This window comes from Thamnophis elegans, chromosome 2, assembly GCF_009769535.1.
Source record: "Thamnophis elegans isolate rThaEle1 chromosome 2, rThaEle1.pri, whole genome shotgun sequence".
Taxonomy (NCBI): Eukaryota; Metazoa; Chordata; class Lepidosauria; order Squamata; family Colubridae; genus Thamnophis; species Thamnophis elegans.
Window position 1 is genome coordinate 93970067 of NC_045542.1, and position 288358 is coordinate 94258424.

The window sequence follows — 288358 nt, forward strand, 5'->3', positions numbered from 1 at the left end:
TCCCCACCCAGTTCGGCCGAACTGGTAGGGACAATTGTCTTTGGTTGTGTGAACCGGTAGTAAAAAAAAAAAAAAGCTTCTGAGGATCGCGTGGCTGAGCTGTGAGCCACACGATTGTCGGAAGCTTTTTCCAGCTTTTTAAAGCATTTTTTTCCTGCCGTTTTTTTGAACCAGCAGGGGGAAAAAATCCTTTAAGAAACAGTGGGGGATGCTGTGAAAGAGAGAGAGAGAGAGAGAGAGAGAGAGAGGGAGTGAGCGAGCGAGCGAAAAAGGAGAGGGAGGAAGGACCACAAACCTGGCACTAGGTGCAGCTTCAGAGGATATCTTGAAAGAGCACAGCAACCGAGGGCTGGAAGGGACCTGGAGGTCATCTAGTCCAACCCCCTGCACCAGCAGTTGTTAAAGTGAGTTTCTGTCTTCATAGCCACATCCACCCAGTCACATGACCCCCACCAAGCCACAGAACCGGTAGGAATTTTTTTTTTAGATTTCACCACTACCTTACTCGTATCTCAACCTTGGTGACTTTAAGATGTACAGGCTTCAACTCCCAGAATTCCCAGAGACCAAGTTTGAGAAACACGGTGGTAGGAAGAACATCTGGGGTTTATACAGGCTTATTAGAAATGGGTAAGGAATAGAGGGGAGAATGGAAACACAGTTTATGTTCTGCACATTGTTTCCCCTCTCCTTGTATACAGAGACACCGTGCATTTGGTCAACTTACTGCCAAGTCAGTAAAAACAGCCAAGTCAAAGGTTAAAGTCCAATCTGTTGAAGGAAATACAACTATATCTCTTTTGATTATTTATCCACACATCACAGAAAGTACAAAGCATGTTTATGTCTCATTGATATATAACGTATAAAGCATTTTGATATCTTACAAGTGCTGTGAAATACTAACATTTTTAGCAGATTTTTTTATTATTTTTTCCCTTCTACAACACCTTACAGTCATTACATCAACACTGTTATGTCATCATACCTGTACATGTATATAATATTTCGCTTCTATATTTACACATCATTATACACAGTTCTATATATATTTATATATAGTTTTTTGGTTTAATTAATTTTATTCTTGTTTTGCAGCCATTTGTACCAATTGTTCCAAATTTCATAATATTCCAACTCTTTTTTATCTTTTAATTTCAGTGTTAATTTGTCCATCTCTGCACAATCAAAAGTTTTTTTTATCACTAATTCGTCCGAGGGGGTATTATTTTGTTTCCAGCATTGGCTATTCTAGCTGTAGTTAGCAGATGTGTTAATATGTACTTAATTTTATATGTATGTATGTATGCCTACTGAGGCTTGACCCCCACCGTAAGGAGGAGGAACCGACCAGGTGGTTCTGCCCCAGGCGACTTATGGACCCGTTGAGGTTCCAGACGGAGCTTGGGGTAATTCCTGATACTCTCACCCACAGTTCGGCGGAGACTCTGGTTGCCGCCTGGTACTCGGCGGCGTCGGAGTCTCTTGATCGGATTGCGCCACTACGGCCCCTCCGGGTCAGCGGATCCCGGAGACCTCCTTGGTTCACCGAGGAGCTCTGGGAGAAGAAGCGCCGGAGGAGACGCCTAGAGCACCTGTGGAGGTCCGATAAGTCCGAGGCGAACCGAGCACTTCTGACTACCTGCACCAAGGACTACGTCCGGGCACTAAGAGCTGCCAAAAGAACACACATCTCCGCCTTGGTAGCATCCGCCGAGTCACGCCCAGCCGCCCTGTTTAGGATCACCCACTCCCTCCTTAATAGGAGGGATGCGGGAGACTCCTTGCAGGGTAGGGCTGAGGACTATGCTCAGTTCTTGGCGGACAAAGTGGCTCGGTTTCGGTCGGACTTGGACTCCACCGCAGTAGGTCCAGCCAAGACACAGGAGGATTACTTGGCAAATCATCTCTGGGTTGAGTTCCAGGATGTTGCCTCTGGGGATGTGGACAAGGCCATTCGAGCTGTAAGTGCCTCCACCTGTATTCTGGACCCGTGTCCCTCCTGGCTGGTTGCCAACAGCAGTGAGGTGACACATGGCTGGATCCAGGCGGTCGTGACCGCCTCCCTTCGGGAGGGGCACTTCCCCACCGCACTCAAAACGGCGGTGGTGAGACCCCTCCTGAAGAAACCATCCTTGGATCCAGCCATTTTAAACAACTTTCGTCCTGTCTCCAACCTCCCCTTTATTGGGAAGGTTGTGGAGAAGGTGGTGGCCTTCCAGCTTCAACGGGCCTTGGAGGAAGCTAGTTATCTTGACCCCTTCCAGTCCGGCTTCAGACCTGGTTACAGCACAGAAACCGCTTTGGTCGCATTGACCGATGATCTCTGGAGGGCCAGAGATGGAGGCTATGCATCCATCCTGGTTCTCCTTGACCTCTCAGCGGCTTTCGATACCATCGACCATGGTATCCTTCTGCGACGACTGCGGGAGGTGGGGGTGGGAGGCACTGTTTTGCAGTGGTTCTCCTCCTACCTCTCGGACAGGTCGCAGTCGGTGTTGGTCGGGGGGCAGAGATCGTCCCTGAGGCCCCTAACATGCGGGGTGCCGCAGGGTTCGGTCTTATCCCCCCTACTATTTAACATATACATGAAACCGCTGGGCGAGATCATTCGGAGGCACGGGATAAAATACCACCAATATGCGGACGATACGCAACTGTATCTGTCCGCCCCGTGCCAACTCAATGAAGCGGTGGACGTGATGAACCAGGGTCTTGAGGCCGTTAAGAACTGGATGAGCGCTAACAGACTGGTACTCAACCCGGACAAGACCGAGTGGCTGTTGTGTTTCCCTCCCAACAATTTGGCCAATGTTCCAACACTTAGGCTGGGGGGTCAAATTTTATACCCCTCAGATAGGATCCGCAACCTAGGAGTCCTCCTGGATCCACAGCTGACCTTTGACCACCAGTTGTCAGCTGTGACCAGGGGGGCATTTGCCCAGGTTCGCCTGGTCCGTCAGTTGCGGCCCTACCTAAACCGGGAGGCTCTCGCAACAGTCACTCGAGCCCTTGTGATCTCTAGGCTGGAATACTGCAATGGGCTCTACATGGGGTTGCCCTTGAAGTGCATCCGGCGACTGCAGTTAGTCCAGAATGCAGCCGTGCGAGTGATAGTGGGCTCACCGCGGTTCGCCCACGTTACACCCATCCTCCGCGAGCTGCACTGGCTACCTGTCAATCTCCGGGTGCGCTTCAGGGTACTGATGACCACCTTTAAAGCACTCCATGGTAGTGGATCTGGGTACTTGAGAGACCGCCTTCTGCCGATTACCTCCCTCCGACCGATTAGATCGCACAGACTGGGCCTCCTCCGAATCCCATCCGCCAGTCAATGTCGACTGGCGACTACACAGAGGAGAGCCTTTTCTGTTGCAGCTCCGACCCTGTGGAACGACCTCCCCGTCGAGATCCGTACCCTCACAACCACCCAGACCTTCCGCGCAGCCCTCAAGACCTGGCTCTCCCATCAGGCCTGGGGATAGGTTCCCAATGTACCCGCCCGAGTGTTGACTGTTGAATGAAAGTTGTGTTTTATTATTTTCTTCTGTTCGCACATTGTTTGTCTTTTGATATTGCACCCCCTTCCCTGTGATTGTAAGCCGCCCTGAGTCCCCTCAGGGAAAAGGGCGGCCTACAAATCTTAATAAAATGTCTAAAAATGTCTAAATGTATGTATGTATGATGTATGTATGTATGTATGTATGTATGTATGTATGTATGTATATATATATATATATGAGAGAGAGAGAGAAATACTAACATTTTAATGCATCTTCATATTTGTCAGAAGGGAAAGTAATGCTCATCTATCCCATGTTTCAGTGCTGAAAGTGTGAAGGTTGACAGACAATATTTTTACGATATATATAGCAGTGATGGCAAACCTTTTCGGCACTGACTGGCCAAACCAGAATGCACTTGTGTGCATGTGTGCATGCACGAGTGTGCTGGAGCCACCAAAACTCGAAGACCAGCTAGCCAGTGCACATGCGCATCTGGCACTCCAGCGCGTGTGAAGACCAGCTGGCCAGCATGCATGTGTGCCCCGGAAACCAGGAGGCCAGATGGTCGGAGACCCAGAAACCTGAAGACCAGCTGGCTGGTGAGCATGAGCATGTGCATGCACCTGGTTTTTGAGTTCCCGGGGCTCCGGCATGCACAAAGATCAGCTGGGCGGCATGCATGCACATGCCAAAAACCAGAAGACCAGCTGGCAACAGCACCCGTGCCCACAGAGAGGGCTCTGCGTGCCACCCAGTTCCCAGAATGGGGTCTGCATATATCAAAAGGGCGACATCATTTGTAACCTTCTCACTTCTTTTCCCATTTTCATTAAAGATTCAAACAGGAAAACTTTAAATGCCTTTTTCATTACTAGCGTTAGAAGGAGTTATAGAATTAGGGAGTTGGCAGGGACCATGAGAAAAATACATCTGCAACATGTAGGCAAACCATTGAAAACTATCCTTGAGAGATTGCTGTCCAGAAATGGAGAACCCAGAGCTTCCATGGATTGACTACATGACTACATGATGACTTCATGATTTTGACCATTGTTGTAGAAGATCATGAGATTTACATTAAAAAAATAAAACCAAACCTCTCCAGTTATCTGAGTGTTGTCTGCTGGAGAGGACGTGTTCTGGTATTTTTGTTTCCTTAGCTTTATTTTAATGAGCAGGGATTTATATATAGGTAGTCCTCGACTTACAGCAATTCATTTAGTGTCCACTCAAAGTTACATCACTGAAAAAAGTGACATGACTATTTTTGACACTTATAACCATTGTAATGTTCCCATGGACACATGATTTACATTTGGATGCTTGACAACTGACTCACATTTATGACAGTTTCAGTGTCCAGGAGTCATGTAAATCACCTTTTGCAACCCTCTGATAAGCAAAGTCCATGGGGAAACTAGGTTGACTTAACAACCATGTTATTAATTTAACAACTGCAGTGATTAACTTAACAAATGTGGCAAGAAAAGTTGTAAAAAGGGGCAAAACTCACTTAACAAAAATTTTGGGCTCAATTGTGGTAATAGGTCAAGGACTACCTGTATTCAGATAAGTAGGGATTGATACCAGGCAAAAAAACAGAAAACTGTACCCAGATCAAGGAACTATTAAGGAGAAAACCACATCTCCATCATAACTGGCAGGGAAAGCTGCTGTATAGCAACAGGGAATGTATTTGTTTGTTTGTTTCTATCCCGCCTTTATTATTTTTGCAAACAACTCAAGGTGATCATATTCAACCCAACTTCCTCCTTCTATTTTCCCTACAACAACAACCATATGAGGTGAGTTGGGCTGAGAGACAGTGACTGGCCCAAGGTCACCCAACTGACTTTCATGGCTAAATCTAAATCTGGGTGTGCGTGGCCAACTCAATATCACTCCCACCCAGTCACATGACCCTCCTCCAAGCATGCCTATCCAGGTTTTGTGGCTCCCAGAGTTTTCTTTTCTGTGGAAACAGGTCTCTCTGTCTCTGTTTCACTCTCTCTGTCTCTCTGTGTGTCTCCTCTCTCTCTCTTTTTCTCTCGTGTCATTTCTCTCTCTTTTTTATCTCTTCTTTCTTTCTTTCTTTCATTCTTTCTCTGTCTCTTCTCTCTGTCTTTCTTTCTCTGTGTCTCCTCTCTTTCTCTCTGTGTGTCTCTTCTCTCTCTCTCTGTTTCTCTTCTCTCTTTCTTTCTCTGTGTCTCTTTTCTCTCTTGTGTGTGTCTCTTCTCTCTCTCTTTCTCTGTCTCTATGTCTGTCTGTCTGTCTGTCTCTCCACCCCCCCTCCTGTGTGTGTTCTTTCTCTCCCCTGAGTAGGAATCTGCTGCCCAGAGAGAGAGAGAGAGGGAACAGATGTGAAAGATCTGCTCTAAGAACCAACAACCCGCCTAACACGTGAGTGCATGTTTGTAAAGCATCCCCCTTCCCAACCATTCTGCATCCATGTGCAAGAGCAGGTTGCTGCAAGAATACGTGTTTGGGTACAAAACAGCTCTTCCCCACTGTGAGCGTGTGTGCGTGCATGCACGCGTGCATGCATGTGCGTGGGCATGCTGTTTGCACAAGAACAGACAGAATAATGTAACTTGCCCATGCAGGTGCAAAGCCACTTATCTGGAACAAATCAGGCACATGAACAATTCTTGTGTGCCTGGCAAGATCTGGTGGGCCAGGCACAGATAGAAACAGATCGTTATACTCATCCAGTACTCAGTCTCCAGGATGAGGCAATGCGCGAATGGAGTGACAGGATCCACAGCATCTCCGAAGCAAATCAGGTGCAGGGCAGCCAAGGAGCGTGCTGGCAACTGCAGAATCTCCCCCTTACATCTAAGTTGTGACCCCGGCACTTGGTGGCCTGTCACCTCCCCCGCCACAGGAGGAGGCCAGGAGAAATGTGCATGTCTTGAATCTGTGCATGCCGGTCACTCTCTGGCACTGCTGCTGCCGCTGCCACTTCAGAGCCCACTGACGATGGCAAACTAGCAGTGCTCCAATGATCATCTGGAAGGCGAGAGCAAGCTGCTGGAAGAATACCCGCGAGACCCAGCAAGTACAGGGGCGCTTTGCTCCCACTCTGGAATATGGAGAAAGTCTCCATGCCTTGCCATCACCCTTACCTTCTCAGACCAGACAAGGAATGACTGGGAGGGGAGGGTGAGGGCGGGCCAGCCAATGGTGGGATCACTTGACAGGAAGCCGGAGCAGGGGGGGTGAAAGAGCCGCATGCAGCTCTGGAGGTGTGGGTTGTCAACAGCCCGTCTAACCACACTCACTCTCACTAATGATCTTACTTCCTGCAGTTGGGAATAAAATATCTACAAACGAACAAACCAGCTCAAAGAGCACCAGTTCAAATCGTATGTATGTATGTATGTATGTATGTATGTATGTATGTATGTATGTATGTATGTATTTAGTGTCACAACCCCTGGTATGCTCAAATATGGGAGGAGGCATACTGCTTCCTTTCTCTGTCTATCGGCTCATCACAAGAGACCATCCAGACAGAAAGCCAATATTTTTACTGTTGCCTTTGTTACATTTGTGTTGCATTTGAGCTGATAAATAAATAAAGGGAGACTAGTATAGATCTATTTCAAGCTATTTAGCTCTCATCAGCTAGCCATACTCTTACTGGGATTTGAACCTGTGCTGTATTACATATTAAGCAGTTGTGTTAACCACCATGGCAACAGTAAAAATATTGGCTTTCTGTCTGGATGGTCTCTTGTGATGAGCCAATAGACAGAGAAAGGAAGCAGTATGCCTCCTCCCATATTTGGGCATACCAGGGGTTGTGACACTAAACACATACCTATTTCCCTGGCTCAGCTGATAAAGGAGGAGAACCTTGTGGCTTAGTGGTTAACCCAACTGCTTAATATGTAATACAGCACAGGTTCAAATCCCAGTAAGGGTATGGCTAGCTGATGAGAGCTAAATAGCTTGAAATAGATCTATACTAGTCTCCCTTTATTTATTTATCAGCTCAAATACAGCACAATATATATATACAGATGTGTGTGTGTGTGTGTGTATGTATGTATGTATGTATGTGTATATGTGTGTGTGTGTGTGTGTGTGTGTGTGTATGAGTATATGTGTATATGTGTATATATGTGTATATGTATGAGTTTTGTTATTTAAACAAAATTAAACTGTCATTTATTTTTGGTCTATCTAGAATTATTATTGAGTTTTGGTTTTAGGTGTTGAAATTAATACCATCGGATTTATATCAACTTCTACAAAATTGTACAGAAATCTGAATATTGTCCTTTGAGTGGCAGTGGAACAATATTTGCAACATATACAGCAGGAGACTCCGAGTTCAAGTTCTGTCTTAACCATGAAAGCTAGCTAGGTGACTTTAGGCCAGTCACTCTCTCTCAGCTCAGCCCACCTCACAGGATTGTTGTTGTGGGGAAAATAGAAGGGGGAAGGTGTGTTGGATATTTTCACCGCCTTGAGTTATTTGCAAAAATACTAAAGGCAGGATATAAACAATGAATGAATGAAAATATGAAGAAACTAAGAACATTATTCTGAAACATGAGAACTATACAAATTCTTCTCTCTTACACACATCAGATCAAAGGTGACTGAACTCAATAGAAAACTAAACACGCAGAGTTCTTCAGGACTGAAATTAATGAGATACATTTACAGATAACAACACAATAAGACTGATTTCCAATAGTCTCTTTTTTCCAATTCAAAAAACCTCTAAAATTGATAGCCATAATAAGGCTGTCACCTGAAACCCCAAAGACATCTGCAAATGTAATAAACTTAAAATTCTAAGACTGCAATTTTAAATATGTGTGTTCAGTAAAAATCTCCCTTGAGTTCAGTTCAATTCATTTACTGTCATAAAATAATGACAAATAAGATATCCAAGCCAGAAAAGAATTCCACCTACAAATGAAACTTGCTTAAATGTTTCATGAGGATCCTATCTAACACAAATAATTCATATATATATATTTTCTGAGGTTTTCGCGGGTGTATGTAGGTCTTTGGTTATTCGGATTTTGTCCCACATAAAATTAGAAGTGTCTTGGCGATGTTTCGACGAAGTCTCATTCGTCATCTTCAGGCTTCGTGCTTCCAGGAGCAATGTGAGATCTCGGCTGTTTCTTCCTTTTAACTGCCAGTTTGAGCTGATTGGGTGGGAGCTTGGCTGTGTTCTGATTGGGTGGAGGTGTCTTCTGATTGGTTGGGGGTTTGTGTTTCATGTAAGGATAGGAGGGGTTTAAAGTGGCTAATGGATCAGTGTGGGTTTTTGTCTGCTTTCTTTGTGGATGTTTGGTGGTGACATCCTGTGTGGCTCTTGTGAGTGTGGGCCTGGTGTCATTCATCATGTTAGGGACTCATTTATCAATAAGGGCAGGATTCCAAATGGCTGGCAGGGGGGAGGTATCGTCCCGCCTGTTCATGCTGTGTGGGCGTTTTTCTATTTCGATGGCTTCTCTGATTATTCTGTTGTTAAAATGTTCAGCCTTGGCAATAGTTCTGGTCTTTTTAAAGTCAATTTTATGTCCTGTGGCTTTAAGATGTTGGACCAGGGAAGAAGTTGGTTCCTCTTTTCTGATTGAAGAACACAAAAACGCAATCAAAAACAAAACCCGAATAACCAAAGACAGACAGACAGACAGACAGACAGACAGACAAACAGACATACATACATACATACATACATACATACATACATACATACATACATACATACATACATATAGTTCAGGGGTGTCAAACTCGATTTCATTGAGGGCCTCATCAGGGTTGTGTTGTGACCTCAAGGGGCCCAGTGGGCGTGCTCAGGTGGGCATGGCCAGCATGATGCCACTCATCGGGGCTCCGCTTTTGGCCACAAAGGCCCTCCTTGGCTCCCTTTTGGGCCACGATGGCTTTCTGCAGCTCTCTGCTAGCGAAAATGGAGCTCGGGAGGGCCACTTGGGCCAGTCCATCAGGGTGGGTCCGTGGGCCAGATCTAAGCCCCCTCAGCCATACCCGGCCCCCAGGCCTTGAGTTTGACACCCATGATATAGTTCCTTTATATTCTGCATTCCTATGAAGGAGATAAAATAATTCTACTTAAAGTAATGGTATAGCAGCCACCATAGATGTAACATCTGACAAACTAAGATCAGTGCACATTTAGTTTTTATTGTAAAAAAGCACCCAAAGCAGAATTTTTCATCATTTTCTTGGAATGTTTTGGCATCTGAGAACTTCACTTTCTCTGTTATATATTAAGCCTTTTTTGTTAATTTTTTTAAAATAAGAAAAATAAAAGTGTCACGCACAGCTGCTTTGTAGTCATTTACATAGAATGCACATAATATTAACTTACCTTATTGATTGCTGTGAGACCGGACCACCTGACCAAACAAGCTTTTGCATAACATTCCCCCCTCCCATTTAGGTCAATCCTTTTGATTTATCGCTGCAAAACAAGCTGGTTGCCCTTTAAGGCATGTGTAAACAAACTGTTGACATAGGCCTTTCTTGAAATGATGTTGGGTAGCTGGAACCACCTATAACGCCGGTAGATTGACATATAGACAGACAAAAATAAAGAAAAGCATATGTTGCATATGTTGAAGTCAGTCCTTTATGACTATATCTAGGTTGTTTTCTTAGCAGCAAAACGGAGGCAGTTCACTATTGCTTCTTCTTGGACTTTTTTTGACACACGGACACTGATATGAGAATGATCTATTGCAGGGGTGTCAAACTCGCGGTCGGTGTTCCAGAAGTGTCGCATGCTGGCCACACCCACCCCTGGTTTAGCAAAGGGGAAAAGTCGTGATACATCATATGTCGACAACATGACGCTGTGAGTTTGACACCCCTGATCTATTGTATCCTGTCTCTTAAGATTTGTTTAGCCTTCAAATGCTTGGGTCATAGATGAAGAACATATACTGTATATCCTCTTTCTTTTTTTCCAATCCTCAGCATGCTGCAGAAGGTTCGGTTTAGTTCTTATCCTAGAAAGCAACAGTGTTGATGCCATGTGTGGCACATAATCAGTGATGCAGTTTGTAATGGGCTAGGGAGCAATATAAGGAGCCGAGATGGCGCAGTGGTTAGGGTGCAGTACTGCAGGCCACTTCAGCTGACTGTTATCTGCAGTTCAGCGGTTCTAATCTCACCGGCTCAAGGTTGACTCAGCCTTCCATCCTTCCGAGGTGGGTAAAATGAGGACCCACACTGTGGGGGCGATATGCTGACTCTGTACAATGCTTAGAGAGGGCTGAAAGCCCTATGAAGCGGTATATAAGTTTAACTGCTATTGCTAATATGGTGCTGCATGGCATACTACTCAGCATTTTTTGTGGTGCCAGGGTAACTCCTCTCTCATTGTCCAAATTGTTACCATTCCTGCAAACTGTAAAATAGTTCTCGATCTTTCACTGCAACAGATCCAAGGATGTTTCTTGGTTAATTCTTCTGAATTAACTATTTATTGTAAAACACAAGAGCAGATTAGAGCCTGATACCTCAGCCATTCATCGTAGTACAAACAATGGTAATTGCAGCAATCTCATTTATCATTTATCACAGTCTGGTTTATATAGACTTGCACTTGACTGAATATATAGTTCTGAAATGCAACAAGACTGGATTGCCTGATCCAAGGAGAGAATATAAGGCCACAATTAAAATTGCAGGTTTTTGGAAAAAAAGGCCAATCTGTGTATCTATCCTATCTCAAGGCTGGACAATCTTTGATCTTCACTTGTCTCCCTGTCCAATTACAATGTTTATTGGTGTTTAGATTATTTTAATTAAATGTAAATAGATGCATAATAAATGTTACATCACAAATGAAAATGTCAACTTTCAAGTAGCAACTATATAATACCCTATACATATATTCTAAACATTTTCTAAAAAAGTAATTAGTGAGATGTGGGTGGTTGTGGCTTGGTAACTTGTTTATCTGTTTATTTAAAAAACTGGAGAAAGCATCCTGAAATCCTAGGGAGTTGGTCCTATGCAATGAAACACCTATTTCTGAATGTGGAAGCCCCAAGTCACCTATTATGTGACAAAAGCCCATAGCTGCTTCTGTCTTCATTGCCTACAGCTAGATTTGCCATCTTCAGATGCTTCTTTATATTGTATGATCTTCTGGTCGCAATCAGTTTCAAAACTGAATCGCAAATCTCTTTGCAATATTCCATAGTACCCTTACATGTATTTTTACCTTTAGATATTGCAGCTATTTCCCTCATTTGAACTGGGATTTTGTTGCTTATTTGCGCATTTCCTTTTACTTATCAATTTCAAGATCATGAAGTTAGAGACCTGACTACCAAGCAACTCCTCAGTTTCAATGTTTTCATATGCTGCTGAACTTGGTTAGCTACATAATAGCAATAGTAATAGCAGTTAGACTTATATACCGCTTCATAGGGCTTTCAGCCCTCTCTAAGTGGTTTACAGAGTCAGCATATCGCTCCCACAGTTTGGGTCCTCATTTCACCCACCTCGGAAGGATGGAAGGCTGAGTCAACCTTGAGCTGGTGAGATTAGAACCGCTGAACTGCAGATAACAGTCAGTTGAAGTGGCCTGCAGTACTGCACTCTAACCACTGTGCCACCTCGGCTCTTCATAATCATGTCAGAGCTATTTCCTCTCTCTCTTGAGCCATTTCTAGTCTGGATTCTTCCCATGTATCTCTTCATTTCACATTATTTAATTTGGGGACACCCACAAAGGGTGTGGGAGGGCAAACCAGTTTGGAAAACCCTCAGAATTCCAAAATCACCTGTCCCCATTCCTATTTTAGTGCCCTGTTGAGTGGATGTTTTTTCTGACTGATGGTTTGCTAGGGGTTGGGACAGGGAGGTATTGCAAAAAAATACAGACAAGAATATCAATTACTTTGCATGTAACAATTGGCTGTCTCACAGATTAAGACAACAATATCACCCAGTGACTTGAAACAGAAAGATGCAATAGAATCAAAGTATGGATTGGCAATGCAGACAGCCAACTTAATGGTGGCAATATTTTGTGCTGATTCAAGAATGGGGTGGGTAGTACTTTAAGGCAGTGGTGGGGAAAGGACCTGTAAAGGGTGAAATTGGCAAAAAAAATCACTGTATAAACATTAAGCAGATATCAAGGCTGGAAGAAATAGCCCAAAGTTCACTCTTTAAAAAAAAAGTTTTGGTTAGCATAGACTGTATCTACAACTTGATTTCTCTGTGCTGCAACAAGAAGATATTCCACATAAACATGACTTTTTTTTTAAATTTTCTGCAACAAAACATCTTATCTGGTTATACTAAGCCTGGGAAACTCTTGCTGTTAGCTAGATTCTGAATAAGCAGCTGAGTTTCTGGAGGGAGAGAGATTTATTGCGGTGCCTGTGTGAAGGCTGACATGCCCTTAGAGCAATGACAGAGCAAGAGCCAAAATCAGGTAACATAAGACTATATCCCTGCTGGGACATAGCTGGCTTTTTTTAAAAATTGGAGATGATTTTATCAGTGATCATCACTATGTGATCCTGCTGCTTTTCCCCATGTACTGTTTATATATGCAAGTGCACAATGGACACAGACTGCTTAATCCTTTTTCCGGGTCCCATGAATTGTGCTCAAACAAAAGCTGCCCTTTGTCTATTGCTGGCCTTACATTTTACTTCACTACTGAAACCCTTTTATATCAGATCTGCTAACGTTTGCTGACAGGGTGGTTATTGGGAGGGGAAGTGAGTTGCTTTGTTGAGCATGGGAACGATGCAAAATTAATTAAGGTCACCCCCTTGTCTAGATCTATTGGGTATCATCACTTAAGAGACCAGTGGTGTAGCGCTTAAGTGTCAGACTAGGTGTTGGAAGATCTTGATTCTACTCCATCCTTAGTGAAGGAAGCTGATTGGGTAACTTTGGACCAATCATTTTGTTTTAGCCTGGCCTGTCTCATAGGGCCAGGCTGTGGGAAAAAATAGGAGGAAGGACTGATGTATCTGCCATTTTGAGTTCCTGTACAAAAGGCGGAATTAAAATAAATTATGGAAATTGGCTTAGCAAATCTCTTAAAAGAGATCCAGATGGTAAAAATGTTTTAAAACCTACAAAGGTGAGCACTGAAAACTAGTGAGGAATATACACATGCATGTGTAACAGAGGTGATATTCAGCTGGTTCGCCCGAACTGGTGGCAGAAATTTTGACTAGTTCAGCAAAGCGAGCGCAAGCGAGCAACTACCAGATGGGCAAGGTGAGCAACCAGCAACAGGTTTGGGAGCATGGCTAGCAGCGTTGCTCACCTCGCCCATCTGGTAGTCGCTCGCTTGCCCCGCCTCTGCATACTGGTTCTCAAAGAGGCTGGCAGCTGGCTGCAGGCCACTGAAAAGTCCTCCAGTTGTCAAAAAAGCGGCCACCGTTGCCACCATCTTCTTCGCGCATGCACATCCAATTGGACTTGCAAGGCAATGGAATGTGCATGCGCGAAGAAGATGGCAGCGACAGCAGCCACTTTTTCACCAACTGGCGGATTTTTCAGCAGCCTGCAGCCAGCCGCTGGCCTCTTTGAGAACTGGTATGCAAAGAGGTGGCAGCTGGGAGGCTTCTTTGCCTGCCAGCCACTTCCCAGCAGCGACGGCTGGCTGGGGGCCACCGAAAACTCCAGTCAGCTTGCCTTCCAGACTGGACCAGCCATCGTGAAAGGTAAGCAACTAAAGAGGCGGTGGGGGGAGGAAGCGGGGAAACAGGGGCAACTAGTGAAGGGAGGGTGCTGGTAGATAGGGAAAAATCCTAAAATATTCGTACTTTTTCCTGTGGCCGTGGCTAGGTGGGGGGCATGTGACTGTGTGGGTGTGAGTATGAGTCATGTCAAGTTGGCCACACCCACTCAGTCACATGCCCCCCACCTAGCCACACCCACCGAACCGGTAGTGAAGAGTTTTGAATCCCACCACTGATGTTTAATCTCCTTAGATATACAAACATTAATATATTCAATATTTTTGCTCAGAAAGACATTTTTATGAACAGTACCAATTATGATCTTTCTATAACTATTCTTGAAAAATAGACACCGGATTACAATAAAATAACCCTTAAAAATTCTCAAAACTCTTTTTCGTTCTAATTTTTCAATGATTTCCCCCCTTTCATATAGAGTCAGAATATTGTGCATTTGTTCCAATAAAAGGATAGACCTTGAAGTTCAATGGCCTCCACAGTACCACTAGGGATTACATAAATAAAATTATAATTCTGGTTTACACAACAGTAACAAGAATTTAAAAAGAGGGACACAGTAAAGATTTTAGGGAGGCTGCTTATAGTTGTATTTCCAGATGAATCTGAAATCTAATAAATTCCCAATCTGTTCTGGTTCTCTATGAGAAATTAAAGCTAAAGCCACGTGTTTTTGTACAACTGGAATCTGCTGCCCTTTCCCCTGAATTCCATCATGAAGTATCACTATTAGTGAGGGCATGCTGCATAAAGGTGCTGTGTGCCAGTTTCCAAAAGCAGGAGGAGGGATGTGTTTGAAAAACAAGATAGAGCTGTGGGAGAGGACAGCATAGCCAGAAAAAATGCCAGCTGAAGTCAGAGTAGTGGAAATAGGACTGTTTCTCCAAGGGTTTCCTGCTTGAGCAGGAAGTTGGATTAGGAAACCTCCAAGGACCATTCCAAGTTCCAACTCTATTATTCTGTTATTCCATGATGGATTGTTATGTGCTTCCATAATGCATATCAGCCACTTTCTCCAGCTGTGCAAAACAGTGAACAGCTGGAATTATGTGCCTCATGAAGCTAATCAAGCCAAGAGCTGTAATTGAAATTAATTTTGGGGTAAAGAAATGGAGAGTAGAAAAAATTGTGCTCTTTTAATAAGTTAATCATGTTACTGTTATTGTGCATATTCTAAAATGAAATGCTTGCCATGACCAAGATGACAGAGCAAAAGAAACAACAATCACAATGAATCCTCAAATATACAATATCTGCTTTAATTTCTGATTCTATCAGAAGTCCCTGACATTTTGGGAATAGCCAAGACTCTCAAGATGGGAGAAATCCTGAAGCTGTTTACCATGTTGACAATACTATTCCCAGATTAAAATAATCTTCACATTCATCATTTTCTAATGCTTTTATTCAATTTGATATTTTTTTCTTCTCTTATGCCAAATTATATTAAACAAAATATGCTTAACTACAAAATAAATATTACTCCTAATTTTTAACATTTATTTCAGAAAATAAATTTATTTCAGGAATTTTAGATTTCCAAATAATTTTAATTGTTTGTTTTATTACTTGTATCATTATGGATGAGTCCTCAGCTAACGACTAGTAAAATTCACTTAACAATGGCAACAGGGATTGCTGGAATTATGGTCAGTAAACAATGCAGTCACAAATTCCGTTCCCAATTGTAGTCATAAGGTGAAGCCTACCTTTTCTTATATTATAAAAATCTAAGTAGTTTATATTCCAGAAATGTTTATTTTATCCTGGACTATGTTAAATGGCAATTACACAATAATACAACATTTCCTCGACCCATCCCCAATTAGATGTAGGTTAAGACATTCCAAACTTAGCTGCATTGTTTGAATAATAGTCAAGAACACTCTTACATAAAATATAATAGAAGGGAGGATACTGTGTACATCAGTCATTCATACGTTTTGTTAGCTATCTGAGGTTGGAACAATGTGATTCAGATTCATGGGGTAAATGAGCTATATGTCCTATACCCAAAATAATTACACTAAGATGGTCTCTTTGATTAGACCAAACTATTGGTAAAGGCAAAGTAAGCTTGCCAATTACACACACTTTCCTATGAGACAAAATAATCAGAACAATATAGTGTATATATGTTTACACTGGTCCTGAAGAATTCAACTGCTACCCAGTTATATTTATATCTATTAGATCTATTTTTTTTCTTCAAAAAAAAAAGGGTAGGCATGTTTATATAGCTTGTTATATGCCTTTAAGAAAATCATCCTGCAAGGTATATACCTCTTCCTAATGACAAGACCAAAGACTGAGGTTCTATTTAATGCAATTAAGAGTGCTAAACAGGAAAACGAAATCTTTTTAGTTCATTAATAGGCATTATTCATATTTCATGCTAAATTATAGTTTGGTTCTGGTTTGGTTGCATGCCCTAAGCTATAAAATCCTAGCATCAGAGGGTTGGAAGGAACCTTGGAGACCTTCTAATCCACCCCTCTGCCCAAGACAGGAGTCCTTATACCATACTAGACAAAAGGTTGCCCAATCAACCAGTCAACCACTGGTTGCATATTCTATACGCTATATTTAAATAAACCATGCCTTAGTATAATATGTGAACCAGAGATGGGTTCCTACCGGTTCGGCCCAGTTCATCTTTTTTTTTTTTTGCCTTCTGGGCATGCACAGAGCAATTTTTGTTGCACTGCACATGCGTGAAGCATGTGCGCGTGTCGCATACCTGAGCGAATCAGCAGTAGCGATAGCCAGACCCCTCCCCTGATGTGAACCTATCCATATCATTTAACAATTTTCTTCTAGATTCAGTTGGTTAATTCTATGGCTGGATTCATAATTTACTCTAAGTCATGATTTTGCTGAACATAGTTTTTGAATAAATCAGATTCATACTTCATATTAAGCCATAGCTCACAGCTCATAGTTTACACACCATAATGACTACGGTAGGTTCATTTAACAGACAGAGTTAGATTTAAATAATCATATTATGGCTGTCTTGATATCCGAACAGAATGTCTAATTTGTCCAAAAGTGCTGAAAATTTTACTTATTAATCTGGAAGTACGCCACATGGAATTTCCATTTTAAAATTATTATTTCCACTTTAGTAAATGTTGTCTTTCCTAGCTGCTATATAAGGATCCTGTGGAATAGATACTTCCTGAAAATCCATGTTGATGCAATAATTTCCATACACTGTTTAATCAATAAAACATTATTTTCCAATCGAGGATCTGAATCCATTTTAATTTCCTTAACATTTATTTAACATTTTTTAAATTATTTAAAGGTGAACTTATATGACGACAAACCACCAGGACTAACAACATAGGAACACAAATGCAGCATGTCTGCTAACTATTTCTATAAGTGCCTTATATCTAATAAAATAGTACTATAAATTATCAGCAAGCAACCTCAGCTTTAAAGAAGTTAAACAAGCTAAACGAGAAGTTAAAGTTAAACAAGGTATGGACATCATGCAAAGAATGTCTTTCAAAATTCTTTCAAACTCTTCAATAGCCTCAGTTGAGTTCCAGGTCACATGACCTGGAAGGAATGGGTTTAAGAAAGAACCAGTATGGCGTGTTGCATACCTGACTCTCCCATAGGCATTGGGGATTTTTTTTTAATCCTCTGAATTCCCTGATTAGATCTGTCCATTTTTAATGCAATGTCACTTTTTTCAGTGCTGTTGTAACTTTGAACAGTCACTAAGTGAACTGTTGTAAGACAAGGACTACCTTTTCTTAGCTTTTCCTGCTTCATCTTCCTGCTCAATTTTCCTTTCAATGGGTTACAAAGAATGAAAATTGAGCTATTTTAAAGGAGCTGTAGAGATCTGGATGACCATTAGGTGTCAGGAATGAAGGAATATAATTTTTTGTGGATATGTTTGCTGCTATCTAGTGATAGTTTGGAATTCTGAAGCCCTGAAAAAAGAAAACTTTAGTATAAATTATAAAAGATCATGGAAGGAGCAAAGTCACAATAACTCGGTGAAGACCCAGCATCACCAGTGAGCATTGAATGCCAGCTATTGTGAGACTGGAAAAATGAAATGGAATTGAGTATCATGGAAGAGGAATTAACTAGTTTGTGTTAATCCTGAACACTAGTATATTGTGCTACAAATTGTTTTAGATGTCGCTTGTTCTATCATTTCCTATGATCTCAGGTGAATTTGAGTGAAACTTTGCAAAACATTTAGATCATTAAAGCTTGCTGCTAATAAAGTTTATCTTATGGCGTTATGGCACTGATTTTGATTATGTAATTTTACTAAATCTCAGCCAAGCAACTCGTTGGAAACTGATAAATATGGAAAGTTACTAGATATTAGATAATTTAAAAAACAGAGGCTGGGCTCAGAATGTAAGTTGCTAACCAACAAGAGTTTGTTTATAATACAGTGCACGTTCGTTTTTTATTGTTGGTGTTTCCTTAATAAAGAAGCAGGGCCTAGTCAATCCTTGCATTATATCAATATTTTGAAATATAAACAGTAATACAGTAGTTTAGAAAAGAGAACTTGTTTTGAATTTACAACAATCCTTTGTATGCTTATCTGGAAACAGAACCAGTTAGATTCTGAAAGAATGAAAATTACTTTTAGGATAATGAATACATTGCAACACTTTTTTAGACATGCTGCTAGCTCTTTCAGAGCAGACCTGAAACCAAATTTGGCAACAAATATCATAATGAATCCTTCAAAGGTGAGTTGAAACATGAGCACCTGCTGTAAGCATTGTCTCATATGCCACTCAACCTATAAATCGTGTTATCAATGAATAGAAACTATAAAAGTCTGCGGTCCAATTATTCCAATGTTGAGTTCATGCAGTGCCTGTATGCCAGAGTTTTTTTAAAAATCATGGCTTATGGAATTAACTACACAAAGAGTTAGAGTCCATATAATATCCTAAATCAGAAGTTCCGTGATGGTTAACCTATAGGATGCATGCCAGAGATGGCACAAAGCACCTTCTCTATGGGCACATGAGCCATTGCCCCAGTTCAGCTCTGCCGTGCATGCGCGCATGCTTCCCCCCCATCTAGCTGGTCTTTGGGTCTCTGCTGTGCATGGGCATGGAGTAGAGCACATGTGGGGGCCTCGCGCATTTTGGGGTTTCGAGCGTGCCTACACTTTGGGCACTCGGTCCGGAAAAGGTTAGCCATCACTGGCCTAGGTCTTATACAAGCTACAGGAACTCGCTCTTTGTGCTGATTGTTGACTCCTATGCATAAATAAGTTATCAAAATTTATCTATTTTATATCCCACCTTTATTATTTTTATTAATAACTCAAAGTGGTGAACGTACACAGTGTTCCTTCCTCCTCCTATTTTCCCCACAACAACAACCATGTGAGGAAAATTGGGCTGAAAGAAAGTGATTGGCCCAAAGTCACCCAGTTGGCTTTGATGTCTCTAAGGCAGGAGTAGAACTCACGGTCTCCTGACTTCTACTGGTGGTGCCTTAACCACCAGATGAAATTGGATCTTAAGAGCTGACTTATTCTTCAAAGTGCTTTTTGTGAGTTTTCCTCCCACTCTTCCACATGTTCAGTAAAAAAGAAATACGGGTAGTTCTCCATTTGTTTAGGGACTGTTTGAAGTTACAACAGCATTGAAAAAAGCTATTTATGACCACTTTTCATACTTATGACCGTTGCCGCATCCCAGTGTTCACGTGATCAGAATTTGGATACTTGGGAACTGGCATATATTTATGATGGTTGAAAGGCCCTGGGGTCATGTGATCACCTTTTGCGTTTTTCTGACTTGCAAAGTCATTGGGAAGCCAGGTGCATTTAGCAATCTTGTCACTAACCTAAGGTAGTCCTTCACTTACAACAGTTCATTTAGTGACTGTTCAGTTACAACGGTGCTGAAAAAAAGTGACGGTCATTTTTCACACTTATGACCTTTGCAGCATCCCCTGGTCATGTGATTTACATTCGGTTGTTTGCAGTGTCCGGGATCAGGTGATGTCCTTTTGCGACCTTCTGATACGCAAAGGCAATGGGAAAGCCAGATTCACTTAACAACAGTGTTACCAATTTACCAGCTGCAGTGATTCACTTAACACACATGGCAAGAAAGGACGTTACATGAGGCAAAACTCACCTAACGAATTTCTCACTTGGCAACATTACTTTTGGGTTCAATGGAGGTCATAATTCGAGGGCTACCTGAAACTGCAGTGATTCATTTAACAACTTGGGCAAGAAAGGTTGTAAAACGAAGCAAAGTTCACTTAACTGTCTTGCCGAGTAACAGAAATTTTGGGCTCAATTGTGTTTGTATGTCAAATATTACTTGTAACAGAGTTGATTATTTCCTCAGGGAGAACCTCCTTCCCACTGGATCTTGCTTTCAAAAAAGCAGAGACAGGTTTGGTTAAAGGGCTCTTTGGACATTCACGGGCAATTTATTATAGTCATTTATTAACCTTGTTCTGCCAGAAGTATCTTAACCAATGGAGTAGAATATCAAATGCTAATTTTACTCAAAAAAAAAAAAAAAAAACCACCAACACTGCAAGAATTTGCAAGATGTTGCCAACTGAATTAAATGGCAGTCTCCATCAATCTAGTTACTCTTAGGTTTTCATCAGGAGGTTATTTATTTATATATTTGTTTATCAAATTTGCTGGTCCCAATTGTGATCATTAAATTAGGACTACTTGTAGTTGTCCTTCTAATAATAAATGGCATAAGCCTCATCCTGTTCTGTTGTTAGTTATCACTGTTTTGCCCAGATTGAAACATGCAAAACCATCACAACCACGACACCAACTAGGAACTGTTTATGCACTAACAATAGCCAGCCACATAAAACCAGCTCCATAAATTTAGCTACGTTCCAAAATGTTCCTGGAAAGATAAAGTCAGTGATAATTACATCAGGACATGGAAGGAAGTGATTTTAAGTTATAAGGAGTAAGTGGATGTTATCAAAAGACATCTGATTAACCTATCAAACAAGTTCAGAGGGACAACCTATGCATATAAGCAACTTATATGTATAAAAATAATCTTATTTTGATCTACTGTATTTCCAAATTGTTATGCAGGGAAAAGTAACTATTGTGCAAACATGTAATCAATTATTTTACACAGCTACTGAGGGATATCAGAAAAAGATATTATATAAGACTTTGCATTGAGTAATATTCCTGCTAAAGCAAATACACAATGAACCTTGTTTAAATGTGGGGTGTAAGATAACCTCCACCCTCTGCCACCACGCCCCCCCCAAAGAAACCCCCAACACAAGTTTGCATTGGCCCATATATGAAGTCTGTTAGTGAATGTGTGAATATGCATGAAGGGTTCTGTCCATGAAGACAAATGTTCTCTCTGAATAAATAGCCCTGGTTACATGGGCTATCAGAAAAGCCAGTCTGGTTTACTAGCAATAGCAATAACACTTAGACTTATATACCGCTTTACAGTGCCTTATGGCCCTCTCTAAGCAGTTTAAATAGTCAGCATTTTGCCTCCAACAATTTGGGTCATCATTTTACCCACTTCAGAAGGATGGAAGGCTGAATCAACCTTGAGCCTTGGATTTGAACTGCCAAATTGAAGGCAGCCGGCAGTCAGCAGAAGTAGCCTGCAGTACTCTAACCACTGCACCACCATAATCAAGCTTAAAAACTGACTTCTAGTCCCACCTTAGGGATGAAAACCGTCTGGATGACTTTGGGCCAATAACTCTCTCTCTCAGCCCATGATATAAATTGGTACCAGCCAATGGATTAACACTTGATTGATTCCCACCCATCAAAAAATAATAAAATAGTAGACCCTGCACTTCCAGGAAAATGTTAGGGGAAAAAAAGCTGTAAAAGTTATCTGTACATGGAGTACACTATAACACATTTATAATTTCTGGCATAGCAAACAGAGGAAGACCAGACACAGAGCATTATAGCCATTATGCATTTCTAGATTACCTTCCAAAAACTGTACTGGAAAGCAAGAGGGTATTAACTCTTTTCTCAAAGTGAACATCTTTATAGAAGGCAGTACCTTCCTGAAAGGATCATTAAAGCAAAAAAAATAATAATTAATAAATTCTGATTTATTAAGTACTGTATACCGGCGCCCCCAAACCTTTTGGGCACCAGAGACTGGTTCTGTGGAGTAGAGGGGACATAGTTTTTCATGCTGCCTGCATCCCATGGGTGGGGCTCAGCTTGTTTACGTGGCCCGGTTTCTGGTATGCTGCGGCACAGTACTGGTCCACGGACTGGGGTTAGGGACCCCTGCTGTATACAGTAATAGCAAATGTGAAGGGATAGGCCTGTGTTTAAGGAAAACTATTCAGTTTTGGGACATGAGACTTATTATTTAAATAGGAATTTTGATTTTATTAATGTATTAAATTAAAAGAGGTTATATGAATGTTTTTCAACTAAATTCCACGTATCTTAAAGTTGACAAGGGCGAGAAATACTGGTTTATATGCCTCTCAATCCAATAAGGATCGATGTGACTTTTTTCTTTTTTGAATCAGTGCTAACTGCTAGTGACTGCATCAAATAGGAACTGCATTTTCTTGGCAAGGTTTTTCAGGAATGGTTTGCTATTGCCACCTTCCTACAACTAAGGGAGAGTGACTGGCTCAAAGTCATCTATCTGGCTTTGTACATCGAGTCAAGAATAGAACTCCTGGTACCTTAATCACTACACCAGACTGGCTCTCCAATGTGAGTTACAAAGGAAAAAACCCAAAACATTAAAATAAAAACCATCACAAAGCGTAAGAAAACCAATATAATGTAATGACAGTTCTTCCTACAGCTCAAAAAAACCAGCTACCACATCCAGGTCTATATTAGGATGGTCCCAGGGATGGGCTGCTACAGGTTCGGCCAGGTTCGGGAGAACCTGTAGCTAACGTTATGGCTGGTTTGGAGAACCTCCAAATCCCACCTCTGGCTGGCCACTCCCACCCCTCCCCTCCCCTTCCCAGAGTCTCCACACGGCCTGTTTTGGATATGAGGTAAGTGTAGGACCTGTGTGGAGGCTCGGGGAGGGGGAAAAATGGGCATCCCAGAAGTTCCTGAAGGCTGGAAATAGGCCTATTTCTGGCCTCTGGAAGGTCTCTGGAGCCTTGAGGAGGAGGTTTTCACCTTCCCAGAGGCTCTATGAACGCCTCTGGAGCCTGGGGAAATGAAAATGCCCCCCCCGCCATGGTGCAAGATGCTGACTACGCCATGCACACCATGGGCCATGCCCACCCAGCAACCAGGCAGTTGCTGAAATTTTTGAAGCCCGCCCCTGGATGCTCCCTCTGATCATCAGGAATGGGACAATTCACCATGACCAATTTGCTACAGCCAACTCACTGCAGAATAATTCAACAAATACAAAAGTTAAATTAATTTTGATGGAACCATGGCCAATAATAATAAAGAAAATCAATCTAGAAATAGAAGAATTAAAATAATTTTGACCAAAACATGATCACCAGTAATAAAAGTAACTGAATGAAACAATACAACCATTGAATTCACATGGCGAGTTGTCCTAAGGCAAGTTAGCTTCAGAGAGTTGTCCTAAACACCTAATCACCTGTCTTTCTCCAAGGCTCTATGGAAAAGCCAGGCTTTAATGGCTTTCCTCAACAACAGCAAAAAATGGGATGGGAACTAATCTAATCTTGTGAAGAATGCTTTTCCAAAGAAGGAGACATTGAGTAAGAAGTCGCTGAAGGAGACATTTCTTAGATAAGGAACTCAAAGAAAACCCACCTTTCCCAAACTTATTGCGTAGACAAAAGCAACTAGAAAAGGATATCCAAGTCCTAAGAAATTTATACCTTTAAATATCTCAATCTTTAATTTAATTGCACTCAGAAGAAAACAGGTACAGCTAGTCCTTAACTTATCATGGTTTGTTTTACGACCATTTGCATTTGCAATGGCTTTAAAGTGCTCTCGGCTGTTGTAAATGCTTGCACTGCTGCTCCCCATGGTCATGTGCAACAGTGGGATTCACTTACCTTCCTTACTGGTACGCAAATGTGAGTGCACGTGCCATGTCTGTGTATGCGCAGTGTTCTCACATTACATCAGGAAGGGTGGGCGGAGCCTCCCGTAGCTGCTGCTACCTGTTCACCCGAACCAGAGAGAACCGGCTGAATACCACCTCTGGTCATGTGACCACATTTCAGGCTCTTGGCAACCTGTTCGATTTTACAACCAGTTGCCAAGTGTCCTGCAATCAGGTGATCACCATTTGCAACCTTCTCTCCTGAGAAATATATTGGGGAAGTCGGCAGGGAAGGATGCAAGCAGAGGGGGCAGAGGATTTATGGTTCATTTCCCCAGTGCACCGAGGGAGTTTCCCTTCTCCTTTGTGCAGGAAGATGTTGCAGACAATCAAGAGATAGGACTGCAAGATCAAGATAAGCTTTATTTTGGCCAAAAGATCCAGACAGAGATAACAATTTCTAACATCTGGACAAAAACCTATAGAAAAGATAGTTTCTTATATATCTTTCTAAGAGCAACGTACATGGAAATGCTTAACTTCACTTCTTATTGGTTACCTTGAGGAAAGAGCCTTAGAAGTAGATAGGGTCTTACTTCTCCTTTTGTCTTTGGTCATAGGTACTGACTATGTGTCCCTAAGCAACCTTTAGCTGACCCTTGTGGTCTTGTGAGAACTATTGAACTCTGCGGTTAGGCACTCGCTTCCTGTTCTTTTGCAAGCTGCAATTCTGCCTACGTGGCCTTTTAATACAGAAGGAAAAGGGCCCTGAGAGGTTGTCCAGCCTGACCCAGTAAGTTAACTCTTAATGTCCAAATCTCACTTTACATCCTACTTTAAAGAGGACATTCCCCCTGCATTAGAGAAACAGACTTCAAATCAGGTGAATATGCTTACAAACCTTCTGAGCCTTTCCGAAAGCTGGCATTTGCCACTGTTTTCTCTTCCCCAAACATTAGTGAAGGGCCAGCTTTCTGAAATGCTCTAGAGCGGGAAAACTAAGCCTTCCAGAGCATTAACATTTACCAGCATTTTTGACAGATTCAATTTCCATTCCTCCAGCAAGCGAATGGATCTCAAACCTGACAAAAAAAACAAAAACGTAAGCAAAGACCATTTTGCTTGGAAGCAGGGGTGAAATTCAGCAGGTTCTGACAGGTTCTGGAGAACCGGTAGCAGATATTTTGAGTAGTTCAGAGAACTGGCAAATACCACCTCCGGCTGGCCCCGGAGTGGGGTGGGAATGGGGATTTTGCAATATCCTTCCCCTGCCATGCCCACCAAGCCACACCCACAGAACCAGTAGTAAAAAAAAATTGAATTTCACCGCTGCTTGGAAGGCCCCTTTTCCAAATTGCACAAAGGAACCTTCCAAACCAAATGTGGCCCACTTGGAGGATGAAGTAAGAGGCCTTGGTAATCAGCAACCACAGAACAATGCAAAGGTACAGGCAAGTGGACGCGGATGTGGTGGGGTGAACAGAGGGCCCAGCCCATTTTCCCAGTGCTCTGCTTAATGACTCGCATAATCACTTAACAACTGCAATTGGGGGAGTAGATATTGCACTTGTTGAGTGAAGCATTCAGTGATATCTCCCTTAGCAACCCTCCCCACCCGGATTCTAAGTTCAATTGGCCATAAGTGGAGGACTAACTGTAACCAGTCAGGCTCTTGTACCTTTACAGTATATGTACTGCTACATTAATCTTTCTACTTCCTTTCAGTATTTCATGATGTTGAACTCTTTAAAAAGTTTGAAGGGAAGCTTTTGTATAGTTCTGTCAAACTCCATTCTATTAGTACCTCTCTTGTGCACAGCAGCAACAAAATAAGGGAGCTTCTTCCTGTGAAGTTGGAAATGGAACATAAAAGGGTAATAATAATACAATTTCTTTCACAGTGTGCTTGACTAGCTATTGTTTTTACTTTACTTTGTTGCCCCTGCACATCGTACAACAAAATTAAATGCCATATTCAGTGTATTATAACTATAAAAATAAAAACACAAACATGTATCCGTCACATGTTATATAAATTGAAATTGAAAACCCGATATTGCATTAATACATTTTGTATAATAATAAAATGATGAGACTTTATAGAAACTTTACAGTAGAAAATTATCTTTCTCCTAATTTAACCAACCCATCATGAATGCATGATAGTAAAATCAAATAATTTTGCTCATCATTTGTTCCTACAACCCTGCGTTATTATATTGCTTAAACTTATTTTTTATTTGTTGGTGGAATGTCTAAGAGGGCTTTTCGGTGGGGTTATGGCTAGTTTGGTTGCTTTTTTTGGCCCTATTCCTTTTCTAATATTACGCGTTCAGAAAGAAAGGTAGAATCAAGTATTGAAGAACCTCAATGTGAATAAAAGTAGTGGGATGCGTATTTTGCAGTTTAGATCCGATAAATAATTTTGTTACATTAATTTATTTTTTAAAACTATTAAATTAAAGTTCACCACATAAACAAGGTTCTTGGATCATTTCACATTCACTGTTCGAGTTATTCTTTTACAGATCTTTATTGTCTTTTGTTAAATATTCCTAAATGTTTAATGGGTCATTCTGTCCTGTTGAATATGCCTTTAAAATGTCCTGGATATATATATATATTTTCTTTTGCTGACCATTTCTTTTGGAACCTCTCTTATTTTTATAAAATAAATCTATATAATTTAATAAGTATATTCAGTTTCAGTTTAGAATGAACTGCATTGGAGAGATGTATAAAATTAACCTCTGCACAACGATTATGTTTATATTTTATATAGATTATATTTTATGAAGATGATAAATATAATATTTTATAAAGATTATATTTATATTATATGAATGTATTCTTTGCATTCATTTCCCCCACCCCTTAAATTTTAAGGGAGAAAAAGGAAGAATAAAATAGAATAACAGAGTTGGAAGGGACCTTGGAGGTCTCCTAATCCAACCCCCTGCTTAGGCAGGAAACCCTACACCATTTCAGACAAATGGTTATCTAATGATTCCAATCCTTTCTTAAAAACTTCCAGTGTTGGGGCATTTACAACTTCTGGAGGCATGTTGTTCCACTGATTAATTGTTCTGTCAGGAAATTTCTCCTTAGTTCTAGGTTGTTTCTCTCCTTGATTAGTTTCCACCCATTGCTTCTTGTCCTGCCCTCAGGTGCTTTGGAGAATAGCTTCACTCCCTCTTCTTTGTGGCAACCCGAGATATTGGAACACTGCTATCATGTCTCTCCTGGTCCTTCTTTTCATTAAAGTAGAAATCCCCAATTCCAGCAATCGTTCTTCATATGTTTTAGCCTCCAGTCCCTAATCAACTTTGTTGCTCTTCTCTGCACTCTTTCTAGAGTCTCCACATCATTTTTTACATTGTGGTGACCAAAACTGGATTCAGTATTCCAAGTGTGGCCTTACCAAAGCATTACAAAGTGGTATTTTTTGGCAGCTGCAGCACACTGCTGGCTCATATTTAAATGATTGTCCACTAGGATTCCAATATCCCTCTCACAATCACTACTATTTAGTGAGGTACCACATATACTGTTTTTCTTGTCTAAATGTAGAACCATACTTTTTTCACCATTGAATTTTATTTTGTTAGATAGTGCCCAATGTTCAAGTCTGTCAAGATCCTTCTGTACCTTGAGCCTATCTTCCGGAGTGTTAGCTACAGTGGGGCAAAAAAGTATTTAGTCAGCCACCAATTGTGCAAGTTCTCCCACTTAAAAACATGAGAGAGGCCTCAACTATGAGAGACAAAATGAGAAAATAAATCCAGACAATCACATTGTCTGATTTGGAAAGAATTTATTTGCAAATTATAGTGAAAAATAAGTATTTGGTCAATATCAAAAGTTCATCTCAATACTTTGTTATATATCCTTTGTTGGCAATGACAGAGGTCAAACGATTTCTGTAAGTCTTCACAAGTTGGCACACACTGTTGCTGGTATGTTGGCCCATTTCTCTATCTTCAACCAACTCAAAACATTTAAGAAAGCATCCAGAAAAAAATGCTACTTTTTATAAGTATTCTCTTTATCAAAAAGATTGCATTTAGCACACATAAATGCTGATCAATTCAACTTTTTAGTCAACAGTTTTACCAAAGACCTAGCAGTCTCTATTTCATTTTGCTGCTCTCCATTCCTGGGTTGTCATCTCCTTTTTTGCACTTTATATAACATAGGATTTAGATCATAGGCTCTAACTCTTCTGCATCTGAAAACCAGCCTGAAAACACCTCAAAAAGGCCCAAAAAAACAGACAGGCATGCGCAAGCCAGCTGGTGTTCAGATTTCCAGCACTCCAGTGCACACATACATGCACATGTGCTCCTGTTAGGGCACTCAGTGCTGAAAAGGTTTGCCATCACTGCTCTGGAGAGAGTGCGGAGAAGACTAACAAAAATGATTAAGAGACTGGAGAATAAAACATACAAAGAACAGTGGTAGGAATAAAAAGAAGGATAAGGGCTGACATGATGATAGTTTTCTAATATCTCAGGGGCTGCTACAAAGAAGAGGGGGGGGGCAACATATTCTCCAAAGCTGAAGGCAGAACAAGAAGCAATGGATGGAAACTAATTAAGGAGAGAATCAACATAGAAAGAGAAAATATTTTGACAGTCAGAACAATTAATGGAACACTTTCTCTTGAGAAGTTGTGGGTGCTCCATTATTGGATTTGTTTAAGAAGAGATTGCACAATTATTTGACTGAAATTGTATGGTGTTTCCTGCTTGAGCAGGGGATTGGACTAGAAGATCTCCAGGGTCACTTCCTACTTCGTTATTCCTATATATTCTCCCTCTCTCCCTCCCTCCCTCCCTCCCCCCCCTCTCTCTTTCTCTCTGTGTGTATGTACAATTTTCTTTGTGATTTCATTCTACTTTTTGGCGTAAAGCCACCTTCAATGGTGGGGAACTATTTTTCTTAAAAATCACAGAAGGGCAACATGATTCAATTCATCTTACTAGGTTGGCTATCTTGTTGGACTATTCAGTGATTATCATTGTGGAAGTAGGTCCTTTAAATGATTCCTCTGATTTTATAAAATGAGATAGTAGGTTGCAAAACCATTTTAAGTGACTTTCCCTATCATGCTAATTAAGGATTATGACTTGATTTAGGTCAGCTTGTACTCAGTTGTTGCCTTTCATTGTCATATGTGTCTGTGTGTGTGTGTGTGTGTACAAAATATGCAAACCACATGCAGTTTTTATGAAAGCAGCCTATACTTGTTTTAAATAAACAAATAGTCTTGCATTTTTGTAAATGTTAAAAGTTTCCATATGTTACCATTTAACATTTGCTTTATTTCAGATATAAGTAATTAGAGCACAATGTAAAAAACAGTATCACAATGAATAACTCTTTGTATTGGCAGTACACCAGAAGGAAGCATTTGAAGTGCCAGATAATTATTTTACCTCAAGAAAAAGAGATTTGATGGCTGTTTTCCCTGAAGATGGGTTCTATGGGACATAATTATTCAACATATAACTGATGGATCTTTTTTTGTAGTAAGATGTAACATCTTATGTACATGACAGGTAACTATAGATGGACCTAAGCAACTGAGCCCAGGGGGTATACAATAATTTATAGTTTTTATTCATAATCATTTGATGGACGTCTTCAGTAACACACAAGTTTTATCCTCATCAAGTTTCAACAGATGAACTAGTTCTGTCAAAATCTGACTACAAATGTTACTTGTCAAGAAAAAGAAACATGATTTCTCTGGACATCCCTTGCTCCAAATTGTGAATTCAGTGGATTTTATATTAGGGCTGCTACAAATGTTCCTTGTCCAACCATTGTCAAAACGCATGTTCACATGCTTTATTATTTATTATTTATTTATTATTTATTTATTATTTATTTATTATTTATTTATTATTTATTTATTATTTATTTATTATTTATTTATTATTTATTATTTATTTATTATTTATTATTTATTATTTATTATTTATTATTTATTATTTATTATTTATTATTTAGTATTTATTATTTATTTATTATTTATTATTAATTATTAATTATTAATTATTAATTATTATTTATTTATTTATTATTTATTATTTATTTATTTATTTTGCCACCTATTCGCCCATGGTGACTCAAGGCGGCTTGCAAAATATTAAACTACATTTAAAACAATAAAACTAATAAAAAGAATCAAATAAATTAATATAGTATAATATAATAACCCCCCCCCCGGGGCAGATCACACGAGGCCATTTAATGGATTCCATCCTGCTCTGGGTTCCTCAGGCCCGTTGGCAGATCCAGGTCTTCAGTGCCTTCTGAAAGAGTATTAGAGTGGGGGCCGTTCCAATCTCTGGAGAATGTTTTTAATGTCTTATGGGAGGGGCCAATCATTTCCAAGCCTTACTTCTAAGTCACCCTTTTTGTCTTAACTGTTCTTGTCTTCTGGCAGCTCTGTGCATGCGCACACTGGGAACAGGCTCACACTGTTCTTCTGCCTCGCTGATGTCAGACTCTGGAGGCTCTGGAGGTAGCACATAAGTACCAGATGGCCCTGGCCTCCTCTCTGCCTCTGATGCAGAGCCCTCGTCTGATCCTTCCCCAGACTCTAAGACTCGCCCATGTTCCTTCCCAACCTCCTCACTGTCTGACTCTGCTGCTAGCTCTGCAGGCCATGGGCGGACCATAACAGCCACTCCATCCAAGACCAAAGGTGGCAATTCTCCCTGAGAAGAACGAACCCCAAACCCAGACCCACTTGGTCTTGCCAGGGTTTAGTTTCAACCTGTTGCTCCCCTTCCAATTCCTAACAGCCTCCAAGCATTGTGAGAGTGAGGACATGGCATCACTCACCACAGGCTGAGACATACAGCTGAGTATCATCAGCATATTGGTGATGGATGATCACCAATCATCCATCACCTCATGGTGATGGATGATCTCACCCAGCAGCTTCATAAAAATGTTGAACATGAGCAAAGAGAGTACCAAGCCCTGTGGAACCCTGCAAAGCAGTGGATGAGGGTTGGATCTCTCTTCTCCTATCAACACTGACTGAGAGTGGCTGCAGAGGAAGGAAGTGAATCAGGATAGCAGAAGACCTCCCACTCCCATCCCCCGAAAGCGCCCCAGGAGAATAATAAGATTGATGGTATCGAAAGCTGCATATTATGTAATGATGTACTTAACATGTCCCAACTCTATATTTCCTGGCTTTTTAGCCCAATGAGAGGTCAAAATATTCAACTTCAATTGAAGAATCTAACTCCCTACTAGATTTGTCCATACATACTGGGTCTATCAGTCATAACATTAGAATATCTCCGCCTCCTCCTTCACAATTGTTTAAGGTGGATGGTGAAACTCAGCCAGTGGCAAAATTTAGCTGATCTTTGATGATCTCAAAAGCTAAGTTCATCAAAGAAGAAAAATAAAACCACACATGATTTTTAAAATTAGAGGAAGTCACAATTTAGAATTTAAAAAAATTCAGGTCTCAAATTGTTATCTACTAAGGGATCTAGTTAATTTGAACTGGAGTGGACCATTCCAGTTCACATTCTAGTTCCTATAATCCCTGAGGTTTACACCTATGATTTATGGAGGTTATAGGGCATCTACTTAATTGCCTACCTCTAGTTTACATTTATTTTTAAACATATTTGCATGGCAACACTTAGGATAAAACCTGGGATTGCATATTTATTTTTTAATTCAAAGCGGCCTTGAAACCTAGAATGTTGAATGATAGGAATTTTCACTTTTTTGTTTTTGTTTATGTCACTATATCTCAGTTGGATGCCATTCAAGCATTTAGAACTACTATTCTTGTACTTCCCAGTAGCATATGAGAGATAGGATGTAGCACATAAATCTAAGGAACAGTATACAGATAACAATATTTATATTTGTGGTTAATTTTGTTTGTTATTTTGTTTTAACTGGTTATTTTATTATATACTGCCCAAAGTCATATTTGTGAGATAGATGGTTATATAACTTGGGGAAGGGGAGAGGGAGTTGTGGAACCTGATTTACATAAACATATTGTTGTCTTGAGGAGTACATTCAGCCAGTTGAGTATGTACTTAGAAAGTGGCATGGCATACAGCTGTTACATACTGTACTGTACTGTACTAGTATGCAACAATGGGATTAACAATCTCTGACAATATATTTGTTTATGACTACACTTGCACCTTCATAGAGAGAGGTTTAACTCATCTTTAGCAGACTTCCCCCTTTATTTAATACTCTCTATTGATAGTGTAGCTTCAAAATCACCAATGTCCACAGAAAGGTGTGTCCAAAATCTGCAAGATAGCTAGTGGCTATTGTTCTGCTAAAATAATCACAAGGAGAGGCTTAATGTTGCTTCCTGAAATCTGTTGGACTCACTCTCTCAGATTAGGTGTCATGGCTCCATGTGCTCCTACCATCATTGTGACCACTTTGATTCTTACTTTCCACATCCTCTCTAGTTCCTACTTCTCCAGCTTCTTACATTCTTGCTTCCTGATGTTGCTGTAACTTGGCACTACTATATCTATCACCACCACTGTCTTCTAGTCCTTGGCTGTTACCACTTTGCCTGGTTGATTGGCCAGTACCTGCCTGTCTATCTTGAAGTCTCAGAGGACTGTATTTATTATTTTCCATGACTTCCTGCAGGCTCTTCCATCTATACTTGGGAAGTCTACTCCATACAGTTCAGTGTTGGCTACAACTCAAGTTGTTCTTCCAGGTCTTTTCAAGTCAATAATGTAATCTTTAGTTGGTCTACTTAAAACAGTGAGAGTAGCTGCTTTTTCACTACCATGTGTTGAGATATTGGGTAACTAGCTATTTCTCAGTGAGTATGGATGTAGGTCTGCTGGCCATCCATAGGTCCCTCATATATCTCCTCTTATTAGGTCCACTGTTATAGTAGCATTCCATCAATTCTACATTCATTTGTTGTATCCATGTATGGTTTGTTGCAGTAGCTCAGTTATTAGATTGTTCTAAATCCCTAAATCTGTTGCAACTCTTGTTAATCTGGGTGATGGCATGACTCTTCTAGTTCATGTTATTCTTGTAGACACTTTTAAGGTAGACACTTTTAAGTGTTAGGGGGTCTTTACCCAAGAATCACTAATGATAAGGATTCCAGCCAGGATTTGAAGCCTGGTTTCCCTCACCAAAGGCTGGTGCTCTAATCAGTATCTTATTCGGTCACATACATATCAAAAAGTAATTGCTACCAACAGATTAGAGTCCTGTAGGATGTGAAGCCATGGAAAGTGCTCAGAAAAATGGTAATCCAAGAACTGTCCTCCTGAGAATCTTATATACAGATCAGGAAGCCACAGTAGGGACGGAAGATGGTGAAACAGGCAGGCTCCAGGTTGGAAAAGGAGTGAGACAAGGCTTTATCTAAAGGCAATGCAGCACAGGAGTTAAAATGTTGGATTACAAGCTGGGAAAGCCAGCTTCCAACAATGAACTGTGAATGTTACTGAGTTTGTGCCAATCACAATATCTCACTTTAAGTTACTTTACTGATGAAGAATCGACACCTACTTGATACCATTCAAACAAACAACCCGAGATTAAATTAATGAAGGGAGATGGAGATAACTCACCCCTATAGCACGTCTGTCCATTAAGAGCCTTACATTAAATTTCCGGGAAGAAGGAAGTTACCCTTTAACAATAACAACACATTCAGTAGGCCTTACTTTCAAGTTAATACAGGTTTATTCAGTTGCACATTTATCCTGATCTCGGTTATTGAGGGGTGGGGGAACCCCATTAGTTATAGTTCAGAATTGAGGGCAAATTAGTTCTTCCGGAGACAACCTTCCGAGCGGTGAAACTGGAAAGCGGGGTACCTCCGGGAGAAAACCGCGCTTCACCCAAGGCCCTTCGGCGTGAAAGTTCGGCGCTCTCCCGAGCTCTGTCCCTTTAAGAAGCGTCTCTTCTCGCTAAATTGCATCAGGCACACGCGCGGCTTCCGTGCTCGAGCCGGTGGCCTTTTCCTCCCCACCTCCCTCCCTTTGCGAGGCGCGCTCGCTGCCGAGACCAGCGTGCACGCTCTCTCGGCTTTTCTAAGGCGGAGCTGGCGGATGGGCGCGCGCTCTCGCTGGCCAGTCGCGTGGTCTCCTTGCTTCTCCATATTGCTGCGGCGGCATCAAGAGGAGACGGGGGAGGGGGGACGTCGGGGTTGGGTTTCCAGGGTGGGGGGAGGAAGCCGGCGGCTCGACCCCCCCTCGCTTTGGGTGTAGACTTTACCTGAGCGGAGAATTAGCGAAGGAGAGAGGAAAAAAGGGGGACGCAGGGCTGGGCTCGGCGGTTCTGGAAAGGGGGAGTCGGCAAAGTTTGGGGCGGGCGCGTGTTGTCCGCGAGAGCCTGGAGGCGGGCGAACGAAGAGGCTCTACGGGGGTGCAGATGGCTACCCAGGTGGAAGCTCTACTGCCCGCCAACCCGCTCCTGCCTGCCGAGGAACACGGGCTGGTTATCAAGAAGCCTCAAGAGAAGGGCGAGCACCTCATGCACCAAGGAGAGAAGGCCAACGCCGATGAGGGCAAGGGGGGCGGCCCCGACAGCTGCAGCAAGGAAGAAGGCGGCTGCGGCGGCAACGTGGGAGACCATCTGCGCCGAAACGGGGCCCTGCTGAAGCCCCCCAGCATCAAGCAGCAGAAGGAGGACAGCAACCACCAGGAGAAGGAGAACCTGCTGCACCAAAGGAGCGGCGGCATTATAGAGTCAAACCGGCTGCCCGGAGAAGCTAGCAGCAGCAGCAGCAGCGGCGGCGAGGAAGGCGGCGAGCAGGGAGGAGTTGGCCGCAAGGAATTCATCGAGGCCCCTCCACCCAAGGTGAACCCTTGGACTAAAAACGCCCCGGCGGCGTTAGTCACTCTCAACGGACAGTCTCCTCCAGGTGGGTAGGTAGGATGAGTCCTTTGGTGCGGCCGAGGTTGGCAGGGCAGGCGTGTGTGTCTGTGTGTTGGGGGGGGGGTGTTGGTTGGTTGTGGGGGTGATGGGCTTATTCTGATACGGCAAGCGGGAGCCAGTCGTTCGAGGTGGGGAGTCCTCCCTCTGCAATATGGTGACATGCTCTTCCCCCCCTTAACAGAACTCCACCCTGTCTTTGTCCATGTACGCCCACCCTGTGCTACTTCACCCGGCACCTCGGTGAGCCTATTGGCAAAAAAACTGATTCGGGAGGGAATGAAACGGGAGGGGACTAATGGAGGTCGGTGAAAGCATGCTACCGGGGGGGGGGTGTTTCAAAACCAAGCGTGAAATAATATCCGTAGACCTCGGTGATTGCAAAATGCGCCCCGTGAACTGTTCCCCGCCCCCCAGCAAACCTCTTCTCCCTGTCCGCGTGCTTGGTGGGAATTTGCTTTTTTCCTTGTAAAGTTACGGCCGGGGGTGGGGTGAGTGGTTGGGTGTATTGGATTCTTCTACGTTCACTTCCCGGCGAACTGCCAGTATTGCGATGTATCGAGATTCGTAAACGTTTTAACGAGCTGGAGCGGGAGACCCCCGCGCCGCTTCCTTTTCCTAAATAGGCCTAGTTGAATAGCGCGGTGCTGGGCGAAGGCTAAGAATATCTGGCGGTGAATGTGTAGCGCCGTCTAAAGTAGACGTGCCCGAGATCTTTGGCGTGAATGGAAGGAGGGAGAGGGGAAAAGAGGAAAAATTAAGGGGTGGTAACCGGAGCCATCCTTTATCCTAGGCACCCAAGGACTTTTAAACCGCATGCTGATATATTTAAAAAAAAACCGTCGGCGCTTTGATCTGCTTGAATTGGGGTGTATGCGTGGTGGGGAGAAGCGACCCCACATACACCCACAGTAGCTACCGAGAGCCAAGCCCCCTCCACCCTCCCTTGAAACGGAGGAGGAGGGCACCCGAAGCGCGTGTAGCCGATGAGGGCAGACCGAGCGCTGACTTAAGCGAGGCCGAGGCGGCGGTGGGTCATGCGGCTCAACCGGGGCGGGGCACTGGGGAAAGTGCTGCATTTCGAAGGTTCCACGGCGTTGTTGCGGCGTTTTGTAGGCCCCAACGCAAACGTGCCTCTGGCGACGGTTTGAGCGCTCCGTCGCCCAAACGCCTCGCCGCCCAATGGCTAGGCGTGTGTGTGTGTGTCGCCGATTCGGCGTTTCCTCCCTTTCCCAGCATTCCACTGCAGTAAAGGCAACGTGGTTTTTCTTTGGGTTACGAGCATGTGATTTTCCTCAACTCGCTCCGAAGCCTTGCTTTTTTCGGACTCCCCCTATCCGGCTGTGTCGTATATAGTCCGTCTTGTTTTTTTTTTTTTTTAGCTTTGTGCTCCTGGAGGAAAGCTGCTTTAAAGCCCCTTCGGATAGCTGTCGCGACTTGTAGCGATAACGAAGCCTACGCCTAGGACGGAAGGCAGGAAAACAGGCCTCTCTGCACCTGTATGTTCCTGTAATGTATTGCCATTTATTTATGAAAAGGGCGCTTCCCCTCACGCTTAACGTGGTGCACACCGATGGTGCAAGAAGGTCCCTAAAGTATGTGGGGCAAAGGTCTTTCAAATGTCCACGTGTGCTTATTCCTTTCTACTATAGTTTAAGTGCAGATGGGCTTTTCTGTTGTAGTAGAGGCAATGAGGCCTTCAGTTTCATCGCTGAAATCTGATCTAACGTTTATCCTGGGAGGAGACTGAAAAAGGAGAATCTCGTTCATTTCCTTAACTATGGTAAATTGACTTTGGGGATGACAACTTTGTCTCCCTTGTGTGATATAAATATATAGCATTAACAAAATTAAAAACAGTACTGCTTTGTTGGACAAAACTGGAAAGCTATGTGGTATATTTTCTTTGCAAACATATGGTTTCAAGTGAAATAAAAGATTTAATATAACCATAAGTTGGTACTTATGAATTTGAAATCTGATCTTTTCGGCTTTTTGAGTAGCGAGTAAAGAGCTATTTAGCAGACAAATAATTTGTCAAGCCCTCATGGTAGTTTAAATAGTTTATGAATATTGATTATTGTTTATTGATGAATGTATGTATATGTAATCTGATATGAATTATTCAGTTTCATTGAGGCATAGATTGCACACCATCTGGTTTCTCTCCAAAATTGGGGAAAATACATTTACATTTTGTACTTAAGTTTTGATCTGATACAGTAAAACTGGAAGAAATGTGATAGTACTGAGGTAGTTTAATCTGTTTAGCATAACAAGAAAGACCCATATTCAGGTAGGCCATAAGCCATACAAACTAGATAATTCACTTTCAGTTCCACCAACCTCCTAGGGTTGCTGTTTGGGGAAATAAAATGGATATCTCCACAATAGATTTTTGTAGGATTTTGGAGGAAAGGCAAAATATCAAGCAAATAAAGTAGGCTGCCCTGTAACCTGTTTACATAAACACAGAGATAAAAGTTAACTTGGCTGTTGAGCAACTCATGTAAATGCTGTCTTTAATTGGAAATAATTTGTTTTGGCTTTATCTCTCCTTTATTTTTTTCTTAAGTCAGCCTAAATGCTCCCTGCCTGTGTTTCCCCAACAACCCTCTAAGATGAGTTAGCCTAAAGAGAGTAATGGCCCAAAGTCAGTAAATTGGCTTTCGTGCCTAAGAGAGGACTAGAATTCATGGTCTCCTGAATTTTAACTTTGCATCTGTTCCACAATAAATATTTAAGTTATTTGTGGGCATTTTTGTTGAAAAGTACATGTTGCTGATTGTGAGAGCATAGTGTTAAAATGAAGTGCAATACTATTGATAAACACTTTTTCTCTTAAATAAGAAATATGTTTCCTTTCTTTTTCTCTTATGACAGGTTGTTTGGAATTCTATAAGCAAAATCTAAAGAAATTTTGTCTCAAGATATTTTTTAGATTTGATTAGGCTTCAAACTTTTAAACTCGTAAAGGGTGATTCATAATGGAAACCTGTCCTGTCATCATTGCCACTGCCAGTTTATGTACCCATGGACAGTTATGTACCCTTGGATAGTTACAGCAATACACTTTCCATATTCCTTTCCTTCTTTGTCTGATACAGATTACTCCCAGTACAGCTAATTTAACAATAGAGAGAAAAGAAACATGGGTGTGCGCATACATTCCCAGGTTGGATTAAGCAATTGCAGATTACCAGCATGGATTGAATTGATACAACTAACCAGAACTGTTTTTTTAAAGCGTCCTGTGTTATGCTATTTATTTGCTAGAGATGAACATGGGAACATTTATATTTGTGTGATACTCAATATCAAAGGTGATTATTGTTTAAGAGTTTGTTGTTACGCTTCAAATGTGTGCATGTGTTATGAGAAAGCATACAATATTGAAATTTTACTTTATATGATGTTTATCAAAGTGGATTGTTGATAAAAGGACACACCCAATTGAATATCTATTATTGAGGTACACTGTTCTAATAAAATACTAGACTGAAAGTATTGGAAGTGGTGATAGAGATCTTCTAAATCCATTCTGTTACTGCAACATCTGACTAATGGCCATCAAGCCTTCATTTAAATACCTGCAGTGAAGGAACACTTCCTACCTCTGAGGCAGTTTGATTTTGTGGAAATTAAGAAATTAAAAGTAGATGTTTATTCAATGTCTTTCAGAAGAAATGAAGTCACCTAAGGGGAAATTTTATCTTGAGATCTGTATGCATGTTTTTTATATTTTCCTTTTGGTGCTGTATGCTGTTAAATCTAATGTCTCTATTAATACAAAATTAGAATACTAATGAATACTAGGAAAGAATGAGTTTTCCTAAAAGGCAGTGTGACAGAGTACTTATTTAGAAGTGGGTTAGAAACCAGATTCAGATTCCATTTAGTTTATTGTTCACTAACAGATGTTAAGTTTCATCTCTTCCTTGACCTAAAACAAACAAAATGTTAAAAAGTTCTATTTATGTAGTTACTTACCAAGCACATCTAAATTATATTAATGTAATCAAAATATATTTATAATCCCCAAGGCATGTCACAACTTTTGAGCACCCCTAATGTTTGGAAATTTAAAGTTGAAAAATAAGACACACCCTAAAGGTTGCATGACTGTTACGAAAATAATACAGGTAGTCCTTAACTTACAACCACAATTGTACCTAAAATTTCCATTTGTTAAGTTGTGCCCCATTTTATGACTTTTTTGGCCATAGTTGTTAAGCGAATCACTGCAGTTGTTAAGTGTGATGTAGTTGTTAATTTACTTGGCTTCCCCCATTGACTTGGCTTGTTAGAAGTCAGCTGGGAAGTTAGTGGTGGTGATCACATGACTACAAGACACTGCAATTGTCATAAATGCACACCAGTTGTTAAGTGGCTAAAGTTTGGAAATGACTAAGTGTGAAAACAGGTCATGAGGTACTTTTCAGTGCAGTTGTAACTTTGAACAGTGGCTCAATGTATGGTTGTTAAATCAAGGACTACCTATATTGGAGCTGGAGGGTGGGAAGAGAAACCTTAGGGGATATCTGGTGTAACTAGAGAAAAGGCTGATATAAATATAATGAACATCTGGTTGTTGTTGTTTATTTCCAAAGCATTGTATTTTTGCTGATCTCACAGCACAATCTCCAATTCAGTCTTATAAGCTTGCAGTATCACAATACAGTTACAACTGATCAAAGTTACACAAATGGCTATTTGGCTATGAATTCCATAGACTGAATAAGTAAGATTAGGGTGCATAATTTATAGTGGAGATACTGAAAGATATGGATATCTTTGACAAGCCTACACTAGAATGTCGTTTGCCTTATGTTTCTTGAATAGAAATGTTAGATTAGAGCCCCCCTCATTAAATAAATCGGGTAAGAAATTGAGGTAGTTAGAGATTTTATTTTCCTGAGCTCAAAGATCACTGCAGATGGGGACTGCAGCCAAGAAATCAAAAGATGCTTGCTTTTGGGGAGCAAACTATGACAACTCTAGACAGCATACTAAAAAGCAGAGACATCACCCTGCCAATAAAAGTCATATAGTCAAGGCTATGGTTTTCCCAGTTGCAATGTATGACTGTGTAAGTTGGACCATAAGGAAGGCTGAGCGCCAAAGAATTGAGGCCTTCGAACTATGGTGCTGGAGAAGACTCCTGTGAGTCCCTTGAACTGCAAGGCTATCAAACCAGTCCATCCTAAAGGAGATCAGCCCTGACTGCTCTTTAGAACAGTGTTTTTCAACCTTTTTTGTGCAAAGGCACACTTTTTTCATGAAAAAAATCACGAGGCACACCACCATTAGAAAATGTTAAAAAAATTTAACTCTGTGCCTATATTGACTATATATAAAGTGTTTTTCCCACGGCACACCTTACACTATGTCACGGCACACTAGTGTGCCACGGCACAGTGGTTGAAAAACACTGCTTTAGAAGGCCAGATCCTGAAGATGAAACTCAAATATTTTGGCCACCTAATGGAGAAGGAAGGACTCACTGGAGTAGAGCCTAATGCTGGGAAAGATTGAGGGCAAGAGAAGAAGGGAGGACAGAGAATTAGGTGGCTGGCTGGAGTCACCGAAGCAGTAGACGTGAGCTTAAATGGACTCCAGAGAATGGTAGTGGTCCGCCGGCAGCCTGTGGAGCTCCCAGCAGAGATGGGCAGCGAAGAGGTTGGGGAAGAACATGGGCCAGTCCTGGAGTCTGGGGAAGGCTTGGACGACAACTCTGTGTCGGAGACAGAGAGGGTCAGGGCCCTCTGGGAGTTATGTGCTGCCTCCGGAGGTTCCAGAGTCGGACAGCAGCGAGGCAGAGGAACAGGCTCCCCCTATTCACGCATGCGCAAAGCTGCCAGAAGGCAAGAACAGTTAAAATAGAAGGAACGACTTGGGAGTAAGGTTTGGAGGTAATTGTCCCCCTCCCATAGGACATAAAGGAGGAGCAAAGGCACATGAACCTTTGCAGGAAGCAACTTGATTCATGCTGGTCAGTTTACCTTCTGAAAATATTTGGACTCTTTGCTCCATGTGGCCTTGCCAAGCTAATTGCCACTTAAGTCTTTGGCAGCCTTTTCAAAGAAGATAAAGGTGGGTGCTTATCAGTCTTATCCTGAAGGACTTTGGTAGCCTGGTGTAGAACTCTTTACTACTATTTGAAACTCATTATGGGCTGTGGATGAATATAATTCACAGCCTAAAAAAGAGGGTTTTTGGACAATTATGTGTGTTTTACTGTGTCAGGAAGCCTAGGTCAGAACAGGTAGTGGACAGGAAGGCCTGGAGGAACGTTGCCATGGGGTTGCGATGCGTCGGACACGACTTTGCAACTAACAACATTAAATAAATATGAAAAAAATACACAGATTTCTTCAATGCAGGTTAATTATGCAAATTGTTAAAATATCCTTATCTGCACTGTTTTACAGGAAGTCCTTAACTGATGATGGTTCATTCAATGACATTCAATTACTGAATGCAGTAATGACTGCATCACTTGGCAACAGAAGTTCTGATCCCAATTGTTATAAATCAACAAATTTGGGGAAGTTAGGCCATGCTTTGTCAAGTTAAATCTTAAACATTACTGTTTCTGCAAAATAACTTTGTGTAATTTTATTTTACAAAAGGTACTGTGCAATATTTGGGATTCTGCTCTTGAAGGAACCATTAGTTTACCTGATAATATGTGCTACTATTCTATGAGTCTGTTATACTTGCTTAATTTTTAAGATTATCTCATTGTTCTAGTATTGTTTTTCATCTTACATTTCAAGAAGAATATTATGGTACAATTATCATTGAGAAGAAACTAGCCCTTTTTTAATGCTTATAAAGCTCCAGGTGCTGCATACCCTTTCTCTTCCTCAGTAGTTTTACAGGATAAAGTTCTCTTTCAGAAGATGTTAATAGTGTTTCAATTTGCCTGAATCTGTTTGCTAGGATTATGCAACAGAAAAATGAAAATTGAATAGTTGAGGGATCCTTGTTGCTCTCTGAACTTGATTAGACTAGCACTGATAATGTTACCTAGTTTTTTGCAAGAAAAAAACCATTTGTTAGCTGCAAATATCCTCCTTTATTAGAAATGTAGTTGCTTCAATTTCTAACTCATACCTCAGTTTTGAAAGAAAGGTAGCAATATCATAGCATTGTCATTTGCTGAATTCTGTATTAGAGGGCTGCAGAATATTCCAAGATTGGAACAAAATAAATGCTGAGGCATTTTGTTTCATGTTTAAATGATCCAGCATTCTGCTCTTGCCCTTTAAAAAAAAACCTCCAACCTATGAATAATAATATAGCCAATAAAACAACAGGTTGCTAGTGATCGGAATGAATTGAAGGAAAGAAAGACAGAATTAAGAGTTAACCATATAACCTGCCTGGTATGTAAAATTATTTCCATTTTTAAATTATTTCATTTAGGGAAAATTCATAGGTTGTAATGCATGAATTCTACTTTCATGATTTGAAGCAATTTTTAGCAAATTACCAAATGTGTAAAAATAAAAACCTATTGTGCTTGTGCATTAACAAGCAGCTTTAGAAGTAGTAGCCAGAAAAAGTAATTTTCACTGTTTGGTTACTGATTATGAGCTATTTGTATCTGTTGTTGCTGGGGTTAGCTGTTTATGCAGTAGGGATGTTTAAAACATTTAATTCCTTTTAAGGAGTCATATTTAGGCTACTTTTTCTGCAAGCTAGGTGATAAATATCATTTAGCGTGTACTAGTCCAGCTACTTAGAACAGAAAGTGGAGGAATTAGGTTATTCACATTGTTTTGATGATGGAACACTGAAAATATTTTGAATTAGGTTTTGCTGGAAGAGAACCCTTTTGGAATGTACTGATTGAGGGTATTGTTCCACTAATCATTTCCCCCTCCTCATACTTGTTAACTGCAATTTCATCTACTTTTGGTACAAAGGATGATGCTTCTGAAAAAATAGTTTTATATTATTATCTTTTTAATTCATCATTGTCTAAGTAAACTGTTTTTGGCTTAAGGCCAGATATACTTCAAAGTTTGGAGTGATTCTCACAGAGTTTTTTGTATGTTGCTGTTTTTGCAAAGGCTTTTGAGGTATGTAAAAAACTGATAATACTTGTTTTACATTTTTCTTAGTTCTTGTTTTATTAAATATAAAAATATATATTTTAAATTATTGAGCAACATTTAGTCTTTTGGAATATATGAGTATGAGTATATAATAATTAAGCCCCATATTTTATATGTTTCCCTAATTGATCCATGAAATGCCATAACAATATTCTAATTTAAGCTTACTTTGTTTTAAATAAGTTGATTTTTTTATGCAATCAACAGAAAGAATAAAATTACTTAATATTTGACACAAGTTCAGAATCAAATGTCATTCCCCTTCCATTTTCCCCTTAACTTTCAGATTAATTTTAGATATTTTCTTTGATCATTGCTTGTTCATGAAAAATTGAATAAAGTAATATTAAATGAAAAGATTAATAGGATATTGTTTGGGTTTTTTGTATTTGCCCCCCAAATTATACAGAATTTATCTATTAACTTACACCCTATTTCTGTTGTATTCTTTATTTTGTTTTTAGAGTAAAACTGGCTTAACATTTGTATGCCAAGTTTACTATGCATATAAAAATGTGATTGCAGCTGGTATATTGAAGTTGTGATTCTTATAAAAGAAAAGGTTTTATGGACATTCCATGCTTTTCTGATTTTTTTGTTTACCACAACAGAATTAATTTTCTAACTTGGAATGTATAGTATATCTAATATAATTTAAGTTGAGAAATAGTAAATATCTATTTTTAAAATGATCAGTGCTTTTGATTAATGCATATTAAAAAAGCCAATATTTAGAATAAAAAAGGGAAAGAAGCACTTATGGTCTACTTGTCATTTTCCTACAGACATATGATTAACTATGATGGGAGCAGAACACTGGACTACATAAGTTTTAAATATGAAGCTACATAATGTTGACATTTGGGAAACAATTGCGAAACAATTGCAAATTAACTGTGACTTAATCCTGGTATTTAATCATTTTTCCTTGTCTATGCAGAGTATAGTTGGAAAGAAACTAGATCTAAAAATCATTTTTGAATGAATCTGTTATCTTGGCCTTACGGCTTGCTGGAAATAATACTTATTTTTGTAGAAGAATATAGGATGACACATTTTATCAAGAAAGAGAGAATTAAACTGCAATCGCTTTCAAGATTTATTGAAAACTTTCTTATTCTGTGGCAGTTTATTGGTTGATTTGTAATGAATATGCTTAAAGTACTTTCAATCAGAAGACATTTTTTATTTAGTAATGCCTAACATAATGTTAATAAATAAAGCCAGGCATACATAATGCATTTTCTTGAGGTAGAAAATTAGTTTAGATCACTAATGGGTTTTACGGAAATCAATATTTAGCATGTGTAGTATAGTATTTCAGTTTTCAGATTTCTTCTAAAAATGTCTTAATTTGGGTTGTCGAATTCCTGGAAAGTTTACACTTGGATATTTTATTGGGCTGGGCTAAGGATCAGAAGAAGGGACAGAACTTGCATTTTTATATTAAAGATGGAAATAGAGCCTTGTCACCACTAGTGCTCTGCTTTGTTTAGGTATTCAGTGCAGAAGAGAGATTTTTTTGAACCTTTTTTGAACATCAACCTTTTTTGAACATCTTTTTGTTTTACATAGAATTCTATTGCCTATGACCATGAAATCCACTATTTAATTATAAAGCTGGACTAGCTGCAGTTGAAAGATTCATAATTGTGGATAATCGTGTCCTCCCGCTACCGAACTGGTAGTGAAGAAAATAGGATACCATTACTGGAGCATATGTGTGTGCTCACTGACATACAAGAGTTGTGGGATTACATATGCAAAAAGAATCATTGCTGGCACTACAAAGTGAACTTACTAATATTTATATATTCTTTGGTTTAATGTATATTACAGAATGGTTTTTATCTATGGAGAGATTTGGGATTGCAGTTTGTCTTGCGCACAGCAGGATGTTGGACAAAAGACTTTCTTTCCAAAATGAATTTATGTAGCTATGTGGGATTCTGATACATTTGTTGAGAAATGACACAGAAAAATAACTGCAAAGTGTCTTGTAGTTTAGTATACAAAAAATAATAATTATAGCTATCATTGTAGTTGAAAACTTACCATGTATTCATTAAATGAAATCTTGAAATACTTGCAATCATGAACACATAAAGGAATTCAGAATTCTCAAACAGTACCCATGTATATCATCATCATCCTAGCAGATTGTCTATCCATTGCAAGATGAAGGCGTCGTTCGCATGTTTCCAATCAATATGTTCTTGAGCATTCCTTTGCCAGTTGGGCCTGCAATACTTTGCTCCATCTTATTTTAGATCTCTTTTGTGGATGCTTTTTATCAAGTGGAATACATTCTATGACTGCCTTAGTCCATCAGTTCTTGTTATGTGACCAACCTATTTCCATTTAGATTCTTTTACTGTTTTGATGGCATCATATATTTTCATTTGTTCTCTAATCCATGTGCAGGTCTTTCTATCTTGTGATGCCAAGCATGTATTTTTCCATAGCTCTTTGTGCCACTTGTAATTTTTGTATTGATTGTGCGGTTAGTGTTCATGTTTCGCTGGCATATATTAGAGCAGTTAGCACACACTGATCGAAAACTTTTCAGGCATAGGGAGAGGTTCTTGAAAATTACACCTATGTATTTCTACTAGAATATACACCATGAGAGTTAATATCTTACAGTCACAAGAATGTAAGGCTATAAAGGTCTATGAATGAATGAAAAAGTTGATGTTTCTGGTGTTTTTAAAGTCAAGGCTGAGAGGTTTTCTGATAGTCTCTCTCTCTCTCTCTCTCTCTCTCTCTCTCTCTCTCTCACACACACACACACACACACACCACACCACACCACACCACACCACACACACTGATCACTCTAGATCACTGACTTGAACACTGGAAGATGTTATCATTTCTGACATTCCAGGCTGTATAGTCCACAAATATACTATGGGAGACTGCTATTTTCTGAGTGCTGCATGTTCTAGATTATCTTCAAAAGTAGTTTTTGAGAGATTACTAAATCTGCATCCTTATTTTTCCAAGAACAGAAATCAATTGTACCAGATTAAAGTAATAACAAAAATTTCAGAAAGATGTTCTTGTTTTAAATGGACATTATGCTCTGTAGACACTGTCTGCTATCTTCCTGTATTTGCATATCCTGTATTTGCAAAGAAATGGTTGCTGTTAATTAAACCTCTGTAGTTTACTTTGGTGTAAACTTTTATTTAATTAAAATTATTTACTTAATGAGTAAGCTTTGGTAAAGTTACCGTGGAGTGAGATGTGTGGCTAATAAATTTTACGAATAAATCAGCTGTATAGCTTAACTGTCTGTAAAACTGGTAAGTATGATTTGTTAGCAAAAATGTCTGATTTTGAGCAAAAGAAATTTTAGGGACAATTTTTTTTAAGCTTGCAGCAAAGAATTTTGCAGTCTTTGTGTTTCACAAAAGAGTAAATTGTTTTGATCTTACTAGCCATGTGCCATGTGCCATGTGGTCTTCCAAGGTAAATATTTTTTTTGACTGCATCCCCATTGGAAAAAGGTTCCCCCTTACAAAACAACAATTCCAACTCTTAACGGAATCGGTTCTCTCAGTATCTCCCTTTTGTGACTAGGATTTCCAGTTGTGAACAATAAATTCATCTTTCCCTATCCATCTCTTGTATCTTATATTTTGTGAAGCTTTCTAAACTCTTCTAAGTTCAGTTGTTGTAAGTTTCTTTCTGAAACTTGATAAGCTTGATTTTGAAAAGTTTATTAGTTTATAGTGAACAATTTGTAGGTTTTATTCTTAAATATCAGGTCTTTAAAAACTGCTACTGGATTTTTAAGTAGATTCTCTATACCATTGTGTGGGAGTGCATTTTTTCTGGGTATTCAGTTTATAAATTTTATGATAGTTGAAATGTCCTATTTGTTATCTTGCTAATATGAGAAGAAAAAGCATCTGGTAAAACTAGTATTTGGTACAGCAATATCTAGGAACATACGGTACAGCAGTCACTTCGTGTGCATCCAAAATAAAGTTTGGGTAGCATTGGCACTGAATGAGCTACTGTGCTTTTTCCTTTTCTTTTACCTTATGATATTTTTATAATGAGAACATAAATACAAGACAAATCACTGGAAGGCTTGTAAGCTGGCATAGTCATGAAAGACAAAAAAATCATCTCTGTAACTGGAGCTCTCAAAATATAAGCAATTGCAAAAACAAACTTTTCTTGTTTGAATTCATTACCTTATTCACTGTAATGCTATTGGTAGGTTTAGTTTAAACTATTTAACAAGCTTGTCTTTTTGTATCTTAGAGTATCTACTGTTGACAGAGTTTCTTCACAGGTAGGCAGTATTTAGTTCTGGCAGAGTGGGTGTACTCCAGGTCCCCCTTCTCTGGAACAGCATCACCCCAGAGATAAGGACTTTGCTCTTTTTCAGAAAGCTTTGAAAACAAGGCTTGGGATTGATGTTTTGTTTTGTTTAATTTGACTGTTTATAAGATTGTTTGAATCTGAACTGTCCCTTATTTGATTTTATGTTTTCTCTAGTTTTGTAGGCTATGCAAAGTCCATTGGGCTTGGATTGCTAAAAAATTCAAATAAATAAAATAAAACTTATTTTTGTTTTTAGCGATTTTGGACTTTTAAATGATTATTCATAATTAGTTTAACTTTTGAACTATAGCCCCAGATATCCTTATTTTCTGGGATTTTTAAAAAGTTTCTTAAATTGCGCTGTTTTTCCTCTTCTAGCTCACAGAATTTGGTATAGAGTGATATGTATTATAATGCATAATATTCAGGCCCTGTGGTAAGATGGGTGGCTTATAAATTTTACAAATGAAAATATGTGATCTCATTGGGTTAGATCATTGGGACAAATGGGAAATTTATCTATAGTCTCTGGATATTGAAATCAATGTGTAAATGATGTTAGTTAATAAAGAACAAAACTGCTTATCAAGTGACATTCATTTAAACAGATCAAGAAGATTGAAACCACAATCAACTTTACTATATTAAAAAAAATGTAAAAATAAAATAAAATAATTCCTATCAAAATAATTGCCTGATAATTATAGCAGTGACATCCAAAACATTACCATGTTTCCAATCTAATATTGTCTTCTAAATCATGTATCCAGCTCGCCCTGTTTTATGTTTAAGCATGAATAATATTATACAATAATATATTAATTTTCTACAATAATATTGTAGAAAAGGAGGCAGAGCTGGGGGGGCGGAGTTAAGTACATCATCAGTTTAGAGTCATGTTCCCACAAACAGTTCAAAGTCCATCTACTCCTGAATTATGTTGATCCTTATCTGGTGCCAATTTGGTGTTGAACCTTAGTTGCCTAGATTATTGTGTATAGGTTTAAATAAATCTGTGCTACAACTTAATACAGGGTCCTGATCCTTTGTGCTTGACAGTTATAGTTTTTAGATAACAAATTTTCTCTGTCCATTATCGTTAATTCAAATGTTGTACTTCTTAAATGCCTGATTCTACTGTGTGCTGCTTGGAGAGTCCAAGCATGGGTTATCTTCTGTCTATTTGGCCAGAGACTGAGAAGTAAAAGCTTTGGTCACACCTCTTCCTCTTGGCTGAGCCCAGTTTTTTTTCTTCTTAGTCTGGCTAGAGAGACACGTTTAATCATTCTCCATGCTTGGAGTCTTCTAATTAGTGACACAAAAGCTTGAAAAAAAACAGCAAAGGGATTCATTTGAACAGGGGGCTTCCCCCCCCCCCGAGACAGAGAGGCAGTGTTAATTAGCTAATTGCTGCGGTGTGAGCAACGTCAGAGGCTTTCCAGTGGCTTGGAGGGAGCGCCAACGCCGTTTTCATGGCCTGAGGGAGCGGCATCTCAATTGAAGCCGACCCTTACTCTTTCGGGCTCTTAGTTGCCTGCAGCCTGCGTCTTCAGTTGCTGCCACCTCCACGCTTCCTAGAATTGCTTCCTAGAATTGTTGCAGGACTGAGACTTTGACATCTGCTCCAAGTTCCGCATCTCTTGTTGCGCTTGGAAACTGTGTTGTTTGTTTCACATCATTTCTTATTGCTGGCATTCACAGTGAGTTATTGCAGCCACCTCGATTCGTTCGAGAGGCAGAACCTTTCTTGGATCTACTAGCCAGCATTATATTGGGGGGGTCTTCCCAGGCTTGGGATTTGCCCCAAATTTGAATTGCAACTAGAGTGGGAAAATTAAGTATCACTAATTATCGAATCATTTGCAAAATGGCGGGCCGTTCTTTGCCTGTAAGCAGCAGCCAGGCTGAACCTTCCCCAAGGCACCAAAGGTCATCTTCAAGGGGGCCTTCAAACAAGTCCCAGGCCCAGATTCAAGGAGGGCTTCATCAGCTTCTGAGAAAGATGCAAAGAGGCAAAGGGCATTGGGAAAACAATTCTCCAAGGCCCAGAAGCAGGCAGTAGACAGGGTTTCTAGAATTCTAGTGAGCAGGCCTGAGGTTTCCTGCCCGTTGGAGACAGAACTGCCCTTGCAGATTCTGGAAGATAGCCAACTGAATTTTGGTCATCTAATGATACCAATGAGATGCATGCCTTTCAGGCAGCCTCTTATGAGAAGGATTTTGCTCCCCTCTCCTGGCTAGCATCTGCAGCATCGGAGCCTGCTTCTGCTCCCATTCCTTTTCATTACCTCGCCTGCGTAGAGGCACAGGTGCTGTTGCTGCTGCTCCCTGGTTTCCTCGCTTATCTCAACCACGCAGCCCAGCAGATCTTTGCCCGGTGAGTCTTCCTTCGCTTCTATTCTAGCTACCTCCCCCACGCCCCAGCCAAGGTATCTATTCTTTTCCCAAGCTATTTCCCTCCGTCTGGGCTCTCCCTTGCACAGCTGAGCCTAGGATTCAGTTTAAAATCCAGGGCGGGGAGGGGGGCAACAGAGCAGCCAGGAGGAGGGGAAAAAGTTTTTCTTTTTTACCAAGCTATTTCTTTTTTCACAAGGAGAGGAGGAGAGAGGGAGGAGGGAGGAAGACAGAGAAGGAGTGAGAGAAAGGAAAGGAGAGAGGAAGGGAGGAATTCAGGAGAGAGGAAGAAAAGGAGGAAGGAAGTGAGAGGGAAAGAGGAAAGAAGTGAGGGGAGGAGTGAAAAAGAAAGCAAGAAATATGGAGAGTGAGGAGAGTAAGAAAGAGGGAAGGAGAAAGGGAGAGAAAGGGGGGAAGGAGGGAGGAAGAGAAAGAGGAAAAGAGGAAAGGAGAAAGGGAGAGAGAAGGGGAAGAGAGGGAGGAAGAGAGGTGAGAGACACAACTGAACTTTACTTATGAAAAGGTGTTAATTATGTCAATGGAAGAGATAGGAAACTGCATTAGTGATATATATGTTTGGGACAACCATGACCTGTATTACTGAGAATCTCTCTGTAGACATCAAGCTCCAGAATCCTTGCTTTGCTGCAGAGTAAAGAGCAACATCCTGGTTTATTTGCACAGAGAAGGCAGGCAGGGAGTTGGTAGGGTTTATTTATTCACTTAGCAAAGCCTTAAGCCAGATGTGAACACACACATATTGTAAGTATTCTGATTTTCAGAGCAGAAATGGCAGAAGCAGAAAAATCAAAGAAGAAATGTAGACAATATAGTGTGGAATATCTGAAGTATGGATTTATACCAGGACCATCAAACCAGCAGCTGCCACAGTGCCTTCTATGTGAAAAAGTATTTTCTGATGAGGCAATGAAGCCTTCCAGACTGAATGAACATCCTGACAAGGCAGACAAGAACCTAACTTTTTTCAATCACTTTGTGACAACTTGCAAAAGCGCCCAACACTGTCACACGTTTTACAATGCTTCCCAACAAAACACTGATGGTTTGCGTGCATCATACAACATTTCATTGCTGATTGCTAAGTCTAAGGCTTCAACAAGCCCATTCATCACATTAAGAATTTACTGAACAGTGAAGTAGTTACTAAATTTACTGAGTTTACGAAGTTACTAAGGTTCTTGATAAATGACTATCAGACTTTGAAAATTTGGTATCAGTGGATCATGTTTAACAATTTTGTTAAATTAACTAAAAAGGTTTTTAAATTGGATTTTGAATAAATGTGCAATTAATTGTTACAGTTTTGAATTTTACTGTTACTATCTTCCTTCCATCGTGCAAACCATCCAGTCACATGACCCCCCCAGCCACGCCCACCAAGCCCTGCCCACAGAACCGGTAGTAAAAAATTTGATTTCCACCACTGGGTGGGGAGTACTGAGGATCAGTTTGTAGCACCAAGGGGACGGTGGACTGAAAAAGTTTGGGAACCACTGCACTGGACCCTATCCTAGTTGAGGGTAAGGATATGAGGAAGGCTCTTCCTTACATGTACAGGAGGGCGGAGTGAAGGACTATCCCCTACTATCGCAGTCCTTTTGGGCCCTGGAGACAGGGTTCAACACCCCCTCTTATCAAAGACCATACCCCAGAGTATTGACCGACCTCAGGACAGGTCCATCTTTAGAGATAGGGTCAGACAACTTCAGACCAGGCAGCCCTTTCAGGGGTCTAACAACCGGCCCTTTCGCCGCTCTAAGTGACTTTCAATCTGGTCATCTCATTGACGGTCGATTAGCACTATTTGCCAGTTAATTGCAAGATATCACTACAGACATCTGGGCTTTGCAAACAGTAAGACTTCCTCACTCTAGAATTCTATTCCATACCCCCGAGACGCTTCATCTGGTGCTCCATTCCCAGAGACAACATGAAAAGAGCACTGATAGAAACGAAGATCCAGCACTTGCTGGACATTCAATGTTACCTGGACGACATCCTCATCCAGTTGTCCCCGTTTAAGGCAGGTCTCCAGCTCACGGTCCAGGTCCTCCAGAGAAATAGGTTTTCCATAAACATGGAAAAAAGTCACATGATACCTAACACCAGGCTTCTCCATCTGGGAGAAGGGATAAACATAGAGACCTGCGAAGTTTATCTCTCCCAGGAACATCGTGCATCAGAGATCCGGGAGCAGCATCTCCAACGCCAAGGTCTGGGTCCCTCTGAGGGTGAGTCATTCCCTGGAGTGGTGGACATCATCAGCCATAGAAAGAGGATGCCTGTTCAAAGAACTGAGCCATGTGAGCATAATGTCAGATGCCCGTCTCTCTGGCTTGGGAGCCCATCTGCAGTCCTTGGTTACTCAGGGTCAGTCGTCACTGGAGGACCTGCAACACAACAACTGGCTAGAACTGAGAGCAGCACATTTGGTGCTTCACCACTTCCAGGGATAGGTATCCGGCCAACATGTTACATTGCTCATAGACAACGTGGCGGCCAAAGTGTATGTGAACCGGCAGGGGCACCCGTTCAAGGGCACTCATTCCGGAAATGGAGCATATGGGTCTCTGGGCGAAGAAGCACATCCTCTCCCTACAGGCGGAGCACATTCAGAAACCACCAAGCTACAGGCGGACTGGTTGAGCAGAACCATCATCAACCAATCCAAATGGAACCTTTCCCAACAACTGTGAATCTGTTTGCCAGTCCGGAGAACACCTATCTGCCATGGTTCTTCTCCCGGTTCCCATTGCCAGGGCTGAAGAAACCAACACTCTTCACTCCCTGTGGCCTCTGGCCCTGGAGAATCCAGACACTCAGTGGTTCCAGTTGACCATATGGCACTTGAGAGGGATATCCTGAGGGCAGATCACCTGTCTAGCAAGGTGATTCAAACCATACAAGCCTCCAGACAGCCTTCTACGAATTGCATCTTCAATGCAACCTGGGCTGCATTTTGCCGATGGTGCGCCAAGGGGAAGATAGTTCCCACTTGATGTCAGCCCCGCACATTTTGGATTTCCTTCAGGAGGGACTCAACAGAGAACTATCCCATAACACTCTCCGCAGGCAAGTGGCCGTTTTGTCCACAATTTTGAAATACGACAAATTAGCAGTCTCTTGCCCACCACCTGAGGGTTCACAGTTTCCTGAAGGGGGTGACTAATCTTAAGCCACCTATGATAGATATCCTACTTGGGACCATTTGCTGTTCTACAGGCTGTCACTTCTCCTCTGTTCGAGTCATTGAAGTAGTCTTTGGCTTCTAATCTTCAAAGTCGCCTTCCTTGTGGCTATCACCTCTGCCAGGAGGATTTCCGAACTGGCAGCCTCTCTTTGAGGGAGGACTTGTGTATTTTCCACCTGAACAGAGTCATGCAGTTGGCTCCAGCCTTCACCCCCAAAGTCAACTCCTGGTTCCATAGGGTCCAGGAGGTCATCTTGCCCAATTTTTGCCTGAGACCTAGTCATCCTCGGGAATGGTGATGGCATACCTTGGTTGTTAGATGAGCTCTCCGTAGAGACATCAGGAGAATCAGGAGAACCGCCTCCTTCAGACAGGGGGAATCTATTTGTTTCCTTTCAACCAACATCCATGGGGAAGAAGGTAACACCATCCACCATAGGTCACTGGTTGCGGGCCTGCATTGCTATGGCCTATGTTCTTTTGCCATGCTCTTCATTGCAATGCACTTGTCTTCTACATTCAGTTTCACTGCAAGTGGCAAACATTAAGGTATGTTAAATATGTAGAATGCAGTCTGTTAATATGAATGCGATCAGGATAGGAAAAACATGTGCTTGTTGAATTGGAATAAAATTCTTATGGCCCTCTGCAGCATAACAGAAGTAGAATGAGGCTTTATGCTGGGTTAGTTTTTTTTCTGCTTGTGTGTAATCAAGCTGTGTAATGAATTTGTATTACTGGGAACATTTGTCTGATTTTATGTTTTTAAATGGGGCAGTTATAATTGAAAATTATTCCTGTTGTGAATATTACAGGATTTCATTTTTCCAAAATGAAAAATTGCTGTTTAATAAAAAGAAAAAAAATCAGTTTATTTTATACTGAATTACAAAAGCAAGAAAAATGGGATTTTGTGATAAAAATACATTGCAGTTGATCCTTGAGTTACAATCATATTGTATCTCAACATTTCCATTGCTAAGCAAGTCTATTTTTAAATGAATCATGCCCCATTTTATGACCTTATTTGCCATAGTTGTTAAGCAAATCACTACAATTGTTAAGTGAATCACACGGTTGCTAAATTAATTTAGCTCCCCCATTGACTTGTCAGAAGCTGGCTGGGAAGATTGCTAATCGTGATCACATGACCCCAGGGTACTGCAACCATCATAAAGACATATTGGTGCCAAGTGCCTGAATTTTGATCATGTGACCATGGGAATGCTACAATGATCGTAAATGTGGGTCATAAGTAACTTTTTTTCAATGCTATTTTAACTTTGAGTGGTCACTAAATAAATGTTCGTAAGTAGAGGACTACAATACCTATAAGTATTCCTCCAAAAGGTTTTACTAAACATTATTTCAGGGATTGTTCCTTGCACTCCCTCGGTTTGCTTTTCTATTTTTCCATTAGTTATAAAAGATCTAAGAGAAGAAAGTGATATCTCTTATAGAATATTGCAGTTGTTGATACTTGGGAAACTAATTTTATAATCTTGTGCTTGCAGTGGTTGTTTTGTGAAGGTGTGTCCTAGTTTTCAAACAAGAAAACACTATTTGGGCTACATTTATTTATGAAATGGAAATTTCTTATTAACTTTAGCATAATATCACTGGATTCTAGACTTGGACTTGTTTATTTCTGTAGCATTTTCCAAGACTCCTAGTTAGAATATTTTAATTTGCTTTGGAACTGTGAACACTTCTGGGAAGAAATTGGAGTTTGTAGGCATGAACTGAATGCTATATGTTGTAGGATTGATATTTGTATCTCCTTTACCTTTGGTATTGCAAATGTAATAACTTACTAAAGTGTTCTTTTAATTCTGCATCTCTGGTGGTGTGAAAATTAAAAAAACTATATACTAGCCTGGTTAAAAATATAGATATTTGATTTCCCAGTTCTTGAGAGAAAGAAAATAGGTCAAAACACAAACTGTTTGGAAATGCACACTAAAGTGATTTTGAAATAATTCAGTTTACATAGCTTTGCCAGTTATGTCAAAGATTTTACTTCGAAGTAATATAATAGGCTAAATAGTATGGCTGCAGTGGCAAGTTTATTCTAGTAAGAGTCAGTGTAGGTCACATTGGCTGCTACTGTTAAGAGTCAGAGTTAAAAATAATCCCTTGTGTACAGTTCTGCATTTAGCAATTCAAACATAAAATGAAAATATTTTAAATTCTATATACTATTTAATTCTGGACAAACAATATACATTAAATAATTATCCTTATTCTAGAGCAGATCCTCAGGATACAATAGCAATTGGCACCAGAAACTCAATCTCTTAAGTGACACGAGCAAAAGCATGGTGTTGCATGACCATGTTGCTTAGTGATGGCAATTCCACTAGTCCCAGTTGCTGCTGTTAAATGAGGACCACAGGGGTTGTTAAAAGGCCTCCTGTGATCATAGCTTCCTTATTGAGTTAGCTTGTGGGAAGTCTGCATGGAATGTCAGAAATTGCAATCATATGACCACAGAGACATTGATGGCAGGAAATAGGAGGACCTATTGTAAGTCCCCTTGCCGTTCATTGAACAGTCACCAAGTGCATGGGTGTAACCTGTGAACTGCCTACAAAGGGATTAAAATTCCCATGGAAAACGACTGAATCCCTACTAAGAGAAAAGGGGTTCTCATTTTAGACTCTTATCACCTGTGTTATCTTACCCAAAGTTGGTCGAAATATTATGAGGTTGAAAATGTCTGCAAAATTTCATTGCAAAGAATTGCAAATTCTTAGAAGATTTACAAATGTTTAAGTGTTTTGTGCCATAATTATTACAATTCCAATGCATATTTAAAATTAGAGTGTAGTAGATTCTTGCATTCTTGGTATTAGGCTGTTGATTGTTTCCTGAAAAAATACTTTTAGTGCTCTAAACATGAGTCTATTACAAGGGATCAGAATATTGCTTAACTCCTTTTTTCTTTCATGTTAAATTCTAAATAGTTATTTCTGTAATTCTAGTACAGTATCTGTATATTATACTCAAGAGAGAGAAAAATGAACATTGTTGAATTGCTTTTTGATCTCGCATAGTATGAACAGACAACTTTTTGCTTCCAATAATGTGCAAGTTGCTGGAGAGGGAAAAAATTGTATGTATATATAGCTTTAGTTTGATTGAAATAAAATGTATAGCTAGAATCACAAATATTTAGAACAAAAAAACCAAAACACAAAAAGTATATTTTAATATAGGAAGGCATGGTTTATGTACCTTGTGCCAAGCCATGATATGGCTTATTTCATTTTGTCTTAGATATGTAAAATCAGCCAGTGGTCTATAAAATATAACTTATGACAGTACAGGTTGGGAATTTAGCCAGTTGCATCTTATTCAATATTTATTATTTATCATAATTGGTGACCATAATATTCTAAAATTTGTAATTAGCCACTATATTATTTTGATGCATCACTATATTTGTTGTGTCAGTTTGTTTTTCAACAGATAACTTGCTGCAAGCAACAGAATAATAGAAATAGGTTTTAAGTTACAAATTATAATTTGAAAAAAAAAATAGCTGTGCAATAACAGTGGAAGCATAATAAATATTAGGGATTAAGAAAATGAAGTTTCACTCCCCTGTAGTTTTACCATAAACAATATTAAATTAACTTTCTTTTTTTGACTACAGTAAATGATAAGATCTGATCAGCTCTAATCAAATTCAACAGTCCAGTAATACTTTTAAACTTTTTCTGCAATTGTGGGGTGGATACATTATATTGGTCATACATGCACCCAAATGCCTTCACATTTCTGAAGGTTTTTTTCCATCCCAATGAACCTATAGTAGATTACTGGATTTTACTGTCGGTTGGAACAGAAAGCTAGTATCTTGCTACCTAACTGAACAGGTTCTCTGTGTTCAGGCGTAAATTTTCCCCCAGACATCTGATTTTGCTGATAAACGAGCAATGGAGATTACCAACATATATTGTTTAAGAATAATCTAAATATATTCTGCTATATAAAAGTTTAGAAAATGCAGTGTATAAGAAAATTCCTTTGTGCAAAAGGACCTTCATCTTTACATGTCCCATCCTTGATGGACAATTTGGGCTTATAAATTCAAATTAAAAAAATATTCTCTTGAAGAGATTCTGTTACTATTGTTAAAAAGATATAGGAGATGACCAGGCTGAGCGTGACGGAGAGGTCAAGAACATCATCAGTTTGAAGTCCCTTTGCACCCACAAGAGATCCTTTTAAATTCCTTTGATTTTTATTTACTGCCAATTTATCTACTGCTAATAGTTCAGATTATTGTTTAGAAGTACCTTGGAAGGGTCATTTGAATAATCCTGCTTCCTGATTTCTTGCACCTAACAAAAGCAATGACAATATAGTTCCATATGGTTTCTTTGTTACACTGTTGTCTTTAAACATTCCTAGTAAATATTTGATATAGAATGTGAAATATAATGCATTAACCATAGTTGATTATGCATTTTGAATTTGATGAAAAGCCTAAAATTGTTTTGATTTCTTCAAGTGCCCACTGAGTTACATAGAATAGAAATTAAATAGTATGGGAGAGGGGAGTTAAAATGTGGCTATGAGTTTTCTGTTACATGATAAAAGATCCAGGTGTCAGTAATGATGGTTCCTTGAGGTATGTTTAAGTTAAATTAATGTTTATCTTTTTAAATCAATGCTATTAAAGCAGGTAAGATGAATGTTGTGGAGTGCCTTACTGATTTTAGACAGTAAAAAAATGAGTTATTTTTAAACGAATTCTAAAAGTTGCATTAATCTATCCACCCCTTTTTATTTTTAGTACATTGTAGTATGTAATTGATAATGTATGCCTTAGTATAAATTAAATCAGAAGGATAGGTCTATTGGTATATAACAATATTCTTATGTACTTAACATATCTATTCTGGAATATGGCTTTTTGGACAATGCACAAGCAATATTGTAATTCAAGAAATTATTAATTAGTATTTAGTATTAGTATTTATTAATACTTATAGGCCGCCCTTTTCCCTGAGGGGACTCAGGGTGGCTTACATAAAATGAAGGGAGGGGGTATACAGACAATAAACACAAACAATACATAGAAGTAAAATAGTAAGCAACATTCATTCATCATTCGGGTGGGGGCAATTATCTTTGTCCCCAGGCCTGACGGGCTAGCCAGGTCTTAAGGGCTGTGCGGAAGGTCTGGACGGTGGTGAGGGTACGAATCTCCACGGGGAGATCGTTCCAAAGGGTCGGAGCTACTACTGAAAAGGCTGTCCTCCGAGTAGTTGCCAGTCGGCACTGACTGGCAGATGGAACTCGGAGGAGGCCTAATCTATGTGATCTAATTGGTCGCAGGGAGGTAATTGGCAGGAGGCAGTCTCTCAAGTACGCAGACCCACTACCATGAAGGGCTTTATGAGTGACAAGTAGCACCTTGAAGCGCACCCGGAGATCAACAGGTAGCCAGCGCAGCTCGCGGAGGATAGGTGTTATGTGGGTGAACTGAGGTGCACCCACAATCACTCGCGCGGCTGCGTTCTGGACTAGCTGAAGTCGCCGGATGCTCTTCAAGGGCAGCCCCATGTAGAGCACATTGCAGTATTCCAGCCTAGAGGTCACAAGGGCCCGAGTGACTGTTGTGAGAGCCTCCCGGTTCAGGTAGGGTCGCAACTGGTGCACCAGGCGAACCTGGGCAAATGCCCCCCTGGTCACAGCCGTCAGATGATGGTCAAAAGTCAGCTGTGGATCCAGGAGGACTCCCAAGTTGCGAACCCTCTCTGAGGGGTATAAAATTTGACCCCCCAGCCTGAGCGATGGAACACTGATGGAATTATTGGGAGGAAAACACAACAACCACTTGGTCTTCTCCGGGTTGAGTACAAGCTTGTTAGCCCTCATCCAGTCCATAACGGCCTCAAGACCCCGGTTCATCACGTCCACCGCTTCATTGAGTTGGCACGGGGCGGACAGATACAACTGAGTATCGTCCGCATATTGATGGTATCTTATCCCGTGCCTCCGAATGATCTCACCCAGCGGTTTCATGTAGATGTTGAATAGTAGGGGGGATAAGACCGAACCCTGCGGCACCCCATATGTTAGGGGCCTAGGGGTCGATCTCTGCCCCCCCACTAACACCGACTGCGACCTGTCCGAGAGGTAGGAGGAGAACCACCGTAACACAGTGCCTCCCACTCCCACCTCCCGCAGTCGTCGCAGAAAGATACCATGGTCGATGGTATCGAAAGCCGCCGAGAGGTCGAGGAGAACCAGGATGGAGGCATGGCCTCCATCTCTGGCTCTCTAGAGATCATCGGTCAATGCGACCAAAGCGGTTTCTGTGCTGTAACCGGGTCTGAAGCCTGACTGGAAGGGGTCGAGATAGCTTGCTTCCTCCAAGGACCGCTGAAGCTGGAAGGCCACCTTAATTGATATTAAGGCAAGATAATATCAATCCTGAAATTGTTACAGTGAAAACAGATTTTGAAATCCATTTTTTTGAAAAATACTACTGAATATATGTGAATTGTTTATTTTTTCACCTAAATGGTAGCAAGTCTAAAGGCAAAATATTTGGGCAGCTTTATTAGATGCATTATTTGAAATCAGGAGTATATAATTATTTTTTTGTCAAAGATGTATTTTGCCTTTAGCGATGGCACCAAACTTCAAAGGCTATTTCATTTACTTGCCTTTTTTGAAAAAGCTTTTGAGTGCCGAATATAAGACAGTGTCTATGAATAGTTTTGAGATCCCAGGTTCTGTGTTCTTCTCCTTTAATTATATTTGAATGCATGGGAGGATTCAACTAACATTCATTAAATCAACCACATCTTTATCTTTTACAGATTTATATGGAGGCTGAAAAATATGTCTGCTTTGAATAAATGTGCTTCTCATATTTTGAAGGACCTCTTAAGAATCGTTTAGAAGTATGCATAGCCTTATAATTTAATATTGCTGTGGATAAACAAACTGATATACAGTAGAAGAACTTGACTGACATTTTAAAATATTTGCTTTGAGGTCAGGAAGTATTGACCAAATCCATTGAGATTAAAACAACTCTTTAAGTTTTATGCAATGTACATTTTACATGTACTTTAATTCTAAGAATGAATAGAATAACATGGGACAAATAAATAAGAAATAAGATCACATCTCATTCCTGCAGTCTTGGATTGGTTTGCCTTCATCTACCTGCTTGCAAGAAGCACTGTGATTGAGAAACATATTGCAAATGTAGCCTCTAATGCCAGACATAGAACCCGCAACTTCCATGGGTGAAGTACTTTTTCTGTCATGTACACAGAAGATACACTAATTTTTTTGTCTGACAAAAATATGTTTTTGATTATTTTAAATTTTGGAAGAACTGGAGAAGGAACAGATGAAGACCAAAAGGATTCTGCCGTTTATCATCTCTAGATTAAAAATTGAAGCTTACGGAAATTCTCTGGAAGCAGAAAGCCCAGAAAAAGTGAAGCAGAGGGACAGATGCTTCAGGTAGTTTTATTTCTGAAGAAGTTGGTTAAAAGAAAAAGTCTATAAGAATTTGTGTTAGGTGACTTAGTCTTGCAATTATATTTTGACCTTTTAATAAGCAGAAAAAATAGATATCCTTTTTGCCAACCAACTAACAAACATATGTAGGAAACACACTACAGTAGTAATGGGGACTTCAATTACCCTGATAGCAATTGGAAAACTAATTCTGCACCAAGTGAGAAATGCAATAGGTTCCTAACTAACCTAGCTGACAACTTTGTTTTCCAAAAGGCAGAGGAGGGAACTAGAGAGACAGCCATACTGGATTTAATATTTACAAACTGAGAAGAAATGATGGAGTTGAAACTACAGGAACCTTGGGTGAGAGTGACCATGTCATACTGGAATTCAACATAACGCAAACACAAGCAATAGAACATAATAACACCAAATTTTAAAATAGACGATTTTAATAAACTTAGAACTTGGAAAAGATTCCTTGGATGAAAATCCTAAAGGAAAAAACAACTCAAGAATCTTGGAAAACTTATGATCATAAAAGCCCATACCAGCACAATACAGCTGCAAAAGAAAAACAAGAAATCCAAGAAGAAACCAGCATGGCTGCACAAAGATCTCTGACAAATTGAAAGATAAAAAGGACAAGTAGAAAAAATAGAAAGAGGAACACGTAACTAAGGCAGGATATCAGCAGATAGCCAGAATCTGCAGACAAGTCAGGAAAGCAAAAGCTCAGAATTAACAAAGACTTACAACAAAAGTTAAAGATAATAAAAAAAAGTTTCTTCCAACACATAAATAACAATAAAAAATATCAAGGAAACGGTCCGCTAAAGAGAGAAGATGGCAAGGAAGTAACAGGCAACAGAGAGAAAGCAGATTTGTTTAACTCATTCTTTGCATCTGTCTTCACATAAAAAGATACTATAGCCCAACCTACCCGAAACCAAAAAGGGGTGCGGTGGCTCAGTAGCTAAGACTCTGAGCTTGTCCATCAGAAGGTTGGCAGTTTAGTGATTTGAATCCCTAGTGCAGCATAACGGGTGTGAGCTCCTGTTACTTGTCTCAGCTTCTGCCAAGCTAGAAGTTTGAAAGCATGTAAACACGCAAGTAGAAAAATAGGGACCACTTTGGTGGGAATGTAACAGCATTCTGTGCGCCTTCAGCATTTAGTTATGTTGGCCACATGACCATGGAGATGTTTTCGGACAGTGCTGGCTCTTTGGCTTTGAAACTGAGATGAGCACGGCCCCTAGAGTCGGGAATGGCAAGTACCTTTGTGCGAGGGGAACCTTTACCAGAAACAGAACTGTAAAAAGCAGACTGGAAACAAAAGTTAAAATAAGCAAAAAAAATAGTAAGAGAACACCTGTTTGATCTTGATGAATACAAATCACCAGGATCTGATGGATTACATCCCAGAGTTCTAAAAGCTGGCAGATGTCATCTCACAACCACTGTGCATCTTTCAAAAATCCTGGAACACTGGAGAACTACCAGAGGATTGGAAAAGAGCTGATGTGGTTCACATCTTCAAAAAAGGAAAAAACCAGACCCAGGAAACTACAGACCAATCAACCTAACATCAATACCCAGGAAGATAATAGAAAAGATAATAAAAAAACAGATCTGCCAACACCTAGAAACAAATAAAATAATAACTAGCAGCCAGCACAGGTTTATTAAAAACAGATCATTCTTTAACATAGTGACTAAATTAGTAGACCAGCGAAATAATGTGGACATAATATTCTTAGACTTCAGCAAGACATTCAACAAAGTAGACCGCAACCTACTTCTTCATAAGCTAGGAAAAAGTGGGATAGATAGCTTCACCACCAGATGGATTCGCAACTGGCTGACAAACCATATTCAATAAGTAGTCTTTCATGGGTCTCTGTCTACATGGAGAGAAGTAAGTAGTGGGGTACCACAAGGTTCCGTCTTAGGCCCAGTACTCTCCAATATCTTCATAAACAACTTAGATGAGGGAATAGAAGGGGAACTTACCAAATTTGCAGATGATACTAAGCTTGTAGGAATAGCTAACACGCTAGAAGATAGGCTCAAGATCCAGATGGATCTTGACAGACTTGAATACTGGGCCCTATCTAACAAAATGAAATTTAATGTAGAGAAAAGTAAAGTCCTACACTTAGGTTAGAAAAACCAAAATTGCACATACAAACTGGGTGAGACCAGGCTTAATAGCAGTGACTGTGAGAGGGATCTTGGATTGTTAGTGGACAACCAGCTAAATAGCCAGCAGTGTGCAGTGGCTGCCAAAATAACCAATGCAATCCTAATTTGCATTAACAGAGGGATACAATCAAGATCAAATGAGGTAATAATACCACTCTATAAAGCTCTAGTAAGACCACACTTAGAGTACTGCATCCAGTTTTGGTCACCACACTATAAAAAAAGATGTGACTCTAGAAAAAAGGCAGAGGAGAGTAACCAGGATGATTAGGGGACTGGAGACTAAAACAAAACATGAAGAATGGTTACAAGAATTGGGCATGGCTAGTCTAGTGAGGAGAAGAACCAGGGGGCAGATGATAGCAGTGTTCCAATATTTGAGGGCCTGCCACAGAGAGGAGTGAGGGTCAAGCTGTTGTCCAAAGCACCTGAAGGCTGGACAAGGAATAATGGATGGAAACTGACTTAGGAGAGATTCAACCTAGAAATAAGGAGGAACTTTCTGACAGAACAATCAGCCAATGGAACAGCTTGCCCTCAGAAGATGAGGGGGCTTCATCATTTGAGACTTTCAAGAAGAGATTGGACTGCCATTTGTCAGAAATAGTGTAGAGCCTCCTGCTTGAGAGGAGGGTTGGACTAGATGATCTATAAGGTCCCTTCCAACTCTGTTAATCTGAACTGCCAGAAAGGCAGGGCAGGCTACTTAGGACCCTTTTTCTCACACATTGCAGGGATAAATGAAGGAGCCAAATAAGGTGTCCTCTAGAAGATAGGGAGTGGCAATAGGAACTATTGAGTTGTTGGTTAGAGCCAGGACCCAGGGTATGAAGAACCAAAATCTGTGAGGGGAGGTTATACTACAGAATAGTGGCTACTTAGTAAATGAAATGTATTCTCTTTGTCACTATTCTACTATCTTCACTGAATTTGTAATAATTTGCTTTTCTAATGAGGAGGTATTGGCACTTGCAGGGCCCCCTATTCCCTGGAGAGCCAGCTGCAAACTTCATCCACTACAGAGTATTTATTTAGTTATTGTTCAGAACCATTGATCTAGACCAAACAAGAAATAAGATAAGATAACATTTATTGCCACTTTTTTCTGTGAACATATTGGTATCTACACACACAAATATACACATATATTAATCACAATCCATATTGTATACATGGGAGAAAAAAAGCGTCTTGAGAGTTAACAAAGGTTGACACTATATGGTATAAAGCTATTACAGAATCTAGTTATTCTGCTTCCTCGGATACTGCAAAGCTGCCTCCCAGGAAGTAACAAAGAAAACCAATCATGGACAGGATGAGTAACGTCCTGACAACATTGTATACCCTGGTCAAGTATTGCTTATATGCCATGTCCTGGATAGAAGAAAGCGAACTTCCAATAATGTAATCCATGTACTTTATTAAATCACCCATGACTTAATTTTTTTCTGTGGCAGTCTTCTGTATCTATGGCTTACTTAAATTCTGCAATTCCCTATCTTTTGGGCTGCCCTTATCTGAACTTGTCAGCTGAAGGATTTTTGTCGCTATATCCACAAAATTGTAGCTTTATTACAATAGCTTAAACTGATGTCAATTTTAAATAATTTGTTACTCCAGTTTTTATATTTAAAATTGATTTCTGTAACAGATGGTTCTAAATAAAGTTAACTAAATATACAGAAAATACTGCACATTAAATTTAGTTACACTTTAAGTATAAATTATTTTTGTCATATGACTTTTTTCGCCAACAAGAAATTATTCTTTAAAGGATTTTGTATTTTATGTCACCTGAAAGACAATTGCAATGCAAAATAATTGATTCAGAGTGTAGCTTATTTGGAATGTGTTTGGTTTGCTGAAATTTAGCCTATGAATAATTTTTTGCTTATTTACATGAATAAAGTATTTATTCCTTGCTTCTACGAAAGGAATATGCTGTGTAATATGCAAGTGTGCCCCTTGTCATTTTTCTTTTCTAGAAAACAGAACAGTGCCAATACCAGCTTAACTACCATATTTTTCAGAGTATAAGACACACTTTTTTCCCTCAAAAAAGGCTGAAAATCTAGGTGAGTCTTATACACTGAATATAGCATTTTTAGCCTCCTGAAACCCACCCTCTGCAAAAATGGCTATGTGTGGCCTTTATGAAGCAACCAGAGTGCTCCTGCGGGCTGGGGAGGGCAGAAATGAGCAAAAAGCAGGGCGTTTTTGCCCCCTCAGCCCCCAGGAGCATTCTACAAGCCTCTTAAAGGCTATTCATGCCCTTTTGACAAAAAATGGGCCTGTTTTCGTGAAAAATGGGCCTTTTGGGGGAGGTCTGCAGAGTGCAGAAACTTTTTTTAAAATTTGCCTCTTTAAAATCTTGGTATGTCTTATACTCCAGTGCATCTTATACTCCAAAAATACGGTAATAACTGGTTTAAATATACTTTGAGTCCTCTTGGGAAAAGTATTGTTTATATAAAGATGGACTGATCAATCAATTATAATAGAAATTATATATTTTTAAAAACCACATGCTTTCTAGATCTTTTTTGCCCACTCCTCCTAGCATGCATCAAAATTAACCTGAACTTTGTAGGTTTCAGTAACTGATGTTTTGGGTTTTGTTCAGTTAGAATTTTTGAAAATGTATTAAATAAACACTGAAAGAAAATGCTGATCAAAAATTGCAAGCTTATAATAGCGGCAGTGTTTTGCTTTTCTTCAGCTGGTCCTATTAAGCAGTATTTTGAAAATTCATAATAAATGGATTCTGGTTAATACCACCCTAAACTTAAAATCATTTCTGTCATTTTGTAAAGCAATTTGTCTGCTGCTTTTTAAACTAGCTCAATGTAGTAATTAACTTGGACTGGGTCAATGTTCAAATTCTTATTGTGCTACAAAACTCACCTGGAGACTTTGGACCAATGGTGCTCTCTCAACCCAATATAATTTACAAGAGTCACAAAGTATGGTATAATAGTTTATCATAGTTAATTAGTAAAATAAAAACAATGCAAATAGTTAATTTTCATTGAGTTAGTTCCCAATCTAAGCTTCAATTTGCATACTGCCTGAAAAACTTAAGAAAGTAAACAGTAATGGGATTTGAATTTCCTTTTAATTTAAGAAAAAAAATATTCTAGATTGGGTTAGGAGAAAAATATATCGTGGGGGATTTTTTTTGCTTCTTTTAAAAGCGAGTATTTTTATCTTGATAGAAATTAAATTGCCAATGGAAAACAGCCTAACTAGGACACACAACCTTGTTGCCAATACAGAGCCAAATGGTTGGAAAACTTTAGAAACTGAGTAGCTGTGGAACTACTTAATAAAGAAACCTAAATTATCCCTAGTCAAAATAAACCAGATACACTGCATTTTGATAGAGAGATTTTGATACCCCCCCCCCCAATTTTACTTGAAAACAGTGGAAAAAAATCATTTGTAGAATGACTGCAACTGTATATGCATATTGTTTTAGGCAGAGTTCCCCAACATTTCTGGCTTTGTGGTGGGCAGAGGAATACAAGTGGCCAGCAAGTGTACATGTGCACATTCAATTGTGTGAGCCGCGTGCGAGTGTGCCTGCCTGTCACACAAATGAAGCGCACACGTGTGCTCAGACAAGTGAGGATGTGCATGCTTAGTTGTTGCAAACACCTCATGGCCGACTAGTTGGCTGCAGTCCATAGGTTGGGGGCCACTGATTTAATGCATTCTTTAGTTTTTCGTTTTTAAACAAATACAGTACACCTACTTGCTATTCTGAACACAGAAATGGTGACATATAATATATTTATAAGAGTTAACGGATGGAAAAAAGGATCAAGAAAAAGATTTTACATTCTAAATTTGTTTTTATTCTAGTTTCTATATTTGCATCTATTGATCAAATTGATACAATGTAATATTTGCTCTTATTTTTTTCAACTTCTCAATTTGAATTGTTCTGAAACAAATATGATAGCCTGGTTGCCATATTACTCAAGCAAGTTTAAATACATTAATAATTATTCAAGGCATTGCATGGCCTTGATTTTCTGAATTTCAGGATTCTGTAGAATCTTAGTAGGTAGTAATTGATTTCTGTCACATAGAATCCTAGAGAAAATTTCTTATGTAATATAATCTTCATTGGCTTGCGTATATTTTTTCTGAGGTTTGCTTTTACTAAGTTGAAGACATTTAAATTCTGATTCTGCATGTTTGACCTGAAGTTTGTAGGCAGTATTGTTGAATCTAAATATTTTCCTTGGCATGGAATAACAAAGAGTTTTGGTTGTGCTTTATAATTTAGTTAAGGATAGAAACATTTCTCTTTGTTTTAATTTTCCCTTTTAAAAGTACAGGTAGTCCTCGAATTAAGACCACAATTGAGCCCAAAGTTGTGTTGCTAAGTGAAACATTTGTTAAGTGAGCTTGCCCCATTTTGCGACTTTTCTTGCCACAGTTATGAAACGAACCATTGCATTTGTTAAGTTAGTAATATGTTAAGTGAATCTGAATTCCCCATTGACTTTCCTTGTCAGAAAGTCACAAAACTGGATCACATGACTGTCATAAATGTGAACCAGTTGTGAAGCATCTGAGTTCTGATCACATGACTATGAGGATGCTGCAATGGTTCTAAGTTTGAAAAACAAGTCACTTTTTTCAATGCCATTGTAACTTTAAATGGTCACTAAATGAACTGTTGTAAGTAGAGGATTACTTGTATTGAATAAAATATGTAACAAATTAATCTTCTAAACGCCCCAAGATAAAATAATAAATGTATTGATACAGAGATGAAACAATGGGTTTACTTAACTTTGAATTAGGTATTTGAATACAGTGTTCACTTGCAGGTGTTTCATTATCCAACCATTATCCAACTAGGTAATGGCATGTTCTCACACTGATATCTAGTTGGGGAACATAATGTCTGCCAGCAAACAGCCAAGCGACCCCACAGTTCAGCCCTGAGCTATATATGTTCTCTTCTATTGAAAATAAAACCCCCACCTTTTTTGGTCTGTTTGAAATTCCCAGAAACCCCGGACATTTCTAATTGATTGAAATTGAAGCCCAACACGTGGAGAACACTAGGTAAAACATGGGTCTCAAATTATTATGTACAGATAGTCCTCAACTTACAGTGCGACCATCTGTAAATTTGGGCCACTTGCTGAGTGCCCAAAATATGATCATGTGACTGAGGAGGCGGCTACCAGAACTGCAAATTAAGGTCACAGGTATCTTTTGGAGGGTCCATTAGAACTTTGAATGGTTGCTAAGTGACATTCAAAAGTTGAGGACTGCCTGCTTTAACTTTCATGACTGTCCAACTCAGATTGATTCTGGACAATATACAATTTCTAAATTAGTTATTAAAATGCATATCAATATCATAGGATGAATGGGTTCTGAACGGAATTTTTATAAATGAAATTTTGTATTGACTTCTACTGTCATGTGCGTGCGCGCACACACACACACATTGCTGTCAGAATGGCCTGCAGAACACATTGCTCTGATTTCCATTCCAAACTCAATTGAAGCTTTGCGTTTTCTGCACAGTTGTGCACCTTAGTAGTGGAGATGCAAGATGTCTAGTGAAAGGAAGATTTCTACGATAGAGAAAGGTGGTTGTCATGGAAGAAAGAGCAGAGATGAAGCATTATTGGCATTGTGATATAGTTGACTCTGCTTTAATAATGATCATTCCTGGCTTTCCTTGGCTGCCAGTCTGTGCAGAGATCATGTATTTAAATAGGTAACAATTAACTGTTAATAAGTTTTTCATTAGAGGCCAAGCTGCATATGTGCATGAAAGAAGAGCCAGAATTGTAGAAGATATTTTGTTCTCTCTCGTCTTAAAACAATAGTGCTTTTAGGCAGTAGTCATTTCTTTTGAATATTTTAGAGCTTATTCTATCAACAAATAGTATTGATTCAGTTATTCCTGTATTGCAGCATTGTTCAAAATGCTGTACTTCTATAGCAATTAATGAGAACACCCCCCCCCCCCTTATTAGTAGTCTGTGAGGGGAAAATACTAATGTGCATGCTTTGCATGCAAAATGCCTCATTGTTTCAGGTAGCACAGGAATTGCAAACACAATATGCCTAAAACCTATAGAAGTGCTGACAATTATTTTGCAGACTACTAAACCAGATGGAACAATTGTCTGATTCTATAGAAGTTAAGTTTTTGTGGCTTTATGTGATTCCTAAATTGAGACTTACATATAAAGAAAGTTTTGACAAATATTTTTAGGTTCTTTTGGGGTTGGCAAGGTGGTGCAACAATTACAGTGTTTTGGATTCAAAATATTAGGGCAGATATTTAAATATCTTTTTAAAGATATTTCTTTAAGAAGCTACAGACAGGTACAAGGTTTATATTTCTGCATGCTTTGAAGCAAATATTTGGAAATGAACTACATAGCTCAACTTCCATCTTTCCTTAAAGTTCTGGGCAGATGCTTCTATAAGGTTAAAAATTTAGAAGGTGGTTGCTTTCTGTTCATGGAGGTGCCTTGTGACAGCTGAAAAAAATATGTAGATTTTCTCAAGAGTTCTAATCCAAGGTTATGATAGACAAACACAGGTGGAAGGATTAACATGGCATTCAGCTGGGAACTCTTCAGAAACCAACCCACTCCCGAGTGTACTTTTCCTCCTCCCCCTTTCTTCTGTTAATAATTCTTTTGCTTTTGACTGTATGCTTGAATTTGGATTAGAAACCTGGACACTTAAAAGCTAGGTGTTCATCTGATCTGCCAACTGATTAATTTGCAAATAACTTTTTAAAAAGGCAGTCAACTTTTGGATTTTCCCGAGAATCCTTTTCTTCAGTTTCACATACTGCAATTGAGGAGGTACAGTTAAGCTTTATTTTCTTTTTTCTCTCTTCTCTTGTCTTTGGAGTGGTTGGAAAGACAGAGTGACCTAGCCATTTGTGTTTCTTTAAAACAGGGACTGGGATGCCCTTTGAATTAGAATTAGAACGAGAAGTATAATCTTTTGAACAAATGACCTTGAACATGTAAATCATTACCTTGCTCTTTTCCCCATCCAGCATAAAAAGAATTTATATGTGTACAATATTGGATGCATACTTTATTACATATGCTAATAGAAAATTTATAGAGAGAATTAACTATTCTTAGTCTTTTTTTAAAAAGTGACATGTTAACATGGGATTTATATAGGAATAAGAAGGCTAATAGCAGATATTTTTCTGTTGGTTGATAAAACCTTTATTGAGAGATCGTATTTTAACTGCCTGCTAAAGCTTTAAAGTGGTGGTAATACCATAAAACTTAAAAAAAAGAATGATCATTTTGCAGAAACCTGACTGTAGAGTTGCTGATATTGCAGGATAAAGAACTTTCAACTTCTTTCATAAAATGCCCTCTTGCTGTTTAGAGCTCTATAGATATTCTGTATATATATTCTTCTATACTAGAATTCCATAAGCTTTGATCCTCCAAACATACTGGAATCACAACTCCAGCATTCTATAAGACTCCTATTAAGATGGTTTTTCCAACACATGCTGCATGTCAGCAGTGGGATTCTGAGACTGGAACAAAATATGAATCTTAATTATAATTATCCCTATGCTTTGTTTCCAAATTTTTGGTTGCATTTGATATCTTATGAAGCATCTTGTTTTATTTTTTATGTAATTAATATGTATTATAAATATACACTATATTTTGAGGCTTATTTTTTTTTAGATGAGTAACTTCATGGGAAAAAGCAAATGAAACTTTACTCTTACAGAAACGTATTCTACAAGTTAAAAGATTAATTGTAATTAAAAAGAAAAGCTAATGCAAACTAAAAAAATAGGTGCAGAAAAGAAAAAAAGAATATATTATAATATATTGTATATGTATATATGTATATGTGTGTGTGTGTGTATGTGTGTGTGTGTGTATATATATATGTATGTGTGTATATATATATACATATATATGTATGTATGTATGTATGTACACACACACAGAGTTTCTCAAAAAATAAGACCCTGTCATATTTTTCTTTGCCACCAAAAAAGACACCAGGTCTTTTTTGGGGGGGAAGGGGGAGCTGCAACTATCTGAAGGTAAGTAGTAGGGCAGATCCACCCCCCCATCCCCACACTAGTTTAATTTTTCTTAATTTTCATTCACCCTGGAGTGGACGGGTCTTAATTAGGGGATTATATTGTGGGGGGAGGTAGGGCTTATATTGGGCACATGTGTAAAAATCAAGCTAGGACTGACTTTCTGAGTAGGTCTTATTTTGGGGGGAACGTGTGTGTGTGTTTGTGTGTGTGTGTGTGTGTAAAATTAAATCACTTAAAACACAACAATCTGTTCTTCCCATACCTCATCTTGTATCTATAAACAAATCCTTAAAACCTTTATCATTCAATCCAGATCAGTAAATGTTCATTACTGATTACCAGAGATAGTAAATGTGTTTTAACATTGATCAAATAAACCAATTGTAGTTTTTCTTTTTACTTTTAGCAATCTTGATTTCATTTCATTTTAGCTTTTATTTCTTCTCACAAATTCTTATCTCATGCGCTCCTTATCGTTGAGTGGAGAGAGAATCCAGGATGGGTTGACGTCGTCTGCTAGCTGATTAGACTGAGAAAGTCAGAGCTGTGAAGACACGCCTCTGTTGCTAACGGTCCCCAGCTTTTGGTGAAGACGAAGTGTCTCGACTTGTCTTGTTCTAAGGTTCTCCCCTTTGGACCCAGGACCAGTTGGGCTTCATAGTGGGGCTGGATTATCTCTCCACTCAGTGAGAAGGAACGTATCAGGTAAGACCAAACTCCTCCATTGTGGTGGAGAGAGAATCCAGGATGGGACATACCAAAGCTGGCTTCTCCTACAGGTGGGCTGTAGACTATATCGAGAACCCTATATTTAGCGAGAACCCATGCTGAAATATTTGGATAGTGACCTGCAGATCCTCCCTTGCCTGTGACCAGAGAAGGACTGGATCAGTATATCATTCAGGTAACCCTGGACATGTACAGGAAGAGCCCGGAAATGAGCTGCCAATGCAGCCAGTAGCTTCGTGAACGCCCTTGGCACTGACAATAGGCCAAATGGCCTTGTAATGAAAGTGGCAGCTTGCATACAGGAATTAGAGGTATGGCAGGTGGAGCAGCAAGATGGGCAAATGCAGATACACCGCTGTCAAATCTATTGACATGAGGAAGTTGCCCTCCTGAATGTCCCCCAGGATAGATTGGAGTGACTGAATCTTGAACCGCCAGTATACAAGTCCAGAATGGCGCTCCACCCCAAGGGGATCACAAAAAGGATCAAATAGAATTCTTGCCACTGTTGGTCCTCTGGGACCTACTGGGTTGCCTGAATGTCCAACAGGTGCTGTATTGCTGTTTCCATGAGAACCTTCTTTGAAACATCTTTTGTAACTGGGCAATGAATAAAGAACCTTGGTGGTGTGGAAAGGAATTTGAGGGAGAGGCCCGACATCACCATCTCCAGGATCCCGGCATCGAATATAATCTCCTGCCATTGGTCTGCAAAGAGGGTCAGGTGACCCCCGATTGGAGGGCAGGACTTGCAGTCACTTGGGGTGACGAAAGGACTGAGCTCTGCCACGAAAGGGCAACTTTGTCTAAAATTATCTGCTCCTGCCCAACCTATCTTGTTGTCTCTGTCTTGGGATGTAGTTTCCCTGGGGATGTGGAAATCCACACTTGTTTCCGTAGTCTGAAAGGAGGGCTGGCAAAAGTACGGTGAGGGGTGAAAATCGCCTCGTCTAGAAAAAGATGGCATGACCTTTCTTTTATTTCTGGACTCCAGAAGGGTCGGGTCCAGAGAATTTCCAAATAGCTTCTTGCCTCTGAAAGGGGATGAGGCAAGCCACCACTTGTGATGGCGTAGCCAGAGCAAGTGGCAGGCCGCTATCGAAGAAGCATTGGCTTGGATGCAAATCTGGCTGCATTGAGCGTGGCGTCTGCAAAAAACTACCACTGTTACAAGTTTCTTAATGTCCTGGTGTGTTTTGTACTGTATTTGTATTTATTTGTCTTGTATGCTGCCCACTCCCGAAGGACTCCGGGCGGCTCACAATAGGCAAGGGAAGGGGGAAAACTAGACAAAGACAACACTTTAAAAACAAAACTGCAGCATTCACAATTTCCACGGGGCTGGATGCTTCACAGGGCCCCCGGCCTGCTGGAGCCAGGACTTGGTGGCTTTGCGGAAGGCCGGGAGGGTTGTAAGGGTCCGGATCTCGACAGGGAGATCATTCCAGAGGGCTGGAGCTGCAACAGAGAAGGCTCTCCCCCGGGGGGTCGCCAGCCGACATTGGCTGGCGGATGGAATCCGGAGGAGACCTAACCTGTGAGATCTGATTGGTCTATGGGAGGTAATCGGCAGGAGGCGGTCTCTCAGGTACCCAGGTCCGATGCCATGTAGGGCTTTATAGGTAGCGACCAGCACCTTGAAGCAGATTCGGAGACTAATGGGTAGCCAGCACAGCTCGCGGAGGATAGGTGTAACGTGGGTGTACCTGGGTGCACCAACAATCGCTCGCGCGGCTGTGTTCTGGACTAACTGAAGTCTTCGAACACTCTTCAAGGGCAGCCCCATGTAGAGCGCATTACAATAATCCAGTCTTGAGGTCACAAGGGCGTGAGTGACTGTCTGAAGGGCCTCGCGATCCAGGTAGGGTCGCAATTGGTGCACCAGGCGAACCTGGGCAAAGGTCCCCTGGTCACAGCCGACAAATGGTGTTCTAAAGTCAGCTGGGGATCCAGGAGGACTCCCAAATTGCGAACCCTCTCTGAGGGGCGTATAATTTCACCCCCCAGCCTGAGAGATGGAATAATTGGCCAATCTTTGGGAGGGAACATCAGAAGCCACTCGGTCTTGTCTGGATTGAGTGCCAACTTGTTTGCTCCCATCCAGACACTAACAGCCTCTAGGCACTGGCACATCACTTCTACTACTTCGCTGAGTTGGCACAGGGCAGACAGATACAATTGCGTATCGTCTGCGTATTGATGGTACTTAACCCTGTGCCGTCGTATGATCTCACCCAGCGGCTTCATGTAGATGTTAAATAGGAGGGGGGACAGGACCGAACCCTGCGGCACCCCGTAGTTGAGGGGCCTTGGGGTCGATTTCTTCCCTCCGACCAACACCGACTGTGACCTGTCCGAGAGGTAGGAGGAGAACCACCGAAGGACGGTGCCTCCCACTCCCACCTCTCGCAACCGTCGCAGAAGGATACCATGGTCGATGGTATCGAAGGCCGCTGAGAGGTCAAGGAGCACAAGGATAGAGGGGTGACCCCTATCCCTGGCCCGCCAGAGATCATCGATCAGCGCGACCGTGTTCTCACGTCTGCTGCCGGGATCCTCTCTTGTATCTGGTGAAGCTAGAGCAAGGAAGCCCTGTTGAAGAATGAGGCAGTTGTTGATGCTCTGGCTGCCTACACAGCTGCCTGATGGGTCTTTTGCAGTGTTCTTCTGTCCTTCTATCCTCTGCCTTCAGGCTCTTCTAGGGGTCACCAGGTATGGTGGAAGAGGATTTCAGGACTGCCACCGGGGAATCCACAGCTGGCATCTGGAGCCCCCGGGCGAGCTCTGGGCCTACATTATAAAATATTGGGGACTGCCCCAGGAGAGGCTACTGCCTCTGGACCACGTCAATAAATAGTTTTGGCGAGGGGATGACCGCCACCGTTATGGTTAGTTCAGAGAAGAGTGGATTGGTTGGATCAGCCACGCCTTCCGGTGATTCTGGATCTACAGGGTGTGCCCCAAGGCAGACTGAATTTTTTGCTTTAAAGAGGAGAGACTTAAACAGGGCATGTTGGAAAACCCCGTAAAGGCTGGCTAGCCGGGTAACAGCCTGTCATGTCAGAAAGGTCCAATTCCCTTTGCCCTTCCTCCTCAGAGAGTGGAGACTGGCTGTTCGGAGGTAACATGGGAATAGGGTTCAGGGAAGGGTGAAAAGTCCCCTTGGAATTGGGCAGCCTGGCGTTGGCCGGGGTCCATAGATAAACCAGAGACCACTGAAGATGCTTCTGCAGCTATGCCTGCCTGATGTTTTCTGCAATGATTGATTGCATGTTGGCAGGGACTACTGATTCTGGCCCCGTCCCTGGGTGACGGCCGCTGCTGTTGGGGTAAAGGTGGCTTCAGGCATAGCTCTGGCCCTCTCACAGGGCTTCTCCCTGCAGTTGTAGGCAGGTCTGAAAGTAAGCCCCTGAGACCTGCATTGCTGACAGGCAATACAGAGCTCTGTGGAGAAAGCTGCTGCCTAGCTCCTCCTAGAGACAGGTCTAGCGAGTACAGCCTATTATAATGGTTTGGCTCGCCTCATAATTCTGACAGTTGATTATTTCTCCTGTCAGCCTCTCTGCCCTTTGGCACATAGTCTTTCAAGGGTCTTTTCCCTTCTATGCTCGTCCTTCTTGGCTGCCTTGGAGCTATTACGAGCCACTACAGCTTTTCCTCCAGTCTTTGAGGTGTGCTTGGCTGCCACTCCGGCTGAAGTAGTCGCAATGGGGACTGCAGAAGCGACTGGCAATACTGTTGCCTCCCCAGCCATTGTTCCTGCGCTGCCACCAGCAGCCGCCTCATCTGCCATTTTGTGTGCTGTGACAAGCAGACTTGCTCTCAGAAGAGCCCTGCTGCCAACGTGGCCTTTAAAGAGTGTACCCCAAGGACTGCAAGGATTCGATCACTCCCCTAAGCTCCCCAGGACACCGTGGGAGCGGGGTCTCTAGGGCTTGGATTGCTCTGGTCTCCAGGAGCCTGTGAGCCCATTTGTGCCTTTTTTGGAAGGCTCAGTCTCACCAATGTTGCCTGCGATAGATCCTTAATGCTGCACTTTTTTGGGAGTGCAATCGGAGTGCGAACGCTCCTGACAAGTCTCCAAGCTTGTTCATGCTACCCCGTAATCAGTTTTGCCCCTTCTAGGCAGCTGCCAATTAAGGAGTGCGAAGCTCCTATGATCATATGAAGCTCCGTTGGGTCGGCTGTCAAATTAGTGTTAAAGCTCTTATCACAGTTTAAAGTTCCAGGGGTTAGCAGTGTAGAGCCAGGCTCATTCATGCTACCCCTTGACCACAACATTGGTTAGTTCACTGAAGGTGGATTTCAGTGGCTCGAGCTGAAGCTCTTGTGTGAAGTAATCCCAGCGAACTTTACTGGTGAGACTGGGAGTGTGCTGGTTGTGTGCTGGTTTACTGGTGAGACTGGGAGTGTGCTCACAAAATAAGTCCAGAAATATCCTATTCGATCTAAAGGAATCCAGAGATGCTCTGTCAAAGAACAAAGGAATTTTTGACATATCTGTCCTAGCTGAGGGACTGAGTCAAAATCTGGGGACTGTTAGCAACAGAGTGGTGTCCTCACAACTCTGACAGACTCAGTCCAATCAGCTAGCAGACGAAGTCAACCCATCCTTGATTCTCTCTTCACCACAATGGAGAATATACATTCTGTAACTATTCCATCAATTTTGGTAGTCTTCCAATTCGATAATAAAGGGAGTTGCTGCTCTGCTTCTGGTACTAGAGGTTCCTCTAAGTAGTATCTTGGATTTTGACATTTCTACAGTAAAGAATTTTGGTATGCCCCTTAATCTTTGTTTGAACTTCTTTGAATCTGTTGTATTGGTGTTGATGTTCTTTAGCATATCAGTTTGAGGCGGGAAGCTCCTTCCAAGTTCAGAGATCTTTTAGAAGAGTTTTCTTTTTTCTATATCTATTTCCATCTTTGATGTTCTAACAGTGAACTCTGAAATTTGTTAAGTTTCTTCCTGAGATCCTTGTCTTTCTTGGCTTCGTCTTCTATTCTCTTCTTGGCAATTTCTGTAGTTTATTCTGACATCCAGTTTGCTTTTATCTGTTTTGTTTTGGCAGTTCCTTTTCACATTTATCTTTAACGGTTTCTTTGAGTTCATTCCACAATTTCTCTAAACCCCTATAATGAAGTTTAGTATTTCAAAACAATGCCTGATGTTCTCTATGGAAGTGAGTATACGCTCAAGATATATTGCGGAAGCCTGTTAGCATTCTTCACCTTTAGCTTAACTTGGAAGTTGCACATGAGCAATTTGAAATGTGTTCTTCAGTCAGCGCCTGGTTATCTTTTTGCTGTTACAACTAAACTCCCCCTTCCCCGAACATAATATATAGTCAGTGTGATTTTTGTGTACTCCATGTGGTGATTCCCTATACAGTCATCGTATTAGTTTTTGAAGATTGTTAAAATGGGGAAGTTATTTAATTGGCAGAAATTAATAATTCATTCTCCTGCTTCAGTTGGTTTCCATAAAATCTAACTACATTTTTCTCCTTAATATTTCCAACTTTCACATTTCAGTCTCCAACCTCAAGCAGCACATTCCGTTGATTTCAAGTTGCATCTGATAATTTCTAAACGTGATATATGAATAAATAAATTATAAAATGCAACCACCTCCTCCAACTGCATCAGTAGTTGGAGCATAAACTTGGATATTTTTTATTGTTAAAAATAATCTAATTGACATCATTGGGTCATAAAGAGTATTATTTTCATTGTCCTTTCTAACTAAAGAAAGCAGCATTGTTCCCTTTTTTTGTTCTGTTTTGTTTTCCATGTTTTAAGCAATAGATAGCATTATCTTTAACTGAAAGCATGCAATTCCAGTTTACTGAATGTGCTAATGCCTAACATGCCAAGTTCTTCTTCCAATATGTTGAGCTTTCAAAACCACATTCACATTCCTTAAGTTCCATGTTCCCACTATGTCTTTTCAGCTTCATTTTATTTTCCTGAGTAGTAACGTTCACAAATTAGATGTACCAAGGCTTTATCTACTTTTGTAATAAACACCTAAGATCTTCCTCAGTATGTTGAGTGCCATGGAAGGCCCTTCATCTGGACTGTATCATCAATCATGTTATACTTTCTATCCAGCAGCTTTCTTGATAAAATACAAGAGTGGTTTACTGTTGCCTTCTCCCATGTAAAATGAAATGATGCCTTTGTCTTTGTTACTAAAGTGACTGCCCACCTCAAGAATCTTCTTGTATCATGAATAACCTGGTCTGATGGAATCATGAACCTGGTTGTTTCAGCTGTTAATCAGCTGGGATGGCCTTCTAGCCTTAGGTGACCCTACTCTGATTATAAATTCTTGGCATACACTCGCAGTCTTCTTTGCCACTCCTCCCACACCATGATGAGGCAGCAAGCAGGACTGGGGGAGGGGAAGCAGATCTGTTATTAATATTAAACTAGCTATTTTTTTTATTTTCTTGTGTAGAGTTTTCTCCCTTTATGGTATTATCCAAAATTGAAACAGCACTAATGGTAGTCTTCTACTTATAAATGCCTTTATACTGATTTTTAGTGAGAAATGTTTTATTGATTGGCCCCAAATTAGACAATCATCAACAAACCTTAGCAAATAAACATTCAGTGGAACCACTGGGAAGATAGCAACAATCACTGCCTGTTGTTTTAGCATGCAAATAAGAGGTTTCTGCTTTTCTGTAATCCTAGAGAGACTTGCATGCTTATAACTAACCTGGGGTTGTGCTGTGTTGCTAGGTAAATAATTTCTGTATGTCCATATCAACAAAAAGTACTCCTGTAATGTAGACATTCTATGGCAATTCTGTTTTTCACTTAAACTTCCTTTGCTATTTTCATAGTTCTAGATTTGTCACTTTAGTTGTTTGCTGTTTTCTGTAGTTTGATCACCTTTGGGTATTGATGTTATCTTATAAGGCTTTTTTGAAAAAAAATAAATTGTAAGCATTTATCAGAAGATATTCTATTGTTTTCTAGTTTTATTTTATAAAATTTAGTTTATATTAATAATGTAAGATAACAACAATACAAAAACAAATAATAGGAAAAATTGGGAAGGGAAAAGAGTAGAAAAGAAGGGAAAAGAAAGAAAAGTCATTGACTTCTGACTCCCTTTGGTGCAGTAGAATAAGCTAATATCAAACCTCAACTTTTCACTTTTACATAATAATATAAACTAGCCATTTCTATAACAACAAACCTATCTAATCTGTAAAACCCAAAATCAAAGTTTCATTTATTCCACCTTGGGCACAAAGTCCATAAGTGGCTTCCAAGTAGAAAAAGAAAGTAGTTGTACAGGTAGTGCTTGACTTACGAATGTAATGGAACTTGCCCATTCCATTTGTAACCTGAGGATTGGTGGGAGTGAATCTTGTACCTTGAACACGATGACTCTTTCCTTTTGCCGATGCATTCACTAATCGAACGTGAGACTCATTAAGTGCACATGAGTTATTTCAGGGTGGGGAAGATCATGTGGAGCTTACTGATGGAACAGGCCACCTGGCTTAAGACCACCCAAGGCTCCCCAACCCAATGAAATACATAATGCTCCCCACAATCGTTTCTCCCCTAACCTGCTGTGCTGGATCACTTATTGTGCGAAGATGGTGCCTAAGTTGTTTCCTTTCCAGACTCTCAGTGCCCTGCCCCTTCGCAACTCCATTTTGGTGGTATGCAGGCATCGCCCAGCACTTTGTTGGACAAACACACAGGTTTCGGATGCTCCATTTTGGCCTTCCCTGGCACTTTGCTGCCATCAGCACATATAGCAGGGGTGTCAAACTCAAGGCCCGGAGGCCGGATCCAACCAATGGGGTGCTTAGATCTGTCCTGTAGGGCCGCCCCAGAAACAGCAAAGGTTTGGCCCACGGTCCCTTTGCCAGCAAAAATGGAGCTGCAGCTTGGGTGGCAGAGGGTTGCAGGAGGCTGTCACAGCCGAAAATGGAGCTCAGGAGCCTGTTTTTGCTGCCAGAGTATTTGGGCCACCACAGGCGCCCCTGACATCAATGACATCAAGTTGGCCATGCCCACCCCGGCCCTTTAAGGTTAAACACAACCCTGATGCGGCCCTCAATGAAATTGAGTTTGTCACCCCTGATATATAGCATCAAAGTTTTTAAAAAAAGCATTTTAGCAGAAGATTCTGACAAATGTTGAGTATGTGTTTATGGAGTAGATGGCCACAAAAAGTTGTATCACAGATACACAGAAAAATCCTGGTTAGCTTTATTAATATTCATTATATGATTTTCCTCAGCAGAAGAAAGACAGCAGAAAGGTTATGGTATCCATAGTGTGGAACAGCTTAACACTCTGCCCAGAATTGCTGAAGTGCAATAGGCAGACTTGTGACCCAGAATTGGATTGGGTTATATTTTAAGATGCACAGTTGCCTGCTGCAAAGCAGATTTTAGAAATGCTTCATATCAAGGAGCTGTCCTCAGCTTCTGCCATTTGGATATAATAAAATTGCCTACATCTCTTCTGAGAGAATATGTTTTGTACATAGTTCCAAGGTGTGCTAATAAAGTTGCTGTGAAGTTGTGTGTGTGTGTGAATGAAAATGTTGAGGGAAGAGAGATTGAAGAAATTTATATGTGAGAAAACTAGACAATTTCGTAGTGTGTGTGTTTAGATAGATAATACAGACAGACAAACAGACAGACACAGACAGTTCAATAACTATTGAATAAAATGAATTCAAGTACTCTTTTAGCATTAATTGAAGTTCTGTTAGTTTGAAGAGCATCTACTATTTGATTCCATCAGGAATTTTTCTTTAGAATTCTGTTGAATGTAGTGTACTTGCTTAGGGTTTTGAATATTGTGAGGCTTAAGTCTAACCTTTGGAACATGAGCAACTGACAGGGGGAGGCGAGATAATATTAGCAATGAACATGTTAGTGAGTTTTGAGATACTGTATGTGCATGTGTCAAGTGGCACTTGAGTTTTTATCTATCCGAAGTCCATATAAACAAGCAGTAGAACAAAATAATGCTGCTAAAACTCACGATCTGTTGAGAATATTGTTGCAATATAAATGGCTTAATTATACACGGTTAAACTGACATGTTTTGCAGTAAAAACAACAAGCTTGTATTCAAGCTCTCTCTCTCTGGAAACTACTACATTTCACAGTTAATGGCTTTGAATGTAGCTGTTTTAGAGCTGTAAGTAGTGGTTACTAATTTGAATATGTTACCTTAGCTATCTGGCTGGAATTGATGGAAAAATATAAATGTTTCAAATATATTACTTTATAGGCAAAGCAAACATATATCGAAATATAGTTAAAATTGAATAATCTCTGCCCTTTCTATGCCATCTTGCTCATTAGTTCAGGTACAGTGTATTTGAGAGTCTTATGATCAGTACAGAGAAGTTAGGAAGAAAACGATATCTTGTAGATGGCATTTTAAATCAAGAAATCTATGAAAAATATTATGGGTGTTCTCCTTTCTAAAACTCTACTACCTATGACATTATTATGAATATCTGTAGCATGTAATTTGTAAGACATTTCATACTGATCATATATCATCTACCAAGGTAGTTAGAACAATTATTATTCTAAAGTGATAGCCAAATATGAAAATGATAGCATATTCAACTGGTTGTGTATTATCATGTCTGAAACCATGTGATGGCTGATTTACAGTTTTATTAACAGTTGTGAACTACAATCAAGACCTTCTATTCTTCTCTTTTCCGTTGATGAACAAAGTATATTGTTATATTTTTTCCTGCATGATACAATATACTATAAGAATGCTTTTAAAACTGAGAAGAAAACTAAGAAAATATTCTGAAATTTTCAGCATGATTTGATTTTGGATTTTGTTTACTTTGGTGGGAACTGCATATATTTAGATATATATTAAAATCTGCAGTTTTACACATTCAGTATGGTATAAATTGAAGCATGACATTAAGCGTTCTTATTTTGGGGTGGAATAAAGAAGAGATAAACCATGCATAACTGTCAATTGTGAAATGTGATTAGGTATAATGATTCAATCAGAAATGGAAATTGCATTTTCTGTACAGAAATCTATATCATTTCAGTAATGAATATACCATTCTAATGTTTGACTTTTCTCCATTTTTATTAGAACATTCAACTCCAGCCAAAGTGGTAAAAGCAGCAACCATAAGGCAGAGGAAAGGAAGCAAGGTATGTTACTAACATGTTCTTTTATCTAATAATATCTGCATGAGGGAGGGGGGAATGGAGGTTCGGTATATTATAATGAACTGGTTAGTTCTAGAGAGAACCTAATGTAACATTAGGACTTTTAATGCATCACTACATTTGCTCAAATTGAATCACTTTCTCAAAGCTCATTTGCAATTTAACAATCACTTTTAGCTTTCAAAATCTTGACTATTTTAGAATATTCCATAAAGACCACCTGTCTGCTTTACCCCTGAGTCATTTATCAAAAGTTTAGAAACACTGCTGTGGTTTGGCTCTTTAAAGGACTCCAGTTTTTTTCTTCATAGACAAAATTGCCCATTTATTCTTGCTTTTGTATCTTTCTGTCTTTTTAACTATTTAGGAATTGATAATTATCACATGCTTACCATTTACTCAAAAATAGATAAAAGGAACTTTGTCAAAAACTTTTTAAAAATTAAATATGCAATGTCACAGGTTCTTGACACTCTCAAAAATCTCTAGAAGATTGGTGAAACAGTATTTACTTTTCCAGAATATGTGCTAAATTTCTATAATGTGTTTTATTATTAGTTTATTTTTTTTAATTACTATTTCTAACAACTGATTTGAAACAGACATTGTTGACTGACATATAACTTAAGGAATCTCTCCAAGTCCTTTGTAAAAACTTGGTGTTGCATTTTACTATCTTTGGAATTCACAATTTAGTTTTAATAACTCTGGTAAATACCACCCAGAACCCCTCTTCACTGCCGAGAGTCCTCTCTGAAGGAGATGGGCAGTTGAGAAATCTGAAATATAAGTAAATAAATCAGTCAGTGTCTGGAGATTTGTTTCTCAAGATATCCAAGAATAGCTTGTTACTTAGTTTTCTTAATTGTTAGGATTCCTTCCCTGAGTGAGTCAATATGGGTACAGACATTTATCCCAGATCTGTTATAATGAACATCAAATGGAAAAATATTCATTTACTTTGTCTAAAATCTCGATATCCTCTTGAATATTTCTTACACTTTTGGATATCCAACAATCCAGCCTGGCCAGGATCTCTTGTTCCAATTGATTTTTAAATATGTTGTTACTCCCCCTACTTTTCTTTTCCTTTCCTCAAAAGAGCATGGTGATGTTTCTTTTTTTTCTGCATTGCTTATTAAAACTTGACACTCTTGCCAGTGTTTATGCTTTTTCATTCTCTTTCTTAAGGATTTTTATTTCTTGAAGTTTTGCCACAGTCTGGGTAGTACTAGAGAGCAATGCTGGCTTCTTTTTATCTTTAGTTGACCTTTTCATACATTTTTGGATGCTTTCCAGTTAAATCCTAATCATTGTGCTTTTGAAAAACTTCCAAACATTATGAAGAGATTTATAGAAGAGATTCCTTTCAGTATCTCTCAGAATTACCCTATTTTAGCAGTTTCCCTTTCATACTCAAATGTGACTGTTGACACTGTTCCCTGTTGGCATTTATGCTAAATAGAAATAGCATTTTGGTTATTTCCAATTATCTTTTGTTTCAGCAAAGATTTTGCATCAGATGACGGAATAAAATCATAGATTAAATTGAATTAAATTGTTCTCACCTCTAGTTCTTCCAGGACTGTCTGAAATATCTAGGAATTTGGACTTCTTGTGGCCTGAACACGAATTATTATAAAAATGTAGCTTTTATTATTATAAAAATGTATCCTTTGACTGATGACCCCATCTAACAGTTATCTAAGAGCAACCAAATTCTTTTCATTAGCTTCATTCAGTGGTGGGTTCCTACCGGTTCGGACCGGTTTAGCTGAACCGGTAGTGGTTTGGCGATCTGGGTCACTGGAACCGGCATCCCTCTGTTGTGGCTCCCTGTCATTCAAAATATTTGTCACAACCTCCAATGTGTGACACCCGCTGGCACACAATTTATTGAGCTGTTACACCCCCGGTAGGATTTGTGGTTCTTTGAGTGTTTAAAGTTGCCGACCTTTGGCCTATAGAAACAAAGTCTATGCTTTTTGAGTCAGAAAAATACTAGGACTAGATTGATTAAACCCTAGAAGACTTGCCAATTCAGCTTCAGCTTCCCTGTCCAATTCTAATCATTGGTTCTGTAAATTTAGTTCCCTCTTGCAATACAACAAGACCTGTATGTATGCAGAAATCATCTTTGAGAGAGATTACCTACTATGGATCCAGTTTTTAATCGGGAGGATATATTTGCAGAATTATTATTTTTTCATCTGATGAAGAGAACAGTGATTCAGATTTACAGAGGACATAGTGCTTTACTTCCTGTACATTTATTAATTACATAGATTTATATGGCCTCCCAATCAAACTGCAACTCTTAAGTGGCTAATATCAATAAAAATAAATAGAAAAAGAATAAAAGGAAATACATTGCACTTCCTACTCAGTCCCTTAAAATGCAATAATCATAATTCAGAATGAGATGGGTCCATTGTTCAAGGAAGAATCTGGATCTTTTAACACCACAAAAGACCATCAAGGTTGGTGCCATTCCAATTTTGCAGGATATGCTGTTCCCAAAGCCAGGTACTATGACCAAAAAAGATAGCACACTTTACTAGTCCCATTATATGACATGGTTTAATAGATTGGGCTGGATCATGGACACATTGCTAGATAGTCCTTATAGGATAAAGAGAAGACATTGGAGACTGGTCTTGCAAATAATATGGCCATTTGCTGTGAAGAGAGTTATACCATTACCTTGAATTGTAGCTGGAAGTCCACTAGGAGCCAGGGCAGCTCACAGAGGAGAGATGATATTTGGGTAAATAGGTATACCTATGCTGCTGAATTCTGGACCAGTAGGATCTTTGGAATGGTTTTTAAAGACAATTCCATACAATAGTCCAAATGGAAACGATCAAGCTATGAATGATGGTAAATAGGGCCTCCTAATATAAGAGGAGCAGTTGGCACACAAGATGGGTTTGTGCAAAGGTTCTCTTGGCCATAGCTGTCATCTATTTCTTAAGCAAGAGTGTAAGAGGCTCCCCAAGAGTAGAACAGAACTAGTTCTGGTAGGGGGTGCTACCTTGATCAGAGCCAAAGATGAAGTGATTAGTTCAGTTTCACCAGAGTTGAACTTGTAACTATTCCTTTTCATCCTGGCTCGCACAACCACCAGACACTGAGAAAACATCTTGATACATCACTTTATTGAGTCAGGGTGGAGATGTATAGTTGAGTCTCATCAGAATATGGATGGTATCTGGCCCCTTGATGTTGAATGACCTCTCCCAACAGCACATCGGTTGTATTGAAAGCTGCTGGGAGATCAAGGAGCATTTCTTTGGAAACTGCAAGTTTAAATTAATCCAAAATAATCAGGCCTGATTGTTTTAGTCAGCTCTGCTGGACTTGAACATCTGTAGTGCAGCTCAGAGCTGATTCAAACGATTTTATTGGACAGATGCCTAAAAAGGTTCCTCGCAGCAGTTTTGAAGGTGTTTATCTAGTCTTTCTCTCCCCAAGAGGAGTTAACTGACCTTAAACAGGGCCACTGTTGGCAGTTTGCAGATATTATGCAAGTGAATATGTATTTTGTCATTCTTGGCACCCTCGGGTAGTCTTTAATAAAACCCATGTTCAGCCAGATGTACTCCTTATCTTCCTCCAACAGTAATCTAGGTGTTTCTTTTGTTGTTTTATTTCTCAAAGGGCTATCTAGGATCTACAAACCAGAAGCAGCCACACAGTGCAATCTGATCCAAAGCCCATTGTTTTGTTCCAGGTTATGAATATTCCAAGTTTTAAGACCTGAGTCACCTCAAGTGCTAGAATGTTAGGGAAACCCCAGGCTCCCCTGAAACCCATCTGCAAAGAACTGACAAAATAGATCCTACTGCTTGAGTTAGGAGACAGCCCAGAAAAACTCCCAACACAAAAAGTGATGTCCACTATGACAAGAAATTATATCCATTTACCCCATAATCAGATCGCATCACATCACCTCTGCCCCCAGAAAAAAAAACATTCATGATCACAGCTGTAGGTCAGGCCTATTGTCATCACAATGGCCCTGAATTCTGAGCCATGTTCAATTTCATACCTAGAAAAGTCAGGTTGAAGTGTCTCAAGTCTATGAATTTAGAAAATTCTGCTGCCAGCTTGGCCACAGAATCAAGCAGCTGTGCCAGGGAAGCAGTAATCCTTCAGGCCCAATTTTACAAGCAGGGTTTTCATTCAGATAGCTATGGTGCAGCATCCCTGAAAGCCATAAGATTCTCCCTGATACTGACAGTCACTCTTCCATCCATACCATAGGATCACATGGCCTAATTTCTGTGTTGGGGGGGGTGTATCCTCCTCTATGTTCAATCAGGTTATACATGCTAGTTTGGCTCTTTTACTCATGATTGTATTGTGTCTTGTGTAAGGAGAGAAGTCATTACAGGCATTATTAATTGTGATTACCATTCTTGTGCTCTTGCATCCTTGACCACAATTTCTTCCCTGCATTCCAATTTCTTTTTTTTTAAATAATTTTTTTATTTTCAAACAAACACAAACACACAAGACATATAACATAAAAACCTCTTCAACAGCATACAGTGTGTTGATTGGTTACAAGGTCTTTCTATGTCCTTTCCATAGTCATCACTTGAGCTTTATCAAAATTCACATTGTCAATCAAATATATTTGTATACATTATTATTATACTTCATGTTTGCTTATCACTATTGTTTCTCCATTTTAAACAAGGTATTCTAAATATGTATCCATTTATATTATAATGATTCATTATATCATCTTCAATATATCCAATAATAAAGAATTTTTTATATCCTATTCTAAATCATTCTATTATTTTAGCATTGATAACATTCTCTAATAATTTTCAATTCCATGTTTTTTCCATTATTAGCATCATCAATTCAATATACATGTATACAAATTGTTATAATTGTTAAACATCCATTAAGCATAGCTGCTATTACATCCTTTTTGTATGAAACATGTTAAATTTGAAGTAAATTTATATTATGGCGTTTCATTACATCATCCTGAAATCAGCCAATGATATTACATCTTTATAGTCTATTCTATATAGAGTTATTTATCTTTTATAAAAAGGTTTTTCAACATCATCTCCATCATCCTCACAGTTTGCATAAAATTTCATATTTTTCAATCTATATGTAAATGCTTTATCATTATTAATCATTTATTTGGCTATAACTATTATTACTTTGTCTTATACATTGTACTAAAAATGTAAATACATTTAACTAAATTTTATTTTGACATTTCATTTCATCATCTTGTATCCTTCCAGAAATAGTGCAGTCCAATATCTCTTGCCATTTGTAGAATATGTATCCTAAGTGTTTTCTTGATAAGTCTTATGTGGACTTCTCTTGACAACTTGTTATTCATTGCATATCTTATAAAGATTCAAAACCCTCTATCTGTTCCTTTCATTAGCTTGACTTTTGTTATTGTTGGTGCTTCTGCCGAAATTACCCTTATTGTTTCTGCCAAATTTTCTCCCCTTTCTTCATCTATAATTTGACATCTGAGATAGAGTTCCAATTCATCGATCTCTCCTTTCCGTATTTTGCACTTATCATTTCCTTCCACTCTCAATTTGCCATCAGTGTCAACAATTTTCTTATCACTTTCATATGTGTCTGTGGTTTTTTGAACTCTGTCCTCAGATTTCATCGTTGTTTTATAAGTATTCTCAACTCTTCCCTCCATACTTTCGGAATTTTGATCTATAATTTAAAGTCTCTTTTCAATTCTCTCTGTGATTATTAAGACTTTTTGAATTTCTAGCATAATTCTTTGCAATGTTAGTCCCTTTTCTTCTTCATATTGGGCCATTTTTCCAGGTTATCGACACTGCCACTAAAACATCCAAGGCTTTTTGCTAGGTTTCAAACAAATTCAGTAAAGTTTTTCAGATCAAAGCTTTCTCTTTCCTTCAAGGAAACACCTGTATAGCCACTGACCCTTTCAGTAAACAAAGCCAATAGCTTTGTATTATCAGATGTTACCAAGCCTCTAGTCTCTAGATGGCAGTGTTACATTCTTTCCCTCTGTTTTTGCCTCTCTTTTCAAACTCCAAACTCGGAACAGAAGAAAAAAAATTGTTTAAAGATTACGATCTAGCTGAGCCTTGTCAGTAAAGAAACTTTTAATCCACAAATACAAAAAATGGAAGAAGTATAGCGGAAGAAGGAAAAAAAAGACCAGTCCAGTTTAAAAGTAAGAGGCATTTGTAAAAAGTCCATCCATAGAAAACAAACAAAATTAAAGTGAAAAAGATAGCACGATAGTTTTAAACCAGTTTTAATTCGCCGCTTACTTCCTTCTGTCTTCAATTTTATTTTAACTAAGTCTTTTGGGTTTTCTCATCTCTAATAATAAGGATTTTTCTCACCATTTCGACACACTGTCTCCTGTACTGCTTCCGTTTCAGAGGACCGTCCCAACCTTCTGCAGCCATTTTGACTGCTTCTCTTGAAGCCGGCAAAAAGAGCTTTCTCCTGGATCGATCAGGGACTTTGCTATGTCCCTAAGATCAGCAGGACATGCTCTTCTCTATCACCGTTCCTTCACAACGGTTTAGATCCAAAAGGATCTTCCAGCAACAGAGATATCGACAGCAATCTTGGAGCCCCAAGATTGCATGTCGTGTCGTTGCGAAGTCTAGACCCGCCCATTCCCTGCATTCCAATTTCTTGATGCACTGGAAACTTTTGGTGTGTTCTGTAGGCCAAGGTTAATTCTTCTTTACTGATCTTTTTTGTGATGCTGTCATCTTAAGGATCCATTTAATTCTTTGCATTTTTGAAACTTTTCTTTGCTCCTGATGCAAGTCATTAAGTATTTGTAAATAAACTGGTGGCTCCCATTAAACTTTCCCCACCCAGCTGTGCGCGGAAGAAATACTCAGAAGGGGAAAAGTAGATGAATCAAGCAGGAAAACATACTGGATTTAAACTATTCTATATATTCAGGAAGCTGGTCTCACTTTTGTGGTCTGCTGCATTGGCTTTGAGTAATGAACAGTAACAGTGAGATCTTCTCTCTTTGTGTATATGTAGTAATGATACAGAATTTGTCGCTGACGATTAGTCAATTTATAATTACATATAAGCCAAATGTCTAGTCTAGTCTATGGAAAATAATTAGCTCCTCTTGTTTTGCAATGTAACTCAAAATGACTTGGAAGATTGTCTATTGCTATTGTGTAAATATCAGAATGCTCACCAGGTGGCACTATGTCTGGAAAAAAAAAATCTTGAATTTATTAAATGTATTTTACATTGTTTCCCATGGAGCCATCGGTAAGTTGTGTAAAAATACTAGAATAAAAAATTAAAATATAGCATTACTGTTTTTAATTTTTTTTTAAAAAATAAACCCTACAATAGAAACATAGGCATGTACAGAGGCCACAATAATGTTCATAAAGGGGAAACCAGTTTTGCCTTCGCTCACTTTTTCAAAATAATCAACTAAATGACATCTCACAAAAAAGGAAATTAAAACTTATGAAGGAGAAGTTACATACATTTCAGGTAATGAAATTTAAGAAACAGATAAGCTCTACATGAAGTGTAAAGATAGTAAAGTAGATGTGCTTGATTCATTACCTGTCCTGAAACAGAAAGAAATTTGTGGTAGGACTGGAGGTCCTCCGGAGGGATCGGGAGATATTTTTTATAATTTTAAAATTAAAAATTCTGGCTGTCTGTATCACAGAGTACCAAATAAAGCACATATAGTATTACGGTGTCTGTACCTGGTTGGAATGCTCTACAATAGTATTACACATCTGAACTGCCAGTAGAAGGAATAGAAATAGTAGATATTGAAATCTGGACATGTATAGACAGTCAAAAGTTGAATTTACAGAAGGTAACTTGTTTCTGTATTCTCTGTTTACTATATCAGGTTGGTGACTTTGGGGATGCTACAAATTGGCCAACACCAGGAGAAATAGCTCACAAGAGTATACAGGTAAGAACATATTCTGATTTGGGGAAGGGAAGTCACATCTGCTTAGCCTGCTTGTGAACTGATGGAGTTGCTGAATGAAGAATATTCTCCAACTCAATAAATTCTGTTGTTTAGGAAGGGTGTTTCTTATCTAAGAAGCGGCTTATTAAAATATCTATGAATTCCTACTTCATTTTCATAATTTTTTTTTGCTTATTGGTTGATGCTATTTGATTAAAATAAAATATGAGTATGTTCTAAAAGGAAGATATTTCTCTATTATGTTGGATGTGTCGATTTTATGTTATTTTTGTCTTGTTATTGTTGATAATTGTAACCATCTACTACTACTGATACTTAATTTGGCTATCAAACAACTCTTCAAATCAGCAAATATTCAAAAAACTATAATAAAATAATATTTAAGTAGCTTCTGCTGTTCCTACATCATATTATTCAGTACAGCTTATATCCAATAGTGGATATTTTTCATTTCATTCTAGGAGAGAGGATGCCCAAAACTGGCCATTGTTCTTGGGGCTTTGGCTGTTAAATGTACATATGGGTAAATTATAATATAGAGACATGCAGATGGAAAAACGTGCAAATACATATGTACATGCATATGTATGTCTTTAAAAGGTTTATATGGCAACTGTGGGCAGTTAAAATAAATTAAACCCCTATAATAATGTAAACTGTTCTCTTATCACATACCCAAATTAAAAACCATCATATTCTAATCAGGCACCATAACAATCCCACAGCACTACACATGTGCTAAACTCAACTCTTTTCTGGGTTGACTTTTGGATGAAGCACAAGTTCTTACAGCTTTCTGGATGGCTAAGAGGCTTCTACATTCACTAGGTAAAAAGGAAAAGATGCTCACACAACATACAGCTTAAAATGAAATGAAGAAGCTTATCATTCTGTGTACCATCCTTTATTCAGTATTTTTGTTTTTCCTTCCCTTGATTATTTTTTCTTTAAAGTAAATAGCACTTTTTACTTTCATTTTCCTGTTTTTTATTGTAAACTTTTGGGTGAAGACTGTTTTTCTTGTGGTATATGTAAGTACTCCTCGCATATCCAAAAAAGAAATCACCACTAGAGTTCCTCACAAATTGAATAACTTTATCCATCAAGTTTCTTTGTACATATAGTTTGGATATATTTGAATTATATTCCAATCTTTTATTTGCATATTTCCCATATGGAATTCCTTGGTATATAAATGCCTTCAATGTTCTTTTAGAGAATTTCCAAATATGTCACAAAAGGAAGATAATCAGTTGAACTTAAAAAATCTTATATTATTAAAATTAATTTGAAGAGAAGTTGGAGTTTAGAAAACTGTACACATGTGAGTGCATTGTACATGCATTGACAGAAGAGGAACAAAGTAGATACATCTTACATTTTACTGATCTAGATTCTTGCTGATCTTCAAGTATGCATCGTATCAAAAGTAGCATAATAGATAATTTAAAAATTATCCATTTAATTATAGTCAGAGATTTACCTGGGCATAGGGGTATGAAGGGAGGAGAGAATGAAGGGAAACTGCAGGAATCTCTCTTCATGCTTCAATATAGGCACTATTGTTCCCAATTACAGAACTTAAAGTTCAGTTTGAGCAACACTTTTGGGGGGTGCTAGCTCTGTGCTTAAGGAGGAGGCCAGGAATAGCTCATTACAGGTTCCAGGCATAGGATTTCCTTTTAGGGTTTCCCGGCCCACCATTATCCCTAGCTCAGCAATGCTATTCTGGGACAGGAGCCTGGAACTCATTCTAAAACCTAGCCAAAGTGAAGAAAAGATGATGTGCTTATTATGTGGCAACATTGATGAAATTGCCGTCAAAAAAGTGGGTTAAGAAACTGAACTTCTTAAACTGGCAATATGTTCTTGGCTCTCTTCAGAGTGGATGTGACAGATACCTGGGAGTAGAACATGAATGCAAAAATGCTTAAAGCATATTTCTTGCTTTGGACTTTCTTTTGTTTTGGCAGCTTTACAGAGTGTCAGTTTTACAACTTTGTAAAATGCTCTCAGACTTTCTTTGTCTTTGTCTCCTGCCTCTTTCTTCATTGACGAAATGTGGCTGTTATTAGGTTTCAAAACGATTTAGAAACTATGGAGAAAGCCTTGCTTTTGTAATGTATGTGTTTCAAGTATGCACATTCCCCTCTAATTTGCAAATAATCTTTTTTAAAAAAAAATACTGGTTTTTGAGAACAAACTACTGCTTTATAATTGCAGTAATGTACTTGACTTCAAGCCAAGCTACATGATACTATTGAAGGTGTTAATGGCTCCACATAGGAATAAATATATATAAACCAATATCATGAGGTAAGAATGTAGATAGGATTGCTACTTTGCTAAGTTATTTGTGATTATCTTTTCCTGTACCTCAAATGGTCTCATCTATCATTTCCAGCAGTTGTCACAAAAATCCCAATCTCTACGGAAACTTCATATTAAGAAAAGTATGAGGGAGCAGGAGAAAGGGGAAGGAAGTGATGGCAAAGAGAACATGAAAACTCGATCCGATGAATCAGGAGAAGAGAAAAATGGAGATGATGACAACCAGAAATTGGCTCAGAAGAAAAAGGGTGAGAATTGACTGTCTTTGGTCTCTTAGCAGATGTATTAGTATGGCAACTCTAGACTTTCCATCAGCATTGCGGTTGGCAGGGCTCTGTATTGATAAAGAGGACTGTAGTTCCAGTGCATTAGGAATTAATGACTATATACTTCATTGACTGTGTGGACATTAACATTAGGGAAATTTTTTATTTAATAATGAGAGGAGGAATCTTCCTCCCCAGGTGTTCATTTTTTGTGCAAAATACAAGTTTTTTTAAATCAGAAATAAAGCTGTGGTTGTTAAGATAACATTAATGAACTTTAACATTACAACAACAATGTTCTGAAATATATTGTGCTGAAATAATAATAGGCTTATGGTCATCTAATAAAAAAGTCAGAGCTGAAAAAGGGTTTGAATCTGACTGTAGAACAGAAAATAAAACATACTAAATTACATGTGATTGCAGTGATCTATAAATCTAGCATTCAACAAAAATGTTTTGTGTAAGCATCAGAAGTAATCCTCATACTGAATCATTCCAATTTCAAATACAGTTTCTTCAGATTCAGATTCTTCAGATGTTACCTAGAAATCATGAAAATTTCTATTTCTTTGAAGTGGAATTTTCAAAGAATTAACAGAGATAATCAGCAGAAAAAAATGTTAACATGCAAAAATGAAATCTAAAAGCAAAGCTTCCTTCCTTCTGTTTTTTGTAAGAACAGTAACAGCACAAAAAGGTTGCAGGAAAAATATTTGCACGGACATGAAAAAGAAATGGAGCAAAGTTTGAATCTGGGTAAAAATGGTGTTAGGTTTCCAACATCCTGGTTGCTTTCTAATTGGAATCACATGATTATGTAGCTTAACTATGCTGTACTTTCTGGTTGCCATCCTTAAGCAAGGCTGTCTTGTCACCATTTATACTTCTTGCTAGCATCCCCATTGACTTTGGTTGCAGGAAGTCGGCAAATCGTAACCGCAGGATGCTGCAACATTTGCAATAGACTTAAGTGCCCAGTGTACAATCATACGACCACAAGGATGCTGCAATGGCTGGAACTTTTGAGGACCAGTTGTAAGCACCATTCATTCAATGCTATTATTGTAAGTCCAATCAGTCACTGAATAAGTGGTTATTGATCGAGGACCACCTCTAGTACTGAGAAATAGTTTTCTATTATCATGAAACAATAACATTTAAAATCTTATCACAGTAAGTTCAGTCTATTAGAAATATATAACTTGTTCACTTTCCCCCCATGCTGATCCATTATTTTGTTGCGTAATCAATATCTGTTAACTATAGCAACCATTTATTATTTTTTCTCATAGTAAGAAAAGGTATAGGACAGTGATGGTGAATCTTTTCGGCACCAAGTGCGGAAAAGGGAGTGCGCACAGGCAGCACTGAATGCTGAAAATGGAGTGGGCTTGCCTAGGCCGCGACCCGGAAGAGGAGCTGCCCAGGGGGCATGTGCGTGCTGGAAAATGAACTTCTGCCAGCAAGTCTTAAGATTACTGCCACATATGCGCATGCACCGATCAGCTGGCTGGCACGCATGCTCAGGCCAGAAAACAGAAGACCAGCTCTTCCGGTTTCCAGCACTGATGCACGCACGAAGGGCAGCTGATTGTCCTGTGCGCATGCGTGCCAGAAATCCGGAAGAGGAATGTGCAACGCCATGTGTGCCAGGTGATATGGCTCCATGTGCCACTTCAGGCACACTTGCCATAGGTTCGCTATCACAGGTATAGGACAAAAGTAAATCTCTGCCTTCAGAAAAGGCATGCTTTGTGAATCAAGGTAGGAACAATATTCTGGTCCAGTCTTTCATTTCAATACATTCCTCAGTAGGCCCTGTCTGCAGGACTCCCAAAGTAGAACATGAATAACAGATCACATTGTTTCTAGATCAGCATCCTGATGTCCTTATCATAATTGTTTTTTTTAAAATCTCCAGTTATTCATTGCTGTTCCAGGAGTCTGAAATATTTTGGCAGTTTGTGTCACACATTTTTCAGAATTATGTTGATTTGCATCCTTCAAAGATTACTCCTAGGCAATAATTTTTGTATTGCAGGCAGTAGACACAAATGGGTACCCCTGCAAATAGATATGAAGTCTGAAGTGCCAAGGGATAAAACCGCTTCTCGTAACAACAGACAAAATGAGCAGCACCGGCATCCTTCCAACAACCGAAGTGAATCAAAAGGTATGAGTGAATATTTTTGAAAGTAGTTAAATGAATACACACAGACGTTGTGTATTGTTTAGGTTATCATATCCTTTCATCTTCTCTATACGCAAATGAGCAAAATATTTGTAGCTTCAAATGGGCACTGTGACTGTTCTGACAAAATTAGTTTCCTCTTCAGTAGTAGTGACTTGGTAGTCCTCGCTTACTAACTGCTTTTTTTAATGACTGTTCAAAGTTACAACACTTGGAAAAGCTAGATCTCATATTTACAGCCATCACAGAATTCCATGGGCACGTGATCACTATTTGCAATCTTCACAAGCAGAATTAATAGAGAATGTGGTTGCAGTGACATCATGTCTCATCTATTACTGTAATGATTCACTTAACAATGACAGAAGTGGAAGTGTTGTTGTAAGGCCAACACAGCCACATGATTTCTCATTTAATGACTGTTGATTCACTTAACAACAGAAATGGAAATGACATTGTAAGGTCATCACTCTCATAGGATTTTTGGCTTAGTGACAGAATTGCCAGTCCCAATTATAGTTAGTGAGTGATGACTGACTGGCCAATAAATTAGCAGGTACAATTTTCTATTTTACTCCCATTGGCTGAAATTAGTTGAAGGGAAATAGGTTTGAGATAAAGTTGTTTAAGCATATGCTAGAGTCCATTTTGATCTAAAAGCCTATAAGACTTCTTGATAAGTGAGCTTACTGCTGGCTTTAAAGTATTGTGTTTTAAGATTTCAGATTGTAAATCAAAATGCATTGCTTTCTTTGTTGATCCTCACAGACATATTGGCATGTATTTTGCTTATTCATTAAACACAAGCTTAAGCTAATAGCTGGCTACTTGAATTTTTATGCTTGTGTTTTGCTAGTAATGAGGACTATAGGGAAAAATTAATTATTGATCTGTTGGTTGATTGTTCATCTCAGTTCTGTGGCTATTTTTATGAAGACTAAGCTACCAGGGTTTTGCTTAATTGCTTGTTCCATCTTTTGCTAGGGGCATTATACATACAATATGTTTTAACTCTAGGTTAATTTTTAAAATCATCCCTTTGATCATGGAGTCCTTCTTCCATGTTTTTGTAAACCTGTTTCTATTGCAGACCAATTGAAATGTTTTGGCATTTCATTGGTCTTTTGGAATATAAAACATCAAGACATTTTGTTTTCCATCTTATGTACTCCTGTCCTCATAGACTATTCTAAACTGTCACGTGGTTTATAGTATAATCTAAATAACTAGCCAGTTAGGATATTCCTTTTTATATGGCAAAGCGTCCTTCAAACATTGATGCTATGTCTAGCTAAGCCTTCTTCATCTGTTATATAATAAGAATAGAAGTAGATTATTCTTTTAACTTCCCTGATTGCTTAAAGATGCCTGAACATATCAGTTCACAGTCGTTTTAGTGTTTCAAACTCAGTCATGTTTTCTCTTTCTATTTATTTTGTTGCAGGATGGCATTTAGATAACAAGCATGAACGGAATTGGCCTGACCATGATGAAACTTCTAGTGTTAAAAGCGATGGGGCAACAGTTCGTGGTGCTTTCAGGGGCAGAGGACGTGGCCGGGGACGAGGGAGAGGGAGAGGAAGAGGAGGTACTCGCTGTACGTAGAATATATTCATAACCACTCTTCCATGTACAGAATATTGGTGATGCTGCAGATAAAGAACTGGCAGAAAACATTTTGTTTCCAGTATGAATGTCAGTAATTGAGAAGAGCTGATTTGTTTGTCCTAAACTTTGACTGAGTATAGTTCAAATCAGTACACCTAGATGAAAGAATTAAAAGCCTTTTCTAAAACTAATGGCTTTTTATTGAATTTTAAGTCCCTTTTTTAACCAAAGAATAACAGAAGTAGAAACAATACACAAATATTAACACACAGTAAAAACACAATTATACAAAGTGTAATTAAAAATTAAATAATTAATTTCCTGTTGTGATTAACTATTAGAATAGAGTTGGGGAGACCCATGTTCAATTTTACTGTCATATCTAGAAGCTCACTAGGTGACTTTGGGCTAGTCATTAACATCGGTGTCTATTAATTACAAAAGGAAAGCTTAAGATGATTGATTCTGGCATACCTTTTTGAACAATCAAGACAAATGAGCAGTATACTTCCCTGTATTGTGAGGGAAAAAAAATAGCATTTTATAGCATCTTAAAAGAGTCTTTAAAATGCTTCAAGAACCTGTCAGTTTTATTGCAAATGACTAATAATTAAAAGTAAAGCGTGCTCCAAGGGTGTCATAAGAAAAGATATACTGTAAAAGGACTTTGAAATCTAGTTTTGTAATAAGAGAGATCCTTCTGCAGATAGTAAACCTTTGATCCTTAGGCAGCAAGCTTTTGATCCTTGTGGTCAGTAGAGTTGTGAGCTAGATAAGTTAGCTTTGTTTGGCTGTGATGTGACACTGATTAACAGCTTATCTGCCATGTTATTTTTTATCACTCCACCTCCTTCGGAACCTTTCAAGAGTTTTCATAGATTAAGTGCATTGCCTTTTGACCAAGACATGGGGACTGTTGGAAGATACAGCTGATTCAGAAATAGTCATAGCTGGCACTTTGAACATAAATGTGCAAATTTGATTATTATTGCACTATTGAATTTAGGAGTGCAGGCATTCCTAAACAATACACCTGATTTTTTCAGAGGTTTAGGGGAATCCCAATTCTTGTGTCTTAACTTTTTACTGACTAGTAGCACATTTGTCATTTTTTGTTGTCAATTCAGCCTCCTTATTCATACCTCACCATTATTGAATTCTTGTAACATTATGAATATGTGCCATATTCTTTTGAGTTATGTGACGGGTTATCAGCAGAATGTCATATTGGTGACACCTTATTCCAAATCTCAGGGTAACCATTTCAAATATTTTAGTTTCGATGAAGAAATGAATGTGGGAGAAAATATAGAACCATGTAGATCAATACAGGTCAGTGGCCATAGTATCAAACAGTAGTCCACTGCCTGGCTGTTATATTTCATCTTGCTTATGTTTGCCGGTGCAATATAGATTTTGTTTGAGAAGAAAAGGTTTTTAAAAAGATTATTTTTCTCTTGTTCCTTCTACAGCTCACTTTGATTATCATTATGGATATCGGAAATTTGATGCTTCTGATGGCACACGTACACAGAAATACACTAGTAATATTACTTACTACTTTGATAATATCAGTAGTACTGAGCTCTACAGTGTTGACCAAGAACTGCTCAAAGACTACATCAAACGACAGATGTATGTATTAGTTATGGTTCTAGAAGTAGTTTTTCAATCTTTCAAAAGCCTTGTTAAATATTTGGCAAATCACTTTATTTCTTTGGCAGAAAACTGATTTTATCCACTAAGAAATTGCTAAATAGTCTTTTATTTAGATATACTGTGCTGCCCTTTCCAAAATGAGTAAAATGGCAATTATTGCAGCAGGATCATAGCCTATAATGATAAGCCCTTTCTATAAAATTGTTGCAACTGAAAACATTCAAAATAATGGCTGGTCCTTAAAGTGGTGATAGCAGTGATAGAAGACCGGGTTATGCCCAAAAGCCACTTGAGAATATAGAAGGAAAAATAAACAATGTGTAATATAAGATAGCTCCTTAGAAATGTATCGGGAAATATGTGCCAAGCTAATGATAATTAGCTTGCAGGAAAAAAGGGTGGAATAAGAGAATTTACTTCTTTTTATATTTGTTTTCTTTATTTTCAGTAGCAGCAAATTTACTAATTTGCTAATAACAAAGAGAAATGAATGGCAAGTTTAAGAAATTGGTACTCTCTGGCACAGAGTATGGCAGTGCAACTGGAACAATTCTGATACAATTAATGAGATTATTTTAGGGTAGACATATTTTCTATTATCAAAAAGTATTTCCTTAGCCCATATAATATATTTAAACATAATGGGACCAGTTTTGAAAATGATAGCTATGATAGCGTAGTAGTTATTCTTATGCTTGAGAAAAACTTTTCTGAAATGTACTCTAGCATATCACACAAATAACTATTTCAGTTTCCATTACTTGCTATTTTCAGAGAATACTACTTCAGTGTCGACAACTTGGAAAGAGACTTTTTCTTGAGGCGGAAAATGGACACTGAAGGTTTCCTTCCCATCACTCTCATTGCCAGTTTCCATCGGGTACAAGCCCTAACCACAGATGTTGGCCTTATCATTAAGGTAAGGGATAATCTGCCCACCTAGCTATCAGTACCTATGTATTAGAGAGTATTGCCATTTCACTTTTGGTTATATCATCTCATCTCTTCCATTGTGATAAAATCGGCACCCAAAGTGAGAAGGATTTCAATAACACAGAGCTTTCCCCCCCAAAAAAGGGGGGGAGAATGCCTGGATTAAAAGATTGTACAATCCCAAACTGTGGGCGATGGGCTAAAAGGTTTAGGGTAGCCACATCCTAAAATCTCAGGATATATGTAATAAGAAATTTACAACTTTAGTTTGGCAATATTCTGTCAGTTAGGTGTAAGTAAAGGAGTGGATTGGATCTCACTGTGTCGTCTCTGGGTTTGGGCTTAACATCCATTGATGTACTGAATGCTTGTCACTGTATGAATTTGAGCTCATTAAAGCTCTTAAAGCTGCCATGTTATTATTCTTGAGAGAGAGAATCAGAAGTTTTAGATCTCCCATTCCCATACTGGATTGAGTGAGGAAATGAAAATATCAGCAGGTCATATCTGTGTCTTCTCATTACCCAATGTGCTCTAGAGTAGGAAAGGAAGTATACCAATGCTAAAGTTGGCTTTATTCCTTTGTCTACCATTGGAATGAGTGGGAGGAGAACATTTAAGAAGGACAGGAAAGGGTAGAAATGTTTAGAGAAAGAAAAGCATCAATTTCCTCAATTTTAGCTATGTTAGTATGGCGCTATAAAATATATTTTTTTCATATAAAGATAATATTTTACTTCCTGACTCCTAAATGACTGCAACATATCTGATAATTTTTAAATTATTTAGGGTTCAATGTTCTTTTAGATGTTTTTTTAAAACTACTATTTCACTATCAGATAAAAGATATCTGTGGGATATTTGCAGTACCCCTCCTTGCCTGGATTTGATTTAAATCATTAGTAAAAAGGCTTGATTTAAATCAACTCAATTTAAACCATAATTTTTAAAGAGCAACTGTCATCTCTGTCCCGCAGCGGCTCCTCCTCTGGCCTGCTGTTGATTCACTGACAGTCCCATTCACTTTAATGGGACGGTTGGTGATGCAGCAGTGACACAACAAGGTGAGGGACATGGCAGGCAGCAGGTGAGTGGACTAACAGGTGCTGCCATGATGGATTTGAAATGACAGGTGCTCTTTAATATTATATTTATAAGCTGCTTAGAAGATTTCACTTTCATTTTTACTGCTTGCCCTTCCTCCTCACACTTAGAGCTGGTGGTACAGATGCATTTCTCTTCAAACAATCATACAGTTTGCAGTGTACATAGATTTGCAAAACAATGGGATAAAGGAATATTCCTGAACTTTGTATACTTTGTTTTATGATTTATCTCATGGTTACTGTGAAATTGTGTGAATGCATCAATGCAGTGCATGTTATCTCAGCTTGCAGAGCTTGGATTCATTGAATGAGTTTACCAAAAATGTAAATGTGGCAGAATATACAGCCTCAATCTACATAACTAAGCTCCATTTCATGCTGAATAAACTAAATCATTAAATGTATCTTAAATATAAAATTGTCTTTGTATAGATTTTTACTTCAAAAGCATTTTATTAAAATAAATTTGATAAAAAATCTGATTTCAATTAAAAAATAACTATTTTTTTAAATCATCAATTTTTATCCACCCTGTCTTGTTTTTTTTATATATTAATGCTGAAAATGAGGGTTTGTTTTCCAGGCCTTAAAAGACAGCAAGGTGGTGGAGATTGTGGACCAGAAAATCAGGAGAAAAGAAGAACCAGAGAAATGGCCTTTGCCTGGCCCCCCCATGGCAGACTATACACAAACAGACTTCTCTCAGCTAATCAACTGCCCAGAATTTGTGCCCAGGCAGAATTTCCAAAAAGAGACAGGTCAGTACAGATGGAAAATATGAAAATAAAATATGTTCCACAAAACATATTGATTTTTGTTGTTGCTACATAATTTGAGATCAAGCCAAACATTTATTTTACAAAACAGCAGTATTACAAAATATCAACATTTCAGTATTTTATCCAGAGTCTCTGGGTTATTAAAGATAATAATTTACCTTATATGGGCATCTGTTAACATTACTGTTGCTCAAGCTGAACCTCTAATAAAATCCCTCTAATATGGGATTTGATCCTGTACGAGAAGGCAAACCTGGCATATATTTCTGAGACCCTGCAGGGCAAGGAGGAGGAGGAAATAACTTTTCTTGGAAATACGCCCAGTGGGATTTAGCACAGCCACAACTTCATGTGTATGTGTGTGCATGCTATTGTCTATCAGGGGACTCTGAAGATTGCCAGAGGCACTACCTCTCAGAGAACCAAATGTGATATCTTACTTATAAGGTTGGGCCTGAAAATTAGGTGGGATTTCAGGTTGTACCATTCTCCCTGCTGCAAAGCAGCTTCCTTGCCTGCTCTGTTTGAGGCTGTCTTTGGCCTGGTAGTGGAATTTCCAAGATTTATGATTCTAGGGGAACTTCAATCTGCCATCTTTGGGGAGCAGACTCAAAGACTGTATGGAACTTCATGGCCAGCATGACAATCATGAACCTGACTCACTTTGTTGCAGGTCTGCTCTGAGGGAGAGGGTGCAGCTGATAGACCTGGCTTTTGTTTTTGGGCACTGGCTCTGTGATTTGGACTTAGCATTATATCCCTTGTAATAGACAGCCCACTGCTTTGTGATTCTGGAGTTAGTCTTAGCTCTGAAAGAAATGGTGGGATGCCCTACCTCAAGCTGGGGGCAGCTGTGGCCAAGATACGTTTTATGCTTATTCTTGGGCCGGGATTGTCACTTATCCTTGGTACCCTCCCAATTGGACTGTTACACACAGTTGTACAGAGGGTGCCCTTGAAAATCATATGGAAGCTTCCATTGGTCCAGAATGCAGCAGCATGGATATCTGACGGTATGTGTCATTATGTCCATGTAACACTGCTGCTCTGCAAGCGGATAGACTTTCAATTGCAATTCAAGTTGGTGATTGTCTTAAAAACCCTACATTACATAGTAGTAGGTTACTTGAGTACTAGATTACTTCTCCCAAGGCTGACTACCTGCTCCACATGCTCCCACAGGGAATACATGTAAGTTTCTTTTGTTTAACTCTTGTCATCTTATGGGAACTATGTGGTTGCCTCTGGTGTCTAGAATAATTTCCCCTCCCTGACATATGACAGGACCCAAATCTTGCCTGAATGTGTCTAATCTTGAAATAAATAAATTTTAATTACCTCATAGCAGATGTGTCTGAACATTCAGTGAAACCTCTTAAAATAAAATTTTGCGCATTCATTAGCAGTAGGCTGAGAGTACAACTAGCTTGCCTTGATCATGCCAGTTATTGTTCCATTTGGCTTCAGTTATCTGTTGCCAACATCTAAGCATGTAATCTGGATGAAGAATATCTCAAGTGCATATTTGTTTGTCTTTGAAAGCTCCCCATTTTGAAATCCTGACATTGAGTTGTACAAACTTGCTCCTTATGCTCATGTTATGAGTATGTTGCTAACACACTTTGTAGCGATCAAACAGGTTTCTGTCTGTTTCATAATATGTCTTCCAGTTGTATTTTTCTGATAATAATGCCAAAGCATTCAGGGTTGGACTGGTCAGGATAATGCTAGAAAAGTGGATAAGAAAAAAAGTTAAGGAGCCAAGAACAGGGTAGAAATGGAGTGAAAATTTAAATAAATATTAGCGTATTAATTCACCTTATTGTAAGGAATGTGACATCCTAGTTGGTAAAAAGTAAAGTAAAAAAAGTAAAAATGAAAGGCCAAATAAAACTTAGAAAAATTACTTGACATAGCCTACATGTTTTATACATAGTTAATGCAAGTTAGAATTAAAATATATAAATGACATCTTCTTGTTCATTTGTCTTAAAAGTTGGGTTTCTGGTAGGAGTGCTACTTCTTTATTTCCTTTTCACTCAAGGCTAATTTATATTATTGAGTTATTTTTGTTGATGTTTTGCAAAACAAGTAATATACAGGTAAAACTTTAAAAAATTAGATATCGTGCAAAAATTCATTTATTTCAGTAATGCAACTTAAAAGGTGAAACTAATATGAAATAGACTCATTACATGCAAAGCAAGATAGTTCAAGTCGTGATTTGTCATAATTGTGATGATTATGCCTTACAACTCATGAAAAACCCAAATCCACAATCTCAGAAAATTAGAATATTGTGAAAAGGTGCAATATGCTAGGCTCAAAGTGTCCCACTCTATTCAGCTAATTAAGCTGTAACACCTGCAAAGGGTTCCTGAACCTTTAAATGGTCTCTCAGTCTGGTTCAGTAGGAATCACAATCGTGGGAAAGACTGCTGACCTGACAGTTGTGCAGAAAACCATCATTTACACCTTCTATAAGGCAGGAAAGCCTCAAAAGGTAATTGCAAAAGAAGTTGGATGTTCCCAAAGTGCTGTATCAAAGCACAATAGAAAGTTATGTGGAAGGGAAAAGTGTGGAAGAAAAAGGTGCACAAACAGCAGGGATGACCGTAGCCTGGAGAGGATTGTCAGGAAAAGGCAATTCAAAAGGAGTGGACTGAGGCTGGAGTCAGTGCATCACGAGCCACCACACATAGACAGATCCTGGACATGGGCTTCAAATGTCATATTCCTCTTGTCAAGCTGCTCCTGAACAACAAATGTCAGAAGTGTCTTACCTGAGCTAAAGAAAAACAGGCCTGGTCTGTTGCTCAGTGGTCCAAAGTCCTCTTTTCTGATGAGAGCAACTTTTGCAACTCATTTGGAAACCAAGGACCCAGAGTATGGAGGAAGAACGGAGAGGCACACACTGCAAGATGCCTGAAGTCCAGTGTGAAGTTTCCACAGTCTGTGTTGATTTGGGGAGCCATGTCGTCTGCTGGTGTTGGTCCACTGTGCTTCATTAAGTCCAGGGTCAACGCAGCCGTCTACCAGGAGATTTTGGAGTACTTCATGCTTCCGCAGACGAGCTTTATGGGGATGCTGACTTCATTTTCCAGCAGGACTTGGCACCTGCCCACAATGCCAAAAGCATCAAAAGCTGGTTCAATGACCGTGGGATTCCTGTGCTTGATTAGCCAGTAAACTCGCCTGACCTGAATCCCATAGAGAATCTATGGGGCATTGCCAAGAGAAAGATGAGAGACATGAGACCGAACAATGCAGAAGAGCTGAAGGCCGCTATTGAAGCATCCTGGTCTTCCTTAACACCTCAGCAGTGTCACAGGCTGATAGCTTCCATGCCACGCCGCATTGATGCAGTAATTGCTGCAAAAGGGGCCCAAACCAAGTACTGAGTACATATGCATGCTTATAATTTTCAGAGGTCTGATATTGTTCTATGTACAATCCTTGTTTTATTGATTGCATGTAATATTCTAATTTTCTGAGACTGTGGATTTGGGGTTTTCATGAGCTGTAAGCCATAATCATCACAATTATGACAAATCACAGCTTGAACTATCTTGCTTTGCATGTAATGAGTCTATCTCATATATTAGTTTCACCTTTTAAGTTGCATTACTGAAATAAATGAACTTTTACACGATATTCTAATTTTTTGAGTTTCACCTGTACTTTATTTAAATACATGTTCCAGAATCTGCTCCTGGTTCTCCCCGCTCTGGCAGTCCCATGCCAAGCAAGACAGAGGAAGTTAGTAATTTGAAGACAATGCCTAAAGGTCTTTCTGCCAGCCTGCCTGACTTGGACTCAGAGGCGTGGATTGAAGTGAAGAAGAGGCCTCGACCATCTCCCATCAGACCCAAGGTAACCAATGAATTGCATTGGAGGCCAGATTTTCTACAGGATTTAATGACAGATATAGTAGATAGATACAGAAGACAGACCCAAAAGTCGGTCATGACTATCCGGGTAAAACCCTCAGGGATATCTTTACCTTTTTTTTTTACCTTACAGAAGTCAGAAGATTTTCAAGAGATTAATATAACACACTAACCTTAATTGCATTAAATGTGCTAGATAGGGTTATGCTCCCCCCTTGGAGATCGGTGTTGAATTCAAAATTGAATAGGTCTGTGTTTGAAATTTGAACCATTTGTGCAACCTCAATGGTGGACATTTTTTTTTTTACTTCAAACAGAGAAACTCTGGCAAAGCCACCAGAATAAAAAGGGGATGACAAATAGTCTCCAGTGTTGTTGATGTGTTTTACAAGACTATGGGTTTGTTGGCTTGTTTTAATGCAACTTTTGATTGCCAAAAATACATACAGGTAATCCATGGTTAATGATGGTAACTGGGACCAAAGTTTCTATCACAAAGTGATGCTGTAGTAAAATATGATATCATAGGAGCATATCATTTAGGAATGGAAATCCTGACAGTCCCTGGTTCTGTCATTAACTGAATTCATTAGCAAGAGCCTACCTTGAGTCCAAGCCGTTCCTGATCTCTCGCCCCCCTGAGCCTTGGTAACATAAAGGACTGCCTCCGCTGCCCTTTTGGCTGCCTGCTGCCCCTAATGCCTAGCCCTGCCTGCCTTCATGCCCTCCAATCAGGATCTTCTTTCATACCACCTTTTTCTATGGTACCGCACTTGGGGCTTCCCTCACACCCTGCCCTGGGATTCTGTTCATCAGCGAGACCCTCTGTTCATGCCTCACCCAGGACCTTCTTTCATGCAAAAAAGGGCCCTGGATAGGGCAGAAAATAAACCCCAGTTGCAATGGCACAAATACCGTTGATGGGAGCAACGTGGCAGTAGGTAGGTGAGTGGCCAAAGGCGTTCATAAACCTGAAATGGGTCTGAATTTTATTCATGAGACCACAAGGGCACTGCAGTGACCAAAACTTTGAAGACCAGTCATAAGTCCCTTCGTTCACTACTGTCATCACTGAATAGTTGTTGAATGAATGGACATTAAGCAAGGACCACCTGTATAGTTCTGCCCTTCTCTTATTCTTCCTGTGTGGGCTGGTATGTTGTGTAATACAGGATTGCCGTATTTTTCGGAGTATAGGACATACCTTTTTTCCTCAAAAAAGAGGCTGAAAATCTGGGTGTGTCTTATACACCGAATACAGCATTTTTTGCCTCCCAAAGCCCCGCCCTTTCACCAAAATGGCCGTGCATACCGTTATAGAGGCTTTCAGAGAGCTTCTGGGGGTTGGGGAGGGCAGAAATGAACAAAACATGGACTGTTCTTTGTCCCCCTAGCTCCCAGCAGCAGTCTATAAGTCTCCATAAGGCTATGCATGCAATTACTTTGACAAAAAACGGGCCCGTTTTCACAGAAAATGGGCTTTTTTTTTGCTCCCCCCCCAGGAGCACTCTGCAAGCCCCCCCCCCCCCCAGGGTATTGCCTTTTTGTGGGGGGAAAAACGGCAGAGGTTTGCAGAGTGCAAAAACCTTTCTTTTTCCCTTTTGGAAAGCTCTTTACCTGATTGATGAGAATTACATTGATCAAGTGCTGTGCCAGCAGAAACACCTACCTATCTACTGTATTTCTCTCTATCTTTATTTCTCTCTTTCTACCCCTCTACCTACCTACCTGCTTACCCACACACACTCTCTCCCTACCTACCTACCTACTGTAATTCCTGTCTCTCTCTATTTCTCTCTCTCTATCCCTATAGCCACCAACCTACCTACTCTCTCTCTCTCTCCCTATCTACTGTATTTCTCTCTCTCTCTCTTTCTATTTCTCTCTCTTCCTTTATCTACCTACTCTCTCTCTCCCTCCCTCCCTATCTACTGTATTTCTATCTCTCTATCTCTTTCTATTTTTTCTATCCTTCTACCTACCTACCTACCTACCTACCTACCTACCTACCTACCTACCGTATTTCTCTATCTCTCTCTATTTCTCTCTCTCTCTATCCCTTTATCTACCTACCTAATTAACTAACTACTCTCTCTTTCTCCCTATCTACTGTATTATTTAGCTGCCAAAAAAGCCAACAAAAGTCTAGGCTACCTAAACAGAGGGATAGAATCAAGATCACGTGAAGTATTAATACCACTTTATAATGCCTTGGTAAGGCCACACTTGGAATACTGCATTCAGTTTTGGTCGCCACGATGTAGAAAAGATGTGGAGACTCTAGAAAGAATGCAGAGAAGAGCAACAAAGATGATTAGGGGACTGGAGACTAAAACATATGAAGAACGGTTGCAGGAACTGGGTATGTCTAGTTTAATGAAAAGAAGGACTAGGGAAGACATGATAGCAGTGTTTCAATATCTCAGGGGTTGCCACAAAGAAGAGGGAGTCAAACTATTCTCCAAGGCGCCTGAGGGTAGAACAAAAAGCAATGGGTGGAAACTAATCAAGGAGAGAACTGAGAACTGAGGAGAAATTTCCTGACAGTTAGAACAATTAATCAGTGGAACAGCTTGCCCCCAGAAGTTGTGAATGCCCCCACACTGGAAGTCTTTAAGAAGTTGTTGGATAGCCATTTGTCTGAAACGGTATAGGGTTTCCTGCCTAGGCAGGGGGCTGGACTAGAAGACCTCCAAGGTCCCTTCCAACTCTGCTATTGTATTGTATTGTATTGTATTGTATTGTATTGTATTGTATTGTATTGTATTGTATTGTATTGTATTGTCTCTCTCTATATATACAGTATATTTCTTTCTCTCCCTATCCCTCTGGCTACCAACCTACTCTCTCTCTCTCTTCCTACCTATCTACTGTATTTCTCTCTCTCTATCGCTTTCTATTTCTCTCTCTCTCTCTATCCCTCTACCTACCTACCCACCTACCTACACACACACACTCTCCCTACCTACCTACTGTATTTCTCTCTATATATATTTCTCTCTCTTTCTATCCCTTTATCTACCTGCCTAACTACTCTCTTTCTCTCCCTACCTACCTACTGTATTTCTCTTTCTCTTCCTCTCTATCCCTCTACTACTTTTTTAAAAAATCGGCCTCTTCAAAACCTTGGTGCATCTTATACTCCGGGGCGTCTTATACTCTGAAAAATATGGTAAATGAAATGGGCTTTGTTTTCAAGTCATATATTGCAAGTGAAGCTTTTGAGTTATTTATCTTGAGGGGGAAGGTGAGAATTCATTTTCCTGTGAGCATTGTAGTAAAGCTTACTTCTCCACCAGCTTCTATCTTAACAACATTATCTCACTTTTTACCAGAAAGCAGAAGAGTCTAGAACACCACTGAAGCAGAAGGATCAGGATGAACCAGAGGAGTTGGACTTTCTTTTTGATGAGGAAATGGAACAGATGGATGGTCGTAAAAACACCTTCACTGATTGGTCAGATGAGGATTCAGACTATGAGATTGATGACAGGGACGTGAATAAAATTTTGATTGTAACACAGACACCCCCCTATCTACGCCGTCATCCAGGGGGAGACAGAACAGGCAACCACACTTCCAGGGCAAAGATGAGCTCAGAATTGGCCAAAGTGATCAATGATGGACTATATTACTATGAACAGGACCTATGGACAGAACAGTTTGAACCAGAATATTCTCAGATAAAGGTGAGAATTGGGTTTTATTATCCTATTCCACATAAAATGAATATAATGTAGATGGGACTAAGCAAAGGCCCTGGCTGCATTATTAAAACCTGAACCAATATACTAGTACAAAACTATTTTGCCCACCCACTTATATGAATAAGTGTATCAAGAAAACTTAACCAGAGGGTAGATTCAGAAAGCAGATGTCTACCCTGAGTCTATAGGCATTTCTTTGATGGGGGTCCTTTAATCACCAGTTAACATTCTCACATACATCCTAATACTTAGGAATGCCTTACCTTTTATCTTATCAGATATTATGGGAGATGAATTGTTTACAAATGGATTTATGAATGACAGTTTATGCTTCTGTTTTGGGTGCAGTTTCCTTTTGATTAGTGCTGTTTTCTTTAAAAACCAATAATACTCTCAGATAGTGCAGTGGCTCAGTAGTTAAAGATGCTGACCTTGTCAGCTGGAAAGCTGACAGTCCAGGTTCAAGACCCAGAACACTAAGCGATGAAATGAACTTTCGTCCTTGTTCGGGTTGCTGCCCACCAAGCAGTTCGAAAACATGCAAATGCGATTAGATAGGTAGTTCCAAAGGTGCTTTTTCAAAAGGCAACTGGGCTTTGTTTTCCCTGAAGACATTTTGGTTCTCATCCAAGAAGTTTTCTTCAGTTCTGAACTGAGGAAGCTTCTTGAATGAGAATCTCCATAGACAGATAAATAAGTACCTTTTCGGTGGAAGGTAAGTGTGTTCCGTGTGACTCAGAATAAAGTCATGCAGGCCACGTGATCATGGAAGCATCTTTTGACAAGACTGGCTCCCTTGGCTAAGAAATGGAGATGAACACTGCCTCCTAGAGTTGGAAAAGACACAGAAAACTTTTACCTTATACGTGTGTTTTTTAGCTATTCTGTCTGACAAGCTAGCCATTAACTGTATTTGTAGAGTGCTTTGGAGAGGAAGTTCTACCAATTGTTTCCTACTACTATATAGATTATGATCTTAAGCACGCTTGCCACTTGATCATTCTTGGTTACAGAATATTTGTCTTATCTTTTTTAGGCATGAATGAATGTTAAAGGCTTTTTATCAGCATAGTATATAAGTGGGCAGATATTTCTTTGGGTTTTCCTACAGTGCCGCCTTTGGTCGGCGGACAGCCATTTTCAGGTCCCTCTGGAGATGTTCAATAGGGCTCATCTCAGGGCTCTGGATGGGACACTCTAGGACATTCACAGAGTGATTCCTAAGCCATTCCTGTGTTGCCTTGGCTGTGTGCTTAGAATCATTATCATGTTGGAAAGTGAACCTTTGAGGTCTGAATGATGTGGAACAGGTTTTCATGAGGATATCCTTGTACTTTGTTCCATTCAGCTTTCCCTCAACCTTGACCAGTCTCCCAATCCCTGCTGCTGAAAAACACTCTCCCACAGCATGATGCTGCCACCACCATGCTTCATTGTTAGGATGATATTGGCAGGTGATGAGCAGTGCCTGGATTCCTCCAACGTTTAGAATTGAGGCCAAACAATTCAATCTTGATTTAATCAGACCAGAGAATCTTATTCCTCACAGTCTGAGAGTCCTTCAGGTGCTTTTTTTTTTTTTTTTTTGCAAACTCCAAGTGGGCTATCATGTGTTTTGCACTGAGGAGGGGCCTTGGACTAGCCTCTCGTGTCATAAAGCCCACATTGGTAGAGGGTTGAAGTGAGGACTATCTTTCCAGACATCTGTCCCATCTTCACGCATTGCTCCATTTGAAGTGAGCCAGCTTTTGGAAGAGTGTTGGTTGTGCCAAACTTCTTCCATTTCAGAATTATGGAGGCCACTGTGCTCTTAGGAACCTGCAGCAGAATTTTTATTGCTAATAGCAACTGCCACTTTAGCCTTCCAGGCCTCTTTTATTTTTTATTTTAAATTGACTTGAACACAAGTTCTTTTATGCTCTTCAGAGGAGAAGGGTTCTGTCCCCCCGCTTCTTTCTCCTGCCAAAATAATTCACAGGCACCTGTGAAAACAATTCGTGTCCTTGGTTCTTTATCAGTTTCTGTAAACAAGTTGCAAATCCTTCAGCTACAAAGTTAGTGAAGTCAAATAAGGAAAGAAAAGAGATACGTTGTTTCAAAAACCCCATCTTCTGACCTCCAAGTGGCAGTGTTAATTTTCACCTTCTAATATTTATCTCTGGCTTATAGGGAACAAAGTTCTTTAGATTTCTTTTAGTGTGATTTAATAACAAGTAGTAGGAAGAATTGTTAAAATAAGAAGGAAAGTTTTAATCCAGAAGTTAAAAAATAAAGCAACAAGAAGCAGAAGAAAGAAAATAAATCCGTTCACGTTAAGAGGAGAGATGAAAAACGTTACGAGCACTTCAATCCACAAAAAATAGTTACAAAGAAAAAAAAACTTTCCACAGCGATCCAATTAGGATTATTTTCGCCGCTCAGTTCTTTTGCTTAAGGATCTAATTTGGCTTTAAAGAAACATTTCTTTGGGCAGTCTTTAGCAAAATAGAAAAAATACCTGACCAGATGGACTCACTTTCTCTTTTCACTTCCTTCCTTCCGGAGCGTCCCGATTTCATCAGCCTGGGGGTTGCCTGTTTACCGCCAGCTTGAAACACTTCCCTTGGGTCTATCAGAGATTTTGCGATATCCCTGAAACTAACAAGGCTTTGCCTTCCTGATCACCATCTCTACGGGACGGTTTAGGTCTCAATAGATCATCCAGTGGCAAAAGTGTCAACGACGGTCTCAGAGTATTGAGACCGCACGTTGTGACATTGTGACGTGGCTCCTCCTTCTCAAGCATAGCAAAATTGACAAAAGTGAAGGGGGTCTGAACACTTTCCGAATGCACTGTATGTGATTATATGCATGCCTATTTCTAAATAGAAATTACATTCAGGAATATATTTCTCCGCTAACCTTGAATTTGCAGCCCTATGCTGCTTTATACAGCCCCTTTTCAGTCCTTTTCTGTAAAGCAGATACTTATATCATTCTGTTGCTTTGTTGTTTTGCCCCTCTAATTTTTAGTTGGTGAAGGGATTCTGCCCTTCATGTGGAGAAATCCATCTGATGGGTAGCCCTTTCGCTGTCAAAGAGGCTGGCTGAAAAAGATCTCTCCCAAATCTAAGCAGAATTTGGCTCAGACCATTTGCAGCCAGTCTGCAGAAATGAGAGCATTCCTGTTTGTTCAGTCCTGTTGTAATTTTGAATGGTTCCTGAACCATTGGTTGTTTAAAAAAGGACTACCTGTAATTGGTGTAAATCCTAACGCTAACTAAAGTACTTTCTACTTGTACTTTTGGAAATATGGGAGAAGATGCTAAATTAAAAGTCCAAGGTACCATTTTCTGTAGTAAAGTTTGCTGGGATAAATGGATTGGGCGACTGAAGTTTTGGTGGGAGTAGTTAATTTATTTCATAATAGGTATTGAGCCATCTTCAAAATTGGAAATGTAAAACAAAGAAGATGATTTTTGCTAGCCACAATATTGATTGAGTAAGACACATGGTACTAAATTGGCTTAGTAAATTTGGAAGCTCTTATAATATTTATGGGCTTAAAAGAGATAATTGGATCTAGAATTAAAATTTGTGGTGCTCAACAGAATTCACTTGGGTTTTCCGGTGGTCACTAAAGGTACTAATTTGGAGCAGATCAAAATAGTTCTTTAAGATAATTCTTGGGTTGCAATAGCAATTTGGACCAGAATTTCTGTCACTAAGCAATGCAGCTGTGAAGTACAATGTTATCGCTTAGTGATGACATTCCAAGTTATTATCCTAATACCAGGATTACATGAATTGTTAAGTGGGAAGAGTCAAGAATCCCAGACAAGGAATGTGGGTGATGTGCGGTTGTGTGTGTTTGCCATGAGCAGGTGTTACAGAGTGCACAGGTGCTAAAGAGTGCAAGCCAGCTAGCAGGAGTTGCAGGCAAGGAGATGCTAGGAAGGAGGGCAGAATGGGGTGCTGTGGAGGACGAGATTGCTGGGATCTCGTCTTCTGTAGCAAGGCTCCTCGGGAGAAAAAGTAGCTAGAACAAGTCATGGGAGCAATTTGTGACTTTCCCTGCCAACTTCCAAATTCTGTTTGCTGTGGACAGCTGGCAGGGAAATAATGATCACCTTAACTGCAGGAGGCTGCAACCATCATATGTGCGAGCTGGTTGCCATATGCCTGAATTGTGATCACACAAGTGCATGGGGGTTTTGATGGCATGGACTGGACCAATCCTATATACTTTCAGTGCCTTTGTAACTATGAACTGAAAAAGTGGTTGTAATCTGAGGATTACCTATATTGCTTACCAGAGATAGCAGTAGGATTCTTAGAATAAACAGCAGACTTTTGCAGCACTTCTCTATTACTCCTAGCTTGATAAAAAAAAATTCAGCGGTGAATACAGGAAGATTTGTAGATTACTTTGTGGCATATTATCTGAGGATGTTTATACTAAAAGGCAATACAGAATTGTTAGATAGTTGTGGGCTCAATAAAATTTAATTGGATAATTGTATTTGAGTGAGAGAAAGGCATTAAATTGTCAATTTTGTATGTGATCTTTCCTTAGTCAGTTGCTTCTGAAACTTCTCAGTTCCTGAATGTGACTCTAAAGATGAGCTGTCTGAGCATGGAAAAAATTGTTAAAATAATGTGAAGAGGAAGTCAGAATGTTATTTTCATGAACTCCTTTTATTACATTAAAAAGTATATTATCTCTGATGTATATGAATGGGAAACAGACATCCAAAAATGAATATTTGTCACAATTACATTGATTTTAGTCTTATGTGGAATTCCTTAACTAAACTGTACACAAAAGTTTTGATTTGAAATTCTGATGATTTTCTTACACTGAGATGGTGAGGTACATCACTGTTGATATTTTGAAACTCTATTCTTGATAGTCACCTATTTAGGGGCCCACTTTCTATTTTCCCAATTTACCTAGATTTTTGTGAGGGTTTCACGCTGCTTTGCTAGACATAAAGTGCAAATCTCTTCTTGTCATGTATTTTAATTTTCATTTGTGATCTTTTGAAATGTAGCAAGAAGTAGAAAACTTCAAGAAGGTGAATATGATCACCAGAGAGCAGTTTGACACACTTACCCCTGAGCCTCCTGTTGATCCAAATCAAGAAGTTCCCCCAGGACCACCCAGGTTCCAGCAAGGTAAAGGTTTTCACAGACTCACCTATTAAACAAATTTCAGTAGGTGTCTTCCACATAGGATCTTTTGACAAACATTTAGTCTTCTCTGCTGTATTTTTAAGCTGCTGCTCTCTGGTTTTCTTCTTCTTCTTCTTTGCTTGTAAAGCATCTAGAAGATCTTCCTATTTCATTTTATTGTTTATCAAATTAATATGCCTGCCATCTTACACAAGATGACCTTGAGCAGCGTACACTAAAATTTTATTTATTTCAGGGCACAAATCCATCATTTTATACTTGCTTTTAAAAACTTTGTTGCTTTCACTTTTTTCTTAAAGGGAATTGGAAAGCACAATTTTTGAGCATGGATGCTGTTTTTTAAAAATTATCTGTATAAACATAGTTTAATCATTACTATTTTTTTCATTGTAGTTCCAACCGATGCTCTGGCAAATAAACTCTTTGGTGTGCCCGAACCTTCAACCATTGCCCGATCTTTGCCAACAACTGTGCCAGAATCCCCAAACTACCGCAATGCAAGAACTCCTCGGACCCCTCGTACTCCTCAATTGAAAGACCCCACACAGACGCCTCGATTTTACCCAGTGGTTAAGGAAGGCAGATTGATAGACGCCAAGGTAAGGCCTGTGCACCAGCTCCTTCTATATGTCTGTCGATATTGGGTATCTCTCGACTCAGCTAGAATTCTTTGTGAACTTTTAGTGTTCATACAGAATCTGTCATGTGCTCCTTCTATTTCTTACAGACACCCCGGAAAAGGAAAACACGGCACAGTTCAAATCCCCCAATGGAGTGTCACGTTGGTTGGGTGATGGATTCTCGGGAGCATAGACCTCGAACAGCATCCATCAGGTAGTAAAAGGCATAATGATTTTCATTGAAGTTGAAGAACAAAAGATTGAGAGATCCTACTGAAGAAACTGTATGAGTTTCTCTTCTTCCTCATAAGTCAATGCCCTCTTTACTCAGAATAATTCCTTAATTAGCAATTAAGACTTTTTCAGAAAAAGCTTGTCAGATTGACGTCTGATTGACTGTAATGTGTCTGTATTTGCTTCTGGACATTTGAGCAGTTGGTTTTTATATTGACACATTGTTTTTCAAAATTTATCTAGTTCCAGTCCTTCAGAAGGCACCCCTGCTATAGGCAGCTATGGCTGCACCCCACAGTCATTGCCTAAGTTCCAGCATCCTTCCCACGAACTCCTGAAAGAAAATGGCTTCACACAACATGTCTACCACAAGTATCGCCGGCGCTGCCTTAATGGTGAATTGTGTAGATACTGCTGAACTTGTCATGTGTTTGATTTTTGTGCAGGTTATTGTGAATAGAGTAAGCAGTTTTCCTAATATCTTGGCCAAATTTAGCTTCTTGGCAGTGATATTCTTTGCAAACCTTCATTATTGTTTGAAGTAATAATCTGTAGACCAAATTTGCATGTAGTGCAATAAGCTTTGCTTACTTTGAATTGGAGGGGAAAAAAACTCTGTTCTGCATAGTTTTCTGTTCACTTGTACAAAGCTATAGACAAGCATGTAGTTTCATCACTTCTAATTGGTGTGGGCTAATTGGTGTGGGCTAATTGGTGTGGGCCTTTTTGAAGATAAAGTTTCCATCCATTTAAAGCTAGTCTTCTTCCATTCATTATATAATGTCATTTAATATTAAAATCCTTTGGCTGCCTTTATAAATGACATTGCTACAGAATTTCTCTATCTGGCTTCAAGAGCCAAAGCCCAGGCATTCAGCAGATTCTTAATTTTGTGTATAACAGAAACATAATGATGGGGAGAGTGTGTATTTTGACTTTAGGATGAAGTGAAATATTTTAATTGGCATGCACTTTAAAATAGTTCCTAAGAATTTTCTTCTTTGTTCTTACCCAGAACGGAAACGACTGGGCATTGGCCAGTCCCAAGAAATGAATACTCTCTTTAGATTCTGGTCATTTTTCCTTCGGGATCACTTTAACAAGAAAATGTATGAGGAATTTAAGCAACTGTCTCTGGAGGATGCAAAGGAAGGGTACAGGTAGGTTCAAATCTGTTTATTGCATCATTATAGTGGGAATTTTAAGTATAGAAAAGGGGGCACACAGATTAATTTTGGCTTTAGTAACAAAATATGGTGATAGCCCTTAAAGGGATATTAGATGGATAATTTGTCTGATTTGATCAAATAAACTCTTGTAAAAAAAATAGCATCTGAAGTAAGTAGTGGTGTTACAAATAGTATGGTCTTGCAGGTATGGACTGGAGTGCCTCTTCAGATATTACAGTTATGGACTGGAGAAAAAATTCCGGCCTGACATATTTAAAGATTTTCAAGAAGAAACTATAAGAGATTTTGAGGCTGGTAAGTGATTTTTTTTTCTGGTAGCACATAACAGTGGCTGATATGTCAGGGAATTTTTATGCCAATGAATTGTGGGACATTTTTCCAATAATTGTGCAATCTTTCTTTAGAGTAAATAGTTGGAGTTTTGATTACACTGTGATTCCAAAACTATAGTATGAAAGGACATTTTAAGTACTATGCTTAGGAAGAACTCTCGAAAAGTCATGAATACTGGGAGAAGTTCCTGACTTCTGTAGCTAAGATTACTTTTAGCTATATGCTCTTTTGTCTTAAGTAACGAGAGGGCCAACTGCTTTCTTGTCCCCTTTGTCTCTTTCCCACCCCGCACCCCCACCTATGTGTAGCTAATAAAAAGTCTGTTGTATCTTGATACGTTTTTGTCAGTAATATTTGCTGAAATGAAATTGTTATTGCTTCCTATGTCTATGTTAGATAAGACTTATTCTTAGTTTTTTGTCCCTTATTAATAGGCCAGCTTTATGGGCTTGAAAAATTTTGGGCTTTCCTAAAATATTCCAAAGCCAAAAACTTGGACATTGACAGTAAATTGCAAGAATACCTCAGCAAATTCCGCCGCCTTGAAGACTTCAGAGTTGATGTGGGTACAAATTGCGGTTTCTTCCTTGTAATACAAATATTTCTAATGGTTGTGTTTTCTCCAATGTTTATGGCTTTTTCAGGCACAGAGTAGGTTAATAATAATAATGTGTTTGAAATAATATGAAGTGATAGGAAAATTCTGCTTATAGATTAATTGCAATCACTGCCTAAGTGACTTTGGGCCTGACACAATCTCAGCCAACCCACTTTATAAGATTGTTGCTGTGAGATAAAAAAGGCAAAATTAGGTTTTACTGCTAGCTGGTCACAAGTTATGATCTCTGTCTGATGATTCACTTAATGACTGGCAAAAATTTGTAAAATCATGTGCAGTCGCATGATGTCACATTTAAGTGCCACACTACCTAATAACAAAATTTCCAATCCCTATTGTGCTTGTAAGCTAAGGACTATGTATGAAAATGGCAAGATAAAATATATATTAATAAATATATTAATTAAAAACACTATGAAAAATCAATATCTATCTTTGGGAAGGATTGAGTGGGGGATAAAAATGCCAAGTGCAGTCTAACAGCTGGTTGACTTTGCATTAAACCATAGTAATAGTAAAAAGTAACAGCCAGTTTGATCTAGTGGTTAAAGCATCAGGCTAGAGATTATGAGTTCTACTTCCACTTTAGGCATGAAAACCAGCTGGGTGGCTTTGGACCAGTCACTTTCCCTCAGCCCATGACATCAGGCTCAGGCAACAAGCCAGATTTGGTCAATTCCTGTCCAATCAATGGATCAAAATGTGATTAATTTGAGAGAAAAAAGCCAATCCTACACTTGCATAAAAGTGCTAAGCAGAAAAAAATAATAAAAATAATATATTATTTTTAAAAATAATAGCCTGGTCATATATGAAAATCTTCAGATAATTGTGAATGAAGGTATGGATATTAAGAGTAGAAACTAGAATTGGAAACTATATTTTGAAGTGGAGTACCACTCCTGAGGGCTCATTCTAGCTTGTCCAGTTCAGACATGGCAAAGTTGAGTGCTGCAGGTCACTACCCTCGTTGATTTTCCCCTAAAGTTTTTTTTTTTTTGGCTAAATGACACTAAAATCTTCCCCTTAACATTTCAAAGTAGAATGAAAATATTTTAAGATCTCAGTTTTGAAAGTGTAGGCCATGCAATAAGGAAAGATGGGGCTTTGAGGTACTATTACTTTTTAAAAATACTGTAACAAAGCTCTATATATTTCTCTCTCCCTCTCCCTCTCTCCCTCCCTCTGTCTCCCTCCCCCTCCCTCCCTCCCTCTCTTTCTCTGTGTGTTGTGTGTGTGTGTATAAATCATGAATCTTGAAGCAATATTGAAATGCTACATAAATTGGTCTAACGGCTTTTTTTCTCATTTCAGCCTCCTATAGGGGAAGAAGGTAGCCACAAGAGATATGCTGCAACCATAGGAGTAGATGGAAGGAAGCGATATCCATCGCAGTCTTCTAGCAAGACTGTTGGCCATACTCCATCCAATCAAATGTCTGCCTCATCCAGCCAAGACCCCAACACATCAAGCCAGGAAGATGCCAAAAACCTGAGCCAGCCACATGCAGTTTCCACAGCCACAGTGGAAACCCAAACAGTGGGGAAGTAGACATACTAGAACTACCAGTGGAAAAGGGGGCAGGGAGTTGGAATGTCAAAGTCCAAGACCAGGCTGCTTTCGGGAGGTGGGGCTATACAGTGCATATGATTTCTCTTGTTGGCTGGAAAAACAAGATGATCCAAGTTGAATGCATCTTTTTCCTCGCTGTGATTAAGTCATTGATTGGAGCCAGACCTTCACATTTTCATTTCTTAGCGCCTTTCAGGGTTAGGTTGGGTTGGGAAAGGGGAGATTTTTATAAATATAAATATTATATATATATATTATATATATATATATATCAAGTTTTAAATTATTGATAGAAGTTTGTTTGGATAAACCAAAATTACTCTGCATCATGCAGCCTCACAATCCAGCTCCTCCTCCTCCCTCTGAACACTTAACAACTATGCAGCCCACTTGGTAAGCTGGAAGTTTGGATTGAACAATGTAGTGTTATTTGGAGAACTAGCCTTTGGCTTTCCACGTTCAGCAGGCATCGCCCCTTCTGGATATAGCAATGCACAAGAGGAGCTTCTGCTACGATCACCACCACTTCTGTTGTGGCTCCCTCTATGCTGCTCATCTTTTCCATCAGACACCTACGACTGGAAATGAACCAAAGGACCCTGGCTGAAAGTGGGCCACTTACATTGGGCTTGCCCAGTTCTTTTGCGTGATGGGTAGAACATACACTTGCACAGTGTCTCCCCTCGCATAGGAATGCTTATAAGACTTGGCTAAAACAGCTTTCACATAAAAAAAAAACACAAAACACAAAAAACTTGTTTAAAAAAATCTGTTTCTTTTGCTTCCTTCCTTCAAAATTAATAAGTTGCCTTATTGTGGAGTTGGGAACTTGTAGGCATCCCTGCCTTGAGCATTTTGGGAAAATGGCATCTTGGGAATCAGCCAGACTGTGATATATTTCTGTTTCCTGTTCAGTGACTCTTGTCTGCAGTAGCTGATGACTGTCTTCCCTTTAACCCAGCTGTGATCTGCATCAACTGGAACAATATTGTTGAGATCTAGCTGAATGTTGGTTCACGCCACACGAACAGCTTCTCTCCAGAGCAGGGGGATACTGGGGCACTTCAGCCTGCAACTTCTGCTATTGTGTAGTTGATGCTGATGTATGTGTATCAACTGTTTTAGTGTCCTTTCTGCTACAACTGCATCTGCCATTGCTTCACTTAGACTTCCAGGTGCACCGCCATTTTTCTCTCTCCCACCAGGACAGGCCAAGATCTCATTTGTTGTTTCATGAAAACTTCCTATTCCAGGATAGGCAGGCAGTTGCACCAGGAAAAGAGTAATACAGAGAGTGAGGATCTAAAGGCATGCATCCTTGCTTTTCATCCATATGGTTGAAGAATGTGTTCACAGGAAAACAGCTTTTATCCTAAGCAAAGTAGGATTTTTATGTCCAATCATTTCTGAATTTGAGGTAGCTTACTCGTGTTGATTACTTGCACAGGATTCCCTTTCTGTGTTCTTTCTAATAATAACTATGATAATCTGCCTTCCTTCCCTGGAATGACCATGTAGCCAAGGATGCTGCTGTTTAGACTGTTGGCTAGCATCACACGTACAGACACACAAAAAAAATATCACTTGATGAATTGGAACCACATCTGTGTCACTCCACTTTATACAAAGCACCAAGCTTACCTTGGCTGCTATTGGGCTAACTGCTGGAACTTTCAGAGGCTATTCGCATGGCTGAAATTATGTAGAAAACAGCTGTCCTGAACTATTGGTGTGAACAGCAGAGAAGGAAATACATGCTATATCATGTTTCTGACAACCCGGTTTGTTTCTCCCTGCATTTTGTTAACTTTCCTAATGTATTATTGGTGTTTTGCAGAAAAATCAGTAGGGGGAGGAAGGTCAATATGCCACTCCTGCTTACCATAGAGCTCCAAAAGTGGATAAATGGTAATAAAAGGGTGCAATACTGTTTATGTGGTCCTATGTACTATGGCTTAAGTTAAAACAGTCCTCTTCTTCCCCCTCCTCGGTAAAGCATGTGCAGAGGGCCTTTCTGTAATGCTGAGAATTGATATCTCCATTCCCTGCACCTCATACATGTAGAACAAGTGAGGCAAGGCATACTACATCTTTTCTGTGAATTCTTATGCCAGAACTGTCAGATATCTTGGCTATTTCCACATTTTAGAGTCCATGTTTCAGGTGTATCCTTGATATTAACACTGCTGGAAAGTACTTTTGTGAGACAATAACAGACCTTAAGTTTCCGCAGTTAGTCGTTTGGAGCAAATACGCGTTAATTTAGTGTTTCAGGGAGTGTGATATTAGGGCGGTTCATTGATTTATAACCTCTTGTGGATGGTTTGGTACTAAATACATAGATAACTAAGGAGATGGGACTTTCTGCTTAGGATTAGTACTGCCTGATGTTACTCTTTTTAGCTGTATCAAGCTTGCTTTAATGGGAGTTTGCCACAGAGTATTCATGAGTGATAGTGCAATGGCCACATAAAGCACACCCTATGGCTCTAGCATGACTGAATAGCATCAGGGTATTGCTTTCTTTCTTTGCTGTGTCACTTGTTATAACAAACCTTCATCTTGTCATTAAGGCATGAGAAATGAAAATGAGCATTCCACTGTTTTCACCATGTGCAATTTACATTGTGATACTGCTGAGTATGCTGCATTAGGAGAACCATGCTAAAATGGAACTAACAGTTGGGAATACCGTGGCCATTTCATGAATTGGCTGAAATCCTTATCACCCCAGGATTTCAATAAGCAGATGGACTGGAATGTCTGTATTTTCATTAGGACTATTGCAACTACAAGATATGCTGCCACATAGTGGTCATCAGTAATTTTTGCCATGCAAACCTTGTAAACCTAAGTATCATAGTTGCAACATGAAATAAAGCATACCTTTGGGAACTATGAGATAGAAGCAAGTGCTTATATGTCAAAACCAATGGATATTTGTTCAAAAGCATTCTTAAAAGTAATTCTGGATATTTATTCTAGCTAACCCTGAAGAATTGGGCTCCTCTGAATGTGAATGCTGCTATGTGGTTATACAAACATCATTTTTGCAAATTTTAAGATGAGCACTAAGGCAGTAATAGATTGTAGGAGAAGAAAAATGATGATTAAAAATCTGTGTACCTGTAAGAATGAAAGAACCTAAGAATGCCACATGATTTTTATCAATCTGACAATGTTACAGGTTGGACTGTATAAACGTTTACTGGTTGAGAGAAGTTATTTATCACTGAAAGAAGGTTTGGGAAGATTTACCGATGACAGACTCTTGCACCAGTTTAGAAAGACATCGGTAGAACATGTTGTAGTCATGTAATTATAGGCTACCCATAGGTCAGAAGGCATCACATCAATCCTATAAATAGAAGAGATTGCTTTGGCAAAAATAGGCTCGAATACCTTGTTGGGAAGTGAGTGGATGTTAATAAAATTGTGAGTATCCTATGCTCTCGTAACATGCGGAAGTACCTTCTGGGAACAGAGGCTTTCAGTTGGGATTTAGAAGCGTTCTGTGGTTTCCCAATGTCTGAGTTTACTAAATCTGAGAAAGTTTTTGTTTCCCTGGTGCAAAGCAAAAGGCATTTTAAAAATAACTTTGGTCATTCTGGATAGGTCTAAATTTTTATGGTCAGGTAGAAGAAGTTGAAATCTGGCTTAGAATAGACAGGAAAGTAAGTGACCTTTATTACGTGTTGGTGCTGTCATGTCTCTACCCCTTTTTGTTCCTCACAATTCCAGTTATATAGTGCAAAGATTTGTATTTGCCTTTCTTGCTCCTGGTAGCTTGATTGTACTATTAATACACAACACCAAAACCTTAGAGTGCTGCCATGCATTTTTGTTTGTTTACTTGTTTAAACAGGACTGGGATGGGAGTTATTTATGCCTTGCTTATTTTCTTTCATTAAGCAATCAAATGTGTTAATACAACAAATTCTGGTCTTCTCTGTCTATCCATATCAATTTTCTAAACCTTAGATTTGTCAAATGATTAGAAAGGTTTAAGAGGGAATGTGTAGTTAGTATTGTTAGATGCCTCCATCTTTAAAAAATCAGTTTCAAATAAGTGGTTTATTGTGGGTGGGAGAGTTCATCTCAGCAACATGGGTTTGGACACTTTTTTAAAATAAATCTAGAGATACCTTTTCTGCTAGTTTACATTTTCACTTTCTGAAGACACTTGAACATAGGACCGACTTATCTGTGATGAGCATATTCTATGACTGGATACATGAAAAGGGCATGGGCTTAACCATTCCTGTTTGGTTTTACAGATTTTGTTCTTCCAAGTCTGGCCCTCTAAAACCCTCCTTTTCTTTGGTGACATTATTTTTGCATGTATTCATCTTCACAGAAATGGCTCATATATTTTTGGTTATTATTGTTGTCTTTTCCACATTCTGTATCATGGTACAAGAAAATGGCTTGGGCCACTGAGATCCCACAGCTAAGGATATGATGTCCTTGGTTTGAGCTTTTGCCCTCCAAGACCACTTTCTGATAATAGCATTTATGTGACATGCCTGGAACAGGCATGGCCAAATCTTTCCCCTCAAAATTGTTGGCTTGGTTCCTGCAGTAGTGCACAACTATGATGTTTGGAGTTTCATTGGTGGGAAGTCTGTATTAAGCTGCTGAAAGTGTTGGATGAACAATCTGGTAAATGCACCATGATTGTTTTGTACACAGGTGAAACTCTCTCACAGTAGAAAAGAAAATCTGGTATACCTGCTTTCCATGAGCAGGATGCATAAGTGTGTGTGCTTGCTGCTAAAGACAAACCAAATAAGAGTTTGTATTCACTTTCAGCTATATTTATTCTTGGGAAAATCTTTAAAACAACTGTTACCATATATCACCTGGGAGGAAAATATCTTAATATAGCCTACCATGCACAATCCCATCTCCTGTTAATAGTATATAATTCTTGACCCATGTGCTAGGATCATCACATTGGGAGGGGGGAAAGGAAGAGGAAAAATTGTAAAATACTTGAATGAGAGCCTGTATTATAAACAGTAATATTATTCAGAGTATCTGCTTTATAGGCTGATGTGACTCATTATTCTAGTAGTGCTTTTAGTCCTTTGTAATTTGTGGTAATTATGCTTTTTCCTTTTTAATACAAAAATGTATAAAAATAAAAAGCTCAAAAGACCATGTAGTTTCATTTTCATTGCTTTGACTGCATTCACCGTTCTGTGCCTGTTGTGGAAATCCATCCTCCTATCCTGATCATATCTTCCATAGGAAAGGACACTTGATACAGTGTTGTCAGGTAAGAAATTATATTTAATATGAGCTCTAATAGTTCAAGGTTGAATGTCCCCATATACAATTGCTGCAGAATGAATCTTGACTGCCAGACGTTAACTTCAATTATTTTCAAAATTGTCAAAACTTGTGGCAAGCCAGAGACTCAACACTCTTTAGAAATGTTGGTAAAAAGTACTTACAAGAAAGAGTATTTAAGAAAATTCAGAGTAAAAGAAATCTCAATATATCAGTTTCTCTATGAAGATGACAAGTCCTAGTAACACACACACCCACACACCAGATTTGATTCTGCACAACAAGCAAGAATAAATTCGACCAGGGTCCATCAGTTGCCTAGAGTGTGCTAATCTAATAGGCCCAAATTATTTGCAAAAAATTGACAGCATTAATCAGATGAAAAGCAGTGTGAGCAGTCTGACCACAAGAAAGAACTCATGGTAATTTTCAGGTTAGTCATCTGCCCTGAGACAAAAAAGCAAATATAACGTCTAACCCTAAGTATGGGTTAGGCAACAGACCCTCAACACAGGTAGCTCTCAATTTACAACCACTCATTTAGTGACCAATAGAAATTACAAAATTTCTAAATACTTCCTTTTTCAGAGGATTTGCAGCATCCCAATGGTCATGTGATCTAAATTCAGACAGCAACTGACGTGTTTGACAATAGCTATGTTCTGGGGTCAGTCACCTTTTGCACTCTTCTGAGAAGCAACATCAATGAGGAAGCCAGATTAACAACTGTTGCTAATTTAACTGCAGTGATTCACTTAACTGGCAAGAAAGGTAATACAATTGGACAAAACTCTTGCTTGGGCTCAATTGTCATAAGTTGAAGGCTATCTGTAATACGGTAAGTATGCAAGGTTACCATGAACTGAGTCACTCCATATTTACATCTCTAAAATTTAGCGGCCTTGGAGCAATGGAATTGAGCAGTTTGGGTAGGGATGTTCTTGAGCAGCAGGAAAGCCAGTGCATTTAACTGGACCTAGAGACCAACTTCAACCACAAGGTTCTCCCATCCAATTATCTGATTGTATATTAACGTGCACTTGTTGAGTACAATTGTTTAATTGCTCTGATTCAATCTACAGATAGCATAGTCCATCTTGTATTTTCCCATTTTCTCTACTGGATTCTCATAAGAGGATTTATTAATGTCAAAGAACACTGTGTTCACTGCAATCCTGTGGTTAACTAAATTGTTCAAACTGGTTTGGCAAGATTTACTGTTGATAAATCCATGCTGGCTGTTGCAAGACATCTATTATTTTTAAATGCTTATAAACCAAATGTATAATAAGGTATTCTTATATGGTATTCTGCTGATGTGCTGTGGATAATGAGCTGATTGGTACTTAGTTACCCAATTCCTCCTTCCCTTTTAAAAATAATATTTTCTCTTTTCAATCATCTTGTGGTCTACCTGGATTATCCCACTTGCAGATCAGGGATCAAGTTGAAAAGCTTTCTTTCAATTGTTATGTTATACATTGATTGTAAGCATTTATAATAGGTTGAGAGCTATGTTGATTGTAGTTTATAAAAAAATAGTATCTGTTGCCAACTTTTCTTGGGAAGAATGCACTTGCTTGGGGAATTTCTCAATTATTTTCTATAGATAAATTTCCTCTCTGGGAAGCTTTGTTTACATACATGCTACATTCTTTTCACCTTTGAGCACTGCAAAGTACTGCATGGGTCAATCTATCAGTTATTTGACAGTGTACTCACATAAGTTAAAAAGTAAATTGGAGTGATAGAGAGTGAGGTGGGGTAAATAGAGGGCACAGCAGGTTGCTCTCTTCAAATTGGTGCTTGTAACAGCACATCCCCCAGTAAACTTACTTTATGACCAGCACACCACCCAGACACACCACCCAGACACCATTTTGTGAGCATGACCATATGATGTCCTCAAAATTGCTGATCACAATTGCTAAAATATGAGGGTTCTGGATAGAATTACTATTTTTCCCAATAATTTTATTAAAAATATTAAAACAGGTAAAACTAATACAAGAACCCAATACAAAATAAACGTTAAATGTGGAAGAACCTTCCAAAAGGAGATTGTTAGAAAAAGAAACGTTCCTCATTCACAGCAAGTATATTTAATATTAACTTATCACTCTCTTAAAATACAAATACATTTCATTCCATGCAATACCATTTACTATAAACTGATCACTTAAATCTCCAGCTCTCCTTATTAAGCAGCAAAGGTTCAGTAAAAGAACAGAAATGCCTAACAATGTAAGTAGTATATAAATCTATTTAATCTACATCCTACTAATCCTAGTTATTGGGTAAAATTTCTAGGAACCTGAAAAAAATCCATCAGGTTTCAAAAGGGCTTGTTTCACAATACAGTTAATAACTCTTTTGCATGTCTTCAAGTCAGATTTTTAGCAAGTGGATTGTCACTGCCTGCTTCGCAGAGGTGTGACTGGCCCAAAATCGCCAAGCTGATTTCCTGCTTAAAGTGGGGCTGGAATTTAGTCACCCAGTTTTTTCACTTGATGCCTTAACCACCACCCCAGTTTCAGGGCTGACGTAATTCTATGCAATTAGTTCTAGCCTAGATAGGACTGGCTCCTAAAACAAGAATTTTAAATAACTTTACTAGGGTTTACACTTAAGGAAGCATGAATTGACAGCTAGATAAGGAATCCAGTTGTGTGTTTAATATGGGCACAAAGCACTATCTTCTCTTCCTAGGGATATGGCCCCGCGCAATTCAATGGATCTTGTAAATGGATCTTTACCCACGCAAACTTGAGGTAGACAGTTTTATCTCCTGTAATGTACTAGAAGAGGACATCGTTTACTTCTATGGATGCGAAGTAAATTGCTTTTATTGCTGCGACATACTAGCTTAAGGTTACCAGGAACGCCTTAGCAAAACCCGAGGGCTACTAAGTGCAAATCCCAACCAGCCTTGCATTAGTAGTATATGAGATTCCCGCAACATGCAAACGTGACCATACTTGGCTCTTTTCACTGGTTAATAAACGCCAGTCAGAACAGGGTGCGTAGTAGTCACTGGGCGGCCACGCTGGCAATGCGCATGAGCAATACCGCAGCCTTTTCGTCTTTCCGGGATCTTCCGAGGCGCCCGGAAGTTTTCAGACTGAAAAAGGGTCAGTAGACTCTATTGCAAAGCGCATGCGTGGCAGGGAAGGTTGAAAGCGGGAAAAAAAACATATATCACTCAAACCATCGAGTGGTGTAAAAAGGACCAGGCTAGAGTGGCTTCTAACTGAGACCACGAAGGCGGCGGGGAAAGGGGCGATAACGGTCCGGCGCTCGATTCTCCCGGTGAGGCGGCGCGCGCAGGTGGGGGGGGCTTCCTTTTCGAGCGCAGGCCCGGAGTGGAGGCTCAAGGCAGGGCGGGAGGGCCCGGAGAGTCCGGGGCGGAGCAGATCTTTTGTCTTGCAGACCGGATGTCCTGGGTCTTCGGGGAAGGCGTTTCGGGTTCGCTCGCTCTCGTATAGCTCGACTTCCCAGAGGCGGCGGCCGGGGGTGTGTGTGTGCGTGGGGGGCTGCTGCGGGGGAGCAAGCCAAGCATCCCCGGGAGCCGTTCTCCACGGTGATTTGGCTGTTTCCCTCCCTAGTTAGCCCTCAGCGAGCCAGGACAGAAACTCAGGGGCCAGATCCTCTTTGAGTTAACGCTGGGAAGCCTTAAAATGGGAGGCTCCGTTTTCGAAAGGGGAGATCGAAACGGCCTGGCAGATGCTTCTTGCCTGAGGAGAACCAAACAGTGCCTCACGGGCTCGTCTTCCACCGGACAGATATCGCTGGCTGAGGTGACGGGGGTTGCCGTACAAGCAGTTAACACCGATCCCTCAGTGTGGCCCCGGGTTAAGTTCCCCGCATCCCGTCCCCTCCCTGGATTGACTGTAGCGAAAAGAATAAGAGAAAGGCTTAAAGGAGACAACGCAGGGCAGGGAAACTGGGCTCTTTGTGTGTTATCTTTGGAGAGGCGGAGTTTCCTGAGCCCTGTCGTTTTGGGGATTGAAAGAAGTAAGCTTTGTTGTTGAGGCTGTGGCCCATTGCCAAGGGAAGGTGGATTCAGAGCAGAACCTCAAAGCTTTGCCGGTTGCGTTGGGCGGGCTGGATTGGCGGCTGTCCCTCAGAAATAAAAGATGAAATGTTTGGGGGTGAGGTGGGAAAAGGTTGTCCCCTAGCTTCAGGAATTCCTTAAGGGTGTCTGCTGAAAATATTGTGCGTGTGTGTGTACAGGTATGTATTTTTAACAGGATACACATTAAAAGTTCGAGGGGGAAAATGCCTAATCCTTTACTCAGCTTGCACCATTTTTTTCTGCTCAGAAGAGCATGGATGGGGATTAACAAAATTTTAAAAAATATACTGAAAATTAAACATTAAAATAAATTTACCATTGGTGAAAGATGTACCTTTATTATTTGAATTTATTAAAGTTTTAAATCTGCATAGTTTTAATATTTTAATTCTGTTTATTTTTTAAATATTCTAAGCCTTCCATAGTGACCTTATACAGGAAATAGGTAGCATGAAAATTTAATAAATAACAATATAGTATAATTAATGTAATATAATTTATATAATACACGTAGTCCTCAACTTACCATTACAGTTGAGCCCAGAATTTATATCAAGAAATTTGTTAAGTAAGTTTCGCCCCATTTTATGACTTTTTGCCATCTTTGTTATAAGTGAATCACTGCAGTTGTTAAATTAATAACATGGTTGTTAAGTGAATCTGGCTTCCTCCTTGATTTTGCTTGTTAGAATGTCACAAATGATGATCACATGGCCCCTGGGCACAATAACCATTATAAACATGAACCAGGTGTCAACCATCCAAATGTAAATCACATGACTAGGATCCTGCAATGGTCATAAGTGTGAAAAATGATCATAAGTCACATTTTAAGTGCCATACTTTCAATTGGTCACTAAAAGAACTGTTATAAGTTGAGGACTATCTATATATAGTAATTTAATGTTGAGGGGCTGGAATCAAATGCACCTCTAGAGAAGTTGTATTCTAATGACTGGGAGCAATACAGGAAAGGTCCTTTCCTATCGGATACGTGACATTCTTACAGAGGAGTCATCTTCGAAATGAGTGTTTTCCCTGATACTCAGACTCCATGTTATTTAAAATTTAAAGGTTAATGCCAGCAACTTAGTTTCTATCAGTTAAACACTTATCATCTGGCACAGATGTTTCAGTACAGGCATCATGTGGCCTGTATAGTGTACATGAATTAGGCTAGCTATTGCATTTTTCTAGTGGCAGCTTTTATAACATATGTATACGTCTGTTTATTGTATTGTGACTGTGACTGGTCTAATGTAGAGGGCAGCTAGCAGCTAAATATCTCTGAGGAGAACAGGCAGGGTGGTGGTGGTGGTGTCCTTGGTGCTCTCTGAGCTTGCTTGTTTTCTTGAAGGACCTTTGCTATCCTTTTATATTCTAGTGGCTTGCCCTGTCAGTGTTAATGGGCGTGGAGATGCTTAGAGAATCTTGATTGGGCTGTTTACTGTGGGGCTTCTTTGGCAGTTCCTTGATTGGGGCACTGTTTACTTGATTGTTGGTTTTATGTTAATCTTGAACTTAATCTATGCTGATCTGGGTGCTGATTGCTGGTGGAGAGGTGCTTAGGTTTTTTTGTTCCTTTTTGGCTAGTTGATTGTCCCTTTTGCATAGATATTGTTAATGACTGTGTGTCTATTGATGGCTAATTTGTCAGAGTGGCTGGCTTCTGGAAATTCCCTGGAGTGTTTGGATCTCTTTGGAATACAGAATACTTGAATTTGTAAACCTGAGTAGACAGCAGAATGCAAAGATCTTATGACCAAAGATTAACCTTTCCAAAGCATTAATTTATGCTGAAAACCAATATTTGATATCTTCAGAAGAATTGGCCTTTTAAAATAAATGTATAGCGAAAATAGAGATATGCTTACTAAATATTTTTTTTCATGTTGGTTCAGTAACATTCTTGTCAAGAATTAGACTGTCTATGATAGTGGAGGGATTTTGAACTTTAACTGTTAGGGAGCTTCCGCCTTCTGAATTGTTATTTCTGTTATTCCCCCTTTCCCCCCAATATTTTTACCAAGATAGATCTCAGGGGAAGGTATCACATTATTTATATAAAGGAGGAACATGAATACATTGTTTTTGTCATGTGCTATGGAATATTTTGAGTCCATAATCATGCCTTATCGTTTGGTAAACGCTTCTTCAAACTTTATTTGATTTTAAAGATGAGGTTTTTTTTGTAACCGTTTGGAGCCTAATTTTATTATCTATTTAGATTCAACTTCTCATTATGAATATGTCCAGACTGTGTTTCAACAGCTTTGCCAACACAACTTAAGCTTTAGTTGAGAAATGAGCTTTAGCTCTATCCTTTTTTGGATCCTGCAGCTTTCTGAGGGCTTCTAAGAAGGGCCTGCCAAAGAATTTTCACTTGTGCTGGCAAAGCTTTGGGTAATTTTTAACTTTTATCAGCACAGCTTGCAGAAGAATGTTAAGGACTCTGACTGAGAAGCGAGTCCTTTTCAAGAGTAATTCTGATAAGCCTTTCTGTTATTAAAACAAGCTTTTGCCTCCCAGCTCATCTTTACCATACAAATCCTCTTGGATGCCTTTGTTGTGAAAGTGATTCTTGTCCAGACAGTTGAGGGCTTCTTTTTGCTTTGTTCCATTTATACAACCATTCCCTGGATCAGCTCAAATTAACTCAATTCTTTTTGTTGAATTTTGCTAATAAATGATTTGCTGCCCTTGTTGCCTAATTCTTTTGCTTCATAACATGATTGTTTACTGCTTTGTTTTTCACTTTGATATTGGTAGACACCATTATTTGTTCCATCTCCCGCTGTTGCAAGTCTGTTTTCATATCTAATTTGAAGTGATAGTTGGCTTGAGGAATTTAAATGTTGTGGGGAAAAGTTTTCAAACATACTCTTAAATCTAGAATCTAAGACCTTGTAGCTTACCCCTCAGAAAGAGAGGAAGGTTATAGTGAATCAGTTATACTTCAGTTGTGAAATACTTTCCCTCAGATACTTTCTTAATATCTTTCTTTTGCCTTTTTGGTAATATATATAGAAGTTTTTATATGTTTTCATCATAATTCATTTCTCTTTTTAATATTTACTTATATACTGCTGTGGAAAGTGCACCTCAAAGGACGGTGCCAGGAACCACTATAGCAGTGCCAAAAGTCTTAAGCCAGCCCTTTCCCTTTAAGAAAACCAAGAAACACCAACTGAAAGGAAAACTCAGAGCAGCCTGCAAACAGCTGTTTCCAAAGTAACAAAGCTGACCACAGAAACACTTAAGTAGAGCCATTAAGATAAGGGGAATCAGGCTAAAAATAAACTCTTCAAGGTAAACAGAAACTCTTGACAGGATTAAACACCTAAGGACAGGAAAAAAATAAGAGATCTGGGACCAAGATTAACCCAGTAAAACAGAAGACAAAACCCAGACCAATCAGAAACACATCAAACCCATCAAGCTGCAGGAGCTTCAAGGGGGAATTAAAAGCATAAAAGGCTCAGATTCACACTCCCAAGGTGCTTGCTTGCCAGGAAAGCTTGAGCTGTGTCACATCTGCTTCTTGCTTTCCTACATTAAAAGAATTCCACTTTCTGGCAGCTGGCTTCTGAATCCATTTCTTTTCAGCATCTGTGGTTTTTCCCAGCTGGGGAATGAATCCAGGGATTTTCTTCCAATAATGCTTAGAGCAATTTAATAATTCCATTGTTTAGGATTGATTTGTACATCCTTAAGTGTTGAGCAGTCTGATATTCTTGTCAATATTGGATATTATATTGACTTTTTTCTTCTTTATCAACAATTGTTAGATATTTTGAGATATTGGAACACCGGTTTTCCATTGTAATTGTATATAAATCCTTCAAGATGCCAGCAGCACTTGCTGAAAATAGTCAAGTGATCTGTGAAGTATGGGCAAACAATCTAGAAGAAGAGATGAGAAAAATTCGGGAAATTGTTCTCAGCTACAGCTACATTGCAATGGTAAATTTATGCTTTTATTCTGATGTAATATTTTTTTTAAAGATGTCAATAATTCTAGTTTAAATCAGTGTGTTTAGTTTGGAATCCACTTGATATTTTAAAGAAGCTTCTTTCAGCATTTTTAGTTCTATTAAGTATTTCATTTAAGTAAGTTATGGAGTTCAAATCTGCAAATTTTGCATTAGTTCCTAATAATATTCCTATATAATCCCTGTTTAATTTAAAAATAGATTTTTGTATAAACATTAATGTATTTGACATTTCGATAGGAACATTTGGGACTTGTTTATATAAAGCTTATTTGTAAAATTTTGACCCATATGGCTGGATGTTTTTAGAGTGTTCTGAATTACGTAGATAATTCTCAGACAAATCAATTTTAGTTCTACAGTGGTATCTCAGTATTCATTGTTAATTAGTTCTTGGTGAGTACCAAAAATGATGAATACCAAACAATATTTTCCCATAAGGAGAAATGTAGTGAGTCACAAGGCAGCCAACATTACAAGTTCTAGCTTGTGCATTAAATACCAAACAATAAGTCCTGGGACAAAATTTTCATGTCAAAATACAAATTCATTGAGTTTCAAAGCAGTTGAGTACCAAGGTATCACTGTATCAAAATGGGTTATGATATATATATATCAATACATTAATTTTAATTAATTCTATTTGTTTTTATTCTGTTATTTGTATAGATGCTTTCCTGAAACACATTTAAATATATGCTAAAATATTGTAAACCTAAACCTTAAAACACCTTGTTCCAAATTCATCAGAAATATTTCAACGCATGAATAAACTGTTCCCGATTGCCTTTAAAACAATTGCATGATCTCAGTAAAATAAATTGAATGCAGTGAGAGTGGGTTATTGAAGATGTGTCTGTGGCAAATAAGGCGACCCATGCATATACTTCCCATTCCTTTTGGGAGATCAAAATACATAAGTAACATAAAGGAAAAAGAGTAAAGAAATAACAGGGCAAATTATAAGTGTCAAAAAATACAACAAATGAATATAAAACAAAAATTATGTATGACTTTTTATAATGCAGAGATAATAATAAAATACAGGAACCTTTTCTAGGTATAAATAATACCAGCATTTAAAATTACTATAAATCAAGATTCTACAAAAATATTCAGAATATATATTTCTTTTAATTTAATAAATAATAAAGTGTCAATTATGAATAATTGTACATTTGAAAAACCACAATATTTGAATAGAAATAATATCTGGATTTTGTTGCTTGGGTTTAATGTCTTCTTTTGTTGTTTTCTAGGACACAGAGTTTCCTGGGGTTGTTGTTCGACCAATTGGTGAATTTCGCAGTTCTATAGATTATCAATATCAACTGCTGCGATGTAATGTTGACCTGCTTAAAATTATCCAGTTAGGCCTGACCTTCACAAATGAAAAAGGGGAATATCCTGTAGGAATCAACACCTGGCAGTTTAATTTCAAGTTCAATCTTACGTAAGTCTAACCAGCAGAATAGTTTTTCTAACTTGAATTGTGGCCACAGAGAACCAAGATATTTTTGTCAATTTTCCATTCAATTATTGTTTGTTTCAAAGTCTGCACAATTGAAGGTGTTAATCTCTTTAAAAGATATGTTACTTTGGAATAGAATATTTTTGAAAATAACCTGTTGATTTCTAATACAACAGGCCATTTTCAGATAAGCAAGATAAGGTGTATTCACATATTTTACTGTAATAAAAAAGATAATATAAACTCGACATTTTTTGTGTGTTGGACAGAAGGCTTCCACAAACTTACCTAAACCATGTCATGGTAAATAATGAATTGGAAGTAGTAACATAAATAAATGATACCCAGTGATTAGGAAAAATTAAACTAGTTTATTTGTCTTTCTCATTAGGGAAGATATGTATTCTCAGGATTCGATAGACCTCCTTGCAAGCTCGGGATTACAATTTCAGAAACATGAGGAGGAAGGGATCGATACTTTACATTTTGCGGAACTTCTAATGACCTCTGGTGTGGTGCTCAGTGACAATGTCAAATGGCTTTCATTTCATAGGTTAGTCTGTTTTTCAATCTGTCAGTAAACTTTATTTGCCTTTTTTATTTAATCTAACATAAAACAGGTATAGTTTGTATGTTGGAATTACTTGAAAAAAAGTGAATGACTGGGCAAATGGCATTGATATACAGTTGGTGTACATGAATCTGAGAATAATTCTCAGTGGCAGAAAATTGGAATTCTAAATATTTAATGGTTTGTAGATTATTATCAGTGCGTTGCATCCAAACTTTTTATATTTTTTTAACCTTTTTGGATTGTGAATGGTGCTTTTGTAAAAGTTCTTTTATCAGCATTTTAAACTGTTCCATAATTAACCTCACCTCTCCTCAAATCTAGTAAATAGCAAATAATGAAGACAATTCATATTTTACTGGTTCAACTTGTTTTACTTTTTGCAGGCATTAACTTTCAGCTTATTTATATGTTGCTGGAATTGAACATACGGCTCAGATTACATGACACAGCTTTTTTCCTTCTGTTTTGTTACATTTTCTACTCAATTTCTTCTTACCAAATCCCTGTAATCATGGAGTTGCCTTGAACTTTTTGTTCTCAGCATTTATTTGTATATTCTATTTAATTCTAGTTGCTGAGGACTATCTCCTGTTCAATTTCCACTGTCAATAGTTATAAGCTGAATTGGAAAAGATTGACTTAAAATAGATCACAATAGTAAATTCTGCTATATCTAGGCATATTGCTGTTAACTAACATGTGCCATTTTACTATTACTTCATCAGTGGCTATGACTTTGGTTATATGGTGAAACTGCTGACAGATTCTAGGCTTCCAGAAGAAGAACATGAGTTCTTTCATATCCTGAATCTTTTCTTTCCATCTATATATGATGTTAAGTATTTAATGAAGAGCTGCAAAAACCTGAAGGTACATTTGTATCATTGTTTATTGGAAATCATGAAGTGTAAAAGAAAACGAGGAATTTTAGTAGATTTCATTTAAAAGGTATATAGCAATAGCAATAGCAGTAGACTTATATACCGCTTCATAGGGCTTTCAGCCCTCTCTAAGCGGTTTACAGAGAGTCAGCATATTGCCCCCAACAATCTGGGTCCTCATTTTACCCACCTCGGAAGGATGGAAGGCTGAGTCAACCCTGAGCCGGTGAGATTTGAACCGCTGAACTGCTGATCTAGCAGTAGCCTGCAGTGCTGCATTTAACCACTGCGCCACCTTGGCTCTTATATCTAACACAAGTTATATATTTATTAAGTACATGAGGCTTTATTCAACAGTTGCTTTTAATTTTATTAAAGTGATTGCTTAGCAAGAATTAATCATATTTATATGACTGCCTATCACAGAAAGCAACTCTGGGCAGTGTACAACACTCCAAACATCAAATATATTGAAATACACACAAAACCTCCAATTATAAATATATGCAAGTCATATACTTTCAGGAACATTGCTTATTCAAAAAAGTCATTTGTAACCACCAAATTATTGCTGGAGATTATATAAGTTCGAAGTGTAACTTTGACAGTTTCAAAATTCTTTTAAAATTCTGGTCTCTACTGCTTACTTCAATAGCCCCCACTAACCAGTCAAAAGAGGTCAGATGGAGCATTGACTCTTGTGTTTCAGACATCTTCCTTTATTGCAGGGAGGGCTTCAGGAAGTTGCTGACCAGCTAGATTTGCAGCGCATTGGCCGGCAGCACCAAGCAGGGTCAGATTCTTTACTTACAGGGATGGCATTCTTCAGAATGAAAGAGGTAGGCTCATTTGGCTTCTTTCCAAATCTTTGTAGTGTGATGTTCTGGAAACCCTCTTCAACACCTTTTATGCGCGAGCTGTCCAGCTGAGTTCAGCCTTTTTAAAAGCTATTTTTCGCCCTCCTCAGGCTCCAGAGGCTTTACAGGAACCTGGGGAGGGTGAAAACATTCTCTCCCCCCTCCCTGAAGCCTTCAGAGCGCAAAAAAACGGCCCTACGGGCAAACCGGAAGTCCGTTCCCAAACTTCCGGTTTGCTCATAGGGCTGTTTTTTTGTGTTCTGAAGGCTTCAGGGAAGCTCCTGAAGCCTCCCGGGGAGGGGGAGGCTGTTTTTGCTCTGGAGCCTCTGGAGCCTGGGGAGAGTGAAAAAAGCATGCAAATAATGGGGAGTCACATCGTTTATGTGCGCATGCGTGCTTGGGGGTATGTGTCACACTTTGCATTATGAGTGCGGCACGCTTGCACACGATCCTCCTGTGTTCCCCATGCTTATGACAGGCGAGCCAAAAGGTTTGCCATCACAGCTATACTATTCTTGAATTCTTTGGGTTCTGCAAGTGTCAGCCGTTGTTGAAATGATTGTTTTAAATCGTAAAGATATACCCCAAAATGTTACATGAAATGTATAACCACTTGTATATTTTTTTCCTAGTTGTTCTTTGAGGATACAATTGATGATGCAAAGTATTGTGGAAGACTATATGGCCTTGGCACAGGAGTAGCTCAGAAACAGACTGAAGATGTCGAAACAGCCCAAGAGAAAATGAGTATTTTGGCTATTATCAACAATATGCCCCAGTGACAGATTGATACTTTAGGATATTAACATGGGTCCACAGAGGTAAACTTCCTTCTTGAAACTGTTTCACATCTTCCAAGATATGGCGAAAGCACGAGCGTTTTTTTAAAGAGGGGAAAAGCATCTTTACTTTGAATCTTGGTAGATTCCAATTAAGTGATTTCACAATGGCTGGAGTTTGTCTTGTATGTAAAAAAAAAATCAGACTCGAGCTACATACTATGTATATGACTCCTTTTTATTTTAAACTTTACTGAATTTGCAAGTAGTTTTCTCAGAATTTTCAGCAGAGCTGAAGTTCTTTCATGCACTTGCAGATTTAGTTTTGACTGCTTATTTTTAAATTTCTTTTGCTCTCTGTGAGGGTGATGCGTTTCTAAGCCCTCTGCTAGTTTTTATCTTTTGTGTCAGTCTGTGAAAGTGATCCATTCAGCCCTGGTGGTGAAGACTGCATGAACATAATGTAACTATATGCTAGAAGTCACCATAATGGTGGTCCTGGATGGTATTATCACTAGTTCTTCCTTCCTTTAGCTTGCTGAGCCATGATATCATATTGGCAATTTTCATCTTAATAATTTTAGAATAGAATAAAACTGTCAGCATGCTTGAGACTGCAGTAATAATTGGGACCAAAAATAGTTTCATGTTGAGTGAAATACTTTAACCCTTTTGTGAATAGGACAGTAATTGGGTAAAATCACAACTATCTAGTAATAATGGGCTATTAAAACTTTTAGATTACCATTTTATACTGCTTTGAAGAGGAACCCTGGATTGTTCAATAGATGTAGGCTAAAAGTTCATTTAATAGTTTTGCAAGTGTCATCATCCTGAAAACAAAAATCCTGTTTGGGGGCAGAGGGGATCTTGACAAGTGTGAAATTTTAATAAACTCCCCATTATGTAAAGTATTACAAGCTGTTGTTAAATGCATCTGTGTATATAATTGGTTCTTAATTTTGTAAAATAAAGACTTTTCTTAAGGCATTAGACTTGGTGTTCTATTTTTTTTTGGGAAAAATGTTTGGTAATTGCTTTTGTATGAAAAGAACGGTCAGCAAAAGGAACTTAGTCACTAGATAGAGATAAAACCTCTCAGATGCAAACTTAACCTCTGTTAAATTTTATAGAGGCTAGTTCTAATCCTCCTGCTTATGCAAATTTTCATTAAGGTTCCTGAATCTTACTTTTTACATAGTAAAAAATCCTCTGTGTGCATGATGTGTGTGTGTATTAATCCAGTTTTGAAAAGTGAGGGTTTTAGCATAATTCAAATAGTAACAAATACTAGTTAATTCTACTCTGTAAAAACATTTTCATCTCAATGTGAGTACTCTCCTCTTTTATGTACAAAACACCTTAAATGTTGCAAGCATGACAAGCAATATACAGGAAGTCACATTCCATTCCTGTCTGTAACTTTTTAAGTTAACTTTTTAACTTAAAAACGTTATGATTAAAACTTTTTAGTTATAAGTCAGAACTCATTCAGATAGTCTTCGGCTTACAAGAGTTTGTTTAGTGACGTTAAACAGCACTGAAAAAAGCGAGACCATTTTCCATTTCCGGAAAAGGGGCCAAAATTCACTTTAATAATCATTTAGCAACAGAAACTTTTGTATATTGTTGTAAGTCAAGGACTACCTATATTGTATTTACAAACGGTGCCCACTCTTAAAAATACTAGATGGCATTGTTCTTCGAGTAGGCAAACCACTGGAAGCCATGCAATATTTTTGCGAACCTTTGAAAATAGGCTGTATATTAAAAAATTCGCAGCTTCAGTGGTTTATCAAAACATCATGTGGCTTCAGCAGTTCATCAATTGAAGGAAGAACAATGTTGTGTACCATTTTTAATAATAGGCAGCCTATTCATAAGTACGGTTGGCCCTAAGTCAGATGTACTTAACCTGGGGACTTCTATATATTAGATATGCTACTATTTCTTCAGATCTATAATTTTCTTAAACATGAGTATCTTCAAATACTGGAAGAATTTTAGATTAGGAAGAGTATTTCAATGGGTTTAGAATGTATATTTATATATGCTTAGAAGATATTCATAGAGCACCTATCTTTTAAAAGGAGAGATGACCAGATAGTTCATATAGCATGTTTATTATAGGGGTGCTTTTGAAGTTTCCTTTTGAAGTAGAAAATATTTTTAGCAGTGCTTGCAAAAAATAGGTATTTGTTTTTCCACATTCCACATTATTTTATTACACTCAATAAATGTCCAGTATGACTGTATAACAGTAGGTTCTAATCATTCATTGTAGAATGAAACATATTTCATAACCATCCTTAACAGCCAGGAGAAAAAGCTAAGAATTTCATATAAAGAATTTCTTGGAAGCTTCTTTATATATCTGATTTCTTCCATATTTCCCAAGTAGATTTAATGACTGCTCTTGTAATTCTGGAATCAGATCCACTTGGCACTGTGCACCCATGTGAAGCACAATAAGACAGCATTCTAATACATCAGGAAAAGGGGAAACCTATAAATAAAAAAGTAAATAAATGAAAAAACTAGAAGTTCCAAGTAGGTATATTATCCTTGTTTATATTTAAATTAGCAATGCTAACATATAAAGCACTCACATGTGAGTAAAAATAAGAAATTAAAACTAGCCATATGCCATTGAAACATCAGTTTTAACAATTTAAAAATAGTTTAAACTATTAATGATCAAATTAGAGTTAGAGAAACATCATCCCCATCAACTATTTAAAATTGGAAAGTAATTCTACCTATCTCTTCTAAGAATGTTCAATTATACTACTATTATTTGAGTTGGAAATTATTTTAAATTTTACAGTTTGGAGTGCAAGCACATTGCTTCCTACAAGCTAGATCTTTGCTGATTGCAGAACAACAATAGATTTACTCTCTGGAGTGTTTGGAAGAACATAATGAACATAAAAAAGCCAAAACAGTTCTAGGCTACATAAACAGAGGGATAGAATCATCATAATGCCTTGGTAAGGCCACACTTGGAATACTGCATTCAGTTTTGGTCGCCACAATGTAAAAAAGATGTGGAGTCTAGAAAGTGCAGAGAACAACAACAAAGATGATTAGGGGACTGGAGACTAAAACATGAAGAACAATTGCAGGAACTGGGTATGTCTAGTTTAATGAAAAGAAGCACTAGGGGAAATATGATAGCAGTGTTCCAATATCTCAGGGGTTGCCACAAAGAAGAGGGAGTTAAACTATTCTCCAAAGCACCTGAGGGTAGAACAAGAAGCAATGGGTGAAAACTAATCAAGGAGAGCTGCAACTTAGAATTGAGGAGAAATTTCCTGACAGTTAAAACAATTAATCACAAGTTGTGAATGCTCCAACTCTACATTTGTAAGAAGATGTTGGATAACCATGTGTCTGAAGTGGTGTAGGATTTCCTGCCTAGGCAGGGGGTTGGACTAGAAGAACTCCAAGGTCCCTTCCAACTCTGTTATTCTATAATAGGTTTTTTTGTCTGAACGTGGAAAAGGGCCAGAAATACCAATCTGCAAAAAATGATATTAATCATTTAATTTAATCATTTCAGATGTAGACCTCTCCTAAATTCTTCAGATTATGTAATTTGTAGGCTTTTTCCTAGTCAGATTGTCACTGTCAATAAGCAACATTCATGGCAAGTAGAGAAAATACTGCTGAAAAAGAATCTTAAGTCTTACCTTCATACTTTCTGGAAATTCTGCAAGTTTCTGATTTGCCTCTGTAAGTTGCTTTGTCAGATCTGGCAGAGAAACTAGTTCCTTTCTTTGTTCTTCACTGTAGAGATTAAATTTAAAATATCTCATTTCCAATAATATAGTCATAATGAATTATTTACAATATATATTTTGGCAGTGAAACTGGAAGAAATTAAATTGTTCTGTCATATAGAGGTCACTTCAATTTTTTTATATAACAAATCATAGAAAAGCAATCCAAAGGATGTTATGATTGAAATAGGGCATTTGTATGTTCTTTAAAGCTTTTTGATAACGCTTAAGGGATTTTTTGGTCTTATAATAGTACATATTTAAAGCTAAAGCTCGCCTTGAAAATGTATGAGTTCAGGACCACAGCAGTTTGGGTATCAACCATTAATGTATATTCCCTACATCTTCCTAGCATTATTCCTGCACTATGGCAAGGTCCGCTTTTATGATCCTGTATCCCTTAATTTAGTCCTTCCTGACACCCTGCGGAGTTCGCAGCAAAAAATTTTTTTTGCACCCTAGGAGAGAAACATCTGCCGCTTGATTGAACTCTCAACTTTCCGAATGGGAGGTGTCTTCACCACTAGGCTATCATGCCACTTATCAATGCATATTCCCTAGAGATTAAATTCACCATACGGTGAAATATGCATATAGAATAGAATAGATAAGGAATCTCAACAGGCGGCTAAATAAGAAATAAATAACGAAATAAGGAACCTCAACCATGCCAAAGCTAATGTACTCTAAGTTAGGTATGAGTCAAATCCAGCACAGTGGGTTTCTGCTTCTTTTGAATGTAATTTTTTCTACAGAAATTATTTAGCAAATCTTACTTCAGATTCTGGTTTATTGCAGACTTAGCCTCTAATTCCTTCCCCTCAGCACTTTGATGGAGGTTGGTTTTCTGATGCTCATGAATCATTTCTGCAAAAATTTGTTGAACTCTAGAAATATCCCTCTGTAAACTCTGGACTTCAGCATGTTCCTCTGAAAGGAGCACTCTACATCCCCTCAGTTTCATCTTTCTGTCTTCTAAACTGAAATGGTCTGCTAAATCAGATTCTGAGGCAACTCCATTGGAATCCACATAAAAAGGATATTTAGTCTTGGTGGGCTTCAATACAGTTTCTTCAGTCAAACATGCTGTATTAATGCTGTTCCGTTCAAGGGTAGTAGGAGAATGAGCTTCAGAGGTTTGTTTCAGGGATTCTAAGCCAGCATTCTCAGGGGAATTCCACCAGAGGTTGTATAGCTGTCCATAAGCCACAAATGCTTCTAAACTTCTGAAAGCTGCCATGCTCTCAGGATTTCTGCTGTCCAGGTGGTCTCTCACATGATTGCAGCCTACTGAACAAAACAAACATAATTGGGAATGCTGTGCTTTTCAATCTTTTTCCAAAACCCGATGTTTAGAATTGCATTATGAATTTTTGCCACTATAAGGAAAATAGATTAGTTTTAGTTTATACAATAGATTAAATATTAAACATACAATTCTCCTAGTAGGTGGAGACATCATCCAAGCATGGGTATGACTCCATCAGGATCCAACCCCTCTGGGTCTACAAGCATTAAAGACACGCCCACGAGGCTCCTCCTACCCAGCTTAGACTCAGTCGATCCTTTGATTAGCTGTGTCTGTGTCTCTCTCCTATCTAATTAATTCGTTCTTAATCTAACTTTCTGCAAAAAACTTCTACATTTCTTTAATTGGCTTCTTTCTTCAAATTTAACTTATCTGGCTTTGTATTTGACTGATTGGAGGCTCGTAGCCCTTTGGGGCTGCAGGCCTTCCCTATCTCGCGCTTGCCATCGTGCAGAGATTCAGCGGCAAGCCTACCAGGTTTTCTTCAGGCTCTAACACTGTTCTGACATCGCTGCAGCCACAGCGCTCAAAAAACCGCAGGAGATTGCTGTAGCCACGCTGCCAGAAAAGCCGCTGGAGTGCAGGGCGTTTCGCATGCCGCCGCTCGTGTTTGCTGCTTCAGAGCAACCATTCGTTGCGAGCTGCTGGGGGACTTAAATTGGTTCCGATTGCCTCCTTCGCTCTGATTATCAGCTTTGGCTTCCAGATTGATCGTCAGGCGGCCGTTTAATTAGTGAACTAGCCAACTTGTTGGTTCGCTCCCTCAGTCCTTCCTCAGGGCCATATCTACTCGGGTGGACATTTTGTTTCAGCAGGAAACCTACAATGGCTATTTTAGATGCTCTCCTCAACCATGAGTAATGCCAACCAACAAGACCACTATTATACAGGGTGATAATCGTAGTTACCCCTGGTTCCGACTGTGACAAGGCCTCAGATTCTGCCCCACAAAAGGCCACATCTAAGACCAAGCATTGCACTGCTCCCATCTCTGCCCCACTGGTTTCTCAAGTAATGATCAATCCTACTGAAGATCTCTCAACTGATACTGATGGGGATATCTTCACTCCTACTTCCCCCTTAAACCCTGAGGATGGGATTGGATTCCAAGGGGAGTATGATTCCGAAGGAGATGGTAGTGTCACCCTGGACATAGATGTGGGTTCTCCTTCCCCCAGAACTATTACTGTCAGTCATAATGATATGGCTGACATCATAGCAGCGGCTATTGAACGAGGCATTGCTGCAAGGCCTTCAACGCTGGCCCTTGTTTGACCCCTCAGTGTTCCACTTCTAATAAGTCAAACAAGGGCCACGCTTCTCGTTCTCAAGGGGCAGCTCCTGGAAGTATTTCTCAGCCTTCTGCTGCTGACCCTGAGGAACAGGTAACCTGTGATTCCGATCTTTCGGATGATGAGGACTTGACACCTTCCCCTTCGGCCTTAATGGGTCTGTTCAAACCTGCCTTGTTTCGCTCCCTCTTATTCAAGGACAAAAAGGTCTCTGGCATCCCGGCCTCAAAACCATCTTCAACTGCAGAGGTTGACAAATCTGACACCACAGATCCAATCTTTTCATGCCCACCTGTCGAAAAGGATGTTCCTTCCCCAAAGCTGTTCTTGGAAGTAATTCAAAATCAGTGGGCATCTCCGGGGGCGGGACCTCTCCCTTCTACACTGGACAAACAATTGTACAATGTCAGTCCAGAGCTCTCTAAGCTTTTGGAAGTCCCTTCCATCGACTTACCTGTGGTTTCTCTTTCGTCGCCCAATGCAGCCTCTAATGCTCCAGAGGACGTTCTCCGTCCTGACGACAAACGATTTGAACAGTCATTAGTTAAGGGTCATCAGTCCTCCGCATGGGCGGTCCGGGCCGCCTCTTCTGCCTCTTTTTTCAACCGGGCAGCCCTCCGTTGGCTGAAACAGATGCAGGACAGAATTCCTCCTGCTGATTCCCGTTCTCATCAGAACATCAACAAGCTCAAAGCGGCAATGGAATATGCTGCTGATGTCTCTCTGGATACGGCTCATTTCTCCTCCAAGTCGATGGCATCATCAGTCACCACAAGACGTCTTCTATGGTTGAAGCAATGGCAAGCAGATGCCAGAGCAAAGTGGTGTTTGGCTTCTTCTCCTTTTTCTCTTGGTCTGCTCTTTGGCCCTCCTTTGGAACCTCTCTTGTCCAAGGACAAGCGAAAGGTGTTTCCTTCTGCCAGCCGCAAAACAGATTCTAAACCCTCTTCTTTTTTCCGTAGGTCGTCCTTTCAAGGGACGGACAGGGGATTTGCGTACCCCTGTCTTCAATGCCTGGCTCCCCCGAGACAGGGCCCTCCATCTCAGGACAGATCCAACAGAAATTCCCAGCATTTCTTCTACAGGAAATCCTTCAAGGGCGGCTCCAACCATTCCTTCCAAAGCATAGTAATTCTATTGGGGACTTCCCAATTGGGGGCCGTCTTTCAGCTTTCACTGATCGTTGGGACGACATCACCAATGATGCTTGGATCAGGCATACCATCCGATTTGGCCTTGCCCTGGAGTTTCTCTCCAGTCCCCCGCAGACTTTTGTACTATGTCCGGTTTCTAGGGACATTACCAAAAAACATCTGGTTGAACTCGCAATTGGGCAGCTCCTCCAAATTCAGGCTATTGAGGTGCCACCTCCTGACCAGCATTATTCCTGTCTCTTTATAGTGCCTAAGTCTTTGGGGGGTTGGAGGGCAATCCTCGACCTCAAATTTCTAAACAAATTTAGTTTACAGGTGGTTTAAAATGCACTCTGTTATCCATCTTGGAGACCATTCGGCTTCATGACCTCCTCAGTGGATCTCACAGAGGCATACCTCCATATCCCTATTCTTCCATATCACAGGAATTTCCTCCATTTCTCCTATGTGGGAAATCATTTTCAATACCGTGTCCTTCCTTTTGGTTTGTCCTCTGCCCTGAGGGTCTTCACCAAAATCCTTGCTGTGCTGGTTGCCCATCTTAGAACTATGCCAGTCAGAATTCTCTGTTACCTTGATGATATTTTGTTACTGTCCAGGTCCCTCCACAAAGCACAGAGATTTCCAGATCACTCTGGAACATGGCTTCCTGGTCAACTTGAAGAAAAGTCATCTGTAGCCCACGACTCACCTCACACACCTAGGGGCAGTGATATACCACTCCGGAACAGATCTTCTTATCGCCAGAATGGCAGGTGAGCATTCACGATCTAGTCTCATCCATCAGAGGCCATCCAAAGATTCTTCTCATTCACCTGTTGCAACTTCTGGGAAAAATGGTGTCCACTTTCAACATTGTCCCATGGGCCAGATTCCAGTTGCCAGCTCCAATGGTTTCTGCTACCATATCAGAAGGCAGACAGCAGTTGTTCGATAGACAAAGTTCGTCTCACCTCAGAGGTAAGCCAGTCCCTTCGTTGGTGGCTCTTCCCTGCCTTGGAACAGGGATCTCTATTTTGCGACTCCCCCTCCCATCACTCTAACCATGGATGCGAGTCTGCAAGGCTGGGGAGCTCACATTCTGTTGCACACAGCCCAAGGCCTTTGGTCACGCTCTGACCAGAGGAACAGTATCAACTGGTTGGAGCTAAATGCTGTCTTTCTGGCTCTTCTTCAATTCAAACATTTCGTGACCAATGAGCACGTGCTCGTCCTTACGGACAATACCACCGCCAAAACGCACATAAACTGGCAGGGGAGGACAAGATCCTGGCGCCTAATGACCTTGTCTTTCCAACTTGGGTCTTGGGTGGAGACCCACCTATTGTCTCTCCGGGCTGAGCACATCTCGGAGGTCCAGAACACTCAGGCAGACGACCTAAGCCGCATGCCCATCAACCCAGCAGAGTGGAGTCTGCATTGGTGAATCTTTCAACAACTGACCGTCAGGTTCGGCCTTCCGGTTCTCGACCTCTTTGCTTCACAGGGCAACAATCAACTGCCAAGGTATTTTGCGCGCTATGTGACTCCAGGGGTGGAGGGTGTCAACACTCTGAGATGCGAGTGGCCTCCAGGCCTTCTTATCCCACTCATAAAGTGGGTAATACGGAAAATGCTGATGTAGGCGGAACTAATCTTGATCACTCCTCACTGGCCCTGTAAACCTTGGTTTGCCGATCTGCTGAACCTTTTGGTAGCTCCTCCATGACAACTTCCTCAGTTTCCCTCTGCTCATACAAGAGTCGTTCCAACATCCCAACCTTCCTTGGTTACGTCTAACCGCCTGGAAATTGAGCGGGAGGCTCTAAGGACTGCCAATCTATCCACTGACGTTATTCACACAATTCAAGCCTCCAGGCGCTCTTCTACTAGCCGCATTTACAATGCCACTTGGACACAGTTCTCTGTTTGGTGTCATAGACAAGACATTACTCCTTTACACGCTTCTATTCCTAATATTCTACAGTTCCTGCAATGAGGGCTAGATCTAGGACTCTCGCCAAATACTCTCCGTAGCTAGGTTGTGGCCCTGTCCTCCGTTCTGTCACTAGGTTCCACTCAGCCCCTTTCTCATGACCTGCTTATCCGTCGCTTTTTGAGGGGTGCTACAAACATCAAGCCACAATACAATGGTTCCCAACTTGGGATATCTCCAAAGTCCTGAACGCTTTAACTTAGACTCCTTTTGAGCCCTTACATTCTGTGTCCTTATATGACTTAACCTTAAAAGTGGTTTTTCTTGTAGCCTCAGCACGGCGTATTTCTGAGTTGGTGGCATTGTCCATCAGACAAGATTTATGCATCTTTCATCCAGATAAGGCGTCCTCCGCCTTGATCCAGCTTTTGTACCTAAGGTAAATTCTGTATTCCAGAGCTCAGAAACTGGTGATTCCCGACTTTTGTCCTCAACCATCTCATTGTCTGGAGTGTAAGTGGCATTACCTTGATGTGCAACGTGCTCTACGCGTTTATATTAAACGAACTGCCATTTTCAGGCACTCTTGAGGCTCTTTTTGTGAAGCTCCAGCCGGGAGGTAAGAAAGGCGCCAAAGCCTCTTCTTCTGACATTGGTCGTTGGGTACAAGCTGCTATTTCTAGGGCCTATTCCGCACTTTCTCTACCTATTCTGCCCCGTATCACTGTGCACTCCACCCGCAGCACAGCCACCTCTGCTGCCTGCTCATCTCAGGCTTCGTTAGAAGAAATTTGCCCAGCAGCCACGTGGATTACTATTTCTCCGTTCATCTGCCACTGCAAGCTTGACAGATATGCCTCAGCTTCTTTCGGATGGCGCATGTTGCAGCGAGTAGTTCCTACTTAAGATTATTAAATTCTATTCAGGGCCCTCCAGATGGGACAGCTTGGGCTTTGGTATGTCCCATGCCTGGATGATGTCTCCACCTACTAGGAGAATGGGCGTTGGTTACTTACCTGATATGCCGTTACTTGGGATCTTACTTGGAGACATCATCAAGCCCCACCCTTTCGTTATGCCTTACTCCTTGATTTTTCTGTTTTCTTACCTTGAGGAGAGATAATATTTATCATCTGAGACTATTTACACAGCGGTCTACAATTCACGCCTTCGTCTAAGCTGGGTAGGTGGAGCCTCGTGGGCGTCTCTTTAATGCTTGTAGACCCAGTTGGATTGGATCCTGACGGATTCATATCCATGCCTGGATGATGTCTCCACCGTCCCAAGAAATGGCATATCAGGTAAGTAACCAATGGCCATTTCCTGTGAAATTCATTACAAGAAATGGCAGGCATAACTGGAATGACTTTAGAAAGGATTTGGGTACATTTATGGAGAATAGCTTCCTGAAGGCCTATTGATCATGAAGTTTCTTTTGGGTTGGGAGCAGCATGCTGAATGCTGGTGGCAGGAGAACAACAGAGGGGTTCTCTGTTGTTCTCTGTGTGTGTGTGTGTGTCTTTCTTTTCTACTTGTGACTCAAGAAGCATCTAGCCATATTAGTCATGTTTTTATGCAATCTTGCCTGCATGTAGAAAATGAGAGCAAGAATTTCTCATTAGACTTCTTTAAAGAATGACAGCCATGTGAATTGAATCTTCACTTCTTTCTTCTCAAAAAGCAGAGTGATGGTTTTCTCTCAAAACGAACTATTGAAAAGTGGTGGTGGGGGGGAATGCTCTAGCGGGATCAGGAATTGGTCAGAATTCTTACCCAAGGAGAAAAATAGCTCTGTGCCATGAGTGCTATTAAGTCCCCAGAACCTCTGTTCTCATACAATTTTACAGTATAACAACTCTTCTGATGGCAATTGGTAGCCTCCAAGGAAAACATTATCCTAGGTAGTTGGAACCCGCAACACAGTGATGTAGACATCATAAACCCATACTTATGTTTCTTGTTACCTTCTTGGCCTTCTCAACTCCTGAACTCATTTTATTTTTCCCATTTAACAAAGCAATTCAAAGAATTTTTTCTCAGTTCAGTCTTAGGGGGAAAGTTAGCCAGAAAAGCTACCATACTGTTGCCTCATACCCACCAAGATTTCGAAGGAAAAACAAAGATTATGAAAACTTCAGGCTGTTCTCTTGAACCTATGGAAATACTGAGACCAAAGAAAAATTAGCCATCACCTGTAGGGAAACAGAGGTTGCATATCTCTTGCATAAGATTGAAGTTTCCAGCATCATAACTGCGCATCACAGCTCTTAAGGTAGCTTTCACAGTTTCCTCCCAGGAAGACATCTGAAGGCTAAGAAATGCTAGTGTCAACTCATGGGAAATGTGGAACATCAGCTAGAAAAAGAAAGAAAATAAAGATAGATTGTAAAGGTCTCAATTCATGGGAGTGGATGGAACGGCAAAAACCTATGGGTAATTATCAGTTGGCTTCCATTATAACAATTTTAATATGTTATTTGCTACAAAGGGAGCTTGAATGAAATAACTAAGATAAATGAATGGGAGTAAGGAACTCGAGGAAAAACCTATTGGATAGGCAGAAGGAACCTGGGATGTTTAGTAAGAAAAAAAGACAACATTAAGGGACACATATTACCTCTGTACAGGTATCTTAAGGGGAAACTATAGGGAATATGTTGAAACATTTTTCATAGCCATATATACTTAAAGTGGAAACAGTAGGTTAAGAGCTATAAAATAATTGAAACAGTCTACTACCTTATAAAATTTATGGGTTCTCTATTTCTGAAGGCTTGAGGCTACACAGTCACCTTCTATGGTTGGTTTAGTTGATTTTTTTGCATATTGCAGAAGGCCGAACTAAATCGTTTGTCCTCTGCTCAAATGTATGTTCTACATAGACTTTGAATTTGTCAGGAACTGTTGTGAATCCAATACAATTACTTTGTTATCCCCGCACCGCATACTACTGTTTGACGATTATACTCACAAAGCTCATAAACAAATTACCTGCTTGGGAGGCGTATTGCTAGTAGCAGGAGGGTACTCAAGAGTTCTCAGCTGCTCAAATGTGTTCTGAAACTGTTCAGCTGTGTTCACACCCAATGCACTCTGCCATACATTGATAACCATTTCTATGAAATGGAGATCTTGATTGGTGGTCCAGCTATTGTAACAAGGTGTGGATTGGCATCGAGTTCCCACTGGATTCTGTTGACTGAGGCACTTGTGAAGCAATTCATGAAGACAGAATACCAACCTTTGCCCCTTTAAGTGAAAAAAAAACATTTTAAGGTGTCATTTTGAGAAAACTCTTTTCTCAAAACATGATAATAATAAAACGTATGTGTGAATATTTATATATTTGTATTCCATCTTTATTATTTGTAAAAATAACTCAAGGTGGCAAACATATCCAACATACCTCCTATCTTCCCTGTGAAAAGAGTTAGACTGAGTGACCAAGATCACTCAGCCGGCTTTCATGGCTAAAGGTTTCTAGCCTGGTGCCTTAACTACTAGACAAAACTGTCTCTCATACGGTTGAAAATAGATATAAGATTATTAACAAAATAAAGAGCTAAAAATAAATCACTGCAGAAGCAACAAAATATACTGATCAGCAAACTCTTGTTGCAACGGAAACTAGATGGAGCAATAGAAATTTGATTTATATGCAAACAAAAGATTATATTAAACTGACAATATGTAATATTCAGTAATACGACAAATGTTTATGTTAATTCAAACTTTTACGCATGCAGGGTCATTAACCCAAACCAGTCTATGTGCAGAATTATATGTTCACTGTTTTGTGACTGGCAGACAGCATCAATTTCAAGATCTGTACTATCCTTAACCCAATGTATAACTGTTTCATGTTAGCTATGTCTGACATAATATAAATAATGCTCACTGACCAACAAGCTCTCATGCTGCTGGAGAACCTCTTGTGCACCAACCCAATTCCTAGATGAAAGAAGCTCCTGGGCACATCTCAAGGAGAAGGACAGAGATAAATCGTTCTCTCCAACTATCAGAGCCAATTCGCAGCAGTTTTTAAGTGAAGTAATATCCCTTTTTTAGCCAGTACTTTCGCAGCATCATAGGGAGAGGTAGCTCCAAGGTAACTGAAATGAAACAATTTATACAAAGAATTAAACTTTAATTTGGATCAAATGTAACCATTAAACATATTTATTTAATGCATTTATAGTTGTGCTCACAGGTTTACATTCTCCTGCTATAAGACACCAACAATTTTGTAAGTAAATATGTGTGACCCGAAAACAAATCACATTTTTTAAAATCTGTAATGTGACTCAAATTAAACTGTTAAGCCACATAAAATAGCACAATAGTATAATCTTTATTGTCATTGTACTTAAAATACAACGAAATTGGTTATACAAAATCATACAAAACATGACAATAAAGGAAAGAATAAAATGGCCGTTATTTTTTTTTGCATATTCTTGAATATTTGGGCTGACTAAAGCTGACACACACAGGTTGACATGGAAATGAAGGGTAACTATTCATACCTGTACCTTAACAGTTATTAGTGTCTGTGCCCTCTTCTCTGTGGTAGCCCTTCAAAGTATTGGAAGACTGCTATCATGTCTGAGATCATTCATTTTCATGTTTACTTACAAAATGGTTCACATTTTGCAAATTCTGGCAAAATTCATAGATTTTAAAGTCTATGTCTTTATTTTGCCCCTTGTAATATCTGCTTTGTCCATTAAGAGGAATTGAGAGGTTACCAAGTATTCTTTGCAATTGAATTTCCAGTGAATTTCAGTTGGTAGATGGTGCAAAACACAGTCAAATCCAGAAAAAAGTTAATAGTAACTTTTAATGTATTGGGAATATCATTCTCAATTAATTCAAGAAAGAACAGTGTTAGGTTTGACATTACAAAATTCCTTAGAAAGACAAAATCTGGACATTTATAGCCTGATTGAAGTAATAAACAACTAGTGCACTTTATCCTTCTAAAGGTCATGACACAGTAATGTGTGTTATTTCTTTCTTCCTATATCTTATGTTGCCTATTTGAAGACTCCCATAGAAAAACACACTGCCTCTCTGTCTCTGTATTTAGACAGAAATTGAGAGAGAGAATATCTTGCTTAGTAGAAAGATAACCACAATATATTGAAGAAATAATATTTTATAGCAACTCATACCATTTGGCTGCCATAGAGTAATGGCCATCCTTCTCTAGCACTGCTGCCCAGCAGATATACAGATCTTTTAGAACTGGATCTTCAGGATGTAATCTAGCTTTGGCAATTACAGTAGCTTCTCTGAGACAGAAAGAAAAAAAAACCTAGTTTGAAATAAATCACACTGTTTAACATTAGCATAGTGATCTCTTTCCTGTGACAATCAAGTTAAATTCAAAATAATTATTGTGATATTTCCCCAATAAGATGCTGAAAGAATCAGCAGGGCAGCACCCAACCGCTGCTTTTAAAGACAAATTCATGCCCAACTTATTCTTGCAACATGTAAGCGAGCTGGTACTTTATAATTTAAATTAACAGATTATGACTTTTAGTTGAATATGTGAGTGAATTACCTCAAAGGAATTGTATGTGGTAACTCAATCACAACGGCTTATGCATATACAGAAATATCTGCTTGATGAACACACACACACAATCTAATTAGCCTGAGCCATGCAAAATGGGAGAATCCTTATTCTCAGTAAAAATGAGGATTAGAGAAAACGAATTACTGATTTTATTAAATGCGATTAAAGGAATGCATCAACTTTTATAGAACACAACTGCAAACATTTCTCCACATCCCTCATCTAGAATACAATCACATGCTATCAGCTGCCATTAAAATGTTTTTACTAAAAGACATGAAATATACATCTTTGAAGTATTCCTACTCATTGATTTAGTTTGCAATTATATTTTCCTATTTTTAACATAATTCCTATTATCTTTTCATTTTACAACCATTATGCACTTGGTTTTGCATTAATGGAAATCTATAAACAAATACCTCCACAAGCATCACTGGATATGGGGAAGAAGAGATCAAATTATCTAATGTTGAGTCCCATATAAAAACAGATGGAATAAAGAGAAGTAGTAGACTGTTAATACAAAACAACTAGATACACATATTTTAATGTTGAATAATAGACTACAGGAGAAATTAATAACAGTAAACATGATCTTAAATTGATATAAAATAATCCCTTTATAATGCTAACTATGCTGTTCTGGTTTTTCTGATTTCCATGAAAAGTTAGAAGATAATCAATTCTTTCTCCAAAAAGAAAAATTCTCAATTCTATACCAAAACTAATTGAAACAATAGCACTGTAATGACCTGAAAAAATTATGAGACTTCAGTAGTTCCACAGCTTCATACACTTTGTGAAGAGAAAGGAGATAAGAGGCAGCCTTGACATACTGCTCCTGAAAACACAACTGCTTTGCAAAAGCTTCTACAGTAGAGGTCCAGGCCTGGTAACCAGCTGAAGGGAAGAGGGAAACAACAATAAATAAACATGGAGAGAAATAAACACATGATTTGTTATTTGCATTTACATTCTACTTTTTAAATTATTATTATTCAACATGGGTGGGAGGACCCTCTCCAAATTTCATCTTATTGAACCCATGAGATATGTTTGGCTGGGAGAGAATGACTACAGAACACCCACTGAATTCCAGAGTCAACTCCACACTTGAACCTGAATTTCCCCAATCCTAGCCTGACACTTCTGACTATTTCCACTGCAGCTACTTTGGCCCTGCAGTATAAAACCAATGTAAGATTTTTAAATTAAGGAAGGGAAGTTTAAAACAACACATCATTTTTACAATATTGCCCAGTATTGGATGCAAAATAGCAGATTTTCTTCAGTGTCATGCATACCCATTGGTGAGATGGCGACTAGTTGATCTGTCAGTTCTCCCCTTTCTGCAGCTGATTGAAGAGCACCTCTAAGATCTCCTTTCCACAACATGAGTTGTTGAAATAGCTCAGGGTGTCCATTTCCTAAATGACTTTTTCCTGTGGATGTAAGCATTATGTTCCAATATGCTCTGAACAATGTGTACAGCATCATCATCAAAAAGTAACAAGAAAATCCATATACACCTATACTTTGCAACTCATTCTGTGGTATTATTTCTTGCCTCAATTTAATAATGTTTTGAATCCAAAGACTATTTATGTAGTTTTTATTTGCTATACTGTTTTATAAGTTTTAGGTTTCTCCCCTAATTCAACTCTTTCTGCCATTTCAGTTCTTTTCCTGATAAAATTAAATCCTCCCCATTTTCCTCACAATAACAACCCTATCAGTTGAACTATTTTGAGAGTTATTTTCTTTCTTTTTTATACATTTCATATTTCTAAACTGCTCATCTCCCTATTACTTGTCTGTTGTCTTTATTATGTTTATAAATAACTCAAGATGGAAAACATATCCAACATACCTTCCTCCTCCTATTATTCCCACAACAACCAGAGGTGGGTTGCTACCGGTTCGCACTGGTTCGGGTGAACCAGTAGTGGAAATTGGGACTGGGTCCCAATTGGGACTGGGACTGGGTCATCAAATCTGTAGGTATGGCAGGCTGGCCATGCCCCCGGACTAATTCCCTGGTTGCTGCTGCTGGCTTATTTTTTACTAATTTTTTTCATTAACTGCAACAATTTGCAGTTAACTGCACACACAAAGCGAACCTGCAGCAATGCTGGCAGCAACCCATCCCTGACAACAACCTCCCTGTGAGGTGGGCCGAGAGTGAGTGACTGGCCCAAAGACACAACTGGCTTTCATGATTAAGGCAGGACTAGAATTCACTATCTGCTGCTTTTCTAGCCTGGTGTCTTCACTGGTTGTCAAGAGTTAATTGTATTAAATAGTTAATTGTTAAATATTAATTAATTAATTAATTAATTAATTAATTAGTCAATTGTGCAAAGGCACCCAGCAAATTTCTGTGGTTGAGACTGGATTAGAACCTGAGTCTCCTCAGCGCCAGCCCACCTTCTTAACAATTACATCACACTGTCAGTGTAGTATTAATTGTCGTTGAAAAACACAATCATTATCTAATCAGAGGTCATTCACAAGTGATAATTCAACTAAATTAAAGTAACCCCCCAAAAAAATTAAGAGTTGCAATTTTAAATATCTGATACCCAGTATAGAAGTCACCAACATTCAATTAAAATTACAAGCAGCATTTATATTAAAAAAAATCAAATTCTATATGAATATGTCTTTTAATTCCTTCCTATGATCACCAAAATAACTCAACTTTATGGAAACAGAGACCTATAGGGTGATAACCTGCTGCCAGGATTACTTCAGAGCCAATACTGAGGAGGGTTTAGAGATGGAAGAAAAAGGAAAAGGAGACAATGGAGGGTATGTTGGGCAACAACAAAACTCCAAAAAATACCTGAGAATACAGTGAAGATTTCTGAGGCCGCAATGAAATCCTTCAGAAACAAGATATAGAGACTGGAAGGCCAAAGAAACTATACCATTTGGTTAAGGATGTTGTGAGACTGATTAGCAATGAAGTATGCTTTAGAGCAGAAAATAATTTGAAACAGTTTTTGTTGGTTTACTGACTGCAACTATAGCTTATAGTGTTGTATCCTAATAGAAAGTCTGGTTTTGTTTTCCTGGTTTATTGTTACTACGTTTGTCCTAAGCCACTAACTAATCCACAGTGTTCAAAGCAAGAACAACTAAAACAGAGAGAAAACAATCCACAAACAATTGTTTTATCTTGAAAGTGATCCTGGATTGTTCCAACAACCCATGGTTATGAGCTATAGCTTAACAGCTCATTTGTACATGCAGATAATTACATCCTATTTACTATTCATCCTTACCCAAATCAAGTGAAGTGATTAATGATCCAAATACTAACCTTCTGTTTCCATCATCTTATATAGGGCAGGTCTATCTGTGAAGAGACCCAAATGGACAGGATCTTTTGAAGAAGAGGTCAAATCTTCATTCAACTCTACCAGGAAAATAAGAAAGTTTTATCACATTTATGATCTTTGTGCTTCAGCAGCATTGTGTACCTTGTTCTGAACCTGCTGCTTCACAGCTCCTTTCCCAGTCTTCTGTGTATGTTCTGCCACTAAATCAAAATGTTTTCTATGTACAGGTGCTCATAACAGTGCCCCAATCAAGGAACTGCCAAAGAAGCCCCATAGTAAACAGCCCAACCAAGATTCTCTAAGCATCTCCACCCCCATCAACACTGACAGGGCAAGCCACTAGAATACAAAAAGATAGCAAAGGTCCTTCAAGAAAACAAGCAAGCTCAGCACCAAGGACACCACCACCACCCCGCCTGTTCTCCTCAGAGATATTTAGCTGCTAGCTGCCCTCTCCATTAGACCAGTCACAGTCACAGTCACAATACAATAAACAGACGTATACATATGTTATAAAAGCTGCCACTAGAAAAATGCAATAGCTAGGCTAATTCATGTACACTATACAGGCCACATGATGCCTGTACTGAAACATCTGTGCCAGATGATAAGTGTTTAACTGATAGAAACTAAGTTGCTGGCATTAACCTTTAAATTTTAAGTAACATGGAGTCTGAATATCAGGGAAAACACTCATTAGCCAGATTCACTTAACAACCATGTTATTAATTTAACAACTGCAGTGATTCACTTATAACAAAGATGGCAAAAAGTCATAAAATGGGGCGAAACTTACTTAACAAATTTCTTGATATAAATTCTGGGCTCAATTGTAATGGTAAGTTGAGGACTACATGTATTATATAAATTATATTACATTAATTATACTATATTGTTATATATATAAGATTACTTTTTTCCTCCTAGACTGCAGCCAAAAAGCAGTTTTGCTAAATATCACTTGGTAAAAAGCAGAGACTTTTTTACTCTTCTTCTCCAGCAATCGTTCCAAGATCTATTTTTGTTGCAAGTTCAAACCCTTGCTGGCAATCCAGCCACTGGGTCAGAACAGGTTTCCAGTCCCAGTTATAGACTATGCATTTATTTTTTGTGACATACAATTTTCTCATATTTCTAATGTAATAACATGGGGCTATGGAACAAACATGGTGTTCATATATTCTGCTACATATTGTTTGAAAAAGCCACAAAGTCAGGCTAACAGACTATTTAAGATATGAAGTTATCTAAAAAGTTATCATTGTATGGTGCTTACTTCCTATCTTACCTTTGGAATGTAAGAAATGCGCTAATCTCAGACAGTCCTGGTGCAGTTCTTCCTTTGACCTGTGGTCCATAGATGTGCTCAGAGGCAGGATCGACCGAGGCTTTTTTCTCTTCACAGAAATATCCACTCCTGAAAAGAGAGTTGCTACAAACTCATATCCTGACTACAGCTACTGATCCCTATGCCAAAACTTTAAGGGATTGTTTGTAAATCATTCTTTATTTACAAATAACGTGTACAAACCTGGCTTAACTGGATCCTTCCTTATGGGCGGAGTTTTAACCAAAACAGAAGGTTTCAGGCTATCCGAGCCATGGACAGATGGTGGACAAGTTGTTGAATCACTGTCAACTGCGGTGAAAGAACAAATTAAAGTTGTGCAATGCAATATTACCACAATAGGCTAGTCTAGAGAAGAGAAAGACTACGGGCAACATGATAGCAGTCTTCCAGTATTTGAGGGGCTGCCCCAAAGAAGAGGGGATTGAGTTAGTCTCCAAAGCACCAAACCAACCAAAGAGAGATTCATCCTGGAATTAAGGAGAAACTTAGTGAGGACAATTAACCAGTGGAACTGCTTGCCATTAGAAGTTGTGGATGCTATATCACTGGAGGTTTTTAACAAGAGACTGGACAGTTACTTGTGTCAAATAGTACAGGGTCTCCTGCTCGAGCAGGGGGCTGGACTAGAAGATCTCCAAGGTCCCTTCCAGCTCTATCCTGATTGATTGATTGAATGCCTACAGTAATATGATTCTTCTACAAACTGCCACAGAGAAACTATAGGAGGGTAAAATAGATATGCAGTATATCTTTATGTAAATTCATTAGCTCTAGCTGTAAATGTTAATTGAAAACAAGGAAACTGCATGAGAGCTAAGAAAAGGTTATCCTCTCAGTGACTCAGCTAATCAAGCAATGTTTCAGAATTAAGAAAGAAAACATTATAATGTGACAAGTCATCTGCTTTTCTTAATCTCTGGCCCCATTAGATAACAAACAGTGTTTACTTAAAAAACAAACATCATGATTTGAAGGAAGAGGGGATCAAGAGATTCCACTCTGGTTAAATGGCAAGTATTTGGCTTTCTAGAGGTGAGCAATAAAATAGTCATCATGTTAAATTTCTATAGCTTAAACGCTATTGTCCATCTTATTAAGACAATTACTGTAGCTATGATAAGCGATGCAGACTGTTATGTACCTTCTATGGAAATTTTCTCAGCTGCCTCTTGCTCGTGCTGTTCCTTTTCTCCTTCCGGGTCAGAAACCTCATTTTCTTCCAAGGGAGATTCTTTCATATTTTCACCGACATTCATCCACTCATTTGTATTCTGTGCAGAAGACAACTTCCCCAAAGGTTTCTTCTTTTTCTTCATTTTCTGTTTAATCTGAGTGCTTCTTTTTTTCTCTAACTCAATACTCTTCTTGCCTAATAAACAGAAATGCTTTTAAAGGCTTTAGAGATTCCTCTCAATCTTTTTCTTTCTTCTCTTATACTTTTTTGATTCTTGGCAACTGCAAGGACGAGTCCCTGTAGTTTTCTAGCAAGATTTCAAAACTGTCATTGCCCACTTCCTAGGACTTTTAAAAAAAAGTGACCGGCCCAAGGTCACCCAAGTAGCTTTATGCCTATTTAGGGTAGAAGCCATGATCACCTGGTTTCTAGCTTGATGCTTTAACCATTGCACCAAACTGGTTCCTTTGAAAGGATTACAAAAAATGAAATGCATTACAAGAGATAGTACACTAATTTTCTGCTTTTTAAATCTTATCTCCAAAGTTTGGGGGGAAACAATATTTTGGAGGCCAGAGGGCACATTTAAACTTGGGAAAGGACAAGACAAGGGCAGCCGACAGGACACTGATGCAAAATGACAGGGGTTGAATCACACAGGATGGAATGAGATTTTCTGTTCCTTTGTTTGAAAGGAACATAAAATTTCCTTAGTCTTACTATTTGTCAAGCTCTACTCTGTTGGTTTTCAGGAATCATGGTTAGATGGTGCTTGAAGAGAAATGTATTATTTAGCTTCCCCCATCACTAAACTGACTCTGGGCTGCAAGCAAAATTTAAAAATAAAAACAACCAATAAAAATAATTGTATATACAATATGGTTTCCCCCAAATGAAGGAAATGTCAGGAGAAAGAAAATGGTAGGTGCACATTTCTTTTTAATCCAAAGAACTGCAGTGGGAATATTTCCTTTCCTCTTTCCTTGGATCTGAGTCCAACATTCAATCTATGAATATTGTATTTTTAGGAAGCTTTAGTTCCTACTAATTCTGGAATAAATATACTAAATAATGATAACTAAATAAAATAACAATTGCATATAATCTTGTAAAAAAAGATTTATAACATCATTATAAATCTTGGGATTTTAAAAAATTCTTCTTGCCATGTCAAAGTATGAATTAATAAGTTACTGACCTTGGGGAGGGCGAATGTGCTCTTGCTTTAAAGCTACCCATTTATGAACAGAAAAGTCATCAGCCCCAGTGTAAATGGATTCTGTTTCCACAGGTGACCACTGTGCGCAGAGCAGACGGCCTCGGTGTCCCCTGTAATTGTGCAAAGGCTCTTCTTTGAGAGCATCCCAAACCTGTGAACAAATGTCTCATCAGTCCCACATGGTTTTCTTACTAAATTAAAATCTGATTTCAAAAGAGGTGATATTTAATTAAAATTAGATTAATACTTACCTGTATTTTTCTGAATAATGTTCTAATTTAGTCTTTCCATGCTTTTTACCTTATTATCAATGTGTCCACTGCAGGTTTGTGAGCCCTCAAATTTATTCTATTTCAGGCCACAGAAATCAATTATTTGAAAAAGCCCATATAAGGCTGTAATCCTTCACCTCTACAAGTTTGCTTCTAATTTATATTATGCTTTTAAAATTTGGCTCTTGCTTTTTATATTTGTACTATGGAGGCCAGAGGTAAAGGTGCAAGACAAGGGCAGCGGACAGGACGGAATTCACTCATTCACTAAAATTTTCATAGCCATAAACATACACAATGACAAAAAAACCCCTGCACTTTCTGCTTTTAAGTGGCAACAGCTTCTTACATATTCCATAAAACAACAATTTATGCAAATTGTGTTCTGAATTCCCAACAAATACAAAATACAGTATGCGAATCCATTTTTCCAAGTTTGGCTTTCCTTACTATTTTTTTTAATCAAGGCATTATCTATTTGATTTGGTTAAATCAGGGGTTCCCAAATTCTTCAGCTCATAAATCCTTTCACGAAGTTTCAGATTGTTCAACCCCAAAACATTTATTATATTAAAATAATTTTAAAAATACTGTAACTATACAATATTACTGCACAATAACAACAACAATAGCAATAGCACTTAACCTTTAGACATATACCACTTCAGAGAGTCAGCATATTGCCTCCAACAATTTGGGTCTTCCTTTTACCAACTTTGGAAGGCTGAGTCAACCTTGAGCCTGATGAGATTTGAACTGCCAAATTGCAGTCAGCCAGCAGTCACCAGAAGTAGTCTGCAGTACTGCATTCTAACCACTGCACTACCGTGGTTCTTAATGGATCCATCCACAATAATGGATAGTCCCATTGACCCTTGGGATGTTGATACTGACCACTTTGGAGAAGCCAGGATTAGATTAGGAAAAATCCACTAAAATAAATCCAGAAGCATTACCTGGGCAGTGCCATCATAGCATACAGATACCAGTCTTCCATCATGATGTGGACTCCAAGACAAACTAGTGATCTTGGCTGTGTGTCCAGCCAGAGTACGAAAAGGCTCTGTGATTATTATAGGCTTCTCTGGAGCACTCTCTAAAGAGAAAACATAATGTTCAAATGAGCTCATATCTTACTACTTACTTTTTATATAATTTTAAAGGATGTTTAGAACATTAAAAAAATGAATACAGGAAGCCAAAGGGAAAAAAACAAACAACAAATAATAGAAAAAATTATAAAGAAAGAAAGAAAAATGAAATAGAAGGAAATAATTAAGTATTATTGCTGCACTGGATCTTCCTGAATAATATTCTGACCCTTTTCATCAAGAGAACAATCTGCCCATTGTGGACTGGCTATCTTGCAGGAGGTAAAGCTTAAAACATGTTTTACTTTAGACAAGAATAATTACACGTGATCTTATTCAAAATAATACAGGAGGAGGTGAGAAACAACAGTTTAAACAGTGACTGGTAGCAAGGACTGGAAACATAGTCACCTATGACATTCTTGATATTATGTACATAAATAGTAGCATTATTTGAGCCAGAAGCTATCATAGAACTCAGTTCTGGTTGTGCCCCATGGTCGTGATGCCAACGGATAACATTGATAAGTTTATGATGTTGCTGGATGGTGCATAGCAGTTTCAAATGAGGAGCCTGAAGTATTTCAATTGATCTGCAAGATTAAAAAGGAAGTATAAGTTAATAACGAAATTGATGGGAGCAATAAGAACTTTAGTCTCTTTTCTCCAAAAACATTTCATATACATACATTACAATCCCACCCTGAATATCCTGCAAATTGGAGGACTTTATTATAATAGCACAGCCATCTCTATTTGTAAATATGCACATATTTTTGATATGTGTTATATCTGCTTGCATGGCACGATAATTTTATGAATATAGGGATGCCTTAAATCATTAAATTTGATGAATACAAAGATTTGGCAAATTTTATTCCATGATATTAAAATGGAATGTTATTAGATAGACACAAAAAAGGGCTCAAGCCAGATAGAGTCTAATTATTAACCTTGTCAATTATATATTAAAACAGTGATAAGAGCATAGTAAGACACTCAAAACACATAATGACAGCACAGTCAAGTATCTGGAGATGCCATTTTGTCTGCTCATACTTTATTTGCTCATATCTACTGGGAAAATTTCTCTGAAAACCAAGTAATTATATATTTTTAAAATCACTGAAAAATTTTATACTGATTCCTGTTGCCCAGTACAGGAGTTCAAAAGATAATTTGTCAAAAAAAAAAAAAAAGAAATGAGGAAAGCAAGCCAATATACTTGACTCTCAATCACTATACTTGCTACTAAATGGCAAATTAGCATTGAATTCAAAATTCACCACATACCCATCTTCATTACCAATAGCCAAGAGAGTACCATCTGGTTTCCAGCTGATTTCTGTATGTGCTGGTAATTTGTGCTACAAGAAAATAAATAAAATCATTGAGCCTTAATAGTACTGACATCTATTCAATAAATAAAGTAAAAATAGTCAACTGAAGATTTTCAGGGAGAATAGAGTAATCAGGGAATTGTATCAATGTTTACAATAACCTAGCACAGTGTTTCTCAACTTTGGCAACTTTAAGAGATGTGAACTTCAACTCCCAGAATTCCCCAGCAAGCAACATCTTAAAAGTCGCCAAAGTTGAGAAATATTGATTTAGTATCTACCACCAGACAAAGGAAGGGAAAACAGCTTGATGTGTAGTGGTCAAGATATTAGACTAAAAACCTGGAGAATCTACAATTTAATCTTTCCTTAAACTGGTTTGCGTCAGTCATATTATCTCTCAGTCCAACTTACTTCACAGGATTGTTATTTTGAGAGATGGAAACATTTTGTACATTGCCTAAAATTATACAAAGTAAAGACATGTATAAAAGAAATAACTAAATGAAAAAAGCCACCATATAATTTTTGTTTATCTAAATTTGCAAAAAATAGTTTATTTTTTTAGTCCACAGGTCAACATAATTTTTCTAAAATCAGTCAGAAGATTACAATTAAAAACTACTCTGTAGGAGGCATTTGACTATGGAGTTTTAACATTTATTTAGAGTATATCTATCTGTCTCTCATCACAACTAATTTATTTAGAAACTATCTGTCTCTCATCTACGTATTTATCAAACAATACAAATACATCAATTGTAAGAACAACTAAGGCCAATCTAAACAAATCATGCACTCTAGCATATATACAGGAGACTACAGTATTTGGCAGTTGCAATATTTTCCTGAAAATAGATACAATTATCACAAAAACAGCCAGAAAAAATTCAGAAAAAAATTAGTATGACAGTATGCTATCTACAGAAAGATGTGAGGATGAAAGTAATCTCAGCAAGAAATCACAAACTGCTTTCATATAGCTTTTTGGTTCCACCTCCGGCTCCCACTTCAGTATTGGACACCCAACAAGAGGTATATCTAGCATTAAAATGAAATATGATGTATGGTGCAATAAAACAAGTGGCTGAATGCAAATCTCTTGATTTTCTCAAAGCCATTTGTTCCATTTAAACTTTCCTATGCAATCTAAACTTTCCTATGCAATTAAGTGGCAGAATAGACATGATAGATGGCAATTTTGTTAGAACAGATAACACAGTGACTTGATATAAGGAAAGTTTCACCATCAGTGGATGTGGTCAATCTACTTGGAAGGCTTTTAAATATTTTCTGAAGTTATAACGGAAGCATTAAACTTTCAAATGTTTAGAAGTTTTAAATGTCTAACATATTTCCATTGAAGAAGATGATAGAAAAAACAAAGTAGTGTCTTATGCTTTAAAGACTGTTTGGAAAATTCAAGGCGGTATAGAATTTATTTATTAGAATTTTTATTCTGCTCCTTTCTAATATGCTCTGAGTAGTAAGTATATGACAGTCAGAACTGCTCATCACAATTGTTTTGCTTTTGCCTCCTAATGATTACTAGATCGTAACTATATAGTAATAGCCTATGTCCATTGCTATCCTATTAGTATTTGTACTAATTCTTTCTCTCACGAATGCCTATGCTATTTTGCTTCAGTTTTACTTTAATCAATGGTTCCCTTTTTTCAGCAATGTTTCTCCCATTGTTTCCTTTTACCTGTATTTTTCAGACCACTGCCAACACTCCATTTTGAAAATACCGATTTTACGGAACACTTCTAACCGGTTTGCCAAACTCAGCAAAAAATTAGGTATTGGTTCTGCTGAACCGGTGCAAACTAGCTGAATCCCACTGTTTCTATCTGTCTTATGATTTTATTCTGTCTGACTTCTTTATATTTCGTTACAGATGATGAATTGCCAACAGCCCAGTTCAGCCCAGTTCTATGTCAGTTTACCAAACATTACTCTGAAATCAGATGTTATTTTTTTCTACTTCAAATATAATGCAGATGGAGAAGTAACAAGCAGTTTTCATTCCTAAGTCAAAATTCTTACTCACTTTGATTGAATTTGTTTCCCGAATGAGTTTGTTGATATCATGAGCTTCTCCATTTAGATTCCAAGGATTATGCTGGAAAACAACTCCTTCTCCCGCGCAGCTATATAAGGTTATGGAAGGTCTATCACCATCTCCCCCTAAAATAAATAAGAAAGCAATTGTTTCTTATACATGCATATTTTAATGCAATCAGTATTAAAAAAAATCTTTTTTTAAAATTTTAAATAGGTCTTTTAATATAATAATCCCATCACCCTTTATTGGATCAAAGCCCTGTCATGCAACATAATCGATGACTTAAATAATCAAATTACTGCAAAGAGCAATGGTGAATTTGAGTATTCCTGATGTTTATGATTATATTATATAACAGTTTCACAACCTGGGAAGATCTTAATAAAGTTTGAACATGCCCAAAATAGGTGGGAAAGAAGATAATGCTATTTTTAGAGCATTATCACAATATGTGGACAAAGTAAAAATGCCAATGCAAAAACTATAAACAAATTTCAATGACTTACGTAAAGACAGTGGAGGAACTGGAGGTCCCCAAACTAAAGTATACACAGTTTTCTTATGGTATGTGCTAGAGACTTGTGGAGGCCTAACAGGAAAAGTTATACAAAATTGGCATCATTTTTTATTTTTATTTATTGTTTTATCATAAAAAGATAAAATACAAAACAAACAAATAAACAACGAAAGCAAAACAAAGCCATCATTTTTAAAGAAACAAATGACAATATCTGAAGTAAGCTTCTTCAGCATTATTTAAAACAATAGAAATGAAGAAAGTCCAACAGTTCCTTTAAGCTAGAACAGCAACATTTCCCACAATCCTTCTGCACTCCTTAAAAGTATGTCTGCTTGAACACAGAAGAATAGCATCAATTTCCTTTGTATTTTCTCAACACAAGAGACAATAACATTAATGACCCCCTCTCTTTATAAAATTTGCCCTCTTCTGTGACTTCTCAAAGGATAAGAATCAACATACAAAATGCATTATAATTAAAGAGAAATACTAACTCTGTGAATACTATTACTCTGTGAAGTAATAGAACAAATTATGAAGAGAACTAAGAAAGAACTGGATTTCTGGAAAATTTTGAATTGGAACATGGTCTAAAGAAGTTCGTTCATAAAGTTTTCTTAGAATGAATTTGGATTTGGTTTAAATAAAGTAATTACATTAAAAAAATACTAAAATGTTAATTCTATGGTTCTATCAAATCTCTACCCCTAATAACAAATGGAATTAGGCTGGCACTGTCAAAGACTCTTGCAATAGAAGGTTGTCTTCATATATTTTGATACCTTTGCAAATTGTTACCTTCTTTTGGTCAACATTCTTGCTTTGGTTGAGTGCATATTATGCAGTTTTGGCTTATCACCTATGATGGTTTATTGAATAGCGAACCACCATATAATGATTGTTAAAAAAAACTATAATCAAAGTTAATCATGGTTTATCATTATATATTTAAGTAGCTACTAGTGAACAAAAATAGTTATATCTTACTTGTTAGAGTAGGTATCATAAATTCCAACTTTTCCATCATCCGTTCCAAAAGCTAAGCAGCCTTCCTTTGTTGGATGCCAAGCCAACTGTAAACAGAAAACACACTAAAATCTCAACACCACAGTCAATTATCGATCAATGCAAATTGTATCCAAGTTGCACTATGTGACATTAACACAGCTAATACATAAATATACTAAAAGTATATCTACAGCAGCAGAACATATAATATATACTAAAGGACATTTGTTAGCATTCTCCATAAGCTTTGTTCACTTGCAGAAAGCGCCACAAATAGAAAACTAACAATGCATGACGCTTCCTGTGATTGAAGCTACTTTTAAGTAAGCAAACAAGCAAATAAACTAATAAATAAAGCATTACATGAAGTAACCTGACAATTTAAAATAATTAGAATTACATTCTCTTTAGACAGATTTGCAGGTATAGTATTTTTAGAGACTGATACCATAGTAACAGTTGCCAGTAAAAGAATGAAGTTATTAAGCTTAACGATTCATGATCAAAGTTAATTATAGCAGTTCATTACATTATTTTTAAATACCATTTTCTAGTGTTGCTTTTAAAAGCAGATGTTGTTAATGTTTTTTCATTATCTTAACATCTGTGCTCAAATTATGCTGAGAATTGTTTTCTTATCTAATGGCCACGACATAAGCAATTATTTTAATTAGTATAAGCAAAACAGCAAGCTTTATTAGCGTTAATATGTTTAAATAATAATTAAAATAAAATTATTTTAAGTCAATTTATTATTTCTGACATTTTAATAAATATGTATATAATTAACACTCATAGTACATAAAACATAAGTAATATACAATGTAGGAAACCATTATTTTCAGTGAGAAAATAAAATATATATTGAAAAACAGGAGCAGAAGCAAACTTACAGCTGTGACTTTGGATTTAATGCCCTGCCAGAAAGTTTTCACATCATAATGATTATTAATTGACATGGTGTTCCACACTCGGAGCATGCTGTCCCCAACTCCAATAGCAAGGCAGCCTGTATCTACAGGTGAAAAGGCCAGGCTGTAAACAAACCCCCCAAGAGAAGGCATAGTCCAACAGCAATTTGAAGTTGCCAGATCCCAACACTTCACCTACAAAGAAAATAATAATAATAATGGAGCATGAGTAAAAATGCACCAAATCAAAAGCCACAGAAAAGTTCAGTAGGAAAATTATGAAGATTTTCCAAAGAAATTCTGAAGGGAAACACTGATCTGTTCTAAAAGTAAGTAGATTCCTGCCGAGTTTCTAGGGATAAATACACTAGAATTCTACAAATACCAGACACAAATACCAGACACAAGATTAGTTTCAAGGTTTAAAAAGCTAATGTGCTATTTGATTCAATGTATTCTTCTGCATGAGAGCTAGGGTGGTATATGTTGAAGATCAAAATAAAGTGAAGTCCATTTCCAAAAACTGTGAAAAGTAGTCAGTGAACTGTAATGCACCAAAGAAAAAAACAGATTTTTGATAGTAATTCAATACCACCAAACTTGCAAAAATCGCTCACAAACATTTGATCATTTTTCTCTGTAGGCAGATCAGTTATATGATATGGGGAAAAAAATAGAGGAAGAAATCGCATACATTCCTTAAATCAGCAGGAAAGATTGATCAACATTGATAGTAGCCTAGCAGGGACTTTTTAAAACAAACAAGCAAGCATGACACATGATCCTTACATCTCTGTCCATTGAAATGGAAAAAAGAAGCTGTCTGTCTTCTATTTGCAAAGTACACAAGTTGAAGACTATTCTAGAATGATTTTGTCCTTCAGATGAAGCCCCCAGGAGTTCCCATTTCCGCTTCCCAGGTTGGGTTAAATCCCACTTCAGCAATTCACCACTATGAAAAGTAAACATGCAGAAAGCAAGAATCTGTTAATTGATAAAGTAGGTTGTTTTTTAAGTATCTAATCTTTTACCAAGTATTAATATTGCAAAAAATATTAAATATTTTACAACAAATATTAATTGCAATGTTTTCCAGTCTAATAAAATTATATTTTAAAACAGAAAGTCTAAAAGCTTTATTTCACATGCACAGAATGATCATGATAATTCACAGGGAAATCTTTCTAGATTGTTTAAAGAATTGGAAAACATGTAATATACAAGTATAGAGACGTATACCAAATGTTCCCCAAATTAGTATTCTCCATAGAATTTGAGCCTGTAATTTCAAAGTCTCAGATTCTAAGAGTTGTAATCTTCACACATCCAAAGGGTGCTTTTTGGAAATACAAAGCAAATTGCTTAGAAAGAAGGTTGTCTTTGAAAGGTTGGATGTTTATCAAGTAAACGCAGACATAATGCTAAGGAATTAATCGACAGCTTAATAAAATATATAATGCTAAGGAATTAATTGACAGCTTCCCCAAACTTATTTTTTTATACTTTTGCCTTTCACTCAACCATTTGAGAGAATACTCACCCAAAGCAACTGGAGAGAATGCATGTGGGCTGATTTGAGGGCCAGTGTAGTGTTAACCAAATACGCTCTTTGACCATTGGTTCAACACTTCCACCTCTTCTTTTCAAAAAGGGCAATTTGAAGCTCACGACCACTAGCAAAAAAAAAAAAAAAAAAAAAAAGAATTGTATTGATATCAAAAAAAGGAGAAATTCCAGAAGGAAAATGGGATTGTTCCACTTAATTTTACTTTTTTAAAAAACCCTTTTGCAAATGTTCTGTAACATACATATAGACATAAATATTATTGAACGTAAGTCTTATTTCTGATTGAATACATGAAATTTAGTTATTTAATAAGTTCAGAAGGCCAAATTTTCAATAAATTTTTAAATTTTGTTACTGGAGGGCAGGAATGGGTTGGCCTTTAAGAGAGCAAAGAAAGAAAATGTGTACTTCCTGCCACAGATTACATTGTTTAACTGATGAGACCTGGAGCATGCCTGTTCGGTCTGCTCATATGAAATTGGCACAAACAATACCAGGTAGGGGATCCATCAGATAACTGGGCCGTGTGCCATGAAAAGCTTTATAGCTAATAATCAGCATCTTGAAATGCATAAATGCATAAAAACCCAATGCCAGCTGTAATAAAATTGGTGTAATTTGATTATCTCTTAGTACTAGACACTGAATGACAACAAACTCATTTTGGCAGTTTCATGTAGATGTTAAACAGGAGTATCAAGCTTTAATGCACCCCCCAGGTAAGGGACCTCGGACTCAAACTCTTCCTCATCGTACTGACAGGAATCATACAGAGAGAAAAGAAAATCATAACACAATGCTCCTATTCCCAACTGCTCTAGTCAATCCATAATGATGATCAATGGCATAACTGAGAGAGCAAGAACCAAGACAACTGTAACATTCCCATTATGGCTCTGCCAGAGGCCATTTACAAGCACAATGGCCAGGGTCATAGTCTAAAGGACCCTTTTTTTATTTCTCAGGAATTACAGGCTCAAACTCAACCCAGTTAAACCTGAGCCTTAGGCATTTCAACAAGACTTGCCCAGTCAGAGTAAAAACTCCAAGGGGATCTGAACAGCTTTAGCAATTATGATTGTTGGCTTTATTATAAAGACAGACTATGTGCCATTTCAACACATTTAAGTCCACACAATTCAGAATTGGATGTTATGTTAAATGACATGCGAGGAGGCAGCTCTCTTCTTCAAATTATTAGTAGAATTCCTTTTTTAAATCTGTAATTGATAAAACATTTAACATTGTGAAGAGAAACAGGAAAAAAATACCATTGTGTTGTCAAAATAATGTATTATTTCTCCAGACTTACCTCTGTTTGTGTTACAGCTCCATACACGAATGCTCTGATCTTTGCTTCCTGAGGCCAAATAATAGCCTTTTTCTACACCTGCTTCTTCTGTTATGGCTCCTGTAATGGCATCTTCTTCTGAAAGTATCCAGAAATCAGTTAAAAATAGTATCATATTTTTGGATTCTACTACAGAAGCAGGGGTGGGTTCCTGCCAGTTCTAACCTCTTCTACAGAAGAGGTTCCACAAATCTACAGTGCGTTTAGAACCTGTTCCCGCTCCCTCCCTTTGCCTGTCCAGACGTCATCAAGATGAAGAGCGAGAGGAGGAATTCTGGGAGTTAAAGTCCACACGTCTTAAAACTGTCAAGTTTGAACACCCCTGGGAGTTTTTTTCTAAAGGGTTAGGGGTGCAAGGGTCTTGTAACGTGATAGCTTTAAGACTTGCACACTTCAATGCCAGAGTTCCTGAGCCAACATGACTGGAGGAGGAATTCTGGGAGTTGAAGTCCACAAGTCTTCAAGCTGTCAAGTGTGAACACTCCTGGGTTTTTTGTCCCTAAAGGGTTAGGGGTGCAAGTGTCTTGTAACTTGACAACTTTAAGACTTGCGTGCTTCAAATGCCAGAGTTTCTGAGCCAACATTTTGGTTGCTAAGCAAGACCGTTGTTAAGTGAGTTTCACCACATTTTACAAGTTGGCCACGCCCATTCGGTTACATAGCTGGCAAGCCACTCCCACCCAGTCACATGGCTGGCAAGCCATACTCACAAAGCAGGCCACACCTACAGAAGAGGTTCTAAATTTTTTTGAAACCCACCACTGTACAGAAGCTAATATTATTACAAGATTCACACTGTTTTTACGTTGCAATACATATGCTTTGTATATACCTTGGAAATCTTGTTTAGCGAATGGAGCATCTTCCCCAAGCACAGGGCACCATGCCAAAGAATGTATTTCATCATCATGACCTCTCAGGCGATGAACAATCTCTCCCTTTTTGCTGATGTCCATAACAATCACAATCCCATCCTTATAGCTTGAGATAAAAAGATTTATACAGAGCAAGAAATATTTTATCTCTTAGCTAATAAATCATGTTCAATAAACAATCCCAATATTAGATGCAGCTTATTCATGTTTTTAATGTAATCTTTGTTGTTTGTAAGAGCAGAGTGGTAAACGTAAACCTTAGGATGGAAGTGCTTACATGGACTAATAAGTGGGAGAAAGTGAGATTTCAGCCCATATGAATTGTAAACAAATAACATTTTTTTCATAATCTGACATAGAATGCTAATAGTTCACTAGGAACTTTTAACTCGCACAATATTTAAAATAATAACTTCTGATAGCACTATAAAATTAGTAGGAGGATTGAAACAGAAGGAACTAAAATAATTTGAATTCAACAACTTAATTCATCATTTGGTATAAACACTATGAAACTAACACAACATCGCTCATTTTCCCCTAATACTATATTTGAGTGAGCAAACAGTGAGTGGTTAAAGCACCAGGCTAATAAATGGAAGACTGATTGTGAATTCTATACCTGCATTTGATACAAAGCCAGCTGGGTGACTTTGAACCTATGATTATCTTCCAAATTGACTAAATGAAGGAAAACTAGATTCTAAGCTAACTTAGTAACAGAATATTTTTTGCTTGTTATTAATGAAAACATTCTCCCTGAACATCCTTGCTCTCCACATTTTTAAAGTCTTAACAAAGGGCATGCACAACATTGAAATTGTATTTTGCTTCAAAACCTCAAGCAAATTACTTGACTCATTAGTTTAACCAAATTTGCAATTCAATTATCTGAAACCAACTTTTGGCGATTCCAACTTTTATCTATGCGAAATATGGATAGTCTTATAGAGCAAGTATGGCAATGCTAGGTGTTTTGTTCCTCTTTCCCTGCCTCTTCTACATTATTTTTGTGTCAGCTTGACAGCTGATCTGAGGTCCAAATGTTTGAAGCACATTCAGAAGGCCACATGCAAAAAATGAGGGAGAATCTGATTCATCAGTGGAATGGACATCACTGATAAAATGACACTTATTTCAACTTACTCATGTAAGTATATAGTATTATAAAATATGTTCAATGTATAAACATTTGGTCCTTACCCAATAGCTATCAGATTTTCATGATGAGGAGAACAAGTGAGACAGAATATAGTTCTAGGTTCTGGAAAAAATTGCTGACTGTCATTTCGATTATGCCAGTAACAAATCACTATCCCCTTCTCATCACCTGATACAATTAGATCTTTTGCTTTGGGTGACCAATGCAATGCAGAAATTGTATTCTAAAAGAAAAAAAGTAGCACAGTTAAAAGGAAAATTAAATGTTGATATTTTTGAGGTTTTGTACAACATACAAATATAAAAAGCCAGAATTTGCAACTATCTCTCAGTTACTTCCAGAGTCCAATGGGTGCACTTGTTAACAACCAAAGGCCAATAACATGTGGAGATGAATTTGCTTCATATCTCTTCCAAGGTGGAAACTGAGACAGTGATCTCTATCTCTTTATTTCTTGAAGTAATAACAAGCTATTAACTAGAGTGCAAAATAATTCAGGGGTACTTTATAGAAAGAAATTAAAACAATATTTTCCAAACATTTCATAATAACCATATTATATTTTAAAGACATGAAATCTAACTGTATCAGTCATGACTGATCCAATCACAACATGTCAAAAAAGATGATTTGAAATTTTGGCCATAATATAGAGTTAGAAAAATGGGATAAATTATGGGAAAGGAATTATACACCTGCAGATGAAACAATAATTAGAAAAGCAATTGAATGTGCAGAGATGGAGAAAATGAAATAGAACTAAAAGAAAGAGAAGAATCGGATTTCTATAAAATATGGAATAGAATTTATAAGTGGCTAGAAAACAGAAGCCAAAACAGAAAATAGAGAATATAAATATATGGTGATATAAATGATCAATATTATTATAAGTGTTAGTACTACTGTTTTATATTATAGGACAAGGTAAAAGCAATAGGAAGGCAATGCAGATTGGAGAACTCTAAAGGGAAAACTTGAAAGCCATACAGAAGGCTGTATAATTACTTTATATTGTTATGTATGTTTTGTGTTTTCTTTTTTCTTGCTGTGTTTTCTTTGTTTTTAAAGATTAAAACGTTCAATAAAAACTATTTTTTAAAAAATGATTCGTTTGACAATAAAGGTTTCAGTATTAATCACATCAACCTTTATTTACTCTTAAGATATTAGAATTATCATTACTGATATCAAATAAAAGCTTTCATCTGGAAAATATAACTTCATTATCTATGCACCAAAGAGATATGAAAATTACAAAGAAAGGAGACAAAAAGACAGGTAGCATGATTAAATAAAATAAACAAACAAACAAACTGCATAACAATATTTTTTCACACTCTCATAGCATGTCATCCAGACAATATACACACAGTATAAATCTTGATAAATATTTAATTCCTTGTAACAAAGATTTCAGTTATATTTGGCAAACTCAAGCCTATAGTTTATGAAAAATTGCTCCAAAATATAATAAAATGTGTTTCACAATCCAACTAGTGATCAAGAACTACTATTTCCACATGCATTTTACCTGATGTAGTGTATGTTCCATCATGACAGCCAACGTTTGAACATTCCAAATTTTCACGGCTCCATCATCAGAGCTGCTGGCACAATAGTAGTTTTGCCCAGGGTAGGGGCAAAATGTGAAGCCAGAAACTCTTTCAGTGTGGCCTATTAATTCTCCTACAGTGAAAAATATACTAGACTTGTAAAATAAATCAACTGTTATTTTGAACAATTTTACCCCAATTAACATCCCTAATTCCCAGCTAAAGAAACAGTTCATTCACAATGTTGCAATCTTTGTAGGATTTGAATTCAAATTATGTTTGAATAATGTTCAGCTGAACATAATATAGTAAACACATTTAAAGGTATAAAAGTAAACAGCAAAATGTCCACAATGGATGGGATAGGAAAACTATCTTAATTTGACAACAGGTAGCCTTTTTAGTCAAGACATTTTGCAAGTGAAGAGACTCAAATGATGAAACACTTTCTATTATGGCCATCCACCTCTTTCTATTTGGTAGGGGGGAAAAGAAGTGAATCTTTGGACATAGATAGACTCTGACCAGGTATAGGTAGCATATTATATTTTTCTCAATCCCTTGGCTTCAGGTTTTTAAGGGAACTCTATCACAACTCTAAATTCAATTCAAAATAGACAAGAAGTTAGAGCAAAGCCTACTGCTCATACATAGTGAGATTTCTAAGCAAACTCAGTTGTTCGTTTAGTGTTTCTCAAATTTAAACAGATAAGCTTCCTTCACCTACTACAGGGGGGCAATTTGGTTTTTAATGGGGGCAATTTGAACGTTGTTTAAACCAAGTTAATGGCCTTTTAGGCTTTCTCCACATAAGTAGAGGTCACTTTTTGAGTAAAGTAAGAATTATATATGGGGGGAGGCGCATCAGGGTTTTAGAGATGCATAGGTGAGGTATGGCCAAAAAGAGGTTGGGAACCACTGACTAATATATAATAAGTAATGCATTGCTCCTTTGCACAGAGCATACTTCATGTGAGAGAGATTAATAGGTATTATACAGAGTCAGTTTGTAAAACGGACTATTCAACATTTTCTCTCTATACTTAACCTTATAACTAATGGTAACCCTAGAGATAAATTTAGTAGCAAAGGAGCCAAGACTAATCGTCTTAATACAGTATCCTGGAACTATAATTCCCAGAAGCTGGTCTTCATAATTGGAAAATTGGGCTGCTGATAAGTCTGCTGAAAGCTTTCCTTATTTGGTCCCCATCCACCAAAGGACTCTTTTATTGGCTTTTAAGTCGGGAAGCGGGAACTTGCTGTTCTTTCCCAGGACCGCCCCGAGAGAAAGGGCGCAAGCGGCTTAAGTGGTGCCCACCGAGGGGGGCTGATAGAGGAGCACCTCTACTGCCGACTCCCAGCCTACCATAAAAAGTGGGAGCGGTAGCGCGGACCTCCAGGAGACACACGCTGTGACGAGCCGCGAAGCCGAAGAGATGCCTGTCCTGGGAAGCGTCGCTGCACCGGCTGCAGTACCAGTTAGGGGAAGCCGGCAGCACGCGCTCGGCGGCTCCAGCGCCCAACGCCGCCGCTGCCATAGTTCGAGTGGCGAGGAAGCGTCGCCGCTCACGTTGCGCTTTAAGGAGGCTCCCGGCAGCTGTCACCACGCACCGCCGTAAAGCCGCTCTAACCTCCCTCACGTGCTGTCGCAAGGGAAAGCGCCGTACGGCAGATGCTTTAAGTCAATCTCCCGCCTTCTGCCGTAAAAGCGGTCGGTCGGTCGGTCCTTGACTGAGGGCCTTGGAAGATGGCGCTGCCGGGGATGCTCTGTGGTGAGCCTTGCGGGGCAAGCGGCTTACGAAGGGGAGGTGCTGGGAGATCCCACGAGCCAGGGGAATACATAAGCGCACCAGCGTGCCTAACGTCCCTGTCCTACTGTCCCCATTTATTTGCACCCATTTCCTGTGTTCTTATTCATGTTTATTCTTATTCCTGTTAACTTGTACATGAGTGACAAACTAAATACATTAAAAAAAAATTATTTCTCTCTTGCAGGGATAGCCCGCGCGTGGAGCCTTGGCGGTTGCCCTCGGGCCGGCAGGTGAGCTTGGCTACCTGAAGTTCGCAGAAGTTAAGAATCCCATCAAAGGACAAAATTAGAATATGCGAAAACAGATATTTAGGGTTCAACTTATTCCCTTTTGGTATTTTTTAGCAGTGCTGTATTAATTTCTAGATTAATCTGTTATTGACCACAGACACCCCCAAGCTGATGAATCTGTTGGGAATAAGATATTGCTAGGAGGATCTATTCTTGCTTTCCCCCCTTATTTGTTTCTCCCTCTCCCCTAGTATTTTTCAGGGTTTTTCCCAATAATGCTGTTTTGAGAAAAGTAGCTATAGTTATCATTTATTTGAATTTTAATGAAATTAACCCTTTCAATATTGCTTGCATTTTTGTGATTTCCTCCAAACATTTGCTTTCTCCTTATATATCTGTCTGAACTGAAGTTTTCAAAATGGATTACAAATTGCAAATGAAATACGAATGCATAATACAAATGGCCCCTACATCATGCCCTCAAGCTGTGTTGGACATCATAGTCCAACATATTGAACTAGTATTTCCAATGGCTATTATAATATATTTGATATCCTTTAAGATGTTGTAAAACTCCTTGTAATCAAGAATTACAATGAAGAGCGATTCACAGTTCCGTGCATTTTCAAATCACGGATTGAAATCATACGAACAAATGAATTAAAATAGATTATGTCCAATCTCCTGTTTGTCCTTACTATCAGTTTAGATTGGATTATTTAATAAAAATGACAATGCATTTCTAAAAAAATCATAAATAATATTTTGTAAACATGGCATACCGTACCACAGTTTTCAAATTGCAAGAATCCACTATATCATTAATCAGAAATATTTTTCCTGAATTCTACTTTCTACTTTCCTGAAGCAACAGTAATGGTCCCATTATCCACTTCAATTCTAATAAAAATCTCTGTTTGGAACCAGTGTCAATGATAATCAATAATAAGTTTTTCTTTTTTATATTATCTTTATTAAGTTTCAACATCATACATTAAAATATAAGCTAATATTACAGAAAATGGCAAAACACATTAGAGAGTGCCAAAAAATACATCTAACAAATAGAGCAAGGTAACCTCTGACTTTCTTTTGGAACAGAGATACAATCACTTCTCTCTAGGTTCAAAGAAATAACATCTATCTATAAAATATAATGCTAGTACTTAACTTACTAAAAACCAGCATTCCTAAAATGTTCTCTTAATTTTATCTAAAAAAGATAATAAGTTACCAAATGCAAATAGGCTTATACTCAAATCCAACCTAACCTTCAAATTCCAAAATAAAATATGATTCTTTGAAATCACAGAAATGTGATTTCAGAAATCACAGATTCACAGAAATTTATCTGTGACCTCAAGATCACATGAAATTTAATCAAATTATTGTCTCCAAGTAAAGCAGTCAATTGCCATTTCATTAATTTGCCATTAATTTCAAAGTCCATTCTTCCATTTTAGGTATATGTATATTTCTCTTTCTGTCTTTGGATCTATAACAACCTCACTGCCATAATCACATGTAAAAACAAAGTCCCATATTTTTTCCACCTTTCTGTCTGTCTTCCCTTAAAAAAAAAACCTTCAGATTTCAGTATTAAAACCATTTTCAATTTTTTTATTCCAAAGCATGAATCCCAAATCTTTAGAAACGGAGCAATAGGAAACAATATTTAGGGAGCCAGACAACTCATTAGTTTTAACTGAGGCAACAAATGTATATTCCAGATTCAGTTGGTTTTGTCAGTCAATAGCAGCTGCTCCTGCTTGTGGTCAGGATGGTGAGCCCAGCAGAGGGAAGGCAGGTGAAGGTAGGTGAAGGCACAACATAGGTCAGCTAGGGACATGGCTATAGGGAGGCAGTTATAAATGCAGGCGGCCCCAAATTTTTACGTGATTGTGGGGGTGCCACAATAGTTGCACAAGAACTGGTCACAAGCTCATTTTTTCAGTGCTTTTGCAACTTTGAAGAGTAGCTGAATGAATAGACGTTAATTCAAATTGATTAGCTTCTAAGTCAGGGGTAGTCAACCTTTTTATACCTACCGCCCTTTTTTGTATCTCTTTTAGTTGTAAAACTTTCTAAGTGCCCACAGTAATGGTGATTTATAAAGTAGGGCAGTAACTTTACTTTATAAAATTTATAAAGCAGTGTTACAGCAAACCCCTACCGCCCACCATGAAAGCTGGAACGCCCACTAGTGGGTGGTAGGGACCAGGTTGACTACCACTGTTCTAAGTGATCTCACATTCTCTGATAGTATGAAAGCATTATATATTTATGATCACTAGATGGCACTGGAGCACCCTGTAAAGCATAAGATATTTGCTTTACAGAATAGGTTACTGAAAAAACTTTCTTTCCATGAAATTTAAGAGTTGGTATAGAGCCAGTAAAGAAGATCTAAAGATAGATACAGAAATTCTAGAACTTAAGAGGCTTAGGATTTACATTTCTTAGACAGTAACCAGCTGGTGCTTCTTATGAATGTGAAAAAAAATTCAGTAGCTCTGTGATACGCTGTACTTGTCAAATAATTGGAATCAGGTACTACCATATAATATTTCAAAGATATTTCAAGGGCACGAGATATGTGCCTAATGTAATTTCACACTCAAATTATTAAATAATTGTAAGGGTGAGTTCTTTTATTTAGAACAATACATTTAGTATTTTTGTCTGTTTTTGTCACATAAATATTATCAAATATGCACTATCTACATTAAAGAAGGTTTATGTATGATGAAATATTCCTAAGGTGCGTATGTGATATAAGTGAATGAATGAAAATAAGGATTAAAAACTGGGTGGCCAGCCCCAGACTACACAGTTAAAAAAAAGAAACTGAAAACTGTATGGAAGAAATAATGGAATATAGTAAGTGTAAAATGAAGAGAGATTCCGAGAATGACTGATAAAAATAATAGCGTTAACAATCTCATTGGCTAGATTTACTCATTGTACTAAATCAAATGTTTTGATTTTTGCTTACTACTATATACCAATTCAGCCAGTGACGTTTCATTGCATAATGTAAATATGAGTCAAGTGGTTATTGGTTGTGAGTGGTTATTGGTCCTGAGCTTGGTTGTTTTCTTGCAGAGGTTTTATTACCCAAAGTAGATAACATCATTAGTGGCTAATGAAATGCCTGCAAGAAAACAACCAAGCTTAGAGAGCACCAAGGACCCTTCATTTCAACCCTGAGCTACAAATATTCTCCTTTATGTATATTGCAACCAGTGATAGGATTTAGCTTTTGTAAAATGACAAAACCTTGTTTTGTAGGGTTCTGGCTTCTTCCAGCATTCCTCTTCTATCAAATATGTGCAGATCTTTCGGGTACAGTACAAAGTGGGAAAAAAAGAACAACATCACCTATCCCCCCCAAGGGCCAGATGAACCTCGAAGACCAGCAGTAAGTCCTAATTTTATGAGGAGTAGTTTTTGAGATCTGTCTTGGAGTTGGCAGTTGTAATCATTATCACGTCCTGTGCTAAACATTGGGCTACACGTATACCCCACAGTTCCCAATCTGTAGCTATAATCTCTGCATCCTTCAAAGCCTGCTCTTCATTCTGTCATCATTTCAGAGAGTTTTCAGGAATTACTTCTTTATAAAAAGTTCTCATTTGTGACATGATTCCTATATGGGATACAAAGAAGCCTTCTGGGACAACATTGTTGGAAGATGTTGATCTTATCAATAATTATTCTTATAGATTTCCACTGGCATGGATGGCAGTCGGTATGACAATGGGATGAAATAATCTCATCTTGGTGCTGTATTTATGGTGGATGTGGTCCAAAATGAGCACATTTGTTGGAAGACAGCAGTTACAAAAAATTTAATGAAATAAATAAATGTAATCAGCATTTTATAGCATCTCATTTGAATTAAATCCATATGCCTAAAATATATTCACTCCTTTTAGCTCTTTGGCATCTTTGGGATGAGATAGGGTGCAAAAGAACATAGAAGACTGTCATGTCTTCTTTCAGAACAATTCTAGTACTCATCACTACAGCAGGTCAATAGCCCTCATTTTTGGGAAGGTCCACACTTTAAGATAATGCATTTTATTCCATTAGCAACTGTGCCTTTCTCTTCCAGCGATCAACTGAAAATACCTTGAAGGGAAAAGTAAAGTCAGATGGAAGACATAATGGCAATAGAGAAGAATGTCAATAGCATAGTTGAGTGGACTCTGGTCATGGGCAGTTAATTCCCACATCTCCTATAAAACAATGTTAAAATTTAACTGCTTCAGTATACATGCTAATGGTTTATATGAAATAATACGAGCCACAACGTCAGGATTTTCTTAAGACACTTGACAACTTTCTCTAGCTAGCTAGTATTCAGTTAGGTGAACCAGTGTATAAAAGTGATCACCCTGTGACCTAAAATTATTGCCTAGTCATTTCTCATGAGATTTCAGCAGTCTTGCCTAGAAATCTCATGAGATTCAGCTGGCTTTTATTTTTTTAAAACTGTAATAAAAGCAGCCACGTGTAGTATCCAAGATGTTTATAGGATGCTCTAGGGCTGTGGTTTGTTACTGATACGTACTATTTAAAACAATTTGACTCCAAAAAATACATTTGGGGTTTGAGTCTTGAAGGATCTTGGCTCTGTCTTTTCTCAAATATGGACACATTTGTTTAGGTATAAATTGCTATAACCATTTTACATCAGCTACTTTTGTGTAATAAACACTTCTTTTTTAAAGGAAGTATACCACAGTCGAAGAGATGTCAAATATGACAAGGATAAGATGTGGTACCTGGCCAAGTTGGTAAGAGCTTTTTTTTTGTAGATTTCTTAAGATGTTTTTTAGTAGATTTCTTAAGATGTTTATATGTTCCTGATTTTTCCTAGTTCATCAGTTTATAGTTTATAGTTATGCTACTTCAGTGTTTTACTCAGACCTCAAAGCAGTAAATAAAAACCAATGTGACACAAGTAATCCTTGCTGATTGATTGCTCATTCAGTGACTATTTGAAGTTACAACCACTGAAAAAGGAGACTTAGGACTGATTCTTGAACTTGCACTGGTCACAGTGTCCCCATGGTCACCTGATCATGATTCAGATGCTTGGCAATTTGTGCACATTTTATTTTGATCACAGTGTCCTGCAGTCGTGATTGTCATTTGTGACTTTCACAGCAGGCTTCAAAATATATTTCCTTCCATTTCAGATACGGGGAATGACCATTGATGAGGCACTGGCTCAGTTGGAATTCAACGATAAAAAGGGTGCAAAAATAATCAAAGAGGTATGTTACATTTGTCTTCAAAATTTTGGTTAAAGCCATTTATTTGAGAGATTTCCTGAAATTTATTATTCAATATATGCAGAGATTTTATCTATATATTATGTGTATCTTTAATTTCCAAACAGAGCTTTGTACTTTGGAAAATATGACTATTTGCCTGTGGTTAATCTTGATATTTGGCTAGGTGAAAGCAGGGAAGGAGTCCCAAGCATTAGAAAGCAGAAGAATCAAAAATGTTAATATAAGAAAGTTAAAGAAAGTTTGCTAAAGAGTAATGGAGTAATAGAAAAAAAATATGGCTGATATGTTTTGACAGAAAAGGGAAACAGGTAAAATAGAAATGAATCTTGGGGAAAAAAATGTGATGCTTAATATAAAGGTGGAATGGACTATTTGGAGAAAGGAAAAGTTAATAATATCTGTAGGCTGGATTCATGAAACATGTTGAGCTAAAATGTGTTTTGCTTATTTTTGGCATAGAGTATTGTGTGAATCTAGCCATTATAACTAAGTGTGTTAGCTCAGCACACTAACAAATAGAATTATTATAGCATATTCATTAACTTAGTTTTCTTAGCTATGGCTACTGAATACATTACAATTTGTTCAGTTTGCACACTGCATAAACATGGTTAGTGCTCTGAATAAAGATTCTGGATAGCCACAGTTATATGCACACAAAAGTGTTTCATGAAGACATGGAACTAAAGAGGGGGAAATATGATTATGCTGTTTAGGTAAGGTCTAAGGATGAGGGAACTGGGATAATCATGTAGTACTGCTTGAATTGTATGGCAGATGTGCCTGTATGATAGTGTGAAATTTAAAATAGAAATTATTGGTTGCAGACTCATTGAAAAGGATTTAATTTTTTCTTACTTTTTAAGAGTTCAAAGTATGTCAACAAGCCGTAAAATGAATAGAATAATCCTGAAATATTAGATGTTCAGGAAGGCCTGCTCAATATTGTTGGGGGATGGAATCTAATTAAAGCACCCACCATCTTAAGGATGTTGGGACTGGATGATGTAAGTTGTAGCTGAACATTGAAAAAAGGGATTAAAGATTTCCTTTGTTCAGTCATGACCAACTCAAAGGGGCTGTGCTTATTTCTGATTCTCAGCCAAGGGAGCCTGCGTTGTCAGAAAGACGTTTCTGTCATCATGTGGCCAGCAAGAAAATATGGAATGCAGTAATTTTCCACTGAAGTGTTATCTATTTATCTACTTGAATTTGCATGCTTTTGAATTGCTAGCTTGGCGGGCTCAGTGCTGAACTTGTCAGCTGGAAAACTCACAGCTCAGGTTCAGAGTGCCATGTGACGGGGTGATCTCTTGTTACTTGCTCCAGCTCCTGCCAACCTAGCTGAACATACATACCTACATATCCTCAAGTTGGAGAACTCCACCAGCTTCTGCTCCTCTGGGGCATAGACTTGTTTGAACTTCTAAAAGTAAACTAAGGCAATGCTCTGCTCAGTGATCTGGCAGTAAGGCTCATGGAATAAAAATCCCATTACAGAAGCTTCTTCTGTGAAGAGTATAGGATTTTCAATTATGCAGGCCATTTTGCTAAGACTCAAATATTCCTTTGTTTCTATTTGTAGGGCTTTAAAGCTCTTAAATTTAAAATGTTCATAATCTCTGTGACTTTATTATTTTTTTCCTTTTTCATAACAGGTTCTTCTGGAAGCCCAGGAACTGGCAGTGAGAAAATATAATGTAGAATTTAAATCCAATTTATACATTGGTAAATAATTGTATGAAACTTTCTAAAAAAAAGCAGAATGTAATGTAATTTATAATTTATAGATAGTCCTCGACTTACAATCACAATTGGGATCAGAATTTCCAAGATGTTAAGTGAACATGATCAGTTTTTATCCCATGGTTGTTAAGCAAAGAGAACAACGAAAACAGAGAAAAAGGTTTAAGAAACACTGATATATAGTATAAGTAAGATCTGACAGATTGTTTATTACATTAGAAGGTGCTTAACTACACATATTACCTTTAAAGTTTTTATTTCATAGTTTTATTATGTTTCCTTGTTTAATGCTTTATGTAGAATTTTGAATGGTGTCAAACAGGACAAGTCAGTGATGTTACTGATGTAAGACAGGTTTCCTCAATTTCTAGAAGTAGCTTCACTCTTGGCACTCCAGCAGTAGGCAGAAGTAGCTGATGGAGACAAAAGGGTATTTTTGGATGTTAATGTTGTGATCATTTTGTGTGTTGTGTTTTTTATTCTTTTGTGTCTTCTTGGATTTTTATTTAGTTTTAATATTTTGTATTTTAACTTTGTTCTGAATAAAATAAAAATATAGAAAAAAGAGAAGAAGAATAAAAAAGCCCTGCTAGTTCAGAATGAAGGCTAGCAACTGCCACATGAATACGTAGTCCTCGACTTGTAACAGTTCCTTTGGTAACGGTTCAAAGTTACAACGGCATTGAAAAAAGTGATGACCATTTTTCACACTTACAACCATTGTGGCATCCCCATGGCCATGCGACCAAAATTCAGAGACTTATTTATGACTTTAGCAGTGTCCCTGGATCATGATCACTTTTTGCAAGCTTCTGACAAGCAAGGTCAATGCAGAAGCCAGATTTACTTAGCAACTGTGAAGGGTCGTAAAATGCAGCAACATTCATTTAACAAATGTCTCACTTAACAACATAAACTTTGGGCTCAATTGTAGTCGTACGTCTAGGACCATCTGCAGTCATCCATTCTTCTTATTCAGTCAGATTGATTACCCTAGAAGTCTGAACCATTTTTTATTTTCTTTGAGATGCATTATGATAATGAACGGTTGAACTGACTGTTCTACTAAGTGCTGCTTTGGATCTCTGTTATAATCAGGTTTTTCCTTTGATATTTTCTAGCTGAATCATTTTCTGGAAAAGGACACTATTTAAAAAGAATCCGCTACCATGGCAAAGGCTGTTTTGGTATTATGGACAAAGTCAAATGTCATTATTTCGTGAGATTAGTTGAAGGACCACCTCCACCTCCAGCACCTGCAAAAACTGGATTTGATCAAGCTAAGGAGTACGTTGAACAACTTCGGCAACGAACCATAATTAATACACTATGACAGCTCTCATAAGAGTATATCTGTTTTTCCTTTTTGATTTAAAAAATGTAAATAAAGTACATTTTATAAATACATTTTCAATTTCCTATTTGTGAAAATAGGCATACACCTTACATTGGTATTTAGGAATGGAGCTTTTGCTAATGGAGAGCTTTTACAATTGGAATGTGTTCGTTTATTTGAGAATCACCCAGCACATATTCAAAGAATTGAGCAGGATTCATAATATAGAAAAAAACTCTTTATATACAAAATATAAAAACATGATGCAAACAATACCCATGTATCTCTTGCAATGTGGTATAGAGAAGAACGAACTCTGAACACAGAATAGCTAAGCCACACCCAGACTAAAGCTGGTTCACATGGCTCTCGCAGCAAATAATGTGTCTCAGTCAAAAAACAGTTCCCATTGGCTGGATCATTGCCATGGTTATTCCAGTTCATAAAATTCTTTACACACTAACAGAATGGTGGTCAGAAAATAAGGGGTTTTTTTTGTACTGGATAGTGGAAGGCACTATCCACTTCTAATACAGGCAGAACATTGTCCTGATCTGACAAGTGCCTGTATTGGAAACTACTTGGGAATCTTGTGGAAAATTGAATTTCATCAGAGAAGAAAGATTGGATGTAAATAAAACAATTCCCAATGTTGAACAAAAAAAACTCTTAGAAGAAAATGTACCTAATATTCCAACTAGCTTTTTTAAAATGTCTGGTCTTCCATAATGTATCATTAAAATATGAAAAATTTGTTTTATTGATTATTGGAATTTAGTTTCACAATTCTTCATTATCTACCAATTCTTCACAGGGAATATATTTCTGGACAGTAAATGAGTAATGCAATGAAATTTCAGTACAATAAAATTTGATGACAGATGGCACGCCTGTTCGTTTATTTTACTCAGTACATAGAAAATTCCGTAGAACTTGCAACCCTTGAAATTTGCCTGTGTACTCAGGTTCATTAATAAGCTTTATTCAGAAATGCATAAACTAGCTAACCCCAGAAAGTAGATTGTTTAATGGTAATTGCATAGCATGTGTACTTTAGATTTCAAAAAGTATCAGATCATAATTAAAAGTTCCCTTAGTTTTAATGGCAAACAATTTTCTGTCTATTTGATTGTAGATTACAGAACAAAGTTCACTCCATATGAAAATACCATTTATTGTTTTGTATCTTTCTTAATTCTGCATGACTTGTAAAATGAATTAAAATAGGAGTTAATTTAACTTAGTCCTATTGTGTGTCCACATACTTTTAAAAGAAATAATGTTGATTTAAGGCTTTCAAATGCCCTTTTAAAGGCAATAAGATCCTTCCGTGACATATAATCTTTGTTTAAAACTTCCATTATCTGGACATTGTTATTTTATTGCTACAATTGTGAGCATTTCAAGGAAAATCAGAAGGGGAAATGAACACAGGAAGACCATGACTATCCTTTATTAAGATTGGCTAATAGCAAATTAGTAGTATACAATGTGGTAAGGGTAGATGATGACTTAAAGAAAGAAAATCTATCAAGTACTCAAAGGTGAATGATGAATGGACCAATATTAATAAGGGAAATATGTGATGCTATAAAGGAGATGAATAAAAAGAGCCCCTGTTCCAGATGGATTATTATAAATATTTTCTAGATGAGTTTTTATTACCTTTGGAAAACAACGATAAAACCCCATTTTAGATAATGAAAAGATACCAGATATTGATGGGCAGGAGCATAAGTAGCAGTGATTCCAAAAGAAGGCCAGGATTTGATTTTGCCAAAATATAAGACGATACTAATAATTATAAAATATTTACAATGATTTTTATCTGGAAGGCTGAAAATGTTTTTCAAGATTTTTGAAGAACACAGTGGATTTTTTTTAAAACCCAAGAAATAACATTAGAAATGTTCTTAATGCATTAGAGTACTTGGCACAATATAGTGAAAAGCAAGGTGAATATTTCTTAGTATTGATGCAGAAATAGCTTTTGACAATTTAAATGGTTTTTCTGTTTAAAATTTGGAAGATAACAATTTTGGAAAGAACTTTATTACATGGGTGAAATCAATACATTTTCACAAAGGGCACAAATGATTGTGAAATACAGAAAGAAATGAGGCAGGGATGCCTGTTTTTTCCATTGTTCATTTTCTGGTTCTTCTAGTTTTAAATAGAATGTAATAGAAATGAGACTGGTGTGAACATTAAGAAATAAATGTATAAACTAAAGATATTTATTGATGATTTGGTTCTAATTTTGGAGAAGAATCCTTTAAGAAGAAGGATAGATGCAGTAATGGAAAAACAAGAGAACAAGAGAATTTGATGAATTGTCCGGATTTAAAATAAGGGAAAAGTACAAAAAACATTAAGATAGACCCCCCAAAAATTGATAAGTGGCTTTCAGATTGAAAAAAATGAATATTTGGGTATCATAACTAATGTAAATTGTATGAATTCATGTCATAATTATGTTAAAATATGAAATGAAATTAAGAAGGATTTATTGAGATGGAGAAAATTATTGTTTGGAAGAATGTTTATGGTAAAAATTTACTCCTTTCCCTCTTACATTCCAGTTAATCATGGAGGAACCTGCCTAAGTCTCTTGATATTATATTTTCCCCAGATCTTAGGGATTGTTTCAGCTCACTCTGCTTACTGTATATGATGGTTCTTGTCTATTTCCCTTAAAGTCATCTCCATAGCTCTCTATGCAAGTATGAAGAGCATTCTATAACAATGTTATCAAAAACACTGGCAACATCTAAAGCAATGCATTTGATGAAGGTCACTTCCCAGGTTCTCTTGAAATAAGTGAACTAAGTCAACTATTCAAAGACAATACATATGTTGAAACATGTATTTTATTTAGATTTATAATCCACCTTTAAATATAGAGGGCAACCTTCCAGCATCTTGAGATTACACTGCTGTAAATTTTAATGGTGTGACTTGGAAGTGTGTGTGTGTGTGTGTGTGTGTGAGAGAGAGAGAGAGGGGGGGGGGAGAGATCACAAGTCCTTGGTCACTTAGCTTTGGAAATCAAGTTGCTACAGTACAACGTCCTTTCCCTAGTTTATTGCTTCATCAAGACTGCAAGGTAGGTTGGATTGAAAACTAATGAGGAGCCCAAATACACCCAGCAAATTTCTGTAGTTAACGGAGGACTTCATTTTGTATATCCCTGGTCTCCATTCAACACCGGCTGTTAACTGAATTGTGCTACAAATAAACTGAAAGTCAATCTAGTTTTTAATACTAGCAAGATATAATCCATAGAGTGAATATCAGTTAATAATTTAGCTGTTACATTCTGACTATTTTAGAAGAGTTCCCAAATGTATCCTCATTCCTAATTCATTACAGCAATAAAAAACTAGAATGGATTAGCAAAGCAAGAATTTTTCCATCGGGGCAGATACCTATGCTGGCCAATATTCAATATTCATACTAAGGGTCAGATTTTCACATCCCCACATCCTCACACCCATCCACCCACACCCACTCCTTAATGGATACCTAACACCATCAAAAAGTGGTGGAATACAATTCATATCTACCAACAAAGCAAAAATATCTGGGTTATTTTGAACTCATTTAATATATTAATGATGCACAAAATAGAAAATAAATAAATAAACAGAATACCACATCTCATTTCTCAGTTACAAATAAGCACCATGGAGAAGATTTACTAGTTTGGTAGCTCTCACTTACCACTCCACCAAGAGCACAAACCTCCTATGTACTTTTTACTAATAGTGAAGAATATGTATGTAGCTTTGGGTTGAATTGCTTATGAGAACTCAAAACATTCAAAACATAGCAGCTAAATTATTAATTGCTACTCACTCCATGGATTATATCTTGCTGGTACTACTAAAATCTGCACTGACTTCCAGTTTATTGCTAGCACAATCCAACTGAAGCCAATGTTGAATTAAGACCAGGGATATGAAAGTTCATAGTTAGTCATAGAAATTCACTAATTATATGGGCTATTGGACTGTGGGGGGCATTTCTCTGTTTTTACACGGTGTATCTGTGGGATGATATTTTCAATTACACTGGCCACCAGGAGGCACCATGTGACTAGTTTTGTTGTAAGGTGACTCTTCAGATGTGGGTAGATGGGATGCAAGCTTCTGTACTTGGAACTAAATTCATGGTTCGTGGATCTTCCTATTTTAGTGGACTATAGAGAGTGTGCTAGCTTTATGAGCTAATGCCCATCCTTCCTTTTAAAGAAGAGGAATGGAAGCCATGTAAAACCCTGTACATGAGAGCATGGCATAATGTAACATCTACAGTACATGTCTCTAAAGAAAGGTGGATTTTATGCACCCTTCTGAAAATTTCAATCTTCCCTTTCCTGCAACTCTGAGCACCATGATCTGGAGAGCTGCTCATGCATTTACATCTGCAGCACTATAGTTTCAAAAAGAACCTAAGCTTATCCCTGCTGGACATTCCTTGTTTAGCCTCATACTTTCCATAATCGTTTGTTTGTTTATTCATTTGTATTTCACATTTCTTAATGATCTGCCTACTTCAGAGAAGGACTCTGGACAGTGCATAACGTAATCAACAAAATTAAACATTTAAATCAGAGTAATTTAGGATGAAAAGCTTTAAAATTATAAAAAACATCATAAAAAATTCAGAACGTGAAGAATTCCAAAATGGGGAATCAACAGCTGTTACTATAGGCAGGTGGGAGATTCTCATAGCGCCAGCCAGCCACATGGTTCTGTAGGTCACTATGTGCCCTATGCAAGGCTACAGAGCCAAGTTTTAATCCCTTTGTGGAAGGCCAAAAGATTGGGGGCTTTCCTCATTTCTGAGAGCAAGATGTTGCACAATGCAAGGGCAGTGGCAGAGAAGGCCCAGCTCTTAGCAATAGCAAAAGCATTTAGACTCATATAGCACTTCACAATGCTTGACAGCCTTCTCTAAGCAGTTTACAGAGTCAGCCTATTGCCCCCAACAATCTGGATCCTCATTTTACTGACCTCGGAAGGATGGAAGGCTGAGTCAACCTTGAGGCTGGTGAGATTTGATCTGCCAAATTACAGGCAACCAGGCAGTCAGCAGACGTCGCCTGCAGTATTGCATTCTAACCACTGCACCACCCTGGCTCCTAGCCCCTACCAGTTGATAGGTTCTGTAGTATACCTTGTGAGATGGGCTGATGTAATGGGATAAAGCTGGTTATATAGATAGTCTGGCTCTATACGATGGAGATTAAAAGCCAACACCTTGAATTGGACTTGGAAGCAAACTGGCATCCAGTGCAGTTCATGTGAACACCCAGTATGGCTCACATGACCACATTCTGCACCAGTTGAAGCTTCCAGATACTTTTCAAGAATAGCCCGAGGTAGACTGTGTTGCAATAGTCCAATAGGGAGATGACCAGGGCATAGGTGACTGAATAGACGGCCTCCCTGTCCAGGAAGAGATATAACTGACATATAACATGAAGTTGGGCAAAGAGCCTCCTGGTCATGTAGCCTAAAAGAAAGCCAGATGCACATTGGAGTCCATAAGCTATTTTTTTCTGAAAGTTATACATGCCCAACTCTGATTCTATGTTATTTTAGAATTCCTGAACTTGGGTAAGATATTGAACAGAATCTTTTCTGTAAAATCATTTTGGCATCTATGCTATTTTAGTCTAACATCAAGCAAGATTATAATAAGTAAGCAAGTAAATAAGGAATGCTTAGGAAGGATAAAACAATACCAGTTTGGGGTTCTATAGCTATTCTAATAACATGATTCTATAATTCTGTTACAGCAATATCTAGAACTTCCACCAGCTCAGAAAATTCAATATTTCAGGTGAAGTTTGGTAGTTCCATGGAGAAATCTCAGGCATGCAGTCAATTATGAATATTTTCTAAGGTAGCTTGATCTGTGGAAATTTTGACAATGCAGGTTTCTGAAAATCCTACTGGAAATCCTTTTTTACTGAAAAACACAACAGATCAAAGAACAAATGTTAATGAATGTTTAATTGATATCTTGTTCTTAGGAGGAAAATAAATTATTATATAAGAGAGAGATTTTTCCCTACTCCCTTGAAGGATATTTTAAATATATTGGGGGGAGGGAAGAGTCCCAGTTTTTAAATTCTGAGACGTCCCTTTTTCTTCAACATTTCTTCTTACCAGCCTTCAGAAAAAACTGAGGGAACAAGCTTTTTATCAAGAATGTTAAACTTATTGGCATACAGGTTGAATATATTATTATAATGTTTACTACCAAACTGCACCACAAATCATGCATGTGATTACAAACAGTGCCTTAGCAGAATGTTCCCAATTTCCATTCTTGCTGTGATCAAATTCTACCCATATTTGTTCAGAAGAAAGTGTTTGGATTTTAAGGGGATTTTAACCACATACAGTAAATGCATACAAAGGACAGTGTCTGATAAAAGCTTTGGCTACATCAAATTTCTGGATGAGTTTCTTTTAAGACTAGGTCAAGAGTCACTTATTCTGAGTCAGTTTTTAAAAATGGTATCACTACAGCTTTTCTGTTAAATAGACCAATCAATACAGTTTTCTTCTTTTACATTTAACGTAAGCTTCAATTTATTATTGAGCCTTTCTTCCATGACCTCACATATTTCCTAAGGTCTGAACATCTTTCTTTTTGTCTGTCTGTCTGTCTGTCTCTCTCTCTCTCTCTGTCTGTCTGCCTGTCTGCCTTTCTGCCTGTGCATTTTCTATTGTTTGCTGGAAGACCCATTTTTTGTAGTGGCCTCCATTGTGACCTTTTTTAAAACAGAAAGATCTATTAACTCATATTCCTTGACTTTTCCTGTAACTCAATTAAAAAACTGTTTCCACTGTTGCTGCCTTTGCTTCTTGCTTGTTTGAGTGATTGCTATTTGATGCTGATGTAACTTGCCATAAAATTACTTGGAAATATTCATTTTTATGCCAAGATTTAATCATACAGGGACATCCTTCTGAGCACCTTTAAATGCATTGCACAACATATTTCATTTGATGATCTTTAATGTTAAATAAGACTTCATATTTCATTTACTTTATTTTCTTTGAAATGTGATTCTTAATTTTACGAGTGTGTTATATGATACTAAATGATGAGATAAAATCGTTTCAGCACATGCATGAATTCTCTATCATTGCCACATTTTCTTATTATCTGTTTCAAAGGAACATTTCTTTCCCTAAACTGCCTGGATAAAGAGAGGTATAATTAAATGAAATAACAGAATTAACTGTCTGATCTATGACATAGGAAGTTGGGAGACTGCTGTTAAAATATTTTTTAGTAAGGTGTTCATATTTTTTGTGTCTTTTTCATGAGTTCAGGAAAAAGGAGGAGCATACTAATTGGCATTTTCTTCATGCGTTTTATAAGTTAAAAATATGGGTTGGGGCAAGTTTGACATACTATCAATCATACATGCTAGAACAACTTGAGAACATGAATTCTATCACTTCATGCTGTGATATATTTAAAAAAAAAAAAGCAGCCAGAAATGAAACTACTAAGCCTGGTTTATGTTCTTATTTTTCTAGTAGAAATCTATAGTCAAAATGCAGCATTTGCAGTTTAAAGTGATGAAGGAATTAGAACTATTCATCTTGGTTCACCCAAGGAAAACTCGGGTAGAGTAGACTGTGGTTTCATAGACAGAGGAAGCCTCTACCTCACTTAAGGAGGAAGTAAGAAGGCAGTGAAATAGCTTGCACTTTGGTATCATCTCTGCATTGCTCCCCGAACTCAAATGAATATTTTTCATGAACTCATGGAAAAACCTAAGAAAAGATTCTGTTCATTTAGGAAGAGCCCTGTTAGCGCAGTAGTTACAATGCAATATTACAGGTTAACTTTGCCAATTGCCACCAGTTCAATCCTCAAGTCTCAAGATTGACTCAGTCTTCCATCCTTCCAAGGTCAGTAAAATGAGGACCCAGATTGTTGGAGGCAATATCTGATGCTGTAAACTGCTTAATGGGTTGGTAAAGCACTATGAGGTGGCATATAAATCTAAGTACTATTGCTCTTGTTTACAGACCCAATGGGAGTGCCCATGTCAGATATGAACTATCTTTCTCCACTTTGGATGCAATCACTGGATAGTGCTATCATTACTACAGTCTAAAACTGGTAGATTGTCATATGCTTAACACCTTTTATAAAAGTAATTAGATTTTTATATCACCACAGTAATGATTATTTCCAGTACTGTAAAAATGTCCACTAATTACAAAGATAAATACAATGAGAAATCCACAATAATACTTCTCCTACTCCACTGCATGTGTTCTCCAACTCAACAAAGCAGTTTAAACATTGCCATGGTGTTATCTAAAAATCCCTCCAGAAAAAAAAAATATTTCAACTGGATCCCAGAAGCTTCACAGAGTTGGGACAAATTTTACCCTTCCAGCTATTTGACAACATGTGTGTAATGATGAAACAAATCTCCTTCTGGCCCATGTCTTCTTAATTTCACTGAAGTTATTTGTAAGCAATTACAATTTATGATCTCCTCTAGACTTTTTTCATCAGTGCCAGTTCCTTGATTTGTTCTGAAAGTTCCACTTTGAAGGTAGGAACATTTCCTTTATTCCCTCACCTGATACTTTGTCCATTTTCAAGGATTTGTTAATTGCCTAGAGTCTATGAGAAGTAGAGAAAGAAGTAGAGTAGGTGGTAGAGAAATTATGTAAACAAATCACATACATAATAGATCAAAGTTTAGTAACAAGATCTGCAAGATCCTTCTGGGCTCTGGAGATAAGAACTAATTTAGACTCAATAAGTGTTCCTAACTATCAAGCTGAAGCATCATTTATCTGTGGACACGTGATCACAATTCAGGTTCTTGGCAACCAGCTCACATTTACAGTTGGTGCAATGTCCTATAATTGTGTGATTGCAATTTGCAACTTTTATTTGCTGATTTCGGGCAAAAAAAGGCCATGGGGAAGCTGGATTTGCTTTACAAGTGCCTTAAAATTGTTATAAAATTGTATCAAATTGAACTTATGACCACAATAATGTACAGTGGAAATTCGGGTCCCAATTGTAATAGTAAGTTCAGGACAACTTGTATGGTATAGGCTCTATCTTGAGATACCATTTTCAGTCAGGCTCATTCCAGTCTGACACCAGGGTCATTTTGACATCTGTTCTGCCCATTTATCTTTACAGAGCTCTTCAGTTAAGTGCAGCCTGGGATTAATAAGCAGAAAGGAACTGCAATCCAAAGACACAATGTGTTCCAGAGTGTGACCAAGGCCTTGGTAGAACTGCGCACCACAGGATAGGAAATTCCCCAAGAGCCCTTTGGAAACCGAATACTGTAGATCTGTTAGACAACTGGGATGATGACATTAAATAGGTTCTTTTTTCTTGTGGTGGTTGGTGACATTAGTGAGCATCCAGCAATTAGATTATTACCTCTAATATGAGTCATGTCCCAGATGATCTGAGACAAACATATGATGGTCATATCATGGCCATGCTCTCCTGAGCTGTCTCTGCCTCCCCGCTCATCTCCAAAAGGCAGACTGAAATCATACAGAAACATAAGCCAAAAGAAGTCACACAGACCTCTGGCCCTATGCAGTGGTGCTGTAGATTGGAGCTATAATAGCAGTAATCCCAACTGGACCCTCAAGCTCAACTCTAGAGATTGTCATTATGCCCAATAACATGCCCCAAAGAGCACCAAGTTAGAACGATGACCTATCTTGTTATTGCAAAGAATTCATATAGGCAGGAACATTTATATATCCAACCTTTTAGCTCTGGTGGATGCATTTTTAAAGTAACCAGATACATTTCCAATTATTTCAACAACAGCCAGGCACATCACTGATGTATTGAGGAAACTTTTTGTGAGAACAGATGTTCCAGAATTAATCAGTGATGATGGAGCACGATGTGTACAACAATTATAGAAGTTTTTGAAAAATAATGGAATCAGACATATAACATTAGCAACACATCAGCCAGGTACAGATTGACTAATATGTTCATCAATAAGTTTAAAAATGCTTTTATAAGCAACATCTGAAAAAAACAACATTCCATTGAATCAAAAGCTTGCAGAGTGTCCATTTTGCATGTTACAATCCAAGGTACGCCACAACAAAAAACCACCAGTCATGTTATTCTTAGATTAAACTTTACATTCAAGATAGGAGCTTTCCATGTTTAGAAGTGTTAAGTACAAACAACTATAATAAGTTTAGCATTCTTCTCATGCTGAAATACAACATATTGAACATCTAAAATTTTTTTGGAAGAGAATAAGAAATGTGCATACTGTGATTGGAGACTTAAGTGTAATTTCTGATTTACCTTACAGTATATACTCCATAGCTTCCAGTACCACTGGATATTCCAACTCTTTCTTATGTGGTAGAACATACAATAATAAGGTTGGGAGGGACCTTGGAAGTCTTCTGCTTCTGCAGAAGACTCTATACCTGGGATGGCGAACCTATGGCATGCGTGCCACAGGTGGCACACATAGCCATTTGTCAGGGCACACGAGGCGTTGCCCTGTCAGCTGGCCAGCGCACATGCACGCGCTGGCAAGCTGAGTTCAAACATTTTTAAAGCCATTTTTCACCCTCCCCAGGCTATAAAGCCTCTGGAGCCTGGGGAGGGTGAAAACAGCCTCCCCCAACCCCCCGGAGGCCCTTTGGAGGCTTGAGGAGCTTCCCGGTTGCTCATAGGGTTGTTTTTTGTCCTCCAAGCCTTCAGGAAAGCCTTCTGAGGGCTCCTGAATGCTCTGGAGGGCTAAAATTGGCCCTACAAGCAAACCGGAAGTGACTTCTGGTTTGCTTGTAGAGTCATTTTTTGCCCTCCAGAGGCTTCAGGGAAGCTCCTGAAGCATCTGAGGGGAGTGGGGGGGGGGGCTGTTTTCGCCCTCCCCAGGCTCCTGGGGAGGGCAAAAAAGCATTCAAAAATTGGGGGGGGTGCACCTGTCATGCGCGCATTGCATTATGGGTGTGACATGCCTGCGCACGACCCCCCTGCACTCCCCCACTTATGGCACATGAGCCAAAAAAGGTTTGCCATCGCTGCTCTATACTATTATAGACAAATAGCTGTCCATCTCTTCTTGAAAACCTCCACAATTTATTGAGGTAAGCTGTTCCACTGATTATTTGTTCTTACTATCAGGAAATTCCTTCTTAGTTGTACATTGGATCTCTCTTTAAAGGATCTCTCTCCCTTTTTTTACTTCTTGTCCTGGTACTTTAGAGAATAGGTTAATCCCTTCTTCTCCGTGAGAGCTCCTCAAGTACTGGAATACTGCTATCATATCATCCGTAGTCCTTTTCTTCATTATACTAGACATACCTAAGTCCCCTCAATCATTAATTGTACAGGTTAGCCTCCAGTCCCTTGATCATCTTCGTTGCTCTTCTCTGCACTCTTTCTAAGGTCTCAGCATCTTTTTTGTATCATGGTGACCAGAACTGGATGCTATATTCCAAGCATGGTGTCGCCAGTGCAGTATAAAGTGGTACTATCACTTTATGTGATCTTGAAATTATCCCTCTGTTGATGCAGCCTAGGATTTTTTTTAATAAATATTTTTTATTTCCATTTTCATAACATACACTCACATGTATACTATACATAGCCAGTATCATATAGTATTAAATAATAATTACATCAGTTCCTCTTGTCAACAATGCCCAGAAAAATAAAAACCAATTATAGCTCTTCTGCTCTCTATACACCTCTTTCTTTTACCTCTCTCCAACTTTCTATCTTCCCTCCATCATCCTTTGCTACTCTACTTCCCCTTCCTTTCTCCTTCTCCTCTCTCTACTTTCCACTCCTCCTTATCCTCATCCTCCTCATCTTCCCCCCTTACCCTCTCTCCTATCCCTCTCTTCCCATCTTCCTTCTCCCTTCTGTTTCCCACTCCTCCTCTCATTGGTGTATTTCCGCTTCATGTCAATATGCTTAACATATCCTAGTTTTCAAGAAAATAATAATAATAATAATAGTAATGAAAATATAAGAGAAAACAGTATACTTGTAGAGTCAAATTACATTAAAATCTAACACGTCTCATCAAACCTGATATATATCCCTCCCCCCCCACCCTCCCCCCAACCCCCCAGCCTCCCCCCCCCGACTTCCCAGAACCCGTACTTGGTATAGATTTTTAACAAAAACAGTCTAAAATATATTGGAAAAAAGAATAAAAAAAATTGATAACATCTTTACATTGAACTTAGCTCCTCCTTGCTAAACTAACTTTAAACAATTTAAATCATTCCTGATCTTAAGCATAAGCTATTTGGAATTTCTTAGTCCCGTATTTATTTTGTATATAATCAATCCATTTTTTCCAGTCTCGTTTATATCTCTCGTTTGAGTGGTCCTTAAGATATGCAGATATTTTAGCCATCTCGGCTAAATTTGTGACTTTCAATGTCCATTCTTGAATTGTAGGCAAGTCTTCCTTCTTCCAGTGTTGCGCCACCAACAATCTTGCTGCAGTTATTAAGTGCAAAATCAAATTAATCTCTACAGCCTAGGATTGATTGACCTTTTTGGCAGCTCCAGTGCTTCATATTTAAGTGGTTGTCCACAAGGATACCTAGATTGTGATAGATTCACATACATAAGACAGGCAACTTCTAGTTTTGTAAATATAATTTGGTCTGCATGGTAGCAAGAAGTGATATAATATTTTATATAATTGTTATTATTCACTTGAGAGCTAATTATTTGTTGGGTCATAATTTTAGAGATATTTCTTTTCCTAAATGGAGAAACAGAATGACCACAAGTGGGCAAAAAAGAAGTGAGAGTGGGAGTGAATTCCAGCTTCCTGCTGGCTTCCCCACTGACTTTCTTTAAAGGAAGCTGGCAGTCACATGACCGTGGCTGACCGCTATGGCACAATGGGATGGAAGCACTGAAGCAGCCACAACTTTTCAACTTTTCAATCCCATAGAGTCACAATCTCAGATTTTGGATGCATTCTGTAGGTTATCCCATTTGAAATATGTTGATTCAAAAACTATTGCCCTTTTACATACTGTTTCACCCAAATAAAGAATAAAAACAATCAGACACATGAGGTTTGGTAGTATACTATTATTGATTAAGCATACCTGTGATCCAATATGGCTACTCAATTACCTTAGATGATCTGTATTTGTTATAATTATTGTAAATACACTGGAATTCTATAAGGTTCATTAAAGCAGGTAGCTTCTCTTGACTCAAGTATATTTCCTTTGACTGGTAGAAAAGTCACAATACATCGCCTGTGGATGAATATCTTTATAAAGTTATTGACATACTTGCAGAACACCATCAGGTAAGAAAGGAATTCCATGATTTTGGTAGTGTCTCTGAGGAGACCCTTATTGCTGCCCCAACCTAATTGTCACAAACAAGCTGAAATCATAATTCTGAATCCATCGTTTTCCTGCCTGGGAGCACTCTGTCTTTTCTGGTTGAAGTCTCAAGTTATTTGCTCTCATTCAGTGCTCTGATGCCTTTAGGCCCTCTTTCAGAAGATTATGAACTACAGTGCATAACTCTCAGTCTTGAAAAATTCTTCTTCAACTACCAAACCAAACTTGTAAACACTAAAACTTTTTTGTGAGTCATTCTTATCTCATATTCTACTGTACACAGATTTTCTGTGGTAAGAGAAATGTAGTTCCCAACAAGTATTAGAAAACTAATGTGGTGCAGTGTTTAAGGTATTGGATTAGGGACAAGGAGATCCCTATTCTAATCCACTTAGCCCATGGCTCACTTACTTACTGGGCGTCTAATGTCTATGGAGATTTTCAGTCATCCAGATCATGGTTGTCGCAAATGTACTTTTTTCAAGAGGTAACATTTTCTGGTTTCTCTTTGAAGACATTTTGCTTCTCACCTAAGAAGCTTCTTCACCTCTGAGCAGATGATGGGGAATGGAAGGATTTACATTCCTTGCAGACAGCTCAGAGGTGGTATTCACTTACCTTCACTACCAGTTCGCAAATGTGAGCATGCGCTCGCATACGCAGAGTGTCAAAAATGGGATGTGAGCCTCCCACTGCTGCCACTACCAGTTCACCCAAACCAAAAAGAACTGGCTAAATTGCACCACTGAGACAACTGGTCATTTGCATTCTTTTAGAGAGTTGTTGAGGTCACCTGGAGGTTTATCTGTGTCATCAGGATAGCCTGACTAGTGCAAATGGGTGTGGAGCCTTCTTGGAACTGTTAAAAGGACTATATTGTAGACTGAAGAGAAATGATGTTGTATTTTCCCCCTTAGTTGAGAGAGGGCTGTTCAGTTTTGACATAGACGGCTTCTTTGACCCCTCTCTACTTACTGAGGTAACCTTATGCCAGTTATTCTTTCTCTCTTATTGTCTCTCTCTTATTCTTTCTATCTCATTGGATTAAGAGCCTTGGTGGTTAGAATGCAGTATTGCAGGCTAACTCTACTCACAGCTAAGATCCTGACTGGCTCAAGGTTGATTCAGCCTTCCATCTTTCCAAGACCAATTGTTGGGGGTAATATGCTGTTTAGCACTATGAGCAGTACATAAATCCAAATACTATTGCTATTGTTGTTGCAGGGAAAAGTAAGAGGAAGGAGCAATATGGATAGTAGCAATAGTAATAACACTTAGACTTATATCCCGCTTTACAGTGCTGTACAGCCCTCTCTAAGCAGTTTTACAGTCAGCATATTCCCCCCAACAATCTGGGTCCTCATTTTACCCACCTCGGAAGGATGGAAGGCTGAGTCGACCTTGAGCCTGGTGGGATTTGAACTGCCAAATTGCAGTCAGCTGCCAGTCAGCAGAAGTAACCTGCAGTACTGCACCACCAAGGTTCTTGAGTTCCTGTACATAAAAGAGGAATATCAATCAATCAATCAATCTTAATACTGTTGTATGTTGAAGTAGACAGCCCCTATGTGTATATATTTATGAGGAAGGATAATGACACATGCAGCACTTTTCATCAGCTCTCTGATGTGGGCCAGGCTAAGAATCAAGGAATCAAGGAATCAAGGAAAGGGTTTTTTAATTGTTGTAGGGTATATTATAATGAATGCCTGACAAAAACCTTCACTGACCATTTTGAGGACAAAGAAGTCAAAGCAAGGTGTGTGGGTGTTTTGAGTTTCTTATGCTTTTTACTTTCCCAGTAGAGGTTAAGTACCTGGTTTTCCTCTCAAACCCTGTTCTCAAAGCCAGAGCTACATTTCTCAACACTTTTCTACAATTCCTTAAAGCAGGAATTATAATGACGCTGCACACGAGGGCTACATGCAGATCTTACTTTATAGGTTTTTGAATCACTTCAACCTGCAGCCTAACATGTTGGCTCAGAATTGGCCATGTGAGAAACAGCAGCAAGCAATATACATCTTGTGAACCACTATGGTTCTTTTTATATTTATCTCAAGTAATTTCAAGTAATTGAAATAAAAAATTGGGTGTTACTGGCCTAAAATATAAACCCGATGAATCAATTTCCTTGTCACAAAAGGTAGTGATTTTGTAGCAGCTTTCCTGCCTATGCCAGCACAGTGGCTCTTAACATCACATCTTCAGTTATTATGAGCCTATTTAGAACGCTGTAAAACATTTCAGTCTAACATTACATCCTAAGCACATTGTTTTTCCATGAATTGCACTTAAAATGGGCAATTGCTGCCTGTTTCTATCAGCAAAGAAGATGAAGGTTTTTCTTCTTCTTTTCTTATCATTGTTTTCTTTTGGAGCATATCAGTACCACATCAGTTCCTTATTTCTTTATTCCTTGTGAGTAGCTGACTTTGAACAGATTATTTTGTCTCTCCCCATCTGTTTGGCTGCTTCGTAGGAGCCTTCTATGTGCAGATTGGGAATACTCCCCCTCCCCTTCTCTTTCAGTGAGGAAAGGCTCACATTCAGAGAGGATTTATTCTGTCTGTCACATGCTAAACTTATTTCCTTGGTAGCTGTAATCTTCCCACAGTTTGGGTAGTTTCTGCATGCAGCTGTGAGGAAAAGGAAAGGGATTGTTAGTCATCTTGTGGGTGAGGATTCTGATTATTTTTATTTATTTATTAAAATTATTTTTATTACCCCTTTATTATTTTTATAAATAACTCAATGTGGTAAGCATACAGTGCATAATAATCCTTTCTCCTCCCATTTTTCCCACAACAACCACCCTGTGAGACAGAGTGGTTGGCCCAAAGTCACCCTGCCGGCTATCATGCCTAAGGTGGAACTAGAACTCAATATCTCCTAGTTTCTAGCATAACACCTGAGCCACTAGGCTTCTTAGGGAGCAGTCTGTTGTAACCCGTAGTCATTGTTAAGAGGTGAGAGGCTCCTTTGCAGTTTAATTTACTTAAACTGCATACACAGAATTGTCTCTTTATTGTTCTTTGAAACAGCATCTCAACACTTGTGATGCAATCTATTGTTTCTGTTTGATAGGTTAAGGCATTGTTTGCAAATGGAACATAGATAAGCTTACTACAGCAAACTATAAAGCATACACTGACAATATCCCATACCGTCAGCGTATTGCATGTGGCCCAGGTAGTAGGAAATAAAATCTCTTTAGCATGTAGAAATGATCTTCATTCTAGTAGAGTAATTTCTGGTTCCAATAGCAGCACACTGGTTTTAGTGAATTGGGCTTTAGCAAGATTTATGTAACTTCAGAGACACGCCCCCCCCTTCTAAAGGTAGATTTAGCACAGAGGTGGGTTTCAAATCCTGACGCTAATGGTTCGATTGTGCTCGTGCGTATGCATGACACTTTTGTGCATGCGCAGAAGTGTCTGGGTGAGTAGGTGGAGCCTCCTGCTACCACCACTACCAGTTCAGCTGATCTGGGCCGAACCGGGAGCAACCCACCTCTGTTTTAGCAACTGTCATCTTATCACCCCTCTGTTTGGCATGTGCGCTGGCCGCTTGCATCCCAGTTTTGACTTGGGCCACCGCTGGGGTCTCTCAAGAAGAGGTTTCCCTTGGCTTCACCCCCTTCTGTTCCTTTGTTGGTTGCCAACATCCCAAAACTGCCAAACTCCTGGTTTGGTCCAGGTAGGCTGCCACCTGGAGAGCTGATTTAATGTCAACTGTCCAGTTGGCAAATCCAGAAAAAGAAACTCCTTGAACATTATTTACCAAGAGTATAAAACTTTACTGAATAAACCACATAGGCCCAGAAGAAGAAAATCAGCTTTGAACTTCCGTAGTGAACGGAATGAACACATAGTTCATTCCCTGTTTCTCCACGGGTCACCCACAGTCCATTATGTCCCGCAATCACTTCTGTTCATTTTATTATGGAAACCAGCTGGCCATGCTGACACATCTGCTTGGGCTGTCCTTGAGGTGGGAGCGATGTCTCATGGCAACCGACAATGCTTGAGTGCCATTCCCCCCCACCCTTGCATTCCATTCCATTCCCCTCCCCTCCCCTTTCTTTGCCAAGTTGCAAACAAAGTGGAATATAAAAGTGCGAGTCAGTTCTGACAGTAGATAAATACCAATCAAAAAATTGGTATGAGATCCTTTGGTTGAAAAAATGTCACTAGAGAAGCTTCCCTGGAGAATAGTAATTATCTTTTTGGTACTAGTTGAAGGCCTTTTGGGTCCCTTTTGATTGTCCAAGTTCTCTCAATTGTTTATTGCACCTGGATTTAAATGATTAATACTGTATTATCATTTTATTATTTTTATTACTCTGCTGCACTTCATTATTGTAGGAAGTATTTAAGAATGAGTTTTCACAGTGCTTGTTACTTTACTGTTTTAATATGGGCGAACTTGGGAGTTTTATGCTGAAGAACCATAAATAAAAAATGCTAAATAAAAGTAAAGAGTATCAGCAAGTTCAAGCAATTTACTTTGGAAATCCTAAAGGTGCTCTTTTGAAGAGGCAACTGGACTTTCTGGTTTTTCTTTGAAGACAATTGGCTTATCATCCAAGAAGCTTCTTAGATGAGAAGTGAAACATCTTCAAAGAAAAATCAGAAAGTCCAGTTGCCTCTTCAACAAAGCACCTTTGGGGCAACCATGACACGGAAGACTAAAAATGTCCATAGACATTTACTCATCATTGAAAATATGAAAATAATTTGGCATACGAATGTGAGTTGCAAAAATGCATATGATTACTTGGTGGCATCCAAAAGATACAGCAAATGACATTATTTAGCTGCTTTCTAGTGGTCATCCTCAATTTGCACCCGAGATATACTGTTCCTAATTTTAATATAATTCCATTAAGTAGCCGAGGTGGCGCAGTGGTTAAATGCAGCACTGCAGGCTACTGCTAGATCAGCAGTTCAGCGGTTCAAATCTCACCGGCTCAGGGTTGACTCAGCCTTCCATCCTTCCGAGGTGGGTAAAATGAGGACCCGGATTGTTGGGGGCAATATGCTGACTCTCTGTAAACCACTTAGAGAGGGCTGAAAGCCCTATGAAGCGGTATATAAGTCTACTGCTATTGCTATTGCTATTGCTATCTACTGGTCTAAAATTTTAGTTATGATCACCTCAGCATCTTGAATCTCCTTTCTATATCACACTGATGGAGCAACAGTAACAATATAAAAAGAATATATTTTCTGAGTATTTTTTATTAGCATACTTAAAATATGTGCCACATGAAATATTATTAACATTTTGCTCCGCAAAAAAATAATTTGTAATTCTAATGTATACAAAGTAGCTAAAAGCAAAATCATAGCCCCAGATGTCATCTGCCCTTTGTTGGTGGGGAAGACCTCCGATGCTAGATCCACAGCTCCACCACCTTGGAAGCCTTCACTGCCAATTCAGAATTTGAAAACCAGGAAATGACTGCTGGTAGAATACTTGAGATAAGTCATCATCCTCTTGACAAAGGAAGCATCCAAAAAATTGTGAGATCTTTTGTAAAGAAAAAGGACTTCATTGGAAAAGCTTCACTTTCAAAAAGATAAGTGCAGGGAAAGGAAGTGTGGGATTCTCCCAAGGACCCATCCTCTGAGGAGAGCTTTTTAATTTCTTTACTAATTGGGCATCTTTAGGGAATGAATTGAAACTGCCAGTAAATCTGCCAAGATTAATATGCCACATTAGGTTTTTACTCCTTAGGTATAGAAGAAAAGAGTTTAATATGGAATATATACACACCTCTCTTCTATACTCTCTTCCAACACTGAAAATATCTTCCAATAGAAGATGTAGAAACAAAATTAATTACCATTAAAATTAAAACCAATGATTAAAACAATTAATAGTTAAAAACCTAACAATGGATTTGTGATTTTAAATATATCCTTAAAGATTGGAAGCCGGCATACTCCACACAGGAGAAGGCCTTTTCTAGGTATCCAACATCAAGCTTCAGGGAATCTTCAGAAGGGCCTATCCTGATGGTCTCGGTAATTGAGCAGATCCATAGAGAGCCTGTATATACAGTCAGAATTTTTCCCCAGCTTCCACATCTGGTCTCTTCAACTTTGTCCTGTTTCTTGACTGCCTATCCCCCCCAGCTCCCAGCTCTTTTGAATCTTGGATATGGTCTCAGTTGTTTTATTACTCCTAGATGTGACTTAGGCTTGATAAAAATGTCTAGTTTATAAATGAGACCGAAACCAAAATCTGAAAACTTGAATAATCAATGCTTTTCAGATTCTCTGCATTTTTGTAACTGAATATATCAAGCAAATCCAAATGTATGCTTTTGAATCTTGAAGTTTGGTTCTTCGTCTGATGAAAATATAGTTGATTGCAATCTTCCCAGGTTTAGTCATTTGAAATTTTCACTGAGTTCAGTGAGGCATAAGTTCAAGTAATTGAGCATGGGATTGCATTGCAAGGCTTGTGTTCAACTCTGGTGTGGATTTTGAAGGGTTTTGTGAGCCAAAACCATCTTATATTGAAAATGAAGCAAAGCATAGAAGACGGCTGAAATGAGGTACACTGCACTTGAGCAGAGTGATATATTGAACTCCGGTTGAACTTAATGCAATTAGCATACCTAATTAAATGCTGATGGAACTTGGGCATGATGCGTTTTTGTTAGTTGATTTCCATAGTCATCCCATTCCAGGAAGAATGAACCAGAGATCAGCATTAAATAATAGCAGATGGAAAATCTGAGCAAACAACAGTCAGGACGGCCTTTTGCACATCTAATTTCTGAACCAAAGTAGACAAAGATCCTGATCTTTCTAAAGCTGGCGGAATTGAATTTTTTTTAAAAAAAAACTAAATGTCTGTATGGAGAGTGTAGAAACCATTTTTATGTGGATGTTACCATTTAGAAAAATTACTATTGTAACTGAAATGTCCATTTGATAGAAAGTCAATACATTCAACCACTGTTTTGACAGAAATACTAGAAAAGTTGAGAAATAGAGTCTAAGCAGAGATCCAAAGAATGTAAAATAAACCACATTTCAGCACCCAGAGGCACCCATTTTACAGAAAAGAGACGTAAGTAAAAGATGTATTCACAATTCTAATTCCTTAATAGAATGGCCAAAGCTACAAAAAATTTCTAAATACACACAAATTCGGCTAGCAAAAGTTGATAACAAATTGCTGCCCTCCAAAAAAAAACAACCCTCTTCACAAAGATAATATACTAACATTGACCTCCTATAGATAACATACTAGTGTTTCACTGAGGTCTTTTTTCAGCTGTGTGCGCAAATCTTTCAAAACAAATCTTTTGGAACAGAGAGTACCCCTTTTGACTTGTTAAAGTGGCTGTGACTTTTTCCCCCCTGCTCACATAATTGCTTCAAAAGCCGATCCCAGCAGGGGAGGTGGGGCCTGACGTCACAACAACACTTGGAGCTCCAGGATTGCTGTCGATATCTCTATAAACTGTCCCATAGAGACAGTGATAGAGAAGGGCACATCCTGCTGATCTCAGGGACATCGCAAAGTCCTTTTTTCCGGCCACAGAGAAACAGGCATTGAAGCTCTAGAAGGTTGGGACAGGCCCTAAATGGAAGAAAGCAGGAGAGAGAGTGTGTCAAAATGGTGAGATAAATTTAACTATTAGAGAAGAGAACACCCAAAAAGACTTAGAGTAAAATTAAAACTGAAGATAGAAGAAAGCAAGCAGTGAATTAAGCCTGGATTAATATTAGTGTGTTATCTTTCTTTTTTTCATGTCAATTTTTTTTAATGGATGGAATTTTTACAAATGCCTCTTACTTTTAAAATTGGACTGGTCTTTTTTTTCCTCCTTCTATTTTCCCCCATTTTTTGTATTTGTGGATCAAGAATCTCTTTCTTTTCAATGCCTGGCTGGATTATACCTTTTAAGCATTTTTTTCTCTTCTCAATTTCGGAACTTAAAGAGAGGGGTAAAAGCAAAGGAAAAAGAAGTAACACTGCCACCTAGAGGCTGGAGGCTTGGAAATATATTATATTTCAAGGCTCTTGATTTTGTTTATTGAAAGGGACAATGGGAAGAGCACGGTTTGTTTATACAGGTGCTCTTCTGGAGTACTATCAGTAGCTGGACTGGAGTAAAGAGAAAACCTTGACTTGAAAGATTACACTGAATCTGTTTGAAACATAGTAAAAGCCTTGGATGTTTTAGTGGCAGTGTTTACAACTTGGAAAAGTGGTGCAACATGAAGAAGAAAAGGAATTAACATTGCAAATAATTATGCTAGAAATTCAAAAATTACAAGTAAGTACAGAAAACATTGAAAAGAGATTGGAGATTATACAGCAAAGAACAGAAAGAATGGAGGGAAGAGTTGAGAATATTTACAAAACTATGATGAAATTTGAAGATAGAGTTCAAAAAATTGAAGGAAAATATGAGCAAAGTGATAAGAAAATTTCTGACATTGACAGCAAACTGAGCGTGGAGGGAAATGATAGGAGTGGAATATTGAAAGAAGAGGTTGATTAACTGGAACTTTATCTCAGACTTCAAAATATGGAAGGGAGGAAATCTGGAAGAAACAAAGATAAATTTTTTGGCAGAAGCACCAGTGATAACTAAAGGCAAGCTGATAGAAGGAAAAGATTTCAAGTTTTTATAAGATATGCAATGAACAACAAGTTGCTAAGAGGAGTCCACATAAGACTTTTCAAGAAAACAATTAGAATACAAATTCTACAAATGGCAAGAGATATAGGACTGCACTACTACTGGAAGGATACAGGATGATGAAATGAAATGTAATAATAAAAATTAAGTTAAACTTAGTTAAATTTTGAGTATTATGTATAAGACAAAGTAATAATAGCTATAGTCAAATAAATGATTAACAATGATAATAATGCATAATATGGAATTCTACATAAATTGTAAGTGAGGACTATGGAGATGATGTTGAAAAGATGTTATAAAAGATAAGCAATTTTATATAGAATAGAATATAAAGATGTAATACTACTGGATGTTTTCAGGGTGATGTAATGAAATGCCATAATATAAATTTATTTTAAATTTAGAATATTTCACATAAAAAGGATGTAATAATAGCTATAGTCAATGAATGTTTAATAATCATAATAATTGTATACATATATATTAGATTGATGATATGAGACTATGTAAATTACAAGTGAAGACTATTGTGAGGAGGCACAAAAGCTTGGTAACCAATTGACAGATTGTAGGAAATTGGAGGATAGTTTTTATACTTTGTGTGTGTCTATGTTTGTTTGTTTTATGATTGTTTTAAAATAAAAACTTTTATTTTTTTTAAAAAAGATCCCAACCGTCTCTGCATATGTGCACCTGCACAGCCACATGAAGAGCTAACCCAGAGCAACTTCCAAAGTAGCCAAGAGAACTTGAAGAAAGGTGTGCAATTATAAGTAAGAGGGAAACTTGATTTTTTTTTTCTTTTTTAAAAAAATCTTTTATTTCATTTTCCTTTTCCTTTATACAATCACTTAAATACTGTGCAGTTAAAAAAAAGAAACAATAAACAACTCATAACACTTCTATCCTACATACACCCTTCCTTCTACCCTTCCAACTTTCATTTCTCCCTTCCAACAATCCCCTCTTCTACTTCCCCTCCCCCTCAGCCATTCCTTTCTCCCCTTCCCACCATCTCACCCTCCTTACATTCCCTTCTCACTCCCTCTTAATTCCTCCCTCTTCTTTCCCTCTACACCTCGCTTCGGTGTATTTCTAGTATTCATTGGTCTATTTGTTTTGTACTAAAACAAAAGAAAAATAAAAGGAGAAGAAAGAAGAAAAGAAAAAAAGAAAAGAAAAAAAGAAGCAACAGTATCCAAGTGCATTCATTGTTCTGAAAATTGAGTCTATATTTCCACCCTCCCCCCCACCCACCCCCTGAACCCCCCTCCCTGACCCCCTTCTGACTTCCCAGATCCCATTCCCGGCATCGTTCTTTATCAAGCAAAGTCTGGAGTATATTGAAACCAAATAGATTAGAAGTTACAAAATAATAAAAAATAAAAAAAAATAAAGAGCAAAAAAGAAAAAAATAATAAAAATAAAAAAAGGGGGGAACCCCCCCCCAAGAAAGAGAAGTCAATAAACTCTCTAACATTAAACTCAGCTTCTCATTATTTTTAAAATCTTAAACAATGTCTTTACCCGCTTCCGCATATAAATTTTATACCTCCCATCCTGCCTTTACCCGTGTCCGCATATATATTTTATCCTCATCCATTGCTCCTCTCATATTTACTCCACCCTCGTGTAGACTCTCCAGATAATCTTTCTTAACCTTGTATTCAAATAACAATTTATACAAAAATCAGCTTACATTCTGGATCAAGGTAATCTAATTGAACTTTCACTACCCTTCCATCTACCCCACGCCACCCGACTCCATTCATCCCAAACCACAATCCAAGAAAACTACGATCTCCGCTCTCCTCGCCCCAAAGAATAGATCATGCGCAGTTTAAATTAAGATTCAAACAAGTCTTATATAAGTCCCATACAATATATGTCCAAATTCAGCACCGCTTCTTTCAGTCTCAATATCTCTTCATCGGTATACAGCTTTGTCATTTTATACCAGACAGGAGTCCTGAAATTTTATTCAGATTAAAAATTTAAGAAGTATTTTAAAGGCATAGCTGGATCTTTATTCTTTACTCTTCTGCCCTTCCGGAAGGGGAAAGCAACACCCTCCGCCTTGTAGCCACGTGTCCCGCTGCTTATCTTCTCCTTCTCCTTGTCTTTCTCCAAGTCCGGGTGAATCAGGAAGTCCTGCCTTCAGAGTTTTGTAGTAAAAATCTCGGGCTTCGCAAACAGAATTGAGATGATATTTTTGGTTCTCAAATGTGACTGTGATACCAGATGGCACTTCCCATTTATATTGTATCTGAGAATCTCTGAGTTTTTCAGTTAAGAAAGTGTAGTCTCTCCTTGCTCTTAATATTTGAGATGGTATTTCTTTAAAAACAATCAAGTCCTGTCCATCGATTCGCAGCCTGTTATTGTAGAATTTCTGTATTATTGCATTTCTGGATTCTCTTGTGGTGAAATATATAATTATGTCCCTCGGAAGCTGTCGTTGTTTTGCTACACACGAGTTCTGGCGATAAATTTTTTGAATCTGCCAATCAAAGTTAAATCCCGGACTTCCCACCGAACGTCTGAAAGCCTCAAAAAAGGTCTGTTTCAAATTCTACTGTTCCTTTTCACGCAATCCTCTGACTCTTATTGCAAACGCAGTCTTATTGTAATTTATCATAACGAGTTGTTTTTGAGCATTTTCAACTTCCTGTTGTAACGTTTGAATTTTAGATGTCAAATTAGAATTAGCTTTTTCCAAAAGTTCCAATTTGTCCTCCATTTCAGAAACATAGTCTGTCATAACAGTCATAACTCCGATCATATCTTCCCTTGTTTGAGCAATCTTGGCATCCAGTTTATCATATAAGTCCGATAAAAGTTGTTTAATTTCCTGTCTGAACTCTTTAAGGGTTTCAAAAAGAAATTCTTGTGTTAAGAGATCTCCAGTAGAGGGCGTGGGAGGCAAGGGCAGCGATTTTGTAACAATTTCTTGAGATGTATTATTAAAGAAACGCTTAGACTGCTTCGATTTGGGAGCCATTATAAAAAACGCACAAACAAACAAGCAAACAAACAAAGTCTCTGCTCCCCTCGGTTTTAAATGGGATACTATTTATAGACTTTTAACAGTTAATAAGGAGAAGTCTTCAGGAGAATAGAGCTGATTGAGTGTGTCATATATCAAACGCAGAAGCTATAAAATCGCCATCTTGTAACGCAGCTGGATAAGAAAGCCTTTTACAAAATTGAAGCTGGTATTTTGAATAGTAATAAGAAAAAAATTTATGACTTCAAGTTAATATTTGGTTTTGAAGCCATTTCAAAATTTATCTGCCTGCAGTTAATAAAACTCTATTGCCTGAATATGCAGCTTTAAGTAAAGAGGCTGAGTTCCCCTTTTATTTTGAAGTTTAAGGCTTGGCAAAACTTTCAGTGAGTAAACATTGTAACAAGACCGTTCAGCAGATTCATCACCATTTAACTTCCAGATAAGCAAAGTTAATGAAGGAGTAAAATTCTTGTAGAAATGAAACTAATTAAAAAGCTTCTGCTGGCCTATTGTGAAACCAAAACATATGATAAGCAATCTCTTTTGTTTTGAATTCTTGTGAGAATTAACAAAAAGTGTTCATTATTACTGGAGAAACCAGCCTGCTCGGCGCCATTTTAAAAGCCTCTAAGTAAATAATTTTTCGGAGGAGAAAAAGAAAAGAAGCTAAAATGTTGATAAACAATTATTGTCCACGGAAATGGATTCAGCTCGTGATAAGATTAAATCAAACAAAACTTTGAACTGAGTGGGGGAGACCTACTTTGTCCTGCACAAGGCAGTTTGAAATTCCAAGCACGGACAGCCGTTCTGCCTTGGGCTAGCCCCCCTTTCCCTGCAAGCACAAAAGCTGCAAAAATCGAAGAGCATTTGCCAGCAAAACAATTTCTTCTTTCCTTCTTGCCTGAAGGATAAGAAAACCTGATAAGACGTCAGATGGAAGATCCTCTAAACAGGTACGTAGCCAGGAATTCGGAGACAGCTGATTTTTTTGCTGCCACCACCAGCAGGCTCCTCCCAGGAAGTCTGAATTTTTGTTTTTCTTATGTTGCTCAAACTCTGTCCTTACATTTCTGGAACCAGGCCCAGTTTAGGGCGTTACGATGCCATCAATATTACCCATTCCCCACCATCAAAAACAGATTGAAAATGACCTGCAATCATTTAAACTTCTGACTTGGAGAACAAAGGATGACATTCCCCCATTTCTTTGAGCTGATCTGAATCCTGGAATAATAAAAATTGCCTTCACACAAGAAAGCAATTTGAAGGGAATTGAAATAAATTTCCTGCAACCCTTTTTTTTTCTGTTTTACGTGTCCTATGTGCAAGCCAATTCTACATTTCAAATTATATACATGCTTATGCACTTTTGGAAGCATGTCTTCTGAATAAAACCCTAGGCCCTTAGAACTACATTAGCTAGTCTCTTTGCATTCTGAAAAGTTTATTTATTATAGTTATGAGCAGAAGAGAGAGATTTTTTTAAAACTAAGCCTAGATTTCTTTGACAGATTCTGATGGATGCAGTGTGATAGTTTAATACAGGTAGTCCTCAGCTTAGGGTAACAACTGAGCCCAACATTCCTGCTGTTAAGCGAGACATTTGTTAAGTGAATTTAGCCCAATTTTATGACCTTCCTTGCCACAATTGTTAAGTGAATCATTGCCGTTTTTAAGTTAGTAACACGATCTGGTTTCTCCCTTGACTTTTCTTTTCAGAAGGTTGCAAAAGGTGATCACATGACCCCAGGACACTGCAACTGTCATAAATATGAATGAGTTGCCAAGTATCTGAATTTTGATCACAGACCATGGGGATGCTGCAGTGGTTGTAAGTGTGAAAAACAGAGATAACTCACTTTTTAAAAGTGCTGTTGTAACTTTGAATGGTTACTTAATGAACTGTTGTAAGTTGAGGACTACTTGTATTATAAGACCTGGTAAAAAAGCTGGGAGATGAGGATGAAGGAACATTTGTCTTTATTTCAAAGATGCTCTGAGTTTGCAAATGCAGTCAGTGTTTCTGCATGTGCTTTTTAATCCTGTTGTCCTTATAACTGAGAATAAATCTCATTGGATTCAACTGGACTCACATCAGAATAAGCATATGTGAGACTATAGTGTACAAACATCAATTTATATAAACATTTTATAGGGGGGAGAAAGACATTTGTGGTTTGGTAATGGCTAAAAAACCTGAGGAAGGTGGAAGGAACTCACTCTGGGCTATATAGTAAACTTATTACTTAATTCTCTGTTAAGAGGTTGCAATGTTATTCAGGTAGCTCTTGTTTAGCAATCAGTTGGGATTGGCGTTATTAAGCAAAGCAGCCATCAAGTTAGAAATCATGTAACTATGACTGTGCTTTTCTTCCCGCCACTATCCTGCCCTTTGGAATGCTAACTGACACTGGGATAATTAGCAAAAAGGGAATGAATGTTTGTATTTACATTCATTGGAGGGGATGGATTTACAAGACAGTAAGCAGGCATACAATGGAGAGTACATTGGGCTACTTGTGTAACATGCTCACAACTTCCAACCCTGAGCAAACTCAGAGCAGCTGGCTCCATGCATTGTTTTTGATGCCTATTCCAGTGTGTGTCTTCTTATTCTCTTATAAACCCCTCCTCTACAATCTCTCTGCTCTGCATCATCATCACCATCATGTTCTGTGTTAAGCACGTTGGGCTTAAGAACAAAATTTGATGGAAAAGCTGGCAAAAGACTTATTAATTCTGAGAGTGAACCAGATCAGGCTTGGGACTGTGGAGAAAGGAAAACCAGAAAAGATCCACTGCAATAGGGCAGAGTTTTGCAGTGCTGTTACCTGATTTGTTTTAAGCCCATCCCTTCCTCTCTCCTAATCACATGACTACAATATGTTGGATTTACTCTGGTTCCCCACATGTTTCTTTCCTTGTTCAGTTATTTCCTATGCTTATTTCGGGGGAGGCATTCAGAGATGTTTTAATACATGCAAAAATAAAGTTCCATGCTCTTGATGCAAGACAGCAATGAGGTAACCACGGCCAAATTTCTGATTCTGAAATGTTGACATGTGTTCATGTAAGTTTCATTTTGTGCCTGTTCCCCCTTGAGAAATACTTTGTGAACTGCAGAAATCACTTTTAGCAGAGTTGTAGAAAGTAAGCACTCATCCACACACTCTCCTAGAGAATGAAATATTTGGGGGAATATTAAAAAGGCAGGATAGAATATTTCCCCTAAAGGATAAATGGGGAAAAATTGTAAGGGAGGCAGAAATCAGCACCAGTCTCCCTGCCCCAACCAGAAACTGAGGAGGCTAGCATTTAGAAATGTGGATTTGGTAATCCATACAGAAATACTGGCTCAGAGAGAAACTCCAGATAAGCAATTAGGCAAGACAGGAATTATCCAGACAAACACCTAGGATTTGCATTTCCTCTTCTGCTTATACATCCAGCCATGACCTCGTAGGAATCTAACAACAGCCATTAGAATATTGAAGGGCATATTCTTACACAGGAACAGGAAGCTCAAATACAAAGCCCAAATAAGGTATAAAACCCCACCCACTCTCAACTCCATTTTGTCAGCTGTCCCAGAACCACACCTGCTGGTGGTTCTGCTTCATCAATAACCAACTTTCTTTCCCATCAGCTTCCATTTTATTCTTGGATTGGAACTGGACCTGGAATTTTTCTTCCAACACAGTCCAGGATGAGATGAAGCTGAAACTAGATTTATAATAAATACATGTCTGCTGATGAAAATAGCTATTATGTTTCTAAAGGCATATATGATCATCCTAAGAGAATAATAATTAACAATGAAAAGAATGATAAAAATTGTCCATTGGTACAAAGGCAAGTTACTCTTAAAGTTGACCTGCCTCTGGCTTCTTTTTCAAGCTCAGGATTTATTCCTCTTTTTTCGTTATCTTGGCACTTTTGATTGACAAATTGCTGTGGCCAAATAAACAGTATACTGACACAAGGCACATCATTACACATTTGTTCAGAGTTAAAACCTAAGTAATTTCCTACTGGAACAACTATGGGAAGAAAAATAATATTCTATTTTTTATCTAACATTAAGATGCATCTTTAAAATGAAATTTATTTATTCTGGCTTGCCAGAAATGCAGAAATAACCAGGCATGTCCCCAATATCAAATTCTTAGCTTTGATAGCTATCATAGTTATTGTATCTAGGTCATCCTCTCATCAATAACAAATTTTTCTTCCCACAATGATGACATTGTTATAAATAGCCCTTATTTCTCCCTCCAACATTCTTCACAACAGTAAAATGGAGGTTGGCAAGCCTCCATTCCATTTGTAATGCTACAGTTGGCAAGCTGCCGTGTATCGAAAGTTAAAGCAAAGTAGAACAGTGGTCAAAGAATTGAGTTCATTCTTTGCTGTTTCCATAGGGCATTTGGTTTTGGGAAACTGTGCTACAAGAAAATCAATAGGACATCTTCTGTTAATACAACATGAATGTGACTTTATGAACCAGTATAACAATCAATCAGCAGTTCTAGATTGATTCCTCAAACTCTGATTTGAAGTGTGTTCTTTACATCCAAGATAATAATTGACAAACCTATATCCTTTTTTCCCTTTTCCTTTTTTTAAAAAAGTGAAATAATGATCATCACAATACTTCTGCAAAGATTGTAACATTTCTTCTTCTCTAAGGTTCTCCCTGATTGTCTATGGGTGTCTTTTTAATGTTTTTATTCTGCTGTCATTACCACTAAACCCCTTTGAGAGTTCAGAAAGCTTTTCAGTCGCTAAGGTGAGATGACTGAAGTGAACATGGAGAAGATAAAGCATAACATGGGATATAAAATAACATAGATTAACTGGCATAGGCGCCAAGGATCAAATGGACTTTAATTAAAGAATGTAAATAAGGTTCAGGTTCATTCATTCCTACAAATTATTTGTATCCTATTAATACCACCCTACTTTGGTCGTAACGTTATTCTTAACTCTTACCTTCCTGACTGTGGTTTGGAGTTGATTTGAACTTCTACCTGCCCCCCCAAAGTTCTTTCTCTTGCTGCTGAAATAAAACCTGGCAGGGAGATGTCTAATGTTGCCCATCCTTTAATTGGTAGGTTTGCCATCCAAACATCGCAGCTTCTAATTCAAAGTGAATAAATTAGAACCAAAAGTTACATTTTCATTTATTGATCCTGAATGAACTGCAAGTATCTCAGCTACTGCTCTGTTTTTGCTGCATTCATGCTAGGGAGCAGTTGTGGGTTGCCAATTTTTTTTTACTACCGGTTCGGGTGCGCTCACGCAGAAGTTTCAGAGTGGGCGGGTGGAGCCTCCCACCGCCGTTATTACCAGGTCACCCAATCCAGGCTGAACCAGGAGCAACTCACCCCTGCTAGGGAGTCTAAACAAGTTACAGCATTGTACATTGCTTTGATCTTGAAAAGTTAGGTAGGGTTGATTCTAGATAATACTCAGGTGGCAAACCATACAGAAACCACAGAGCTGTAGACTAGTGTAGGAAATAGGGGGGGAAATCCTTTCTGGAATAAAATAGTGGCAAATTCTTTTCTATTGCTGCTAAAGACATAGCATGAATTGATATGTGTGGGCCAGAACTTAGCAGAAAGGCTTAACTGTATGGCCTAATGCACACAAATGTCTTGATCATATCATGATACACACATATCTGTCCTGGCATCTGAGTAGATTAAAGGCTCTGTGTTCTAAGTAAGAATATCAATATTAGAGTTTGTTGTGATCATTTAGAAAGATTTGGATATATTTTCCCATGTGCATATACAGAGATCGTTTACATTTTAACCATGGGTTATCTGAAAATTTAACAGATTAACAGAGTTTGAAGGGACCATGTAGATCATCTAGTTCAACCCCCCTCCAATCAGGAGAATCTACATCATTTCCAACAAATGGCAGTCCAATCGCTTCCTGAAAGCCTCCAGTGATGACACTCCCACAACCTTTGAAGGTAAGTTGTTCCATTGGTTGAATGTTCTCATTGTCAGAAAATTTCTTCTTATTTCTAGGTTGAATCTCCCTTTGGTTAGTTTCTAGCCATTATTCCTTGTCTGGCCTTTAAGTGCCTTGGAAAATAGCTTGATACTTTCCAATCTGTGGCAGACTCTCAAATATTGGAACACTGCTATCATGTCTCCCCTGGTCCTTCTCTTGCCCAAAACTGAGCCTTCTGAATGTGAAACAGACTTCCTACCACTGTACCTCAGTCAATTTCCTCTCATCTGGCAAGGCTGAAATATAGTCAAAACTGGATAGGTTAGCACTTCTTGTATTACAAAGTTGTTCAAGAAAAATGCTGGCTCAACCAGTCACCCATTCATATTGCAACGGGAAGCTGGATAAAACCACAGATACAAAATCACACTTGAGTTACCAGTTGATCCCCGGTGGCCACAATAAATAAAAGTATCCCTCTGGAATAGCTTTATAATATCAATAAGCATCTGTTTGTCAGATTCTCCATTCCACCTGACTTATAAAAACATTTATAATTTTTTCCCTGAAAAATTAATCAGTAAGTAGTTTGCTGCAAATAAAACACCATCTTCCATCATTGTATTTGTTTCCAAAAGCCTAAATGCAGTTTGTTTTCATGTTTTCTCCATGATCCCTTTTCATAAGATGTCTATTAAACATAATTTATAAATAAATCAAATAAATATATTTTTCTTTTGTAATGGCAATTACATTATTTGCTTTATAGGTATTATTAAAATTGTTCAATTGCACGGTAGAAGGACAGATACTGTTAGAAGCAAGCATTGGTGGTAAGTGGTCTTCATTTTAAAATATTTATTATCACTTGAGGTTATAATGGGTTGAGGATGACTCATGCCCCTCTGGACATCTGAGGGGGTCTAGGAATTTTTAATCCTTTTAAAATGCTAAATAAAGTCTGTTTTATATTACCTGTGCCCTGTTGCTTCTTTCTTGCACTTCTTGCACAGAATACTTCTTTAGTAAAGGATGGCATCTATATACAGGTAAGTCAAGGACTTATGACAATGACTGGTCATAAGCCCAACATTTCTATTATCAAATGAGACATTTGTAAGGGAGTTTTGTCCCATTTTATGACTTTTCTTGGTTCAGTTGTTAAGTGAATCACTGCCATTGATAAGTTTGTAACTCGGTTCTTAAGTGGACCTGGCTTCCCCATTGACTTTGCTTGTCGGAAGGTCACAAAAAGTAATCACATGATCTTGGAACACAGCAACAATCATAAATATGAATCAGTTGGCAAGCATCCGCATTTTGATCGCGTGATCAAGGGGACGCTGCAAAGACTGTAACTGTGAAAAATGATCGTTTTTTTCAGTTCCATTGTAACTTTGAATGGTTACTAAATGAACTGATGTAAGTCAAGGACTATCTGTGTTTAGAACTAACAAATGAATACTTTATGAACGATATATTATATGCAACTGGCTCAGTTATATTATCTGAAAAATATTTTATCTTTTTAGGGTTGAAATTAGGGTTGAGGCTAGAACACCCTAATCTGCTTTCCAGTAAATTGATAATCCATTTGTTTTAGCATGCTAAATGGATGCCCAAATACTATCTTTCACATCTGTTGGATCATGCTGGGTATAAAGGCCAACTTTTCTGGATGTCATCAGGTTGGGGAAATGCCACTGTAGGTTATAAATGAGGCTGTTAATTTGTTCTTCAGGGAAACATCACACTTAAAGCATTAACTAAGCTACAGCCATACAGAGAAAGCAAATATGGTGGGAAGGTAGGAAATACTTTCATGCAAATTAGCCAAATTAAAAAGCAAAAGGAGTGCTTAATATAATTCATGCACACTTTTGATGGTAATTATAGCAATTTCACAGTTAAGAACCTTCAGTGCTTAGAGGAAATTATTGTATATGAAGACATTGTTGATTAAACATACAGTTAGCGACTTAGAGGGCGAATCTGTAAAATTTCAAGTAGTGTTGGGGCCAAGTCCTATGTTAGAATAAAAAGTAACACAATGAAGAAAGGGGCAAGTAGATTGCTCCAGATGAAGAGAAATACTGCATAGGTGAAAATATATATAAAGTTCTCCTGGCTGTGTGAAAAAGGAAATAAAAGCATGCCCACATTGCAAAAATAAAAAACACAGCACCATAACCTCCAAGTGAGAGGAGGAAAGTTTAAAAGTAATCTTAGAAAGTATTACTTCACAGAAAGAATAGTGGAAGCTTGGAACCAACTTCCAGCGGAGATAGTGAATCAGTCATCAATAACTAAGATCAAGTATGCTTGGCCTAAACACATGTCCATCACCCAACAAATAAAAACAAAACAAAACAAAAAATTCAAAGGGCAGTCTTGATGGAACACAATGTCTTTTTCTGCCGTCTGTTTACTATGTTTCTATACAGTGAGGAACTTTGGAATATACTTAAAAATATAAGTACAGCCCTCACCCCCACCCCCAAACAACACAATGCACTATTGCCTTAGAACTGGCATGGTGAATCATGAGCCTTGATCCAGATCTTCCCATTTTCTTATCCAACATACAAATCTCACAAGAATAGCCCTTTTGGATAAACTGATGGCTCATCTTAATTCAGAATTTTTGTTTCTCATAGTGAAAAATGGGATGTCTCTGTGGAGTGATCTTTAGAGGGGTATACTATTACTGTTCTCCTACTGTTTGGGGACAGGCTGGAAATTGCATCAAGTCTCAGTTAGGACGAATAGTCCTTAATTGATCTGTCTCTCCTGAATTTAACAATCACCTTTTAGAGCCATCTAAGTTAGTAACCATCACTATGTTGTGTGGTAATAAATGCCACAGATTCATTAAGTGCTGCAAGAAAATGCTTTTGCATTTGTCTCTTCTAATTTTCCTTCTCTCAATTCCAGTTGTAGTGCTTTAAGAAAAAGGGAAAAACTTTTCCATTTATATTCTGCAGGTCATGCATAGTTTTATATACCACGATAATGATTTTTTTTTCCTAACAAGAGTATTTAATGTTAAAACTGTTAATAAACTTTGCCATTTTTCCTGCATTATCTTTAGTCCAACCATTTCCATGGTGCAGTTTCTTCTTCTGTCCTGTTATTTCTAGTGTACCTTTCAGACTTATTAGAACAAGTCATTTCTCAGTTAGACCACTTAGAATGGGTCAGAACAAGCTTTTTAGGAAGAAAATAAGATAATCATAGGTTTCTAATAACTCTTTTGTCATTAAAAGAGCTGGGAGAATATCTTTCTGAAACTATGGGCAGTGATACAACTTGGCTTGGACTTCAGCTCTCCAAGGTCTCTAAGGTCCCTCTCAGAGAGTGCCTTATGATTGGGATGTCCATATGGATTTTATGTCCTGGCATGGCAGCTATTTGGCTGGTGGGAGCCAGACCTGGAGTGAAAGAAAAGGAGGAAAAGGCAAGTCAGTTTTGGCCTGATGAGCTGGCCTGGTTGCTAGATAGGGCTGGTAAAGGGAAATTTGGAATGAAATTGGTGCAGTGAAGTATACACTACATACACTGATAAAGATTAGTTCCTGGGAGGACACTTATCTCTTTAGTTTTGCTGGGAGATATGCTGCCACTCTAAGAGACAGGAGGAGAGAGGGAGGGAGGGAGGGAGAGGGAGGGAGGGAGAGAGAGAGAGAGAGAGGGAGAGAGAGAGGGGGGGAGATATTTGCCTTTTATATTTACATTATTTGAAGTTAGGATGATCTCTTTATTCTCCACTATTATTTGTGTGAATAGTAGAAAGGGAAACTCCATATTTTTCCCCTTAACAATAGGCACACATGGAGAGGGCTTTCTATTAACAATGTGAAATATTTTTATACGATAGGAATTCATGAAAACAACTTCAGCCAACATTTCGAAGAGGCAGATATTATCTGTACCATTCTATGCCGTGTACCTTTTAGGGGAGATTTATTGTTATTTTTTCCTCCATATGTCCAGATTGCTCCTTTCCTTGCATAAATGGAAAAACTACATCGGCAAGTATTTGTGCATTTTATTTATTTGTTATCCTTTTAACCAGTTTGTATTACACCCAAAGAACTCTAGCTATTTTTTTTTTTTAAAAAATGGAATAAAATGACAAACCTGAATATCTCAGCATGCGTTTTGTGGCAGATGCTAAAAAAAAAGAGACTCCCGATGAAAATGACTGATGACTGCAAATAGGAATGGATAATGGCTCGCCAGCTTTCAGATACAATGGACAACTTTTTCATTTGGAATTCACCCCATTTAACAGACTAATGTTAAATCAAAGGTTAGTCCATTAAATTTACTGCAAATGACACCATTTACACTAATTATGCAGAGGGTGTAAAATGATTAAATGTAAATTTGGTCTTTAAGGACAATGGTTTTCCACTGATAGACCTTTTCTAAGAGCTCTCTTCTCTCGACATCCCCACATTCTTAATATATTTTCTTCTCATAGTTTACCTTTTTTTCCTATCACTTAAATGAGAAGGGGAAAATTGCGGAACTCCCACGAGAAGGAGGCAGGCATACCACAGCAGCCTAAAGTGAAATAACCATGGAAGGAAATGAAATGCAGCAGGCATATTGCACAGCATTGTTCAGACCAGGTCAGGAAATAAAACTATTAATGTGGAATAAAGACAGAGAGGAGGAGGCTGCCTCCATAGTGGGCTGGGTTGAATTAATATTGTCATTCTTTATTCTTGAGAAATAGTTAATGGATCATCTGTGTAAGTAGAACATCGAAGGAGCTGTCAATCTTGTTTACTTAGTTACATGGGATGAAATTCCAGAATGACTAGAGAATGGCCAATCTGCCCCTTTTCCCCCTTGGGAACTCTCAAATATGAATTACTATTACATTTGGTGAAAGATTATTAGTTTTTAATATCATTAGTGTTTAAGGTCCTGAAGTTAGCTGTTCATTTTGTGTCTCAGCTCCTGTTTTGGCATGATCATGTTATTTATTTATTTATTTATTATTTATTTATTTATTTATTAAATTTTGTATGCCGCCCACTCTCAAAAGAGACTCAGGATGGCTTACAATAAAAGGGAGGGGGGATATAAAAATAAAATAAAAGAACAGTTTAAAATTACACAACAGTCACAAATGTGAAGTGGGGCTGGACAACTCAACAGCCCCAGACCTGCCGGAACAGCCAGGTCTTAGTCGCTTTGCGGAAGGCCGGAAGGGTAGTAAGGGTCCGGATCTCAATGGGGAGCTCGTTCCAAAGGGCCTGAGCTGCAACAGAGAAGGACCTCCCACGGGGTGTCGCCAGCCGACATTGGCTGGCAGATGGAATCTGGAGAAGGCCTAGTCTGTGCGATCGAATCGGTCTTTGGGAAGTAATTGGCAGGAGGCGGTCTCTCAGGTAACCAGGTCCGATGCTATGTAGGGCTTTAAAAGTAATGACTAGCACTTTGAAGCATGTTCGGAGACCAATGGGAAGCCAGTGCAGCTCGCCGAGGATAGGTGTAACGTGGGTGTACCTAGGTGCACCCACAATCGCTCACGCGGCTGCATTCTGGACTAACTGAAGTCTTCGAACACTCTTCAAGGGCAGCCCCATCTAGAGCGCAAAGTGATTGAAAAGACATGGGTTTCTTTCCATTTCCTCTTTATAAGTTGATGTACATTACAGAACCTAGGTCCCTGCATATGGAATACTCTTCTTTTTCTATTCTAATTCCACCAGATCTTTAGATGCATTTAAGAGAGATTGGAAGATGTGATGAATGGAAACTTATAAAGTGAGTCTGGGTTATCCATTGTGTGTGTTATTTTAAAGTAAGGTGGTGGGTTGGGTTGGGTTATGGATAGAATATTTTATTTTTGTATAATCTTCTGTCCACAGCTATCTCATGCTAATTGAAATATATCTGATTTTACCATGTTTGTGTAATATTCATTTTGTTTGTTTGCTGCTTTATATTGCTAGATATTTGGAAACACCATTATCATCTAGCATATCCTTTTCATACCACAAATAAGCCTTGGCCATTTATTGTGAAGTTTCTGAGATTTGCTGTGAAAAGTGGAGAAAGCACACTCTAACCTTTTAATTTAGTGGAGGATGATAAGTCTCCCATCAAGTTCTTTCTTAAACAAAGAAAAGCTGAGAATATTGAAAAGCTTTGTCAACAAGAGACAAGCTCTTGAAGAAGAATCTTCAATATTTTATTATATTCATACCATTTTGTTGTGTAAATCAGTGGCCATCCAGATATACTTTCAGAGGCCAATTTATTACCAATGCAAGCCGTAGGTAAAGATAATTTCCCCAAGTTTTAGCAATATTTTCTGATTGTGCCCATATCCACCAGGTTTTCAATAATTAAGTATTTGTATTGTGTTGAATCCTTGGACCTACAAGGGATGTGATAACTTTTCTTGTTTAGTGTATATGATTCATTTTCCCCCCTCTTTCTACACTTTTTTTTATATACACCTTGGCTAATTCAATTGGAAAGTCAATAAATAGCATGAATTCATCCCCTTTTTTCTTGTAATAATTTTTCTCTTAATTTATTTTGTAATTATTCTAATATGTTTATTCAAATAGGTATGGAGTTTACAATAAACATAATAATTACAGATCTAGAAACACATTTTTTATGATTGTTTTAATCTTTTGTTTATTGTTCTCAGTTTTTATTTTTATTTTTTATGTTTTTTATTTCTTTTTATGTTTTTTATTTCCCCCCAGCCTAAAACAGTTATATTGGTGGTTTTCTGCATTCATGATGGACATGGTTTCTGTTTCCAATTATTTCTTACAACAAAAATATAAAATAGCTAGAGCAATTTTCTAAGCATATTTAAGAATTAATTCTTTTTTAAAAAAAAAATTGAAAGCTGGATTGCTTTTATATAGGAGACTCATTATTTCAAGAGATAACCAGCTCTTCTAAATGTGCCAAAGCAATTACAATTCTGATCAGCAGAATTTCTGATTTGAATATTGAAAAAAATTATCAGATCAAGCAGTTGCTTTGGAAAAAAAAATATTGCTAGGCTGGAGAAATGCCAAAATATTTTCAATAGTTATATTTATATAAAAAAAATCAGTTGATTATATAATAGCTTGATTTAAGTTGAACTTTAAATCTCTTTTTAGATTGTAACCATTAATTATAGAATCTAAGAAGCACGATGAAAGAAAAAAATCAAAATTCTTAGGGTTTATTTGAAGTGTTTTCAAATAAAATGTTTTAGGAATAAATGAAATCAAGTTCAAAATAGCCATTTTACTTCAGATAATTAAATAATATAAAGAACATAAGTGAGTACAAAGGAATGGAATGAAAATACTAATCATCCAACCAATAATCCAATCAATGAAACAATTGTATCTATTTGATGAGTGGACATCCAGTTAACATCAATGTTTTGTAAATGAACTTACTACCATTTCAATGCAATAAAGTACTACCAAAAGTTGCAAGACCCACTTTGGATTTTCTCATAGTTTTCTATTTTAAATCAATATACTGTAATCATTGTTAGAAGCTAATACAGAGAGGCATGGTGGCCTAGAGTGAAGACACTCACCTCCACCTCAGAAGGTTAAAAGTTCAATCCTAGGCAGTGACAGATGTTTCCCTACAGGGAGCAATGAGAAAATACCTACTGCAAACACCACATAAGTGTCAGGAAGGGCATCCGGCCAGTAAACATTCAACTCAGCTCCACATAGCCACCCTGATCCCACCCTGGGGAAGTGTACAATGTAATGATTAAGGGGCTAGACTAGGATCAAGGAGACCACATTTTTAATCATCCCTTAAACATGGAAACACTAAGAGGTCCTTAGCTAGCCACATATTCTTAGCCTAATACAGCATCAGGTTCTGCAATAAGTTAGCTTTAGAACAAATCCCTCAACATATATGGTTCAAAGGCTTTGTTGTGTCAATCAGGCAAGTACTGTGCAAACAAATGGACCCTGCAACCAGAAGGATAGTCACGTAATGATTCATTAATTATTAAATATCTGGCTCTGCTTTGGGTTTTTAACATCATAAGTTTCTCTTTGGGTCACTCTATCAGTGTTATACCTGACGTGATTGGAGATTATTTAGTGCATAACTAAGACATTTTTTCCATTATGAGGTGATCATAATACTGTTTTAGTGCCATAGCCATAGAAGTATAGAAAATTTGTCATACGGTTGCCAGTCAGATCCACCAATTTCTGTACTCTAGAGAAAGCTTGGCATTTCACAAGTTGTTTTGAAAGCAGACAGTATGCAATTCCTTCAGATTAATGCCTTGCACATCTTTGCAGACTGTAAAATAACTCACAGGAGTCAGTTTATGATGAGAAAATGTAACAGGACAAGCATCACTAAGGATAGCACCAGAAGAATTAGAGTTATGAAGACAGGACGAGCGTACGGTTTCACTTGAAAGTGGAACGCTAAATTTGAACAAAGGTATTTTGTATTCATAGTGTTTTTATTTGTATCTGTAGAGAAGGAAATGACCTTGACCTTGAGTGAAATAGTCAAAAACCATTACATAGGCAAATTGGGCTGAAAGATTTATTCCTAATATCCTTAGAAAAAAATATCATGCAAGCTCCTCCCTAATGTATTGTATTGCATTGCATTGCATTGCATTGCATTGCATTGCATTGCATTGCATTGCATTGCATTGCATTGCACAGCACTGTATACATTGGAATATAAAAGGGAAGGGAATAGAGCACAATCAGGCTTGCAAGATTATGTTATTAAATCTAATTTCAATAAATAATACTTCTAATTTTCCTGTGGAATCTGTTTTCTGATCTGGTCTACTCTGAAGGGCTGAATCACTCCAGGGATAACTTCCCTTTCCCAATATTTAATGCAATGAGAACCAAACTATACACTATGGAGATCTGAGATTATAACTTGTTTGTTCTATCTCATTTTGGAATGGAATTAACATTTATCCTTGAGCACTGGGGGAATTATTCCTTGTGCATTTTTCCGTTTTTAAAAATTCTTTTAAGTCTCCCAGAGTCACTTGTGTGAAAGAGGCAGCTATAGGAGTCATATAAATAATAAAGGAAAAAGTTCCACACTAGAGTGAAATGGTGGCTCTTGGGAAGGAAAGTTTGCTTTCTTTGATTTCTTTATGTATGCAGTTTGGCTCTGTGTCAGCCTAAAAAGCAGCCTTTCCACTCCTCTGCTTCCATATTGTGTTGATTATATTGCATGGTATTTTACTATTGCAAATTACAGTGATTGTGAAATGAGAAGAAATATATTGATGTACTTGCCAATAAACTGGTATATACGTTGTGATCAGTGACGTGCGGTGAGGTTTATGGCTGGTGAGGCACTGACACAGTGGTGAGTTTCAAATTTTTTTAGACTTGTGGACTTCAACTCCCAGAATTCCACAGCCAGGCATGTTCAGTTCTGATTTAAAGCTACAGAAGCACAGCAGCAGGCTTACTTATGCCTAAGTTAAAAAGCAAATCGATTTGAAGTTTCATTTTCTTTTATCTGTTCTTTATCTATTTTAGTTGGCATCTTAACTTTTATTTCTTTGAGTTATGGTGCTGGAGGAGGCTACTGCATATTCCTTGGGCAGCAAAGGTGACCAACAAGCAAGTACTAGAGTACCAAACCCCAAGACATGTCGCTGGAAGGAAAAATCACAAACCTGCATCACACTTATTTTGGGGGATTCACTGGAGAAAGCAATTACGTTTGGAAGAGTTAACAGTAAAAGAAAACTAGGCTGACAAAGAACATGATGGTTGGACACCATCAAAGCTGACACAGCCAGAATGCAGAAAAATTCAAAAAAGGAGTGCAAGATCGAAAGATGCAAAGAACTCATAGAATCACTAAGAGTTGGACATGACTGAATGGATATCATCATCATCATCATCATCATCATCATCATCATCATCATCATCATCATCCTCCTTTAGCCAGTGTGCTTATTTATTCAGTTTTCTTTCTAAAAAAAAGTTATAAGAGCTTCTTACAGGTACATAGGATTTTAAACCTTTAGAGTAATAAATCACTTTGTGTCTCATGCTTGCTCAGCAACTGGAGAAATCCCATTGGTCTGCATGATTATAAAATTGCAATATGTATCTGTATGAATAAGATCTGGTTTGTATGGTTTGGAAAAAGCATCCCTGTCTTCTCTTTGAGTTAGCATCAACTTGGCAGGTATGTGTGTGCGTCTGATGCATGACTGAAGACTGAAAGAGAATTTGCCTTTGGATTTATCTCTTTACTTGATTTTTTTTAAAAAAAACAAAAAGTAGAAAAACCTCTAAAAATATACCTGTTCTGAAAGGAATTGCATTACATTTCACACAGAGAAAGAAATGAGTGAATCCTACAAAATGAAAGTTAGCTCTTATCCTTAAAGAAAATAAGGAAATTATCCTTTGGCTAGTCCCATGCAGATATATGCAAAAGTGGATAAAAAGCCATTGCATATTTGAAAAATTGATTTAAGAAAGTACAGATGAAGACAAAGAAGGGACTAAAGTTCTCTAGTGTTCTTTTTTCCTCATTGACATGGTCAGATCAAGAGGCTGTTGGAAATGGCAGGAAAGACGAGAATAAAGCTCAGTGTATAACTTTCTTCTCTCCCCCCCCCCCGTCCCCCCCAGCAGCAGTATCATAATGGATGAATTGGAAACAGAGTATGAGGATATATGTCTCTGGCACATTTTCTAATGCTGGAACGATGATATCATCTGACTGAATGATCAGGTGGTCAGGAGGACACTTTGTTTTCATGGTGGAAGTTGGTATTTGGGCAAGAAAGAAAGCACATCAGCAAATCAACAGGCATGGGGGAGAGGAAGAGAGAAAGGAATAGAAACAACTGTTTGAGTGAGGGTAAGAATGGGAGAACTCCATTGTAAGTGGGAGGAACATGGACAGTCAGCTGAGGTGACAACATGGTAAACATGTGGTAAGATCTGAGGACCCAGATTGTTGGGGGCAATATGCTGACTCTCTGTAAACCGCTTAGAGAGGCCTGATAGGCCTATGAAGCGGTATATAAGTCTACTGCTATTGCTATTGCTATCTTTCTAAGTAGGAAAGTCTGAAACAGGAAACTTAGTGCTTTCTAGATGTTTTGGAGTGCAACTCCCACAATCTATTGCCATTGACCATGCTGCATGGGAGTGATAGGAATTGAAATGCCAATCCCAGATAAAATAACCAAAGGTCTTTTGTCTCTGGATCTTCTTTGTTTCCAGAGGTGATTCCAGCTGGAGCAGTTCTTGATCTGTCTCTCAGGAGTCCTGCCTCTGCCTTTTAGAGCAGGTGAGAGAATCTTTTGGGTGTACACACCATAGAGAGAAACATTCAGGAGAGAGAGAGATGCATATTCAAACTTAGTTGCTATCTGGCATTTCTGGGGAAAAGCTTGCAGTATTCTAACTGCTGGTTGCAATTCAGAATAAAGACAAGTCAAAGGTTCCACGACTAAATTAAAGAGTAGATAAGAGACATCTCTGATGAGTTTTGTGATACATCTTAATAGAAAGGGGGAATAATCCTATTAGTAATTACTTGAGCAAAAGAATGAATATATTTTAGTATCAGGAAATAAAAGATGATTTATCTGACTGCCAAAATTTAATTTGTACATAACAAAGGCTTTTTTGATGTCCAATAAAGACTTTACATTTATTTCATAATTTTCAAATTATATTGTTAAAATATCTACCAATAATCTATTCTTATCAAAAGCTTTCATACTGCCAGACTGTGCAGAATGAATTATTGATGGTAATACTTCTTGCTATCTTTGTACTATAGTTACAGCCAGAATCTTTGCATTAACATTTGACAATATTTGAATTTGATGAGAACCATCCACATTTTCCTATTTTCCAAATTACCATTATATAAACCTCAGGGAATGATAAGGGAAGGACCTCTTTTTCAAAAGACTTATTAGGTATCTCTAACAACAATGGAGTTAAGCTCTCCTTTTATGCTCTGTAACTATCAACGGGAAGACCGCAGGGACTCAGGGTGTTCCCAGAGTTTATATTTCATGTAAAGTATGCCCTACTACACTACTGCTAAATCCTTTAAATAAATGTGAAAAATATTATTCCATCTACAAAAGTCTGTCATCTGCTTGATAGATATCTCAACATTTTTGTGTAAAAATCAAGAAATTAAGAATTGCATTTGATTCCTTTGTCCTTGAATCTCTTATGATGGACATTATATTATGTTGTTTCAATTGACAAGTCAACACTTTGCTGGTTTTCCCCCCTTATTTCCAAATGTCTATTTAATGCACTTTAATGAGTATTTCTTCTTCAAAGCATAGCACTTGATCAACCACCATTAGCAGATATAAAGACAGGATACAATTCCAAAGTATGATTTCTAATATATATAGCAACTAAATTATAATTTCTTACATCTATAGCAACGTATAATTAGTGTCCCCTTCTAAATTACCATAGCAAAATTATTTTATTGTCTTCTTCTATGACTCTAGATAAAATATTTAAACACCTTTCAAGTGAAACTCTTATTTATCTAGTTAGTGAAAAAAACCAGCTAATTTGTCTAGTTAGTGAAATATTTTAGTTGCTGTTGTTGAGTACCAAAAGGACAAGTTGTCCTTTGTCCAGCTTGCCTGGTCTTTTCCACTAGCTGCTGGCTGTTCAGTTTTTCTCTCTATGGTTTCTTATCTCCCAGGTGCCTTGGCTGCTGTAGCTTTCATCTCTATGACTAAATGCTGTCTTTTATTTTGTGGCTATTATTTTTGTTTCAGAGCCCATCCAATTCAATGTGTTGGATATTTCCTCATAATTACAGTTTAAAAGACATGAACATGATGCAAAAGAAAAAAGTTGGAGAACACAACCCATAAGCAACTGGATTAGATGCCTGACACTTTCTGTTCTCACAGTGGTCAACCAACATCACAAGGAGCAGCTTGGTAGTCTCCCAGCAGACAGCCTTCAGAACAGAGGTGGGTTTCTGCCGGTTCGCCCTGGATCGGGCGAACTGGTAGTGGTGACGGCGGTGGGAGTGAACCGGTAGTAAAATAAATTGAAACTCACCACTGCTTCAAAGGTGGTCTCCCTGCCTGCAAGGTTAATAGCTATTGATTCCCCAAGGAGAAAAGGAGCATAATGGAACTGGTTCTGTCTAGATCAGTGTTTCTCAACCTTGGCGACTTTAAGTCCTCTGGACTTCAATTCCCAGAATTGAAGGAGTTGAAGTCCAGAGGACTTAAAGTCGCCAAGGTTGAGAAACACTGGTCTAGATAGTTGTTGTGAGAAGTCCAAAACAACTGGTTTCTCAGGAAAGGCAATGGATAGTCCTAATGTTCTTCTCTTCCTCTGCACTGCATCTTGAAATCTGTGCATGGAAATGTTTTATACCTAATATTCTGAATTAAATTACAGTAGTAAAAACCATGCATTGTACAGCAGAAACCACAATGTTAAGCTGGTCTGGATGGCAAGTGAATTGTATTTATAGAACAAACAAACAAAAATAATAATCCCCCTTTACCCTCTCATTAAAGATTATGTTCTTTAATTTCACTGCTCCACCATTATGAAAAAAATAATCAGTCAATTTAGTAAAATAAATAAAGAAATCACCTAGAAACACTTCTTTGGAGGATCATCGTGATATTGTATGGAATAATTTTTTTCTTCTGGGCTAAATTAGACATGTGCCAGAAGTCTCTGAATTTAATATGTTGGTGTTAGAGGTTAATTACTAAATAATTCAATCAGGTATTATGAGGGTAGAAGTCTTATGGAAGTCAAAATATCTTAGAAGGATAGTGCTTAGTGATAAGAGAGGAGGTAAATGTAGCCTCAGTCATCTAAAGTGGCCATTACAAGAAGAATAAATTTATGCCACTGACCCAGTCATCAACCACATCATTGATGAAGCATCCCAGATTGCATCAATGGCAAAAAAAATATTTGGATAAAGGAAACCAGAATAGCTAAATACAACTTTAAGCAGATACATTGGGGCCCGAGGCTGAGTTGAAGGCAACATAAGGAAGACATGTCATATAAAAATGATTATGAGGGCATGTTCATAATGCAATTTGGTGAAGATGAGAATGAGTCTACATATCTTATCATGACAGTCCAGTTAGATTCTGATGGATTTAGTTACTTATTAGATTTATATCCTGCCTTTATATAAGCAGAAAAGAGGAATAACTTAATTGTTTCAAAGATTTTGGGTTGTGTTACATGTACTAACAATTATATCCAACAATTAATACATACACCCAGATCAATCTTAATATGATTTGAAGCAAGTCTATCATAACTTGAAATAGATCAAAAGAACTACTAGATGGAAGCAAAGATATAGACAAAAACCACTATATCTTTGCTGCCATCTGTGTTATACCACCTAGATATGGTAAGCCTGAGTGAAGACAGAATAGAAGATTTATTTATCTTCATTCAGCTCCATTTAGCAATTTATTTGCCTACTCCTCCTTTCATCCTTCCTTCATTCTTCATGAACTTCATGTTACAAGAAAAGTTTATGCTTTTTTAAATCTGACATTCCCTTTCAGTCTGATGTCTTATTTTTTATTTTATTTTATCACATATTAAGAACAATACTGGGTGAAGTTTGAAATTTTCCATGGCTGATGTATTTACAGTTTTCTCAAAGAATAAAAGCAACTTCTTTAAGAAAGAAGGAAGGTTTTTTACACAATGATCGTTTATGCACTTATGCAGAATCAAGATCATCTACTAGAATATTTTATATATGTGTGTGTGTGTGTGTATGTGTATGTATGTATATGTATGTATGTGTATGTGTATGTATATATATATACATACATTCACAGACACATATATAATTGATATATTGTGTTTTTCTTCTTTTTCTTCTTTTTAATAGAATATAATAATCCTTTTCTTTTCCTTTCCTTTCCTTTCCTTTTCCTTTTCCTTTTCCTTTACATGATTATATGCATTTATTTTAGGTCTCTATTTTGTGCATATTTATGTGCAACTGATACATATTAATCAATATTAATTGATTAATTAACATTAATCAATATTAATATTATGGTTAGAGTTTTATAGAGATTTTTAATATTTTTAAGATCATGTAATGAACCTAGTTCTATACATTTAAGTAGTTAATGTTAATTTTATGATTATTGGAAATCCTTTGATTATTTACTGATTCTTTATTCACTGTGTCTCTTTTGGATTCTCTCTTTTTCTTCTATGTTGCTATTTTGTTTCTTGAATATTTTAACAAATAAATCATCAGATTGGAAAAATATAAAAAGGAAAAAAATTACTCAAAGTCCACTATTTTCTAAAATGATCACACAGAGATCTTACCCGTTTCAGTCTGAACAATTTCCTTCTACTAATTTATTTAAACTTTCATTTCAATTAATTTCAACCACTTCAGCTTGAGTTTGACTTCTCGTGACTTTATGGACATTTCTATACAGTTTCCTTGGCAACAAGTTGGAAGTGGTTTGCCACTGCCTTTCTTCACATTTTTTTTAGACTTCCCAGACTGGCAAACAATATTTCATTGGTGTCTGTCATCCAAGTATAAACTAGGAGACTTTTCAAGATCTGCCAGGATTGGCTAGTGGTTATTAAATGAGCTTTTTCCCAGTTGAGGGCTCCAGATGTTGGTTTTTCAAATCCCATCATCCTAGTCTACATAGCCAATTGTTTGTGATATAGAAGAAGCACATCTTATTTTTTTCATAATGATTGCTTTAGCCAAGATTTCCAATGGTCTTTGCTATGAGACAAGAAGACAACACTAAATGTATCTACTAGTACCATTCTACCTTTGTGTAGAAATCTAGACTTGAAATGAGAAATGCATCTTGAAAATGCCATATCTTACATTGAGAAATTGTACTTTAAAACAGCATGGGCATTTCTAAAATCAGGGTAATTCATATTGAGAAGAAATGGTTTCAGATAACCTATATCTGAAGAGAAGGAGAAATTGCATGCAAAACCCCTGCATTTTAAAGTTGTGGACACAACTGGCAAGTTGTGATCATATCTTAATATAATTTGAAAATGCACTAAATTACAGTATGTTGATCTCTGTATTCTGATTAGGGATATGGTGAGTGGGAATCCAATAGTGTCTGGCAATCAAAGCTTGGGAAATTCTGGTTGCCATGTTGTTGTTTGTGCCTGAGATTTATTTCTCAGAATATTGTCTCAAGATATATTGCAACAAGTGTGCTAACTTTACAAATCTGGGTCTTGTCATAACTTTGTTTCTATAGCCATTAGGGGAAACAACCAAATTATACTTCTGAGAAGAATTACTTTTTTTCCTGGGAAAAGATGTCTAGTTAATCCCTGGTATCTTCCATTAAAAAGAATTCAGGAAATGGATTATGTTTTGTCTCTGCAATTCTATAAAGAGAAGTCGTTCTGGATAAGATAGATAGGCTGTTTTATTGCATGTATCTCACTGAGGATTTGAACTTTGCAAAGGAGCATTTTTTGTTCTAATAGTACAGCTCTTGTATAGTTCCTACTCCCTAAACAGTTCATGATAATGCTTAATACTGTCTATCCAAAGTTCAGCATATCTTCCTTCCATTGATTTCTGTTTAGGAGATTTAAAAGCATGCTCATTATCTCACAGAAATCACTTTGGCTCAGGAGTTCTTAATGATGGCTGCATCAAGTCCACAAAACAAATGTCTCAATAAAACAGACTAAACAGAAAGGCAGCATGATATAGCCAAAGAAATAGACCTGTTTTTACAGTGAAGTTCTAGCCAACTAACAGTTTTTGACTTTTGACTGGAAAGATGCAGAAGGGAATTCAAAATGGAGCGAACTGGAAGCATTATGAGAACCAATAAGTCTTTCATAGAAAGATACAGTATTTTTTTCTGGCATGTTTACACCGTTTTGCTATTTCTAAGACACAGCATGAACATGGGCATTATATGAGCATTTCATTTGCTTGCCATATTAGATATAAGGAATTTAAAATTCTTGGGCTATGTAAATCATGAGAAACGCTTAAACCAAAGGAAAGCATTCTTTCAAGGTGACTTTATTAATCCAGATTTTATGGGCTCATACATCATAGGAAAAGACTGAAAAAAGTCATTGACTGCTGTATGTGGCCCCTGTCGTGCAGCTGAGCAGACAGCAATCATCTGTAAAATTGAATGCTTTCCATCTAAAATTAATTAAATTAGCTACAAATCCATAAATAATCTACTTGGATCCCACTGTATGTCCCAGGAGAAACAAGATCTGAGTACCAGGAGACTATTTGTGAAAATTAGGTGATTATTAGTTTAACAGAGTTATCAAATTAATTTTGTAGAAGAAGAAAAATGCCAAGTATTAGAAACAGATACTAGTGACATGGTGTACAGTCTGTGAAATACTTTAAATTAATTGGTTGGGAGCTTGGAGGATATTGCCGAGACTAGCTATGGTAATTTGTTTGCCTTTAGGATCCAAATAGAAGATGCAACAATATTTTTAAAATTATCCCGACATGATATTAGCCCATATGTAGTGAAAAAGAACACATAGTTATACCAACTGTATTAATACACTGTTGGCCCTGGCTATTCATTAGGGAAAACTCATTAAGTATTCCCAATGCACCTAGTCAAAGAAAAGTATATTAAGATCAACAATAACAACAACAAATATGGATAGCAAGGAGAGTTGGTGCACGAATATCACGTGAAATCATGTTATACATTGATGAAATGATATTCTACCTTCATATCTATGTTGTGTTGTAGTGCCTTCATAAAAAGATCCATTGCTGTTTACGCATGTGTTGTTTATGTGAGCAGGGTGAGTGGATTGGTTTTCGAAAGAAAAACCAAAATATCAGTTGATGGCATTTGTAGAGGCCTTCCAGTTTTTAATGGTGATTTACAGACAGCTGAATAATTGCCCAGGTTCTCCTTGGTCTCTACCATCCATCAATTTTGTGGGCCAAGTGCTTCTAAGAAATTTTTTCCCTGACCATCATCCCAGTTTTATTAATAGTTGCAGAGGTGTTTGTTGATATTTGCTGTTGGATGACAGTTCATCTCTTCAGACAACCTGGGACTATTTTCTCCACTACTGCTTATTTGGGGCACATTATCTTTTAAGAGGGGCTCCATGCCTCTCTCCCCAAAATAATAATTAATGTCATGTATAGAGGTCTCACATATATCTCCTGATTTATAGTGTTGACAAAGATGCTATGCTGGCTAATTGGGTAAAATAAGTTATACACAGCTCCATCTTTATTTGTAAATTACAGCAATGGTAGATCTTTTATCTTAGACTTGGGAGTTACACCTTTAGAAATGTTTAGTCACCTATTGGCCACTGGGAAGCATGTCTCACACCATGGTTATTCTCCTGTGTCAGCAAACATAAAAACCAATGGAAAAATGTTAAAAATCATATCTTCCACCAAAATTAGATATTATACCATTGAATGTGGGTGCTAGATTCTTGGAGTGCTCAGTGAGTACATAGGTGGGTGTGGGGACCATGTCCCTGGGGACAACTACATAGCTGGTTCCTGGGGTTCCCATCCCTGATTTATAGTGATAGGGCTACATTGTATCTTCAGCACATTGCAAGAAAACACTGTTGTTAGATTTATTTTGTTGTTCCTTCTTCTTCTAGTTCAGGAAGTAATGATTATTATAATCTCTTGTAGAAATACATTTCTTGGAACATTGCTTCACTTTATTTGTTGATCTTAAGGCAGCATTTGTCTCTTTTTCTTGGACCAAGCTGTGGAACAAACTGTATAATATCACTATTGATTGCCGATTTTGTTTCAGCACTTAAGTTAATATGCACTTCTCAAGGACATGTGATAGTACCTATTCCAACTCCCAAGAGTGTAAAACATGGCTACATATTGGCACCTCTTTTATTTAATTTTTATATAAAAGATGAACTAGATCGATTGAGAAATCCAAGTACATGAGAGGCATACTGCTTTAGGTTGATGATGCAGTAATCATCTTGATGACACCTATTGGACTCAAGAGAACTTTGAGCACCTTCACACATCCTTGTGAAGAGCATCAGCTGGAAATCAATTACTCTAAAGCTAAAGTAATGTCATTTCTTAATTGGCCCAAAAATGCTTCTGGGCTATTAACAACCATGTTGTTGAACAAATGCAATGTTTTTCATACTGTAGGTAGGCTAATGGAAATAAAAGGGCTCATGCTAACTATGCTTCGCAAAGTGCACATATGAGTGCAGCAGCTATTTTAAGATTTCATAATTCCAGAGGAGGTCAATATATACTTGCCACTAAGCACTTTGAGGCCAAGCTCTTACCTCAATTACTATACGGCACACAACTTGAACGATTTCCCACTCTTGTATCATTGGAAATCGTTTAATCTGACTTTGTAAGAGCAATGTTCAAAATTCCAGTGCTTCACTATGGATGGAGGCTGGAATGGTGAAAGTGGAGACTGGAACATGTCAAGTTACATTAATCTACTGGTTGAAGCTGACATTTTTCTATAGATTTAGCTCCATTGACATTAAAGACGTATTTCAAAGTGGTGAAAATAAGCAGTTTACAACAAGCTCTCTTTCCTATGATTTCCTCCCATGTTCTTACTATCTTTGGGTTATGAGAAAGCCAGAGTCACACGTAAGCAACATCTATTTGGCACTGACTGTAATACAACTCAGCTTTCCAAGGCGGAGAGTAGGAAACACATTCTGACAGCAGCTATGTCTCTTACCCAGTTTAACATCCCAAATCAGGGGACTTTTATCTTAGCCCAATGCAATGATCTCCTTTCAGCACTAGCAAGATACAAAAGGACATCATTACAAGTATGTACTTGTGAATCAGGGTAGGTAGAAACAAACAAACAAACAAACAAACATGTCCTTTTGTATTGCCAGTTTTATATAGGACCTCGAAATGTTCTAATTATCCCACTTCTGCCTAGCAAAACCGGATACAACACTCCACAGTATAATCAATTTATACTTTCTGATAGTAGAAATTCTGATAACCTTGAAATAACATGGAAGGTTTTATGTGGAGGCATGCAAAATCAGACAAAGAATAATTAAGAGCAATTGGACCTACAGGAGTATGGATAGTCAGAAATGCCTTCTGCTTCATATTAACCATTGGCTTTGGGGATGTACATGCCATGTCAGCTAATGTATTATATTTTTCTCAGGTTTGACAGGGTTCTGTAAGAGAAGTTGTAATTTTCATTATCCCTTTTCAATAATTTTATTCTTTTATTTTTGAATATTTGTGTGTGTGTATGTATAAACACACAATTTTGCTTTGCCTTTATGTATGTTTCTTAACTATCCTAACATTGTCAATTTAGTTTTGGATATTTTGGATATTTGAATACTAAATATAGGTAGTCCTCAACTTATGACCACAATTGAGCCCAAAATTTCTGTTTTTAAGTGAGACATTTGTTAAGTGAATTTTGCCTCATTATATGACATTTCTTGTCACAGTTGTTAAGTAAATCACTGCAGTTATTAATTTGGCTTCCCCATTGATTTTGCTTATCAGAAGATCACACAAGATGATTACATGACCCTGGGACACAGTAATCATAAATATGAACCAGTTGCCAAATATCTGATTTTTGATTATGTGACCACAGTAATGCTGTAAAGATTGTAACTGTGAAAAATGGGATAAGTCATTTTTTTTCAGGGCCATTGTAACTTGGAACAGTCATTTAATGAACTGTTGTGAGTCAAGAACTACCTGTACCTTGAATACAAATTATTTTGTGTTGGTTAATGACTGCAATAGAGTTATGTAAAGTATAACCTGCTGTAGGCAATTATTCAGAATGAATTCCTCCCAAGAGCTGAATAACTTTGCCTACCAACCTTTGTTTCAAGAGAACTTTGCCTATCCAAGTTTATGTTGAACAGATAAAATGATAAGGAAGAAAGAGGTACCCTTGTGTACCTTATCTAGGTACATCTGTGACCACCGGGACTCCCTTAGCTTCCATCAACTGAAGCTGAATGACTGTTTTGACATCAAATCATTTTGCACAAATCACAGATCATTTTCATCTCAGATATTCTGAACAAATCTACTGTAAGATGGGCAATAGTTTTGTAATCCTCAGGTGTTACCTTCATCAAATGCTGAGTTCACAAAGCATTTTCTTAAAGGTCAACAACTTCCATTTCATGGTTAATACATTTGGTTAGCATCTTCTTAAAATCGTGACGGTCAGCTTCTAAAAATGGTGGGCCAGTAGGAGATTGACATTAATGGCCTTAATATTATAATCAGCTGGCAGAATATATAAGCATTTATGTGATACAAAATAATGAATAAACATTACTGTACCTATTCCCAGTGCTAATTAGATAATAGAAGAAAGTTACCTCTGTATATACATGATTAGATAACTTTTTGTGCTTTAATTGTTCAAGTAATTTTTCTCTGTCACCTCCACTCATGCTTGAAGTTAAATAACCCACCTAAGAGTGCTTAGAAGACATATATTCTGCGCAGCGAAGGTTACGTTTCTTCACCATTTGACCATTATCAGCACTAATGTGATAAAAGAGATGCTCTTAAGGCAATGAGAGGTGCTATTTAGACCCTTCTTGAGTTCTTTTAATGTGGGAGTTATTATTTGCTGATTGAATACGATACCATCCAAAAAGCTACGATATTTGTCTTTTGCATCAGCATTTCATTCCAGAGTAGATTTTAGGTTTACTTTTAAAATCTGAGAATCACTATGGTATACGATTCCAGCTGCTAGAACAGGATGGTGAAAAGAAAATGATCGTTGTATTCTGATTTGCATTTGAGATTTTTCCTCTATTATCTATAAATGGTAATGGCATATATCATACAATATGCTAAGTCATAATGTGGTTTGCTTAGTGTGACAAATTCATACACTAGGCTTAGAGTTATATGCAGACCAAACTTTTCAGTAACCTATGGTTTGAATATCCTGATTTTGTACTATGCTGAACATGAACACAACAGAAGGTTCAACCAATGGAAAGTTTAGTTTAGTTAGTTTAGTTTATTTGTCTTGTATGCCGCCCACTCCCAAAGGACTCCGGGCGGCTCACAATAAACAAGGGAAGGGGGATAAATAGACAAAAACAACATTTTAAAATATGCAACATTCACAGTTTCCGTGGGGCTGGGTGTTTCACAAGCCCCCCGGCCTGCTGGAGCAGCCAGGACTTGGTGGCTTTGCGGAAGGCTGGGAGGGTAGGAAGGGTCCGGATCTCCATGGGGAGGTCATTCCAGAGGGCTGGAGCTGCAACAGAGAAGGCTCTCCCCCGGGGAGTCGCCAGCCGACATTGGCTGGCAGATGGAATCCGGAGGAGACCTAACCTGTGAGATCTAATCGGTCTATGGGAGGTAATCGGCAGGAGGCGGTCTCTCAGGTACCCAGGTCCGATGCCATGTAGGGCTTTATAGGTAATGACCGGCACCTTGAAGCGGGTCCGGAGACTAATGGGTAACCAGTGCAGCTCGCGGAGGTTAGGTGTGACGTGGGTGTACCTGGGTGCACCCATGATCGCTCGCGCGGCTGCGTTCTGGACTAACTGAAGTCTTCGAACACTCTTCAAGGGCAGCCCCATGTAGAGCGCGTTACAGTAATCCAGTCTTGAGGTCACAAGGGCGTGAGTGACTGTCTGAAGGGCGTCCCGATCCAGGTAGGGTCGCAATTGGTGCACCAGGCGAACCTGGGCAAAGGTGCCCCTGGTCACAGCCAACAAATGGTGTTCTAAAGTCAGCTGGGGCAAAGATTCTGTTCCATTCCATTCCAATAAGTAGCCCTTAGAAAATGAAATGCATAATAGATTTGGAGCATGGGAAGTGAGCATATAGTTGAATCTTTTTATTTTCCTTTGCATGCTGCTGATCAATTTCATAGACAAAAAAAATGAAGAAACTTACTACCATAACTATTATTTGTCTTATTGAGAAAAAGGCATAATTATCATATATTTTTTCTGATAGTTGCAATTGTGTTTGGGAAAACCATATTTCTCACCCACTATGGGAATGACGAGAGCTACTTTTTTCTTTCCTTTTTTCCTTTTATTTGGTTGCTCTTCAAGTGATCAAGCATTGTACGATAGCTATCTGTTCTGACCCCCCTCATCCCACACCAACACACTCCAAGCCAAAGATAAGTTACGGCATTTAATTAACAGACAGACAGGTCCTTGGCAGCAACCCGGCACAGACAAGCTTGGGCAGCAATCCAGCACAGATAAGCGGTGGCAGCAATCCAGCCTGCCAAGCTCACAATAATGTTCTCCAACATTAGTTCCTGTGTTGACTTCTGCAAAAGGGCGTGTGCACAAGCAGTCCTTTTATAGTCTGGAGAGGACCTTAATTACCACCAGCTGATTGCAATTACCTCCTGTACTTGCGCAACTGTTCCTGACATCTATTAGCTCTTTGGTGCCGGGCATCCAGGAACAACTCACTGCTAACGTCAGGATCACACTCCCTTGTCTCCTCCCCACTGGTCCAAGGCTCAGGGGCTTCCTAGTGGCCAACCAGCCTCTCTGCACCCTGCTTGGAGTCGGAACCCTGTCTAGGGTCCTCCACATCCTCCAGAGCCGACTCATAGGGCCCCTCACTGTCGGAGTCTGGTGGCAGCTCCAATGCCTCCTGCTGGGCCACAACAGCTACCAACCAAGGCTGTTCCTTTCTTCACTACTAAAGAACATTCAAATCCAGAATGCAAGAAGCCCAACATCTAAAGTAAATTTTGCATTGTTATCTTATTAAAGGAAATGAAATACAGAGTCGTCAACTTAGGACCACGATTGTACCCAAAATTTCTGTTGCTAAGCGAGACATTTGTTAAGGGAATTTTGTTCCATTTTACTATCTTTCTTGCCACAGTTGTTAAATGAACCACTGGAGTTGTTAGATTAGTCAAACAGTTGTTAAGAGCATCTGGCTTCCCCATTGACTTGGCTAGTCAGAAGAGTGCAAAAGATGATCCCATGACTCCAGGACACTGCAATTGTCATAAATATGAGTCAGTTGCCAAACTTCTGAAATTTGATCATGTGACCATGTGGATGTTGCAACAGTTGTGTGAAAAATGGTCATAAGTCACTTTTTTCAGTGCTGTTGTAACTTTGAATGGCCACTAAACAAACTGTTGTAATTTGAGGACTACCTGTAATATTCTGCATGCAGGAGGTACTAGATTTGATTCTAGATATTTTGCAGACGTTCTGGAAAAAAAATTGCTGACTGAAATTCTTCCAGCATTATTGGACTAAGAACTAAAAATTTAATTACTATCCTCCTCCCCTTTTTAAGCAGCATGAATTTTGTGAATGTTCTCACATTTTTCATTTCCTCCCAGCTTTGTGAAATAAGAAACCATGCAGGGCAGCCAACTCCTGAAAATAATATTCATTTATATCTCTGGAACTCAATATCTACAATATCATTCTGATGCTTTTTTATTTTCCCTTTTCCAAAGAAATATACCCAATGACTCTGCTTATAAATTTACTGTGGAAGTCTGACTCTTCACGGGGAGCCACTTGTGTATTACTGGTCAAAGGCCATCATTCCAAGTTCTCACCCCGGCACATAACTGGGACTATGTTAGTACAGTAGCCTACAACTAACTTTATGTAGGTAGTTTTCTACTTTTGACCGTAATTGGGACTGGACCACCCATTAGTAACCAATGTGGTTGTTAAACAATTTTATGACCTTTTTTGCTGTTGTTAAGGGAATCATAAAATTGTTAAGTAAATCTGATTTTTTCCATTGACGTTGTTCATAGGAACCTCTCTGGGAAGACCGCAAATGGCAATTGTGTGAATATGAGAAGGTGAAATCCTTATAAATAAATGCTGGTTTTCAAGTGCTCAAATTGTGATCACATGACCACTGGGACACTGCAACAGTCATAATTGCAAGGACTAGTCATAAGCTACTTTGTTTCAGTGATGTCATTACTGTAAAAGTTCATTAAGCAAATTATTATAACTTGAGGACTATCTGTAGTTTGTTCACATAGCTATTTCAGATATGGGAGGTAGTAAGTAGCTACTTGTCTGTATGAATCCATTCTATTCCTCCAATTAGTGCCCTGGTTATATCACAGCTCCTATGTATCAAACTAAAATTTTATGTTAAAATTCCAAATACTCTAAATTTGTTCCTTTTGTTGTACAAATTATGAGCTCTGGCTGATGCTCAATGTATGCTGATGCTCAATGTAGATATGCTATGCAATAAACAGAAGTATCCAATTTAAATGATCATTATGATTATGGTAGTTAAAATAAAAGTAACTAAAATAAGCAGGAAGTTTATTGACACAATGCAACACACATGTTTTGCTCCTAAGCTAATTGGAAGACCTGAAATAAACATATGGAGAACATTCAGCATTAAAAAACATTTTGAGCAGAATTTCAGGCATTCTATTAAGTTTTGCTTTAATGCTATAGAAATAGGCATATACTGTATACTAGAATATTACTTTTAATTTCAGGTGAGAAAGATTATGACCAAAGAGTAGATGCAGAGAAAATATTATGCTAATAATACTACCAACTCCATCCAACTTTGGATTCCAATGAAAGTTTTACCCCTGTGAAATAGATTCAAGATTTTCTATTTAATGTTAACTTCAAATTCTTAGTCTTTTTTAAAGTTTATTTTGGTTTATATTGGAAGAAGAGCTAATATTAATGTTAATTTTCTTTAGATATCCTACTACTAATTTGCAGCCTTTCTAACTGCTTTGTGCTGCTTTGATTTTACTTTCTTCTCACTGGTTTTATGTCCTACTTCTTTTTTATTTTATTTTGTGCATTATACAGTATATTACACTTTAATGCTGTGGTTCTCAACCTTGGCAGCATTAAGATGTTTCAATTCAGACTTCAGTTCCCAAATTTCCCCAGCCAGCATCGGGGCCATGGGAATTCTGGGACCTGAAGTTCACATATCTTAAAATTGCCATGACTGAAAAACACTGCTTTGATGTATTAATCTTTTTAATGTTATGATTGCTAATTTTTTATTATTTTACTATTATAAAACATATTTCACTGTAAAAATGCTAGGAGTAACCTCTTTTTTTCTCTAAGAGTGATGGAAAAATATGCAGCAGCTTTAAGTAGTTAGTTCATTAAAGCTTATATGATTCTTGAAACATTCACATTTTTTCACTGTAGAGCAAGTCAGTATAGATCTCCAGTAGCTGAAGAGGTAGAATAGATAAAGGTGCTTTGAAATCCAGATTTCCATTTATTCTTGAAGCTTTTCTAGATTGACCTGATTTTGTTTAGCGAGCATTTGTTATGTCAAAGTACTGTATATAGTTTATTCATTTGTTATTTCCACATAAACAGGGATGTGGTGGCTCAGTGGCTAAGTTGCTGAGTTTCTCAATCCAAAAGGTTGGCAGTTAGCAGTTCGAATCCCTAGTGGTGCGTAACAGAGTAAGCTCCCATTACTTGTCCTAGCTTCTGCCAACCTAGCAGTTCGAAAGTATGTAAAAATACAAGTAGAAAAATAGGGACCACCTTTGGTGGGAAGGTAACAGCGTTCCATACGCCTTCGGTGTTTAGTAATGCCGGTCACATGACCACCGAGACTTCTTTGGACAGCGCTGGCTCTTCAGCTTTGAAATGGACATGAGCACCCCCCTAGAGTCGGGAACAACTAGAACATATATGCAAGGGGAACCTTTACATTTACTATTACCATATAAAGTATCAGAGAAAGAGACAATAAAAGTTTTGCAAGTTATCGGTTCAATAGCATGCAAGGGCAAAAATGTAGCATTTCATTGCATCTTTTTAAAAAGCAACTGTATCTTTGCCCAGGATTATAAATTAATTGCTTTAAATCCTAGAGACATTAGGTTGTATTCACATGTGCTGTGAGGCCCCCTTTGGGAAACAAATCTAAAGCTCTGCATAGCTCTCAAAGTCCTCAACCACAAATTCACGAATTATTAGTTATCATTTCATTGCCCCACTTTTTGGTGCTATTTATGCTTCTGTTCCAACTTATTGTGGGCATGAAAACCATCAAATTTAATATTATTTCATGACAATAATTTAGACATGAATGGTACTTTATTGCTCATTTAAGCATGTTAACTTCTCATTGAAAAGAGTAAAAAGCTCACTATAAAAATAGCCTTTATTACCAGAAAGGAACATGTAACAATATCTCCTTTGGTGTGCTAATTCCATTTTTTGAAAAAGAAGCACATTATTTTAGTTAATCATGTCGAAGAAAAATTAGTATGATTATGTGAAATGTGTTGTAAATTGTTCTCATCAACACTGCTGAACAAAGAGTAGTTATTCCAGATTGCTAAAGATTTTATCTACCTGAGTGAAAGTTTAGTTAGCTCTATTCCATTGCATATTTTTTTTAAAGAAAAGATTCTAGCAGCAGGAGGAACATATCCTCAATATGTATCAATCCAACCTTGTGCCAGTATGATAAATTGTTGTAATTAAGAGTATCCCATGCAAATGAAATGGTGGATGTGAAACAATTGTGCAAAATAACACTCCTTATTCTTTTCTGTTCTTTGCATTGGTTATATAACTCACTCCTATTTTCTTGATGGACCTAATGAATGGGTGTCATTTGTTCCAGGAAGCTGTAATGCCTTAATATATTAAGCTCCATGTGTTCATGTATTATATTTGAATTCCAACTAGCAGCCAAGAAAAGATTCTCTCATAAACTTTTTGTTCAGACCTAGATTCACTTAAATGTAACAAGGTGGCTGTATCATATCCATGCCATATTATTTGACCCTTGGCTCTGAGAGGCCAGCGGCACAGATTCTGCTCTTGTGTATGAATTACATCACTCCCAAGAAAAGTAGTTAAAATGACAAGGATTCCTTAATTTAGACCATGTTTACACTTTACACTAATCCACATATCTTAATACAAATGTTTTCCCTTGCAACTTGGTTAGCAATAGCAATAGCAGTTATCATTCCCTCATGCCCATCATGGATATTCTCTTCCATCCCTGATTATTGTCATCTTTCTTTTGAATAAATAGGTATATTTTCAACAAAATATCCACTCTTCCCTCTGGCCATTTTATTTTTCTATGATTACATCAGAGATCTGCATGAGGCCTGGACACAGTCTTGTCAATAAATATTTAATTATATTTTCTTGATATACAACAGTGATGGCTAACCCTTTTCTAAAGGTGTGACAAAACTGTGTGTGCACTTGTGTAAGCAACCCCTATCTGCGCATGTGCAAGTGACATCCCCCCACTGCACATGCACGAGTCACCTCATGCAGGGGGGGGGATTTTCACCTTCCCCAGTTCTAGAGGCTTTCCTGAAGCCTGGGGAGGGGAAAAAATGGCCTCCCCGGCCCTCCGGAAGGCCAAATATCAGGGGCTAAGGGCTGCTGAGGGCTGTTGTGTCAGCAAATTTGGCTTTGCATGCTACCTGTGGTACACGTGCCATAGGTTCACTGTCATGGATATACAACATTAACAGCACTGATTTGTACACCTTTTATAAGTATTGAATTACTGTATTTGTCCCTTTGGACTCATTCTGATGTCGTTATTACTATTGGGAAATTACTGTTAGTGATTTTCAGTTTAGTTTCAACCCAGCACAGTCCTGATCAATTCCTACATCTAGATGAGAGCAACCAGATAAACTACCTAGCCAATATATAGTTTGCTGTTCATTAGCAAATATTAAAACATTTATCTGGTGAACCCAAGAGAAAAGACAGGGAAAAGCAAGAAGAAAGACCTGAATAACAGAAATTTAAAATATATATTTGCTTGTAACTGTAAATTAAAAAGCATTCAACTTTCCAGAGTCATTGGGAAAATATAGTCTGGCTAATTAGCATGGAGAATCATAGGGATGGACTGTACCTTGGACTTTTTCTAATTGAACTTCCAAAAGTCTCAAATGGAATGGCCTTTGGTTATTCCAGGTTTATGAACTTGATGACAGTCGAATAGTGGCTGAACGTAGACTACCAGACAATCCTTTTTTAAAAATTCTGTAGCATTAAACAAACAATTTGGTGGTCAGAGATGATATGTGGTATCTAGCAATTGCTGTGGGATCCCATCATGAAGCTGGCTGAAACAAATGTAAGGGTTTCTTATGTCAAAGTTATACTGATAGGTTGAAACAATACAGAGCCCACTTGAAGTGAACTCTATGGATCAGCATATTCCATGAATAAATTTCATAATAAACAATTGCTTCATATTAGAAGGTTTATTATGGAACCTGTTGGGCTTAGTTTCTGCTTTATCCAGTATAATTAATATTCAAACTTAGTAATGAGAGTTAAGCCCAACAGGCCTAACCTTATGGTTAGGCTTAACTGAGGTTACCTCTCTCAGACCAATTAGATTGCACAGGTTGGGTCTCCTCCGGATTCCATCTGCCAGCCAATGTCGGCGATTCCCCGGGGGAGAGCCTTCTCTGTTGCAGCTCCGGTCCTCTGGAATGAGCTCCCTGTTGAGATCCGGATCCTTACTACCCTCCCGGCCTTCCGCAAAGCCACCAAGTCCTGGCTGTTCCAGCAGGCTGGGGGGAGCTGAGAAGCATCTACCTCCACAGAAATTGTGAATGTTGGTTTTGTTTTTAATATGTTGTCTTTGTCTCGTTCCCCCCTTTCCCTTGTCTTTTGTGAGCCGCCCGGAGTCCTCCGGGAGTGGGCGGCATACAAGACAAATAACTAACTAACTAACTAACTAACTAACTAACTAACTAACTAACTAACTAAATAAATAAATAAATAAATAAATAAATCCTGGAGTACTGGGAACTACCAGAGGACTGGAAAAGAGCTGATGTGATTCCCATCTTCAAAAAAGGGGGGGGGGGAAACCAGACCCAGGAAACTACAGACCAATCAGCCTAACATCAATACCTGGGAAGATACTGGAAAAGATAATAAAAAAACAGAACTGCCAACATCTAGAAATGAGTAAAGTAATAACTAGCAGTCAGCATGAGTTTGTTAAAAACAGATCGTGCCAAATCAATCTTATTTCATTCTTCAACACAGTGACTAAATTAGTATACCAGTGAAATACTGTCGACATAATAGACTTCAGTAAGGCATTTGACAAAGCAGACCACAACCAACTTCTTGGTAAGCTAGAAAAAAGTGGGATAGATAACATTACCACCAGATTGATTCATAACTGGCTGACAAACCATACTTAATGTATAGTCCTTAATGGGTCTACATCTACATGGAGGAAAGTAAGTAGTGGGGTACCACAAGGTTCCATCTTAGGTCCAGTACTCTTCAATATCTTCATAAATGATTAAGATGAGGGAATAGAAGGGGAAATAACCAAATTTGCAGATAATACTAAGCTGGCAACACCCTAGAAGATAGGCTTAAGATCCAGATGGATCTTGACAGACTTGAACACTGGGCCCTATCTAACAAAATGAAATTCAATGTAGAGAAAAATAACTGGACATGGCTAGTCTAGTGAAGAGAAAGACCAGGGGAGACATGACAGCAGCATTCCAATATTTGAGAGGCTGCCACAGAGAGGAAGGGGTGAAGCAATTTTCCAAGGCACTCAAAGGCCACACAAGGAATAATGGATGAAAGCTGATCAAGAAGAGATTCAACCTAGAAATAAGGATAAATTTTCTGACAGTGAGAACAATCAACCAATGGAACAGCTTGCCTTTGGAAGTTGTGGAAGGACTTTACTGTCATTGTGTGAATGAACTCTTTGTCTCTGCTCTGCTTCTCCTAATTAAATGATTCATACTTCTTAGCTCTTCCCATAGGAGAATGCAGAATGTCCTTCTGTCTTCCCTTTTCCCCTTTGCAAAAATAAAACCTCAGAGACTCAGGGTTTTGATTACCACATATGTATTTTATGAATAAATCTTGTCCTTCTGGAACTTAAGCATCTGTTTTTGGATATAGTATGCTAAATAGATTTGGTTTTACTGACAAATACTCTGATAAATATCAAATGAAATGAATAAACTAGAGGATTGTCTGTGTACTTTCAAGAATGTAAGTTTTGTTATTTAATACATTTCTTTAAAAAAAATCAAAGGAAGGAAGCCTCCAAGACAATTAAGGAAAGTGTCTGCATTTGCATTAGTGCCTATGGACATCTGGAAAGCTGTCCCTGGTTTATGTCTACATTTGTGGCTTATTCCAGTTGGGAGAAGCACATATTCAGTATCTGAAGGACAGGCATAACTTCCCAAAAACCATGGATTAAAAATAAACTATGCACTACTTAGAGGAAAAAGTAATGGCTAAATGAGAGCATTGAGGCTAAGCAAAACAGTAAGGAGAAAACAAACAAGAAACAGAAGATGTTCCGGAAGTATTCAGGAAGATGTTTAGGAAGTATCCATTCTTGAGGTTCTGATTGATTGGGTAAAATAAAAAATAGAATATGCTAAAGGGCAATATTAAAGTAATTATACTATCTTTCAGTTATGTGGGATCTGATCGAAAAAATAAAGTTGGATTAAGAGTGAAATACCTCACAAATTAGAACATGCAAACTACATTATCTCCTACCTATCTTACTCATATGGATAGGAGAAGTTAGGGTGAGCAAAGAATAGTAGGAAACGACAAACATCACCTGCACTTCTGTAGAATTTTATTGCTCAATTCTTAAGGCAAACGTTCCCCCTTAAATCTCAATATATTGGATTTATAATATAAGGATTTAGAATTTAGGATTAGATTTAGTTTTCACAGCCAATGCTACTTTCTATACTTTTAAAGACTTTTACATTATTCTAAAGACAGAAGTATTTTATTGCAAATATTTTACCATGAGTCTGGCCAAGACAAACACAATTTTTAGTGGTAGGCACTAAAATTACACCACCGTTAATTAGTGAATTCAGTATGCATTCAAATATATAAGAATGCTTTGTTATTTTTCCAATTACCTCAAAAATTTTCAGTGAAAATAAATAACTCAATAGATAGGTCTGTTTTCTAACAATAGAGCACATTTCATCAGGGGTTTGAAGTAACAATGTTTATTCCTTTGTCTGTAAGTGATATTTAATGTATAAAGAAACAATTGTTATAGGAAACTACCATTAAAAAACACACAAACATTTCCAGACTTTAAAGAAACCTAGTCCCCAAATGTATGCTCTGATCCTTCTATTATTTTAATTCACGCTGTTCACTAAATTAGAGAGGAATAATTAAACCTTTGATTCCCCGAACCTGCAGTGCTCTTCTTCACACAATTTTTCTGTCCTTTTCTGAGGAAAAACTGAGCATCATCTCTGCAGAACAGGCATCTATGTGTATAGCTATCAACTAATTCTGTCAAAAATGAAAAAAAATCAACATATAAAGGAACCTAGAATCAAAACTCTCGTGCCTCTCCTAAAGTTGGACCACTTTTATTACTTCAGAAAGTAGCAAATTTTCATTCTTATAGAAAGATCCCCTTGCAGTTTTTCTGGGTTACTAGTTGGAGTCAGAAACTTCAGCTCTGTTTAGGTTCAAGGTAAACAAATGGCCTCTGATTTGGGTTATTCAAAGTCATTATTTCTCCAATACTGAAAAAAGCTGCAACTAAATCAAGGATTCAGTGGACAACCCTTTGAAATAAAAATTCTGTCAGAATTTAAACAATAACTTGACAATTTGCTAAAACAGCCTGAATGAGCCTGAGTTCCCAAAGAAGAAAGAAAAGAAAGAGCTAAAACGTTAAGTCAAATATAACTATGGCAGCCATCTTTAATAAATAGCTAAGGACCTATCACTTTGGAGTGACTCAAAAAGAACTGTGTGCATAAGAAGTTGCAAGCAATTTGGAGCCAAAAGTGATTACCACGAAACACCAAGAAAGTATTGTGTAGTCAAAAATTAACCCAAAGAAGGCACTTGCATTGTTGTGTATATGTGTGTGTATCGATTTGAAGTGCTTCAGAATAAATTTCTCAAATTCACAGGAATGCATGTAGAGCATATGACACTACCTGATCTCAAGAATTTTTTAAAAATCTGCTTTAAAGTGTGTATACAGACACCATCTCTTCTTTTACAGAACTGAGAAGCAGTGATCAGCCCAATGAGCTAGTCCTACTGTAATTCCACAATAGACAGTGAAAATCTTCGCAGTGACTAAAAGGAGGTTAATTTTAAAAGCATTGTTAATTATGGATCTGATCCAGTTCCTACTGAAAGAAGAATTACAGTGAAGCCTTGCTAAATGATAAATAAATCACTGTGAAGATGAATAAAAATGTGCACAAATTGTAGCCTCAAGGATTACAACTCTGTTCATGAGAAACTAGGAGACATTTTTGCATTTTTCCAGTTGGAAGAGGCCACTTAAGACCTTGGATCTAACCATCCAGATTTTGGATTATAGGTCATGTTATCTGCAATCCTCCTTATGATTGCTGGATTCATATTCATATTCACATTTTATGTATGGTCAACTGAATGAGAGTTGAAACTTCTTTATAACACACTGAATGACATTTCCCTTGCTATATTGAGAAAATGCTAGCAGACACTGCAGGTCAAATCTCTAATTTGCAACCCAAGGCTTTTCAGGTAAGACAGTATTACTAGATCCATTCAGAATAATTGGGCAGCAAAGTGTCAGGAAGCATTCCTTTTATTTTATAGTTTCCAACCAATTGTTTCAAGACTCCCATTCTTTTTTTCTTTCTACTATTAAAATTGTACCATTTTGTTACACAGATCTCGTTTCTTCTTCTTAGCGGGAATGATAATAGTAATCCGATTTATTGTCACAAGATAGAACTAGAATGCCAGCAAAACTGCAATTTATTCATCAAGCTAAGGAAGCTGCTCTTAATCAAAAAAACAAAACCCATTGGATTTATTTTATTCTTTGCAGCTGACTGGAAATGTGTATTCCTTGCTGCTTTGGGAAAGTAGTATATCTAAGGGCTTATCATTACAGACTGAAAGCCAAGCAGAAGGATCTTAGAGGATGGGAAATTCTCTCCAGACTCCTACAGGAAGAGGTACAGCTGATGCTTCATAAATAATAAACAAACATAATCTTTTAAAAGATAATAGTTAGTAAAAGCAGGAAAATAATATAAGACAAAATAGTACAGATCTACTCTAATCCTTATTTGAATAATAAAATTATAGAATCTTAAAGCTAGAAGTGGCTGTTTAAGTCCAATTCCCTGTTCAGTGGAAGATTCAAATTAAAGCATCCCAGCCAGATGGTTGTCTAGTCCCTGCCTCAACATATCCCCTAAATGACAGCCCCCACTTCTTGAAATGGCTGTTTCCAGTGTAAAATAGCTCTTAATGTTATGAAGCTTTTCTCCTGCAATGTTTTCAATGGGAGTGTGCCTTTTTATATCTTAAAACCATTATTCCATAACCTGAACAAGTCTTGACCTTCTTATTTCAGCTATTTAAAGGATGCTGTCATGTCCTCCCTTCTGTTTTCTTTCCCAAGTCTAAAGCTATCCAGGTCCATAAATTACTGTTTGGGAATCTTAATTTCTAATTACCTAATCATCTTTGTTACCTTTCTCTGAACCTGTACCATATGTTTTTTTAAACAGAGAGAAATAAACAGGCCAAGAATCTCTTGCTTGACCTCGCTGCTTTCAATGTTCCCAATGAGCAAAGGATAAAAGAAATGATATTTCTGAAGCCATCAACAGCTTTCAGTGTGACCTGTTCCATACAGGATACAAGTAGGTAGATTTATATGTTACAAATCTTTGGCAATGTATAATATCTGAAAAATAGCATTCATGTTTCTTTGTGTCAGTTTAACAAAGTTTCAGTTTTATGAACACATACTTAAGAGCTGCCATGCTTAGCAGATATATCTTCCATGTCCAAGATTTCCATATTACATACATGGAACTAAAAGAAACCACTGTGAGTGTTGCAGTGACACTGACGTCACGACGATACAACGTGCAATCTTGGAGCTCCAAGATCACAGTTGATATTTCTGCCACTGGACAGTCCTTTTGGACCTAAACCATCCCGGAGAGATGGTGATAGAGAGGAGTATGTCCTGCTGATCTCAGGGACACCTCAAAGTCCCTGATTGATCCAGGAGAAGCTCTTTTGCTGATGACAGAAATCCAGCCCTGAAACTGCTGAAGTTGGGATAGCTCCAGAACAGAAAGAAAATGAAAGTGAAAGTGTGTTGGATTGGTGAGGAAATTTTATTATTAGAAAAGAGACTACCCAAAGAAAATTAAAATTAAATTAAAATTGAAGATAAAAGAAAACAAGCGGCGAAATTAAGCTACATTAGACTTAGCGTATTATGCTTTTTTAAAATTCCTTTTTTTATGAATGGAAGTTTTGCAAAAATTTCCTATTTTTTAAATTGGAAAGCTCAGTTTTTCTTCTTTTATTTTTTATTCCTTATTTTTTTCATATATACTGATGGATTTAAAATTTCTTTTTTGTTGTTTTTTTTTACAAAGTTTGATTGGATTGTTTTTTTTATTAAGAATTTTTCTCCGTAAGTATTTAAAGAGGGCTGTAACAGCAGAGAGAGAAAAAGTAACGCTGCCACTTTAAGGCTGGAGGCTTGGAAACATTGTCTTTTTTTCCTCTCTTTGATCATCGGAGTTAGACTTCAAAGCCTTTCAGTTGGTTTATTGAGAGTGATAGTGGAAAGAGCACATGGAAAGAGCACAGATTGTTTACACAGGTGCTCTTTTGGAGTTTCTATTAGTAGCTGGACTGCAGTGAAGATAAAGCTTTGACCTGAAAGACTATAATGAATTTTTTTGGAATACAATAAAAGCCTTGAATGCTATAGTGGCAGTGTTTTTAAGTTGGAAGAATGGTGCAATATGAAAAAGAAACATTAATATTGCAAATGATTATGTTTAAAATTCATAAAATATTAGTAATTACAGAGAACATTGAGATGAGAATGGATGATGCAGAACAAAAAACAGCAAAAAGAGATGGAAAATTATCAAAGGAAGAAAGCTGATGACAGAGTTCCAAAAATTGAAGGAAAAAAGAGATAAGAAAATTGATGATACTGACAGCATACTGAGTGTGGTTGGAAATTGTAAGAGTGGACTATAGAAAGGAGAGATAGGTGGACTGGAACTCTACCTCAGACCTCAAAGTACAGAAGAAGAAAAAAGAGAAACGTTGATGGAAGTAAGGAGAAAAATCTTGATTGAAACATCGGTGATAACCAAAGATAAGTTGATGGGCTTCCGGGGGGGCGGAGCCTGTCGCCGAGGAGGGCTCAACCGAGCTCTCTCAGAGATCTGGTTTGTATATCTAAATAAGATCATAGATATCACCCCTTTTTGGCTATAAAGGGGCAGGGAGTAGCTCTGTGTGCTAGGGTCTATTCGTAATTCACAGCCTTTCTCTTTTTTTGGCTGTGGACAGAGATTAGATCCAGCGTGAGCGGAGCTTTTATCTCCAGCCAGTTCTTCTCAGCTGCTTTTTTTTGCACCCCCAGACAGGCGATCCCCCCCCCCCCAGGACAAAGCAAAGTTGTTTGAAGCTAGGATTAATACGGGCGGGTCCCACTCCTGTGAGATTTATGCTTTTATTACTATCTTAAATGCCAGCACCATTTGTCTTAGAGGCTTCTTTGTTTAAACGGACTTCAAAATGGCAATTTCTCTCCGTTGGTGACTGATAGGGGATGTACGTAGCTGGTTTTACCTTCCTGCAGACCGCTCCTTAACAAAATAACTTTTTTTGTTTTTTTTGGAAACAGAGGGGAGCGAAAGCGCTGTTTATTTGTTTATTTATAATGGCACCCAGGTCAAAATCGAAGCGTCTCCCTACAAATGTGCCTAAAGAATCTGTGAATGAGCTTAAAGAATTTACACTGGAATCGCAGCCCTTGTCTCCTACGCCCTCTACTGGAGAATTCTTAACACAGGAATTTTTTTTTCAAATGTTTAATGATTTTAAACAAGAAATTAAGGAATTTGTATTGGAGCTATATGGTGATTTAAAGTCTAAAATTGACCAAATGAAGGCGAATACGTTTGCAGCCGTGTCTGCCCTGTCAGATTATACCGCTGAAATAGAGAATAAATTGGAAAGTTTGGAGGAGGCTAATTCTAATTTGATTACTAATATTCAAATATTACAACAAAAAATTAGAGACACCCAAGAACAGCTCATTATGATAAACTTTAATAAGAAGGCATTCACAATAAGAGTCAGAGGATTCCGCGAAAAGGAGCGAGAGAATCTGAAACAGACCTTTGTTGAAGCCCTCAGCCATGCGGTGGGAAGCCCGGGACTTAACTTTGATTGGCAGATTCGGAAAATCTATCGCCAGAATTCGTTGGTAGCGGAACAGCGACAGCTCCCGAGGGACATAATCATATATTTCTCCACAAAAGAATCCAGAAACGCGATCATGCAAAAATTTTACAATAATAGATTGAGAGTTGATGGCCAGGACTTGATTGTCTTCAAAGAAATACCTTTCCAGATGTTAAAGGCAAGAAGGGACTATACCTTTTTAACTAAAGAGCTTAGAAATCATCAGATTCAATATAAATGGGAGGCCCCAGCCGGCATTACGGTCACATTTGAGAATCAAAGACTTCGTCTCAATTCTGTTTCGGAGGCTCGAGATTTCTATTACAAGACTTTGAAGGCGGGACTTCCTGATTCACTTGGAAAAGAGGAGAGACAAGCCGAAGGAGAAGGCAAGCAACAGACCACATGGCTGCAAGATGGAGGGGGTAGCTCCCCCTCCCTCGGAGAAGCAGAAAAGCGGAGTTTGAGGATTTAGACATTCTAAAATATTCACCAAAGTTGTGGATTGAATGGGGGTTTGCGACCTCTCTCCGGCAGAAAAAGCGGAATGTAATGGTGGGGTGATACTGAATGTATATATGTAAAATGCATGCAGAATGATTTACGTTGTTTAAATCTTGTTAGAAGGGAAAGTTTGTAGAGATTATTTTAAAATAGAAGGTAAACTGATTCTTGTTGAAACTATTATTTGAATATGTGGAATGATCTATGCTATTTAATTTTTATTAGAAGGGAAAGCTTGGTGAAATTATTTTGAGCTAGATTTTAAACTAATGTTTGTATAAATTTGATAGTGGCAAATATTAGAGAAGCAAGGGATGAGGGTAAAATGCATGCGGAATGATTTACGTATATTGGTGGGGTGATACTGAATGTATATATGTAAAATGAATGCAGAATGATTTATGTTGTTTAAATTCTGTTAGAAGGGAAAGCTGGATGACATAATTTTAAAACGGAAGGTAAACTGATTCTTGTTGAAAGTATTATTTGAATATGTGGAATGATCTATGCTATTTAATTTTTATTAGAAGGGAAAGCTTGGTGAAATTATTTTGAGCTAAATTTTAAACTAATGTCTGCATAAATTTGATAGTGGTAAATATCAGAGAAGCAAGGGATGAGGGCAAAATGCATGCGGAATGATTTACGTTGTTTAAATCCTATTAGAAGGGAAAGCTGGTCGGGATCATTTCAAGATAGAGTGCAAACTGATTTTTGTGTAAAGTAATACTTGATCCACGCTGCTTAAACTTTACTAAGAAGGGAAAGTTTGGTCAGATTATTTTGAATTACTGTTTGAAATTAAGGTTAAGAAAGATTATTTACGCTGTTTAAATCCTATTAGAAGGGAAAGTTTGATTATTCTTCTGTAAAGTAATATTTGAATATGTGGAATGATCCACGCTGCTTAAATTTTACTAGAAGGGATTATTTTTGAGCTAGATTGTATATTGATGTCTATACAAATTTGGATAAATGTTTATCTGAATACAAGGTTAAGGAAGAGGAATGGGAGAGTCTACAGGAGGTCGGGGTAAATAACAAAGAAGCAAGAGACGAGAATAAAATATAGATAGAATGACTTATACTATTTAAGCATAGATAAAGATGGGGGGCTGAGCTTAACACAAAGAGTTTCTTTTTTTTTCTTTTTTCTTTGTTCTTTTCTTTTTTTTTTTGTTTTTTTCCCCTTAATATATTACTTTTATTTTTAATCCATACGAACATAAGATACTTTAGATAGAAGGCAGTGCCAGGTGTGGGCCCTGGGAAGTCGGGAGGAGTAGGGATGGGGATTTATGGGGGGTGGGTGGGTGGGTGTTAACATAGTCTCAATAAGAACAAGAATGCACTTATATACATATGTTCTTTTTTTTTTCCTTTTTTTTCTCTTTTCTTTCTTTATATTTTTTTTTCCTTGGTTTATTTTACTTTTTATCAGATTATAATAAACAACACTTGAATAAAGGAATACACCAAGGAGGGAGGTAGAGGGAAAGAGGAGGGAGGAGTAAGGAAGGAGTAAGGGGAATGTAAGGAGGGCGTGTTGGGAGTAAGGGGAGAAGGAAGGTTTGAGGGGAAAGGGAAGTAGGAGGGGAGCGTTAGAGGGAGGAAAGGAAAGTTGGAGGGGGTAGATGGGGTGTATGGAGGATGGAAGTGTCAGGTGGGGTTGTGAATGATGAGTTGTGTTTTCTTTTTCTTTTTTTTCTTTTTTTTTCTTTTTTTTCTTATAGCAAATACCCTGTATATAAGTGATTGTAAAATGGAATGTGAAAATGAATAAAATATATTTTTAAAAAAAATAATACAACATGACAGTGACTATGTAATAGTATACATGTGATTATATGCTATGAAAATGGAAAATAAAACTTCCTATGCAAAGATAAGTTGATGAAAGGAACAGATGGAGGGTTTCGAGTGCCCATAAGATATGCAATGAGCAACAAGCTGCAAAAAGAAGTCCATAAAAGACCTACTAAGAAAACAACCAGAATATCAATTTCACAAATGACACGAGATATAAAACTGCACTACTACTGGAAAGATACAGGTTGATGTAGTGAAAGTTTACAATAAAAATTAAGTCAAACTTAGCTAAATTTAGAGTATTATATATAGCCATATAAATGAGTAATAATGATAATAATACATATATAGGTACTAGTTTGAGGATACGAAATTTTATACAAACTGCAAATGAGGTCTATGAGAGGAGATTTAAAAGTATTTGTTATTAAACATAATCAACTTTTATTTAGAATATGTTAGAAAGATGAAATGTTTTTGGATGATTTTAGGAGGATTTGATGGAATGCTATTATATAGTTTTACTTTAAACTTAGGATATTTCATACAAAAGGATGTATAAGCAATTTATAGTCAAATGAATGTTTAATCATTATAATATTTTTATATAATATACTGGATTGATGATATCAGAATTTGTTTGAAATGAGTTGATAATTTGCAATTTTACATACAATTGAAAGTGAGGACTATGGAAGTGATGCACAAAAACTTTACAACCAAACAACATGCTATACATGATTGAAGAAGGTTCTATGTGTTATGTATTGTCTGTCTTTGTCTGACCAAAAAAGAAAAATATTCTTTTTTTAAAAAAATACAAGAAATGATATACAAAGATTTTTGGGTTTGTGGAAATACCACCTCAAGAAAATAGAAATTAAGAGCTGCAATACAAAAAGAAAGGAAGAGAGGAAATGAGAGGAAAAGGAGGGAAGGAAGAGAGAAGGTGGAGAGAGGAAGATGGAAGGGGGAAGGTGAGAAGGAAAGAGGATAAGAAGTGGAAGAGGTAGAGAGAAGTATGGGAAAGGTAGGGAAAGAAGGAAGGGAAAGGAGAGGAGGAAAGAAGAAAGTAGAAATGGGTGGGAGGGAGAGAAAGGAAGAGAGGAGAAGAGGAGGGAAGGAAGATAGAGAGGAGGAGAGGAAGATGGAAGGGAGAAGGAGAGAAGAAGAGAAGGAGAGAGGCCAGGAAAGGGAAGCGGAAGATAGGAGGAGGGGAGAGGTAAGGGAAGAAGGAAGGGAAAAGAGGAAGGAAGGAAGTAGAGAAGGGAGGGAGGGAGAAAAGGAAAGGAGAAGAAGGTGGAGTAAAATAGGCGAGGAATGGTAAACAAAACAACCCAAATGGAATATTGCAACTCTATAAATGGAATGACAAATGTATGTGAATGTATATATAGAGAACAAAAATGTATATATATATATATATATTTTAAAAAACCACTGCTAATCTCAGTTGAATGTGTTCCTTTTGTTCCAGATCCAGTCCTCACTGGGATTGGATTTGGCAAGACAAAAGTCCAGGGTGTCCTATATTTCACAGAAGATGCTGTTCCAATATGATGCAGCTAGGCTTAGTTGAAAGCATTTGCATAGCAGGCAACAGAAACTTTGTGGTCTTTGGTAAATTACATTTAGATTTTCCAAGTATCTTATGTAAACAACATTTGAGCAAAGAATGCTCAGGCGTGTTCATTTCCCAGGATCCATCTGGATTGTGTTTGAAAGGCTTTGATGTTGCAGTGCAGAAGGGAAGCTGCTTTTAAAATGACAGCAGATCCAAGTGACCTCCTTGAGAATCACATGGATATGCCTGGATTAAAAATGAAAAAGTTTTCCTGAACCCTTTTAAAGTTTCAATCATTCTGAGGACTAGAAGGCAAAAGCAAAATGTAAGACATATTTTTTTGCTCTGCAGAATGTCTTTGCCTTAGGAATGCTTAGTACAATACAACTGGGGGACTAAGCACAAAAGGAGGTACTACAGACACGCTTACAAGGATACTACATCACAAAGCTCTAGATTTGGATGACAAGTAATTTAAAGCAAGGGCACGGGATGATTTCCATTCTAATTAGTTTTTATATTCTAATGGATTCTGGCTATCATTTGTGCAAATGGTAGGGGAAACAGTCCTGGAATATGACTCGAAGTAACATAGGCTGCCTTCACTTCACAGAATATTTTGGAATGATTGACAGGATTCCCTAAGGATAGCTCCTCAATTTAGCAGCAGCCAAGATATCAGCCATAGGGGTTGTATTCTCATATTTAAACACCTTTTCATCTGTATTAAGAAGATTAGGCAATTCAGAGAGATTTTTCTGTACATGTAAATGAGAATTTAAAGATGCATATACATTCTATGTGGATATATTATTGATAAAGTCATATTTTTTTCTATAGGCAACAAGAATTGTGGCTGTCACATAATGTGGGGAGATAAATGTTAACCCATAGTTGCAGAGTTAACCATCCTTCCTGACTATCACACAGTTTGGATCTGCATTGCACATTAGCTTTCCATCATTTAAAACTATGTTCTGTAATGTTGGTTTATAGAGGAGTGACAAAGATACTCTCAGGAGGTAAAAAGCAAGAGTTTACTTTCTCCTCCTTTTTCTCTCCAGTATTTGTTGCGAACTGCATACATTTTAATGATGGATGAAGCGTCATGCTTCTAGATGCTTCTATACTTGGGGTGCCTTTAAATAAAAAAAAAAGTTTCACATGAGAATTTGATTCATTTTGAGCTACTTCTCATAATCATGGAGGTCTGTAAGAGAGCAAGTGGCAGCAAATTCTCATATTTAAACATCTTTATGATTAAAGGCCTGGATTAAAGTATGATTAAAGGCCTGGAGACAAAAAAAACATATGAAGAATGGTTGCAGGAATTGGGTATGGCCAGTCTAGATAAAAGAAGGACAAGGGGTGACATGATGGTGATGATTATTATTTATTTGTCTTGTATGCCGCCCACTCCTGAAGGACTCCGGGCGGCTCACAATAGACAAGGGAAGGGGGAAGACTAGACAAAGACAACACTTTAAAAACAAAACCACAACATTCACAATTTCCACGGGGCTGGATGTTTCACAGGGCCCCCGGCCTGCTGGAGCAGCCAGGACTTGGTGGCTTTGCGGAAAGCCGGGAGGGTCGTCTGGGTCCGGATCTCGACAGGGAGATCATTCCAGAGGGCTGGAGCTGCAACAGAGAAGGCTCTCCCCCGGGGGGTCGCCAGCCGACATTGGCTGGAGGATGGAATCCGGAGGAGACCTAACCTGTGAGATCTGATCGGTCTATGGGAGGTAATCAGCAGGAGGCGGTCTCTCAGGTAGCAGTGTTCCAGTATTTGAGGGGCTGCTACAAAGAAGAAGGAATGAACTTATTTTCCAAAGCACCAGAAGGCAAGACATGATATAATGTATGGAAACTCATCAAGGAGAGAAGCAACCTGGAATTAAGGAGAAAGTTCCTAACAGTGAGAACAATTAACCAATGCAACAGTTTGCCATCAGACATTATGGATGCTTCATTACTGGAGGCTTTTAAGAAGAGGCTGGACAGTCACTTATCTGAAATGGTAGAGGGGGCAGGGGGTTGGACTAGAAGACCTCTAAGGCCCCTTCCAATTCTATTCTGGTTGAAATGCTAAAACATATATCTCAACATCACAATGCAAACTCCACCTTCTTTTTACCTGTGACATCCATGCTCATATTAAGGGATGGAGCTTGCATCATGATATCACAATGCATGTTTTATCATTGTGATGAAACCTCTGAATTTAACAAATACCGCTGTTTTTCATAGAGAAATTTTATCCTATTTTGCCAATTAGATGCATTTCCGCAAACATTTAGCTTAGTATGAACAATTTCTGTATTCCTTCACTACCAGATGCATTTCTCTGTGCTCTTTCCCAGTATCCCCAATCATGGGGATAATGGGAAAGAATACATTGCAAAATTTAACTACATTGCAAAATTTAGAAAAGTGCTAATTTTGAAAACTGCCTGAGTTTCAGTTTACATATTGATTTAAAATGCAAAGATAGATTCTGTCAATTTTTAATATAGGGAGAGTGGATTTCTGTCTCATTGGTATTATTTGCTGAGACAAAGTGATCCCAATAATTTTTAAACATATACAATAAGTCAGAGTGAGAATATACAAGAGCATGCAGCTATACAGTAAAATGAACTATGCAAAGAGGGGAAATTGTTAAACAAAATACAAAATAGGTTGATACTAATGTCTTTTTTGTTCACACTGAGGATATAGTGACAAATCTTTGCAAATGGATTATCCAGATCTCCTAACAAAGATAGGTATGCCTGTTTCTGATTTTGCCATTAAATATTCTCATTCCAGAACTATGGCTGAAAATATCTTGCTAGTAGATTTAATCTAATATCCTCTAGATCAGTGCTGTCAAACTCGTGGGCCGGGGCCCGGATGCTTCATGCACTGGCCACACTCATGTCAGGTTTAGCAAAGGGGGAAAAAGTCCCGATATATCACATGTTGCCACCGTGATGATGCAAGTTTGACACTCCTGCTCCAGATCTAGCACACACACGATCCTTTCTAAAGTTGAAATAGGCCTAAAGTATGTAAATCTCTATGACTTGAGCCAGATATCACTTGGGAGATTCATGGTTGTCATGGAGGACATGAACTCTCAGAACCTGCGCGCAAGATATATTGGTTAAATAACCCCGGCACGAGAAATGTGGGGAAGGTCCAAGAGCTTGCAAAAAGGTCATCCATGGGCTGAATCCCTAATCTGAACCTGTTGCTCAATTTAAAGTACAGGCATTCATATTCCATCACTCCCAACCTCAACAGCTCCTCACCACCAACCCTGAATTGGAGGCAACTAAAGTCTTCAAGAATCTTCTCTTGTATGAATCATCCACAGAGTATGAATGGGAAGTGATTTATGTTTCTTTTTGTTTCCCCACAGACCAGGCTGGATGAATGTGATCTTATTAGGACTTCCCAATGTGTTTCTATTGTTCTATGTTTTCCGTTCTATCTGCAGAGGTAGCAAATAATTAAACTTCAGAACTCTGAAAGCTTGTTAAATGGGTGAATTTTATGGAAAGAACCATTTTTTTAAGGGACATCATTATTTATTTTGAAAGCTACTGGTCAGAGGTTATTTGCACTTGTTTCTAATTTATTTCCTCTGTTGTTGTCACTAACAAAAATGCTAGATTTTAAAAAGGATGCAATTCTTAGTGATTGATGAAAGAAAGGGCATTTGTCCTTCTGTATTAGGGCGTAATAAGCAAATGGTGGCTCCACCACTACTCATTTGCATTCAGAGTGGACCATTTCATTAAGAACTTCATTAAGATGGTAATGTTTAATGTTTCCTGGAAAAATTAGTTTTGTATTGTGAAAAGGGTGGAAGGGAAGGGATGTTGTTCAATTATATAATTAAAGATGGGGAATTAAGGGAAGATTGCAAAGTGCTTGCCTAATGTTTAATGGTAAAACTTGTAAATAAGTTTAAAAGAAAATAGGGATTTAAAAGTTCTTTTATATTTGTGCTTGCAAGAGGCTTGACTAGAATTCAGTTGCTAGAAGACAGAGACATCTGGGGACATATGGGGAAAGAAAAATTGATCATGTAGGGCAGTGAAAACCTTTTGCAGGCAGAATCTATTCTTGCAGGGATGACTTTGAACTCTCAGTGAACTAGTCAACATGTTTGGAAAACTACTACAGGTTTAGATGTTAGAAATTGTATGTAGAGCACAGTGACATGTGGTGAAGTTTATGGCTGGTGAGGCAGTCCTCTCCCTTGGCACCCCACTGATTAAAGCGCTTTCTTTTACCTGCAGCAGAGCTCAATGGGATGCCGGGGGAGAGGAAAGAATGCCTGAGCATTTCGCCCGCAGCAGAGCTTTCAAGAGTTTTCAAGAGGCAAAAGCTGCCCTGCCGCCCAGGTGCTGTGTCCGCCATAGAGGCTTTTGGTCGCCGTGGCGCTGTGTCCGCCATAGAGGAAAACCAACGGAAGACTTTAAAAGCAGAGAGGACCTAGGGAAAGCTTCAAAGAATCAGTGCTGGATGGGACCAAAGCCGCCCTTCCGCCCCGGTGCTAGAGGCAAAAGCCGCCCTGCTGCTATGTCCAAAAGCCCTGCCACTATGTCCAACATAAAAAAAGTGCCAGCCCGCATGCCAGCAGAGGCGGGTAAAACACACACACACACACACACACACACACACAAATTACTTACAATAATACAATTACTTACAAATTATATTAATTTTGAATTACTCCCCCTCTCTCCGACCCACATACCTTTTTCAGCTGTTTCACAGAGGATTTCAATTCTGCTCTTGTCTGCCATGATGAAAATGTAAAAATATAAAAGGAAAAAGGCAAGAGCTGCTGAGGTCAGGCTGGGTTAGCTGCTGCCAGAGTCCCCAATGGATGATTCTGCTTAACTGTTTAAAAAAGCCTCTAAAAAAAGTTCCCTCTACAGGAGGAGGTGAGAGAACCATATGCCTCATCTACATAAGGAATTTTTGGGCTTTTAACCCTTGCTTAACTCTACTCAAGTGATCATAAAGATAGACTAAATGAGGCACATGGTTCTCCTGCCTCCTCCTGTAGAGGGCACTTTTAAAGAGGCTTTTTAAAACAGTTAAGCCCTAAGCAGAGTCATCCACTGAGAGACCGCCTCCTGCCAATTACCTCCCTACGACCAATTAGATCCCACAGATTAGGCCTCCTCCGAATACCATCAGCTAGCCAATGTCAACTGTCGACCCCTCGAGGGAGGGCCTTCTCTGTGGCTGCTCCAGCCCACTGGAATGATCTCCCCATGGAGATTCGGACCCGCACCACCCTTCAGGCTTTCCGAAAAGCCATTAAGACCTGGCTGTTCCGGCAGGCCTGGGGCTGATGAGTTCCCAGCCCCACTTGAATTGCGGTGACTGTTGTGTTGCTTTTAGTCTGTTTTGTGTATCTTGTTTTTGTCTTGTTTGTTTTTTGTATCACCCCCTTCCCCACTTGTTTGTTAGCCGTCCTGAGTCCCTCGGAAATAGGGCGGCATACAAGTATAATAAACATACAACATACATACAACTGTGACTCTGGCAGCAACTACCTTAGCCTTTTTCCTTTTAATTTTTTTTCTTTTCATGATGACAGTGGTGAGGCCCTGCCTCCCCGGCCTCCCCTGACTGTACGTCACTGGTAGAGCAACTCTTGAAGTTCCAACTTCATACAAGTGCTCTATATTAACAAACAGCCTCAGTTGATCATAACCAAGCAGTGTTATATGGCTTGTTATGGACTGGGAACTTTTAGGTTACACTTATTTCCAACTCAACCAGAGACCTCAATTGCTTGGGTGGAGTGATGTATGACAAGACAAAAGATTTATTGCTCTTTCCCTCAATCTGCCATTCAGTTATTTTTCAGTAATTGCACAGCTCTTAAAAAAATAGTTCAGGCATGTAAATGCATAATAAAACAGTGACAGTAGCTTAAGTAACCAAGTTATATATAGTTGAACTGCAATGTAGGAAGCATGGCATTTTGTGAGAACTTCTCAATGTGGAATGTTACTGAATGTTATCATATATTGGAAGGGGAATCCATTTTTAGCTCTGATTATGTTTTTGCTGTTCTTAAAACCATCTCTGTAATTCAGTAGGGAGGGTCTCTGGAAGAAGACAAAAACCCCATTTGCCTAATCTATGAATGCGCACAGCGCGCACATATGTCTTACTGTCCAGTGATGCCTCCACAAGCCCCCGCGATGCTCCAGCTGCTCAGAGGAGCACAGACACTGTATGCACCATGTCCGTACGCAGAAGTGCTGAAGAGTTTAAAGGCAGGTAAGGAGTGCAGGCAGGCAGGTGGGCCCTCCTGAACACCGTACCAGAACGGTACCCAGTGCTCTGGGCGGGTTCCGGTATGCCCGTACCGGGGCATACCACCTGCAACCCACCACTGGTGTGTGTGTGTGTGTGTGTGTGTATGTGTTTGTGTGTGTGTGTGTTCCAGCATAACTCTGGAAAGCCTTGTACAATTTCAACCAAACTCAGTACACAGATGACTTACTCTCTGGAAACAAATACTATGGGGATAAGACAACCCTAACACCCCTCGGGATATGTGTTCTGTTAAGATACAGCCTGTTGTGTCTTAAAATGCCTTCCATTGTACTGCCTTAAAATGGCTTCTACGTGCAGTGCAGTGGAGTTGCCATGGTAATGACTTCACAGTACTCCACAAGGGGGCTCCCTCTGGTAAGGGGGGAAAATCCAGCATTAGAAATTACATTTGGTCCTGACATTTTTCGCCTATAAATAAATACTGGGGCAACACCGGGTTACTGGCTAGTTATTACTAAAAATGAGATTCTTTTCTTCCTACAAGTCTCTGCCTTAGGAGGACGTTCTGCTGGTGGTCTCTGGCTCTTTGTTTTGCAAATAGATCAAGTCAGAGACGTGCAGTCAGGGGAGGCAGGGGAGGCAGGGCCTCACCACTGTTATTATGAAAAGAAAAAAAAATGTAAAAGGAAAAAGGCTGAGGTAGTTGCTGCCAGAGTCACAGTGGATGACTCTGCTTAGTGCTTAACTGTTTAAAAAAGACTCTTAAAAAGTGCCCTCTACAGGAGGAGGCGGGAGAACCATGTGCCTCATTTAGTCTATCTTTATGATCACTTGAGCAGATTTAAGCAAGGGTTAAAAGCCGAAAAATTCCTTACATAGATGAGGCACGTGGTTCTCTCGCCTCCTCCTGTAGAGGGAACTTTTTAAGAGGCTCTTTTAAACAGTTAAGCAGAGTCATCCTTGGGGACTCTGGCAGCAGCTAATCCAGCCTGACCTCAGCAGCTCTTGCCTTTTTCCTTTTACATTTTTACATTTTCATCATGGCAGGCAAGAGCAGAGTTGTAATCCTCTGTGATTATGAAACAGCTGGAAAAGTTATGTGGGTTGGAGGGAGGGGGAGGAGTTCAAAATTAATGTAATTTGTAAGTAATTTTTTATTGTGTAATTTGTGTGTGCGTGTGTGTGCGTGCGCGTGTGTTTGTTTCTTCACTTCACTCAAACAAACTCTCTCTCAATTTGAGAGAGAGTTTGTTTGAGAAGAGAGGGAAGGAGGAGAGGCAGGGAGGTCAGCTTGTTTGTGCCCCGCTGCTGTGTCTGATATAGGGCAGCTTTTGCCTGCTTGCCTCACCAGCCATAAACCTCACCACATGTCATTGGTAAAAGCAGAGCTTGCAACATGATGACACAATGCTGCTTTTGTCATTTCAAACAGTTGAAAGCACATTGAACAGAAATTACCTTAAAACAGCTCAACCCTTTGTCTGACCAACAGCAGTTAACGCTACAAACCAGAACAGAATGTTACTAGAGAGAAAAATATAGAAATGTATTATTTTCTCTTAGTGATGTGTTTGTTGTCTTCAGTTGGGTTAAAACATATAAAATCTTTCTGCTTTCTTCCCATTCCGGAGCTGTGCCATATTTGTGTTTGTGTTTGTATGTGTGTGTGTGTGTGTGTGTGTATGAATGCTTGATTGGACTGATTGGATTGTTTTTGATCTCCATTTAAGGGTTTTTTCTTTATTAAGCTTGGAATATAAAGAAGATAATAAGAAGGATTATAAAGAGAGTTTTTTTGTAACAACTGGAGAAAAAGCAGTTACACTGCCACTTAGAGACTGGAGGCTGGATACATTGTTTTTCTTCTTTCTCTTTGATCACTTGAGATTCAAGGTTCTTTCAGCTTGTTTATTGAGAGTGATAGTAGGAAGAACACAGGTTGTTTATACAGGTGCCTTTTGGGAGTTCTATCACTAGCTATTGGAGGGAAGACAACATTTTGACTTGAAAGATAATAAATGAACCTGTTTGAAGTTTATTAAAATAGCCTTGAACCCTATAGTTGCAATGTCTGTAAAACTGAAAGAATGGCTCAGCAGGAAAAAGAAACTGTAACATTGCAAATGATTATGTTTGAAATTCAAAATCCATTAGTTGTGACAGAGAGAATTGAAAAGAGATTGGAGAATATGGAATACAAAACAGAAAAATCTGATGGAGAAACTGAGGATGTTTACCAAATGAAGAAAGTGGAGTTCAAAAGATGGAACAAAAAATGAGCAAAGAGATAAGAAAACTCTGGATATTGACAACAAAGTGAGCGTGGTTGGTAATGGCAAGAGCGGAATATGGAAAGGGGTGATAGATGGATTGGAACTCTACTTCAGACTTCAAAATACAGAAGAAGAAAAGAGAGAAAAAATGATGGCGATAAGGAGAGAAATCTTGACAGAAGCACTAGTGATAACCAAATATAAACTGATGGAAAGAACAGATGCTGGGTTTCAAGCTTTATGAGATATGAAAGGAACAACATGTTGCGAAGATAAGTTTATAGAAGATTTATTAAGAAAGTAACTAGAACATTAATGCTACAAATGGCAAGAGATGTAAGACCGTACTATTACTGGAAAGATACAGGTTGATGCAATGAAAATGTATAATAAAAACTAAGCTAAATTTAGTTTACTAGTAGTATGTATAAAATGAAGTGACAATAGCTATAGTTAAATAATTATTAATAATGATAACAATACGTACAGATATATTAGTTTGATAATATGAAACTTTATATAAACAAGAGGAGATTATGAGAGAAGGTTTAAAAGCTTTATCTAGAATATGTTATAAATATATATTGTGATTGGATTATTTTAGGATGATTTAATGGAATGTTATCATATAATCCTATTCTAGATTTTGAATATTATATTTAAAAGGATGTAAAAACAATTATAGTCAAATTAAGGTTGAGATATAATAATTGTGATGTACATGAATATAGGTGAATTTAAAATATGCGATTTGATATGAAAAGCAAGTGATGACAATCAAAGAGATGCATGGAAATACTGTAACCAACTGACACACTTTCTGCGGTTTGTAATAGAAGATGGTTTTTTAAATCTTTCTTTTTATGCTTGTTTGTCCTTGTTCAAAAATAAATAAAAATTGTTTAAAAACATTTAAAATCAAGAAAACATCACAAAACCAAAAGGAACGAAGATGGCAGAGATAATATATTCAGATGGCAACAAAGAAGAAAGAAGAAGAAGAAGAGAGGGTTTCAATTATACTTGTAAAAGGATAGGGCAAAGAATCAAATCTTTAAGGTACTTCTAAACATGTGGAGGATGGGTCCCAGCCAAATCCCATGGGAACATCATTCTAGAGAGAAACTACTGCAGGAAAGGTCACTTCCAGGATCCCAATAGATGGCATACTGCTGAATTGATAGAACCTGGAGCTGCCATTCTAGATTGGCTGGGCAAATACTATGGGAAATGGCTAGTCCCTCTATCAGGGTCAATCTGACCCTGTTACTTGCAGGGCTTTATAGGTAGTGACTAACACCCTGAATTACACCCAGAAGCAAACTGGCAACTGGTGCAGCTTGTGAAGCAGAGGTGTTACATGGACATACTGAGGTATGCTCATCATTGCACACAGCACTGCATTCTAGACCAGTTGAAGCTTCTGGATGATCTTTAAGGGTAGCACCAGGTAGAGTGCATTGAACAGCATATCTTTTGATGTAATCTTCAGTGGTTTCTTCTTTTTTTCTTATATGGAATTTTGTATGAAAAAGTCAAATAATTATGTGGTTATAATACCAATATCCTAAATTGTAACTAACACTGATGGAACATATTCTCTTTTCTTTATTTCTTTTATTTATTATCACTTAAGTCATTTATGAGCACAACCAGTGCTGTCCCAATACTAAATCCCAGCCTGAAACCTGACTGAATCAGTTAAGATAATCAGTTTCCACTAGGGTCCTTTTCAGCTGCAAACAACCACCTTTTCAACAGCCTTTCCTCCCAAATCGTACAACTGTTGATATTAACTTTTCTAGCTGTACTGCCCAATCTAATTTAGCCCTTATTATCATGGAAGATTTGAAAAGTAGTGCTTCCACATTGCAATACGGATCTAATTTAAACATTCCTTGTGGAATATAGCAAGTCAATACTTGGCTTATGTGCAAATTTAATTGTAGGTAAGCTAGGCCATTTAAAAAAAAGGGAAAAATTAATTTAGAGGGTCTGCTGTGAAAAAGGATCTAGCTTCTGTATTTAATTTTCTCAAGATTCTTTCACATTTTATTTATTTCTTCCCATGTTTGCTTTTAATTTTCTTGTAATATTGTCACCTTTGTTAAATCTATCATTTTCTCTTGAATCAAATTTCCTCATATTAATCAATTATGTAAATCTGAAATATTGGTTTAGGGCAATCGGACTCTGAGAGATGTGTAAGTACGATAGACGAATGTTAAAATATTTTTGGCAATGAATTGATGCTACTTGATGTAAGTTGTAGATCAGTGCTCAGAAAATTATTTTCAACCATATTTAGACATGAGATGAGAATTTTGTTTGGAGTCTATTTCTCATTCTGACAGCTTTCCTTATCAGATCCGGTTTGTAAGTTGTGATGGGCTAGTTTGACATTTTTGCTCCCAAAGCTCAGCTTTAGATGAATTGCCCTTCAAAAATTGAAATGTCTTTCACTACATTCTTCTCAAAGCTCGAATTATGCAATAATTATTCTTTTGAGTCTCCTTTCAAGCTGGTGGGGAAAAGGATGTCCCCAAACTTTTTAACAAACTTGAGATTATTTTGCCATCACAGTTATACTGTAAGTTCTTCCAAAGTCATGAAGTAGAGTAAGAAACTTTTCCCCACAGCTAGCTGTTATTTCAATGCAGGGAGAGGTACTTTTCTGACAATATTTATGGAGAAGACCTACAGTCATTTTAATTATGCACAACATAGTGGTGCCTGCTTCGCTGATCATAATTGCACTTCTGATCTGTTTTATTTTGTGATTTAAGTATCTCCTTTAAAGCCTTGCTCTGGGGTATGATTTACAGGAGCCGCACATTGGCAATGAAGAGGCAGCCATTTACAATGGGTCCTCAAACATTGGAAGTAAAAAACATCATGCTTGGTGTTGTAAAATGTGTGTGTTGATATGACTGAATATTCTGCTCCTTTTTTTCCAGAATAAATGGGGATGAAATAAAGCACAAAGAGAAACTCCTGTTTGTTTTCATAAGAGTGTTTTGCTCTCTCTTTCGGGTAAACATTCAGATTTCTAGAAGCTGGTACATCTTTCTTGGAGCACACTAGTTTCAGGAGCAAATGCAACATTTGCTATCAACGTTTCAGTTAAATCGAAGCTGTTGTGGTCACCTAAACTCACTTTTTAGCTAAACATGGCATTTACATTTAAAGTGACTGCTAGCTTGTTTTAATTCTTCATGTGACCTGCCAATTGCCCAGTTGATCTCATTTATTGACAGAGGTGTTGGGGCTGTTAAGGCTACATTGGTGTCACCAGATGACATGACAGTGGGTGATCAGGGAAGAAGATGAAGATGTGGGGAAACAAAAGCTATGTTTGTTTTAGCATGAAATTTCCTGTTTTAAGAACAGTTTCATGGGTTGCATTTTTGATATGCCACTTCTCTCTCTCTCTCTCTTTCTCTCTTTCTCTCTCTCTCTCTCTCCTCTCTCCTCCCCCCTCTCTCGCGAAGGGAAGACTAATGTATTTGCATTGATAAAGGGGGTATATTTCTGGATGAGGAAAATTCTTCGTTGCTCCGGCTTTTCCATAAATCCCAGAAACGAAGCCCCACACTCAGATTTTATTATTCTCCTTCAATTAAATGCTCCATTTCCTTTCTTTATACCTAGATCAACAGATGGTAATTGATACGTGACATCTCAGAAATACTGATTCCAACAGATATCACCCAATCAGGAAAAGAACTGATAGAGACAGGTACACAATATGCTATGTTGGCTAATGTTCATCTTGGTTCCTATTCTTTCCAACCAGACAAAATGTTGAAAAGAAATAGATTATTTCTATTTCTAATGGGGTTTGGAATGGTGTCTGTCTCTCTGTAATCAGCAAGATGACATGCTCAAGAAACCATAAACCAGACAAAATGGAAACAAATTTGGAAGAGGGTGGCACAGAGAAACTGGCAAAAAAACAACAACCTTGCATTCCTATGTGAAAAACAGTTTGCAGGTGGCATATTAAGTTCACCATTCTTAAGTTTGTTCCTTCCTGATGATGTGGCCCAGAATGGATCATATTCAGTTTACACAATCGTTTCTTATGTGCACATAAATCCCCAATATGAATGTGGTAGGTAGATTTAGAAAGAGTTCTAGAAGCCATGTTTTCCCACTTCCTCCCTCCTCTCCCTCTGGTCATTCACTAAGGTGTATGAATCTAGCTGTTTTGGTTATATTTTTCAGTGTAATATGAGAACTCAGAAAGGACATTATGTAAATAATGAAGTTATAAATATGTTGTATGAATGCAGACACTCTGCCAGTAATAGCGGTAAAGCTGAAATCAACTCATCAACTGCAATTGGATTTTTGGGCAGGGTCCAATTCTACAGTTGAATGAATAATGGAAAAATATGATTATGACAATTACTCCTAATCCACATCTGTATATCCAGCATAATATCAGAATAGAAATTCTGCATATATAAATGGAAAGTGTATTGTTTCTGTACCTCTAGAAAATTTCATTGATTATATCGAAGTCATGAGCGGTGACAGTTGTTATCTAGTATATCATTCTTACTTATTCAATTTCTATCCAACCTTTCTATTGTGCATTAGGAATATTTAAAACATTATTAATCATTAAAAAATGATTAGCAACAAAACATCTAACATTATTAACAATTTGAGGCCAGACAATGACATGATGTTCTTCCCTCTTTATAGATTCATTCAGTGAATTTCTTTACATACCATATTAAGCCATAAATGGATGGGTTCAATTACTGCCCAACTGTTAATCATGGTTTACAAAGGATAGATGTACTCAACATCCAAAGCGAGAACAAGATAAACCAGTGTTTATCTATCAATCAGTCAATGATGATGAAAATAAAATTATATATCTTGATGATATTAATTCCATATATTTTTGTCTTTTTGTTGTCATTTTTTAAAATAGGAATGAATGTTTATTGTAGTGACTTCTTATAATATCTGTGCTTTTGATATTTTTTAAAAAAAATCAGAATAGTGAGATATTATTAGCAGTGTTATCAAATGAAAGCATTGTCAATCACGCTTCTGTGGAAACATTTTCTTGCACTTTTCTTCTTTAATCACAGTTTCAGAGCAGTCTCTGCTATTTATTCCCACTTGATTGCAATAAGCCCAATGCATCTGTCATTCTAAGCTGCAAGTGAAAACTTCAATCAGATCATCTGGAATCAAATGAATATAAAAATGGCAGGTTCCTAATGCAAATGTAACACTTACAAGAGGGCACATCAGCCAGATAGTTCGACTAGACTGAAACATAACACTTACAAGCCTTGCCCTCAAGTATTTAGAGCCTCTGAGAACACCTCAAGAGCAAAGTAAGTAGTGACTTACAAATTACAAGTCTAGATTCCAAGTTCAGTTATTCTCTTCCCTGATTTGCATTATAGAGTATATGCATGGCTAGTAGTAGAGTCATGCTCAGAGTCCTATCTCCTGGATAAATGCAGGTATAACCCATGACAAACCTGGCATAAAAAGTCCCAAATTGAGGGACTGGACCCTATGGCAAAAAGTTATCAGAGCCTTACTCCCTGTAGGTTGGAGTGGGATGTTTGCATTTTTTCTAGCCTGATTTCTTCCATACCTCATCACCTACTGCCATTAGAGGCACAGTGAGTATTGTGGCTTTATTAGTACTCTCTATTGGAAAACTAAAGAAAGACTGGGCCCTGGTTCTATTTAGTTTTTTTGCAGACATGGTTAGTTAGCCTTCCCTAAACCGATAACCTCAAGATGCATGGATCATATCTCCTATCATGCTTAACTAGCACACCAAAGAGCTAGAATGGGTGGAAATTGTAGTTCAATGTATTTGAAGGGCACTCAGTCAGGTGAGATTATGCTAAATGACTTTTTTTATGCTCTGTTTTTCAATACCACACCTTATGTTAGGCCCTCTGTTCTGCAATTAGGTCACTCTTCCTGATTCTGCCAAGACATGATATTTATCCAGTTCAAAGCGTATATGCACAGATACTGTGCATGTATGTCCTTTATCTAGGAATACCTCTGTGAAATGAACCTAGTTGGCAAGAATAAGCAAGAAACTGTTTTAGTATGTAGGCTGTCTTAAAATTGTCAGAACGTTATGTGTTAAGAGTTAGCTTTAGCTTAATTTGATTAGAAATGTAAATATGATGAAATTAGAGAGAAAGAAGAAATTGTATTCAAACCCTGTATCTTTTCTGCCTTGTACCTATAATGTATGCTAGGTAAAGGTAAAGGTTCCCCTCACACATTCATCTCCATTTCAAAGCCGAAGAGACAGTGTTGTCCAAAGGTGTCTCTGTGGTCATGTGCCCGGCATGACTAAACACCAAAGGCACACAGAACGCTGTTTCCTTCCCATCAAAGATGGTTCCTATTTTTCTACTTGCATTTTTATGTGCTTTTGAACTGCTAGATTGGCAGAAGCTGGGACAAGTAACAGGAACTCATTCGATTATGCAGCGGTAGACATTCAAACTGCTGAACTGCTGACCTTTCTGATCAACTGAGCCACTGCGTCCCTAACATATGCTCTGTAGAGTTATTTATAATAATGATTTTATATATATAGCACATGTTATAGGTTCAAGGCAGAATGAATATATGTGTGTGTGTGTGTGTGTGTGTGTGTGTGTGTGTATGTATGTATGTATGTATGTATGTTCTGACCCCCCTCATTCCACACCAAAGCACACTCTGAGCCAGAGATAAATTACGGCATTTAATTAACAGACAAACAGGTCCTTGGCAGCAACCCAGCACAGACAAGCTTGGACAGCAATAAACACAGATAAGGCTTGGAAGCAATCCAGTCTGCCAAGCTCATACAAAGTTCTCCGACATTCGATTCTGTGTTGACTTCTGCAAAGAGGGGCGTGTGCACAAGTAGCTTTTTATAGTCTGGAGAGGAGCCCAATGACCATCAACTGAGTGCAATTACCTCCTGTAATTGCGTAATTGTTCCTGACGCCTATTAGCTCTTCAATGGCGTGCATCCAGGAACAACTCACTACTGGCTTCCGGTTCACTCTCCCTTATCTCCTCCCCACTGGTCCAAGGCTCAGGTGCCTCCTGGTGGCCAACCAGCCTCTCTGTGCCCTGCTCGGAGTCAGAAACCTGTCCAGGGTCCTCCACATCCTCCAGAGCCAACTCATAGGACCCCTCGCTGTCAGAGTCTGGTGGCAGCTCCAATGTTTCCTGCTGGGCCACAACATACATACATACATACATACATACATACATACATACATACATACATATATTCGTAGATTTTCACGGGGGTAGGAATGCTGGTCTTGTTGTATTCAGGTGTTTTCCCATGTAAGATTGGGTTTTGGCCTTAAAGCGTGGTCAGAGCTGCCGTCTTTCTATAAATCTTGGTGGGGGTGTGTGGAGTGATGGATTTGTTTCAGTAAGTGGAGATTAATATCCAAAACTGAACATTTCAACAAGAGATTAATTATGGAAGCTATCGAAATAGAGAAACACCCTCACAATATGAATAAACGTGACGATACCTCCCGCCTACCAGACATTTGGAAACCAGCCCTAGTCAACAAATGAGCCCCATCCACCACCCAGGCCGTTACAACATGAAACAACAACAGACACACAGCCAGAATGAATCAGCATCAATCTACCAATCATGATACAACCACATAACCAATCATTCCACTTACTGAAACAAAGCCAGCACTCCACACACCCCCACCAAGATTTATAGAAAGATGGCAGCTCCGACCATGCTTTAAGCCCAAAAGCCAGCCTGAAGATGGTGTGTGAGACCTCACCGAAATGTTGCCAAGACAATCTCAATCTTACATGGGAAAAGACCCGAATACAACAAGACCAGCATGTGTGTGTTTGTGTGTGTGTGTGTGTACATACACACACAGAATATATATATATATATATATATATATATATATATATATATATATATATATATATATATATATATATATATATATATATTTGTTTATGTAAGTAATAGTATTTTGTTGAATGGCCAGTATAAAAAACAGAAAAAACATGGGGCAAAGAACAAATAGAAAGCAGAGAATACCAAATCCACATGAGCTGTTGAACAACATTTAGATATAATGTAGAATATTGTATAATAAAGAAAATTATCCTTTAGGTTAAACTAACACTTAGAACTAAAACTAATATTTTAGATTTTCAACCAAGAGTGGAAGAATTATTACTGTGTTATTGGGCCAAGAAATTGATCAGAGTATTTTTAATTAGACAAAGAGAGTTCAGACTAAAATTCCATTGATGGCAGTTATACTAATAAAAAATTGAAAAGAGGAGAATTGTCAATGTGTTTGTCTTCATCCCAATCAATTTGACTCTCTCTGGGGAATATTAGTTGCTGCCACATAGAATTTAGTTAAATTATATATAGTGATCTGTTTCCTATCACACAAGAGAAAATCCGCAAGCAGGCTTTTATTTTGACCTGTTTAGCACAGTCAAAAGGGGAAATGAGAGTGTGGTATAAGTTCTGATAATAGGGACAGTAGAGCAGCAAACTACACAGTATGTGTAGTTTTAATGTTTGCTGTATGGCAGGGACAACTTTTTTGACACATGGGGATTTTAGCAGATCTTCCATTAAGCACAGAAGAAGGAAGCATATGAAACCTAGCTGTAAAAAAGCTCTTTGTTGGCAGGAGAAATTAGGGTCATTACCATCTAAGATGCATTTTGCAGTTTTTGATGTTAATGATCTCTAGAAGATTTCTATCCACAAGGAACTGTGAATTCATTTGATTGCATATCCCCATGTACTGCATGCTTTCTACCTACTATTGTCAATGATGTTTATATCTTGTATAACCTATAACCAAATATAATTCTAGTACTCTATGTAATTAAAGAACAACAGCCTCTTGTTAGTATAACTGTAAAATGCATGACCTAGACTGATGTCCTTGGAAATTGCTGAAGGCCGGGGAATGTGCTTGTTATCTCTTTTATTCTGCAATTGTGGAGGAAGCAGTCTGCAAGCTTGCTAGAATAACAATAAGGCACTGACACACTCTGTAAGCAAGGATGCTACCTTTTCAAAGTATTCTTTTATTGCCTCTTGCATTATGAGAATGTATCTGATTGTATTGCCCATTCTTGTTAGTTGTAAGTATTTTCTCTGCTTTGTTATACTGTTTATGTGGATTGTACTTTGATCAACTCCAGTATAAATTTTGATATTTGCTTTTGGCCTGTCCCTCGTATAAGACACTGATGATTTTTTTTGCAACCTTCTAGCTTTGCTAAATAAAATTATTTTTTAATTCCCATCCAGTTGTTTCAGATCCATGGACTCACACAACATGGATTTCACAGTATCTGTGATGCAGAGTTTATACAACAGGAGTTGATATTGAAAAGAAAGGGCAGTATCATATGTGATGTCAACAAGTAAATCTTGGAGGAATTTCTGTTCTGACTCACATGTTGATAAATATCCTTTTTGTAATGCCTGAAGGTGGTTCACAGCTAGTTCCAGCTTGTATGCAATTTGACAGAGATATAACTTAGATCATACGTTCAATGCTGAAAATCAAGCAGCATCATTTTTGGCCAGCTCAAAGATTAAACAACAACTTGTAATTGTGCAGCTTTACCTTGAATCTGGTCCCTTAAATACTGGACATTTTTCCTACCTTAAGTTGGGAGGTTAGTTCTGTTTTAACAATAATGGTTTTGAACAATTTTAGTTGTTGAGAGCTTCTTGTGCCTAGAAGGTGCAACAACTGTTTTTTCCACTTTTTAAATATAATTTTAGTTTTTTTAAGATTTAAAAATTAATATGAACTAATATAAAGGAAAAAAGAGAAAGAAGCTCAAGAGAAAACTGGAAGTGCAATAAAGAAAAAAAGAAAGAAAAAAGATACAAAGAAGTGTCTTCTGATCTTTACAATAGTACAATTATAAATTTACTTCTTTCTCTAAAGTTGCATGTCTCTCTTCTTTCTATTATCTATCCTTTCTAATCATCAAAACCACAAATCATAAATTCATTTATTTCAGTTCATATGGGATTTCTAATCAGCAATAAACAACTAGACTAAGACATGACTATCATCTTTTCTTTAATAAAAGGAATCGATGTGGCCATCTCAGCAAGTTCTATCATCTTCACCAACCACTCCTTCATTTTAAGCATTGCCAAATCTTTCCATCTTTATACATTCAATAGTCTTGCTACAGTTAACGTTAACAGTTAACAAAAGCAAAGTTTCATGTCTTTTTTCCAACTGCACAAAAGAAAGATTTCTGGTCTCAATTGTATATTAATCTTTACAATCTTCAGAATCAGTGTATGTATTTGAATTCAAAATTTTATAGCTTTTTATGTGTCCACCAAGCCTGATAAATTGTCTCTTTTTGTTCACATTTCCAGCATGCATTTGAAATGCCTTTTACATTCTAGACAATTTCTCTGGTGACATATAACCAACAGTATATCATTTTATCAAAATGTCTTCAAGACTTTAACACAATATAAATTTCATTGCTTTCAGCCACATATTTCCCTGTTTCATCTGTATTATTATAACAAAAATGTTCAGCCCACTTTATCATATATTCTCTCACTTGTTCTTATTCTGTTTCAAATTTCAATAAAAGTTTATACATTTTAGCAACAATATGTTTATCATTTGTACATAATTTTATTTCAAATTCAGTATTACTGACTTACATTATATCATATCATATCATATCATCATATATTTATTTATTTATTTATTTATTTATTTATTTATTTATTTATTTATTTATTTATTTATTTATTTATTTATTTATTTTGTGGCTATGCTTTCAATGTGACCTGTTGGGTTTTGGTTTTCATTTTATTTTTTGTTACATATCTTCCTTTCGTATTTCTTGTTTCTTCTCTGGTTTCGCTTCAGAACATAAAAATATTTGCCATTCACTTTGCGTACAACTTAATATTCTCTGGGCAATTGTTAAATATATTCCTTAACGGCTTAGTTTCCTTTCAACCTAGGGGTAACTAACTTTGTCTAAAAATTATACAGTTTAATTTCGTTCTCTGTTATGAGTAATATCAAGTATTTCAATTTTGAAACTTGAATAATACATATATTCAGAAATCTGCTTGAGATTTTGTGATAATGCATTGCTATGAGGGTCAGCACTGAATTGTTATGACAGGTTATGTGCTCTGAGGAACCCAGGCTTCCTATAAGAATTGCAGAAATGAATATAGTGGCATCATGAATGATTTTATCTGAGAAAGAGCTTTAGAATGGAAAGACAGTTCCTTCACATTTTCTTTGTCCAGTTCCATCATAATATATAAAGAACAATAATGAATTAACTCTTCCCACACAATCCCCAAAGATCCACCAAACTTTCTCCTCAACTTCAACCATCAGCAATTTCTGATGGTTGAAGTTGAACAGGGAAAAGCAAATGTTCCAATTACCCACATTCTCTTTAGAAGCTTGCTGGTGCCAATAATGCATCTGATGGACAGATTCTCTGTCAAACTCAGAGCAGCCATTGTGGTTTTCCTATAGACTGTGGCAGTGGTGGGTTGCAGGTGGTATGCCCCGGCACGGGGCGTACTGGTGCTTGCCCAGAGCACTGGGTACTGTTCCGGTACGGTGCTCCGGAGGGCGCACCTGCCCACCCATCATCCTTACCTGTCTTTAAACACTTCGGCACCTCTGCGCATAGAGTGCCTACGTAATGCTCTGCCTAGCAGCTGGAGCATTCCGAAGGCTCTCGGAGGTGTTGCTGGAAGGTAGGACGTATACACATGCTGCGCACATTCATGTAGAGGATGCCGGGCCCCGTTGCAACTGTACCAGTTGCAACAGGATCCGGAACCCACTACTGGACTGTGGCTAAGAAATTCCATATAGACTAGAAGAATTGATGATCTCCTAGTAGGAAGAAGGAGTGGGAACATTCCTCAGGATTACACCAACATTTGATCTTTGTTGGAGAAAGGATTTGCTTGAGTTTTACTCTATAATGCCTTGACAGTCTGCTGCCTGTGATGTGTCTCCTGAAACACTATTTTGATTATTCTGAGCAAGACTTGAATTATAACAGCAGCATTTGTGGGGGAAGAGAGTAAGTGAGCATCTACAATGGCCCCCTAGGGACAGGTTGAAATTGTCACTTCGCTCCTTAATGGAGTCAGGGGGTGTAATTAACCACCAGTGTTGTGTGCAAATTTGTATTTCATGGTGAAGATGACTCATTTTGGCTTCAAGCACAAAAAGAAAAAAAAAGGAATTCAAAGAGTCTCCTTCATGCTAGGTAGGCTTAGTTCAATGTAAATGTCTTTCGATAGAGAAATGAATAAATTTGTGTAAAAAAAATTAACAAAAGTGATCTTCAAATGTAATATCCCCTACAAGCTTTTACATCAATTAAATCTTTCATTAGCAAAAACACTTGACTTGTCTTGATGTAATTTTTATCTATCTTCATCCAGCCCATTGTTAATCCCAGGCACCTGTTTAAAGCATTGACCATCTAATTGAAAAGGACAGTTGGATTGTACCACTGATACTTCATGCTAAACCTCTAGATAATTAATACAGGTAGTGTAGCTAGAATGAATTAGTACCCATATGATTATTCTTTAAAGCTGACACCAGCCAGTGCATAGAAAAATTCAAAGAAGCAATACAAGATCAGAAGATACGGAGAGACCTGGCCTATAGAATCAACAAGAGTTGGACACAACTGATTGGATAACATCATCAATGATTATTCTAATAGATAACACTATTTTCTAAGTTCTAACATATATCGACCATAATTAGTACAGTGCATGCACTTATGAAATACAAAACAGCTTTTTGCCAAATTAATACTTTTATGGATAGCTTGCCTTAGAAAATATTTAACAGAAATAAAAATATTTTTAAAATGTGCTTTCTGTTATACATGGCAGCATCATAGAAATGTAGAATACAGGATGTTTAGATTTAGATGTTTAGCTATCCATCTTTATGTTAAACATAAATAACATGATGAGAAATAAGCATATCAAAACTTTTAATTTCAGGGCACTTCTACGCTGCCTCTGTTGTAATTCCTCAAATCCAGAGAAGCGGTTTGAAGGTGATCTGTAATTGTCTTTGCTTCTACTGATTTGAAATGCTGCAAATGTATGATTTAGAATCCTTGCATTGCCACAAGTTCATGCCATTCATGCAGCAACAATAATCCCAGAGGTGGGTTCCTACCAGTTTGGCCTGGTTTGGCCGAGTAGTAGTAACTTGGCCCCCATGCACCCGAACTGGATCTATTGTCGGCGGCGCCATTTTGATTTTTGATTCTGCGCATGCACAGAACAATCTCCATTGCAGAAATGTAATCCCCCCTTTTCTAACATTCTGCGCATGTGCAGACCTTTTTTTGGTGTAAATGTGCACATGTGCGGTGCCCAAAATTTTGTGCGCGCCAAACCAGCAGTAATGCTGGTAGCAACCCATTCCTGAATAATCCCCTCCAGTATGGCACTTGTTACAATATCGTACAGCAATATCTTTGTATGTTATTGTCTGTATCATAAAGAATGACACTTTGCACAATATCGTAGTCTGGTACTTTGCGTGTTCCAGATTACAGAGAATGCAGAAATGGATACTTAATACTTCATCTTACTCCTTTGTCTGCTTTGTACTCTTGAGTTGGAAGAATTGCAATTACTTTTTGAGGATCTAAAGTTCTTTTTTTTTTAAAAGAAAAAACCTTTTAAAAATAAATCCCGAAAAAAATATTTAATTTGCTACCCTTCCAGTGACACTACAGCTGACTTGAAAAACACACTAGTTCAGTTCTTAGCATGGCTGATTTTGTGGGAACACGGAAGTCTAAAACTCTTTTCAGCTGAAGTAGAAGTCCCCAGAAACTGATTTAGAAAAGTGTGGCTTCCCATATGTGTGTGAGTTAGTTCTCACACTGTCAGAAACAGCTAATCTCTGTTACATTACAATGCAGCAGCTTGGTTTTCTCTTAGTGCAGTGTCCAGAAAATAAGGAGGGATGATGAATTAGGCTTGTGTTGCTTATTTGCCAATTTCCCTGTGTTTGTCAGTTTCAATTCTCTCACTCTACAGGATCCAGATAGTTGCCCAATGGTGCCAGAGGCTGCAGGCTCCTCTGTATTCCACTGTATTCCCATATGTTTCTTTATTTCACATTATTTCAACGTGGGAGATAAAATATGATGGCAGATTTTGCACCAGCATTATTTTGTACTGACTCAAGGATGGGTGGGTTGCATTTTAAGCTAGGAGTGGGAAAAGGCTGTCTAATTCCCTTGTAGATATAAAAATATTCAATATAAAAGTAACATTTCCATGTAGAACCAAATGCCTGGGGAGAGAGCGAGAGTTAAGAGTTATGATATTCAGCCCTGCTCTTCTGAATTTTTGTCTATGCATGTGTGCCTTTGACTCAGTATTGACTGCAGACAAGTTCTGACATTTTCTGGCAAGATTTCAGAAGTGATTTGTCATTGCCTTCTTCCTAGGACTGAGAGGGAGTAACTGGCTCAAAGTCATCCAGCTGGCTTTGTGTCTAAAATGGGACTAGAACTCACGGACTCCTGGTTTCTAGCCTGGTGCCATAATCACTAAACCAAACTGGGTCTTATTGGCAATGTATTAGAATGTAAAGTGATAAAGAATTATAAAGAAAGAATAGTACTGCTTAAAGGTAAAGAATATGGAATATGGAAGAGAGAGAATATGGAAGAACTGCAACAAGTGTGGGGGGGGGAATAACTACAAATTGGGGAAAAACGATTATACATATTGATACATAAAAGCATATATTATAATTATGAGCATGTTAAAGTTGGAAGATAAAAACTATGTATACGTGATTGTATTATTATTGTTAGTACAGTGTAAAAATATATTGGCCCAGTCATTACACTGTCCACAAAATATGTTGGTTGTTAAAGGAAGCCTGCAAATAAAACATATACAAAAGAAAAGAATATATGCTCATATGCGCAAATTAGAATATATTCTCCCTCCCTCCTCTCTCCCTCTGCTTCTCTCCCTCTCTCCCTCCCTCTCTCCCTGGGTGGATACAGATCCTATACAGGGAATCTATTTTCCCCCTTTCCAGCCAAAAAATAACAGCCATAAAGCTCTTGCCTGATAACTGGGGTTCCAAGCCTCAAAGATGAAAGCAATACTGCATGTAGTAATGTTAGATCAAGATGCTACAAGAAGCAGAGACTATAGCAAACAAAGTGAAATGATTTAGAGCAACATATTCATCTTTCAGGGGTATAAATGTAGGTCATTTATTATCCTTCATGAGAAATGACAGCTGAAAAAGTTCTTCCATTAGCGTGGTTCTATCTTAAGTCAGAGCTACTCAGAGCCTCATTTGAGCTACTCAGAGTCTCATTCATTTGGTATTCTCTTGTCTATTTTTTCTTAAGCATGATGCAGAATATCTGATGAGATTTTTTTCCTTGTATTTATATCTGTCAACTGGTGCTGCAACTCTAAAGGATGGAAGGCAGTTCGCTAAATATCTTGTCTGTCCTCCTTTCTGTTGTAATCGTGATTATAAAATATAAATACAGCAAAATTAAGACTTATCGAAATAGCTGAGAAGGTATAAAGTTGATCCTCCTGCATTGAGTGACTTTGTTTAACTGGCTTTTATGCATTCCCTGGTATACAAAGAGGATGCTGTTATTAAAATAGTTTTTAGCATTTTTACTGGCTAAAAGTTTACTCCCCCCCTTTTTTTTACAGATGATTGGTATGTACGGTAAGTTACTCGGTGTTAGTAATGATTGGAATAGCATATAAATCTGATTAAATAAACCCTAAATAAAGTCTACTTTCTGCAGTGATTTGAAGCCATGCATGATCATGACCTATTGATGAATTTAATAATATCTTATACTATTGTATATAATCTCTGCAGTGCAACAGGGTAAAAGTTCCTTTATATAATTTGGTCTTTACAAGAGCACTTGAATTTTCCTTCATGGTTTGTGCTAAAGAGGCACTAACAAGGAAGTGCTTTAGATTGGACATGCTATTGGCTGTTTCTTAATTCAAACAGAAATACTCTAGAATTACAAGGCCATTGTATAAGCAAAGGAAAAGGCTTTTTCAGCTTCTTTAAAGAGATAGTGCCAGCTGCACTGTATATATCCACATTTGCTCAGAAGTGCCTTTTTTACTTTAGATCAGTTAGGTTTTTGGCTGATAAGAAAACACCATCTGAATGCAAATGTCTGTCTGTCTGTCTGTCTGTCTCTCTCTCTCTCTCTCTCTCTCTCTCTCCTCTCTCCCTCCCTCCCTCCCCCCTCTCTCTCTCCATTCCCAACCATCACATGAGTATTCTCATGGGTTACTAGCAGGGCTGAAATCCTACCAGTTTAACAACTGGTTTGCTTCATGCCCTTGCGTTCGCTTCCCTTGCACACATCAGTGGTGGGTTCCTACTGATTTGGACCAGTTAGGCTGAACTGGTAGTAGCTTGGTGGCATGGGTCACTGGAACCAGCAGCAACCCAGACCTGCCACACCCCGGAACCAGTTCTCCCGGCAGTGCCATAGGTGCTGCAGGTGCCACCATCTTGTTTTTCACTTCTGCGCATGCGCAGAACATTTTTTGTTGTACTGTGCATGCACGTGCAGTTTGCATCAAGCATGCACATGGCACATCCCTGAGCAGCAGCTCAGCAGCTGCCAAACCCCACCACTGGTGCACATGTGCAGTTTTGAGAATACTTCCGCATTGTTGCTGAGGAGGAAAACAGCTGAGGCATGGCAATCCACTCTGTCTCGCAACTCAGCTGAGAAGATAAAGGCCAGTAAAGCGCAGGGGCAGGCGGGCGGGCAGGCCCATTTGATCTGAGTGAACTGGTTCGCTCCCAGATGATTGTTGGTGCTACCAGTTTGCCTGAACGGTCTGAACCAGTAGAATCCCACCCCTAGTTATTAGTCTTCCTATCAATCCTAATTCTTTACCTTAAACCAATTTGCACAGAGGTATTCACCTTATCCCACACAGGATAAAGAAATGATTTCAACCCAAGAAGTGAATTGGGCAAGCATGTTATGACCTTTTGCGCAAAGTGATATGTGCCTCCACGATATGTTTGCCTGTTTACAAGCATGCAGGTACTAAGCCTGTGCAAAGTAATTGAGATTTGCTTCAACAAAGAGATTCAAGCTAGAGAAGAAACATGACTCTTATTGTTGCAGCCTCAAATCACCTGATGCCAGAAAACAGACTTTTCTCCCCCAGAATTTGGCTGAAATGCTTCCAGACTGGTCAACTTCACTATGTGGAGTGGAGGTTCTCCAGAGTTTGTTCTGAAGACAACCAGCCAGCATGGGTCAGGATGTCCCAAACGGATTTTTTTTTCTCAATCTGGGTTGATGGGTCTGCTAAACAAAACAATATCAAGCACTTTAATTTTCTCTTAAAACGCCCACCAAGCCACGCCCACAGAACCAGCAATAAAATATTTTGAATCCCACCACTGTTGTGCGTGCACATACTTAGAGACAGTTATTATTATTAATGTTAAATGTATATGCCTCCTGACTCCCAGTGTCTCTGGACAATAGAAGGAGAATGTAAATTATTAGCCACATAGTCTGCATTGTATCTTTCTTGAACTAGAGGAATTCAATCTAGAGTTCCTATGGAGCTGTACACATTTCCATACTTTTTTTTTCTCAACTTAGGTGTTCAAAACCTTAGGAGTAGGACATTCCACCAAAATTTTAAAATTGTATCATTCAAAAGCTAATTTTGGGTTTTCAGAGAAGCATGAATTCATTCAATTTCCAGATATTACAGGGAGTTTTAAAATGGGAACAACATGTTGAAATGGGATATGGATATCATTGTTCTTAAAATTATAAAGCACTGTGAACCAAAGGAAAGGTGATCATGAAAATAATAATAATACAGAGACAGCTCCAGGAATTAAAAAGTAAAGCTCAAAATATAAAAGGAAGAAGAGGTCAAACAGAGAAGGATGAAAATGGATTTCTAATTATGCTGTCAGTTCTCTGTTGTCATGAATAACTTAATAGCCAAGCTGATAAAGACATTTATGAATAACGCTTCCTTAAATAAATGACTGAAAAGTCCTGTCAAGTTTACTGTAGTAAGAACAGAATTAGGATAACAATGCTTCAAGACAAGTTTACCGAAAAATGGAACTAAACTAGAAAAGGAAGCATTAATAGACGCCATAGACCAGAGGACAAAAAGACGAGTGACATTATTCACACATGTGTCTAATAACACATGGGAAAAATTATAAACTTTATAAAGAACTATTTTAAAAAGCTGCTGTCCCTAACAACTGCAACTGCAAATTACAGTGCTTTTTAAAGTTTCTATTCCTCATTTAACAAACTGAATGATAGTTAAGTGATTTGACTTCCCTTCCCCCAACAATGTAAAACTATTTAAAATGTTAATGTCATACTTTTAACAATTCCCCATTGTGACCTAATTCCCATGGAAGAATTTCTCTGGAGTATGCCATCTTTGAGCATAACATATCTCCCTACCCCCATGATTTTCAGATAAGCTAATATTTTTATTCCCATATTTCCCCCCCCTAAAACTTGCTACTCTTGAGATAATAACCAAGGGTATGCTGCTAATATAAAGGCATGAATGTGAAAACACAGCCAGACACATGGCCTTTTCTTGTTGCTTCTATTCAGTGGAAGTTAGCCTCTCATTTAGGGAACTGGCTTAATTAAATCTGCATCAATGAGCTGTGGTGGCGCAGTGGTTAGAATGTAGTATTGCAGGCTAGTTCTGCTGACTGCCAGCAGTTCAATTCTGACCAACTCAAATTTGACTCAGACTTCCATCCTTCTGCAGTCGATAAAATGAGGACCAGATTGTTTGGGGCAATATGCGGACTCTGTAAACTGCTTAGAGAGGGCTGTAAAGCACTAGGAAGCAGTATATAAGTCTAAGTGTTGTTGCTCTTGCTTCCTAAGGCAATATTTTTACTGTGTTAAACTGTGTTGTCCTCAAACTTCCATTGATTAAGTAGTTATCAAACAGCCTTCCTGACCTTTGTAACCTGATGTTTTAAACTATATTTGTTTATTTATTTATTTATCTGTGTTGCTTTTCCTCTAAGAGTGTACAGTAGCTTATAACAGCAACACTGTGAGTAATGTTAAGCTGAGAATGACTCCCCAGTTCTAATCCAATACCTTATTCACTACACTATTAGCTGCTCTTGGTTACCTGATAGTATGGTGAGATTAATAGTGACTTTAAATGACTTGTCTTTAAGGTGAAAAAAAAAGATTATGAGAATCCATGATTGCGTCTGTTTTGAAAGTAGCTAATTTAAGTCTCTACGTGATTCAAAAAAGTGTACCTTTGCTGGTTCAATTTGGTCTGTGTAGCTATTTTTTACCCCAAGGGGACAAACTACAGTTTATTATCCTATGATACCAACACTTCATCTCAGGTTATTTTATAAACCTTTCTCCACTATTAGGTTATACTGTTACAGTTCTTGAGCCAGGGGAAAACTAAACTGGCAAGAAATCCTGCTTCTATTGCCTCAACTCCCATTCCTTGTCAATCATCTGTTTTTCTCCAAGTTAACAGGTAAAAGAAGCCTAATAGATTTTATATAGCTTAGAAACTGCCTTGAAGATTCGCTGGCTAAGAATGATTTCAATCTCTTTACTCATGGTCTGGGGATTAGATGAAGATAAAAGTCATGGGGACATGACATAAAATATATAACATGACATAAAAAACACAAATATGTTAACAGGGCAGGTTTGTGCTATGGTTAAAGGCAAATGGGGGGAAGGTGTCTTTGTGGTAAATAATTCCAGACAATTATTATGTTGATTATCTATTACAATTCCCACTATCTTAGGCAGAGAATGACTGAAGAGTATTCTTGGTAGATTTTTTTAAGCTACCTAAAGTAGAACTTGAACTCGTGCTCTCCTATTTTATAACACAGGTGATTTAACTAGTAGACCAAACTGGCTCCTTTTCTGCCGTTAATATTTCTGACTTATTTCTTTTCTTAACATTTTATTACGAGGTTCACAGCACCTTGAAGTGAGACTGACAGACACAGAAACTCAACCTTCTCCATAGCCATGGTTAACTGGACTTTAAGTGAACCTTGCTCAGTTTTTTTAAGATCTATCTCAGCAGATGGTGTCCAGTCCATTGCTTAAAGGTAAAGGTAAAGGTTCCCTTCACACATGCATGCTGGTCGTTCCCGACTCTAGGGGGTGGTGCTCATCTCCGTTTCAAAACTGAAGAGCCAGCGCTGTTCGAAGATGTCTCTGTGGTCATGAGGCTGGCATGACTAAACGCTGAAGGCACACAGGACACTGTTACCTTCCCACCAAAGGTGATCCCTATTTTTCTACATGCATTTTTTTACATGCTTTCAAACTGCTAAGTTGGCAGAAGCTGGGACAAGTAATGGGAGCTCACTCTGTTAGGCGGCACTAGGGATTCGAAATGCTGAACTGCCGACCTTTCTGATTGACAAGCTCAACATCTTGGCCACTATTTACCGCTTCACAATACATATGAATGTATACATACATGTGTTTGTGTGTATGTATATGTATGTCTATTTCTATTTCTAGATATATACAGATACAGAGATATAGAAATAGAGATAGAAATAGAGATATATAAATATATATATCGATACGTATATTTATATATCTCCAGAAACTTTAGGAGATGAACTGATATTTGTTCTCATTCTTTCTCTCTGTCTCTCTCGCCCTCTTTCTCTCTCTCTCCCACTCTGTCTGTCTGTCTGTCTGTCTCTCTCTCTCTCTCTCTTCTCTCTCTCCAGATCCCTTTGCTTATTTATTATATGAGTTTGTACAGTTTTGTTGCATGATTTTCCCAGTTAATAATCAAACTGGTATATCTGGAATACTATTGTTTTCTTTTTTCTCTCTCTTCATACTGACATCCCCATCTATTGACACCCATTTTGGTAAGCTAGTATATGTTTCTAGTTCTATATCTTCACTCTTTCATGATCAGCAATTTGACAATTGATCCCTTTGACAACTTCACCTTCCTAGTCAAGTAGATGTAAATGCCCCATTCCCCAAAGTTCTGTCATCCTTTTCGCCAATATTTCCAGATAAAGCCAGCAAAAAGACACAAACTGTGGTTTTCATGGAAACCCTGGCAGCAAAAATTACCAAAGATTATAAGGGGGGGGGGATCCTGTTTTTTCTGTTACAATGCTATAGCTGCATTGTATATCAAAAAGATAGGCCTGTGGGCTGCTTGCCTGGAAGAATTAACAGGGCTGAATAAGATTGAAAAGTCTCTTAAAGCATAAAGGCTGTGAAAACCCAAGAAAGAACAGGAAAAACAGTGGGCCATTCCATTTTCAATTCTTTGTTGGTAGGTTGTAGCAAAGATCCAAGTATCACCATAGTACAGCTAGACTGCCTCAAAAATATACCAGAAAAAAGCAGCATTTTTTTCCTTGCTATTTCATTCCAGCAGGATAGCCTCATCCTATTGTCATTATTCTGGTAAAACAGTAATGAGGACAGATTTGATATCATTTCATTAGTCAGATTCAGAAAACACTTCTCAGTGGAGGTAGGAATTTACCACGGTGTATGCATTAACAGATTGCTAGAAGGATAAATGGTGACCTTAAGAAAGAACAAGAGATCCTGAGAAAGATAACAGAGTTTGAAATGCTGGTACAAAATCAAGATAATTGACTAGGACACATTCATAAATTGTTATGGAAATGTAAGATGGAGAGGGGAAAAAATTAAAAAATGCATGAGGAAGTGGATACACAATTCCAAAAAAGTAATTACAGTAGAATAAAGAGAAGAGCTCTGGAAAAAAAACATCAATAACATTTACTTTAAGCTATAATTCAGGGAAAATTGGTAATAAATTGTTTTACAGTTGGTCACTAACACCATTTGACCAGTTATTCAAATTATCCACATTCCAATATTAAAATATTTTCTTTTCTATTTATATTTTGTGCTGGTAATGTTCAATGTTGTGATTTAGTTTAATGTAATTTTGATTATATGTTTTGAGTGGGATTATTAAACTTTCTCCACTAAAGCCTGTTATACTTTTGTCATATACGCTATTCTTAAAAGCAATTGTTGGAAGTAACACTCCAGTGATGTTGGCTCAGATCGGGAGAACTGGTAGTGGTGCTGCAGAAGTGTTTTCTGTACTTCTTCTGCACATAAGGGTTTTCATTCTGGTATAATTAAAAACATGTACACTAAACCTGTATACTAGTTTTTGATCAGGTTACATTCTTGCTTTCAGGTACTCATAAACAAGCAAAAAGACTTCTATGGAAATTACTTGAATATTATGACTTGATGTGCATTATGTATATTTTCATGTATCACATTGCAGTTTTGGGCTTTGTTTAAAGACCTTGTTGTGGACATGTACAAAGAGGTAATCTCTAGTTTGAGCCACCTATGTGAGAATATTAGGTGGCAATATGGAGAACAAGATTTAGACTGGACAAAAGAACAATAACATCATACAGGAAGCAATAGTATGAAGTGTAGTGACGGTGCTCATGCATTTAGATATAACATATACAGATATGAAGGCAGAATTCAAAGAGTTCAAATTTTAGAGCTCAGGGAGTTTTGTCTTGGCACAGAAAAATATGTGAGAACATGTTTAGGAACTTTTTTCAATCTTTAAAAATTTTAAAAATTAATTTTTAAAAATGTAGAATTTTCTGATAGCAGTAAGTTAATTTAATGAATTCTTTGAAATGAATTGGCATTGGCTACACAAACTAAAATCCCATTGTTATCATCCCTTTCTAACTATATTTGCACCATCTTTCCAAATAATATTTAACATAATTGGAAGTATGAGTTTTCATTCCAAGAATTATTCCAAGGCTACATATGCATTTTTTACTTTTGGAAAAGCAATAGAATTTCAAGCCAAGTTTATTTCAAATGATATGAGGGTCGATTTATTTATTCAAGAAATTTTCTCTTATTCTTACATGTGTATGGTGTCAACTTCTCTTCAAATATTACCTCTTTAATGCTGTTTAAAATAATAAAGTATGGCTGGAAAAACTGCAATTGGGAATGAAGTACACATCATCTTCTCCTAAACAGCTGCCTCCATATCCTGAAGTGAGAGCTGTTTAAAAAAAGCAGCAGATGTTGCTTGTCTTTATTCCAAGTCATTCAGTACGTTTGATGGCAAAGCTTTCACCAGGGAGACGAATGTGTAAACCAACGTGTAAATAGCATCTCTGCTATGTGAAACTGTGAAGGAAGAAAGGGAGGTTGTTGCAGTAGGTTGGAGTCTGTGGCGATCTGTTTGTCACGACATGGGCAGATGTGCTGGGTTAATGGGTTTTGGAGTATCTATTTTGAGGCAATACAGATAGTAACATATTACTATCTTTGAGAATATCTAGCTTCTAAAATATCTAGCTTCTAAAATATCTAGCTTCTAAAATATCTAGCTTCAGAAATACTCTGCAAATATTGTGTTTATATGCTAAATGTTGTTTCTGAGGTTGTTCAGGATTTTTTGTGCTTACAAAAAAGCCCCACAGAGTTGTAAGAAATACATACAGTTGTATGTTGCGAAACTTGCCTAATTAGGCTTCATTTTCTGCCCAGCTCAAAATCCTTGACATCTTGAGCATGTGTCCTCAAGTTAGTTTCAGCTCTTAGCATCTAGGCCATCATAGCAGCTACATAGATTGATTTTGTCCAGGAGGACCTGTCTCCTTCAGGTCTTCCATTAGTGTGCCGATCACCACTGTAATTGACTCCATTTATCTTGCTATTGGTCATCTTCTTCTTTTTCCTTCTGATTTTCCTAGCTAGCATTAGATCCTCTTTCAGAGAATATGGTCTTTGCATAATGTGTTTGAGGTAGGATAATTTGAACCTGGTCATTTGTGCCTCAAGTGAGAGCTCTGGTTTGATGTGTTTGATGAAATATTTGTTTGTTTTCTTAACTGCACATGGTATTTTCATGAGTATTTTTTAAGAAACAAGTTCACAATATTAAAACTCTTTCCATCTTGCTTCTTCAAAGTCCAACTTTTGTTTCCAGAGTGTCACAGGGAAAACCACTCCATGTCTGAGTTTGATCTTTGCAGATATCACAGCATCTCAATATCTTTTCCAAGACTTTAATTACTACTCTAGTAAGTACCAGTGTGCAGCATTTTGTATTTGATTGTTGGTTCCTTTATTTTTGATAAATGATAGATGATTTGGCCTAAAGGGAGAAATTATCCACCACTTCAATATTTTCATTGTAAATTCCAAGACTGGTTGTTATATTCATGGTCATTAGTTTGATCTTCTTTATATTTATATTTAATGTTATTCCCATTTTTCTTTGTGCTCCTTAACTTTACTACTTGTAGTAAACTTATAGTAAATTATTTGCATTTTTGGCTATCAGGATACTGCCAACAACACATATAGGTTACTGATATTTCTTCCTCTAATGTTAAAATCACCTCCTCTCAGTATACATTATTTTCAGTAATATTTATTCAGTCAATAACCAGAAAAATTTACAAACTATATAACATGAAAGTCAAATTAAATGCATGAGATAAAATAACAACATAACAAGGAGTCTATAATAAATGTATAACATATAGTTAGCTACTAAAATCTTACATATTAATAAACAGGGCAAGTATAAGTCTAAAATATTGCAATCTATGGTGTAAAAATGCATGTCATCTGAAATAAAATAACTTGCACAATTGTAGAATCTATATTTTAAATTTGTAATAATAAATAGAAGTGATTATTTTTGAGGCCAGTTATGCCTTATTTTGCAGCAACACAGAATTTGGCTTCTGAACAACGGGCTAAAAGATCATTCACATAGAAATTGTCTGACTTTCCTGGGAAT

The 288358-nt window shown here is 38.1% G+C and overlaps 4 protein-coding genes across 12 annotated transcripts; 3 read left to right on the plus strand and 1 right to left on the minus strand.

Annotated features, from left to right (window-relative positions):
* Positions 1 to 34028: 34028 nt before the first annotated feature.
* On the plus strand, positions 34029 to 123402 carry LARP1 (La ribonucleoprotein 1, translational regulator). 4 transcript variants are annotated; one of them, XM_032212173.1, is made up of 20 exons: positions 35135 to 35200; positions 36594 to 36710; positions 81950 to 82011; positions 89939 to 90004; positions 92433 to 92604; positions 94667 to 94798; positions 96261 to 96413; positions 97897 to 98059; positions 98858 to 99002; positions 100706 to 100880; positions 104605 to 104774; positions 108127 to 108480; positions 113532 to 113655; positions 114067 to 114272; positions 114401 to 114507; positions 114771 to 114922; positions 115543 to 115687; positions 115902 to 116011; positions 116485 to 116612; positions 117984 to 123402. In XM_032212173.1, exons 5-20 carry the CDS (start codon positions 92481 to 92483, stop codon positions 118218 to 118220), a joined length of 2625 nt encoding a protein of 874 aa, XP_032068064.1. In that variant the 5' UTR covers positions 35135 to 35200; positions 36594 to 36710; positions 81950 to 82011; positions 89939 to 90004; positions 92433 to 92480; the 3' UTR covers positions 118221 to 123402. The 4 variants fall into 4 exon arrangements, with proteins under 4 accessions (XP_032068061.1, XP_032068063.1, XP_032068062.1 ...); XM_032212170.1 differs by lacking the exon at positions 36594 to 36710 and having other exon boundaries at positions 34029 to 35200; positions 92430 to 92604; XM_032212172.1 differs by lacking the exon at positions 36594 to 36710 and having other exon boundaries at positions 34029 to 35200; positions 92430 to 92604; positions 96261 to 96404.
* A 3244-nt stretch (positions 123403 to 126646) lies between these two features.
* CNOT8 (CCR4-NOT transcription complex subunit 8) lies at positions 126647 to 137158 on the plus strand. 6 transcript variants are annotated; one of them, XM_032209926.1, is made up of 7 exons: positions 126647 to 126667; positions 131400 to 131574; positions 132863 to 133056; positions 133466 to 133627; positions 134374 to 134518; positions 135258 to 135368; positions 136019 to 137158. In XM_032209926.1, the coding sequence occupies exons 2-7, from the start codon at positions 131458 to 131460 to the stop codon at positions 136166 to 136168; spliced, it is 879 nt and encodes a 292-aa protein (XP_032065817.1). In that variant the 5' UTR covers positions 126647 to 126667; positions 131400 to 131457; the 3' UTR covers positions 136169 to 137158. The 6 variants fall into 6 exon arrangements, with proteins under 6 accessions (XP_032065817.1, XP_032065816.1, XP_032065813.1 ...); XM_032209925.1 differs by lacking the exon at positions 126647 to 126667 and adding an exon at positions 126677 to 126863; XM_032209922.1 differs by lacking the exon at positions 126647 to 126667 and adding an exon at positions 126677 to 126845.
* A 1097-nt stretch (positions 137159 to 138255) lies between these two features.
* Positions 138256 to 173609, minus strand: GEMIN5 (gem nuclear organelle associated protein 5). Its single transcript, XM_032210966.1, is given in 29 exon segments — positions 138256 to 138671; positions 139858 to 139954; positions 140724 to 141234; positions 147810 to 147972; positions 148609 to 148866; positions 149520 to 149677; positions 149680 to 149729; positions 150792 to 150911; positions 151957 to 152104; positions 152509 to 152646; positions 154530 to 154625; positions 155837 to 155965; positions 156080 to 156187; positions 157041 to 157268; positions 158272 to 158443; positions 159521 to 159660; positions 160067 to 160248; positions 160949 to 161022; positions 163049 to 163185; positions 163570 to 163652; positions 164571 to 164656; positions 165485 to 165697; positions 166292 to 166454; positions 167043 to 167175; positions 168382 to 168498; positions 169253 to 169401; positions 170499 to 170680; positions 171989 to 172143; positions 173380 to 173609. Coding segments are annotated over 29 exon segments (4530 nt in total). The 5' UTR covers positions 173552 to 173609; the 3' UTR covers positions 138256 to 138503.
* Positions 173610 to 173694: 85 nt separating this feature from the next.
* Positions 173695 to 182513, plus strand: MRPL22 (mitochondrial ribosomal protein L22). Its single transcript, XM_032211780.1, has 7 exons — positions 173695 to 173785; positions 174009 to 174054; positions 177346 to 177475; positions 178791 to 178856; positions 179262 to 179339; positions 181019 to 181088; positions 182228 to 182513. Exons 1-7 carry the CDS (start codon positions 173761 to 173763, stop codon positions 182437 to 182439), a joined length of 627 nt encoding a protein of 208 aa, XP_032067671.1. The 5' UTR covers positions 173695 to 173760; the 3' UTR covers positions 182440 to 182513.
* The last annotated feature ends 105845 nt before the right edge of the window (positions 182514 to 288358 follow it).

Bases quoted from the DNA above. Each gene is read 5' to 3' on its own strand.
- CNOT8 (XM_032209926.1), top strand. From the start codon at position 131,458: ATGCCAGCAGCACTTGCTGAAAATAGTCAAGTGATCTGTGAAGTATGG. The intron at 133,057-133,465 runs GTAAGTCTAACC...CTTTCTCATTAG, and splicing joins AATTTCAAGTTCAATCTTAC to GGAAGATATGTATTCTCAGG. The intron at 135,369-136,018 runs GTAGGCTCATTT...TTTTTTTCCTAG, and splicing joins CATTCTTCAGAATGAAAGAG to TTGTTCTTTGAGGATACAAT.
- LARP1 (XM_032212170.1), top strand. From the start codon at position 34,708: ATGGCTACCCAGGTGGAAGCTCTACTGCCCGCCAACCCGCTCCTGCCT. The intron at 96,414-97,896 runs GTACGTAGAATA...TTCCTTCTACAG, and splicing joins AGGAAGAGGAGGTACTCGCT to CTCACTTTGATTATCATTAT. The intron at 100,881-104,604 runs GTCAGTACAGAT...TACATGTTCCAG, and splicing joins GAATTTCCAAAAAGAGACAG to AATCTGCTCCTGGTTCTCCC.
- MRPL22 (XM_032211780.1), top strand. From the start codon at position 173,761: ATGGCGCTGCCGGGGATGCTCTGTG. The intron at 178,857-179,261 runs GTAAGAGCTTTT...CTTCCATTTCAG, and splicing joins TGTGGTACCTGGCCAAGTTG to ATACGGGGAATGACCATTGA. The intron at 179,340-181,018 runs GTATGTTACATT...TTTTCATAACAG, and splicing joins GTGCAAAAATAATCAAAGAG to GTTCTTCTGGAAGCCCAGGA.